A 288,358-nucleotide genomic window follows, 5' to 3' on the forward strand; every position below is an offset into this window, starting at 1 on the left:
GATTTTCCAACCCTAAGCACATGAGATTCATAAATTTGTACAAATAAACTCAAGGGTACTCAGCGTTCAACTTTCAATTCTGAGGGAGAAGCTTTCTCTATTTCTTACCTTGCTTGCAGTTCTGACCCAAAACAAGACTCATTCCTTCCTTCTTGTCATCTCCTGCAGTATTTCCAGATCTGTGGAACATGTGATGTGATAGTGTTTAAGACTTGTTTGACGGTACTACAAATCTGCAGCCTCTACGTCATAGAAGGACAAATACAGCAGGTGCATGGGAGAGCAATGACTGTAAATTCCCCTCTGTCTCTTCATGTGCACATCTCCCTATCTTGGAAATATACCTTGTACTATTTGTACTTGTAAAATTTTTTTGTCTGCGTTTATTGTATGTCCTCTGTTCTATGCATGTCCTCTGTCGTGTGAGTCTAGGGGAAACAACATTTCGTTCCTCCTTGTGTTTTTATAGCATATAGGTGAATGACAATAAAGTATAACTTGACTTGACTTGAACATTCCTTCATCGTGTTTGGGTCAAATTTTTGGAAGTCCCAACCCAATAGCATTGTTGGAAAACTTTCACTGGAAGGACTGCAATAGTTATAGAAAGTGACTCACTGATACCACTTCAGGGGCAATTTGCTGGCCTTGCCAATGATTCCCACAACCAATAAATGAATGTAAATAAGAAAAACAAATAAATGTAACTTCTTTCTCTCAACTGGTATCAAATCATTTTGCATGATACTTGGACTTTGCCGTCTGAATATTATATGACAGCTTAACATATCATATCAAACTCCTTTGTTCCTTTTTTTAACCACTAAATCATGCCTTAATTAAAATAACACAACTTCATGTGAAATATTTGTGTGGATACTCTGTTATTTCTATGAGTGCAAGGTCTTTTTATTCTTAATTCTTGACAACACTTGTCTGAAAAATGTACATGAAAACCATCAAAGAAAATCGAAATCAAAGAAAATTTGTTTCACATAAGGATGTTTTTCATCTCATTGCATCTAGGCCAGTTGGAAAAGAAGTACTCAACCTAATCTCACCCTCCAGCATTGACTTCATAGCCCTGTAGGTCACAGTTCTTCATGTCCACTTCTAAACATAACCTTCCCTCAGCAAATCTGCATTGACTATCCTTGAGTGATCTGGGTCTTTCAAAAGAATGTTTTTAATGTCTCTCAGAAATGATTCCAATATTACTAATCTCATCACTACCATTAAACCACCTGGATTGTAATTAATTAGTTTACCCCTTCCTTTTTCCAATCCTCTAGGTTTATTCGTCTGATCAGGGGTGATTGTAATCTGATGATCACAAACTCTTCAATGATCTCTTTTGTTTCCTTTAACAACATTTAGGCCTGGCAATTTAACCATTTTCAAAGAAACAAAACACCTTTGTGGTGTAACAGAGTGACCTTGGAGAGTCAAATCCACTTTAAAGAAAGCAAGACTTCTGGATAGAGTGACTAGAAAGACATACGAGATGTTTTCCTTCATTAGCCAAGGCACAGGATAAAAGAGCAGGGAGATTATGGCAGAAGTGTTTACCACACTTGCTCCTTCCTCTTTTACTGTGCTTATTCCATCTGATATTTCACATATTTACTTTCTAACTACATCATTGGCATCAATCCCATCTTTTTTAGAAACAGATACAAAGTATTCATTAAAAACCTTACCCACACCATCTGTTTCCAAGCTTAGGCTATTTTCTTGGTCTGTAATCAGCCCTACTCTTTCCTTAGTTATCTTCTTGATCTCCATTTATTTATAAAACATCTCTTGATTTTCCTAGATATTATCTGTCAATACTTTTTCAAGTCCTCTCTTTGCTTTCCCGATTTCTCTTTTCATTTTACTTATACACTTTCTTTATTTTCCTACTTTTCTGCAGTATTAAGTTCTTAGTATCAGACATAAGCTTCTATTTTTGTCTTATCCTACCCTCTATGGACCTTGTCTTTCAAGATACCCCAGATTTTACAGTTCTGACTTTGTGGGAACATATTTACCCCCAAACACCTTCGTAAATATTCCCCTTTGATCTGGGAATGATTTACCATCAAGTATCTGATTCCATTTGACATTTGGTAAATCCTTTCTGAACCTAATAAACTGGCTGTGCCCCAATTTAGAACATAAACTTCTATTACATTTTTATTTTCTTCCATAACAATGCTAAATCTAAATGAATTATGACCACTACCACAAAAGTGCTCTTCCACGAAAACATCCTCCCTTTACTGAGTTTCACTCTGTAAAACTAAATCCACCATCTTCTCATTGCAAATTAAGGTTTAAATTGGATTACCTTGAATTCTAGGAAATCAACTTTAAAGACGCCCAGCTGTAATAATTTGGTTAAGTGAGGTTCAGAAGCTCTCCACTTATTAATGCTTTCACTATAAACTTACATAACTAAGCTTATGCTACCAGTAACAATTGAGATTGTATGAGAGCTAGATTAGCAATGAGTTCGCCCTTGAAAACTCTGCTCATGCGGATCCAATGTGAAAGTTGCTGAATTCAATCTCATCTAGCTTTGCCACAGTTCAGGGATTTTTATGAGCATGGATAAAGGTTGCCCATGAGATGTCAGCATTGCTTCAAAACAGAGATTCATACATTCTACGTGAGGTGAGAAGATACAGTTCACAGTGCTGTTTCAAGAAGATGCTGTAGTTTTGGACTGGGACTGAAAAGACAGCCGAGCATTGGCTTGAGCGGGGATTGCGAAGTGATGCAGAAGTGTAGTGAAAACTCTGTTTCATGTGATATCTATTCTCAAGTCTGCATAATTACTGTGAAGCAGAATCTGCTCAGATTTGTTCAGGTTCTTAGATGTATAATTGAGGGAAGTATTGGTAAGTTGGAGGTTCAATTTTACCTGCATATTAGCAAACAGCCACATACACATTTATTTTTAATTGCTTGCTATATGTGGCCATGTCAGAATTTATTGCTCATCAAAAATTGCTCTTGAGAAGATGCCTGTGAGACATCTTCTTGAACCATTGAAGCCCTTGAGGTTATGCCTTTAATTATTTCTTCCTGCTTTGATTTTGTTCCTTCTCCCACCTAAATCAGTGATACCTCTGCTACCCTTTGCTACTTTGACAGTTTCTGATTTCCTGCATCCATCCGGCTTATTTTCACCATGGACTTCCAATTCCTGTACCCCCATTCCATGCCAAAATGTCCAGCATTCCTTCTTTGAACAGAAGCCAATCAGTCCCCCTCCACCTCCACCCTCCTTTACCTGGCTGGCCTCATGCTGACATTGACCAACTCTTTTAACTCCAATCTCTTCGTCCAAAGGTTCTCTCTCCACAGTTTCTGCCTGATTTGCTGAACATTTCCCCCATTTCCTGTTTCTACTTTAGATTTCCAGCCTCTGCCTGTTTGGCATTTCATTGTCTGGGTCTTGCGTCACGCGGGCATGAACATTTTCATTTTCTGAAGAGTTGCAAACATAATTGAATGTTGTGCAGCCATTGACAAAAACCTCCACTTCTGATGCTTCTGGTTAGATGAAGCAATTGAGGCAACTAAGAAAGTCTGCAGTGATACCTTGTGGGATGGGATAATTGACCACCAAAATCCACAATTACCTTTCTTTGTGGAAGATATGGCTCCAGCCACTGGACTCCTTTCCCATTAATGCTCTCTGAATGTAAGAAACAGGAGCAAGAGTAAACATCTGGTCCTTTGAGCCTGTTTCACCATTCATCAAAACCACGGCTAATCTTCAGTGCTGTTCCCAGCACTATTCCCATCATCCCTTGATTCTCCAAATGTCCACAAATCTTCAGACCATGGCTGAAGATCCATGGCTCTTTGGGGCAGAGCATTCTGAAGCTTCACCACCCTGAGTGAAAGAAATTCTCCTCCTCTCAGATACTTATCTAGCTGCCTTTTGAACATGACACTACTATCCCAGGCAGAATTTTACACTTCCTAACTACTTGCTGTGTAAAAACTAAATTTCCCTCACATCACTTTTGGTCCTCTTGTTAATCGTCATTATACCATGTCTCCTTGACCTTGAATCCTCTGCCAGTGAGAATGCATTTTCAGTACATCTTCATGATTTTAACTAGCTTTAGACAGAAGGGCAAAGAAATTTGTCTTTATCAGATCCCCCTTCAACTTTTCTTCTAAGTGGAACGACTTCATCTTCTTCAGTTCATCCACATAAAGGAAGACCCTCATCCCTGGAATCATTTTCGTAAATCTCCTCTGCACCCTCTCCAAAGCCTTCACGTCCTTCCTAAATCGTGGCATCGTGTAATACTCCAGTTGTGGCTGAATCAGTGTTTCATCAAAATTCAATATCTACCTTTTCATTGCTTCAATGCTCAAATTGGTTAAATATACAATTAGATTCAATCATTAAGCATTATTTACAGCATAAATTTGCTTTTCATGGAAGGTGAGTTCATATTTTAAGGCTTTATAAATTATCACTGGTAGCAGAACCTAGTGCTGTAAAATAGGGAATATTTGTGTTGTACCTTAGCCAAGCAAAATAACATGAATTGACGACTGGTTTTCAAGTCGCCGTACCATTAAAACAATTTCTTTATCCCTGTGTCAAACGATAGCCAAAAGGTCTCTGGGTTCAGGCATAACACAGTACAAGTCCTATCTCCTTGTTACAGACGGTGTTTCAGTGACACACAATAAATGGCTTCTTGCACTTAATTGACTTCTTTTACTACTTTCAGTCAATGGTTCTTCTTCTTCCTTTGGCTGTGAACTATAAAACTTGTGGCAGCCTCTGTCACAGGACTTCTGATTCCCAGTTTGCTCACAAATTGCTGCAGAGCAGATGTAACCTAGATACTGCTGTCGGATCTGCTGTGTTCAGTTTTATCAGCAGAATCTGTATTTTTCCATTCTCAGACTTTCTTCATTCTGCAAATGATTTTGGGTGAGGCTGTGATCTCTAAACCTGAATGGTATGTAGGCCATTGCCAGACACTAACACTGCTGGACTTTCCGATTCCAAATGAACCAGGAAGACAAAGAGATTCAGTCAGACATAGGTACTGGTTGGTGGGAGTTTCTGATGTTGATGTAGTTGATTTGAAGGTGTTGTTAAACTCACCTGGTCTATGCAGAGGTGAAAACTGAGCTTCCTAACAAGACAAGAGAAATTGGCAACAAGGACTGAGGGCGAGTGTGGGGATAATTTAGTTTCAATGGTCCTGAAATTGTGACAATGATAAGTGAACGACTGGAACTTCGTTTGGATGTGGAAATACTTCATTAAAATAGTCACAAGGTAATTTCAGGAAAGTGCATTAAACATTTATAAACAATGATATGCAGGCTAATCTCAAGTGGACAAATATTTCACTGTCTAAATTCAAAATATTGTTATAACATTTGGCTGGTTCATTGTTACTTATCATGCATCATTAAACTTTCAAAGGTAAATTAATGCATGAAGATAAGAACATTGAACAGTTTTCAGGACAGGAGGCTGCTGATGAAATAATTACTCCTGCACTATCTCTTTTTGCCCTGATGGTTCAGTGCAGCCAAAGGAATATGCCAAATGGGATCCCTTGTCTGTCCCCTGCTCACTGATCTGCGTAAGGGGGAGGCACTGTCATAGGTTTTGGTGCCACACGCTAGGTAGGGCAAAATCATTCATAGTTTTCCTCATGTTTTTCTGAGCTGTAACAATGGTCAGGAAGCCCGCTGACTAACAGTGCCAGTGTCACCAATCAAACCAGATAGCAGAGGATCCCCAGCACTGTGGAATTCCATCTCAGCAGGCAAAAAAAGATCAAGAAAAGATAATTCTACGTTTGATGTTGTTATTTAACAATCATTAGTTTCCTAAATCATGAGGCACATTTTAGATTCAATTCTGTACATTTTAAAAGCCAAAATATATTCCCAAAGCTCTTGGGATTGACAAGATGTTTCAGACTTGCCATAATGCATAGCATGCATTATCAGCTTTCATGACCATCGTTAGTAAAAGAATCAATATTAAATACTGTCTATCATGCTTTTTCCCAAGGCCACTTGCTTTTATCACTATCACAACCAGCTTTATGGCTGCATAATCCTTGGCTTTCTGCCCATTACTGGTGTCATTACATTTTTTGTTCGGTTTTAAGGTGAGAAATGAAAAATGTTCTTGCATCAGCACTAAACCAATAGAGCAGCACACCAGAGTGTCCGGGGAAAATGCTGCATTTGTTCCTTTTCTGCTATAAAGTTGATGATGCAATTACTTCAATAAGGGCACCTTCGTTATTGTAGTTTGCATTCAGCTTTATTCCATGGAATTAATTTTGGAGAAGCACACCACTTCAAAAACCTAAAGGGCAAAAATGCTTTGACTGCTTGTTATTCAAAAAGTAAGAACGCATTGTCCTTGCATAGCTATTCGTGTTCTTGCGGAACTATTAAGCCACATGTCACAAATTACCTGCGCGCTGACTATTTATTTGGCTGCAAAGGAAATTGCCATTTTGTTCACAAGATTCACAAAAAAATGAAAAGGTGAAAAATAAATTGTCCCTTGTGCATGGGTGATTGGTTGGGTCTGGAGGGAGTGATGGAGGGTGGGGTGGTGGTGCTGTCCGGAACGTGGGGTAAACAGATTACAAAGAAAAACATAGTGGGAAATATGGTTACTCTGTGAGGCAATATAGACTTGAGGGGCTGATATGGCCTCCTGCTATGTTGTAAGGAAATATGGGAGGTGTGCACTCACAATACAAGTAGCACTCTTCCAGCTACTGGAGAGTGTAGCTGCTAAATGAAAGGAAGCTTTATTGATGGAAGGGGTGGAAGAACTTTCCTCAGTTTCAGAGGGCCTGGACATTTTGGCGAATAACAGTATCCAAGGGAAACATATGTTTGATGCAAGGGGACCACAGGAACCCTCCTGGGCTACAGCCAACACTACTGACAGTGGGTTGAGGGCAGTCAATAAATGTAAACACTGTGGGAAAGTCTGCAGTGCAGGAAAATCCCTTTGCCTGCTCTTCCTGTTCCTGTGGGGCGAAGAAAAAATGGGTGAAGTTTTCTTTCCTGGAGTACAGAGTGTGGGTGTCCTCCATCATGGAAGAATGAGCAGCAAACTAACAAAAGTGGCAGAGATAGGGTGAAGGTACATATTCTTTTTCCCAGGGTTGGGGTATCAAGAACTAGAGGGCATAGGTTTAAGATGAGAGGGATAGATTTAATAGGAACCTGAGGGGCAACTTTTTCACCCAGAGGGTGGTCAGTATATGTAATAAACTACCAGAGGAAGTGGTTGAGGCAGGTACATTAACAACATTTAAAAGGTACTTGGACAGGTACATGGATAGAAAAGGTTTAGAGGGATGTGGACCAAGCGTGGTTAAATGGGATAAGCTTAGATGGGAATCTTGGTTGGCATGGAGTGGTTTGGCCCTGCGGTATGACTTTATGATTCCATGAGATCAGCAACAACAGGCTGGAATGATTCTGAGGCAAGGAACTGAGAGTGACCCTGGCCTTGACCGTCATGGACAAGGCAGACAAGGTCATATTTGAGCCTGCAGAACTCTTTGAGGACAAAGAATGCAGTTTGAATTTTGTTCTTTAAACAGCTCAACCTCAGAGAAAGTTGTCTTCTGAGTAAATACAAATGTTGTTTCAGATGACTGCCTCAATTAATTCTTTTTATTGAACAGAAAGCCATTGTCTATCTTTTTGACAAAGCTGGCAATTTTGCAATCTTTACATAAGTAAATAATCTTTTTTTATTTGGAGGCCATTCAATGAGTTATATGGTGGGAAGAGCAAAGTATTGGACAAACAAAAATCTAGCTGAATAGTCAGGAGCTAAAACTCCCAACACCCTGAAATTCCTGCAACATTGCATTCCTCCAAGTTAAAATAATTTTCGACACCACTGCAATGATTTTTCTTGCAACTTATATAAAATCATTTCTTGACTCTTTGACCAACAGGACAATGCATGTATATCGTAGGTTTGTGGTTAGCATACTGCTCTGTTGCTCAAGGGATACAAAACTGCCTTGTGAAATGGCTCAGATGATTCTATTGATCCAGAGACATGAGTTCAAATCCCACTATTGCAGCCAATGAGTTTAAATGCAGTTAATTAAATAAATCTGGCATAAAAGCTCATATAATTATAATACCAGATTGCCATAAAAACCCATCTTGTTCACTAATGTTCTTTCTTCACTTTGGCCTATTATATGAGAATAATAGTTGTAAGAATAATAAGGTTGCTTCAATGGGAGATTTTAATTTCCCTGGTATTGACTGCACTACCCAGAGTGTTATGGGCCTGAATGGGACGGAATTTGTGAAATGCATCCAGGAAAGTTTCCTGAGTCAATATATAGAGGACCCTACTTGGGAGGATGCAATACTGGACCTCTTCTCAGGAAATGAGGCAGGGTAAGTAACAGAAGTGGCAGTCAAGGAGTATTTTGGCTCCAGTGACCATAATTCTATCAGTTTTAAGATAGTGATGGAAAAGGATAGGGCAGGTCCACAGGTTAGGGTCCTAAACTGGAGCAGGGCTAATTTTGAGGGAATTAGGCAGGATCTAGCAGAGGTCGATTGGGTGAGCCTGTTTGAAGGGAAAGTAACAAATAGCAAGTGGGAGGCTTTTAAGAGTGTGATATCAAGAGTCCAGGAGCAGCATGTTCCTGTTAGGGTGAAGGGTAAACCTGGCAAGTTTACGGAACCTTGAACTGATGCGGGATATTGAAGTTTTGGTCAAGAAAAAGAAAGAAACATACATTGGGTTTAGGAGGTTGGGGACGAGTGGATCCCTTGATGACTATAAAAAGATTAAGAATATTCTTAAGATGGAGACCAGGAGGGCAAAGAGAGGGTATGAGGTGGATCTGACAGGTAAGGTTAAGGAAAATCTCAAGAGGTTCTATAGCCATATAAAGATTAAAAGAGGGGCGAGGGAGAGAGTAGGTCCCTTCGGAAAGCTATCAGGGATGCCAAGAGACAATACCAACTCAAAATAGTGTCCCTGACCAGCCGTCAGTTATGGCAGGGCTTACATGCCATAACAGGCTACAAGATGAAGTCAGGCTGCATAGTTAACAACAGCGCATCCCTTCCTGATGAACTTAATGCATTCTATGCGCGTTTTGAACAGAAGGGAAGTTGATTGTCACCATCCACCCTGACAGCCTCCAATGCAGCTGAACCTGTGATCACAGTGGAGGACGTAAGATCAGTCTTCTGGAGAGTGGACACGAGGAAAGCACCTGGCCCACATGGTGTCCTTGGCTGTGTGCTCAGATCTTGTGCTGATCAGCTGGCAGAAGTATTTGCGGACATACTTAACCTCTCCCTGCTTCAATCTCAGGTTCCTTCTTGTTTTAAGAAGACCACTATCATCCCGATACCTAAGAAAAGCAAGGTGACATGGCTCAATGACTACCGACCAGTGGATCTGACATCCACAATCATGAAGTGCTTTGAGAGGTTGGTCATGGCATGCATCAGCTCCAGCCTCCCAGACAACCTGGACCCACTGCAGTTCGCCTATCACCGAAACAGGTCTACAGTGGATGCTATCTCCCTGGCCCTACACACAGCTCTGGAGCATCTGGAGAGTAAAGACACATACGTGAGACGATTGTTTATTGACTACAGCTCTGCCTTCAATACAATAATCCCAAGCAAACTAGTCACTAAACTCAAAAACCTAGGACTCAACACCTCCCTCTGTAACTGGATCCTTGACTTTCTAACAAACAGACCGCAATCAGTGGGGATATGTTATGAGAAAGGTTCTTTTGGTAACTTAAAGATAAAGGTATCTGGACACACAGTCTTTGTACTTTAAAAGGAGGATTTTATTCACAAAGACTAAGGTGGGAACAGAATGTGAAGGAACAAATACACCCTCGCACACTCACACGAGGGTGATCACGAAACGTGGGGGGAGTCGCAACAGGGGTGAAGTGCACACGCGCTCTCTCACACACACACACACAGACACACACACACACACACACACACACACACACAAAACGAACTAGTACAAATGATCAGGGAACAAACAAATACGTTGTATGGACCCCCTGAATCGGGACAAACAACGGCTCTACGCTACGGGAAATCTACTCAGGACGCTCCTAGACCCCTGTGGAAGTGCACCCTCTCACCTGTGGTCGCGACCCCAGCAACAATCAGAAAAGAGGAAGAGAGCCCACGTGTACCATCTTTTATAGGGCTGTAGCGGGGTGGAGCCCGCTCAGGTGAAACAAGCCAATGATTCAGGGTCAAGAACAAAGGTGGGTTACGAGCCAATCCTCAGGTGTGCTCCTTAATGGGTGGGCCAGAGCTGGACCCTTGATTGACAGTGGTGCAGCTTCCGACCTGATAGGCAATGCTATCATCCAACCATGGGGGTCAGTAGTGTTCTCACTGTCATCTGACCCCTGACCTTTCATACTACAGGATAGGCAGCAATACTTCTGGCACGATTATTCTCAACACTGGTGCCCCACAAGGCTGTATCCTCAACCCTCTACTCTACTCCCTATACACTCATGACTGTGTGGACAGATTCTGCTCTAACTCCATCTACAAGTTTGCATATGATACCACTGTTGTAGGCCGTATCTCAAACAGCGATGAGTCGGAGTACAGGAAGGAGATAGAGAACTTAGTGGAATGGTGTCATGACAACAACCTTTCCCTCAACGTCAACAAAAGAGCTAGTCATTGACTTCAGGAGAGGGGGTGGTGTACATGCATCTGTCTACATCAATGGTGCTGAGGTTGAGAGGGTTGAGAGCTTCAAGTTCCTGGGAGTGACCATCACCAACAACCTGTCCTGGTCAAATCACGTAGATGCCACAGCCAAGAAAACTCACCAGCACCTCTACTTCCTCAGGAGGCTAAAGAAATTTGATTTGTCCCCTTTGACTCTCACCAACTTTTACCGATGCACCATAGAAAGCATCCTATCTGGATGTATCACGGCTTGGTATGGCAACTGCTCTGCCCAGGACCGCAAGAAACTGCAGAGAGTTGTGGACACAGCCCTACACATCAGGGACACCAGCCTCCCCTCCTTGGACTCTGTCTTTACCTCTCGTTGTCTTGGCGAAGCAGCCAGCATAATCAAAGAGCCCGCCCACCCGGGTCATTCTCTCTTCTCTCCTCTTCCAGCAGGTAGAAGATACAGGAGCTTGAGGGCACGTACCACCAGACTTAAGGACAGCTTCTACCCCACTGTGATAAGACTATTGAACGGTTCCCTTATACAATGAATGGACTATGACCTAACGATCTACCTTGTTGTGACCTTGCACCTTATTGCACTGCACTTTCTCTGTAGCTGTGACACCTTACTCTGTACTGTAATTGTTTTTACCTGTACTACATCAATGCACTCTGTACTAACTCAATGTAACTGCACTGTGTAATGAATTGACCTGTATGATCGGTTTGCAAGACAAATTTTTCACTGTACCTTGCTACAAGTGACAATAATAAACCAATACCAATACCAATACCTTAGGGATCAGCAGGAGATGGGTGGGATTTTTAACAAATATTTCTCCTCCGTGTTTGCTGAGGAGAAAATCATGGTTGCTCAAGAGATAAGGGAAGCTAGTGGAGATGTTTTGGAGGAAATTCATGTTACCAGAGAGGAGATATTTGCAGCCTTACAGTGCATTAAGGTGGATAAATCCCCAGGCCTGACCATGTGCATCCTCAGACTTTGTGGAAGGCTAGGGAAAAAATTGTAGAAGCCCTTGCGGAGATACTTGCTTCATCATTAGCCATTGGTGAAGTTTCCAAAGACTGGAAGATGGCTAATGTTCCATTGTTTAAGAATGGTAGCAAGGACAAGCCAGGGAACTACAGACCGGTCAGTAGTGGGGAAGTTGCTGGAGGGAATTCTGAGGGACAGGATCTACCAGCATTTGGATAGACAGAGATGATTAAGGGGAGTCAGCATGGCTTTCTGTGTGGAAAGTCATGCTTGACAAACCTTAATAGAGTTTTCTTAAGAGATAACCAAAATAGTAGATGAGGGTAGGGCAGTGGACGTTGTCTATTTGGACTTTAGCAAGGCCTTTGACAAGGTCCCACATGGTAGGCTGGTCTAGAAGGTTAGGTCCCATGGAATCCAGGGAGATCTAGCTAGGTGGATACAAAATTGGCTCAGAGGTAGGAAGCAGAGGGTGATGGGTGAAGGTTGTTTCTCGGAATGGAGGCCAGTGACTAGTGGTGTGCCGCAGGGGTCAGTGTTGGGACCCTTGTTATTCATTATTTACATAATTCACATGGTGCAAATGCACAAGGCTTGATCAGTAAGTTTGGGGATGACACGAAATTAGGAGGTATTGTTGATAATGAAGAAGGTTATTGTAGATTACAGGGGGATTTTGATCATTTAGGGAAGTGAGCCAAGGAGTGACAAATGGATTTCAATGCAGATAAGTGTGAAGTGTTGCACTTTGGAAAGTCAAACTAGTTTAGGACTTATACTATGAATGGTAGGGCACTAGGGAGTTTAATGGAACAGAGGGACCTAGGAGTACAAGTGCATAGTTTGTTGAAAGCGGCATCACAGGTAGACAGGGTGGTGAAAAAAATGTTTCTCGTGCTGGTCTTCATCAGTCAGGGCATTGAGTATAGGAGTTGGGACATTATGTTGCAGTTGTATAAGTCATTGGTGAGGGCGCACTTGGAGTACTGTGTACAGTTTTGGTCACCCTGTTATATGAAAGACATGGTTAAGCTAGAAAGATTACAGAAAAGATTTACGAGGATGTTGCCAGGACCAGATGGCCTGAGTAAAAGGGAGAGGTTGGCTAGGCGAGGTCTTTATTCCTTGGAACAGCGGAGAATGAGGGGCAACCTTATAGAAATGTTTAAAATTATGAGAGGCATAGATAAGGTGGATGGTAACAGTCTCTTCTCCAGGGTAGGGGAGTCCAAAACTAGAGGGCATAGATTTAGGGTGAGAGGGGAACTGAGGGGCAACTTTTTTATGCAAAGGGTGGTGAGTATACAGAATAAGCTGCCAGAGGGAAGTGGTTGAAACAGGTACAATAGTATCATTTAAGAAGCACTTGGACAGGTACATGGAGGGGTGGGGCTTCGAAGGATATGGACCGAATGCAGGAAATTGGGACTGGCTGGGTGGGCACTGTGTCGGCATGAACTGGTTGGGCCAAATGGCCTGTATCCATGCTGTATTGCTCTATGACGCTATGAGTCCAGCAATGTGGTTGACTCTCAAAGTCTTGTGAAATGAGCCAAAAATCCATTTAGTTTAGGGGAATTTTTGATAGCCCTGCCCAAATTCTGTAAGCAAATTAAACCAAAATTTTACCTTATTCCTCATGTCCTCTATAAAATGTTTTCAACGTCACTTTCTGTTTACTGGAGGGCTGACATTTTATCTCATGCTTTCTCAGTTTGTACGGTTGGAGACTACTTTGTAGATTTTGCTTGTCCTTTTTGTTGACTATCTCAGTTTGGGTTCTTGTTACTTGTATATCAAGCCAACATCTAGTTTTCTGTCATCTGTTTTTTCAACTGGTAAAACAACTTCACAACTTTGTAATTGCTTTTTAGCTATTTCCAAGTCCAATTCATTATGTGATGGATTTGAGCCTTGTTCATCCTTTCCACCAACTTTCATCAATCAGTGAACTTTCTCATAATGTGCAGTTCAAAATTACATTTTCGCTGCTTGTCCTGGATTATTGTGTCATGTATCCTTGGGTTTTGCATCCTAAAACTGGTAATATCTGTAGGACTGAGTCTGACTGAAACTCAAATAAAAACCTTGACATCAAAGAAAGATTCCAAGATTATTTGATCTCAGAATTCATTGTTTGAAAGCATTACATATTGTATGAAGGTTATAAAATGGGCAGTTCTAACACATTTAGGCATCCCCTGGGCTCAGAGTATGAATATGTTGATTGCATTAATGTTGCTTATTCATACATATGCATCTGTAAATTCAGCAATCCAGCATTCCCAGTGGCAGTGTGTGCTCACAAGAATGTAAGTCAGAAAATTAGAACCATAAATTAAATCCGGATCTCCGTCTTCAGTTACCTTCGAGCATTGCCTCTCTGGAAGCATTAAACATACCCCAGTGTTCTTTCCTGTCTCACTGTTCTCATTCCACAAGTACTTCTGTGAATCGAAGTGATGCTCGCTGGTCATTAAGTGGCAGTAAATGTTACTAATGTAACTGAAAAGTACCTCTGACGTAGGAAAACATTATCAAGGCATTCTTAAAAAAGGATCTTCCCCAATATTTGGAGATTTTTTTAAAAACAATTCCTTCAATAGTATTATTTGTAAACAACAATCCAATCATCAATGTTCTTCACCCAAACCATCTAAAATGTATGTGAAAATTATCATGTAAAGTGAAAATGCGGTAGAGTTTAATGAACTTTGAAATTAGCACATATAATGTGAAAGTTAGAAGACTGCATTTGAAAATTGTCATTGACCCAATAGGGTAGTAGCTTAACACAATGAATATTCCATCCTGTAACCAAATCCCCCAACCACCACCAACCTGAAATTCAGGTTGGTGGGGGTTAGAGGAGGTGGTTACAGAATGGAATATAAATTGCAGTGTGCTTTTGGTATTAGTATTGGTTTATTATTGTCACTTGTACTGAGGGACAGTGAAAAACTTGTCTTGCATACCGATCGTACAGGTCAATTCATTACACAGTGCAGTTACATTGAGTTAGTACAGAATCCATTGATGTAGTACAGGTAAAAACAATAACAGTACAGAGTAAAGTGTCACAGCTACAGAGAAAGTGCAGTGAAATAAGATGCAAGGTCACAACAAGGTAGATCGTGAGGTCATAGTCCATCTCATCGTATAAGATCATTCCATAGTCTTATCACAGTGGGGTAGAAGCTGACCTTAAGTCTGGTGGTATGTGCCCTCAGGCTCCTGTACCTTCTACCTGATGGAAGAGGAGAGAAGAAAGAATGACTCGGGTGGGTGGGGTCTTTGATTATGCTGGCTGCTTCACCAAGACAACGAGAGGTAAAGACAGAGTCCAAGGAGGGGAGGCTGGTGTCTGTGATGCGTTGGGCTGTGTCCACAACTCTCTGCAGTTTCTTGTGGTCCTGGGCAGAGCAGTTGCCATACCAAGCCGTGATGCAGCCAGGTAGGATGCTTTGTGTAGAGAAGTTGCTGCCAATCTCTGGCAATATTGTATACATTTCCTACAATTTATGTTAGGTTAGTTTAATTTCATCCCATTTCATAGATCAAAATAATAATTGCATTAGGATGAAAACTAATTGAAAATCTGAAGTGGATGGTTTGTGATATTTTCTTTGTTAGTTTTAGTCTTTAACTTGGATTGTTTCTAGGCCATCATGATGAACATGCACTTATATCACCCAGTTTACAAATGTCACCCATAACATTCCGCAGAATAACGGTAGAAGGCGTAAACATAATCACCTGCCAGGCCTGGAGTTTAACAGCAAGAAGAGGCCATTTATGAAGACATTTAAAATGTATCTCCAGCTATTGGTATAGCAAGAGAAGAGAAACGGTTCAATTTCTGGTTAACTTGTGATGAGTGGACTATGAGTTGCATTTCTAAACTAAGTCAAATCATCAATAAAAGTGAGACAATTGAAACCAGAGTAAAGCAGTCCACAAACGTACAACAATGTGAGTAGAAAATGGGAACAGATTTTTCAGGATTTGTATGGTATTACTATTGCTTTGAGGTCCAATAGCCTTATTATCACACAAAGACTTAACAAAAGTAAAATAATTTTGTTATTATTTAGAGCAACATTTAGTATAGAATTATTCCGTAGTTCAGGAAGGAAAGTGTGTTCTCAAGGAGACATAAGAGACTGCAGATGCAGGAATCTGGAGCAACAAACAATCTGCTGGAAGAACTCAGTGGGTCAAACAACATCTATGGGAAGAAAGGAATTGTCAACGTTTTGGGTCAAAACCCTGTATCAGGACAGGGTTTGCAGTGCAGCAATAGACATTGTCCATTGTGATCCTATTCACTCACACAAAATAAGGCATTTACTAGGAAGGGTCTTGTAAAGGGCATTTCAGATAGATGATCTTGCATCAGGACAGGCAAAAGATAGAGGTAAAACTCATTTTAAGATCTATAGAAACCTGGAAGGCAAGACCACTACTAATTTTGTTCCCTTGAGAAATGAAAGTTTAATTCTATTGATAATCTTTACACATATATTATGCTCTCTGACATGATCCATTTCGTGTAAGTAACTGGAGGTTTTCTGTAACCCTGAAAAATGCCAAGTTAAAATAGTAATGTAATAATATGCATTAATCCACTCTGCATGGCATCTGTTGCCATGTCTTTGAAACCAAAGGAAGGATTGCTTCAATTAGTGATCTCAATTGGAAGCACAATTCTCTTCTTTTGCCTGAATGCATTTTATTTTGTGAAAGAATCTGATTACTTATTTCAGTTCTTGACTCTTCACAATAACCCTACTTTAAACCATCTATCTAAAAATGGTTCAAGCAATTTAACTCAAGACTTGCAATTTTTATATCAGCACCATGGGCTTGACTCCTGTTTTTAAAATTCACTGTGCAAAGAATCTTGACAATATTTTGGGAAACATTTCTCCCTCAAATGAAACCAAAAGTTATTAGTTAACAAGTTATTTGTCTTATTTGGTGCCTAGATAGAGACATCTTGCTGTTGGTGAAGGGCTGCAATATTTAAACTTTGTTGTATCTCAAAACAATTGTGACACCCTCTGGGAAAAATGATTGTTGCCTGGAATTCATCCTGAGTTGATAATACTAAACATGGTGGATAGGAGAGTCAACACATGGAGTTATAAAGTCATTGAGCTGTACAGCATGGAAGCAAGCCCATCATCCCAACTCATGCATGCCGACCAAGTTACCTAACTGAGCTAGTGCCATTTGCCTGCATTTAGCCCATATCCCTCTAAACATTGCAGTCTAACTTCAAAATTCCTTTCATTGAACTCAATGGCATTAATTTCAGAGGCAGCACACAAAATCCTGCCATGACTAAATGATGTGTTTAGTGCTACTAAGAGAGGATAAATTTCAAAGGTATAAATAAGTGTAAGTTTGTCCTTCATAGTGCTCACATTTTCTTATGACTTTTGTCTATACTGTAAGCCGTTATTATATTAATGTCAAAATTGCAGCGCAAACAAAATTCAAATGCATTCATTTTGTATTGATGTAATAATACGGATATAGTGCAATGTCAAGACCATAGCCTTAAATTTATGATTAATATGTTAGTTTCAGACTTGGGAAAAGGTGGTAATCCTAAAATTTCATAAGTATTTTACAACTGTAATATAATTAACACATGGAGCTTCATGAAAAATGAATATTATTTCAGCTTAATCAAAGCTGATTCATAATGTAGGTGAGGCATCAGTGCTCTGGAGGTGTCAGGGTTGGAGAATACAGTTTCTGATTTATTTTGGTTTGTATTTGCAGCCATAGGGCTGATTTCTGTAATAACCCTGTCATTGCAAGTAACACATCATTTCAGAGCACATGTGAGCAAGAGCACCTTCTGATTTTTAATGAACACTCTATTTTGGAGCAATAAATAGATGCCATTAAAAAGCAAATGTAGTCTTGTGGCAAACTTGTTTCCTTTTTTCACATTACTCAGCCATCAGTCCATTTTATTGCAGAAAGTGTTTTTCTGTTCTTTCCTCTAATCAGCATTTATTGCTAAACATGTGCCTGATGGGCATTTGCCCACATAACAACAACTACTGCTCTACCAATGGTAATTTGGGATGCGGAGAATAGCTGAAATTTGATACTATATGATTCTACTGCATTAGCATGTTCCCTGTGCTTGGTTGCCACATTCCCTTGAACCTAGCTGTACAAGCAAGAAGCAATGTGTTCAAAATAATAATTTTAAGCACAGAAAAAGGCCATTGCACTGCTATACTTTAACAAGCTGGGTACAGAACTTAAATTAAGAGGACAGATCAGAGGTCAACATAATTGCATAAGTCATTACATGGAGATAAAAGCCCTTCCATCTCGATGTAAAATTACTTTTTGAAAGTTTTGATAAGCGTATTTATTATGATGATTAACTTTCCACTTGATGAAAAGTCTCAAAGCTTAGTGACTAGCTGTGGGACCAAGGCAAGCAGAAACAAACAACAGCTGGTGTGATGCACTTTATTAATCCAAAGGATTATTGCTGTAAATCTTACACTTCTTAACACAAACCAGCTGGTTCTATTGGATTTACAGAAGAGTAGGATTTTACAGCCCTTCATTTATGTGACAGCTCTTTACTCTTAAACCAGAAGTAATTCCATTCCCTCATTCCAATGGCCCTGTAAATGTCTTTGTTTCAAATATTTATCCAATTTTCCCTCAAAGATGCAAAGGTCCCTGCCTCAACTATTCCATGACAAAGTATACCAGTACACACTGCTTTGCACAAATAAACTATCCCAGCATCACTTTTCTACTGTTTAAATTCACCCTTTGTCATTGAATCTCTAGTTATTCCACATACTTTCTTCAAAATGTAAACCAATCTCCATTAAATCTTCTCTAATTCTTCCCTGCCTTAGTAAAAATAATCCCAGTATTTCTTCACTCCTCAGCACCATCGTTTCCTTGGCAATGCATTGGTGAATTAGTGTTGGATGTCCTCAGGTTGTAACATCTACCAATAACACAGCACCCAAAATTACACACCTCACTCTGACGTCAGTTGATTGCACAGACTTGTCATTACTACCTTATTTTTGTACTTCAGTGCTTCTATTTCTAAGTGCCAAGATACAGTTGTCAGCTTTACTGGAGACTTGATAAGACAGATGCTATGAGATTCTTACCTCTGGTTAAGAATATGGAATTGGGGTTAAGTGTTTGGGATCATCCATTTAAAACTCAGATGAGGAGGATTTTGAATCTTTGGAAGTCTCATTTCCAGGGAGCTATGGAGGCTTTGTCATTTAGGACATTCAACACAGAGAAAGATAGATTTTTAGACTTCAGGAAAATCAAGGATTTGCAGGATTAGGCAGGACAGTAGAGTTGAGGTCAATGAGCAGATCAGCCATGAACTTATTGGTTGGCAGAGAAAGTCTGCGGGTCTGTCTGCCAGTTCCTGGTCATACTTATGGTGTTCTTATGGTCATATTCTTGTCAGCCCAGATACCAGATTCAGGGTATCATTTACATTTTCCTCCTGTATTGGGGAGATATTTTATCTCCCTTAAACAGAAGTGGTTTTCCACTTTAGACAGTTTTTTTCTATAAACGTTTCATTTTCTTTTATTTTCAATCCTTTGCCTTGTTTCTGGATTTTGTGTTTTACGTTTTTGTGTTATTTAACATCTTTACAGTGTTGCACTTTTGAATGATATCACACTTCTCTATATGTACTCCTCTGCTGTCAACCTTGCAATTTGAATGGATGATTATCTATTTCAGCCGATAAACCTATCTAACCTGTATCCACTGAGTGAATCAGTCACCTGAAATATGCTGGTTTTAAAGAATTTCTTCGGCTGAGAATTTCCATTGAGCACACTTTTAACTGTCAAACTAAAGATCATAGTCTCAAAAGGAGGGCTCAGTCATTAAGGGCACAGATGAGAAGAAATTTCTTTGTACACTAGTTGGTGAGTCTTTGGAATTCACCGCACAAGAAAGCTCTGGACGCTCCAATGCTGAATTATGTTCAAAATATGAGATAGGTGGACTTTTAGATATTAAGGATAAAGGGAATGAATGCAGAAAAGTGGTACCGATGTAAAAGATCAACCATAATCTTATTGAGTGGCAAAGCAGATACCAGGGGTTAAATTACGTGCTCTTGCTTCTATACCATATGTTCTCATGACAATTGGCACCTATAGTGAGGAGCTGAGTACTATTGGCCACTGATGACATTGGATATGTTTAGTTCTGACGAATGGAGTCAATTTTCTCCATTTCTCTTCCTGGTAGTCTGTGCAAAGTTCCCTGCCATTTGTGAGCATTAAAGACTGAATTTCATATAAATTACTCACAAAAGCTACTAAAATTGGATTTGTCACTGAAAAGACAATAAACCTAATTTTCTTTAATTATTGCCTTCATTGGAAAGGAACATGCAGGAGTTCTGATCCAAATTTGGCCGTTTTGCACTGTTGGCATAAATTAAAACTAACTCCACCATAACTCACACACACACACACACACACACACACACACACACACACACACACACACTGTGCTGATCCTTTTGTGATTTCTAACTTCTGTCACTCTGTGGTATCTGCAGTAAAAGAATGGAGAAAAGTTACATCTTCTTGTTCCCAGGGCTCTATTTCCTAATTACTCTTTAAGCCTCAAATCTGTATCTTCCATCCTGTCTATTTTCATGTGCTGTGGAAGGGCCCAATTGCCTGGTAACTGGATTGAATCCATTTAGATGCAGTAAAGTAACATTGTATTGAACATTAGTGTCATGCTGGGTCCCCACGGCAAATCATGAAACTGGTTGTAATAGTCATTGAAATCGCACTGACATTGCTCCTGCTGTGAAAGAGATGGTAAATCCTGAGATATGTATTTCCTGGTGTCATTAAGAAACCCTGTGCAGGGAAGTCATCAGTCCTGTAAAGACCCCCTCCCCCATGGCAGCTACAGTCCAGATCCGTAAAAGGCTGCCATGGAGGTGAAGGGATAGAACATGGGATGAAGGGATTGTTTGACTATCAGTGAGTGTGGCCAGTGCCCTCTCCTCCCCCATAACCTCCACACCACCATGTGGTCCACTATCCTGGGAGATCCATCCCATATCTAGCCCAACAACATGATGTGGTGTGGGATGATCAGTGAGGCAGGGTTCACTACTAGATGTCATGAGCATAAAATAAATAAAGGCTGTAAACAATAACAGACCAAGGAAAAATGATTGTACAGATATTTTGACTATTGCAATATGTGTCTATCAGATGTTGTGATCAGACATTGATGTTAGAATGGAGGCCCTTTAACTCATGTCTCATTGGGAATTTCAGTGCATTATGATCCTTCTATTTTTGCAACTGTCACATTTTCTCAATTTTAGTTCAAAGGTAATGAAATGTGCTGGACCAGTAATGGGATGTCACTGGATGTGCTATGTGGTGATAAGATATGTAAGCATGCTTCCCAACTGTAAATGCTTGATCCAGTTTTGTGAGGGTCATAATTTAGTCTGTAAATTATTGCTCAATTAACTTTGGGTAAAATTGCTATTGAATCACATAGCACTGAAAAAAACAAACATTATATGATCTGATTTCTAGGCACATGTCATAAAGTCATACAATCTTAGTTATATAGCACAGAAACAGGTCCTTCAGCACACTGCAACAACGCTGATTATTGAGTATCCATTTATACTGATCCCATTTTCAGGCACTTTGTTCATAGTCTTCTTTCCCTTAGCAAATCAAGTGCGCATTTAGATACCTCCTAAATCTTTCCCGCTGTTCCTCAATAGTCATCAACTGCACTGCCCTTATCAAAGCATTCTGCTGTCTTGTCAAAAAATTCAATCAAATTGGTTAGATGGGATACGAGAAGTAGAATGACCAAGGATTGGGAGAGAGAATATTAGAATATTTCTGGCTCCCATGGTAGTATAAGTTTTAACATAATGAATCTGACCATGTAGTTATTCAGCACAAGACTATTTTAAATCAGTTCACATGCTTGATTCAAAAGAACATTGCTGATGAAATGTAATATTTTTCTATTCACTGAGTTCCCTTGTCACGATCTAAATTGTTGACTTTCATAGGAGGGTCAAAGTTCAAGGACTGCTGTGTCCATAATGTACAGCTTAGCAGTTAGCAACTGTTCATCAAGTGAAAACTTGGAAATATCAGAGAGTGAGTAGATGTACTCATCCTGTTGCCTCTGAGGTTGAGTGTCTATACTTTGCAGTTATAATTAAGAAGAAACTCACAACGTGAAATCCATGAAATGAGCAAAAACAAAAAATGAAAAAACGCCATGAAAAACACTTTAATATGACCTGTAGCTTGGATACACCTATCGGTAGTAGGATACTGAGCTGTTCCTCTTTCTAAATTTATTAACTTAAGATCCATCAAAACAAGGAGCCTAATGAGTATCATTCTAGAATTTCAATTATGCCTTATCTCTTGAATGTGTTGATGAAAATATTTCAGAATTCTCATTGCAAGAAAGTAATTGTAAATTTAATGATACTGGAATAATGTCATAGACTGACTAAGAACCCCTCAATCAAAGCATAAACAGTCCAAATTTGGATTTAGATATGACAGTGATATTTAAGAGGCTGTTAGATAGACACATGAATATGTAGGAAATGGAGGAATATGGATCGCGTACAGGCAAGAGAGATTTAGTTCAATTTGTAGCGGTTGCTACTGCGAAATAAAACAAGACGCTAGTCGGAGGATTGTCGAACAAGAACTGGTTTATTTTCCCGCCTTGCGCGGGCCCTTTAAGGGAAACTGTTCCCGCCCAATGCAACCGGCAATGACGTAAGTACTACGTCATCAAGATTTTCCCGCGTGCGGGTTCTCCCCATCGCTCGGGAAAGATGAGGCCCGCCGCCATCTTGGACCTCGTTGCTCCGACGCCACTCGACCCAACTGCCGAGCCGGTTTGACCGACTAAACGGTGAGTCGCCACAAATTCAACATTGTGTCCAGTGCAGACATTGTGGGCTGAAGGACCTGTTCCTGTGCTGTACTGTTCTATGTTCTATATCAATTTAATTAGGCTTCAGTTTCTTACGGAGATGCGATTTGTTTTATATACTGCTGAATGGTGGTATAGTAAGCTGGTTCTCCAATATACCCATGCCATGCAGGTGGATATATCTGCTATTTTTCACTTACTGAGTTGAGGCAATTTGATAACTTCAACTCTCCTCTGTACTCTCTATTTGATCACACATTAAATTGCAATTTCCCTCAACAGATTGATTCATTGTGTGAAACATATGTTTCACTATCCCATAGAATTAATGATCGTTACTTTGCCGGTTAGAGCTGCATGGGCCTCTAACCACTCACTCCCATCTTTTCTGAATAGCACAAAATATCATTGGATGAAATTTTAACAATTAGAATTATTCAGAAGCATAAGAATATAGCAACATGCTGATAGTATGAATGTATACAGAAATAATAAAGGTTGAATCAGTTTAGATGTGTAAAACTTCTAGATGACATTAACTTTTGTAGGCTTCCTGATGTGATATTTTGATGTTGAGACAAACACTTCCTCAGAATTAATGGCTTGCCAACAGTCATATTGAAGTACTGGTGTCAATTCATGTAGCATTACAATTTATACAGTTTATCTCAGTGTTTATGCATTTGTCCTAATGCACAATGATTAAGAACCTATTTTCCAAAGTGCATATCTTTGTGTTTACTGCAACTTGCATCACGGAGACATTGAGATTTACAGCACTCTAGGTGGCCTTTCAACTCATCATGTTAGTGCAGCTAAAGAAGCAGCCTAAACATTTTCCAGCTCTTGATCCATAAACACTTAGAATCATCCAAGTCCTTTTTCAAAAATGATGAGGGACTCTTTCTCTATTAACATTTTTGGCAGTGAGTTCCAGACACTCATCACTCTCTCTGAGTGCAAAGATTTCTTCTCATCTCCACTCTAATTCCACGGCCAAATATTTCAAATATTTGCCCCTTGGTTGCTGGCCTTACGGCAAATGGAAATCTGTCCTCCATATCAACTCTGTCCTCTATGTCCTCTAGGCCTTCCATAGTTTCAAATTCCTTAATTAAATCAACTCCCAGTCTTCTCTTTTCCAAAGAAAATAATTTCAACCAGTTAATCTTTCCTCATAACAGAAACTCTCCAATTCCAGCTGCATCCTCTAAATTTCCTTTGCGCTCTCTCAGATCTGAACTGTATAGTGACCATAATAACACCAAACACTTGCTGTGATTTACCAATATCTTATACAATTCTACAATAATTTCTCAGTTCTTCTTCTATATGTCTTGGCCAAAAGAGAATATCATATGTAGTTTCTTAATCACCTCATCTATCTTCCCTGCTGCCTTGAGGGATCTCTGGACACTTGCCAAGATCTGCTCCTTTATACTTATCAATATCTTACAGCTTTTTTTATTCCTTTGCCTTCTTAGTCCTCCTAAGATATATTACCTCACACTTCTGACAACCTAATATGTCCATTGACAACTTCCTTCAGTCTATACTATCCTCACCATAAATCCACAGTCATTTCTTGTATCATTCACAACTTCTCAATTATGCACTTTACATTTAAGTGTACATCATTGGGATATAGTCACAAAAAAAAGCCCCCTATTACTGAGCTCTGCAGAACTCCTGAGCAAACTGCCTTCCAGTTACAAAACTCTGGTTGACCATTCCTCTTTGCTTCCTGCCACTGAATCAACTTTGGATCCAACTTGCCATTTTCCTTTGGATCGCATAAGCTTTTAATTACTAACCACCCTGACAAAAGCTTTACTACGACCTTGAATATCCTTCTGTCATCAATCCACCCAGATAATCAGATAATTTGGACAAGTTGATAAGACATGACCTTCCTGAAACAAAACCAGGCTAACCATTTGCCTTCCTCAATGTTGATTAGTACAGTCTCCCAGGATCTCTTCCATCAATTTTCCCACCACTCTAATCAGGCCAACTGAAATGTAATTATTCAGTCTATCCCTTTCACTATTTTGAAATGTGCATCACGCAATAATTTTACATTTGGAATCTAAACACATCTTTTCCTCCACCATCAGCTAAACAAGGTACGGAGTGGATGTTTGATGGTTTCCTTCCTTCAGGGAGAAAATGCGGCTAATTCCCTGATACTGCTTTTTGGCAGAACTATTCGATTTTAATTTATCTACAATCCTTCTTGGCTATAAAATTATGACAGAAACAATGTGATGTAATAATATGTTAAGAGGAGCAACAAAGTAATTATTAAATATTTTTTGGATTTTAGAAGAACGAAAGGTGACCTTACTAAAACATATAAGAACCCAAGGAGGATAAACAGGGTAGATGTTGAGATGTTTTCATTAGTGGGAGAGTCTTGAATGATGGGACATAGTCACAAGATAAAGGGCTAGTCATTTAAAATGGAGGTTCATAGAAATGTCTTTTCATAAAGAGTGGTGAATCTCTGGAATTCACTACCCAAGATGGTTGTGAAGGCTAGATCGTTAATAGTATTTAAGGTGGAGATAGATACATTTTTGAAACATTGGAGAATTGAGGGCTATGGAGAACTGGCACAGAAAAAGAGTTGAAGCCAGTGTAGATCGGCCATAATCATATTGAATGGTGGGTCAGACTTGAGGGGTCTGGTGGCCTACTCCTGCTCCTATTTTCCTCATTTCTTGTTTTAACTAAGTAACAGTAGGTCATCTTTCATGTTCTGCTGTGATGGAAAACTAGTGATAGCAGGTTGACCACTCTTTGTACTTCAAATTTGGTCTGCCTTCTGGTTGAAGTCAGTGGAAGGTTGAATTGGATGGTGTTTATTCCAGGAGGCCATTTTCTACTGCAGTTTCCCACTGCTGTAGGAGTTTGAATTGATTCCAATACATGTTATTGTTGCAGAATATAAAGTACCAGCCCTCACCACACATTACAGTTAGTAATCTGACCATAGACTTTCATATAGTTTTTGATCATTTTATGCTTCATCTGGTCACAATTGTAGTGTATCAATGCTCCTCATGTTCTAACATAAACTTATTTCTCTGTCTACACAATCTATTTTGAATAGTCACTGGTTGCCACATGTGTCTTGCTTCAGACTTTGAGCAATCATGTCATATTCCTTGGATATCACAATTTCTCTCCAGATTCGCTCCATAGAACATTTGCATTTTTACTATAACTTTGTTAACAGCCATCCCTAATTTACCTCATTGGTCATTCTCTCTTCACCTTGCATTTTATCAATTCCAATGCTAAACTTCGTGACAATCACCACCGTTTGCTTAATTAATTCAATCTTATTACTACATATTCCCTCTAAATATTATGTCCTACATGTAGTAAAAAAACGAATTGTTGTAGCAATTGTAACATTGTAACCAAGAAAGACCACTAGCCTGAAGCTAATTTATTCTTTCGCGCTGAAAAGACAATTAATTCACACTGTGATATGTTGTTGCTCATGGTCAGTTACCATATCGGGTTTGGTAAAAATCAGGTTCCAGTTCCGTAATTGTATAAGTACAAATCTGGACAATTGTATCAGGTTCTTGATGAAGAATTCTGGACATTATCTCAATGGCGATACCGTAAATGTTAATAACAGTGCAGTATTTAATTTCTTCCTTGTGTCAATAGATTAGCTTAGAGCCTAATTGCTTGATGCACTCTGCTGGTTCCTTGGATTTTCTCAACATAACAGAGGAAGCCCTATTGTCACAGGGTACATGGAAGCAGTTCATTCATGTAAAGGAGGCTTCTGTGGCTGCTGCTGACTGATAACAAATGATTCAACAATAAAAACTGTCAGCTTCTTTGTTTAAGATGTAGTATCCAATAATTTTGGTTTGGAACATTTATGAGACTCTCTGTTCGATCTGAGTGATTCTGAATGCTCCAGTTTCATGATTTTTATTAAGGAAATACTTTACATCACACCAAGATTGAAATAATGCTAGAATTCTGAAATAAATCAGAAAATGCTAGAAACAGTCAGCAGGTCAAACAGTATTAATGGAAAACAGCAGAATTGCTGTTTCAGAACTGATCAAAGGTCGTCATAAAATTAACATGTGCTGCCTGACCTTTGGTGTAAGTCATGCATTTACAGTGTTATTCCATTGCTTTGCTTCCTCGTTCACTTGACAGAAACCCTGGGAGAAGTTTTAGCATGGAGGTGTGCACAACTTTAGAAATGGGTAGGAGGGTTTTAAAGTAAGTGGAAATGTGATGCGGGCCTGATACACACGACAGGGTGAATATGCAGGATTACTTAACTTTCCTGATCTGACAAGATCATTAAAGCACTTCTAAGTCTGAATCCCAGAGTGTGGTAATATTACCTTCTTGGTCACCTCTGCCAACTCCTTTTTCATTTTAGCAGCAACTTTCTGGTGACTTCTGGTAGGGCGAGGTACCTCTCTGTGACTCCACACCATCTCCGTGAATGCATCAAATGACACATTGCTAAAATGAGCTGTAGCCATTTGCCATATTGAATCTGTTCTGAAATTTCAATCTCTCTCTTGGCTTCAACTCCTTACATTTCTAAATCCCATATTTGACTGGGCTTTTGAATACTGAGGTTAAAATTGCATCATGACTGTTCCACCATACCCAACAGGGATTATTCTGTACTAAACCCAGATATTCAGCTCTAATTAATTTATTAAGATGCAATAAAAAGATAGACTAACATTTCTTATGAATTTCCCCATGTCTAAGTCATCTATCTATGGCAACAAAACACAGTGCTCTGGTTCTGACATCCACCACTTTCCACCATTCTGCAATCTATAACCAGTGCTAATGACCACACATTGCAGATAGTAATCTGACTAGTGGTACTGGTAATTCTGTTAGTAACCTATCTCTGCTGATAGTGACCCTTTCATTCCACAAGCTTCAATCTTTCTCATCAGCCTTTTTTGTGCAACTTATCAAATACTTTCTGAAAATCCATGTGGACAACCTCTACTGCATTCCCTTCATCAACTGTGTAATGAATTGATCTGTACGGATGGTATGCAAGACAAGTTTTTCACTGTACCTCAGTACAAATGACAATAATAAACCAATACCAATACCAATACAAAAATTCTTGGATCCACTTTTATGTTGACTCCCATTCTCATACTCTCTTTTCTTGTCTTATTTTCCTTTCCACCTCCCCTGTCAGTTTACTACACTCAGCTTGTTTCTCACTGGTTATTCACCTGATAGGCATCACTCAGTTTCCTTTACTCATTCATCGTCTTCTCTGACTCCTTTTGTCATCCATGGGGTTCTGGTTTCAGTCCTCTTACCTCTCCCCATTGTGGGAATGTATCCAGCCTCAATCTGCAACATCTGCTCTTTAAAAGTCTCCACTTGTTCTGTTACAGTCTTAGCAACTAATATTTGGCCCCATTTTATCCAAACCAGAACTGACTTAAGTCCACTCCCAAAGGAGGCTTGTTGGAGGAGTGGACCTGAGTTGGCATGATGCTAATCTTCAGAACTAATGAGAACTATTCAATCTATGGTGACGACACTGCAGATCCAAGGACACCAAGCCACAGTAAGCAAACAGCAGTTTGTAGGCAACACTTGTGTTGGTGCATGCTCAGAGGCCGAGCTCTTAAGCCATTGTTGATGCTTACACAGAAGCATATGAGAGGATGTGCCTTCCATTCAACTTCTAAAAGACAAAGGTTCTCTACCAGCCTGCCCTACTGCTCCATATGGCCCTCTGACAATAAGGAATCAGGACAATGTCCTTGAAAATTTGAACCATTTCTCATAGCTCGGGAGATACCTCTCGGCAAAGCCAGATATCAATAATAAAATTCACCATTGCCTTCAATTTGAAGCATGGCCTTCAGTCAATTGAGGAAACGTGTAATTTTCCCAAATCAGCCTCATCATTCACCTCAGAACCCACAAAACCTGAGTAGAAGCAAGTTCCCCTCGATCCCGAGGGACTACCTAAAAAGAAGTTTTATTGTACTCTGTAAAATATTGTACATTTAGTCACAGTTGCTTTTGTTAAACTGTGCTCTAGTTAAATTGTCCTCTGTGTGATATTGTGCTCTTTGTTATATTGTACTCTGTACTATATTGTGCTCCTTGTAATATGTTGTTCTGTTTTGTTTTCTGCTTTTTGTTATATTATACTCTGTTTTATTGTCCCCTTTGTTATGTTGTCCTCTGAGTTATATGATTATTTGGTGCTCTGTGTTACATTGTGTCCATTTTACACTGTTCTCTGTGTTTTATTGTGCTGTCTTGTATTGTGCTGTCTGTTTCATTGTGTTATCCTAGGCTCAGTAGTGTATTGTGCTCTGTTATATTGTTCTGTATTATATTGTTTTGTATTATTTTGTGCTGTATTATATTGTCCTGCATTTTAAACTGTTCTCTGTGTTATGTTGTGATTTTTGCAATATTGTGCACTGTGTTATATTGTGTTCTATGTTATTGGCCTGGAAATTACATCATGAAACTTTTATGTTAGTCATTTCATTGAAGATGTTGTGGGTTCTGCTCCCCAACAAACTGTCCAACTGATTTCCTTTCAACCTAGAAATATGTCTGTAGCAGCTGGATAGGGACCTCTGCATCTAATCATTCCAGACCAAGCAGCAGTTGGGAGACATCACCTCTACGAGGGAGGAGATTAGAGAACAAACTGGAGCAACAGGCCAAACACATTGAAGCAGCAGCAAAAGCAGATGAGTCAAGGTTGTGGAGAAAGACATTATTGATTGGAAGGTTTCCTCTCAGTCTCAGAGAATGGCAATCCAGGTCTCTCAGCAAATGGATCTAATAAAGAAGTGTTGCTTCTCTGTGGGTTCAGTCTGCTGCAGATTATGAAGTGAGGGCTTTGAGGCAATGGCATTCAACTGAACCAGACTCAATCAAATTCTTAGTGGTCACCTCCAATATTAATCAAAAAGCTGGAAATCTGAAATAACAATGGAAAACGCTGGGGCTATTTGGTAGGCCGGACAGCGGCCATTGAGGAAGAAAACAGGACTCATATTTCAGGTTGATGACCGTCATCAGAAGTGGAGTGCTCGTGACTCAATATTGAATTTAACAATTTCAGATCGCCAGCCATTGCTGCTCATGTCAGAACTGGCCAGTACTGATTTGAGGTCATCCACCTGCAACATTAACTCAGTTTTCCTCACTGCTATCTGACCAGCTGAGTATTTCTAGCACTCTCCTCTATTTCTGATTTCTTACAACTACTGTGTTCTGAATCTCACTGTCTAACATGTCTTTTTTTAACCACACTGTCCTCGCTCATCTTCCTTGGTTTACATTCCACCAGGCAGAACAGCGATGATTAACTAACATTCATTTCCCTTTCTTAGTCGGCATCCTAAAAGCAATAGTGTCACCTGGACAAGCTTGGTCTCGATCCCATCACAGACATCTTGTTCTCCCCACCCCTTCCTCTCTCTGCAGCTCCAAGTGGCTGTTGGCCAAATTAATTTGAGGTAAGAGGTGCCAGATTGGAGAAGGTTGCTTTCTGGCACTCAGGCAATTGAACCTGAGGTATATAGAAGCAATACACAAAAAGTGCTGAAGGAACTCAGCAGGTCAGGCAGCATGCATGGAGGGAAATAAACAGTCGACGTTTTGGGCCGAGACCCTTCATCAGGACTGGAAAGGAAGAGGGCAGAAGCCAGAATAAGAAGGTAGGGTTCTGGCATCTGCCTTCCTCCTTTCCAGTCCTGATGAAGGGTCTCAGCCCGAAATGTCGACTGTTTATTTCCCTCCATAGATGCTGCTTGACCTGCTGAGTTCCGCCAGCACTTTTTGTGCATTGCTCCAGATTCCAGCATCTGCAGAATTTCTTGTCTCTCTGTATATAGAAGCATCTCATATAATTATAATGACCTAATTTGTCTCACTTGCTGTAGAGCAGTAGCTATACCCAGTCACAGAGAGTCATAGAACATGGCCATTGTGTCAATGCTAGCTGTCAAACACCTGTCAACATCAATCCTACATTAATCCCATTTTATTTCCCCACATTCCTATAAAACCCCCCAGATTCTACTCACTCACCTACACATTCGGGACAATTTACAGTCGCCAATTAACCTACCAACCCATGCATCTTTGGAATATGAGGGAACCTGGAGCACCCAGGGGAAACCCATGTGGTTACAGGGGAAATGTGCAAACTCCACACAGTCAGCACTGGAGGTCAGGATTGAACTCAGGTCTCTGGGACTGTAAAGCAGCAGCTCTACCAGCTGTGCCACTTTGCTACCCGAACCTGTACCCAAAATATAGGCATACAAGAACCTGTTCACCACTGGTACTGATAAATCCTGGTACACAAGGAACAGTGAAGGCTGCACCAGGTTGTCTGTGTAAAAGGGCTGCAATAGTATAATAATTTCCAACAATTCACTGGATAAATTTGAGCTTTCCACCAAAAAAAAGCCAAAAACAACTTTGATCCATTTGTCCAGGTAATGCAGTGATATGAAGGCACAGTAATGTAACGGGGCAGGCACAGTAGTGCAGCGGTTAGCGTAACGCTATTACAGCGCCAGCGACCCGGGTTCAATTCCGGCCGCTGTCTGTAAGGAATTTGTACGTTGTCCCCGTGACTGCATGGGTTTCCTCTTGGTGCTCCGGTTTCCTCCCACATTCCAAAGACGCAAGGGTTAAGAAGTTGTGGGCATGCTACGTTGGCGCCAGAAGCGTGGCGACGCTTGCGGGCTGTCCCCAGAACACTATGCAAAGATGCATTTCACTGCGTGGTTCGATGTATAAAGAAATCTTATCTTATCTTATCTTATATGCATAGCAGCATGAGGTAATCAAAGTGTTCCTTTTGGTTAGCTTGCATTGGAAACTTTGTTCTGCATTTTCTTAGTAAGTTGCTGCAAATTGATGTTATAATAAAAACAAACCCAACATCTTGAAATCAATAAAGTTTCAAATATCTGTGCTTGGCTTATTAAACTGGCTTCTACTTTTACCCCAGCTCCCTGCAAACCTGGATGACTGCAGTTATAACTACAGAGTAAAAATGGGACAAAAATAATGGCAAAATAAGATATCTGATCACCATGTCCTTCGCTCCTCATTTGCATTTGCCCCTCAAAAAGAGAGAAAATTAGGGTTAACTTTCAGAAGTAATAAGTCTAAGGAATATATAAACTGAACATATACCTTAGAAATATTGGTACAAAACATCCTTTCATGTTCCAAAATTACTGTGAAACTCAAACATTAATATTAGCCTTTTCTCCTGCTTATTATACACTGTGGATTTTCTTCATGAAATAATCATAAAGTATTCCAAACATCAATCTTAGTTTAGAATATTAAATGATGATCAGTAATCAGCTTTCATTTTTTACACATCAAAGCATATTTACTCTGCTCTCTGTTAGAGAATAAAGAGATTTAACTTGATTGAATTAGAGGCTTGGGCAATTACACATTGAAGTTCTTTTTACAGTCCCTACTTAAGAATTCTAAAAGCAAAAAAAAATACATGATCCCACATCCCACAGAATGCCATGTGTCAGAGGTTTCTGGGTGTCCTTGTGCATGAAACCTAAAAAGTTTGCATGTTTAGTAAGTAATATGGAAAACAAAATGGAATATCAGCCTTAATTGCAAAGAGAATGGAGTATGAAAGTAGGGAAGTCTTGTCACAACTGTTGGTAAGAGCTCACCTCAGGGACTGCAAACAGATTTGGTTTCCTTATTTGTTTTGAAGATCAGAATGGAATTCTTGGCTGTGTCCATAGCTTCCAGGGTTGGGGCTTATGCACTGATGTCTGTGGTGTGCTGTTTCCTTGTTAGAATGAGTCAGAGGAGTGATTACCTGACACTGGGGGGTAGTTCAGAGAAGTAAGATTTAGTATCATAGAGTCATACAGCATGGAAACAGGTCCAGGCCAATCACTGGGACCCATCCGTATCAATCCCATCTTCCAACACTTATCCTTAGCCTTCTATGCTTCGGTGATTCAAATGTGTGCCTAGACACTTTTTAAGTGCTATCAACAACTCTGCTTCCACCACTCTCTCAGGCAGTGTGTTCCAGGTACTCACCACCTTCTGGGTGAATAAAGTCCCCCTCATATGGATTTTAGGGATGAAGGGTTTATTTTATGGGAAAAGGTAGAGCACCTTGTACATACTCACTGGACTTTAGAAGAATGAGAAACAATCTTACTGAATTATATATGATTCTGAGAAGGCTTAATGAGGTAAATGCTGAGAGGATCTTTCACTTCTTGGGGGAGTCTAGAACCAGGGGAATAGAGTCAGAGTCAGAATTATCATTTCAGAAGGTTCTGAGAAGGAATTTCTTCTCTCAAAGAGTCTTGAATGTTTGGAATTCTCGACCCATAAAACCATAGAAGTTGAGTACATTTAAAGCCAAGATCGACAGATTAGTGATCTATAGGGGAGTCAAAGGTGTACAGGACAGGGAAGTGCAGCTCAGGCTTGAGGGGCTGAATGGTCTACTCCTGCTCTTGTCCTTATGTCCATATATGCTTGCAAGCTTGGTGAGCAGTGCTCCAAAAGTTAATATTACAAAGCTCCCTTTGTGCTGCTTTTCTATGGAATGGAAATTCTTTAAATACATCAGCTGAACTTTTTCTTCTGTTCCTTAATAGGCACCCTGCAGACTCAAAGTATTTTCTTTTACTTATTTATTTTCTGGCATCTGGAAGTCACAGGTAAGGCCAGCATTTTTGGCCTATCCCTATTTGCTCTTGAAGTAATGGTGGTGAGTCACCTTGTTGAGCTGCTGCAATCCTTCTTGTGAAGGTACCCACAGAGCGCTGTCGGTCCAGGATTTAGACCCAGCAGTAATGAAGGACCAGCCTTATATTTCTGATGGATGGTGTGAGATTTGAAGGGGAATCTGCAGGTGGTGGTGTTTCCATACACTCGCTGCCCTTGTCCTTCCTGGTGGTAGAGGCCGTGGATTTGACAGGTGCAGTGGAAGTGGCCTGAATAACTGTGATGCATTTTTTAGATGTATACCATGCAGCCATATTGCGCCAGCAGTGTAAGGAAGGAATATTAAAGATGGTGGATTTGGTGCAATCAAGCAGGCTGTTTGTTCTGGATGCTGTTGACTTCCTGAGAGTTGTTGGAGCTTCATTCATCTGGACAGGTGAGAAATATTCCATTGCACTTTTGACTTGTGCCTTATTAATGGTAGAAAGAACGTATTACGCATAGAAGGGGTAGCTTGTTGTGTCCTCAACAGAACTAAATCATGCAAACTCAACTTTTTCCTGTGGAACTGCATTGATGTCAATACATTTCTTTGAAACAATGATACATTTTTTAAATCATTCTTACCACCTGATGGATGAAAGTTTTAATAATTGCATTTTCTTGCTGATACTTTAGATCATATATCTAAAATTCTGCACCCATTAACATTTAATCCTACTTCTCACCAGTATCAAAGTTAAAGCTCCATCAACGTGTCTATGGACAGCAGCCTCCTGCCTATTTGAGATGAGATATCTTTATTAGTCACATATTTCTATTTCTACCAGGTGGCATTTCTATGATCAGTGAGCTGTATTTTAAATCTCACTCTTTGAACAACAAACCGCAACAAACATAAATTGGTATTTTGGTTGCAACTTCTTACCTAAAATGGGTTAGCTTTGCTTGAAGAAGGCATGTCAAAAGAAATATGGAACACTTGTAATCACTGACAGTTTAAGTTGCAAAAATGACAATGGCAAGGCAAAACAGCCTGTTTGGAATTGAAATGAAATGAACTGAAGGAAAATGAAGCACTATGAAAAGTGACAGAAATTGCTTCCAATATGGTGAAGCACATTTTTCAACGTTACAATGAGAGCCACTCAAATATACTGATGACTGTTCAGAATGTTTAAACATTGCACCACTCGATGACATGGCCTGCTCAGTCCTGGGATAGCTTGGCCATTGGAGAACATGAATGAGAAACACGATGATGCCAGAGGAACTCAGCAGGCCAGGCAGCATCCGTGGAGAAAAGCAGGAGGTCAACGTTTCGGGCCAGGACCCTTCTTCAAGACTGAAGATAGGAAATGCGGAAGTCCAATATATAGGAGAGAAAAGCAGAGCAGTGATAGGTGGACAAAAGAGGGGAGGCACAGGGTGGCGATAGGTAGATGCAGGTAAGAGATAGTGATAGGCAGGTGTGAGGGAGGAGAGGAGAGCAGATCCACCAGGGGATGGGTCAAAGATAAAGAGAGAAAAAAAAGGGAGGTAGGAAAAAGAGAGATAGGCTAGGAAAGGAGAGAAGAAGCATGGTGGGCAGGGGGTTTTGTGGGGAAGGGGAGTGGGGATTACTTAAAGTGGGAGAATTCAATGTTCATGCGTTAGGCTGCAAGGTTCCAAGACAGAAAATGAGGTGCTGTTCCTCCAGTTTGTGCTTGGTATTCAGTGCAGTGTGCAGTGGAGGAGGCCAAGGACTGACATATCAGTGATAGTGTGGGTGGGGGATGGTAAAGAGAGCACATCACTGAAAGATACTGTAGTTGACATACATTGACACCTTCCCCAGTGAGAGTAAACTGGCCAACAAACAATAATCTGGAAAGGTAAACAAGGCTGCCAAGCAATGCGTGGTTGCAATAATTAGCAAGTTCAATTATCTAGCAACAAAAGAAACACAACAAGATCTATCACAGGGGAATGGGATTGTGAATGGGTAGTGAGAGATTCATGAAAATAATTATGCAAATAGTACTGAATACAATGTATGAATCCAGTTAATAATATTTAAATATAGTGTTTGTCATCAAACCAGCAATCTCAAATAACCTGACAGACTGGGTGAAACTTGCAAGAAAACCGACACAATTATAAGTTTATCTTCTTCTTCTATTAAGACTAAAAGTCCAAGCAGAACTTTAAAAAAAATCTTGGATGCAAATTAAATAATAATAGAAATAAGTGTTCTATCTGTTCCACATATTCAGTCTGCAGTTCAATTCAACTATTGAATCAAACTCAAGTACCAAAGGTGCTCATCTTAACTTCTCCTATGATGTAAGGACACAATTGACGTAAGGACAAAAGTCTGATATTTGACTCAGACACTTTAAACTGCGCTGCTCCACAACTTCAGAGGGAATAAAGAACTGAAGTCTTGTGAAAGGCAAACAGGACTGACCCACTTCTCCCCAACAGGTTTTGAGCAGAAGTGGGTCATTGCCTGTCTTGGTTCATCCTTAGCAGCTCGATAATGGAGCACTCTGTACTGTGCAACTGTCCCCAGGGATGCATACTAGGAACACCAAAAGATCAGCAAATCTAGGAAGAGCCTCTGTGGTCTACCCAGAACCTGCTGGTCTTCCAGCAGAAATCACCATCTGCAGTTGCGTTGCTGGCTGGAGTCCAGGAACTTGTGCTTCGGGACATACCAGGAGTGAGCTGTGCATGGGACATATACTAAAAGGCTACCATGTAATGGCAACCCCACCACACATCCTTCTTATACCATATGCAAGACAATGCAATCCATGTGAAGTCTTTTGTTTTAAAATTGTTTTGTTTTAAAATCAAACTGAATAATGCATGGCCAGGAACAATAACAGAAAATGCTGGAAAAACTCAGCATGTCAGGCAACATCTGTGGAAAGAGAAACAATGAATGATTTGGGTCCATGACCTTCATCCGTGTGTGACCAGGATTAGACTGGATGTAAAAATGTGGCCTCTCTTTGTATGAACCGCATATGAAGAAAGTAAAAAAATAATTCTGTAATTAAGCAAGTCCAAGAGTCACCTGGATGTTGCCTGGAATCCCCTCAACCTCCTTATAACCCATCTTTAGTTATCTGTTTCAAGCAGACAGGTGGCCAGAGGGATGGAAGTGAAGCCAAGCCTTTATAATTGACATGGAGACTCCCAGGCAGAAAGGCTGTCAGTTCCTACCCAGCTTCCCATCCTGAAGTTCACACTCACTCTTATGTAGCTGGGGGAAAAACAAAAGGCTGACTTGATAGGACTGCACCTGCCTCTTTAATCTTCTGGGAGAGATACTTTTCCTCGGTGTGCTGAGTGCATGCTCTGGCTGATGGTGATGGTAGGTGAACTTTTCCTAGCTGTATTTATAATTGCCTTTGATTGGTTGAAACGCTCCAGGCATTTGCAATGAAAAAGTAAATTTAGAAGAAACTATTTCCAGTGTGTCAAAGTTACACCTGGAGCAGTAGGAAATATGATGTAATATTACTTTCTCTATCAATATTGCAGATAATCAATAAAAGACTTATGGCACCTCTATCAGTAATTTTTGAGAACACTATCAATTATAAAAGAACATATTCACTCCTGCAGCAAGCAGCACTCATAAAAACACATATTTTAATAGAATGACTTTACTGTTCAATTAGCTGGAAAAAGACCCAGCAGTTACTGGTGAGCATGGCTGAAAAAAGAGGGTTGAAAATAGCTCTCCTCATTTCTTAGTGCTTGTGTCCAAAGTACAGAAGTGTCTATGAGGCAGATTAATCATCATGCTCTCCACCCTTTGTCTTTTCCTCCCACACAAGGGTTACTTCAATGAATTGGAAAGTTAATTTCTTATTTGAATGTTACAAGAAATGCACTTATATCTGGAAAGGCTGATTCTTGTGAGAAAACAAGCTCAGACAAAATACTGAAAAGGATCAGAGAAGGTGTGCAGTTATAAACAAACCTTTCCCCCTGGATCTACACTCCATGGTCCCTTTGTGCTTGCCTTTTGGACCAAAGAGGTCACTGAACGGCTGTAGAACTTTCTTGAGGAGAGGGTGAACAGCTGGTGGTTGTGGTCCACATCACCTCCGATGGTAAAGGCAGTGTGAGGGATGTAGCCCTGCAGGGAGATCACAGGAAATAGGACTAATGGGATTATTATGGGTGTTTTGTGGTAGTGAATGCTGAGGTAGGAGGTCAGCACAGATAAATCTGTGTCTGTAGAGATGATGCAGGAAGGATGGTCTTAGACTCCTGGGACCTGGAATTGGTTCTCGTGGGAGATGGGACTTGTGCAAGTTAGAGGGGATAAATCTCACTGGGCTGGGATTAATATCCTGATGGGGAAGATTTGTAGTGCTGTTTCCAGCCCCTGGCTCCAGCCACATACCACCCATGTCCCCAAATTTTGGCTCCAGTCACACACCTAACCACACCAGTGCCCAGCTCAAGCTGCACATTTACCCATATCCCCAACTCCTAGCTTCAGGTGCACACCTACCACAGCCCTGAACCCCACTACCCGGCTTCAGCTGCACACTTACCCATCACGCAAACCCCCACTCCATTCCAGCCAAACACCTAACTGTGTCAGACCTGGCACTAGCTGTGCACACATCCCCAGCGCCAGACACACACCCAACCACACCCCAGCCCCTGGCACCAACTGGCGCACCCAATTCAGACCCCAAACTCCAGCACCAACCATACATCTAACTTCATATATCCAACATACACCTATCCCACTGTGATAAGACTATATGATGAAATGGACTCTGACCTCACGATCTACCTTGTTGTGACCTTGCACCTTATTGCACTGCACTTTCTCTGTAGCTGTGACACTTTACTCTGTATTGTTATTGTTTTTACCTGTATTACCTCAATGCACTCTGCACTAACTCAATGTAACTGCACTGTGTAATGAATTGACCTGTACGATCAGTATGCAAGACAAGTTTTTCACTGTACCTCGGTACAAGTGACAATAATAAACCAATACCAATACCATTCCCATCCGCAACTCTGGATCCACAACTAATCGCAGCCCAACCCCCAGCATTGACTGCAGACCTAATGTTGTTCTCAGGTCCCTACCTCCGGCTGTACACCAAACCATGCTGGTCTCTAGTGCCAACCACACACCTAAATGCATTCCCAACCCTTGTACTTGCAAACAGTAAATGAATAGAAACATGGGCAAGATGGGAGGTGGAAGCCAGGAGAGAGGCAGTGGGCAAGGCCTGATCCCACTTGTGAGCATGTGAGTATGGATATGCTAGGCAGCAACTGCATATGTGCTCACTAATGTGGGAGTATTAATACCCATTACTTCATTCAACATGGTCTAAAGACTATGAGCTGATAGCACAGGTAGATTTGGGGAAGTTTTATATCGTAATAAATAATTGGTCCTGAGTGTTGGTCAGTTCTCACGATGATTAACTCATGTGGTGACATTAGAAAAATGTAAGAAGAGTTATAATGATAATAGAAGTCATAACTTGTACTTATTCAGCATTCGTAATGTTTTCTGATCCCTGAAGGCATTTATCAAACAAAATTTGATGAAGAGCATGTGCCCAAAACATTTAACAAAGCTTCTTCAAGGAGGAGTATGTCAGAGACACGGAGATGCTTAGGGTTAGAGTGAGGTATGGGACTTGGCACTTCTGGGCATGGTTGTCAGTGGAGAGGTGAAGGGAATAATCAACAATTGATGCATCCTCCACAGGAACCTCCTCCAACCTTTCGTCATATGACCCCATCAATACTTCCATTTGTTCCTTCTGTTACGGACTCAGTGAAAGTCCCTTTAAGATAGAGAGTGTGTGTGTATGTGTGTGTGGGGCGTCCTTACGTCAATAGAAGATAAAGGACATAATGACGTTGTTGAAGAAGGCAGAAGAAGAAGGAGAGAGAGAGAGAAGGGAGAGAGACACCAGCCTGCTTGTTTTCTCTATCGATGGATGAGAAACAATAACTGTGTTTGCCACTGAAATCCATGTATGGAAGTTGGAAGTAATCCGGTGGAGTTCACTTTGTTGCTGACCTGTAGAAGGAAACAGGTATTTGTGTGTGGACGACCACGGTTCGGATGCTTTTCGGGGTGAGGAAGTCACTACCGAGTAAACACTGAAGTGTCGTTTGGGTTCCATCGTGGAACATTTGGATTTCGTATGTACTTTCTCTATGTTTTTCTACATCTACATCTTATCTTCAGACAACGGTGGTTGTTGAAGAAGCCCTTGCTCATGTTTCACCTTATGGCTTGCGGAACTGAACTTTAAGAACCATTCCGGAACTGGGAGTTTTGGACTTTGTCACACACACACACACGAAGAGTTTAGTTTTGGGGTTAACGTTCGAGGTTTAACATTTTTGAATTCTAACATACTAACATTTTTACTTTTATTTTACGTATTATCATAAGTAGTGATTAATAAAATAGTTTTTAACACTGAATCATGCACAGTGTGTTTCTTTTGTTGCTGGTTCGTGACACTTCTACCATGTGGCTATCTAACTTTCCCCAATGCTATTAGCTGCAGCAATAGCATGTGGTAAGCACTCTCCAGGTAAGGAAGTTTTTCTTGAATTGCCTATTGGATTTATTAATGCCCATCTTATATTTATGGCCATAATCCAGGACTCACCTGCAAGTGGAAACATTTCCTCCACATCCACCCTATTAAATCCTTTCATGATTTATCAGGTCAGCCCTCAGTCTGCTACTTTCTAAGGGAAGAAATCCCAGCCTTTCCAATGTTTCCTGATTCGTGCATCTTCTCAGTTGTGCCTTCTTTTAAATCCGTGCCACTGGTTATGGTAATTTTTCTGCCTAATCTCCATATTCGTCACCTCTTTTTAGGTTACTGATATTCCAAAACACATCTAACCTCTGTATCCTTCCCACCAAAATATATTATCTCACACTTGTCTGTAGTGAAGTTCACTGCTGCTTTACACAACCATTCTGCAAGTTTATTGATGTTTTCATGTATTGGAGTGGAGGTGACAGAAAAGTAGATAATAGAAAATGGTGGTAATCTTATAGTAAAGACATTCTCTTGAATTATTGTTTTTCTTTGTTCACAATGCTACAGAAAATGACAGTTTTCAATTGATGTTTAAGGTAATTATGCAGAATAGAACACAATAAATTTTCAAAAGGAGTTAATATGATTGCCATTTAAATGCTATAAACTCTGTCTCCTCTTTGCAATGGGCGCTCTCCCAGCAGGATTGATTTAACAGTGTATCCCATAATGGTTTGGATTGGCAGCTCATTTATTTTCTTCCCTTCTATTGTTAATTTTTCATTTCTCAAAGATACTTGAATGCTCCTATTTTTCACCAGAGCAACTCGGTGCAGAAACTGGGAATGAAACAGATGGGTCCTCTGTTAATAGGAAGCTGAACAGTGATATTCAATAGAAATTGTAGTTTTCCCATCTTAAATGGTCTGCATTATCACTAATCCCCACATCCAAACTTTGCTCTTAAGCAGAGAGAGGTTAGAATATGGAACTTGCTACTACATGGAGTAGTGCAAATAGCAAAGGTTCACTTAAGGGGATGTTTAATAGCCATATAAGGAAGAGGGAATGAATGGAAGTATTGGACCACCCATTAGCCCTGTTGGTGATTTCCTTCACTTCACCATTAAGGACCATATCCTCAGATGGCAAATCCCAATCCTAATGCTTCAAAATAATGAGAATGAAATGTATTCCTTGTTTCAATCAACCTTAGCTTTCAGCCAGATTTTAAACTGTACATAATAGCTGCACAGGAAAAGCTGAAACTCTCTCCCCCTAAAGGCTGTTAAATTAATGAGTTTCTTGAGAAGAAGATCAATTGGTGTTTGTTAGGTAAGTGTATCAAAGGATATTGAGGAATGGCAGCTAAATGGCATTTTGTTACTAAGAACAAACTGCTAGTGGAACTCAGCGGGTCAGGTAGCATCTGTGGAGGGAAATGGACAGTTAGCATTCCAGATCAGGGCTGATGAAGGTTCTTGACCTGAAGTAAACACTGTCCATTTCGCTCCACAGATACCGCCTGACCCACTGAGTTCCACGAGCAGTTTGTTTTTTGCTCCAGATTTCAGCATCTGTAGTCTCTTGTGTCAGCACTTTGTTACAGATCTGCTATGATTCATTTAAAGATTAATACAACCTTGAGGGCTGAATGGCATTTTCCTGTACCAAGGAAACCTTGTTATCCATCAAACATTGATTAGTACTTTCTCTTTTTTTCCCTGCTTTCTTCTTCCCTTATGTTCCTTAAAGCACTTTTCATCCTGCTGATTATGACTCTCCTTTGAAATCTCAGCCAATTAATCAATTCAGTCATGCAAAGGCATCACAGCTGAGCTAAATCCCTCCCTCACCTGATTTCACGGACCTGCACACTCCAGCAGTCTGAACCAAATGGCTGAGTGTCTGTTTTCTATCTCAGTGGAAACTGATATACCTGAAGGATAAAAAGAAGTTGTATATACAATTTTTGACTTTGCACTTTTCATGATGTCTGGAGATTCCAAAGAAACTGCAATCAGTGAAAGGTTAGAAATGTAGTTTTTTTTAATGCACCAGCTAAGTTGCTCACAGCAAGATCCGACAAATGTCGTTTTGAGATAAGGATCTGATAATGTGCTGCTGTCTGGCCACTGAGTTCTTAGAGAATTCTGCCAGGAGCAGAACATGCAGCAGCATGGAATTTGGGAAACTGCTGGGGGTCAGATGCAGGTGTAAGGTGCTGAGTCAAGGGGCTGGATGGACCCTGTATCTATATCCTTAGCTTTACAGCAACCATAGCTGGTACATATGGCACAGCTCATTCATGTGTATACGGTCACTGGGTTTTAGTAAAGCTGAAGTTAGGTATTTTTGGTCAATTTCTCATGTATATTTATGTTTTTAATTAATTAACGGCAGTCTTACTTTACAAAAAAAATGGACTAAATCACTTCGGGAGTTCTAATTTAAACAGGGTACAAGGGGAAATCATTGGTTTTCCAGATGCTGGCAGTACTTTTAAAACCACCAGCAGCAAATCTGAGCAGCTTCAACAGGCAGAGGCTGCACTTAATGCAAAGCACTTAGTTTTTGTGCTGCTCAGGATGTTCACATGAAGTTGATGATAAAAGTTCAGATTTGTCTCCTGATTGGATTCTCTCACCTGATAATTCTGTGGGTAGTGAATACTCCAAAGTCAAACTATAGTTACCACAGAAAATGCTTTACCAAAGACTCAGACCTGAAACATCATATCTCATTCTTTTTCCACAGATGCTGCCTGACCTGCTCAGTGTTTCCAGCATTTTCTGTTTTTATTTCAGATTCCCAGCATCTACAGGTTTTGTTTTAAATTGTTACTCAGATTTATAATTTTCTTTACACCAGGAAGCTACCTTTTCATATAATTCACTGAGTCTAAAAAAGAACACAGACCCAATGAGTTCAAACAAGCATTAGGTTTAAACAAAGCATTGGGGACTTGAAAAGTTCCTTCGTGATAGGTAAAACAGTAAGTCATCGAATAATAATTGTATTTTGAGTATATTCTCTGCATTAGTTGAGTTAATCTAATAAATAAACGTTTGACAGTGTACCTCAGACCCATTGCATGAACAGTGTGACATGTGGGAAGGCCAGGCCACTTCCCTTGAGTTGGACAACCACACCTGCAGGAAAAGTTATCAACCAGAGGAGTGCCAGGTTCTGGAGCTTGAGAACCAGCTGATATCAGTGTGGTCCATCCATGAAGCTGAGGGTTAACTGTTGCATGTTTAAGGAAATCATCAGCCCACAACTCAGGGGAGTGCAGACAGAGAGGGAAGGGGTGAATATATACTGTATATAAAAGAGGCAATTATTTCAGGAGATTAGTGAGGCCATCTTAAACTTTCTAATCAGTATCCTGTTCTGAATATTACTTTACAAAAAAAATGGACTAAATCACTTCGGGAGTTCTAATTTAAACAGGGTGCAAGGGGAAATCATTGGTTTTCCAGATGCTGGCAGTACAAGCTTCCCTTGTGCAGTGTAATCAGAGCATGGCATCATAGCTTGGAAAACTATCACAATTTCTTTAGTCAGAGCCAAGAGGTTGGTACGAGGGGTGGCTCAGCTATACATGGGGGGAGCAGAAAGGCAATGGAGCAATAGTTGTGGGGAATCCTATACTTAGGGGAGCAGAGAGAGGTTTCTGTGGTTGCAGAAAAGATTCCAGATTGGTACATTGCTTCCCTGGTGCCAGATTTGAGGATGCTTGAGCCGCTGCCAATAATTCTGAAAGGGGACGGTGAACAGCCAAAGGTTGTACTCCCTATTGGTACCAATGACACAGACAGAAAAAGAGATGAATTCATACAGGTAGACTTAAAGGAGTTGGGATAGAGATTAAGAAGCAGGATCTCAGAGTTAGAAGTATTTGATTAGTTCCTGTAAAACATGAGTATAGATGAACTACACCATCTACATGTTCCCCTCCAAATAGCATGGCACCAGAGCTTGGAAAGCTATCACAATTTCTTTTGCTGGGTCTAATTCCTGAAGCATCCTACACACTAATATTGTACCCGAGCATCTTCACCAGAATGACTGCAAGAGCTGAAGAAGATGGTTCACCACCACTTTCTGAAGAGCAGTTAGGGCTGAGCAATAAATTCTCACCTTTCCAGCGATGGCTATATCTCATTATTGAATAAAAAAATTCCTACTTGCAAATGCTTACTCTTATTGAAGGTAACTGGTATTCTATGGATCCCTGGCCTATCTCCAAGATCTAAAATATGGGCAATGACTGCCTTTTTCTTTTATCTGCCATTCTGTACAACTTCAGAGCATGATGGATGTACACAAGATGCAAGAATAGACCATTCATTTGGCATGGTATTATTCACAGTAGGTTGGAGGATTTACTGTTTTATTATAATGGGGATGTTTCTGCTATCTGGGCATAACACCAGGACTCTTGATTTACAGTAACTGTAATACGTCAAAGTCATTTGTTATTAAATGGGTTACTTGGATATTTACTGCTGCTTTGGGGATTGAATTCCACAACTCAGCTCCATATTCTCTGAAACTGAGTCGCTTTTACTTAAAGGTGTTGTTTTGCCTGTGCTTTGAGTATTTACCCTTTAAAATGAAGAATATACATAGTTGGAGGCATATATCTAGGATCTGTTATTAAATATGCTCTGAGGAGGTAATTTTAATCATCTAAAGGCAATTGGGGAGTTCTACTAGAGAGTACACTGCACGCTGTTTGTGAATGAGCAAGATGACCAATAAGGTGACTTATGTGATCTCAACAATGCACATGAATAGATGACATGTTTAAACTTCAACAGTACAGAGTCAGTGTAAAATGAGCAAAAAAAATGGCTTATATCACATTGCTGTACCTGATGATTCAAGAAGGCTTATACATGGGGATAAAAGTTATATAACACTGAACAAAGTCCTGGTTAGACCACATCCAGAGTTTCATGAGCAGTTTGATACCTAGCCATAAGGATAGATTGCCCTCAGAGGGAATGCAGCCTAGATTTACCAGAACAACTCCTGGATTTCAAGGGTTAAATTGCAAAATGAATGCCTACAAACTATGTTTCCCTTGAGCTTAGAAATAAGAGATGACTTGTTTAATTTTTTTCCAGATTTTAAATGGAATAATAGACTAGTTAGAGAGAAACCATTTAAACTGGTCGAGGAATCTGGGGCCAGAGGATGTAATCTGTCATCAGTAGTGAAGTTAGGAAACATTTCTGCACATAAAAGGTAGAAGAATTTGGTAACTCTTCCATTGAATTGATGCTGTGTTAATTGTTAATTATAAATCTGAGACTGATAGCACTTTGATCATCAGTGGTATTGAAGTACCAGAGAAAAGGAAATTTCATACATGGAATTACATGGCATGAAACTGAATGCTGGAACAGAGGGTCTATTCCTCTTCCAATGTTCCTGTGTTCCACATCAGTGAATTCAGTGATCCCCATCTCTGAAATCTCTACAATCAGTTAGGATTAACTCAGTGAGTGAGAGGTGAAAGATTTAAAAGGAACCTGAGGGGCAACTTCTTCACACAGAGTGTGGTGGAATGAGCTGCCCAAGGAAGTGGTTGAGGCAGGTACAATAATAACATTGAAAAGACGTTTGGATAGTACATGGATAGGAGGGATTTAGAGGCATATGGGTCAAATGCAGGCAAATGGGACTAGCTTGGTGGGCACCATGGTCGGCATGGATAAGTTGAGCTGAAGGGTCTGTTTCCATGCTGTATGACTCTAATAGTTAATATCAGAATGAATAGGCTCAGTAGGTAGGTGAAATTCAGGTGCATAACTCTTCCGTGGGCCAACTTGTCAGTCATGCACACACTGGTTGTCCATCAACTAAACACTTCTTACCCGGAACAACTGGACCTGGACCTTTCAGTCACAAATAGCAAACCCTACCATCCACAGAATGATGTACCTCAAGACTGAACCAGCCACCAAACCATCAAAAAGTCTGAATCATGCTAAAGTACTCAAAAACACAGTTTTTATGAAGTCTTAAGTTCTGAGAAAAAGACCAGTGAATAGTTGAAACCAATTGAATATATTTAAATTAATTCAAGTAAATAAAAAAAGATAATTAATTTCTTCCAGGCAGCCATTCCTCTTCATTACGATGAGTGGTCTTCTTGTTTCCACACTCGTCCAGCTTGGTTCAGGTTCAGCAGGGCAGATTCCCAACTTCAACCTGTGGAAGTTTGTGCCTCTTTGCTGAATGCTACGATGAGTCTAGTATGGGAGTGCTAATGCCTTGTAGCAGTAATCAGCCGTGCAGACCTTTGGGACTCCCATACTTGCACATTCTTGAATGCAGAGCATGACCTTGCACACAGTTTACAGAATAAATGCCACCTGTTCCATCTGGAGCTGTTGGCTTCACAGTGAAGTACAATATTAGTGTCTATGCAAAGTGGTCGGCAACGTTCCCCCAGCTTTGGACTGGGTTAAAAACACAATTTGAAGCAGATAAACAATCGCAATACATTGTAAGATCTGCTAATAATTTATAAGTGCCTGTGCTCATGGCTGAACCTATTGAGCCAACTTAAACAGATCATAATCAGAGGACTGAGGCCAGTTTTGACATTAAATAAAGGGTCTGTCCCCACCTGGGTCACTGCCATGGAGTACATGATCTCCATCTTCCTCCAGGTAGTTTCTTTCTTTGATTTTTTTATTGTTTGTGATTTCTTCCACCCTCCCACAGGCCTTTCAATTTAGACCAAGGCCAATTATTGACTTCCTGGTCACTGTTACAAGCAATCAAGATAAAGCAAGAGGCGATACCAACCCTTTCCCTTCAGCACAGTGAAAAAAATACTTTTATTGTAGAACACAGTTAACATCTCATTACTGCTGCAAGTACTTAAGTATAACATTTCCCTTTCTAAGCATCTATATGCCTCCAGCAACAGGTTATAAAGGAATTTGGCAATCGCTTCAGAAGATGCATTTGGTTTCTCTTCAGAGCTAGAACAAAGCTTTAAAAAAGCTGTAAAAGGCTGGAGAAAGTCAGGAAGGAGATGGGAATCAGTGATACTAGGAATGTAGTAGTAACAAAGTACTTGCTGGAATATCAAATGCAAATTATGTATGCAACTGGAATTTTGGACTGATTCACTTAGGCTTCATTCAGAATTAAGTGCAAATGCCAGTAAAAAAATTAACAATAAAGCGGGTGCTTAAACTAATTATTTGTTGGAAAATTAATGCACGGTAGCTTTTCTTCATCTTTTCTTCATCATGTGGTATCAATGTTTACATCTTACAGCACTGTCCACAGAGATTCTATCCAGTTGATCAGAAATAAAAGTATACAAATATCAAACTTCTCAGATTATGGATCTCATTGTTTGTAAAGCAACATATTGCCTGAATGTGCATGTGCCCATGAATTGATATGTTTAAAAATTGTTTAAAACTCAATTATTTTCCTGTTCGGCAATGCTGGTCAATACATATTCACAACGATTAAAAGCATTTTGCAAGCTTAACATGGTTACATATTTTTATTCCCCCATGATTGATGCATTCAAATAGATACAGCTGGTTACCTTTTGGCTTATTACATGATTTAATGTCAACTCATTCCTTCTCTATCATTTTTCACCTTGATGAGACCAAATAGGTTCAGCAGATTATAGATAATGTAATTATATCTGAATATTTGGTAGATACGTTCCAAAATTGCCAATTACATTAGTTTCAGTATCAGTGTGATTTCATTTATTTCCCACAGTGGGGAAGTAGCAGGTTAATGCATTAAGTAGGCTTCCTTCCAGAATCAGAATCAAATTGATTGTCACTGACATAGGACATGAAATTTGTTGTTTTGTGGCAGCAGTCCAGTGCAAAGACATAAAGATCTATAAATTGCTAAAATAAATAAATAGCGCAAAACAAAAAGGAATAATGACATAGTGTCCATGGGTTCATGATTCATTCAGAAATCTGATGGTGATCGGGAAGAAGCTGTTCCTAAAGCGTTGAGTTTGGGTCTTTATGCTCCTGTACCTGCTCCCTGATGGTAGCAATGAGAAGAGGGCATGTCCCGGATGCTGAGGGTCATTAATGATAGATGCCACCTTCTTGAGGCACCACCTCTTGAAGATATCCTCAAGGGTGCGGAGAGTTTTGCCCATGATGGAGCTGGCTGAGTCTACAACTGTCTGCAGCCTCTTGTGATCCTATGCATTGGAGGCTCCATACCAGGCTGTGATGCAACCAGTTAAGAAGCTCTGCACCATACATCTATAGAAATTTTTAAGAGTCTTTGGTGACATACCAAATCTCCTCCAACTTCCAATGAAGTAGAGCTGCTGACGTGCCTTCTTCATGATTGCATCAATGTGTTGGGCCCAGGATAAATCCTTTGAGATGTTGATGCCCAGAAACTTGAAGCTGTTCACCCTTTCCGCCACTGACCCCTCAATGAGGACTGGTGTGTGTTCTCCCAACTTCCCTTTCCTGAAGTCCACGATAAGTTCCTTGGTCTTGCTGACATTGAGTGCGAGGTTGATGTTGTGACACCACTCAACCAGCTGATCTACCTCACTCCTGTAAGCCTCCTCATCGCCATCTGAGATTCTACTAACAATAGTGGTGGCATCGGCGAACTTATAGATAGTGTTTGAGCTGTCTGAGTTCAATTGAATTTGAAGTTTATTGAATTAGAGTTCAATAAACCTCCAGAATGAACTGCTGCCAAAAGTATTTCAAAGCCAGCAAGATGAATTAATTAATGTTAAAGATTAAGGTTATAGAATATTAATTGAAAGTATTCATTTTCACTTTGTCCTTAAAAGTATTCAATATTTCATACTAAAAGCAGACAGTATAATTACTAATGCAACACTCACCTGTAAAAATGTTTACATTTATTGATATTTTCCTGGACAATCTTCTTAGATTTTAAAATGTCAATTATCTCAATGAACGTGCAATACTTTGAATGGTATCAAATGCTGTCATATGTTGCAAGCTAAACCTGTTGCCATTTCTACTACAGATGTTTAACCTATGAAGCCTTGCAATTTCTGTGTTTGGGCAGCAGAAATAACCAAAATATTGGAATTGGAATTAGTTTATTGGAATGATTTATTATTGTCACATGTACCGAGGTACAGTGAAAAGTCTGGTAGGCACGTTAGTGCAACAGTTAGTGTCATCGCCAGCGACCCAGGTTCAATTCCCGCCACTGTCTGTAAGGAGTTTGTACGTTCTCTCCGTGTCTGCGTGGGTTTCCTCTGGGTGCTCCAGTTCCCTCCCACATTCCAAAGACGTGTGGGTTAGGAAGTTGTGGGCATGCTATGTTGGCGCCGGAAGCGTGGCGACATTTGAGGGCTGCTCCCAGAACACTCTACGCAAAGATGCATTTCACTGTGTGTTTCGACGTACATGTGATGAACAAGAGGGGAGAACAGAGAATATCTGGGGTGGGTGGGGTCTTTGATTATGCTGGTTGCTTTACTGAGGCAGTGAGAAGTATGTCCATGGAGGGGAGGCTGGTTTCCATGATGTGCTGAGCTGTGTCTACAACTCTCTATAGTTTCTTGAGGTCATAGGCAGAGAAGTTGCCATACCATGTCATGAAGCATCGAGATAGGATGCTTTCTGTGGTGCATCAATAAAAATTAGTGAGGGCCAACGGGGACGTGCCAAGTTCCTTTAGCCTCCTGAGGAAGTAGAGGCGCTGATGAGCTTCTTGGCCGTGGCGTTTACATGGTTGGACCAAGACAGGCTATTGGTGATGTTCACTCCTTGGAACTTAAAGCTTTCAACTCTCTTGACCTCAGCACTGTTGATGCAGACAGGAGCATGTGCACCGCTCACCATCCTGAAGTCAATGACCAGCTCTTTTGTTTTACTGACATTGAGGGAAATGACACCATGTTACTAAGCTCTCTATCTCCTTCCTATACTCCGACTCATCATTATTTGAGATACGGCCCACTACGGTGGTGTCATCTGCAAACTTGTAGATAGAGTAAGAGTAGAATCTGGCTATGCAGTCGTGAGTGTATAGGGAGTAGAATAGGGGGCTGAGGACATAGCCTTGTGGGGCACCAGTGTTGAGAATAATCACGGCAAAGATATTGTTCCCTATCCTTACTGGTTGCAGTCTGTTGCTCAGGAAGTCAAGGATCCATTTGCAGAGAGTGGTGTTGAGTCCCAGGTTTCGGAGTTTGGAGAGGAGTTTGCTTGGAATTATAGTATTAAAAGCAGAGCTGTAGTCAATAAACAATAGTCTAATGTAGGATGTCTTTACCGTCCAGATGCTCCAGAGGTGAGTGTAGGGCTAGGGAGATGGTGTCCGTAGTGTCAGCGGTAAGCAAATTGCAGTGGGTCAAGGTTGTTTGGGAGGCTGGAGTTAATGTGTGCCATGACCAGCTTCTTAAAGCACTTCATGATGGTGGATGTCAGAGCCACAGGGCGGTAGTTATTTGCAATGTTAACTAGTTCTTCTTAGGTACTGGGATGTAGTGTTCTTCTTAAAGCAGGTGGGAACCTCAGATTGAAGCAGGGAGATGTTAAAAATGTCTGCAAATACCCCCGCCAGCTGATCTGCACAGGATTTAAGGACACGGCCAGGGACACCCTCCGGGCCAGATGCTTTCCGCGGCTTCGCTCTCTGGAAGACTGATCATATGTCCGCAATAGTGACTGTGGGTTCAGGTGCATTGGAGGCTGTCGGGGTGGGTGGTGACATACTAATCCCCTTCTGTTCAAAACGTGCAAAGAATGCGTTAAGCTCATTGGGAAATATGACAAAGTACCACTAAAACTGCCTTTATTTCACTGTTATTCTTATCATGAAATCTTTAATTGTTTGGCCTTCATAAGACTGACTTGTTCTTTTTGTGATTGGTATAAATTCAAGAGGAATTTTGTGAATCCTCATTGTGAAGATGAAAGCTGATGGAATGTTTCTTACGGCAAAAATGAATATGTCAAAAGTGCAATATCTTTGAAACTTGAAAATAAACACTGAATTCATGTTCACATTGTCTCAGAGGTTTATCACAGTTAGTAATAAAAGGGCACTGCCATATTGCTGGCTCTGCTTGTTGTAAGAAGTTGAACACAATTAGATGGAGAAACTTGGAAAGTGTATGCTGTTGACATTAGGTTAACACTTCTACAATGATTCTTTGAATCAAAGTCTATTCCCATGTGTGGACTCCTCACATCATTATTTAAGGCTCCAAGTTTCACATACAGGTCCTGTGTTAATTCCACTCTGCAACTCAGTATGGTAGATAAGGAGCATGATGTACTTCCCTGCAGTATAACATTTCACAAAACTTTCCTAGTCAAGTTCAGAATGTGACCAGTGTGAAAATATGCCAAGCACCATTTGAGAGATATTTTCCACACTACAGTCTCAATTTCCTTTTATATCTCCAGGATTGATTATTGTTAATAATAATTTATTGAAATACATTGACTTTGGGTGGAAGATAAGAACAATTTCGGTGAATTCATATTACTCTGGCCATGTTAAGCATTCATCAAAATATAAACCATTCCAAATGAAACATTGAACTTTTTCATTCACTTTCCATATAGAACCTAATCATTCAACAAAATGTGTAGAAACCAATCAGTTCTTACAAAATGCAAAAGACTAGTCACTTTGTGCAGCAGAAGTCTGTAAAGTCTATTCAATTTTGGATCGATCAGCGATTTCTGATGATGCTGGACCACGAAGGCCAACCATAGCACAGGAAAGAGAGTGTATTATTATTATAAAACAAGAATTTACAACAGAAAAGTTGGCAAGGTGCTTGCAAGGGAGAGATTCGTTTTAGATTATTGTAGGGCTCCCATGGCACTGCTCATGACAAGTCAAGAGTCATCTTTTTAATAAATAAGATTGTGCTAGGCAGAAGGTATAATTAACGTCAATGCTTTACACTGACTAAGTTAGTGCCAAGTACAATTTTACAATTGCATCATAAATTATAAGTTGATTTCTAGACACAAAAGGCATCAAGGAATATGGAAGAGAGCAGGAACATGTGCTAAGGTATGATCGTATTCAATGGCAAAGTAGGCTTGGTCTAAATGGCCTTACCCTGCTCTAATTTTTCTGTGCTCTATGCTTCATTCAGTTTTATTTTTCCTGTTGCATTAGGATTAAACTTCATAATGCTGTCTACATTTCAGTTAAAACTTTAAATGAGCAAGTGGCACAGATATTGATATATAGATTTTCATCAAATAATTTTGCAAAAGAATGTGTATGCACCGTTTGCAAACTAATGAAAATACTCCATCATTGCAGGTGACTGAGGAGTGTTTTGGAAGATTTCAATGCATGTAGTTTGTGGGTACAATCTAAATTAAGATCAGAGTCATTGCTCACGATATGAAAAGGCTCTTTCTGGCAAACAGTCTAAGGAAGATATTTTAAGAAATAGAAGTTAAAAGCTTGTATATTTGAGACATTGGCTACTTGGAGAACAAATAATTCTTGCAGAAGAAATATCATAAATTATTGGAGCAATTTGTGGCATTATAAAATCACAGATTTATAACACAGAAGGAGGTCAATTGAGGTCAATTGTCTGTACTGGATGAAAGTGAGCTATCCATCCAAATCTATGTTCCAGGACTGATCCATATATCTGCAAGTTGCAGTTCTATATGTAACTATGCAGGCAGTATTTCAAAGTGTAGCTGTTGCAGTACTGTCCACTGGCCCAGACACCATGTTACAAAAGCATTACAGTGCCAGTGCAAAAAAGATTTACAGAAGTAACTCCAAAATTGATGGACACTAACAAAAGATTGAGTGTGTTTGGGCTTTTTTTTCTGGTAAAGAGAATAATGGGTAACCTGACAGATAACTTTATAACTATGAAAGTGTTTGATAATGAAGATATAAAGATTTCTCCACTTGTAGGGAGAGTTCAAAACTAGGAGCCATAAATGTTAGATGGTCACTCACAGCTGGAGGGCTAGAAACTCTATCACATAGGAGAATATTTACTGAATAACATTATTGAAAACTCAGTCCTTGAGTGTGCTTCCAAATAAACTGGACTCCTAGATCTACGATTATCACTGCCTGAATAGCAGGTGAATCAAAGCAGAGGAGGAAATAGAAAAAAAGGAGAAAACAGATCTGACACAGTGAGGTACAATTTGGAGAAGCAAAGCACTGCAAGTGCTGGAAATAAAGTAATGAAACACTGGGCAGCATCTGTGGAGAGAGAAATAGAAGTTAATTTTTAAGGTCAATGACCTCTCATCATAATGGCAGTTTGTTCAATTCAGTGTTAAATCCTTAAGGTTGTAACTATCCTGATTAGAAGATGAGAAGCTGTTCCTCAAGCAATGTTGGGCTTCACTGGAACAGATTAAGAGGCCAAAGATGGAGATGCCAGAGTGGGGTTGGGTGGATAATTAAAATGATGGGCAAGTGAAAACTCGGGGTCACCTTTGTGGACTGAATAAAAGTGGTGAATAAGGGTGGTAAATTTGTGGAATTCCTTGCCACATACAGCAGTGGAGGCCAGATCATTGGAGGTGTTTAAGGAAGAGATAGATAGATATCTAAATAGTCGAGGTATCAAGGGATATGGGGATAAGGCCGTAAATTGGAGTTAGAATAGTGTTTTCTTTTGCGCCCGCCCCTCCCCCCATTTCTCATTTCTTTTTCTTTTTTCCCTTTTCCTTGGAGCAGATTCGATGGGCCGAGTGGCCTACTTCTGCTCCCTTGTCTTGTGATCTTGTGAAGTGTTCTGCAAAGCAGTAATCCAATCTGTCTTTGCTTTCTCCTTTGTAGAGGCGTCCACATTGTGAGTGCCCAGTGCAGTCCATTAAATTGGAAGAAGTGCAAGTGAATCACTGCTTCACCTGGAAGGAGTCTTTGGATCCCCGAATGTTGGAAAGAGAAGAGGTGAAAGGATACATGCAGCATCATCTGTAATTGACAGTAAGAAGGTAGAAATGGAAGACTAAATCAGGGATTAGCAGAGGAAAAAGTCTTTTTGGAGTGTTGAAAGGAGAGGGAAAGATATGTCTGGTAGTGACATTTGGTTGAAGGTGGGGGCAACTACAATGGTATTGAACATGGAGGCTTGTGAGGTGGAAGGTGAGGGCAAGGGGAATCCTTCCCCTGTTCTGGAAGGGGCAGAAGGCAAGAGAGGAGAAATGCAGGAAATGGATCAGACACAGTTGAGGGTCTTTCAGCTGCGGTGGAGAGGAAACCACATTTGAAGAAGAGGGAAGCTCAGGAACAGGCGTGGAAGGAGTCATTAGCAGAACATATACAACAGAGCTATAGAAACTAGGAGACTAAAATGATCCAAAGGAGGCAAGGTGGGAGGAAGAGAAGAAAGATAGATGTGGGAGTCAGGGGACTTGAAATGAATATCGGTCACTAACATATCCCCTGAGATGGAACAAGACAAACTGAAAAGGAGAAAGGAAAAGTCACAGCTCAACCGCATGAAAGAGAGAAGAGAGTTTGAGTTTGCAGCAAAGATGATGAAACTTTGAGTTCTGAATGAGAGCAAATAGCAGCACTAATACAAACATCAATGTTCCAGAAATAGAGGTGCTAGAGGGGGCTCAACTTTGACTGAAACAAGAACTAAGCCACAAAGAAAATGTATATTTTCAGCATAGTCACACTCATAATTGCCATAGGATTCAGTAAGCTGAAAGAGTATTAAAATTGAATCTGTCCGTCCATACAAATTTTAATAGAAGCCAGTGGGGTTGTGAGCTCACAGGCATGGTCAACTTCTGAGTACTTTTGCCAGGAGACGGTCGCTGTTGGCAGTGTATTCTCATCTCTGATAATGTTCACTGCTAGCAGATTTAGGGTGAATACTGATGGGAGATTATAGAAGGAATTACAATATGAGTTGGTTGATTAAAGAATTACATTCTTAATGGGATCTGAAATAAATACCTAGAATAGGAATCAGGTTTTATTAAACAAACTCTGGGAATAAGAAGGAAAATTGAAATATATGATTGAATTTATTTGCTACTATTGGAACATAAATTTTCTTTCCCTCACTTCCAGAAGGCCAGCATTACTGTCCATCCCTAAGTAGTTAAGTATCAATTCAGGCTCAGGTAAGGATGGCAGATTTCATTCTCCAAATGGCATTAGTTAAACAGATGTGCTTTTACAATAATTAACAAGCTTCGCAGTCACTGTTTCAGAATTTATTTAATTTGTTGGATATGAACCCATGTCTTTGAACCACTAGTCCTAGCCTCTGCTTCACAGCAACTATCCACATGTTCTATGTAAGAACAAAGGTATGTATCACCTTATTATTCAGCATCCAACTCATGTGCTTTGTAAGTGAATAGTTCCTCGAGAAGTACAGCTACTCCTTTGGGATAAATCCTTTACTGGTGCACAATTAGGAGACAACCCAGTCAATATGAGCTATTGATTTCCATTTTTATATGCTACTGATATTTTCAGGTGCAGCTTTTTAAGGTTATGTTCAGATGTGATTGTGGAGGGAGCACTATTCATTGATTTGGAGTGTATAATGTTTTACGTGGAATAGTTCATATATACAGTCTAGCTAGAAAATGAGACGGGGAATGTTACAAATTTCAAAGCACATTCAATATTGATTGAAAGGAAAAGGCTGGTCAGCCATGCTTGTCCAACCCAACTGAAAATTCCTCAAGCATTACAATGTAAATCTATGTCTCTGCTGTCTGAAAGTTATGCGATCTCCTGGAGAAATCTCATTTTAAGGGGAAAGCATTGATCTCCTGAGGATCTGACACACTTCATTGATGTCAACATTGTTGAATGAAAGTCGCTTGATGTTACCACAAATGGGGTTTGTAGACTCCAGAGTCACCCTGAGCAAGGATCCCACACCCTGCACTTCAGCCAATGGTGCTCAAGCATCAATTTTTTTCAGGCGCCTTCTAAAGGTAAGTCATATCAGGTGGCACAGTCGTGCAACAGGTGGTGATGCTGCTTCACAGCTCCAGTGACTTGGGTTCGGTCCTTATCTTTGGTGCTGTCAGTGTAGAGTTTGCAAATTATGCCTATGATCATGTCGGTTTCCTCCCACATTCCAAGAACATGCTAGCTGGTAGGTTAATGGCTAGTGCAGGTCATCCCTAGTGTTGATGGGGAGCAGAAGAAGTGAAGGAATGTGGGAGAAAATACATTAGAAGGAAATACGTGGGGAAATAGAACTGATGTTATTGCTCTCAGAGTCAGCATAGACGATGGGCTGAATGGTCTCCTTCCAAGTTATAAGAGAATATTAGGTAACATATAAAACATAATTCTCCACTTGGAACAACCCTTCCTGGAACCTCCTGGGGCACTTTACACATTCTCACCAGATTCCTTCTCTTGCCATATCCCCATGACCAACTGGTGCCACATCCTTCCTACACTCTCTATAAAGCTCAGGGTATTTGGGCTGGTATTTAGAAGTTAGAAAGCAGGCAATGCATAACTCTAACATGTTGGAAGCAAATAACATTGGTGCATAGCTTGATCCAGGTATCCTTGTATTTCCTGTCTAGCATTTTCTTCATCATGTTCAATAAGGAAGAAATGGATCCATCCTTTGGGCTTGTTGCAATCTCCCTCTCACTCACATTCTTATACCTGTCTCTCCCACCTCACCACCAGCACCCACCATCGCAACACCACCTCCACTATTATGTCAGCAGGGCATTAGGTAGGAATGGGTGTCCATGCAGTATCCACTGAGGCTCCACTGACAGTAAACGCTGAGACTGGCTCTGCAGACTGAAATGAGGGAATGTTTGGTCTGCACCCCTTAACCTCAGAGCAGCTCAATGCTTTACTCCTCATGGGAGAGTTAGCTCACTTAACAATAGAATGCCATATGATTCTGCCTTTCAAGGACATTGCATACGTGTCGCTTACAAAAGGAATAACAGCAGAAAAGCTTATCCAGCCCCTAGAGCCTTCATAGGCTTTCATAACATCATCATTGGTTAATTCCATGCTGCTCACTATCCCCCTGGATCCCTACATCTTCTTATTTCCTTATCTCCCTGGAATAACAAGGTGAAGGACACACAGGGCACCCCCCGTATAACCCATAAACAAACTGTGTTACAGGTTGTTGGTAGAACCCACTAATAGTGAAAAAAGGATCTTGAGGTTCTGAATGTTTTAAATGTCACAGTGCAAGACAAAGGAAAAATATCATTCCACTTAATAATGGGTACTAAGAATAATGGTTCCAAACTGGACAAGAAAGGGACTTGTTTGAACTTGTTTGCTGTTGTTGGGTCACTGAAATTATCACTGAAATGCACTGTTCTGAGGTGAAAGATGCACTGCCATTTCCCTTGAGGGAAATTGTTAATGAGTTGTTCCTAATGAGCACTCAACCATCTCCGTCTGCCTTCTCCATTAGTCATTCTTATCTAATCATGAAGAGTTTGTAATGCAGCACTAAGGAACACATACTGACATTGACTCCAAGTTTCCAAATTATTAATACTTAATTGTTGCTGCATTGCACTCGTCCCATTTTCCATGGGCTTTTAAAAGACAGCTGGGATAGATTTCTGTCTGCTGCCAGAATGGTGCGTCCACTTCACTTCACAGTGGTGCTGCATCAGTGTCAATGCGTAATGACAATCAAGCCAGACTGTACAACCGGACTTGACAGCCACAATATTATATGAGGCCACATGGATTTTTGTAACCACACCTTGAAATGAAGCAAAGGATCTGGCTTCTCACCTCTTCCTTTCCAGACCTGACGAAGAGTCTCGACCCGAAATGTCAACTGTTTATTTCTTTCCATAGATGCTGCCTGACCTGCTGAGTTCCTCCAGCATCTTGTGTATGTGTTGCATTGTGAAAGAATTTCTTTTTTCCCAAGCCACCAGTGATGAGATGCAAAAGTGTATTAATGATCAGAGGACTTTTTGTGCAGAAGAGCTATGTTATCAATATTTGCTGTGAGCTCCCTTTGACTCCCTTTTGCTGCTAACAAAAAATGTAGTCCGGTGTGAGAAAGCAGAGGTTATGTTGGCATGAGGAAGTACACTGAATTATGTCCAAAGGACCTAGAACCTCAGGATGTACCCTGGGAGAATATATGTAATACTGATGGAGGACAGAGAGATGCCCATTATCATTGCCATAGACTGAGATGTTAAAGCCAAGATCCACATATTGTATGCTAGGCACAAAGCCCTAGAAGTGGAAATCAGCTTCATCTTGTTTGTTCTGCAGCTGCCAATTGTTCTGTTTCTTAAATAGCAATAGGCTGAGAATGTAAAAAAAAGTCTGACAAAGACATCTCTCTGCTCCTGATGGGAACGTGTTCACTGATGTGCAAATTCTGCCATTTTCAATTGTGGTTTGTGCCTAATCTGCCCAAGGGCAAAAACTGGATTTCCCCCAATCAGAAGATTGCACAAAATAAAACCATTATTCCAGCAACAATGAGGTGTGGGGGTTTTGCATTTAAATTGAAATAATCTCCCTCAGATTATTTGATCACCATCTGCTTGGCTATTTGTAGGAACTATCTGAGTGCAAATTGGCTGTTGTTTCCTACATTACTGCAGGACTTCATTAGCTGTAAAACTCTTTGAGACATTCTGATACCATAAAATAAACTATATAAATGCAAATTATCTTGTTCCTTAACACTTGGGAGTAGATTTAAACTAGCTGACAACAGCCAACTTCTGAGTATTGAAAACATTAGCTGAAAACATTTGCTGGAAAATACAGGCCTGCTTACTTACATTCAAGTAATCAGGGAAGTTACAATGAGCATTAATTATTTCTTGTGCAGTCAGGCCTAGTGTCACTGTTGGTTGAGTGGAAATAGAAGAGGCGGCAAATACAAGGTCTCAGATTATAACCCTGTTCTTTATCCTCTATTGAATGGTGTATAGTTCCAATCGACATTAGCAGTTCGAAGAAAGTGCAAGTAAGGGAACAAATATTTCCCTGGAGGACTAATTATCCAGATAGATTATTGAATCTGAAGGTTACAACACAACTCATGAATTGTTTCCTCTTAAATGCAACGTTAATTGCATTCTTGGCAACATTTGCAAAGGTGATTCACATCCATATTTTTAATATTAACACCCTCTCTCATTTGCCTTTTATTTTGGCTGTATCACCCAGAAATATACAAAACATGAGGATGTAACACTTGGTAGAGATCCCAGTTTTGTACTGTTCAATCGTATGACAATTCATATCACAAGCAGCACGTGAAAAATGCAAAAATTTTGAAGAAGAGATTCAAATTTTCAGATCATGGGTGACAACCATATTTGGTAGTACAAACAAGCATTCCTTGATCATGGTATTAGCACAACATTTTTTGGAAAGCTGGGTTACACTGAAATGATTTGAATATGAATTGTCCTTTGAATATGGGTTACACTGCCTATAATTCTACATTGCTGCAAATATCACAAACTAAAACAAATTTCAGAAGCATAGAATTATTACAGCACTGGCCATTTGGTCCATTGAATCAGTTCTGGCTTTGAGTAGAGCAATCCCTTCAATCCCTTCCCCCAATCTTTCCCTTTAGATAATTTTCTCTCAAGTACGAATCCACTCTCACAACTCCACAAGATTTAGGCTTAAGATATACATCAAAAATTACAACTTGCATTCGTGTATCTCTCTTATAGTAAAATGGTTTATTAAATATATTATTTTTACTTAGTATTTTCCATTCTCAAAAATTGTAACATTACAAACAAATTATATTTAGAATCTTGTAAGCTAAAAGGCATTAAACAATAGAAATTGGAAGATGTGGGAAAATAATAACTGGTAAAAATGAAAACTGGAATCTAAGAGAGAAAGAGAATGGATATCTCCTCAAGCGCTGTACAAAAAATATAACTCATAAATGACATACCATCACATTCCAATCGATTATAATTTAGCCATTGCATTAAAATAAATGTGTCCCTAACCATAAAATAAATTACTGGTTTGTCAGGGAAGCTGACAATCATTAAATAATAGAGAATGACATTAGACATTTTAAGTGTATAATATAAATATTATAAAGCTGATTGACACACAAAAAAACTACACTCATTTCTCAACTTAATAGTCTCTGGACTGCATTTAATATAGCAAGGAAATAAGAAGAGTGATTCCCAATAAACCTCCAAGTTATTTCTGATGATCCTTACTTTGATTAGCCAAGGATACTATAAAATGGTTTCAAGTGACTCACCACACTAACATATACACCACAGAATGGATGAATTTCACTACTGTAATAAAGAATTGAGGATAGAGTGGGTGTTTACAGTGTTTGCTTGTTAACATATGGTTGGTGCAGAAAACCACAGCTCAAAATAGTTGACACAAGAGAATGCAGATGCAAGAAATCCAGAGACACAAGAGATTCTGCAGATGCTGGAATCTGAAGCAACACAAAATGCTGGAGGAACTCAGCAGGTCAGGCGGCATCTATGGAGTATCTATGTCCTGATGAAAGGTCGCGACCCGAAACGTCGACTGTTTATTTCCCACCATAGATGCTGCCTGACCTGCTGAGTTCCTCCAGCATTTTGTTGTGCTGGAAATCTGGAGCATCACACGAAGGAGCTCGACTCGACCCGTAACGTCGACTGTCTATTTCCCTCTATAGATGCTGCCTGACCCTCTAAGTCCCTCCAGCTCCTTTGTGTGTTGTTCAAAATTGTTGACTGATTATGTTCCACCCTAGACTATTCCAGACTGAAACGGACAAGTTTGGATTCATTTGGGTATCCTTAATTTGATGCTAACCTCAAACAACCATAAATACAGAAATGACGGAGAGTTTGATTGTCGTGGTTGCCATCTTTCAGCTAATATTTTAAATAGAGTCACTATCTGTTCTTTCATGTGAACATTTTCCTGACGGTGCTGCTGAGAACCTATTGCGAACTGTTGCCTTCCCTGCTGCTGTGTGCTACTGGTTCAGTGCTCAGCTTTCTGCTGCCACACACAGAGGTATACAAGATATTGAGAGGAATAGATAGAGTGGACAGCCAGCACCTCTTTCCCAGGGCACCAGTGCTCAAAACAAGAGGACATGCCTTTAAGATATTGGGTGGGAAGTTCAAGGGTGATGTCAGAGGGAGGTTTTTCACCCAGAGAGTGGTTGGTGCATGGAATGTGCTGCCTGAGGTGGTGGTGGAGGCTGATACATTGGACAAGTTCAAGAGATTGTTAGATAAGCATATGGAAGAATTTAAGTTAGAGGGATATGTGAGAGGAAGGGGTTAGATAGTCTTAGGTGTGGTTTGAAGGCGGCACAACATGGTGGGCTGAAGGGCCTGTATTATGCCATATTGCTCTATGGTTCTATGGTTCTTTGCAGCAATGAAACAGTTAAGTTGATCTGCCACAGGTGTCAGTGTGGAGTGATCCACGGATGGAATGTGCATTGGTTGCCTGTGCAGTTGGGCAGACTAGGACGGGTGATGCAGCCACACATTGCTGAGATATGGGGCTCAGGACTACATCCAGTCTCCTTCAATGCACTGTGTAATGAATTAATCTGTACGGATGGTAATCAAGACAAGTTTTTCACTGTACCTCAGTACAAGTGACAATAATCAACCAATGCCAATACCAATCCTGCCTGACACAATGAATGCAGGCATTGCTGGGGACTATCAACACCAACTCCATGTGTTGACAGAGGTCTAGATCGTACAGTCTCTTGCATCTCCTCCTGTTGAGTGCAATGGAATCCACTGTCTCCCCCTCCCTTTGTTTGGCTACCTAGCTCTTCCCAGCCCAGAGATTTCTTGAAGACAATAAGATCATCCGTTTTACTCAGAATTTCACAACTCTTTTTACTGTGCTCAGACCGTTCAGGCACTGGCTGAAAAAGGATATGAAATAGACGTGGAGCCAGGTGTGATGCAGTGCATGTGGTGAATGCAACGAAAGATGAGCAAACGAAGATCTCTTCGTTCAGTACGCTACCATAAGAGCTGAAGCTGGCATGCAGTGCATCAAGCCATGGGCTCGGTGCAAAAGAAACCTATCACTTTCGCTTCTCATACTCTCACAAAGAGCAAGTGTTATGTACAAATTCCGAATTAAACTTCTGGGATCATGCTTGGAGTGAAGAAATTCCATCAGTTTTCACTTGGTAGATGCTTTATCTTGAGCTGACAGATTGTTAGCTGCTAATAGTAATATTAGGTCCCAAAACAGCGATGCCTATTATGAAAACATTATGAATGCAAATACAGGAAATTTTTCTATTTTAGTACAAGACAAGAATTCCAAGCAGACGACTGTTGCAGATACTTGGTGGCAACTACCACATGAGATCTCTAATGTTGGAAGTGAAAATGTGACCAACACATTAAATACGGTCAGTGTACGCAGTGAGTAGAGGAATAAGAGGGCATTGAGTGGAGGAGGGGGCAGTGCATGGAGGAGGGGGCACTGAGTGGAGGAATGAAGGTGAAATGAGTGGGGAGTGAGGGGGCAACGGTGAGGACGGAGGAGTGAGTGGAAGAGTAAGGGGGGAGTGGAGGAATAAGGGGCAGTGAGGGGGCAGTGAATGGAGGAATGTGGAGGGAGTGAGGAGGCAGTGAGTGAGAAGTGAGAGGACAGTGTAGAGAGTAAGAGGGCAGTGAGTGGAGAGTGAGGGGGCAGTGAGTGAGGAGTGACGGAGGAGTGTGAAGGAGGGGCAGTGAGCAAGCTCTAGATAGAGCAGCAAGGGCGCAGTGAAAGGGCAATAGGTGGTGCCGCAAGAGCTGCAGCATTTGTAGACCAGCGAGGAGGTAGTGAGTGATTAAATGGGGGGCACTGAGTGGAGTAATGAGGAGGCAGTAAGTAGAGTACTGAGACTGATGGAGTGTGTCTTTAAACATGACCAACAATATCCGTTTCTGGTTATGTAGAATTGAAGCAAAAAGTGCTTCTCTTGACTGTGCCTTGGGAATGAGTTGTATTTCAACAACACCATACAACATATGTACACCAGGTAAAAACATCGCTCCTGGTTGGTTGGCATTTTATCATCTGATTCTGTGTGCAAAGCCAATTTATTTTTTATGATGTTATCTGATCACGAGACAGATTTAATAAAAATACCTCAACATTTCTTGACAAATCTTTGTCTCTTAAACAAGGGATAGCACACATCTCCCCATGGAATGTGAATGAAATACAACCTATAAAGCAGAAAGTTACAACAAAACTACAAACTAACTTGTCCATATTTATGGATTCAATCCATCTGGTGGTTTTCTTCCTCAAGGCAAATGAGGCAGCCCGCTTTGCACTGGAACCTCACCAGTAGATACCAACATCTCTGGTCAAGGTGTGCCCTCTGTATTACATCATTTTCAGCTGTTGGGGAAGAAATGCTGGGTTCTAGAAAACCCTTAACTGGTTTGTTTCATAATTGCAATGCACAATGTTCTATTTGGTCTTAATGACATTTCATCTTGCACCCATCATCCACTGCATCATAAATCAGACCTGTCCAGTGCAATCAATAATATAGCTTGATAATCAGCTTTTTTTTGTGTGAAGAATTGTACAAATACAGCATCAATAAATTCAAAATGGCAATCACATTTTTCCTTCTGCTTCACTGGCTTGGAACATTAGGTAACATGAAGCTCTGGCTTCAGGAAATCCAAAATTCCAAATGCCTGCCCTTCAGTAACACAGCAGGTTTCCATCTTGTAGTTTTAATTTGCTGCAATGTGGCAGTGAAATGAGAAGCTTCACCTTTAGTCCTAAATCACCTATTTTCCTTTCTAGTCCATTTTTCACAATCTGAACTGCCCTTTCCATTAAACCCTTTGAGGCAGATTGGTATAGGGCCATGCTCACATCCTTGTCTCCGTTCTTTCCGACCAGTGACTTACTTTCATTTTCTGTCACGAGTACATGAAGAAGCCCATTGCAAAGAAGATCATTCTCAACTTTGAAATCCCTGCTTGAGAAGTAAAGGTGTCCATAGACCTGCTTCTGTCTACTGGGACTGTGAATCTATGATGGTTATGATCATTACTTCCCATAACTTGGCCTGAAAACTCAATATGTAGATTTGACTAGGGTTTTTCAGCCACAGCCAAGAATGGGAAAAGCTACAAGTGGATTCTCATGATGGTCTTAACATTATACACATTCCTTCACAGTGGCCTCTGTTTGCCTGTTCCCAGCCACCAGACCAAACTTCGAACAACTTGCTTGATACAACATATGCCTGGATATTCTTTGTGCAACTACTTTGGAATCACTTTTTTTTCCTTGTGGAACAGCGTCTCTGGATCCCCCAAAAAACTACATCATTCTGAATGCTTAACTTGAACCTTGAATCATCCTGGAGTTATAAAAGACTTTCATATCCTCATGCTTCCTTCTTTGCTGTAAGGAAATCACTTGGCCCATCGAGTCTATGCTAGCTCTCAAAGCTGTCCCTTCATGTGTGTCTGTTTTCTGTAACATATGGTCTTTGTGTGTGAAGCAGAAGAGAAAGGTGGTCTCATAAAGGGATGTAGTGGGAGTATTGATATCCAAATCATTAAGGCACAATGACTAGTGTTTCATTATCCTATGTCAGGCGAGGGTAGGAATCAAGGCATTCTATTTTCATTCATACACTGTGGATTGCAGCAGAACCAGTTCTAGATTTATTTTAGAAAGGATAAAAAAAAGCTAAAAATGAAGCAATCCATACTCACATCCAGAATTACTCTTTTCAGAACATAGTCATAGTCATATCGCAATACAGTGTGGATGCAGGACCTACGGCCCAATGAATCCATGCTGAGCCACCCATCTAGTCCCGTTTTCCTGCTTTTGGTCCATATCCCTCTAAGCCGCGCCCTCCATGTACCTATCCAGGTGCCTCTTAAATGATACTCTTGTACCTGCCTCAACCACTTCCTCTGGCAGTTTGTTTCGCTGTACTCACAACATACTCTGCATGAAAAAATTGTCCCTCAAGTCCTTTTTAAATCTTTCCCCTCTCACCCTAAATCTATGCCTCTGAGTTTTGGACTCCCCTACCCTGGGGAAAAGTCTGCCACCATCCACCTTATCTAGTTTAACCACGTATTTCCTGTAACAGGGTGACCTTATCTATGCCCCTCATGATTTTATAAACCTCTATAAGGTCGCCCCTCATTCTCTAACGTTCTAAAGAATAAAGACCTAGCCTGGCCAACCTCTCCCTGTAACTCACACCCTCTAGTCCTGGCAACATCCTCATAAATCTTTTCTGTACTCTTTCCTGTAAAAGGGTGACCAAAACTATGCACAATACTCCAGGTGTAGCCTCACCAATGACTTATACAACGGCAACATTATGTCCCAATTCATATACTCAATGCCCTGATTGATAAAGACCAGCATGCTAAACGCCTTTTTCACCACCTTGTCTACCTGTGATGCCGCTTTCAATAAACTATGCACTTGTACTCCTAGCTCCCTCTGTTCCATTACAGTCCCTTGTGCCCTACCATTCATAGTTAAGTCCTATGCTGGTTTGACTTTCCAAAATGCATCACTTCACAGTTATCTGTATTGAAATCCATTTGCCAATCCTCGGCCCACTTCCCTAACTGATCAAGATCCCTCTGTAATCTATGATAACCTTCGTCACTATCAACAACACCTCCTAATTTTGTGTTATTTGCAAATAATTAATCAAGCCTTGTGCATTCGCATCCAAATCATTTATATAAATAATGAATAACAAGGGTGCCAACACCGACCCCTGCAACATGCCACTAGTTACTGTCCTCCATTCCGAGAAACAACCTTCAACCTCCACCCTCTACTTCCTACCTCTGAGCCAATTTTGAATCCACCTAACTAGATCTCCCTGGATTCCATGGGACCGAACCTTCCAGACCAGCACACCATATGGGACCTTGTCGAAGGCTTTGCCAAAGTCCAAATAGACAACATCTTTGTAAATAGCTTTAAGTCTTAGAACAAGGAATAGAAGTAACATAAGGAGAATCAGATCCAAGGAAAGATCATCAGTCTAAAACACTCTGCTCCTCTTTTGACAGGTGTTACCTGCTGAGTATTCCCAGCACTGTCTGTTTTTGTTTCAAGGTAACTTTGGGGGTTATTTTGAGGAGACGGTGAGAAAAGTCACAGAGTGGTTGCATTGGTTAAAGATGTGTTCATTGCTCATAATTTTGTTGCTGGTTGCTGATTTCCTGGTTCATGGAGGTTCTAAATTAGGGACCGGCCTATTTTTCACTCATGTTTTATTCAGTGTAACTATCCTGAAGTACTACATACAGTCTTCATTCAGGCATTTCCACTAATGGTGTGGAGTGTTATGACTTGGTTGTAACACCAAAATTATTGACTCCATAGAAAAAATATACCAATAAGCATGTCAAATTGCATAGAAGGAACAACTTTTAACACTCAATGCATGCTCTCTGTGTGCCTATGCTTATCCTTATCCTCCTATGAAGTACTAATTTAGTAGCTTCAACTTGGCTGGTGAAAGCCTCTGACTTTCAGTGGCGAAGACAGTGAAGAGCCTTAGAGGAGAACAGCGCTGGCTCAGAAGTTCCAGCTATGGCCCACACTTTTATCAACGTGAGTGCTAGAAGTCTGAGCTGGCTGGCAGGTGACAGCAAGGGCACAGTCAGTATGGTACCGGTGGAGTCATAAACACGGTTATGCTGAGAGACAACAGCTGATTTAGGAGTATTGGCTCAGTATCCGTTGGAGGACACGTTACTGGATTGTCATGCCACCCCAGGGTTGCCTTTGATCACAGGCATCCACAACGATAATGGCATAAGCCAGAGGCCTGACTGCAGCACCCAGGTGTTGAGCAGCTCCAGATGAAGCTGAGCCACTGGTCATTGTGGTCAGGTCTACAAGGGTGCTAAAGGAGCTTCCCTCCACTTCCATACTTGGCATTAAATCAGGTCCTGTCTTTGCACAAAGCCCTGTGCATGTTTGGTGCTGGACTCCTCCATGCTCCTCGGCATTGCACATAGGCTTTCCATCAAGCATGCCACTGTTTCTGGCAAATCTAACATAAAGCCACCATAAAACACATCTCCCTTCACACTAACCTCCCTCCCCATCACCACCCCCACAACACTGCACTCCAGTCCTCATCACATCCAATAACCTCCACATTTCCTGAGGCATCTCCTCAAGCAATAGACATCCTTCTATCAATTTCCTTTCCATTGTTCAGTCTCAATGTTTTCAGATAAAACAAGTTATCTGTGCTTTCAATTTAATATTTAATGATTATTATTAATTCCATTATACGTAATAATTAACCCTCCTCAATATTGGGGAGAATGACCACACAAGACCTTGGCATATAAGATATGGATTTAGGCATTTCTGTTTCCCCGTCACTTTAGCTGCTCGTCCTCCCTCCCCCAGCACCCAAATCCACCCCGATATTTCTCCAATGAAGCTGAACATAAGCTTAAGGAACAACACTAACTTCCTCAACAATTCCTCGTAGAATTCAACTATTTCAGATCATTTCTGCTATTTCCCTTCAGGCTTAATTCAATCCATTTTGCCTTCCATTATCATCCCTTTTATCACTTGATATCTCTTGCCCTCGACTCTGTCACAAATCTTCTGTAAATTTCCTTCGCTCCTCCTTTCTCTGCACCCTGAATATTTTCCAAATTCTAACGAAAGAATGTTAATCTGAAACATTAGCTCTGTTTCTCTTTCTACAGATGCCTCCTGACCTGCTGAATATTTCCAGTATTTTCTATTTTTATTTATAGCTTTAAAGGGTCCTTGCAATTCTTATGCTTATTCAGTGGGTGGCTGTTAGGAGAGGTTGATAATTACAACAGTCGGTTGCAGCCTCCTTAATCAGTTAGATAATTAAACTGGAATCAGAGCATTTTTAGAAAAAAATATATACTGGTACATGGGATGTGGACATTACTGAGATTTATTCTCCATCCTTCACTATCCGTGAATTGATGAGGCAGCTAACAAAATTTGTGATTTGTAGTCACATATGGGTCTGGGGAAGTAAGGACAGAAAATGTCCTTTTCCAAAGGACATCCATAAACAGGATGGGTTTTAAAATCACAATCCCATAATCTTCACAATTGCCATGAGTGATACTAGTGTTTTAAATTCTGGATTTAATTACTTTAATCATGCATTGTCATAGTAGGATTGAACCCATGTCGAACAGCCTTGATCTGGAGGCTACTAATACAGCAACTCAACCATTACTCTGTTATACCCTATCCTTCGGGCAGCCATTCCGAGAACACTATTAAAATCATTTACCATGATAGTGTTTTGCGTTAAAAGTAGGTTAAGTAGGCTTTGCTTCTCCTGACCTCATCTGAGCCACCATGGAGGCACTTTAGTGCTTAAACTACTACAGGGAAAATAATCCCCATCACATTCTTAAAATAAAAGGCAGCAGTAACAGTGGGACATACCAGTGTGACAAATTGTTCTGTTTTTGATTATAAGTCACCTTGCAATTTACCATTGAATTATGCATATTGGAATAGATAAAGAGAATTGTACTTGGTCTGCTGAATTCCCACTGTTCTTGGAAAAACATCAGACATAACTCATATCTGCGACATTTATGATTTGTGGAAATTTGTACACAGGAGAGGATAATATTAACTCATCTTCTGTCCTGAATACTTGTCTGTATCTCCTCTTCTCACTTTAATTCCCTAGCCATAGGGAATTCAGTACTCAAAAAGCTTGTGTTTCTATACCTACACACAGTCCGTCCCTCTGGTTCTGAACACTGCTGTTTACCACATTTTGCTGCATTTCTTGCTGTCATGATGTGCTCTGTGTTCTCAGCCATCTGTAGTCAAACAGCAGTGGAAGTAAGTTACTATTTTTTCCCTCCTACATGAACAGATGACAAGGGACATATAATACTAGGGACTGACTTTAAATCCGCACTTTTCTTAGTCATTTTAAATTTTATTGAAGAGAGAATCTAGGATGATGTGTCAAATCTAATCAGATTTTTGATGCACTTCATTGAATCATCGATTCATAGAGCACACAAGGAGGCCATTTGGCCCATCATGCCTCTGCAGGTTCTTTGAAAGAGCTATCCAGTCAGAGAGTTGTACAGCACAAAAATTGACCTTTCGGCCTACCATGTCCATGCTGACCCTTTTGCCCACCTACACTAATTCCATTAGGACCATAACCAGTTAATGCATATCCCAGCTTTTCTTCCCATAACCTAGCAAATTAGTCCTCTTGGATTAGATAGTCAAGTGCCTTCAAATATCCCAAAGGAATCTGATGTCAGACTGCTCCAGAATTTAACAATCTAAACTGTCAAGAAAATGAGTCCTTTTTCCAGTTTGTTACCAATGCACTTTGCAGGAAAAGTAGTTTGTCCTATAGAGCTGAATCCTTCTTAAATTAAATTACCTCCTTGGCATAAAGGAGATAACCCAGCTTCTCCAAAGCTTCCAGAGAGTTGAAATCTCTCATCGCTAGAATCCCTCCAATGTATGCTGTCCAGAACCTTAGCAATCTTTCTAAGATGAGATGCCCAGAATAGAGTAGCTCATAAAACACAGATCCAATATCACTCCCTGATTTTCCATCATTTTTTGGCAGGATTTTGTGGAAATCTTATGGTTCTGAATACTTCTGGGATGAAAGATTTCAAGAACGAAGAATCCGCTTTTTTATTTTCTTTTACATAGGACATGAATATAGATTAAGACTACTCACGCCATCCAGGCCATTGTTTATGGTCTACTCAACCATCTTCCTACTTTTTCTCTTCTAAATCTATCAGTGAAACCCTCTATTCCCTTCTCACTCAGATGCTTGTCCAGCCTTCACATAACTGCATATATGCTATTCAACAATTCCTTGTGAGAGTGAGATCCACATTCTCACAGGCTCTTTGGGTAATGAAGTTTCTTCTGAATTCCCCATTGCATTTCATGTGACTATCTTCTAATGATGGCCTCCAATTACACATGGAGGTAGTCTCTCTGCTCTTAAAAAGACCTCTAATGGGCCACTTCTCAGCCTTCTTCTTTCAAGAGAACATGCATACTCTTACATTTCTGGAATTATCCTTGTAAATCTTCTCTGTACCCTCTCCAGTATCTCTTTTTTACGATATGGTGACCAAAACTGTACGCAGTTCTCCACATATTTTTTGACAAAGCTTCAATATAGGTTCAGAATAACTTCACTAATTTTTAATTCTGTGCCTTTGGGAATAAACATTGGTGCTTGGCCTATCTTTTTAATAGCCTGGTTGACCTATGGTACAACTTTCTCTGATTGGTGTATTTGTACTCTGAGATGTCTTCCTCCAACTCTATCTAGGCCTGCTCCTTTCAGGTAATTCTTAGAACATAGAACATAGAACAATTACAGCACAATTCAGGCCCTTTGGCCCACAAAGCTGTGCCGAACATGTCCCTACCCTAGATATTACTAGGCTTACCCATAGCCCTCTATTTTACTCAGCTCCATATACCGATCTAACAGTCTCTTGAAAGACCCTATCGTATCAGCCTCCATCACCATTTCCGGCAGCCCATTCCACGCACTCACCACTCTCTGAGTAAAAAACTTACCCCTGACATCTCCCCTATATCTACTCCCCAGCACCTTAAACCTATGTCCTCTTGTGGCCACCAATTCAGCCCTGGGGAAAAGCCTCTGACTATCTTATTTTATTCTTTATCAGGATCTGGGCATTGCTGACAAGACCAGGATTTATTGCCCATTTTGTGCTTAAGAAGTTGCTGATGAGCAACCATCTTAAACTTGTATACTTCTAATGATGGTCTTCACAACCCAAGGTTATACCCAAGTCGTTTTGATAAACCGAGTTAGTTCTTTGTCAGAAAAATAAAAATTAATCCATATCTCCAGGTCTCTCCCTCCTGCTTACTTAGTTTTTCTTTAAAGGGGCAGTAAATTCTGCTTTAACTATTCCTTTCGGCAAAGAATTCCATGCTGTAAAAGAAACTTTACTTAAATGGTCTCCCCATTCTTGGTGGCAACACTAAATTAATGGTCACTCTTCACTGCCTCTCCAATGAGTGGATCTAAATTTACTTTGTTCATACAGGCAAAGCCTTTCACAACATATCACAGTTCTTTGGTATAGTGCAAAAAATCTGTATCTCTTCACAACAGTAGCTCCTCTTTTTCATATAATGCTACACACTAAGAAACTCTATTGCATACTGTATTGCTTGTATGCACTCTGCAATAAATTTCATCTAAAGTGTGATCACTAAATGTGATTGGGTACTTAGTATTCATATAGTGGCTTTTTGTACATGTGATGCTAATTCTCAATACAGCTTATTATATTCAGTCAATGTGCAGAGCATGAATGACATCACATCCAAGATCTTTTACAGCCCATATGTATTCTTCTTACAAATGATTGGCAAGTACTGGAGTAGGCCTGAACTAGAGGCTTAAGGTTCTTCTGCATTAGTTCAAGGGCCTGACCTATCTTAGCCACTCCTGGAGAGTAAGGCAGTAGACTCTCCAAAGTTGGGCAAATCTTTCCATTGCAACTTCACATGCAGAGTGGTGGTCCCATTTCCCACCATTCCATGATCGACACTTACTGACAATGTCCTCTATGATCTTTCAGATCTCACATCCTCCTCCAACTGATCATGTCGCTAATACTCAAATCATTTACTTTCTATCACCACCTCCACCCACAAAACCCTCCCCACTCCCTGATCATTTTCTCAGACCATGACTTTTTGGCATCATGCTCCACCTTCATGGTTTCACCAGATCAACCAACACTTCTCAATGTGTATGAACATGTTTCAGGAAGTATATTCTAGATCACAGTATCTCACCCAATGGAAATAACATCTCTGCACTTCCCGTTCTACCATAGTAGCATCCAATGTATTCAGTCACTTCTTCTTAGGATTGAATTAAGTTTTCTGAAGACTGGCTTCTGTGATGGTAGGACATTGGGATAAGCCAACTTGGATCATCAGCTCAGCATTTCCATTGGAAATGGTTCCATAGACAGTGGCCTTTTGAAAACAGGCACGCTGAGCTCTCCTATAAATGAGGAAGCTGTAGAGGCAGTTACAATTACAATGCTTAAAATACATTTAGACAGGTACATGGACAGGAAAGGTTTGGAGAGACATGGGCCAAACACAGGAAAATGGGAGTAGCTCAGGTAGACAACTTGGTCAGCATGGATAAGTTGGGCTGAAGGGCCTGTTTCTGTGCTGTATAACTCTATGATTCTATGACTCTATGAGAATGGGGATATTCATGGAATCTTCTCCTTCTGCTGGTTATTTAAGTATCTACAATTAATTGTATATGGATTGCAGTGATGCAGTAAGGTGACTTACCAACTCCTTCTCAAGGGCAGGATGGACAATAAATTCTACCTTGCCAATATCAATGGGATTTGAGCTTGGGTCTATGGATCAATGGACCAATATTTTGCTGCTCTTCCAGCAACTGAACCATTACACTAGCTCTCCTTACATCTAGATCAATGTTGCTCAGTAATCTTTAAACCAATTTTGGCAACAGTGTGAAGCAGCTGAATGACTCCATGAGCCATGTCAGAGGGTGTTAAAGAGTTGAGCATATTTACTTGGGTTTGAATGCAATTTTGGCCAAATAGGGAGAGAATGGTAGATTCCCTTTCCTAAAGTAGATGAGTAAACAAAATGCATTTTTATATAATTCAGTAATTTAGTGGTCCTTATTACTGAATTTTTATCCCAGTTTTATTTAATTCACCACCCTCAAATTCCACAGTTGCTGAGGTGGAATGAGAGCTCACATTTCTGGATCATTGCTCAAGGCCTTTCAACTATTAGCCAAGTAATATAACCACTCAGGCACTGTGTCCAATAAATGCATTAAATCATTCTTTACTGCTAAGATTGCTTTTGTTGTTGTATGTCAATAGAGATCAATGTTGCCTCAAGCCAAGCAACCTCCGAAGTACTCCCACACATATCAGGAAAGGCAGACAAATGGCTCTTATGCTATGATTCCATAAAATAAGATAACTACAGTGGATAAAACGTCCTCTGACGCACATTTGCAAGGACACTTACTCAAGTTGCTGGGAAAAGCTTTGGATTGAAATGAAAAGAGTATAAAATATACTCTTCTCTCAACCCCTTATTTCTTCCAGTGCCCAATGCACAAAATGTGGGGCCAAGGGATGCAAATAACAACTCAAAACCTGCTGAGTTTGATGCTTTTTATCTCAAACAATAAGAGACCAAATGGTAAGCTTCCTTCCCTTGTGCCCATAAATACCCAACAATCCTTGGAATATGTTAACTTAAGGTAATCTTCAGAACAATGTCATTCATAAATGCTGACTCAAATGATAATTTTTTAATGGTTAAGGTGTGGGAGGATTATGTCAAAAACATGCTGCCTTACATTGAGTAGATTAAGCACTAAATGGATATATCTTTGGTTTAAAATGATGAGATGACATGTAGTGTCTCATTAGAATCCATTATACTCCCAGGTTATTCATTATTTGTAACCGACAGAAATAATAACACAATAGAATGGAGTTTTTAAAGATTTTGAAGTTTCAGCCCGGAATTGCTGTTAAACGCTTACAAGTACCTACTAGATTTTTCATGACCACTGTGTTCTCCACAGACAAGACTGTCATTCAGATACCACTGTCCCCATCTCACTCACCCACCCACCCCAGTAATCCTTCAGCTTGTCTACATGCAGACAAAGATTCAGAAATCTACAGGCTTTTCAAAGTTCAATTCAATTAGAATTGACTGGTCAGGTCAAATCTGTGACTGGGCACACAGCCAGATAATTGTGAACACATTTGGAAATAATCAGGAGAGAACCTTAGGAAGGAAGTTCAGCAGGTTCCCTCCCACACTTCACCTTTCACTGCCTCCCCCAAAAACCATATCCCCAAACCCCACAAAATGTGGAGCCAAGGGATGAAAAGAACAAAGCTTGCTCATTTTGTTATTTTTTTTCCCCTCAAAATCTTGAGATGCAAAATATATCTGAAGCAGAATCTGAAAGTAGTGACTCCTCTTCCAATTGTCAATAGGTTAAGTCTGGTGTGCCTGAAGGTTAATGACTCCTGCCATCAGTAGCTTGCTTTTTCAGTTCAAAGTCTTAGGTGATTGCCAAGGAACAGTGGGGAAAAGAGGAGGGAAGATGAAGTAAACAAGTAATAACTGGGTGATGTTGCACTTAAAGTTGAAGACTGTAGATTTTAAGAGGAGAGGAATGATGAGAAAGTACAAACTCTGCAGTTTTTGATACCTGGAAAGTTATATAAGGAATCAGTATCAAAACAATAACTCTAGCCTTTGTATGTGTGAAACTAGAAGTAAAGTGTTTTTCCCTCCATATCAGAAAAGCTTTGTGGTGTAACATTGAACTTCCCACTTGTATTCCTTTTAGATGAATAACTATGTTGGGTTCTGGACTTCTTTGGAAAGGAGGATCAGTTAAGCATAAAGATATTGTTATAGGTAATCAAGAATAGGACCAAGCCCCTGTGTATTGCTTCAACAATATCCTTTGATAACAATCCCAGGAGATTCCCTGTTGAAAATACTCAATCATTACACAGAGTGGTTGGTATCTGGCAAAGAAGAGGTGGTGGAATCGGATACAAGTAAATTGGTTTATTATTGTCACATGTACCGAGGTACAGTGAAAAATTTGTCTTGCATACTGTCCATACAGATCAATTCATTACAATGGTGCATTGAGATAGTACAAGGTAAGAACAATAACAGAGTGCAGAATAAAGTGTTACAGTTACAGAGAAAGTGCAGTGCAGGTAGTCAGTAAGGTGCAAGGTCACAACAAGGTAGATTGTGAGGCCAAGATTCCATCTAGGGAACTGTTCAATGGTCTTATAACAGTGGGATAGAAGCCATCCTTGAGTTGGTGGTATACACTTTCGGGCTTTTGTATATTCTGCCTGATGGGAGGGGGGAGAAGAGAGGATGTCCGGGGTGGGTGGTATCTTTGATTGTGCTGGTTGCTTTACCGAGGCAGCAAGAAGTCTAGACAGAGTCCGTGGAGGGGAGGCTGGTTTCCGTGATGTGTTGAGCTGTGTCCACAACCATCTGCAGTTTCTTGCAGTCATGGGCGGAACAGTTGCCATACCAAGTCATGATGCATCTGGATAGGATGCTTTCTATGGTGCATCGATAAAAATTGGTGTGGGTTAAAGGGGACATGCCAAATTTCTTTAGCTTCCTGAGGAAGTAGAGGCGCTGGTGAGCTTTCTTGGACATGGTCTCAATGTGGTTGGATCAGGACAGGCTTTTGGTGATGTTCACTTCTAGGAACTTGAAAATCTCGACCCTCTTGACCTCAGCACCATTAATGTAAACAGGAGTATGTGCACTACCCACCCCCCCCACCCCCCTTCCTGAAGTCAATGACCAGCTCTTTTGTTTTGCTGACATTGAGGGAAAGTTTGTTGTCATGACACCATGTTACTATGTTATCTATTTTCTTCCTGTAATCCGACTCATCATTGTTTGAGATATGGCCCACTACGATGGTATCATCTGCAAACTTGTAGATGGAGTTAGAGCAGAATCTGGCCACGCAGTCAAGAGTGTATAGGGAGTAGAGTAGGGAACTGAGGATGCAGCCTTGTGGGGTGCCAGTGTTGAGAATAATCGTGGTGGAGGTGTTGCTGCCTATCCTCACTGATAGAGGTCTGTTGGTTGGGAAGTCAAGGATCCAGTTGCAAGGGGAGGTATTGAGTCCCAGGTTTAGGAGTTTGGAGATGAGCTTGTTTGGAATTATGATATTGGAGGCGGAGCTGTAGTCAATAAACAATAGTCTAACTTGGGTGCCTTTACTGTCCAGATGCTCCAGAGATGAGCGTAGGGCCAGGGAGATGGCATCCGCTATAGACCTGTTTTCATTGTAGGTGAATCGCAGTGGGTTGAGGTTGTCTGGGAGGCTGGATTTAATGCGTGCCATGACCAGTTTTTTGAAGTACCTCATGATGGTGGACATCAGAACCACCAGACGGTAGTCATTAAGGCATGTTACCTTGTTCTTTTTAGGTACTGGGATGATAGAGGTCTTCTTAAACCAGTGGTCTTCTTAAAGTACAATGTTCATGATGCATTTAGGCAGACATTTAAATAGGCAAGGCATAGAAGGATATGGCTTTAGTGTGGGGAAATGGGATTCATATGGATGGGCAAAAAGGCTGGCATGGACATGGTGAGCCAAAGCGCCTGCTTCTGTCCTGTCCTGTAAATTTTCGTCCTCACAGCGTTCAGCTTTCTTACTTTGTGGAGGCTGACCACTTGATGCCATCGTTTTACTCATTTAAAGTCACAGCCATTAGTAACTAGGCTGAAACTGATTTTATTTGGAAGTCATCCTGCTGGTGGAGAAGGGATGCTTGCATTACATCAGACTGCAATAAAATTGTATCTGGTGCCACAGGTGAAAGAAACATTCTTCTTAACCTAATTAATAAAAAAATGGCCAGGTGCTAAGTGCAGCATATTTACATTAAGTGGATTTTCCTTCTGTATTTAGACCAATTAGGGCAATAAAAAGAATAACATAAGACCGTAAGTTACACCTCAAATCTTTTCAGAAGAAATGTTGAAAATTTTAGAAATCACACTAGATTGATTCCCCTTCAATGCTCTAAATGCACAAAAAAAAATTGTGATTCCAATGTTCCCCTTGGGTGGAAAAGTAAAATGACTTCAACATCCACATGGTGCAAACTTGCTGGACTGTGAGTGATTCTTACTTGATGCCTGCATGGATCTGTGACGTTGTGATAAAGAATGAAACAAGATTAACGGGGATGATTAAAGAGTCAGTACTGCTTGCTGCTGGTGAGATTTTTGTATTTTTGCCCTGAAGCTGTGGAACGGCATGTTTACTGTGGCTGCACTGAACTTCACATTTATAGCTACTTGTGCTTGCATTCAGTCGTATCATGGAATTACATTAGGTGAGGAAAATTCTGGTTCTGACAAATCTTCATCTGGCTTATTTGATGACCGTGATGTATAATGGAGGTGGTCTTAATGAGGCTTCATTTCATGACCATCACCCAAACATCAAATGAAACCAGTCCAGTGCAATTAATGATGAAACCTGACAACCATGTGACATCTCATACAAAGGCAGTGTCATCAGCATCAAAATGGTGATTATAAGCTTTGGCTTTGTTAGTTTGAAACACACGGTAGCACTAAGCTCTGGCTTCACCATATCCAAAAACCTTCTGACATATCAACCCACTAGTAACTCAGCAAATGTCTGTCCTGGGGTTAGATATGACCTCTTCCGATGGTGAAATGAGAAACATCCAAGCTTGGTCTCACTTTCACCTTCTTCCACCCTTATTATTCTTCTTTCACAGTCTGAACTGCCCTTGCTCCCAAGTCATTTGAGGTTGGATGACACAAAGCCAGGTGCACGTGCTCCGCTCTGTGGCAAATTCAGTGTGAGTGAAGTTGCTTTCATTTTTACCCCCTCCATTAACAAAGTCTGATCTGCTGGTCAGGTCCGACACTCCTGGAAGGTTGCAACATCTTACACTCCTTTGTCTGTATTATCACTCTGTAGCTACCACCATTAACTCATGACCGCTATTTAAGTCCACAGCAACCCTGCCCTCATTCCATCACAGATATTCCAGTTGTTCTACCAATCCCTCCCTCACATTCTCTGTAACTTAAGGCTAACTTGTTTTCTCACCTTCCCAATTCTGATGACTTGAAATGTTAACTTTGTTTCTCTTTCTACAGATGTTGACTGACTTGTGGTGTGTTTCTAGCTTCTTCTGTTTTTATTTCAGATTTCCAGTGTATGCAGTTTCTTTGACCTCCATTTGCTTCCATTGTCCGTCATGTGTAACTCTGGAGGACCATGTGTTGTGAAGGTCTCAGTTTTGAAGCTGTCATTTGAAATGCAGAGGTATCCACTGAAACCACTTCTATCCACTCAGAGTGTGCATCTATTAGGAATATGATATTTTTTTTCCATAAATGGACTTGCAAAATCCACACATATCCTGCACCAAGGATTGTTCAGATAGGATCAGAGGTTAAGAGGAAGTACTGCTGGATTCTTTTGATGTGCTGTGGTACTCAGGAAGCCTAATCATTTCATGGCCCCTGATTCCTTGATCTGTTAAGCTTACTGTTTTAGGATAGAGAGATAAAGCAGTAATGACAAATAGGCACTAGCAAAGATTTGCCAGTTGAGATGGTGAGCCAGACTAACATAACAGATATATATCACAATTCAATGAACAAGAAGGTCACAGAGGCAATACATGCTATAACCTCTGCTAGCCATTATCTATTAACTCACTGAACTCTGCTCAGTGCAAGCTGAAAGCTACCTTGCCAAAGAGCTAGAGTTTTTATGCAATTTAACACCAAGCTCAAAATGATGGAAAAGACATTACAAGATAATGAGCAAGCATTGAATCAATCTCCTGAGGGATCCTTCCTCCCTGTCTTAGGAAATACAATTGGCTTATCAGATCTTAAATATTACTTTTAGAGGCACTGGTCACTAAAACAGAAGATTGAATGCAGGAGTTGCACTGAGATAACAACTCTTCTGTCTAAGGATTGGCAAAATTTGACACACATTTTAATGTCAGTTGCATTCATTCGTAAAAAAGGAAGATCAGAAAATTATTTTACAACTGCAAACCAAAGGCTCAACTCCAAACCTAACCACCACCACTCTTTGAAGGCTTAATTGCAATAACCTTCTGTTATCCCTATTATAAGAGGTAAGATCCATTTATTTCACTTGTAAAATACATCTTATTAACTTGACATACATATTTTTATTTTCTATGGGTGATATCCAATACAAAGCTTTCATTCATCAATGGATATGATTCTGAAAATGGAGAATTTAAAAAAAAGATAGAAAATTCAACAAATGAAAATAAATCAAGAAACAACATTTGAGTTTCATAGAAGGTTTTTAATGTGTAACTCCTTTCCCAGCGGCTAGATTGGGCACTGTCATTGGTGCAGTTCTCAAATTCAGTTCCACAATGTTAAAATGCAATAAGCTGAAGTTAACAGAGCAGACAATTTTCTGGGAAGAAGAAATCCTGAATAATTAGTCACTAGTCCCTGTCACAGAAAGCCAAGCAACATTCATTCGAAACCCTATACTAATCCAATGGGAATAAATGAGGGTAAAGAAAGATTAGGTGAATATGATATGAAGGATCATTTTGGTACAGCTTTAATAGCAGATGTGAGACCAGAAAAGGCCATTGTCATTGAACTATGCAGTTCCATTGTTTGGAAAACTCTATGAGGAATAAGTATTTGATCAACCTTTTTCTATTTTTTTCTGTAAGATGATATTTATTTTCCATTTATGGTAAAGTAAAAAGAGAAGACAGTTATAAAGATAATATGAGGATTTTTGTCCATCTCACTGTATTCTCACAGTTTTCTTGAAATAATTTGTTGTTTTTTTTCTCTTCCATTGAGTAGCTTCCAATCTAAATCTGGTGTGTCTTTTACTGTACCTGAGGATCTGAAAAGTCACTTGGAAAATTAATTGACATCAATTAAAAGGAATGGTATTGGCATTGGTTTATTATTGTCACTTGTACTGAGGTACAGTGAAAAACTTGTCTTGCATATCGATTGTACAGATCAATTCATTACACAGTGCAGTTACACTGAGTTAGTACAGAGTCCATTGAGGTAGTACAGGTAAAAACAATAACAGTACAGAGTAAAGTGTCACAGCTACAGAGAGAGTGCAGTGCAATAAGGTGCAAGGTCACAACAAGGTAGATTGTGAGGTCAGAGTCCATCTCATCGTATAAGGGAACCATTCAATAGTTCTATCACAGTGGGGTAGAAGCTGTCCTTAAGTCTGGTGGTACGTGCCTTCAGGCTCCTGTATCTTCTGCCTGATGGGAGAAGAGAGAAGAGAGAATAACCTGGGTGGGTGGGGTCTTTGATTATGCTGGCTACTTCACCAAGACAGTGAGAGAAAAAGACAGAGTCCAAGGAGGGGAGGCTGGTGTCCATGATCCGCTGGGCTGTGTCCACAACTCTCTGCAGTTTCTTGCGGTCCTGGGCAGAGCAGTTGCCATACCAAGTCATGATGCATCCAGATAGGATGCTTTTCATGGTGCATCGATAAAAGTTGGTGAGAGTCAAAGGGGACAAACCGAATTTCTTTCACCTCCTGAGGAAGTAGAGGTGCTGGTGAGCTTTCTTGGCTGTGGCATCCGTGTGATTTGACCAGGACAAGCTGTTGGTGATGTTCACTCCCAGGAACTTGAAGCTCTCAACCCTCTCGACCTCAGCACCGTTGATGTAAACAGGTGCATGTACACCGCTCCCTCTCCTGAAGTCAATGACCAGCTCTTTTGTTTTGTTTCACAAACTATAAATATTTTCAAATTAATGCCTGACTGAGCTAAATTCATCTTTAAATTGAAAGGCATAATTAGGGGCGATACTAAAATTAAGACACAATCCTCTGAGGGAGATTCAGGAATGATTCTACTGTAGGAATCACTTTGATATGTTAAGCCATTGGAAGTCCCTTATAGAAGGAACAGGTTGATATAAATATCATTAAAACAAACTGTAGGTTGTGGTTCATCTAGCATTGAAAATCTATACCTATTGTAAAGCTCTTTACTAATCTAGGATCAAATGCCTTAAGAATGAAAGAACTGTGACTAGAAACAGCTTTACATGTAACAGCAATCAGCAATCCCCTTTTTGCTTGCAAATTGCATATGCAGATTATCTGACTCCTCCAGTTCTGGATCTATCAATCGCGGGCATTTAAGCAGATATCTCCAAAACACTCATACTTAAATTGATATGTCATTAAATACTTCTTTCCAAATTCCTGCACTTTTTATGCCACGTGAGACACAAGAGAAAAACATGCACAGTTTCAAGGATGTGGATTCATTTGGACAAGTTTTTATTTTCAATTGGAGATAAAAGCCCCATTTTGTGGTACAAATCAACTGCTTCCTATATATTGCTCAGACAACATTCTGTCAGAGAAAGTACATTGCTCTTCATAAGTGAAATCTTTACTACAATTATTTGCAGGATGAACCAGGTTATTTTTTTCTTGGACGATGCCTCGTAGTCAAGGATGATTTGCTTCTAATCTTGGAAACCAAAAGAATAGGTGGAAGATTTGAAAGTTTGAGCAAAATAAAAAATACCATGGAAAGATTGGAGCAAAAGTTCAACATGTTGTCAGGGGATGGACTGGAGGAAGAACCACAGGGTTGTGGGATGATTGCAAAGATTGGGAAAGATTGAAAGGGTTGGTTGGAGATTGGAAAGGTTGGGAAGAAGGTTCGAAGGGTTGGGTGTTGTTTGGTAAAGCTAAAAGATTAGCAGGAATGGGGGAGATTGCCAGAAGTAGGAGATGATTGGAAGGTTTGGGGAAGGTCGGAAGGGCTGAGGAAGATTAGTAGGGTTGAGGTGTGTTAGAAGTCTTGGGCAAAGGTAAGGAATGGTTAGGGAAGATTGGCAGGGTTGGGCAAAGGTTGGCAGAGTTGGGGGCAGGTTGATAGGATTGGCTGAAAAAAGGCAGGATTGGGGGAAGTTGGAAGTGATAGAGGGAGTTAAGTGTTCTGACAGATTGATTTAGTTGGGAGTAAATTGGCACATTGGGGGAAGGTTGGCATGGACTGGGGGAAGTTGGGGGAAGATTAATGTGATCGAAGGAAGGTAGAAAGATTTTGGAGAAAGTTGGAAGAAGACTGGGAGAAGGATAGAAGGGTTGGGGGGCGTGGTGGTTGGAGGTTTGCTGGGAAGGCTGGAAGGATTAGCCAATAGTTGGAAGTGTTACCAGAAGGTTGGAAGAGTTCATGTAAGTTTGGCAGGGTTGCAGGAAGGTTGGAAGAGTTCCAGTATATTCACTTGTGCAGGCATGTAGAAACCCAGATAATAAAGTCCAGAACTGGGAACTGGCTTCAGGAAGGTACACTAAAAGTTCAGATCACCTCTTCTGTGACTTTAATTTGGGGATAATCCTGTTGCATGGATTGCAACTATGACCCACCCACCAGCCCTTAAACACAACAGTCCCTCCACCTTCCTGCAACCCATACTCCTCCATAATTGTCTTCCCACAGCAGTTCATTATGGTAGCTTCCCCAAGGCTCCAACCAATGTCCTATATGCCCGTGGCTGATGCCCTGATGCCCTGTCCCCATACTCTCTCTCTCTCTCTCTCTCTCTCTCTCTCTCTCTTCCCCCACCCCGCCTCCCCCCCGCCCCCCCAGCCCACAAGCCAGACCCACAACCTGACTGCTTCACACTCAGCTCTGGCAGAACAACTAATGGCCTTCCAGCACGTTAATCTAACAAAGGTCTGGGTAATAGAATTTTGCAATGTCAGGCTCCTGCAAGAAATATATGTTGGTCTACCAACTACAGCTCACATGTGTAACAAACATTCCCAGGTATTAGAGAGGGTCTGGTCCAAGGATCATTAGGTCTAGATCAGAGTGGGTGATTAGTGCAATTAGGAATTTGTGAACTGCTAGATTAAGGGCTTGATCCGTGTTATTTGCCTCCTACCATATTGGAAATCACATGATACAATTAATCTATCAAAGACCCATGTATGACATGAGAAAATACCCATTGGTTAAAAGGTTTAAAAGCCATGGATGCAAAATCTTCTGTCCTTCCCAGACATGTTATTCATCATATGCCAGGTCCGAATTTTCTCATATTACAGCCATAATATCATTTGGAGAGATGACTGTTTGAATCTCGTGTCCATGAATTTTATCGTAATATTGTTTTCTCTCAACATTGTCACAGCAGCTTCTGAGTATTCAGACTTCGCCCATCACAATCCAAAATCTGGTTGTATCAATCTAAGTTAATCATAAATGTAATACCAGCCTTTTTTGAGTTCAATTTGCAGAGAACTACAACTGAACACATAGTTAGCTTGAGGTTTTTCACAATCTGTGTACATGTGGTTGTGTTTGGGCTGGAGAAGGACGGAGGCAAAGTTTGCTCTGAAAATTATTTTTAGGTTAATTAAACTGAAGTCTCTATTCATATTTTCTTATGGCAGAAAATGTAATCTTTTGGACCATTGAGACTATGCCAGCTCTCAGAGCAATCCCATCAATCCTGTTCCCCCACTTATATTCCTGTAAATTATTCTCTCCCATATGCCCATCAACTGCCCCAAGCACCCACTGACACTTGGGGCAATCTACAGTAGCTAGTGAAGCAGGAGGCATGTGTATAAGATCTGGGAGGAAGCCAGAACACCCAGAAAAAAACCCCACATGGTCACAGAGAGAATGGGCAAACTTCACACAGACAGCACTGGCGGTCACTATTGAAAATGAGTTGCTGGAGTTGTGAGAAAGCAGCACTATCTGCTGTGCTACTGTGCCGCCCAATCTAAGGTTGTTATGTGATAATCTAAGGATATTATGTGAATTAATGAGGTATCCATGGCCTCTAAATAACAGTGCTCTTATACTGTATTTCCTACCATGCCTTTAACAATAGCCAAGCAAACACCAAGAACAAGCATGATAGCTGCTACAAGCTTGTAAGCTTGAACTATTTCACTATTAAGAATAGAGTTATGCATCTTACCATATTTTAAGAATAATTGCAGTGCTATTGGAGAATGGCTCAGTACGAATCTATATTTGTAAGTTGCTGGGCCAACTCAGCACAAGGCAACCTAACTGTAAAGCTGGCAATAGAATTGCAAGTTCTGAGATATATTTCCTTGCCAATACCAGGAGAATATAAAACAATCTGTACTTTACTCATACTTTCTCATAAATGATTTATCATTGGACTGTAATTCAACTCCTGTCAATCAATACATGAAAACAGATGGGGGTTCTATTTCCACTTTGGACCTAATCAGCAAACTGGAGAAAATAGGATTCAAACTTCAGCTACTTTCCAGTGTGAAGTTAGAGATCAAGTTTCTATTCAAATTCAATTTTCATAATCATAATTTTCAGATCTTCCATAGACCAACACAATACGAAGGTTTTATTAGATGGAACTTGCTCATTTTCTTCCATTAAATAAATAATCTTTGCTTTATTTAAGAGAGGAACGCTGATGAATTTTTATCACAGAGATGAAAATTGTTATATGACAAGAAAAATCACAATTTTTACTTAGTGTACGGTCCGCCACCTGTGAGTATCTTGAAATAAATAATTGAAATATACTTTTTAATAGTTTGGAAATATTTACAACTGGGTCTCAGGATATTAACATTTTTATTATTTAATATTTGTCTATTGTTGATGCAACTTAATATCAGTTTATTTTAAAGGTCATCCCAAGGATTCCAGAAACAGATACAATGAGTGGAAACTCACCAGTAGCATGACCAAATTCTTTTTCCAAGCTGGTGTGAAAGATTATGTATTCTGGACATAAGCTTGAAATTCTGTGACCATTTCTACAGATATTGTTGATTTGGAGCAAAATGCACTGAAAAAAAGCAATGTATCCTGGTGAAAACTCCTTTCTACAGTACAATGGTTATCTTTCTTTCCCCTGTAATCTTCCTCTACAGCAATGGCAACAAGGAAGAGAATCTCTTTGGAGGAGCAGCACCAAATCACCCACCAACATTTTGAAGAGTGTAACAAAAGCTCTATGTGTGTGTCTTCACCAGCAGAGCCCTCAGAAAGATTAGGGACTCGTGTTACAGCTTGAGACTGAGCAGGTCAGAGAAATTCAGTTATTGATTCTGTCCAGTTTTTGATTTACAACCAGGGAATCTTGGCCTTAAACTCAGCCTTAATCTAACTTCGGTCCCAAGTCAAAAGTAAGTCATTGGTTGATTGCTTGACTGATTTGAAGTGGATATTTACCAAAGACCATAGAAGTAATTCACAGGGGCAGGGCTTCTTTTGGCATTTTGACTGTCGTTAGATAATAAACATTGCTAGAACTCTTTGTTTTTATTTCAGATTTCCAACATTCCAGGTGATTTCAGATAAAGTTTATGCTTCTCTCATTCACACTTCCAGACTGCTCTTTACTTTCTTCCCATTAATACCCTTCTTTGCCTTGCACTATTGTCCCTTTATTCATTAATCCATCCTACCACAGAATTTCTTCTTTGCTTCTCTGCTTTTCTCTCCACTGAAAAGAGGGACATACAACATATGGCACAAGGGACATATTCAGCCCACCAGATGATGCACTCTGTAGCACAGCTGAATATTGACCACAAATTTAATTGGACCATTCATATGAATATTGTGAATGCAAGATCATATCAGAGCCTGGGCACTTTGAGGTGAGTCACTCAACTTCTGACTTTGCAAAGCTTCTCTACCATTTATAAGTCAGCATTGTAATGATATACTCTCCAGATGTCTGATTGAATATGGTTCCAACACCCAAGAAGCTCAACACTTTCAGGCAAAGGAGCTGCTTGATGGCACCCTAATCATCACCATAAACATTTACTGCTCCATCACCATGATTGTAGTGATCTGTAGCTGATTGAGAATAACCAAGGCCTCAGTGCTGGGGATGTTGGCCTAGGAGAAAATATTGACATTTGTTCACTTATTCTGACAGTGAATTTAGAGGATTTGGTGGAGACAGCATTGGTGGTGTTTATCCAATGCATTGATGTGCTTGCTGTGGGATAGTCTGTCTCAGAAACATACAGGAGGCCAGGCATCACTGCTGTCTAGTAGACCATAAGTCTTGTGCCAGGTCGGAGATACTGATCTTCAAGTACCCTCATCCTCAATCTACCAAAGCTTGTGCTGGAGCATTGAAGACCATGGTGAATTTAATAACTGATGTCTGCTTTCACTGAGAGGTGGCTCCTGATGGCAAGTGGACCGTGTTTTCCAGTGTCTCACTGTGAACCTTCGTTGCCGGAGAGTAATATGGTGCAGCAGGGGCAGGTTGGTTGAGGATCATGCTTTTGCAGACGTTGAGTGTAAGGCACATCATCTTATACGTTTTGGTGAATGAATCAACAGTGTATTACAGCTTGGCCTCTGAGCATGGACAAATGCAAGTCTCATCTGCATACAGCAGCTCGGCTATTGAGTTTTGGGTGACCTTGGTTCTGGAGTGTAGTCACTACAGGTTGAATGGTTTCCCATTCATTCTGAAGATTAGCACCACTCCCATAGGAAGCTTTTTGGAGGTAAGTTACAATGTTACGCTGGGAATGATTGAGAAAAGTGTTGGGTCAATGATACAGCCTTATTTGGCACTAGTCTTCACTGAGATAAGTTCTGTTGTAGACCCACTAGTTAATATCCCGGTTTCTATGCCAGCCGGATTCAAACAAAAGGTTGACAAATGAACTTAAGGAGGGTATTCCAGCGTCCCTTCTGATTGATGGAGTCAAAGGCTTTAAGTGGGTTAAAAATAAGGCTAAATATGATAATGACGAGCTGGTAAAATGGGTAGAGCAAAAACAGATGGAATTTAATCCTGATAAGTGTGAAAATGTTTTCAGAGGACTAATAAAAGGTTCGGACATAACAATGGATACTAGAGTGCTGGGGGTACAATGGAACAGAGGGACCTTGGTGTTTAAGAAACTCTGAAGGTGACAGCACAGGTAGATAAGATGGTTAAGAAGACAAAGAAAATACATAGCTTCATTAGAATCTAAGAGTGGGCAGATTATGGTATAGCTTTATAAAACATTAACTAATCCACAGCTGCAGTACTGTGTGCAGATCCGTCGACACACTATGGGAAGGACGTGTTTGGACTGGAGATGGTGCATAGGAGATCCACCAGGATGTTGCCTGGGATGGTATGTTTGAGTCATAAAGAGAGACTGGATAGAACGGGAGAGTAGAGGAGGCTGAGAGTGGATTTGATTGAGGTATACAACATTGTGTGAGGCATAGATGGTCAGAAACTTTTTCTCATAGCAAAGGTGCATAAAGTCAGAGGGCAAAAGTTTAAGGCAAGGGTTAGGAGGTTTACAGAGGATCTGAAAAGAAATTTTTCCCCCCAAGGTGGTTGGCATCTGGAATGCACTGCCTAAAAAGGTGGTGGAAGTAGAGACTCTCACAGCATTTAAAAAGTATCCAAATGAACACTTGAATTACCAAGGCATAGAAGGCTGTGATCCAAGTGCTGGAAAGTTAGATACTTAATGTCAGTATGCACACGATGGACTGAACAGCCTGTTTCTATATTGGTGTGACTCTATAACTCTATTAATTATAGTCACTCATGATAAAATACATGTGGTTTTCTGAAACACATAGAGAGTTAAATGTATTTCATAAACATACTTCACTAACTTCTTCCACAAAGTAGAATCTGAAAGAAAGGAAATCTCCTGCAATATTGTAGTGCAAATCAAGTGTCATTTAATTTATTTGATTAGCTGAATCAGACTTTTATTGGGGCTTGAGTTTATTCCCCATCGATGGCTTGATTAGCCTTTCATCTCAAATAGGATATATGATTGACCTCAAATTGTCATTGAGAGCTGAGAGCTTGTTTGGATGGTTGAGACTTCATCTGTCGGTTCTTATTAGTTTTCAATTTGTCATAATTTTGGGCTGTCAGCAAGGCTTTCTTGTTGTATTACTTGGAAGGCATTTGTCCGTAAAATGTGACTATAAAAGCAATCACTGAAACACTATTAAGCTAGCAGTTAAACCCATTCAGCCAAAGATACAGACAGCTAGGAATGATAGGAATAGAAGAATGTAAAGCATTTCCAATACTAAGAGGTACAGTATACCACTAAATCCACATGACTGTCAATTTAGAGGTTTTAGAACATTACAGCACAGTACAGGCTCTTCAACCCACAATATCGTGCCGACATTTTATCCTGCTCTAAGAACTATCTAACCCTTCTTTTTCACATAGCCCTCCATTTTTCTATCATTCACGTGGCTATCTAAGAGTCTCTTAAATGTCCTTTATGTATCTGCCTCCACCACCTCTGCTGGCAGTGTGTTCCATGCGCCCACCACTTTCTGTGTAAAAAATTTGCCTCTGACATCCCCCCATACCTTTCTCCAATCACCTTAAAATTATGGCCCCTCGTGTTAGCCATTTTCGCCCTGGGAAAAAGTCTCTGACTGTGAACTCATTTTATGCCTCTTTTCTTGTACACCTCTATCAAGTCACCTCTCATCCTCCTTCTCTCCAAAGAGAAAAGCCCTAGCTTGCTCAACCTATCCTCATAAGACATGCTCTCCAATCCAGGCAACATCCTGGTAAATCTCCTCTGCACCCTCCCTAAAGCTTCCAGATCCTTCCTATAATGAGGCGACCAGAACTGAACATAATACTCCAAGTGTGGTCTAATCAGAGTTTTATAGAGCTGCAACATTACCTGGAAGCTTTTGAACTCAAGACCCTGACTAATGAAGGCCAACACTCCATACACCTTCTTAACAACCCTATCGACCTGTGCGGCAAACTTGAGGAATCTATGGACATGGACCCCAAGATCTCTCTGTTCCTCCACACTGCTAAGAGTCCTGCCATTAACCTTGTATTCTGCCTTCAGATTTGATCCTCCAAGGTGTATCACTTCACACTTTTCTGGGTTGAACTCCATCTGCCACTTCTCAGCCCACTCTGCATCCTGTCAATGTTCTGTTGTAAACTACAGCAACCTTCTACACTATCCACAACACCACCAACCTTCATCTCATTTGCAAACTTACTAATCCATCCTTCCACATCCTCATCCAAGCCATTTATAAAAATCACAAAGAGCAGGGGTCCCAGAACAGACCCCTGCGGAACACCACTGGTCACCAACCTCTAGTCAAAATATGCTCCATCTACAACCACCCTCTGTCTTCTATGGGTGAGCCAATTCTGAATCCACACAGCCAAGTTTCCCTGGATCCCATGCCTCCTGACTTTCTGAATGAGCCTTCCATGAGAAACCTTATCAAATGCCTTATTGAATCCATGTACACCACATCCACTGCTTGACCTTCATTAATGTCCTTTGTTACATCCCCAAAGAATTCAAGCAGGCTCGTGAGGCATGACGTGTCCCTCACAAAGCCATGCTGACTGTCCCTAATCACCCTATGCTTCTTCAAATGTCCATAAATCCTGCCTCTAAGAATCTTCTCTGGTAATTTGCCAGCACTGAAGTAAGACTCACTGGCCTGTAATTCCCAGGATTATCCCTACTCCCTTTCTTGAACAAAGGAACAACATTTGCCACCCTCCAATCATCTGGCACAACTCCTGCGGCAAGTGAGGATGCAAAGATCATCGCCAAAAGTGCAACATTCTCTTCCCTTGCTTCCCGTAATAACCTTGGATATATCCCGTGTGGTCCCGGTGACTTATCATCCTAACGATTTTCAAAAGTTCTAGCACATTCTCTTTCCTCACATCGACATGTCCTAGAGTATCAACCTGTTGTATGCCATCCTCACAAATGTCAAGATCTCTCTCACTGGTGAATACCAAAGCAAAGTATTCATTAAGGACCTCCCCTACCTCTTCCGACTCCAGGCACATGTTTCCTCTCTTATCCCCGATCGGTCCTACCCTCACTCTAGTCATCCCCCTATTCTTCACATATGTGTAGAATGCCTTGGGGTTTTCCTTAATCCTATTTGCCAAGGACTTTTCATGCCCCCTTCTAGCTCTCCTAAGCCCATTCTTAAGCTCCCTCCCGGCTACCTTGAAACTCTCCAGAGCCCTGTCTGATCCTTGCTTTCCAAACCTTAGGTAAGCTTCTTTCTTCCTCTTGACAAGATGTTCCTTCACTCTACCATGCTTACTCTGCCTCAATGGGACAAACCTATCCACAACCCCATATAAATACTCCCTAAACAACCTCAACATTTCTGTTGTGCGCTTCGCCAAGAAGTGTTCCCAAATTACGCTCCCAAGTTCTTGCCTAATAGCATCATAATTCCCCGTTCCCTGAGTAAATACTTTCCCATATCGTCTGCTCCTATCCCTCTCCAAGGCTATGGTAAAGGTTAAGGAGTTATGGTCGTTGTCTCCAAAATGCTCTCCCACCAAGAGATCTGAAACCTGATCAGGCTCATTGCCGAGTACCAGGTCCAGTATGGCCTCTCCTCTGGTCGGCCTATCCACATACTGTGTCAGGAATCCTTCCTGTACACACCGAACAAACTCTGTCCCATCTATCCCCTTTGCACCAAGGAGGTGCCAATCAATATTAGGGAAGTTGAAATCACCCATGACAACAACAGTGCTATTTTTGCACTTCTCCAAAATCTGCCTCCCGATCTGCTCCTCAGTGTCTCTGCTGCTACTGGGGGGGTCTGTAGTATAGTTCCAATAGAGTGATCGCTCCCTTCCTGTTTCTGACTTGCACCCACACTGACTCAGTAGACAATCCCTCCAGGACGTCCTCCCTTTCTACAGCTGTGATACTGTCCGTGATCAGCAAAGACACTCCCCCACCTCTTTTACCTCCATCCTTGTTCCTTTTGAAACATCTAGACCCCGGAAAATCCAGCAGCCATTCCTGCCCTTGCGACAGTCAAGTCTCTGTAATGGCCACAACATCATAGTTCCATGTATTTACCCATGCTCTAAGTTCATCACCCTTGTTCCTGATACTTCTTGCATTAAAGTAGGCACACTTCAGCCCATCCAACTGACTGCAATTTTGCCCTTTCAACTGCCTATCCTTCCTCACAGTCTTTCTACATGCTGCATTTACTTGTACACTAAATACACCAACCTCTGACTTTTCACTCTGGTTCCCAGCCCCCTTCCAAACTAGTTTAAGATACCGATTACATTTGTGAAAACAATGACAAAAGGCTTCCTGCATCTGCAAATGGATTCTCACTTACATTCAATTTCAGTGGATAAATCTCATTTATCAGCTCACGTCGAGCATTCCAGTGAGCTTGAATATCACCCTATGGGACAAAACATTCTAAAGAACACCACATACACAAAAAAAATCATTCCCTTTTCCACAGCACAATGGTTGCAATGTGTACTATCTACAAAATGCACTCATCAAAATTTCAATGACAGTCCTCCAAACCCGAGACCTCCATTACTTTGAAGAACTAGTGAAGCAGGTGTATTGGAATGCCACCTGCAGATTCCCATCTAACTCACACACTATCCTGACCCGGCATTCCTTATTATTTCCTATTGCTATTCCCTCAGCATTGGTAGGCCCAAATCCTAGAAGCCACTAACTAGCTGCACTCAAATATTATCCTAACCAAGAGGACTGGAGCATTTTAAGATGGCAATTTACCCCGCCCCCCCCAATCCCCCTTGTAAAGGGCAATTAGGGATAGGAAGTAAATGCTGGCCTTGCCACAATACCCAGATCTGTTAAATAAATGAATTAAAACAAATTGCAATATTATTCAGTGGGACCCTTTATCTATGTCCAATAGCTCATCTTTATTAGTAATTGGCATTAATTAAACAAGGAAAACAGTTAATTTTAGGGGGTTGGTCTTGTGTATTTCATACATAACGGAAAGTGAATAAAAGAAGTAACTTATTGTCTTCATCATCTGGATGGTAACCTAGAGGAGTGGATTTTACTATTTGGTTTGTAGATGCTGTCTAATTTTCTGTAGAATCAAAATCATGCAAATATACCCTTCCACTAATTAACTCTCTAGCCAGTGGAGACATAAATCTATATTTGGACAATGCTGCTTCTTTGTGAGGAGGGAGGTTTTTGAGTGTTTAGGTGATGATCCTGTCATAGTTGGTTATCTGGCAGCGTGTGCAGTTGTGAGTTCTGTGGAGCAGGGTTCAGTGCTGCTGTTATTTCAGCTAAACTTTCTGACCATAGTCCAGCAAGTTCACATGGAGGTTGACACAGGAACCATCAAATATGCACAGGGCTGCCTCTGGAGTTTAACTGACTAAAACCATGATGCTTACTGCTGTAGAGCAGGAAAAGGCTTGCCAGGGGTAGACCTGCTGAACACCTATGCAGCCACAACAGAGGTTCAGGGATGGCTCAGAGTGTAACATCTGGTGGGCTGGAGATTGCCCCTGTGCCACATATTATCTGGTCCCTCTTTTCAGAAGAGAGAAAAGGAGAAAAGAAGAAAAAGGAAATTCTGTCCAATTTTGTGGGAGAGGTTTAATGATAAGAGGGACCATAGTGCAAAACAAAGCAGGGTGATAATAAGATAAATCAAGAAACAAAAGATTGGTTTGGAGGAAGTGTGAATTATAGAAGTAGAATCTTTATCTGAAATTACTAAAGGAAAATCTTTGGGATGCTGGAAACCTGAAATAAAAACAAAGTTCATTATCTGATAAGGATGAAGTCAGTGTTCAGAAGGCCATTAAATGTTGAGCTTGTAGATGTTATTCCCCAAGCTTATGTTGAGCTTCAATGGTAGAGTGTAAGAGGCCTGATTGTGAAAAAGAGAATCAAAGTGACAGGCAGCCAGAAATCTAGGATCATACTTCTGGATTAACTGGAAGTGTTCCACCAGGACGCACTGGGGAGACCATACCATCCAATTGTAAATCAGACCCTTCACCCCTGCCATGTCCCAATACATTATTAAACCAATTGTGAAAATCAACTCCATATAAGGAGAATTTAATTGGGCCTATACAATATCAATTATCTCTGTTATTAAGCTGACTTGCTTCCTAACAAACTCTTTCTAACGGTCTAATGAGATCAGAATACTCCTTATTTCTCTACATCTGCTAAAAATTTAGTCCCTGTTGCATACGCTTGTTTATATACCAAGTGAAATCCTTAATTGTATGTCCTTCTTTGATTCTTCATCATTCACCACCATCTCATTTCTGCAAATCAGATAAACCATAATTAATGAGATAATATTTTCCCAGATATAAGTCCACTTGCAGAACTAACTGGTTGCCTCTGCATGTATATATATCATGACTATGGTCCCCTGAAACTTAGGAAGCAGTGGTACATTGCCAATTATCTTCCCTTATTAATCAGGATGTTATTTCATATTAAAATCATACTGGCACTGTAATGGCCAGCCTCTGCTCGGCAGTTCATTAGTTGCCTTGATTTGCAGCATCCATGTAACAACTTCAAAGAACACAATTTATGGAACATATTTTTCTGCCTAACAAAGATCATGGTAGAGATTAAATGATGGATGAGACCACAGTGCAAGGCAAATGAGGGTGGTTAACAGAACAATGAAAGAAACAAAATGTTAGTCTAGAGGAGAAGTAAATGGAACAAGAAGAATTGTGAAATGACAACAATAAAACATTGTTGGAAATCTGAAATAAAAACAGAAAATGCTGAACATACTTGTTATCTGAAACTGTTGAACTCAGCATTCAAAAAGCTGTGATGTAAAAAGTAAAGGTAATCTATGCCAGTATTACATTGCACTCTTCAGAACATTCCTTGAACATATATTGTATACAAGCTTAACCCTTTCCTTAACATATATCTCTGTAATTGTCCCACACCGTAATTGGATTTGTATCACTGTAAATTACAGCAGCAAAGTGGGTTTTTCAGCCCATCATGTTCATATTGACTAAATTCCCAGCCAAATTCCACTTTCAAATTTTAGATATAGTCTTAGTGTTCCTACTTCCAGCACCCTTCAACAGCAAGTTCCAGACACCCACCATTCTCTTGTTGCAAATTTCTTTCCTTAACTCCCCTCTAACATTTCTACTCATTAGCTTAAACCTATGCCCTATCGTTATTGACCTTATTGCTAAAAGAAATAGATTCTCTCAATCCACTCTGATAAGCATCACCTACTCTTATATATCTCAAATAGATCTCCTCTTACCATCCACCAGTCAGGAAAACAGCCCCAGCCTAGACAATATTCCCCCAGAGTCAAAATCCTTCAGCCCCTGGCAAAATTTTTAGTTTTTCCCATAAGGTTTTTTTTTGTCACTTTAATTGCAGCAAGAAGGTTCTTATTTATTTGAAGAATTGCATGAGAGATGATTCCTATCAGTCAAGCTCCAAGTGACTGGGATATGAAGGGCTTGCGAGACAAATAACAATCTTTCAGACGTAATTGAATCCAGGGCTCTGAAAGTTGAAGGAACTCCGGCCACATATCGAAACATTTCCCATTCAGGCAGTGTCAGGAACATCACATAACTTGAATTGTGAGAAGATCAGGAATATAGAGCAGAAAAAAACATTCTTTTTTAATATGTTGCCTTGCAAAGGTGGATTTTGGAACTGTTACTCTGTTTTACTGGTGGATGCAGCTCATTAGACACTAACTGTTAGTAACCATGTCTACTAATTGCCCATTGCTAATGATGTCACTGAGGATCTAATTAATTTGCATTTACAATAGGTTGTGATCTTGACATTTAACCATCTTAAACTTTTGCACAAAGACAATTTGATAAGTTAATATGCTTCAGTTTTGGGTGGGATTTGCGGTCCTTTTCCCATGTTAATTTAGATGAAAGCCGATATAGGAAGTAAAGACACGGGCATTAAAAAGAACTTCCTGCCGCAATGGGTATACACTGTTCATTTGCTATATGAAATAAGAAATGCTACCTCATGTCTGATGTGATGTCACCTTCAACCTAGTTTCTCAACATGTATGCTGGTAAGTCTTGAGAATCACAAGCTCCACCAGACATTCTTCCATCGAGTCCAGCAATGGAGTACAATCTTATTGAGGTTTCCCTGTATTTACCTTGGGGAATCTGTGCTAACATCAGATTAGGTTAGGCACAGAATCCATAAGCACATTTATGTGAATAGGGATCGTAGAACTGCAGAGAAGAAAAGGAAGGGAAGGGTAAATTATATTTTCTCTTCATTTGTATTTTGTTTCAATCATATAATTACGTGAATGTTTTAATTGATTTATTTCTTTTAATTCAAAAATTCAAAATTTTTTCATAAGTTTATTTCAGCAAGATTCAGAAACATTAAAGATACCTTGACAGATTTTACAACTATCTAAACTGGAGTAGGATTTTACCGTGGTGACACAAGAGATTACAGATGCCGGAATCTGGAGCAAGCGCGTCAGGCAGCATCTTTGGAGGGAAATGGACAATCAACATTTTAGGTTGAGACCCGTCATCTAGACTCAAGATGAAATGTCGACTGACCACTGAGCTCCTCCAGCATTTTTATTTTTGCGGAGGACTTTACCAGTTGTCAAAGGTTTCCAGAGGATTTGCCAGGATAGGTTTTGTTCTTGCAGCCAACATCACTCGATTTTGTCATTCTAAGCCCTGCTCTCCCTCAGCAAGCTGCCACTCAGCTTTGGCACAGCCTGAAATTCTCCTTCTGGATCTGCCAAAGGTACATCCTGGGAATTGGGAACTCAGGCAATAAACCTGGGCAAAAGTACCAAGCCCTCCATTTTGCACAATAGGACTATCACTACCTAATCCATTCCTGTCGTACCAAGAGTTCATAAGCAAAGCTCTTATCAATTATTCTGTTCTCTGTGACCTTCCTTGTTTAGAAGATCTCCAGCCTACTTATCAACACAGCACTCACCAGCCAAATCACTAGAAGCCAATGTGTTTTAATCTTTTCATTCTTTAATGCATACAATGCACATCTATTAGCTGTGGCTCAGTGTTGCTTCTCTTGCCATTAAGTCCAAAACTCGTGGGTTCAAGCCACCCATCAAGGATATCCAAAATCCAGGCTGCTGCCTCAGTGGGTAATGAGGGAATGCTGGGTTGTTGAAATAAGATTGGAAACAGAGGCCCCAGATGCTCTCTCGTGGGCTCAGCGTTTGCTCTACTTTGAAGAAGAGAATGGGAGTTCTGAAATCTTGGACAGTATTTATCCCTTTGATATATATTTGCCAGCTTTTACTCACTTAATTGGGCTGAAGCCTTGTACTCCCCAGTGTAGGCTGCAGTCCAGGATTCTGTGCTTAAGTGCCTGCCCCAGCACATCCATCCTGCCCTGTTGGCATCCTAGTGGAGACTAATAGGGCAACACAAACTTCCTTGAATTTCCCAGTGATCAGGCTTCAGTTCACCCTTTTTGGACAATTCACTTAAACTCAAAAATATTGAGTTATTTTTACGTTTATTTTATTGTTATAATTTTTAATAAAAATAGTTATTTTTAATGGTGCTTTTATTAAGTGCTTTAAAGTTTTGAATGAGTATGAGTACTAAGGTCATTCATCTTATTTTTTAATATTTTCTTATGACATGGAGGCCATTCAGCCCATCGAGTCTATGACAGCTGTCAAAACAATTCCATCAGTATGATTCTTCCATGTATTTCCCTGTGAACCTATTTTCTCTCACAGGCTTTGAACACCGCCCTGGAGTATTATATTATTACATGAAGGAAAATTTACATTAGTCAATTAACCCAGCAAACAGTACGTCTTTGAGATGTGGGAAGAAACCAGAGTTGCCAGAGGAAACCCACAGGGAAATCATGCCAACTCTACACAGACACCACTGGAGCTCAAGATTAAACCTAAGTCACTGGAACTATGAGGCTGCTGCACTATCTCTACTGCCACTGTGTCGACTGTACAGGCAACCCCTGCATTACAGGGGGATTGCATTCTTAGAGATTGGCCCACTTCGCATTTTCCATAACAGGACAGCCGTGTTGTCTGCGCATGCATCAAGAAATGTGAGTTAAAAGAATAAGTTATGTGTTTATTCATTTATTTTTTTAAAACATAAATTTCATAAGAACAAATTTTTATTCTATATCCCAGATTTTTTGGTAGTGATTTGTGAATTCAGTGAGGGCGAATTTTCATTACCTGAATCGACGTTACACGGGTATTGCCTGTATTCACAATACAGTACAGACAAAAGTGATTGGATTTGCATTGTATTTTATTAATTGCAAGGTGCCCTAAGCTTATGAATGGTGCTTATCTTTCATTAGATCATAGAACATAGAACTTTATAGCACTGTGCAGGCCCTTCGGCTCACAATGTTGTACCGACCTTTTAACCTACTCTAAGATCAATCTAACCATTCCCTCCCACATACCCCTCCATTTTTCTATCATCCATGTGTCTATCTAAGGGTCTCTTAAATGCCCCAATGTATCTGCCTCTACCAGCACCCCTGGCAGCGCGTTCCACGATCTGTGTAAAAAACTTACCTCTGACATCCCCCCTGTAATTCCTCCAATCACCTTAAAATTATGCCCACTCGTTAGTTATTTCTGCCCTGGTAAAAAGTCTCTGACTGTCCACTCGATCTATGCCTCTTACCATCTTGTACACCTCTATCAGGTCACCTCTCATCCTCCTTTGCTCCAAAGAGAAAAGCCCTAGCTTGCTCAACCTATCCTCATAAGACATGCTCTCCAATCCAGACAGCATCCTGGTAAATCTCCTCTGCACCCTTTCTAAAGCTTCCACATCCTTCCTATAGTGAGGTGACCAGAACTGAACACAATACTCTTAGTGTGGTCTAACCAGGGTTTTATAGAGCTGCAACATTACCTTTCGGCTCTTGAACTCAAACACCCGACTAATGAAGGCCAACACGCCATATACCTTCTTAACAACCCTATCAATTGCGTGGCAACTTTGAGGAATCTATGGACTTGGAGCCCAACATCCCTCTGTTCCTCCACACTGCTATATCATCTGATATAGTCCTGTAAAACTGCAAATTCAGTCTATACTCAGAAGGAGAAACAGATTGCAAAACACCCCAGTTTAGGCAATACACACAAAATACTGAAGGAACTCAGCAGGGCAGGCAGCATCTGTGGAGGGAAATAAACAGCCGACGTTTCGGGTCGAGACCCTTCATCAGGACTGGAAAGGAAGCAGGCAGAAGCCAGAATAAAAACGTAGGGCAAGGGGGAGGAGCACAAGATGGCAGGTGATAGGTGAGGCCAGGTGAGAGGGGGAAGGTAGGTGGAGGGGAGGGGGGGGATGAAAGGGAGTGATGTGAGAAGCCAGGAGGTGATAGGTGGAAGAGGCAAAGGGCTAGATAAGAAGGAGTCTGATAGGAGAGGTCAGTATTCCTGTTCTGTCAGGGGGTGGGGGGAGGGGATAGGGTGAGGGCGAACGTACGGGATATGGAGGAGATGTGGGTGAGGGCTGCATTGATGGCGGTGGAAGAGAAGCCTATTTACAGAAAAAAGAAGACATCTCAGAAAGCCTCATCATGGGAACAGATGTGGTGGAGGCAGAGGAACTGAGAGAAGGGAATAGCATCCGTACAAGTGACAGGGTGGGAAGAGGTGTAGTCAAGGTAATTGGAGTCAGTGGGAGTCAGGCCAGACACAGACTGGAGGAGCAACACTCATATTCCATCTTGGGAGTCTCCAACCTGATGGCCTCAACATCGATTTCTCTAACTTCCAGTAACTCCTCCCCTCTGTTTTCCTTCCTTTCCTCCCCCTTTGTTTTCCCTCATTCCTGTGGCCCTCTCACCCCTTCTCTTCCCCTCCCCCACCCTCACGACCTGCCCATCACCTCCCTCTGGTTCCCCATCTCCTTCCCTTTATTCTATGGTCTACTGTCCTCTCCTATCGGATTCCTTCTTCTTCAGCCCTTTGCCTCTTCCACCTCTCACCTCCTAGCTTCTCACATCATTCCCTTTCATCCCCCCCTCCCCTACCTTCCCCCTCTCACTTGGTTTCACCTATTACTTGCCAGCTTGTGCTCCTCCCCCCTCCCTCTGCCTTTGTATTCTGGCTTCTGCCCTCTTCCTTACCATTCCTGATGATGGTCTCGACCCAAAACGTTACCTGTTTATTTCCCTCCATAGATGCTGCCTGCCCTGCTGAGTTCCTCCAGCATTTTGTGTGTATTGCTCCAGTTTCCAGCATCTACAGAATCTCTTGTGAACCCAGGGTGGGTATTAAAACTCCAAAAATGGGTAGGTTTGTGTCACCTGGGATTTACAACGTTAACAAATCTGAAGCAGAAAGGCAAATGCCTCGAATTCACCTCTGTCCAGATTTAACTGAGGCAGCCACGCACCTGCTTTCAGTAGATGGTCACGGTAGTGTAGCAGTTAGTGTAACGCTTTGCAACGCCAGCCACCCGAGTTCAAATCCGGCCACTGTCTGTAAGGAGTTTGTATGTTCTCCCCGTGTCTGCGTGGGTTTCCTCCGGGTGCTCTGGTTTCCTCCCACATTCCAAAGACGTACAGGTTAGGAAGATGTGGGCATGCTATGTTGGCGCCAGAAACATGCCGACACTTGCAGGCTGCCCACAGAACACTAGGCAAAAAGATGTATTTCACTGTGTGATTCAATGTATATGTGACTAATAAAGAAATCTTATCTTATCTCATTCATAAATTCTTTCTGACGCAGTGTCTTGACCAAAATATTGACATACATCTTTTGCCTCCACAGATGCTGCTTGACCCGCTGAGTTCTTCCAGCATTCTGTTTTTTGTCTTTAATATAGTAAAGTGTCCTAAGGAAATTCACAGGAGCATTATCAAAAGTTGACTTTGATTCCTGACAAGGAGATATTTGGGCAGGTGAACAAATCCTTAGTCAAAGGGGTACATTTTAAGGAGCATCCTTTTGAGAGAGAAAGAGAGAGAGGTTTAGGGTACAATTTCAGTGGTGGCTCAGCACAGCAACCAAGTATGGAACGAAAGAAACTGGGATGTTCAACAAGCCAGAATTGGGAGAGAAGCAGGGAGGGGTGAAACTCACAGACGAAGTTGAAAATAAGAATGAGGACATTAAAAGCAAGGACATTGCTTAAACCTGAGGCGGTGTAGGTCAGCAAGGGATGATAGAGGGCTGAGATGGCGTGAGTTAGCCCCCAGTCAGCAAAAAGAGATTATAAGGAAAAAAGTAACAGCTTTAAAACATGGCTGACTGCCCATCAAGATGGTCCAATGATTCCAAACCAACTGAACATTTCAGGTGAATTCAGTGTAAATGTCGTCACCCTGGACGAAGAAGGTGGCTCCAAAGAAGATAACATTTTAGCATGTGTATTTGGAAATATTAAACTAGATTTAACCCCTTGAAATGAGAAAAGAGAATTCAGAGCATGGCGAAAGAATTGAATGTGGGAATAAACTCCAGGTCCAAAATTAATATCCAAATATGATGCAAAGCTTTCACACTCCTTTACATCTCAGTGTCACCAATGACAGCCAGCAGAATCAGAGGGACATCAATAATATTAATCCCAGTTCCAGGACACTGAAGAGCAACAAGTGAGGCTATTTAAGGAAAGCAAAGGAAAGAAACAATTAGATCATTGATTAGGCAATCTGGACAATATTTGTGGTGTGCAGGGAAAAAAGGTTTCTCATACTTATCCAGTTTAGTGTCAATTAAATAAATTAGATTTCTTGTTATATGGTATCATTATCTGGCCAGCTTTGAGCTGCAAATATATAAAAACAAGTTTCTTTCAATATCTATCATGCTCAGATCCAGACTAGCAAGAACCTTACATTATATTCCAACTCGTGACTATACCCAACAGAACAAAATTGTTGATGAAGAACCATCAGTCAATATATCAAAGCTGTGTGCAAAGAAATATGGTGTAAAGCATCAGGAAGGAAATTAAAGGTAGTTTCTAATATAAGAATAAATGTTTGTTTTATTGAGATGAGAACTGGCAGCTATCAGAAATAAAATTTAAAAAGACCAAAGTAACATGGGGATAAGTGCAATTAAATACAGAGGATGCGGCCAGACATTAATGGTATAGGGCTAGGATTTCAGCGGGGTTACTGTCTTGAGCCAGAAGAACAGGTTTTCTTCAGGTTCTGCAGAACTTAATAGCAGGATCACATGATGTTTTCTCAACCTAGCTTTTGATAGGAGGTGTTGGGTGGTTGCAGCTGGGGAAACAGTGAGGAGGGTGAGGGCAACAGCAAGGGAAGTAAAGGTTGGTGCATGGAACCAGGAAATGTTAACGCCCAGAACAAGGAGCACTCAGAATCCACAACAAATGCTGCAGTTGGAAAGATGACCCAGCTGGTAGATCCATTGCCTCATAGTGCCAGTGACCCAGGTTCAATTGTGTGCTGTGTTTGTGGAGCTTGCATGTCCTTCTTATGACCACACGCGTTTCCCCCAGATACTCCAGGTTCCCCCCACATCCCAAAGGTATGTGAGTTGGTAGGTTAATTGACCACGATAAATTGCCCCTGGAGTGTAGGTGAGTGGTAGAATCTGGGAGATTTGACAAGAATGTGAGGAGAATAAAATGGGATTAGCGTAGGATTGGGATGGACGGGTGTCTGATGGCTGGCACAGACACAGTGGCTGAAGAGCCTGTTTCCATGTTCAATGACTACGTGGCTGGGTATGGCTACTGCTCTACCGAAAGTGAGATGAATTAAGTCATTACAATTATGTGAGATGCTTCTATATACCTCAGATTCAATTGTCTGAGTGCCAAAATTGCCCGAGTGTCAGTCAGAATTATATTTAAAATAGGTTTAAATATGAGGCACAGAGCCTTTTATAATATTTAAATTGCTAAAATTAATTTCCTGCCTCCATTAGTAGTTGGTGGGTGGGTTGGATCAGATTGACAGTGAGGATTCAGACTTTTAACAATTTAACACCTGGCGCCAAATCCTCACAATTTGGATGTTTAGAACTGCCTCGTGAAGCAGAGAAATGGAGTGGAATAGACACAGATGAAGAGACAATGCAAAATTGAAAACAAAATTAATCAAAATGAAAAATAGCAAGAAGCAGAGAGGAGATACCTAATAAAGATTTTACTTAAAATCTATAGTTATTTTAAACTGTTTTGTTAAAGGACATTCCATTCACATTTTAGATCTCATTTTGATAATGTTTATGAGTATTTTCATGAAGAATGTATTGGTATTAACCTTGCTATTTTAGTTATTGTTGACCAAAAAAAACAATTCTAGTTGAAAATAGCATGATCTTTGGAGTTAATGCTCAGCATTATTACATCTGGAAAGAACATACTACTGATGCTGGAAACCTGAAATGAAACTGAACAATATTAGGAATACTCAGGAGTTTGGGTATTATCTGTGGAGAGATAGAGAGTGCCAATGCTTCTGGCCGATGCCCTTTTATCAGAATTGATTATTAGGTTCAAAGACCTGAAATATTAACACCTGTTTCTCTCCTCAGATGCTGCCTAACCCATAGAATATTCCCAGCACTTGTTCTTTTTATTTTAGTTTGAAATCTGGATTAGGCTTTTCTCTGTGGAAATGGTATGCATGTGATATCACAAGAACCCCGACCACTGGCCTTCTATTTAATTAGGAAAAATGGCAGTCTAAGTTGCATTGGAGTGAATATTTTCTTTTACAAAAAGTACTTTAAACAAGATCAATAGCTCTAAGCTTCCCATCTCCTTCACATGATCATTATTCAACAGTGTTAGATTGCTTTCTATTTCAGCTCCAGGGCAAACATGTGAAATGTGAAGACAATTGGAACATTGAGAATCTGATATTCATTAATTTTGTTGGAAGCATGTAACTGTTTAAAAACGAAACAGAGCATCAGCTAGATGCAAAGCTAACAGGTTTGACATTTATCACTGAGCAGTGCTCCCCAAATGATTAACAGTGCCGTTATAATCCATAAAAAAAGATTAATTCCAAATCTCACTTCATCGCTAGGCAACTGATGTAAGTAAATTATTCCGGTGTGCAACACTTGCTGGCCCAATATGACTTCAAGCTTGCTGGGCTCTTAGCAAGCTATGAGCTTCTAGTACTTATGGAGAAAATTTTCCATTTTGTTCTCCACTGAAAATAAGTCTATGCTCATAAAAATAATTTGCAATGCTGTGTGGGAGATTGCAATGTTCCATCTGAATTTGGAGGGAAGGGTAGCTAAATGGGATCATCTTAAATTCCTACTCCATGTGCAGAAGTAACATTACTTTACCCCAAGTTACTAGGCTAATCTTTACCTCCTAATCTCCAGAAGAAGTACCTTGTTGTCTGTAAAGTTCTGTGACATCTCATAACTGGCTTGGTCATAACAACAGTTTTTCAGTCCACCTGCTGAAATGCATTGAATTAAAAAAATGCTACACAAGTGGCATGATGGCAAAACTGGGAGCAGTGACAATTCTACTCCGTAAAGGTAGAGTTCATTTAAAAGCTGTCACTTGAGACAGAAATCCCTCCAGTGCCAGTGATGGCATCTAATGCAGAGAAGTGCAAAGTTATGAACCTGAGGATAAGGAAAAAAAATACTTTAAGTATGAAGTGGGAATTGGCTGTAGGAAAGGGATCTGTGAGGTTTCAGTAGACAGCAATGTTTAACTGCAGAAGTATTTGCAGGAGTGAAAAAGACAGTCAGGATCTTGTGATGTATTCTGTTTTTCTCACACTTTCTTACAAAATGAAAGGAGGCCACGCAGTTCAAGTCAATGGCAATTATTAGAGCAATTCCATTAATCCCATTCTACCACTTATTCCCTGTAGTCTGTTCTTTCACGCATGTCCATCAGCTCTCCCCAGTTCTCCTGCCACCCACTCACACAAAGAGTTAATTACAGTAGCAAACTAACCAATCAACCCACATGTCATTGGGAGAAAACTGGAGTACCTGGGAGAGGTTCACACAGTCATAGTGAGAATGTGCCTACTCCACAAAGACAGCACGGGAGGTTAGGATCAAACCAGGGTTGCTGGTGCTGTAAATAGTGAGGTAAATAGTGTGTAACTTTTTCAAGACATGAAGCATATGGGCCCACCTTTAGTACTCGGTTCAGAATCAGAGAGGACAAACCAGCAATGAAGAGAATTGCAACTAAATAGATAAATGAGTGAAGGCAACTATGCTTTTTATGTACTTGTATGAGAACATGTAAATGAGTTGTGGGTGCCAGTGATGTACTGACATCATCTTGACTGTCTTGAAAAAGTTAATCACCGTTCTCACTGTGACCACATGGATCTCCCTCCAGGGTGTTCCAGTTTCCTCCTAAGGACACGTGGGTTCATAGGTTAGTTTGCCACTGTAACTCAGTGTGTAAGTGGACAGCAGGAAATTTGGGCGGAGTTAAAGGACATGTGAGAGAGAACAGATTACAGGGAAATAAGAGGGAGAAAGGGATTAATTGATTTGCTCTGATAAATGGTTTAGATGATGGACTAAGTGGCCTCCTTTCAATTTATAAGAAAGTTTGAGAAAAGCAGAATATTTCACTGCTGCATATACTTCTGTAATTAAACATTGCTGTCTACTGAAAGTTTACAGATCCTTTTCCTGCAGCCCAACTGACCTGTCAGCTGATAGCCTGCAATAAAGTGTACACCCACATTCTGAAGTTCATGGTATCTTCCAGAGATTATTATAGATAGTACTTGCCAGCACTACAAGACTGTTTCATCGTCCACTTCTGAATACAGAAAGCCTGACTGTTAGGAAGCCATAGAATAAGTTGCTCTAATGAAATCCTAAAAGAATAAGCTGAATCCCAGAGCAATTTTCTACATTAATCAAAGTGCTATGGGAACACATCTTAAATTAGACCAACTAAATACAAAATTAAAGAAAAAGATAGTTTCCATGAGCGCACACCTGAAGATTGGATTAGAAGGTTACACAGCCCAGCCCATGATTTTCTAACCATCAGTTTTAAGGGCCTGGCTATTCCAAATTCCCTTGCAGATGCTAAGAGCTCAGGGTAGAATCCATCTCCTCAATATCATGATTCGGTAGGTAGAACAGCTTATCTAAAGAAACACTAGAAATGAAGGATGTGACATATTTCAAAAAGGTGATGGTTTTCTACCAAGTGGCAACAAGAGAAAGCCAGAGGGGAGATAGGAATATGTAGTCTGTAACTTTAGGATAGGCCCAATAGTTAGAAACAGTTCCCCAGTCCCGTACTGCTTTGCATTTGGTCAAATAAGTACACCTATATATTGATTTAAACCAATTTTAATATAATCACCAGCCAATATAGTTACCAATGTTTAGCACTGGCTAACAAAAATTAATTTCCCCATGCCAGACTTTGGAATCTGGGTATGGTAGTGGGCCAGTGGTTATGTTAGAGGATGAGTAATACAGAGGCCTGGACAAATACCCTAGAGATGCAAGTTCAAATCCTCCCATGGCAGCTGTGAAATTTAAATTCAGTTAATATTCTGGAATTAAGACAAAAGAACAGCTGGTCTAACAATGATGACCACAAAGATATCTGATTTTCACAAAAAACCATTGGGCTGGTCCTGACCCACTGCAAAGTTGTTGATTCTTAAAAAACAATCTCGTGAAATGACCAAGTAAATCATTCTGTTCAGGGACATTGAGGGATGGGCAATAAATGCTGGCCTTTGCCAATGAGGCCAACATCCTGAGAACTGAAGCACTAAAAAAAAAATCCAAAGTCAGTAAAGAGAACAGGGCCAAAAGCAAAAGAGATCACAGATGCTGGAATCTGGAACAAAAACAGAATGTTGAAAAAAACATTCTTTTGAGGAGAAAGGAGAATTTTAATCCAGTATATCATGAATAAAAGTAACCCATTGGAGATGGCTTGATAACCTTCAAAGTTTGAGGAGAAACTTCCAAGAGGTTTTATTGATATTTGCCATAGAATTTAGGTACCTTTTTAGATGCCCCTCCCAGGATTATCAAGTGTTGTTTATTGTGGATGGTCTCTCTTTACCTTGCTTTTTCTATTTGCTTTCAGAATGATCAGTTTGGATGCTAAAAGACAGCAACCTATAATTTGAATTACAATGGTATATAAAATAAACTGCTATTAAGATTCGGTGTAACAAAAAATATTTCTGTTACCAAAATTATAATCAACCACTTCTTCACTCATTTTGAAAACAACTTTCACTTGTCTCTTGTTTCAAACTCTTCACCAGTGGCTCTCCTGAAGCAGCTGCTGGGAAATTTTCTAAAGCAGATTCTCACTCCAGCTCCATCCTCAATTCCACTTGTCTCATTCCCAAGATGAGGCTGAGAACTTACTGCCTGGAGAGTTTCAGTAGGCAATGTGCGTTCACCTTTCTGTGCCACTCACATTAGTCCATCAGCAAAGTTGTCCCTGACTGCAACATGTTTGACATTGCTAAGTGAGCAACATCGCTATGGCAATGGCTTATCCTGTTATAAGCAAACCAACACCAAGCCTTACCCACAAGAAAATGGTGTTTGTTGTATGAATCACATCAGTGTTCTCTCTGTCACTGCCTCATGTTAAATCATGGGGTACCAGCAAGCATCAGTGGCAACAGCTTTTCTCAATTCGAAAACTGTACCCATTCCTGCCTGGGTCAGGTATGACGTCATACAGCAAATTAATTCAGAACCTCATTAATTAGGGTCATCACAATCTCCCGGGGCTGGTTTTGATTACCTTAACAAGAATAGAGGTAGTTTTCCTATATCTTTCATTAATTGGTCCAAGTTTTCATCTGTTTCATCATCTCTCTCAAGTGATCAGCACACATCTCTGTTGTGGTGTTGTATATGTTAGTGTTATGTTTGACAAGACATTATGTTAGTGTGAGACAGGCTAGATGGACGGTGATTCTTCTGTATTTTCCTTCTTGATAAATTTCTATTTTTAACTCTACTCTCATGTACTCATCCTCTTAACCCAAGTTCTCAGTTTAGTCCCTAAAGTCTCTATTAGCTCAGAGCTCCTGGAGAAATCCCAAATTATGCTAGCATCACTCATTTCATTATAAGCAGCCTTAGCTCCATGGTCTTGTCTCTCAAACCCCACCTACATAGCTTTTCTCATGAATAGCCTCAATTATTTCCCTTGAGATCACAATTTCCTGCCTCTCAAAGTCCAGATTGAAATAACAAACATCTCTTTGTATTGCTTCCATTTTACATATACACTTCCAATGAAGTGAATTATCAACTGCAGAAGAAAAGAAAGCAGGGGCAAAAATATTACTATTGAATCTTACTGCACATATGTTTTAATATGATACATTATTGTAAAAAAAATAAAGAAAACCATTTTAAATCTATTATATATTTCAGGTAGAGAAACAAAGGACTGCCGATGCTGGAATCTAGATGAAAAACACGATAATGCCGGAGGAACTCAGCAGGCCAGGCAGCATCCGTGGAGAAAAGCAGGCGGTCAACATTTCAGGTCAGGACCCTTCTTCAGGACCCTTCTCCTGAGAAAGGGTCCTGACCCGAAACATTGACCGCCTGCTTTTCTCCACAGACGCTGCCTGACCTGCTGAGTTCCTCCTGCATCATCGTGTTTTCATTATATTTCAGGTATGTTTACTGAGAAATTGGATTGTGTACCTGAATTTTCTTGAGCACTGCGCAATTTGAAAATCTATTTAATCTGGCGTAAGTTGCATTTCTAACCATTCCTGGATCAAATCACACCAGATGGGAAGTTTCACCAAGCGCTGTCATGAGTCACCTACGTAATGTCATCATGATTTCTGCAGCTGAGCTGCACTGAGTCAGGTGATTATTCAAGCACCACAACAGACAGAGCATTGTAGGGGACCTTGGTCCATACTGTCCTGCGGCACGTGTCATTGGGCATTGAGATGACAGGGTCTTACTCCTGCAGCACTGACCTGGGTAGTAGTTACCTGCTCCTTGGATTTCCTGCCATTGAACTGTAACTGCATCCCAGCACTCCACCTAACTTCAATTCACCCCATCCCACCAATCTAAATCCCACAATCCTCCTGAATCCACAGTGTGAATCCCAAACCCCTCTGTTTCCTTGATCTCAATCCCACCCAACTTCTAACCACCCCTGATCTATCACACCCCATTTCTAACCCCCTCAAACTGAATCCCACTGCATTTTTAAACCCCTGATCTGAATCCCAGCATCCTTTGACCCCTCAATCTACATCCCATACACTTCTAACCCCCCCACAACCTGAATCCAACTGCACTCTCGAACCACCCTTCCACTCTCCTCCTCCAATCTGAAGCCCATAACCCCTAAACCCTAAGCAGAGCAATGTTTCCTTCCACCCCCTCTCCCCAAAATGAGCAATGGCCCAACTCCTAATCCCCAAGATAAGTGCCCCATCCAATCACCCCTCTCTCTTGCCACCAACAATGCACACCAGCCATGCAAAGCCACAGGCCAGTGAGGCCTGAGGCCAGAGGAACATGTGTCCTATCCCAAAAATAAGTAGAGTCTGAAGTCTCAGTGCCAATGGAATCTTGATTTGACCACAATACATAGGAGCAGGATTAGGCCATTCGGCCCATGGAGTCTGCTCCGCCATTCAATCATGGCTGATTTATTTTTCCCTCTCAACTCCATTCTCCTGCCTTCTCCCTGTAACCTTTGACACCCTTACTAATCAAGAGCCTATCAACCTCCACTTTAAATATACCCAATGACTTGGCCTCCACAGCTGTCTGTGGCAATGAATTCCACAGATTCACCACCCTTTGGCTGAAGAAATTCCTTATCATCTCTGTTCTAAAGGGATGTCCTTCTATTCTGAAGCTGTGCCCTCTGGTCCTAGACTCCCCCATTACTGGAAATATCCTTTCCATGTCCACTCTATCCAGGTCTTCCAATGAGATCCCTACTCATCCTTCTAAACTCCAGTGAGTACAGGCCCAGAGGCATCAAATGCTCCTCGTACATTAACCCTTTCATTCCCGAGATCATACTTGTAAACCTCCTCTGGACCTTTTGGTGGGACAATAAACAAAGCAATCACTGTTCCACTTTATCTACACAAATCTGACACACTCTTTAGGGTGCATTGGAATTGCTCAGCAAATGTTTGTCACCTCATTTAAAATGGGCAAGCTGTTTTCTCAGAATCGCACCAACAATTGCAGCATGTATTCACTGTTTTTGTCCCAGTGTCAGTACTGAGAGCACTATTTTTAGTAACACTAGCTGACAGATTCATTCCTCTGTACTATACTTCTGTGCGCATTTTTCAACAAGAGCTTTGCCTCTATTTTAGGATTTTGAGTGGATAAGGCAATTAGATGCAGTTTTTCCACATGCTGCTGCGTTGATAGATTTGTATTATAAATTGCATTGTATTGATTTATTTAAAAGAAAGTATTGGGGTCAAGCTATTTAATGGGAATAAATGTAGTTATGGGAGTTATGTTATCATTAAACAAAAGATTTTAAACAAATTGACAACTATTTAAATAGCACTATATAGCACTACAAAAGTTTGAAATGAGTACCTTCACTAAGTTAATAACAATAATAGTCTGATTGTTCATGGAAGCAGCACTGAAAAGCATTACAGTGTTGGTCCCATATACATTTGCTTTGAGGACAAAGTAGGGAAACTATAAGGCTTATATAAGGCATGGTAGTGTCGCTGTTAGCGCGCCGCTATTACAGCGCCAGCGATCGGGGTTCGATTCCCGTCGCTGTCTGTAAGGAGTTTGTACATTCTCCCGTGTCTGCGAGGGTTTCCTCTGGGTGCTCCGGTTTCCTCCCACATTGCAATGACGTATGGGTAGGTTAATTTGGGTTTAAAATGGGTGGCGCAGACTCGTTGGGCCGGAAGGGCCTGTTACCATGCTGTAAATAAAATTTAAAAATTAAAAAAAAAATTTTTTTTTAATTTATTTGAAAGATGACAGTGAAGTTATTGTAAAGCCAACATAACATTCTAAAGAACACATACACTGGAATAGTTCAGAAAAAACTAATAATGGTTTAAAACCTCAATTGGAGCTGCATAATTTTCAGTGTCTCTCATTATTCATACTGAAGCTTTTCCTCTTAAGTGCGACAGGCGTATCCTTAAAATTTTCTTTTTAACAAATAGCCTTTGTATTAAAGACCCTTAACTACAACATAGATAGTAATTCTCCAGAGCATAGTGACTGAATAACTGTGAAATCATCCTGTATGACAGGCTTATAAATCCTTAAGCAGCTGCGATCTTCATTTTCATACAAAGGACTGCTGGTGTACATTTGCAATACCAATGTTGTACCACAGCAGAAAGGATATATGGATAGAAATTTGATTGCATGGCGTTGGTTAGTTCAGTTATTTATGATTGAAATTGAATTCACCTGGAGTAACTCTCATTTTCAGGCATTCCCCAACTCCAGCCCACCCGTACCCAACCCCTGGCCTTGGCCACAAGATGCAGTGAGATAACAACCAAAGCGGTCCCGGTTCCAAGACAATGACATTCAGTACATCCTTAATAATATGCAATAATGCTTAGGCAACATTACCTGTTTAGGGGTTGTTTATCATGTAATTTCTATCACGGAATAACAGGAACTCTATACAGAGAGGAACAAGAATCAGAATCAGGTTTATTATCACTGACATATGTCAGGAAATTTGTTGTTTTGTGGCAGCAGTACAGTACAAGACATAAAAGTTATAAAATAAGTAAATCATGCAAAAGAGGAATAATGAGGTAGTGCGCATGGACAATTCAGAAATCTAATAGTGGAGGAGAAGAAGCTGTTCTTAAAACATTGAGTGTGGGTCTTCAGGCTTCCGTACCTCCTCCCCAATGGTAGTAATGAAAAGAGGGTATGTCCTGGATGTTGAAGGCCCTTAATGATGGATGCCACCTTCTTGAGGCACTGCCTCTTGAAGATGTCCTCAGTGGCGGGGAGGGTTGTGCCCGTGATAAAGCTGGCTGAGTCTAGACACTCTGCAGCCTCCTGCGATCCAGTGCATTGGAGCCTCCATACCAGGCTGTGATGCAACTAGTCAGGTGGTATATTGAAAGAATAGTAATTGGGATTAATGTAGGATTAATGTAAATGGATGGTTGATGGTCAGCAGGACTCAGTGGGCCAAAGGGCCTATTTCTGTTCTGTATAACTACGTGACTCTCTATAATTTGAAAGGTAACTGAGACTGCAGAAAAAAGTGGGAGAGGAGATGGCACAGACTTGAGAAGAGAACCAGATCAATCCTGATCTGGCCCAGTACAGCAGTACCTTGTCCTTTATGATTTATAGGTATGATAATGTAAAAGTAACTGGAAATGTAAGGGCTAATAATGTACGGCTGTTATTGCTTCAACCATGGTGTAACTATAGTTATGACTGCAAGATGTGCAGGTGCTTGGGTGAAACAAAGAAGTGCTTAAGACATATCTTGTTTTGCTAAAGTTTGCTGTAAGCAACTGCCCAAGTATGTGCAACTCTGCACATAGGCATCTTTAGATTAAGTATAAAAGGAGGGATACAAACATGTTAACCTTTGAGTGGGGATCAGTACAGAGCTCGAGTTACACTGTTTACTCTTTCTCTGTATCCCTCACTCCCGCTAGCGTTAAATAATAAAGCGTTTATTGTACGCTCCCTGGTTCTGCTGTTGTCTACTTTTTTACAGTGCAGACTGACTTTCACAATATCTATTGTCATAAAATTCATGACAATATAATTAACACAGCCTGAGTGATTGTTAACTGCTGCTTTAGTGTGGCTTTCCATTATACCCACCAGGTGGAATGAAGTAAAAGGAAATGCTTGTAGTTATATTGTGATTTTCACAAGATCAGAACAACCCAAAATATTTTACAGCCAATGAAGTGTTTTATCTATAGTGTATCTATTATAATGTGGCAGTCAATTTGCATGGAGCAAGCTCCACAACATAATAATGACCAGACCTCTGTTTCTCTTAATGTTGAATGAGGGACTCATATTGACCATGGCACTCACGTTAGTTCCTTTGCTCTCCTTTCAAATAGTGCCATGGCAGCTTTCATATTTACTGAAGGAGGAGTTAAGGAAACTTAAAAACAAAATGCAGGTGATGAAAATCTGAAATAAAAACAGAAAGTGCTGGAAGCATTCAACAGGTCAGGCAGCAACTGTGGAAAGAGAAACAGTTAACGTTTTAGGTCCGAGAGTCTTCTTCAGAAATGAAAAGAGGGATAAAGAAAGTAACTTTAAGTTGCAGAGAAGGTAACAACAGGATGACTGGATTTCATAAAGGGAATATCTGGGCTGACCAAGTCAAGTAGGTTAATGGGGCAGCTGAGAAGTAAAGGCTTTACTCTAACACTAAATCCAAAATACAATCTCATTTGCTGGGCCCTCTCTCAGTAGTGCAATGGTTAGTCCAGAACGTTTTGCTGAAGTTCTGGGGGTGAAATTTCAAACCATATCAGCAACCAGTGTGGTACCAGTTAAGCTCAAGGGATACCATGACATAGACTTCAGTGGGGCAATATAGTAGGTGGGCATGGAGCAGTCTCTGGATGCTCTACTGTCATGGTGCATTTCTACCCCTGTGTCTTGCACTTAGGAACCCGATCTCCGCAAATTCCAGACTAAAATCAGAAGGAAATGCTCATCATTTTGCAGATTTCTGGTCATAGTTTGTGGTATCAAAGGCCTTTTTAATTTTTTTAATATGTTTTTGATGACAACAGATATTTAAAAAATTGCAATATATTTAGATAATTAAAGAAATAATTTTAAAAGACATGATGAATTTAATTAAAACCACACTTACCTGGTTTAAGTTAATTAAAAAGATATATTAATTCAGATGAAGATGGAAAAAAGCTGTGTGTTTTGTGTTTGCAACTACCAAGACTTTATAGTGTGGAAGACAAGTCAAGCACTGAAGATCCTTCCTCAGTCATTCTTTTTTGAGATGCATCAACTGCCTAAAACAAATAAGTCAACTTCTCTACCACAGCAATAGAGGACAAATTTGAAATGACCATGTTTACCAACAGCATGCTGCCATCTCACCAGAGCCCCAATAGGGATAGAATATGATCTCCCTATGACTGACTATCCTAATGAAGATTAATATCTGCACTTAACTCATGAGGAATGGCCACTTGACTCAAGTCTGTTGCCACCCAAGGTAACCTGCCCCAGCATGAGTCAGCTTCAAGAAGTGAAGGGTCAGCAGAGAAAATGGAGCAAAAGGGAAACACAAATTGATCATGAATTTCTCCTCACACCACTGGTAGATCAGGAAGCACAAAAAAATATCATTTGAATAGTGTTTAACCTATCCATGGTTCAATATTTCTTGCTGACATGAGCATTACTAAATGTCATTCTGAATATACATAATTCATTAAGGTCACATCTCTTGCTTTGTTTAACGTGTCTTTGAAATTAACAGACTTTAGTCCACGACAGTTAAATTAAAGTTTCATGGTTACCTTGCACAAAGCATTCCATGATTTATGAATATGTGCATTAGCTCATTATCCTATTCACAACAGCTAAACTGATTTTTCCCCTATCACTGTTATTCCATTTTGTTTCCAAGTGAACCAATAATGTGATTTTGTTGCATTCTGTGAATATTCAGATAATTGTTTCCAAACTAAACAGTGGGAGTTCTCTAACCAGTGCACTACTGAGAGAGGGCCCAGCAAATGAGACTATATTTTGGATCAGATGTTAAGAGCAAAGCCCTTACTTCTCTTAACTGCCCCATTAACCAATTTGAACTGGTCTCCCCTCACCCCAGGTATTCCCTTTCTCCAATCCAGTCCTCCTGTCACTTGTTTGCATTACCTTTTTTATTTCTTTTTCCCCATTTCGGAAGAAGTGTCCTGGACCTGTGAACAGAAGAATGCTTTGTTATTGTTTTGCCTTTGTTCACAATGTTATTTTTAAATGACACTGGACAGTAGAAGAATCATTTGATTCCACAGCATATGCAGATTATCTTTGACAAGATTTTTCCTGGGAGTCAGTGTGATTGACAGGCCTGGCTTCTAGATGAGCAGGGAACATGATGGAAGAGGCTGCTGTAACTGGGATTACTGAGGGACAGTCTTCTCATGACCCACTACAGGCATTATGTTCTGAGGGAGGAGGAGGAATACAAGGAAGGGAGGGATTGCATTTGGTATTGGTATTGGTATTGGTTTATTATTGTCACTTGTACCGAGGTACAGTGAAAAGCTTGTCTTACAAACTGATCGTACAGGTCAATTCATTACACAGTGCAGTTACATTGAGTCAGTACAGAGTGCATTGAAGTAGTTCAGGTAAAAACAATAACAGAACAGAATAAAGTGTCAAAACTACAGAGAAAGTGCAGTGCAATAAGGTGCAAGGTCACAACAAGGTAGATCGTGAGGTCATAGTCCATCTCATTGTATAAGGGAACTGTTCAATAGTCTTATCACAGTGGGGTAGAAGCTGTCCTTAAGTCTGGTGGTACATGCCTTCAGGCTCCTGTATCTTCTACCTGATGGAAGAGGAGAGAAGAGAGAATGACCCGGATGGGCGGGCTCTTTGATTATGCTGACTGCTTCACCAAGACAACGAGAGTTAAAGGAGGGGAGCCTGGTGTCCGTAATGCGCTGGGCTGTGTCCACAACTCTCCGCAGTTCCTTGCGGTCTTGGGTAGAGCAGTTGCCATACCAAGCCGTGATACATCCAGATAGGATGCTTTCTATGGTGCATTGGTAAAAGTTGGTGAGAGTCAAAGGGGACAAACCAAATTTCTTTAGCCTCCTGAGGAAGTAGAGGCGCTGGTGAGCTTTCTTTGCCGTGGCATCTACGTGATTTGACCAGGACAGGCTGTTGGTGATGTTCACTCCCAGGAACTTGAAGCTGTCAACCCTCTCGACCTCAGCACCATTGATGTAGACAGGTGCATGTACACCTCCCCCTTTCCTGAAGTCAATGACCAGCTCCTTTGTTTTGTTGACATTGAGGGAAAGGTTGTTGTCATGACACCATTCCACTAAGCTCACTATCTCCTTCCTGTACTCCGACTCATCGCTGTTTGAGATACGACCTACAAAGGTGGTATCATCTGCAAACTTGTAGATGGAGTTAGAGCAGAATCTGGCCACACAGTCATGAGTGTATAGGGAGCAGAGTAGAGGGCTGAGGACGCAGCCTTGTGGGGCACCAGTGTTGAGAATAATCGTGCCGGAGGTATTGCTGCCTATCCTCACTGATTGCAGTCTGTTTGTTAGAAAGTCAAGGATCCAGTTACAGAGGTTGGTGCTGAGTCCTAGGTCTCGGAGTTTGGTGACAAGCTTACTTGGAGCTATTGTATTGAAGGCAGAGCTGTAGTCAATAAACAATAGTCTAACGTATGTGTCTTTACTCTCCAGATGCTCCAGAGCTGAGTGTAGGGCCAGGGAAATGGCATCCACTGTAGATCTGTTTCGCCGATGGGTGAATTGCAATGGGTCCAGGTTGTCTGGTAGGCTGGAGTTGATGCGTGCCATGACCAACCTCTCAAAGCACTTCATGATGGTGGATGTCAGAGCCACTGGTCGGGAGTCATTGAGGCATGTTACCTTGCTTTTCTTCGGTACCGGGATGATGGTGGTCTTCTTAAAATAGATGGGAACCTGTGATTGAAGCAGGGAGAGGTTAAATATGTCCGCAAATACTTCTGCCAGCTGATCAGCACAAGATCTGAGGACACGGCCAGGGACACCATCTGGGCCAGGTGTTTTCCTTGTGTTCACTCTCTAGAAGACTGATCTTATGTCGTCCACTGTGATCATAGGTTCAGCTTCATTCGTGGCTGTCAGGGTGGATGATGACAATCCACTTCCCTTCTGTTCAAAACGCGCATAGAATGGGTTAAGTTCATCCAGAAGGGATGTGCTCTTGTTAGCTAAGCAGGCCTACTTTGTCTTGTAGCCTGTTATGGCATGTGAGTCCTACCATAACTGACGGCTGGTCAGGGACTCTATTTTGAGTCGGTATTGCCTCTTGGCATCCCTGATAGCTTTCCGAAACTCATACCTCTATTTTTTGTACAGATCAGGATCACCAGATTTGTGTGCAGCAGTTCTCTCCTTCAGTAGGGAGTGGATCTCTCAGTTGATCAATGGTTTCCTGTTTGGGAACACCCGTATTGTCTTCTTTGGTACACAGTCCTCCACACACTTGCTGATAAAGTCTGTGATGGTGGTGGCATACTCATCAAGGCTGGCAGCTGAGCCTTTGAACATGGACCAGTCCACTGTCTCAAAGCAGTCACGCAGGAGCTCATCTGTTTCCTCAGACCAGCACTGCACGACTCTCCGTACCGGATCCTCCCGTTTCAGTTTCTGTTTGTATGCAGGGAGGAGGAGCACAGCCTGGTGGTCTGATTTACCAAAGTGAGGATGAGGGGTGGCTCGAAAGGCATCTTTGATGGTTGTGTAGCAGTGGTCAAGGGTGTTGGTGCCCCTGGTGGAGCAGGAGATGTGCTGATAGTATTTTGGAAACACACTCTTGAGGTTGGCCTGATTGAAGTCCCCTGTGATGATGAAGAGAGCCTCAGGATATCCTTTCTCAAGGTTGTTGATCACGGAGTATAGCTCATTGAGTGCAGGCTTCATGTCCATCTTTGCATTCGTATTGCATTTTGTATGGTGTGGGTCTGAAGTTTTGGGAGTGGGAGGGAAACTTAACTACCTTTCTGCTTAGGCTTGTCAAAGCTGGAAAACACTGCCAGTTGGGCTGAGAACAGGGAAAATCACAGTTGACAGCTTCATAAATCTCAGTGGGTTACGCTTTAACTCAGAACCAGCAATGATGTTGTTTGAACTGTTTTTCATGGAACTCTAGGGACTTTGCTTCTGATTAAAATTTTATCATTGTTGAGATATTCCTCTTCAAAAGCAGATTTTGAAAAGGGTGCAAAATCGATACTGATGTAACTTTCCCCCAATAGTCAAGAAAGGTACCTCCCTGGAAGTTTTCTTTGACCTGGAAATCTTTGAATCACATATTTTTAGTTAATGTGGATAAGCAGTTCTACTGCAGAGGTTTCAATCCCCAAGCATTTTTTCTGGTTTGTTATCAAGTGAAATTAATTTGAAAAAGTGCTTCAAAAGTCACACAAGAGAGTTATACAACACTGCAGCGAACATATGCTGGGCATTCAAGCCAACAAAAAAACCCTGCAAGTGTTGAAAATGTGGAATACAAGTAGAAATTGCTGGAATAGAAATCTGTTCCATTTAGTAAGCACACATTACATTATCGGCTGAGTGGTAAGAGTCCACTGTTGAAGATCATTCCATTGACTTCAGCTAAGTAGTTGATCCACATGCTACTATATATACACATTTCCTTCCACTCCAGTCTTTCTGCATTTGAAAAGGAGAAAGACAGGTTACAACGGTGTACAGGGCACAGTCCTGGAAGGTCGATTCCTGACATATTGCTGCTTTAAAGTACTGATAGCCTTGCTGTGTGTTTCTCCTACTTTCTACATGTGTTCTACTACTGCCATTTTCCAATTGTCTGGTTATGATTCTGGCAATCCTATAGAACTGCTGGTGGCCAAGTAGTCTGGTGGCAGACATCTTGCACCAAAGTTGGCTAACTTCTCCTCCAGAGACATCCTAAACAATGGGCCCAGGATGAAACACACCACTTACAGTGCTTTCAAAAGAAAACTTAACGATTGCAGATAATGAAAAGTTCTACTAAAAATGTTTGCTCCCTTGTGGCTTGTAACTAGCAGCTTAGCATGGAGCCAAGTGAAGGCTGAAGCAAACTAATGAGAGCACAGATACATCCCTTGTTAATATGGAAGGTTCATGCTGGTTATTTTTATTCATTCACAGCATATGGTCTATTGCTGGCAAAGTCAACAGCTTTTGCATTCCCTGATTGCTCTTACTAAAAAAACAAGGCTAACTTTCTACCCCACCAGTGTGTTTCCAGCACTTGTTACTTATATCTCAGATTTTCAGCATTTTCTGTTTCATTTTGTTAACTTCAATGGTCACTGTGACTACATAATCCTCCTGTAGGACCAACTGCCGCTTTTTTTTTTCCAGATTGTCAATTTAAATTAACTCTCCTTCACACAAATTTGATGCTGAGATGAACTCTTGCTTCTCAAGAGCATCAGACTGGTTAATTAACCTCAGACTGAGGTTATAATTATTGCTTCAAACTGGCCCTACAAAAGAAGATGAGTTACTCTTAGGAAGATGCTGCTGGTAGTGAAGGTGATGTTATTGTGGCTACGGGTGAAAGATACACCTCTTTTAAATGTGGTGAATGAAATTATTGAAGAGGAATTGATCAGCAGAGTCAAGACAGTCAATTGTGTAGTGCTGTTTCTCATTGCTACACAATTGAAGGTAGAGCAAAATACAATACCAATCATTTCAATTTGCAGTACCCAGAAACAAGACACCTCCCTATATGCATTCTGCTCACATGTTGGATGTGATTTCCACATCTGATGTGCATCAAGTTACACTATTCCCCACTTTTGGCTACCCACTCCCTATATACTATCCCAAGCCTTCCCACCTAACTCATCCCCTGTCCCTCCAATTGGACGAAATCTGGATTTAGATCTTCCAATCACTGATCAGCAGCCCCCTCAAACCATAACCCCTTGATATCCCTGACCTCAGCTCCTTAATCTTTATCCCCTAAACTGTCAAACCATTTGATCTAAACACCGATCTCTATGCGAACCGGGAGTGAACCCTCAAAGCCCAAACACTCACCTCCTGGGATACTGTTGAACTGCCAACCAGCAGCCATTCCTCACCTCACCCTTCTGGACCCAGCCTTGGTCCTGGATACATGAAGAGTAATGTGTAATGTCGATTCCTTGGCCCTTGGGCCATGTCCTTACCAAGGATTGCAGTAACGGGCCTATAATGGAATGGTTGTAGGTACACTGCACAATGACAAACCCTTCACAACCAAAATCAGTTTCAATACCTTCAGTTGTTTCAGTGCATTCCTCATGTTTCCTTCTAGTTTGCTTAAAACTCAGGTCGTATGGTAAAATGAACATGGTCCACTAAATAACACATACTAAATTGTTTCACTATTAAGGTACAAGGACACTTTAACAAACAGACATTCTTACTTTTGAACACACAAACAAAACAGGCGACAGAAGTGTAAACAAACTTCTTTCCATGACTAACACTGGGCAACATATTTAAACCCAACTGTTACTGAGCAAAAGTAAATATTACAGTAACACTGATGAACCTTCACTTGTGTTGCCTCAGTAGGTACATTTAGCTGAACCCCACCTTCCTTCCTATCCTCATAAGCAGCCATCTGTTTACATAAGAACACTGTGAGAATTTGGAGCAGGAGCTGAGCTTCAAGAATGCCTGGCCATTTATTGAGGTCACGGCTGATCTTCTGCCTCAGACCCACATCCCTTAATGTCCAGAAAGCCATCAACCTCCACGTTGAATGACTAAGTCTCCACAGCCCTCCACTTGATTCTAGACTTCTCAGCATGAAGAAACGTCCTCCCAATCTTCACCCAATTCAGTTTAGGGCCCCAGGTTTAGTTACTGGGCCCTCTGTTCTAGAATTTCCTAATTAACATTCCTTGCATATCTACCTCCCTCATCTCATTTAAAATGCTACTTAAACATTAAATCGTTTGACCAAACATTTGTTCATGTTCTAAGACAGTTCTTCAAGAAACACTTAATTCTTTTATTCTTATATAATGTAAGAGACTGCATTGTCTGATTTTCTGAGTCTTATTTGTAGTCTTCAAAGCAAAATCAATCAGCAACATGTTAGCTATAAATTCATTTTATTTTAATCTTAATGAAATAATTGCATCTAATACCATCTGCATTATTGCCGTACATTCTTTGGTCGACAACAACTTACATCAAGACAGCAAAACTGATATCAAATCGCTATATTTCCCTCATGCCCTAAAATTTTGAACAATTGAGTTTCCAAAGCATCTCACAGTATTTATGTTCAGTTGAGGAAGACAATGTGCAACAGAGGGGTGTTCAACTGGGGTGCACCACAGATGGCCTTACCTACCCACCAATATCCTCCCATAAACAATGAGGCACAATCAGGTGGATTTGATTCAATGCTGTCACAATGCCAAAAATGAGCCTTGTGCTGTTGTTATAACAGTCACATTTCACCAAAGCTCTCTGACCCTCCTTCAGGTGAACATACAAAATTGGAGCAGTAGTACGTCAGAGAACCGCTGGTTCCTGCTCCACCATTGAACAAGATCATGGCTAATTTGACTGTAGCGTCCACTCCACATTCCGATCTATCCATGATAATCTCCTGTATCAAGGAATCTATCTATTTCTACTTTGACTGCCCTTTGAAGAAGAGCTCTGGGCCTCACAACCCTCAGGGAGAACAAATTTCCCCTCATCCTTGACTTAAATGGGCCAGCACATAGTTTCAAACGGTGACAGCTATTTCCCACAAGAGGAAATATCCAATCCACATCCGCCCTATCAAGACCCCTCAAAATGTTATACACACCAAATAAGATCTTTGGTATCCGCAAGTCTAGCCTCTCCAATGCTTCTATGTAAGGCAATCTGCCCATTCAAGAGATTAAGCCAAGTAAACCTCCTCTGAACTGCTTCCAATGTATTACCATCATTTATTAAATAAGGAGACTAAAACTGTCCACAGTATCCAGATGAGGTTTTGTCAATGCCCAATATAACTGAAGCATAATATTACCCCACACTTTGCATTCAATTCCCATGGCAATAAATGATACCATTCTGTTAGCTTTCCAAGTTACATGCTGCACCATGATACCAGATCCCCCTTGCCTCCCAGAGCTCTGCCATCTCTCAATATTTAAATGTTGAGCTTGAGCTCTACCCTTCCTTCTCTCCTGTCACGTCTGCTTGAGCTCCACCCTGTCGTCTCCCTTTCAGGTCCGCGAGCTGGGTTGGCATCCGGTTTGCCATTTCCTGTCAGGATTACCCTGCTGCCTCTGCACTTCCTCCTGCTGCCTGCTACCTCAGCACCCTCCAAGTTTACTATCGTTATGCTCAGTCCTCCCCCTACCCGATGTGCTGGCTCATCACACTGCACATCCTCACTTTCCGCGGCCCACGCTGCTCCCCCAGCTTCACCTTGCGGTCAGTCACTGCTGTGTATTCCTTGCTTCTTGCTCCTTTGCTCCATCCATCCCCTGGTTCACCCTACACGGTCTGCTAGGCCAATACCCTTTCATGTCCGCCTGAGCACCGCCCTCCCTTCTCTCCTTTTACGTCCGCCTGAGTCCTCCCGGCCCTTCTCCCTTTCAAGTCCACTTGAGCCCTACCCTGCTTTCTGAATGTGCACTACTATATCTCTGAAATAGAACATAGAGCATAGAACAGTACAGCACAGAACAGGCCCTTCGGCCCACAATGTTATCCCTTCTACCTATAGAATGCCCATGTGCCTCTATTTTCCTCTCATTCATGTGCCCATCCAAGCCCCTCTTAAATGGCCCCAATGAATTTGCCTCCACCACCCTATCAGGCAACACATTCCGGGCATCCATCACTCTCTGAGTGAAAAATGTACCCCTCACATCTGTTCTGATCCTACCCCCCTCATCTTAAATGCATGCCCGCTGTTATTGGATCACTCAATAATGGGAAAAAGATATTGCTTGTCCACCCTATCTATGCCCCTCATAACTTTATACACTTCCAACAGATCACCTCTCAGCCTCTGCTACTCCAGAGAAATACCAGCCGAAAGTGCAGGATAATATCAATGGGCATGGATAATGTTTCAGATCAATGGCCATTCACCCAAACAAAGATGCTGGCCATTATTATCATAGAATTATACAGCACGGAAACAGGCCATTCAACCCAACTCGTCCATACCCACCTGTTGGTACCCTTCTGCATTAACCCCATCTCCCATCACTTGGTCCATAGTGCTCAACTGGATACTTCTTAAATGCTGTCAGCAACCCAGCTTCAACCATTCCAACAGGCAGTGCATTCCAGGTACTTACCACTCTCTGGGTGAAGAAGGAGGAGGAAATATATACTTACATTAAGTAAGGTAGAAATATGTTATTTTTTTTATCTGAGACGGCCAATTCCTTCCTACCTCAGCTCTATCTGTTGTATTGTGAGGCCCAGGGTCAGTGAAGGCAACAACTTACCTTGGAGGTAAAACTTGGGTGGGCAGGCACGGTAATGTACTGGTTAGCGTAACGCTATTACAGCGCCAGCGACCCGGGTTCAATTCCAGCCACCGTCTGTAAGGAGTTTGTACGTTCTCCCCGTGTCTGTGTGTGTTTCCTCCAGGTGCTCCAGTTTCCTCCCACATTCCAAAGACGTATGGGTTAGGAAGCTGTGGGCATGCTATGTTGGCGCCGGAAACACAGTGACACTTACAGGCTGCCCCTAGGACACTCTACGTAAAAGATGCATTTCACTATGTGTTTCGATGTACATATGACTAATAAAGATATCTTATCTTATCTTACCTGAATGTTGGTTCCCTCATCTGAAAAATCACAGTGTCACTTTAAGTGAACTGACTTTCCAGAACTCAAAGCTATCCATTCTCACTTTCCCAAGCTAACTTGGAGCTTTCAGTCTAATTCGGTGCTTACATATAATAATTAGTTTTCATTCCTGAAAACACAGGTTCACATCTTATCACTGATGAGAGGAAGTGGAATGAATGAATGAGCAGAAGGTGGTTATGCAATTGTAATTATCATGGGGTCATTCCATGGTCAAATCATCTGGAGTCTCGTTTTCAGGGATGGGTGCCTCTGTTATTCTAATCTGGATGGACCTCTTATGAAAAACAACAGCAACTGAATACACATGGAACAGGAACTGCATGAGGCATGAAAGATTAAAACCCCCGGTGATGTTTCTGAACTTTGACATCCTAATCCTACTGAATAGATTTCAGCACGGTGATTATTATTGAATCTACAGGGGGTACTTGCAAATACAGTCTGTTTTCCCGAGTCGTTTGGAAAGACCCATTCTTCTAATAACTGTAGCGGACCACATGAAGAGAGTTCAGGCACTTAAATCCTGTGTAATCAATCAAGTTGTTCCAAATGGAATCAAAGTCACGTGACTTCCTATCCCCGCTCCATAACAGGAGGGCATTCAACCAATACCCCTGGGTAGCCGACACACACATTTGTCTTTGAGATATTTATTGACAACCTTGCATGTGTTCTGTTCTTTCAAGATATAACTCACAGGAAATTAAAGCACAAAGCTCAGTCTAAGGGGAGCAGATGGAGGAGGGTAGCATCAAAAATGCGCAGCTAACAGGAAAGACACCCCACCAGCAGTTCAAACTCATAAAACCTACCCTGTGTTGCACAGGTATGTGTGTGAACTCAAGCCGATATGGGTAAGGTAACCTTCGTTGCAAACTGAATCCCTTCCATGAACCTAATCTATTTCAAGATATATTTTTCCAGCACAAAAGAGTATCAGAATTTGTGTCCTCTCTAGCCTTTGTCCCATTTTCCTGGATTTTAATTACACATTGACAGGCACTGATGTTGCAGGAGACATGAGATGCCTTTAAATTAGATATTGGAAGGACATAATTCAGAGATAAGCTTCTTTAACGTTATCACTGTGTGAGATATAATTGAGGGCAGTGCAGCAAAGCTGACAATTTTGGACCATTCCCAGAAGTCGTCCTATCAAGTGTAAGGTTGCAGCTGTTCTCTGTCACTGCTGTTTTCATCCACAGTAGGTTAGCTAACCACATCACAAGCAAAGCCTATGAAATCTTTGGACATCTGGGAGGTTCACTGAAAGATGTGCTGAGGAATAATGGTTGCTATTTAAAGGTGAAACTGTTTACTTCTCTGCTCCAGGGAAACTATCCAGGGATTTCAACTGTTGGCAGGTTTCAGGCAGGGAACTGTTGGTTTTGGTTAAATTACCTTCTGCAGGTTGCCAAGGAGATCAAATTTCATTGCTGTGCTGTTGATCAGACATGTGGTGAAGAATACACTGGGGTTTTCATGGTATGGCAGGTGTGGCATGAGGTGACTGAAGCTGAAGAGGTCTCAGCCCATACAGGACAGAAAACAAAGAGGAGGAATGAACAGGTTATTTTTGGGTTGGCAGGCGGTGACTCAATGGGTGTTCTCAATACCAAGACCCCAGCTGTTTACAATCCATGTCAATGATGTGAGTGAAGTGCAGTATTTTCTGATAATACAAAGTGTTATGGGTTGTGAGGAGGATGTAGAGAGGCTTCAGGGGAAAGAGAAAGCTTAAGTGAATAGGTAGATGGAATATAGCACAGTACTGATGTGAGGTCATCTACTTTGGTAGGAGTAGAAAGGGGAGTATTTTTTAAATGGTGAGAATTTGAAATGGTTTGGTGTTCTGAGGGACCTGGGTGTCATTTAAGGTTAGCATGCAGGTACAGCAAGCAATTATAAAGGCAAATGGTATGATAACCTTTACTACAAGAGGACTTAAGCATAAGAGTAGAGACATCTTGCTCCAATTATCCAGGGTATTGATGAGACTGCATCTGGAATACTGTGTACAGGTCTCCTCTCCCTACCGAAAGAATGATACACTTGTGATTGAAAGAGTGTGGCAAATGTTCACCAGCTTGATTCCTCAGATGGTGCTGTGTAATGTTAGGGGTGGTTAAACTGACTGGGCCTACACTCCATTGAGTTTAAAAGAATGAGAAGTGATCTCATCGAAATGTTTAAAAATTCTTATAGGGCCTGAGGGCAGATGCAGGGGGGAGGGAGGGGTGGGAGGAGATAGAGGGATATGAAGAACAAACGATCACAGTTTCAAAATGAGGTGTCAGCCATCCAGAACAGGAAATGTTTTTCACCTGGCGGATAGTGAATATTTGGAGTTCTCTTCCCAAGAGGACAATGTGACTCTGGCACTGGATATATTGGCTTGGCCTTGGAAGACAGAGGGTAGTGGTGGAGGGGTAATATTCTCACTGGAGGTCAGTGAGGATCAGTGCTGGGACCTCTGTTCTTTGTGATATGTATGATTTGGATAAAAATGTAGGTGGGTTGATTAGTGAGTTTGCAGACAACACAAAAATTGGTGGAGTTGTGGATAATGAGGAAGCTTGTCAAAGGATTCAGCAGGATACAGACCAATTGGAAATGTGGGCAGAGAAGTGGCAGATGGAGTTTAATCTGGACAAGTATGAGGTGTTGCATTTTGGGAGGTCAAATGCAAGAGGAATATATTCAGTAAATGGCAGGACCCTTAGGAGCATTGGTGTACAGAAGGATCTTGGAGTGCAAGGCCATAGTTCTCTGAAAGTGGCAACACAAGTAGATAGGGTGGTAAAGAAGATGTACTGCCTACTGCTTTCATCAGTCTGGGTAATGAGTATCAAAGTTGGGAAGTCATGTTGCAGCTGTATAAAGCTTTGGTAAGGCCATATTTGGAGTACTGTGTGCAGTTCTGTTCATTGAATTACAGGAAGGATGTGAAGGCTTTGGAGAGGGTGCAGAGGAGGTTCACCAGGACGTTGCCTGGATTGGAGAGTATTAGCTATAAGGAGAGGTTGGACAAACTTGGATTCTCCAGAGTGTCAGAGGCTGAGGGGAGACCTGATAGAAGTATATAAAATTATGAGAGGCATAGATGGGGTAGATGGTCAGAGACTTTTTCCCAAGGTGGAAATGTCAAATACCGGAGGGCATAACTTTAAAATGAGAGGGGAAATTTTAAAGGAAATTTATGAGGTAAATTTTTTACACAGATAGTGATAGGTGCCTGGAACATGAACGGGCAGGGAATGGAGAAATATAGACCATGTTCAAGCAAATGAGATTAGTTTAAATTGGCATCATGATTGGTATGAACATCGTAGGCCGAAGGGTCTGTTCATGTGCTGTACTGTACTATGTTCTATATTCAAGAAAGAGATCAATAGATTTTTAGCTTTTTAGGAAACAAAGGCATATGAGATTGATGCAGGAGATTGGCACTGAGCTAAGAGATTAGCCATGATGTGATTGCAAGGCAGAAGTGGCTAACTAATGCTTCTCTTCCTTATGTTCTGTTCCTGGTAAGAAAGCAGTCCTTACTCCTTCTGACCCTTGAAAGGAAAGAAAATACAGACATTCCTGGATTTAAGAAATGCATATGTTCCCGGAAAACATTTCATTGAGTGTAATTTTGTAAATCAAAAAGGTTGCGTGAAATGCATTATGGTTTTTTTCTTATGGTGTAATCTTTTCTGCAGAGAATAACGCACTATCCATTATCGTGAAAAATTAATTTCTATATCAAACCCCCCCAAAGAGTTAATGGTGTTGCAGCAGAAGTTTGTTAATCAAATGTTCATAAATCAAGGAATGCCTGTAATTTTCATGCAGGGATTGTTTAGCTACATGACAGTCTTTGCAATGGTATTAACATGGCTTCAACATCACTCTATCTTTCCTACTCAGTTTATAGCTGAATGTAGTATCACTGGACCCCAGTCAGTGTGTGTGAATTAGGACTTGATAAATTCTGGGTGGCTGGCTTAGCTGCCTACTGAAGAACAACTGGATCTTGTGGGTTTCCATGTGGAACATATTTTAAGTGCTCACCCACTAATTTACCCTTAGACTTAAAATCATTCCCATTGTCTTCATTTATTCTTTATAAAAGGATAGGTGACTTCTTTGTTTTCAAATGAAGACCTTTTGCCTCAGTCCAGCAGTAAATTTGGTAACATACAGAATCAGGAAGTTTAATGAGATTTAGTTTGACAACAATCTTATTCAATTGCCACATAAATGTAAAATCAATATTACCATAAATTTGCATGTGTCTCAAACTGTGGAAACTAATAGTTTGATATTCTGTGAAGAGCTTGTCTACCAATGAGACGCAGTGCTAAGAGGAACCAATGACTTGCAGAGGAAAAGCACTGAATAAAAGCTGAGCAGTGAGTATAAATAGAACTGAGCTGGGCAAGGGCTGTTGTACCCAAGCTGATAAGCTGGTCAAGGTCTATCTCATGGAGATCCCTGCGAAATAGGTCCTTGGTCTTTCAATAACCGCTAATTCCATTCCAGCTGGGCTGTAAAGCCCATTGATTGATGCAGCATGAAATATCATGTCACAAATATACATGACAAAGTATATGTCTTATTTCTGGTATAATTTACCAGAGATTAGAGTGCCAAACTCCAAAGCCTTATTGACTGAAGGGGAAAACTGAGTTCAAGCATTCCAACCTTATGTGTCCAAGTTTGGAATTATAGAACATAGAAAAGTACAGCACAGGAACAGGCCGTTCGGCCCACAATGTCGTGCAAACTAATTTAACTAATGACACCTAATCCCTTCTGCCTGAACATGATTCATATCCCTCCATACTCTGCATATTCATCTGCTTATCTAAGAGCCTCTTAAATGTCCCTATTGTATCTTCCTCCACCACCACCCTGGCAATGCATTCCAGGCACCCAACACTCTCTGTGTAAAGAAAGCTACACTGCACATCTACTTTGAACATTTCCCCTCTCACCATAAATACTTACCCTCTATTATGCATTATTTTATGGGAAGAAAATAAGGTTATGTCACTGGCACCCTCTTCAGTTAAACATGATTATTTTTGTTCATTGATGAAAAGAGATAAAGGTCTATTGAGCTCACCAACTACCCATAGTTGCGTGGTACAATAATAATGGAACTATTGTCTTTATCCAAGTCTATAACAGACCTAGACATGAGGATATTCCTGGTGCCAAAAATATGTTCTCATTCATTCTACAGCTGCTTTATTCCAGTGTCAGATTACTTATCAATTGCAAAGCAAAAAATAAATTGGTAAGTTGATAAATTGGTTTATTATTGTCACATGTACTGAGGTACAGTGAAAAACTTTGCGTGCCATCCATACAGATCATTTCATCACATCACAGCATTAAGGTAGTACAAGGGAAAGCAATAAGAGAATGCATAATAAAGTGTTACAGTTAGTGCAGTGCAGCCAGACAATGTGCAAGGCCATAACAAGGTAGATTGTCCATCCTTATCATACTAGAGGGTCATTCAGTTGTCTTATAACAGTGGGATAGAAACTGTCCTTGAGTCTGGTGGTTAAGGTAGCCTGATCTGCTAACACTTCTGGCATTTTCTCTTTATATATCAGAAATCAGAATTTGCAGCGTTTTGCTCTCAGATGTTGGTTGGAGGACCCCAACAAAAAGCTACCTGCAGAAGGATGACCTTAGGACCATCCTATTTAGTCGACTGTGTCACTGGTCTGGCCATCTCAAATACCCTTTAAGCAATGGTGGAGTAATCGTGCACCCTTTGAAGTCTGGAAAAACAATGAATTTTCTCTTGAAGTCAGTGAAATTGAATTTTAAAAGCAGATCAAAACATGCCCGATTGCTGTATTGTATGCTTAGCCTAATGAGGCCTAATTTCTCTCACAGTATTCTTAATTTGGTCACTCCAATGAGATATAAATGATAGAATTACCCCGCTCTTTTGGCTCACTGTGATTTTTCCATACATACCAATGTCTGATTTACTTTATTCACTTCTGCAAAATATTGGTGTAATATTTACAACTCATCGAGTGATTTTTGATCCTGTGACCATGTCTATTCATTCAGGCATTTTAACTACAAGTTGATATTATATAGTTGTTAATAACAACTTTGTGTTTACTGTAAATTTCTGCTGTATTTTGTATTGGAAATTAGGTGATTTATGCAACATGAGCAGAGAAGTACTCTGCAGGTCAGGCAGCACCTGTGGAGAAAGAATAAAGATGCTGTGAGAATTTCCAGCAGCATCTGCTTTTATTTCAGATTTCCAACAACAGCAATTTTTTGCTTTCTGACTATTTCTGCACTTTGTTTCCATGCTATTAGCTCCCCTCTCTTCATTGTGATAGATTAATAGTATGACTCAAAGTGGTGAAAAAGAGAATTCTTTTTATTTTGAGTGGTGGTAGGTGAGGGGTGTTTTATTCATTGTTGCTACATGATCTTTCCAACTGGACAGTCTAAAGTATACATATGTCAGGTAAGTGACGAATACAGTGGATGACTCCTTTGACATCTTCCCCATACAACAAAAGCATTAGCTGGACCTAATGCAATCAGTGGCAGGGATCCCTCAAAGTAATCCCATGGCCTACATCAATAAAAAGAGCTTGTGTTATGCTAAGTGTTGGATACTTCAAATAAAACACTCCAAAAACACATCATTGATATATTGAATCAGCACACTTGTGGACATTAGTATGAACCTTTTAATGACAGAGTTGATGAAATATTTAGAGGAGCACCAGAGGGGAATGGAAACCCTTCATCTCTGACTAAAAAGCTGTTGAGACCAGGTTAATTTTTTTAAAAAAATCATAAGTGAACTTGATGGATTTTTGTTAGAGGAAGATATGCAAGGAAGATGGTTGTAAGATAGTCAGCTATGATCTATCTGAATGATGAAACAGGCCTGAGGGGATGTGTGTCCCACTCCTTCCAATGTCTCTATCACAGAGCAAGTAAAAATGTTTCCTTAGTTGCCTCTGAATAATGAAACATGTTCTGTGTTTTTGCTCACTCTTTGACAATGCAAGGTTGTCTGGCTGCTACCAATGCAATGCACCCATCTGCCTGGGGAGTCAGGAAGATCCAGACATACAACCTGAGTGTTTTTTTCTGTCTTGCATTTTGTAAGAAATTAAGGTTATAATTTTTCAGACTTCCCAAAATATTTGAGTGGCAAAAAGAAACAGTGAAAGTAAATGATTTTCTCCAGCAGTTAGAGGAAGTATGTTGGTGGACTGATGGTTATTGACCTGTAGCCAAAAGCTTTTAATTGAACTGACACACAGCCTGGGTTTGCCAGCGGCTTTTAGTTTAAGTTCAGGAGGCAAACAGTTTTCATGTCACAATGGATTTGCTTTCCTTGGTCCCACGAGATGGAAATGGCAAAGTAATTACAAGCCTTAAATACATTTATTGCTTCTCCCCACAAAGTAGGCTTTGAAGGTGCATTAGGTTTATAGATCAGTGCTTTAACTGAAGAGACATTTCAAAGCTGTGTGACCTTATGGTTCATTGCCATTAATGTGGGAGTGACTTTTCTATAATGACCTTCTGGAGTTGGGGTTAGGGGAACACCAGAAAAAACATGACCCTTTGAAAGGATGTAAAATGATAATAATCAATCATGTTTGACTTAATAGCTGATGGCATCTCTTCTAGCCAGAGATAATAAAGTTTGACTTTACATTGGTTACATGGATAGCTGATTATGAAGATGAAAGGTTAGATTTTGGCCTGGGCAAAGGAACCAGACTCAATACTCCAGGTACCAGACTTTGTCCAAGAGTCTCACATATCAATTGAAATGGGTATTATGGTGTCTTGAAAATATTCCCATTCATCTGTTGGCATTGATTATAGACAGCTCACCTCAGTGAGTCAATCAGTTTCTGATACCTTCATCATCAGAAGAGGGTGAATGTTGGGTTGGGCTATGAGAAGGTGAGGAGAGGTTGGTGGCTGTGTTTCCTGTAGAGTTAGTTCTACTCTGTTGGCTCCATAGGAATTATTCTGTTGTAAATTTCACCACTTTTGTTTTGAGGCCCTTGATGAATTTCGTGCTCAGAATTTTTAATAAATCTGTTCACCAGATGTCCAGGCAGTCTGTCCTATCTTGCGAATCCATCTGGAAAAAACTTGTAAAAAATTCTGTGTGGGAAAGACCCTACTGATTTGACACTGTGCAGAAGCTGGGTGCAGTTTACTCCCCTACTGAATTGGGATGCTTTATATCTGAGGATCCGTTTACAGTAGATGCTGAGAGGCCTAGAAATAACTTCATGGATAAACAGAGTTGGTGAAGATGGGGTGGAAAAGGGTGCAGGAAAGATGCACAAGGATGTTGCCGGGACTAGAGACCTTGAGTTATAGGGAGAGACTGGATAGGCTGGGATTGTCTTTCCTGGAGCAAAAGAGGCAGAGGGGTGACCTTATAGAAATTCGTAAAATCATTAGGGGCATAGACAAGGTGGATGGTCATAGTCTATTTCCCCGGGTCAGGAAGTCTAAAACCAGAGGGCACATGTTTAAGGTGAGAGGGGAAAGATTTGAAGGGGACCCGAGGGGCAAAATTATTCACAGTGAGTGGGGGGTATATGGAATGAGCTGCCAGAGGAAGTGGTAGGGGTGGGTACAGTTTCAATGTTTAAAGGATATTTGGACATGAATAGGAAGGGTTTAGAGAGATATGGGCCAAATGCAGGCATATAAGGACGAGCTCACCTTGGAGCTTGGGTTGGGCCGTAGAATGTGTTTCCTGTATAACTCTATGACTCTAAGATGCGTACCTGTCAATGTCTTTACTGTAAAGTAGATAAACTGCTGTGATCAGCAGCTTGTTCATCCTTTGATAGATCGAAGTGCACAATGGACAGCTGATCCTGCATACTTCAAATCCTGGAAAAAGTCATCATCATATGCAGTCCAGCTAAACCAAAAACACATCTGCTACTATAATAAACAGGATAAACTCATTGTACTGACACAAGTTTATAAACTGAAACCTTCAATTTAATTGTATTCTGGGCTGTTATACATATCACACTATAAGATGGCACAGATTGTGTATCTTAAATATTAAGTTGTAAGGAATATGTCTGGTTCAGATTGTTATTTTTCTTGTCATTCTCTCAGTTAGTGTGTTAAATGGAATTACTTATTATAGTTCATAGCACAAACAATCATTAATGACCATTCCTGCACAACAGACTAATGAGAGTGCCATTACATCTTGATGACTAGCACATTCTGCAGTCGGGCCTCATTTTTCAACCACTTTTGTGAATCCAGTGTATAAAAAAATTGAATTAGAAATCAAGTTGGTCAATTTCAAAATGGATTTACCTCCTTCTCTTTGATTCTGTGGGGTTTCATTGCTTCTTTGCTGTTATTGGAAGTAACATTGATGTGTTACTTGCATTAAATCTTCCCTAGACTACATTAATTGTATTAAAAAGACAGCAATATGAATTTGATATAACTAAGGTGATAAAATCACACACACCAAAGCTGATGATAGTAAGATGCTGAAAACCAGTCCACCTGGTTCATTAGACAAACTGCTATTACAAACACAATTAACTTATCAGAGACGAGAAAACAAACTGCTGGAGGAACTTAGTGGGTCAGGCAGCGTCTGGGAATGGAAAAGGATGGTCAATGCTTTGGATCAAGACCCTTCACCTGGATGGAAGATGAAGGGTCTTGGCCACAGATGTTGCCTGACCTGCTGAGTTCTTCCAGCAGTTTTTTTTTGCTCCAGATTCCAGCATCTGCAGTCTCCTGTGTCTCTAAATTGTCGGAAATATTACCTGGTGATTCAGCCTTTGAATCTACAAACTAGTTTTCTTTAAGTTGTGCCATAATATGCTTGGTCTTTGTCTTAACTATTTCCATGGCGTATTATTCTTTGAGAAAAGTAATGAAGGGTCATTTGTTCGCAGGGACAACCCACACGCATGTCATGTATTTGTATTTGCCACAGTCTGAATTCTGAGCAGCCAGCATATTAATGTCAACAGTGACAGAGGTCACAACCTGCATGATGGACAGGTGATCCCAGAAAAACCCATCATCATAAACTAATTTCTTGTTGGAAGTGCAGCAAAACCTAAAACACATCTGCAATTAAAATTATGTTTAGAAGCCATGGCACAATTCCATGCATGCCCACATTCCTAGGAACTAGATGTATCTACTATGTTATTTCTCATACCAAGGAAAATTTCCAATTTTCTCCTAAACATTTTACCTCATGAAAGAAACCAGATCCAAGAATGCAGCATACTGGTCCTGTCCACTGCTGATGTTGCATTGACAGTGTGAAGCAAATCCCAGTTACAGGACTTCAATCAAATGTTTCGGTGCTTTATCCTTTTCATGGATAATCAGAAGCCACTGTCCAATGATTAACTTGGTGTTGAATATTAGCTATTAACTGTAATTATGTTGAGTTAATACCCACTGAATGCCACTTAAACAAGTAATAATAGACCAAAGGAATATCTAAGTTATCTCTGAAGGAACAAGAATGTAAGAAGAAAAGAATTAGGAGCAGGAGTATTTATCTTGGTTTTTGAATGAAATCAGTGACTAAGCCTCCACAGCCCTCCAGGAATGTAAAAGATTTACCATCCTCTGGGTGATAAGACTTCTCCTCATTCAGTACTGAATGGCCTATCCTTTATTTTTAAGTTTCAGATTCTATATAGGTCCCTGGTCAGCTATATAGGTCCCTGGCCAGCTATATAGGTCCCTGGTCAGACCCCACTTGGAGTACCGTGCTCAGTTCTGGTCGCCTCACTACAGGAAAGATGTGGAAGCCATAGAGAGGGTGCAGAGGATATTTACAAGGATGCTGCCTGGGATGCGGAGCATGCCTTATGAAAGCAGGTTGAGGGAACTCGGCCTTTTCTCGTTGGAGAGATGGAGGATGGGGGGGACCTGATAGAGGTGTATAAGATGATGAGGGGTATTGATAGGGTAGATAGTCAGAGGTTTTTCCCCAGGGCTGAATTGGTGGCCACAAGAGGACTTAGGTTTAAGGTGCTGGGGAGTAGATATGGAGGAGATGTCAGGGGTAAGTTTTTTACTCAGAGAGTGGTGAGTGTGTGGAATGGGCTGCCGGAAATGGTGGTGGAGGCTGATACGATAGGTTCTTTCAAGAGACTGTTAGATCGGTATATGGAGCTGAGTAAAATAGAGGGCTATGGGTAAGCCTAGTAATTTCTAGGGTAGGGACATGTTCAGCACAGCTTTGTGAGCCGAAGAGCCTGAATTGTGCTGTAATTGTTCTATTCTGAAACCAGGAGAAACATTCTCCTCATCTCTACCCTGTTGAGCCCTCCAACGATTTTGTACATTTCAATAAGCATACTTAAGAAAATCTAATCTGTGGAACCAGAGCTGTACAAGTGTGCTTAAGCAAGAGCTCTCTACTATTTTCCTGATTGCCTTCATGACTCATAAAACCTGCCACATTTTCTCCTTCTGAGGTACTTTCATGTCTCAGCTCTCCAAACACAATGCCAATAATGACTCTCTTTCTTTCCCACGTTGCATTTATCTCTGGATCATCCACTTTGCCAGAAAGCCTGTTGTGCTTTTATCAGTGGGTCCTGCTTCAATTTCGTACCACCTTTCATCAGATGTTAGATGCAAAGCTCCTTTGATAGGCCAGTAAGTGCCTTTATACATTTGTGCAATAAGGTACCTCTGAAATCCATCTCCCAGTCATTCCTATTTATAGTTGTCCTTTTCCTAAAGTTATTCTTTTTGATTTTAACCCATTGATGTCTTCTCTGTAATGATAGTTTGATGCCTATGGTTTGCATGTACCTTGCCAATTATTCACATTTAGTACTCAAGGTACCAAGTTTCACTGATCTACTTAAATACTGTCTGGTTATTTGCTTAAAAACAACTGTCTTCTCTGATGCAACAGCAGCTGTAGTGAATTTGTTATGGTTCTTTATAGAAAGTGAAGTTCCCTGCTACAATTAGCCATGGAGTAGAATACTCCATGTTCAGCAACGTGATTGGATGCTTAGCTGCTTGAGTGGACATTGCACAGATCCTGAATCAAATTTCTTGGTTCAGAGGGCAATGTACAGATCAGGTTGTCTCCAGGGGAATCAAATTGCAGATTTTTTTTTGTCACATGTATGGTAGGTAGTTGCCTCTTGCATCTGTTTTCTATGATCAGTTTGAACTCATTTATTTTAGTCTTAATCTTGTAAATCTGTGGAATGGTTCCTTTTCACATCTATGTTAGTGAATTAGTCAATCGTCCTCTCAAGGGAAAACCTGTTCGATGGTTTGACCATTACCACTCAGAGGTGCTTTGATGGGAAGAAATCTTGGTTTGGAAGCATTTTGAAAAGCTGACGAATGTGCTTCACTCCCATAACAATTGAACATTAACATTCCCAAAGGCTTTGGGGATGAATCCAGACTGAATCCATGACTTCTACTTCTCTCTGGATTTGTAAGTCTTGTGGACAGCTGGAATACAAAAATTCAAGGAAGGAAGCAATTCACTTCCTTCAGCTCTCAACCAGTTGTATTAGTTCATTTAAATGCCCCTTGGCTCATCATGGCGAGCTGGGATTTGTAGCCTGCTTAGTTTTTATGCACAGAGGCCACAAACCTGCCTTAAAAATACAGCTATGGATGTCTTGATGTTGGTTTATTTTGAGCTAAAAGTGTTCTTGGTGCAGATTTGGTGACTGCAAAGAAACAAATGTATTACTGGAGTGGGAGTTTTTTGTGGAAGTTCAATTTTCTGAATATAAATGGCATAATTCATTATATCCATTCTTCTGATCTCTGAAGCATTTGGAGGAATGGGAAGGCCCACATGAATGCTACAACACCAGTACGTTTTCGACACACCAGTTTTATTCAGCTTCCAAAGGAAATTGTCTATTTTTGACAATATAGCATCTTTCCTGAAAATCATGTATAAATGGTATTCTATTCCAGGTTACTGTATAGTTACAAATTTTAAAGATTTAGCAGAAGTGTAATTCACAGTAGAAAGTATGGTAACAAAATCCATCAATTGGCAAATCCGATGAGTTCAATCGGGTTGAAATTACACCCCTTGACTCAATAAAGCAATCCTATAAGGGAAATATTCAAATTACTAGGCACATAAACAGCATTCTTAAACAGCAACAGGATAACAGGCTAACAGGAAAAACTGAGATTTCCTCATCTTGTAAGTAACCATCTTTAATGTTGCTGGTTGAGACTATTCGCAGAAGAGGGATGAACTCTGCATTTTCAGGCAAATTACCTGCCTAAAGAGTATAGACAGTGGAGAGAGAGCTAGATATTAAGCTGGCTATGATGGATAAAGCAGACCCATTGAAAGGTAAGATGTTCTTGCATCTAATCGTTCAAAGGGGAGAGAATTGTACTATACCATAAATCCTTTGAATGGGAGTCTAGAGAATGCATTAAATGCATTACAAGTAAATTACATCCTTGCTAGAAATGAAACAATTGACTACCAGCAGTTCCATACTCACAACCAGGAGCAGAGAGATTTCTTTGAGATTTTCTAAATGGAGCTCAGATTGTTAGCAGATAACTGTGGTTCTACAGATGTGAAGGACTCGCTCAAGGGAAGTTGAATTATTTGTGGAATCCGGGAGTGCAGCCTTAGTATTCAATGTAGGATATTTTTAACTATAGAAAAGTGCTTGCAGACATAAAAAAAACTGTGGAACCACCAGGCTAGAAATATTGGGTGGCCAACAGCAAGGAGAACATGTGGTGAAGTGCAGGACAAAAGACAGGACACGGAATATGCATCCAAAGCCAAAGCAGCTCAGATGCTCTAAGTACTGTGGATGCCAACATGAGTGGCTAAAATAAATCAACCTGTGCATAGGAAAAAGCATGCATGGTGTACATCAGAAAATTATCTCCTTAATCATTGCACAAAAAGAACATTAAATGTTTAAGGACTGGAAGAGATGTGCTGGTCAGGAGAGAGATAGGGTCAGATTCAGAGTGCCAGTTGAATACAGAGTTCCTGGTGTCCAGCAAGGTCAATTCTGTGGAAAGAACACACACGAGACACACCTATGCCAAGAGGCTGGTGCAAGAGCTATCAGTGATATTTCAAATTGATGTGGGAGCAACACGTAATGTCCTCTCAAAGCAAACTAAGGCAGTACAGCTAGAACCAACAAGCCACGCGCTATCCATATACAAGACTACACTGAAGGTGGTGAACCCAAAGAATCAAGAGAGCTAAGATGTGCCTTTCTCTTTAGTAGACCAAAGAGATATCAAACTTATTCTTGGAAATTAGTACAGTGTGGCACTTGGGACTGATACAGGTACCAGAACAAAGTCATGAAGCCTGTTTGAATGCAAGCAATCACATGCACAACTCAGAGATGAATGTGTCAATATTGTTCACACATCAAGGAATCCACAAGGACAAAATGGTGCAGGAAGACAACTGGAAGTGGCTCAGGGAGGGCAGGCAGACTGAAACCATAGAGAGGCCCAAGACCATGGGTTAGACTGACAGTGAAGGTAAAGCTGATGTCAAGTGAATTCAGACATGGCAACAGGCTGTGGTAATACAACACAACCCAGATCAGGAGGTAATGACAAAGAAGGACATCCCATGCCAGAGGAATAGGTACAGGACCAGATCTGGAAGGACTTTGTAAAGCAGAGGGACTGGGCAGTTATTTTGGATGTTTGTTTTTACTTTTGTTTTTCATTATTAGCGGTGGGCCTTGTGTAATCGTGTGTGTGTGTACCCCTTTTAGAATTGTAGTGTGGGGCCAAATGCTCTCTGTATGTTGCCACAATTGTTTGAGTGTAAAACAGGGCAGACTGCTTTTGCCAGTGTGTGAGTGAGCACGCCAGAGAAATACTGCTTGTTGTTCTGTAAGTTCTTTTGTGTAATAAAGCACTTTGCGAATTTAAATCACCAACTCTCCTTATCATAGCAAGTAAATGAGGAGGAAATAATCTAAGAGTCACAGTACAAGTGTTTGTGCAGCTCACTGAGTTAAATGTCTGTGGTTTACTCACGCATCTCAACTGTGCATGTGTTGTCAGCGAAACAAAAGAGCTGGTCATTGACTTCAGAAAGGGGGGAGCGGTGCACCTGCTCCTGTTCACATCAATGGTGCTGAGGTCGAGGGTAGAAAACTTCCAAGTTCCTAGGAGGAAACATCACCAAAAGCCTGTCCTGGTCCAACCACATAGATGCCATGGCCTATAAAGCACACCAGCACCTCTACTGCCTCGGGATGCTGAAGAAATTTGGCATGTTCCCATCGACCCTCACCAATTTTTATTGATGCACTGTAGAAAGCATCCTATCTAAATGCATCACGGCTTGGTATGGCAACTGCTCGAGACTGCAAGAAACTGCAGAGAATTATGGACACAGCTCAGCACATCATGAAACCAGCCTCCCCTCCATGGATTCTGTCTACACTTCTCGCTGCCTTGGTAAAGCAGCCAACATAATCAAAGACCCAACCCACCCTGGACATTCTCTCATCTCCCCCCTCCCATCAAGCAGAAGATACAAAAGTTTGAAAGCACGTACCACTAGGCTCAAAGACAGTTTCTATCCCATTGTTATGAGACTACTGAACTGTCCCCTAGTATGATAAGATGGACTCTTGACCTCACAATCTCCCTCATTATGGCCTTATTGTCTGCCTGCACTTTCTCTGTAACCTTAACAATTTATTCTGCATTCCGTTATTGCTTTCCCTTTCCCGTCGCTGTCTGTAAGGAGTTTGTACGTTCTCCCGTGTCTGTGTGGGTTTCCTCTGGGTGCTCCGGTTTCCTCCCACATTCCAAAGACGTACGGGTAGGTTAATTTGGGTTTAAAAAAAAATGGGCGGCACAGACTCATTGGGCCAGCAGGGCCTGCTACCACACTGTAAATAAAATCTTTTTAAAAAATGTAAAATTTGCAAGGGAAATGCACTGATGTAATGAAATAATCTGTAATGGATAGCATGCAAAACAAAGTTTTTCACTGTTCCTTAGTACACGTGACAATAATAAACCAACATAAGTTAATTTAGTCTTTTTTCCTGCTCTACCCAATCTTACACTCCATTCCCACTTAAAAGGACAACTTTGTTTGGACCAATCATCCAACATGGCCATCTGGAGTCTTCAGTGTAAAGCAAGGACCTGAAACAGAAAGATGCCAGCCTTACCCCAGCATAGCTACACTGACAATGGGCCAGCAGGCTTTCAAATTCAGGACACAAATTAATCTATTTTGAGGAAAAAAGGGAAAAAATAATGTCAAGAGCATATTTGCTCAGCCTTATTACAACTGTTTTCACAAGTTGACAGGAATGGAGTTCCTGCTTCTTTTAATCATCTTTCTATGAAACATGTACTTGAAATACTGACTCAAATTAAAGGCACAAATGAGTTTAACCCCTGACCCTACAGCCTCTGTCTTAATTTAGCTGACATGTATTCAATACAGCTTAGCTATGATGTTTTCATAAAGCAGCAAATTGCTGTCTCCTGCTGGTTTAATCCCAAATGTACTTGTCTTCTAATCAACAGTGAATTGCACAGGCAGTCCCCTCTGTCTTTGCAAAAGGGAACCTACAGAAAAATTAGACTGTTCCTCTGAACCAGTTGTAAGATTACATAGAAATTTGAGCAGTGTTCAGAGCAGGTTCTCCTGAGTAAAAACATGCCAAGTTTTCAGGACAGCAGAGTTCCAATTGTAGATACCAATATAAAATATTAAAACTTTCTAATTATTGCTAACTTTTTTAAAAATCTTAAATCTTATTATGGTAATATATTTGGTGGCAGTCTGCCATATTTGGGTGCACAGTTTTTGTGAGTGAACTAACATTCTGGTTACTAACACCTAAATTCTTGTCATTCATGCTCTGGAACAAGTTTAGCTCTTTATTAATGTTATTTAAAGCTTTTTGTTCATCAACAACACATCTGATGTACTAAAATAACAACCTTTTGTACCTGGGTTCCAGGGAGACTTAAATGAAATTACTTTTGTCAATATTTAACATTGGCTTGTGGTGGAAGATGTTACATATATCCACCACAAGCATTTGATTAATTCTTTAAATGATACAAACCAGGGTCACTCTTTTCTGTGCTATTGATTGTGCTGGCTTCTCAGAGGTCCCTGCAGCCATATGTGCTGTTGCTGTGGGTGGCTGCTCCTAGATATTTAGTGTGGAATCTATTGCCACATTTACAAAAGCATGTGCTGGACCAGAAACTGCACTTTCTTAAGTTCAGCAGCTTCACTTATTTCCAAACACTCCTTTGGAATGGGCACCAACCTGCTTGTAAGAAAACCTGCGAATAGCAATAATGTCTATGAAGTTATGCTTCCTTGCTCCCTTCATCTAAACCCTGCCCATCTTCCCCTCACCACCCAGCATGTGGTAGACAGTTAAGACAGGCTCTTGGCATCTATAATAGCAGTCTAAGCAGTAACAAGTGTTGTTCTACATTCCACAGGGGCACACTGCTGTCAGCTTGCACTAAAGTAAATAGAGATGGTCCAACGTCCTCAGAGAACCTTTTCAAAGGTAACTTGCTACATTTCTTTTGAACCAACTTCTGAGATATTTCTATTACAAGAGAGCTGTTCTCAATGTCAGGTGAAAATGGCCTCACCTCCCTGGCTTGTGAATGAGAAGATTTGCTGCTACCAAAATGTATGGAAAATTAAGGTTGCTCCTGTTTTGGAAGTTGGCTATGCCTGTGCTTCACCATCCTCCTGTAAAAGGATTGCAATTAAAAACATGTTAACAGTACTAGAGGGAAAGTGAGGGATTGTGGAAGGAAAAGGAAGGGGGAAAAGGGGAAAGAAAGGGTAGAAAGGGGGATGGGAGGGGAAAGAGGGCAGAAAGGGGAAGAGAGGGGGAAAGGGGGAAGGTGGGAAAAGAGGATGGAAGGGACCCCACTGCATATGGTAATTTAGCAGACCAAGAGAGGTCCAGTCTGATGGGTGAACATTGCTAATGACAGCAAAAGTCAAGTGCACCAACTTCCAACCTAATCCCCAAGGAACCAACATTCCCCTTGCCGTAAATTTTGAGGAATGAGGGACCCCACCTACCATCAAGAAAATGGGGCTGTGGGAAGAGTTAGGTACTCCAGGTTTGAACTCAGTTATGACGAGGCGCAACAGAGTCAACAAACTTGTCTAAAGATCAGGGACTTTGGACTTGAACCATAGAACCATAGAACAATACAGCACAATACAGGCCCTTCGGCCCACTATCTTGTGCTGATCTTCAAACCACTTCTAAGACTATCTAACCCCTTCTTCCCACATATCCCTCTATCTTAAATTCCTCCATATACATATTTAACAATCTCTTGAACTTGACCAACGTATCAGCCTCCACCACCACCCCAGGCAGCGCATTCCATGCACCAACCACTCTCTGGGTGAAAAACCTTCCTCTGACGTCTCCCTTGATTTTCCTACTTATTACCTTAAAGTCATGCCCTCTTGTATTGACCATTGGTGCCCTGGGAAAGAGGCGCTGGCTGTCCACTCTATCTATACCTCTTAATATTTTGTATACCTCTATCATGTCTCCCCTCATCCTCCTTCTCTCCAATGAGTAAAGCCCTAGCTCCCTTAGTCTCTCCTAATAATCCATACTCTCTAATCCAGGCAGCATCCTGGTAAATCTCCTCTGCACCCTTTCCAACGCCTCCACATCCTTCCTATAATGAGGCGACCAGAACTGGACGCAGTACTCTAAGTGTGGTCTAACCACACTTGATATCAGAACTTGATATCAGAACTTATGTTGACATTACAAGGCAGGGGCTGGTGGGCAACTGGGAGCCTGATTGTCAAAGCCCAAAACTGGGAGGAAGATTAACGCATCCAGCAGATGGGTCAAGGGAATCAGATATTATGGTGGATAGCTTTTCTTTATTTAAGCACACCTAGTGTGGGAGCAAAATCTGAAGCAAAATTAAACCTCTGATTTGCATGTGCCCTTTAAGCCTCAAAGCAAAGTCATATTAAAAGCTATGGGGAAGCAAGCCTGCTGGAGAATGTTACACAAAGAACAAAATATCAAAACCAAATGCCTTTCAAACCTGAGGGATCCTATTCCTATTTATCTGTTGTCTTGGATTTAATACTGATGGGACCCTTATGCAGGAAGCAGGTTTGATTAATTTTGCCAATGTTATGTAATTTCCTTTCCCTTGTACCATATCTGTTTGCAGTCTTAAATATCACACAGATAGCATTCATACAAATGTTTGTCAGCTGATATTTGTTTGCTGGTGAAGTGGAATTCCAACAGGAATCCCTGGCTTTAGGATGTAAGTGCTGCATTCAAGTTCTGTCCACAGAGTCCAGATTTAGGCTTAATAAACTGTGGCCACCATTCAAAAGTTTATTTGTTTTAAAGTTGAGATAACCTAAGATCATAAAAGATGCCAGAGTCATAAAATCATAGAGAGATACAACATGAAAACATGCCCTTTAGCCCACCGGGTCCACACCAACCATCAACCACCCATTTACACTAATCCTACATCAATCCCCTTTGTCATTCTCCCCCTATTCTCATTAATTTCCCCCAGATTCTACCACTCATCCACACACTAAGGACAATCCACAGGGGCTAATTAACCTACCATCTCGCATTCTTTTGGATGTGGGAGGAAACTGGAGCAGCGACATCCTGACGAATAAATACAATTAAATTTTCCCTTCCATGTTTCATAGCACATTATCATTGCTGAAATTCATGCAGCAATAATGGAACAGAACTCTGTTGAGAAATCCTCAGAATGATAGACTGTGAGATTTTACTAAGTTTGCATCAGGAATACATGAACCAGTTAATCCATCTGTTCCAAAATAAGATGACCATTCTGAGTGGAGATAAAATGAAGCAATTTCTAGATTTACCTTCATTTCATCCCCTCCAACTCTCTATTTTATTTTCCAAGACTGTCTGTTATACTCCAAGCAGATGCAATGTTCTTCTTCAATGTGATGGACATCATCCTGACCAGCTCTGTGTTGTGTTCATTCTGAACAAAAGGAATTCTTATTTCAAAATAGCAGCTGAACATCTTTAAATCCATGTTAGATTCTTCTGTCTACTAATTCAACTGAGGAATGAAGTCATGTATTTTTAAAGGGTTGACGCCAATTTTGTCAGCTGTGTTTGGTACTATTGCTTGCAAATTAAAACATCTTTGGTTCATTTTGGAATCCAGAGACATGAGCACAAAATTGTAGCCTGGCACATTAGTATAGAGATGAGGGAATGCAATACTGTTGGAGATGCTGTCTTTTGGTTCAAAGCTTAAATCAAACTCCCAATTGCTCCCTCAGATGAAAGAGAAAGATAACGTGACACTTTTGAAGGTAATCAAGGAAGTTATACCTGGAGTTCTACCCAATATTTCTTCCTAAAAATACCCACTGAAACCTCACATTATCAGTTCATTATCATATTGTTGTCTGTGAGACCTCACAATGCTCAGATTGGCTGCTTTGTGTCCCCCACTACAACAGAGAAATATTGGCGGCTCTAAAGAACTATTGGCTTTAAAAACACTGCAGGACACCTTGAGATCATGAAAAGGCACTATACAAATCCAAGATTTTTTCTTTAACATGACAAATAGGGAACTGTCCAGCAAGTATTTCCTGCATTGATATGCTAATATCAGAAACAGAAATTTCAAAAGCACATTTCCACTGAAAGGGGACAGTGCTATGCAATCTAATTATTCCCAAGATTAGCTTCCAGTGTTCTCACCTCTGGTGTGACCTTTTAAATCCATTTTGCCCATTTCCAGACAGATTTTTTTCAGTGAAGGCCTCTAAGATCAGGCATGATCTTATTAAAAAACAGGGCAGGCTCGAGAAGACATGTGACCTGCACCTACTCCTAATTTGTATGTTTGTATGCGGTTATGTTCTATCCATGGCACTGTATTATCATCAACCTTGACTCCTTTGTGAATTATAAAAGCATTTTGCATGGCATTTTATCAAGTGCCTTCTGAAAATTTGGATATAGCAACTTGCATTTATGTTGCAAAACATCAAAGGTGTGTTATTAAATTAGCAACATTACTAATAAATAATTGAGGCCAAAACACATAAGGAAAAATCAATCTGCCTTTTCTCATTTTAAAGATTGTTCCTTCATCTGCTAAGGTTTAAAGCCCAAGAATTCCCTCCCTAAACACGCTGCTATCTCTTTTAAAATGCTGCTAAAATCCTACCTCCCTTATCATTCTGTTACCAGTCTTAGTACCTCCTTATCTGGCTTGGGCTTACATTCTTTTTAATTAAACTGTGCAAAGTGCCCGGACTATCTTGCGACATTTAAAACCACATTTTGGCATCATAAGCAAGATTGGCATTAATTGCTCAGCTTTGGTTGTCCTTAAGATGTTGACGGTGGGCCTTCTTGAAGCATGGTGGTCAGTTTACTGAAGGTACTTGTGCAGCATATTTAGAATTTTTGATCCAACAACTACAACGTGATTTGATTTGCTTCAAATTCAAAATGATGTATGAGTGGCAGCAACCTGAAGGTGATTGAATATCTTACTGCTTGGTCAAAGGTGGTGAAAGTTGTTTCTGAATTGTTACTGAAGACAGTTTAGCAATTTGCATTGGTGCAACCTATGGATGGAAAACCCTGAAGCCACAGATTACAGCAGTGAGAAGAATGAAATGCTTCAACCAGTGGTTGAGGTGCCAATCAAATGTCCTGAATGGTGTCAAGTAGCCTAAGCATTACACAATGGATCAAAAGATTTTTTTCAAATTCAAACGCAAATTCGATGCTTTAGTTGTCATTTGATTCTATCAAGATGAAAAAACTTTGACTATTATGAATGAGGGCATTATTAAAGCCGAGCTGAACAAATCTTTGATCCTCAGCTGGGAGACTTCTATTAGACCTTTCATTACAACAAAATGTATCAGATTTCATCCAGAACATGTGTGAAATATCACCTGAATTAAACTGGAGAAATCTCAAGGAAGTTTAATGCAGGTGACCCATGAATTAATTCAATATAATCTAGAAAAAAAATCAACTATATGTAACCAATCCAGTGCTTTAGAGGAAAGTTAGCAAGTTGTTCTGGAGGTTATTCTCCATTTGGGCACCCCGCTAATTAATAGTTGTAAAGAAAACTATAGAGAAGAATACGACATATATCTAAAAGTAAATTGAACTAAACAAGGGTCACATTCTGGACAATTCTGAAACTTGGACCCCAGGTTATACAATGTGTTGATTTTCAAGCAAAGGTTTTGTGTGGAACTGCTCAGTTTATGCAAATTTCTATAATGTAGAGAGCAGAATTCAACACACAGTTCATCCACACAGGTACTGCAACACTTTAATACAGAATGATAGGACACTGGTTCACATCGAAGATCTCCTACATGGGCAGAATTCCTCCATCTGGGATGTTATTGGGAAGGAAAGGAAAATGAGAACACATCCTCTGCTGACCAGCTGAAGAGGAGACAGAAGGGACTGCAGATGTTGAGACTCTACCTGAAACCTTTCCCCCCTGCAGATGCTGCTTGACCCACTGAGTTCCTCCAGCAGATTACTTTTGCTGAAGAAAAGTGGAATCAGCTTTCCAGCTTGTCCCCTCAGTATGAAGAAATCTAAAATTGGCAGAAAAGCAATTACAATGAAGGGAAGTGTATTCATTGAAGAATTTCACTGAAGTGATAAGGCACTCATGTATATCACTTGCCCACCAACTAGATCTGCTCTGACTTAATTCAAATCCCAGATGAGAAATTACCCAGTGAAGCTTGCTGCAACCTAATGAGCAAAGCCCTGAGTAGCACTGAGATTTATGCTCATAAATCACATGGTAATGCTTTGACATTTAGTGAAGTCATGTCACTGCCTTAAATCCCACTGCCCCTCATTTTCTACACTGCTTGCACAACTGGTCATGAGTTTTGCTCTGTGCTCATTTGTTTTATAATGCTGACCACATCAGGAATATTGTGTACATATCTGGCTTTCAAAGCCAAGAAAGGATGTATTTGCAGTAGAGGGAGGGCAGTGAAAGTTCAGCAGATTGATTCCAGGGATAGTGGGTTTGTTGTATGAGAGACATATCACAAACTGGGCCTGTAGTCTCTTGGATTCAGAGAAATGAGAGGCGATATCAAAATGTACAAAATTCTTAAGGGGCTATATGTAAAATTAAAGTTCCTCCAGCTAAGGTGTATAGAACCAGGGAACACGGTCTCGAAGTAAGAGGTCAACCATTCATGACAGAGCTGAGAAGACATTTCTTCACTCAAGAGGGCTGTGGAAGCTCAATCGATGAATATATTCAAGACAGAAATTGGTAGATATTTAAGGTAACAAGATATAGAGTTAGTGGAGGAAAGTGGTGCAGAGTAAAAGGTCAGCCATGATCTAATTCAGTGGTAGGGCAGGTATGATGACCTGAACAGCCCATTCCTGCTTACGTTTGGCAATATTGATTTTCCAAGGTCACTGATTAGTATAATATCTTATATTTCACTGTTCCCTTAGATAATTCAATACTGCTCCCTGATAACTGGTCAAATGGTTATGTAGTTGCAGTATCTATTATAATTTAGCTGTGAGTCAGAGAATTAAATCCTTCTGGACTTCATCAATTGCAAAATTGGCCAAAGTACAGATGTCATTGTCTTCTCAGATATACTCATTGCTGTAAGGATCTTTAATGATTAAACTTAATTATAATAAATGATTCTTCATTGCATGCAGCTGGAGATGAAGAAGCTTTGTTCATTGAACCTTTTATTAATGATGAACAATTCAGACTGGTTGCTTGAGACAGAAAATCCCTTGGAAGGTAAGAGAGTCATCATTCTCTCCCCTTAGCTTTGGTACCAAGACCACCAACATATATACCACCACCGATAGCTGTAATGTGTAGCATCTACAAAATGTACTGCTATTACCTACACTCCCAAATTTATGACTTCTACCAGCAAGAAAGGAAAGGACAGCAGTCATATGAGAATACCACCACCTGCAGGTTCCCTTCCAAGGTGCACACCATCCTGACTTGGAATAATTACTGTTCCTTCTACATCACTGGGTCAAAATCCTGAAACTTCCCACACATTAGCATTGTGAGAGTACATGCAGCATAATAACTGCAGTAGGTCAAGAAGATGCCTTCCTAAGGGCAAACAGGAGAGCATCAGAGATGCACATCACCAGTTAGAATCATGAGTAGATCATAAATAAAAGAACTCGTATCAACAATAAAAGTGACTGATTTATAAATTCTTAATAGCTCCAGACATTTAGATCTGTTTGTCCCTCAATGTATTCGAACACTCCAGTGGCGTTTATTCCAGCATGAGACTGAGACTTCTACAACAACAAAATGCAGAATTATAGGGAGAAGTCCTTGCAAGTTATACCATTTAGAATAACAATTCTGGAGTGGCTTGGACTGCAATCAAATGTTACTCTTCCCAACTGACTGTGAACTTAAAGCAGCAGGAAGAGACCACTCCAACCCTTTGCCACTCCACCATTCAGAAAGATCATAGCTAATCTAGTTCAATATTCCTGCATAATCCCATATTCCTTGACTCCTTTAATATCTAAAATCTATTTTGATTGAAAGTTTAAAACGTAACAAACATAAATCAAAGTAGCTGAATTGCATATACTCCTCAACAATTTTAGAGCACAGTTGGGAATCTGATTAAACATTTGGGCTTTTAGCCTAGTTGCTAATGACAAATATGTTGAGGTTTCTGAAATGCATAAAGCTTAAATTTATTTCATAATTGGGCTTTTGGTTATCTTTTCACAAAGTAGAATCTGCACTCCATTAAAAGGAAAACTCCTACAATAAAATGTAATTTAGTTTATCTGATTAACCCAGTCAGACTTATACTGGGTCTTGAGTATATTTCCCATTGATGGCTTGATTGGCCTTTCATCTTTAATAGGACATGTGATTGACCTTAGATTGTCATTGAGAGCTGAGAGCTTGTTTGGATGGTTGAGACAACAACTGTCGGCTCTTATTAGTTTTCAATTTGTCATAATTTTGGGCTGTCAACAAGGCTTTCTTGTTGTATTACTTGGAAGGCATTTGTCAGGAAGATGCAACTCTGAAGGTAATCACTGAAAGTATGACTTTCCAGCAATGCTATTAAACAAGCAGTTAAACCCATTCATCCAAGGATATAGGTGGCCAGGAGTGATAGGAGTAAAACCTTTTCTGATACAAAGAAGTATACCGTTGAATCCACATGACCTGGTATTTGAAACAGAGATTATATTTGAGAAAACTGGAACAATAACACCAGTCCTGGCTGTATCAGCAAATGGATTCTTGTATGCATTTAATTTTGGTAGATAAATCTCATACTGATTCATGTCAAGCAGTCTATTGATCTTGAATATATCCTATGGGACAGTACATGCAACAGATCACCACATGCATAAAAAACACATTCACTCCCTCAGCATCAGTGCATTTTTTGTGTGTGTGTGTGTGTGTGTGTGTGTGTGTGTGTGTGTGTGTGTGTGTGTGTGTGTGTGTGTGTGTATTCAACAAAATTCACTCAGAAAGGTTTCCACAACAGTACAACTGTGTTCCAAACCCAAGATCTCTATTATCTACAAAGGCTATTGAAGCAGACAAATGAGAATGCCACCATCAGATTCTCATCCAGGTTGCACACTATCCTGTTCTGGAAAACATTGCCATTCCTCCAGTGCTGGAGGTCCTAAATCCTCGAACTCTCTAACCAGCTGCACTCAAGGAATGTTCTCACTAGTTGGATAGCAGCAATTCAAGAAGACAATTTACCACCCATTCCCAAAGGCAATTAGAATGGGCAACAAACATTTGCCTTGCTAGTAACATCCACAACTGAGAAGTGAACAAGTGAAAATAGAATTGCTCTTTGAAGAGCCAGAAGTGGGAGCTTGGCGCATTTAATGCACTGAAAAATGGAATCTATAAACATGAGCCCTTCTTCCCTTCCCTCCTCAGTGTTGCGGGCACATCTGTCCTGCCTCTGCATCATCCTTCTGCTTAGTAGAGTGCACCCAGTGGAAATGCTATAGAGAAACACATGGCAAAGAGGTTGTGTAGAGAAATGAGAGTGATCCTAACAATAGCTGCTCTGATAAATAGTGACTGTATCCCAAACCAGTAGGTGGCTTATAGACTGTTCTGCTACAGGCCGCAAAATTCAGAGATCCTTTAGATCGCACATTTATAGTGAGTGGAGTACTTTGTAAACATGTTAATTGAGAAAGTGTTTTTAAAAGCAGAGAAACATTATCTGATTTCACTCGGCAATGAATAACTAGGTGATTGTGCAGTGCATAACATATCCTTCACATCTAATGTCTGATGTTCACTGGTACAACTTTAAGTGCTGGGTCCAAATACCCAAGCTGTACCCAAAGGTTAAATGCATTTTCATGATATCCTCACATCAACACCATTATTCAGTTGTACCGCAGTTTAAAACAGTAGAATGCAATGTAACTTCTGGCCAATATTTCTAGAAAAAGGAGTTTCTCTCAACTTCCTATTCCTGGAAACAATCACCTACCTGTATCTCTGATGCACAGGTTACTCAGTATCATTCCTTAACCCAGTCTCTTAAAATACCCCATACTTATATAATCCTTACAGAATTTTCCATACTTGTTTCCATACTTGCAATGTTTTGATGGCATGTGATTTATTGAAATGATTTTCATTGATTGAGCCTAAACTGTTGAAGCGACCAACAGTCCATTGCAAAAAGCATTTGATTTTCACTCCCATTGAATCAATGAAATTAAAGATCTTATGCTTTTATTCAGGGCTGGCATTATGTGCCAGCTTGTCACTCAGGAAAGGTGAAATTATATCTCTGGCTTTTATTTTCCTTAATCTTTTCGCTTCAGATAATGTACTCTGCTGTGGGAAGTGCAATCATTTCCTGCTCCTTCATTCCTCTTTTGATGTTGGCCTTGGACATTTCCAGGCTAAAAGCAGCTTGAAGCTGCAAGCCATTAGCAAGGTAAATAATATGTTGGCCTTTATTGCAAGAGGATCTGAGTACAGGACTAGAGAGTCCTTGCTCCAATTACATAGATCTTTAATGACATTGCGACTAGAGTATTGTGAACGTTTGTTCTCCCTACTTAAGGAATTTTATATAGGAATGTACAGCAAAGATTCACCATATTGAGTCGTGGTATGGTGTTCTGTCACGTAAGAAGTGATTAGACTGTACAGGTCCAGTCTGCTTGGAGCCTAGAAGAAAGAGGGGTGATCTTACTGAAACATACAATATTTTTACAGGAAAAGAAAATTTTAAAATACTGCAGATGGTGGAACTCTGAAATACAAGCAAAAAATGCCCGAAAAACTCAGCTGGTCAGGCAGCATCTACAGAATGGAAAACAGAGTTAATGTTTCAGGTCAACATCCAGAACAGTGAAAGTTGAAAGGACTGAAGAAGGGGCTTTGACCGGAAAGATGAACTGTTTCTCTTTCCACAGATGCGTGGTAAAACTCCACAAGTCAGGCAGCATTTTCTGTTTTTATTTCAATATCCTTACAGGGTAGATATGGAATTGTTGTTTTCCCCAGATGGGGTGTCCAAGGATAGGGGTCACAGTCTCAAAATAAGGGGCCAACCATTCAGGACAGAGATGAGGAAATATTTCTTCACCAAGAAGGTGAATCATTGGAAATCTCAGATGAAGAGAGAGATGAAAGCTCAGTTGCTGAATATATTCAAGAAATTAATGGATATAGAATTATTTCAGGAAAGTGGCAATGAAATTTTTTAAATGGTAGAGCAGGAACAGGGGGCCAAATGACCTAAATCTTGCTTCTATGTCTTATGTTCACCTCTGCAATAAACCAGCAGTGTGCTTTAAACCCAATCTTAGATCAGGATTATGCAAAGCATCCCTACACCCTATGGTGAGAGGTCATCAATCTGAAAGGTTAATTCTGTTTTCCTCTCCACTGCTGCTGCCTGATCTGCTGAGTATTTCCAGTATTTTCTGCTTTTTCTCAGATTTCCAGCATCTGCAATATTTTATTTCCCCCCACCTTCTATTAAGGTGACCCAAGTGATATAATATTACATGAGCTAAATCGGTGGTCATTTATCCTTTGGGAACATGATTCCCAACTGAGTTGATTCACTCTGTTGAAAGTGGATAAAACATACTTTACAAATCACCTTAGATGTCATAATCAGTGTATGTTTGTAGCATGACATTCGCAATAAAATACATACAACTTGATTAGTCCTTCCTTTGGTACAGCCATATCTAAAGTATTCAGTATAGCCTTGTTGTTAGAATTGGAATTGTTTTATTATTGTCACTTGTACCGAGGTACAGTGAAAAACTTGTCTTGCATACTGTTCATGCAGATCAATTCATTACACAGTGCATTGAGGTCGTACAAGGTAAAACAATATAGAATGCAGAATAAACTGTCACAGCTACCAAGAAACTGCTGTGCAGGTAGGCAATAAGGTGCAAGGTCATAACGAGGTAGATTGTGAGGTCAAGGGTCCATCTTATCTGGGGAAGCGTTCAATAGTCTTATAACAGCAGGATAGAAGCTGTCCTTGAGCCTAGTGTTACGAGCCTTCAGATGTTTGTATCTTTTTCCTGATGGGAGAGGAGAGAGGAGAGAATGTCCGGGGTGGGTGGGGTCTTTGATTATGCTGGCTGCTTTACTGAGGCAGTGAGAAATATAGATAGAGTCCATGGAGGGGAGGCTGGTTTCTGTGACGTGTTGAGCTGTGTCCACAACTCTCTGCAGTCTCTTGCAGATCCAGGAAGTGCAGTTGCCATACCAAGCCTTGATGCATCCAGATAGGATGCTTTCTATGGTGCATCGATAAAAGTTGGTGAGTGTCAAAGGGGACATGCCAAATTTCTTTAGCCTTCTGAGGAAGTAGAGGCACTGGTGAGCTTCTTGGCCATGGCGTCTATGTGGTTGGACCAGGACAGGCTATTGGTGATGTTCACTTCTAGGAAGTTGAAACTCTCAACCCTCTTGACCTCAGCACCATTGATGCAGACAGGAGCATATGCACCGCCCCCCTTCCTGAAGTCAATGACCAGCTCTTTTGTTTTGCTGACATTGAGGGAACTATTGTTGTCATGAAGCCATGTCACTAAGCTCTCTGTCTCCTTCCTGTAATCCAACTCATTGTTATTTGAGATCCAGCCCACTATGGTGGTATCATCTGCAAACTTGTAGATGGAGTTAGAGCAGAATCTGACCACGCAATCATGTGTGTATTGGGAGTAGATTAGGGGGCTGAGAATGCAACCTTGTGGGGCACCTGTGTTGAGAATAATTGTGCCGGAGGTATCGCTGCCTATCCTTACTGATTACAGTCTGTTGGTCAGGAAGTCAAGGATCCAGTCGCAAATGGAGGTGTTGAGTACCAGGTCAGAGTTTGGTGACGAGTTTGGTTGGAATTATACTATTGAAGGCAGAGCTGTAGTCAATAAACAATAGTCTAATGTAGGTGCCTTTACAGTCCAGATGCTCCAGAGATGAGTGTAGGGCCAGGGAGATGGTGTCCACCATGGACCTGTTTGGGTGGTAGGCGAATTGCAGCGGGTCGAGGTTATCTGTGAGACTGGAGTTAATGCGTGCCATGACCAGCCTCTCAAAGCATTTCATGATGGTGGATTTCAGAACCAAATAAGTTTTAGCCTTTAAACAATATGCACATGGACCTGCTCCTGTAATCTTTGGTCCATCTGGAAGAAAGAAGAAAGGTTTGCATTTGCCAAAAGTTGCCCCAACATCCAAGCAGATACCCTATTAAAATTTGTGAAATTCGGCACAAAACTTTGTTGAAAGTAGAGCATTGGCATTTTGCACAGCGAATCATGTGCTAAAACAAGGAATAGCATTGCTCTGTGGAAGTTGTACAAAAAGCTTGCAACTGCTGCGTCACTACTGTGCTGATTGCTCATAAAAGTACTTGCCCCATGGCAGCTTCAGAGCAGCTGCTTAAGAGGCCGGCATGGAAGTGAGGGAATGGCCGTGAACAGTGAAGGAACCACTGCTAATGCAGTTTCCATTACCCTGAACATTAAAGTCTGAGGTTGGTAAATGCTGTGTGCAATACATCAATGTCACTGTGTGGACTCTTTATTTGACAGTTCATTGTTGCTCCCTGAGTCATAAACTGCTAGATTTTTGTGAGTGATCAACAAAGGTTGTAGGTTGCAAAAGCACCAAATTATACTGGCAGTGGAGGAGAAGAGCAGTGATGTCATTAGAAGGATGATTGACATCAAAGAACATCCATTCCACAAAGGAGAATCGTGCAAAGTAACACCCAGGGCAATTCTTTCAATGGGCCAAAAGTCATCTTACTGACCCAGGTAAAATCGCTTTCATGCAGGATTTGCTCATGGATAGTATGCACCAGTACGTCCAATTTCTAGGCTCATTTGCCATGATCATGAACACCCCAATCAATGTTGCTTCGACATATGGTAACCATATTTTTGTGCTATAAATTCTTAGGATGCTTGATGTGCCTCAAGGAATTAAATAAAAAGACTTTTAAAGTTACAATGAAGGCAAACGCCCAAATGCAGGAAGTGAATTATAAAACAGCATGAAAATTTAGTATTTCATTTTCTTCAGTCAGTCTTAGTAGCAATATTTATTCAGTTCTGTGGGAAAAATCAATTCTAATTTTTGAAATACAGCTTCAATAAGAAATTAAAAAAGCAGCCTCATATCAAAAGATTATTATGGTTAAAAGCTTTTATTCAGAAGACAGTTCATATCTTTATATCCCTCAATACTTTATGTGAACATTCTAATTATTTTATTCTACTCATTTTGGAGCAACAAATATTCAGCATCTGCAGTCTCTTGTGTCTCTCTGAAGATTGGTGGAATTGTTGATAATGCGGATGTTAGGCTGCAGGGTGTTATCGATGTATGGGTAAGAAAGATAGAATTTAATCCTGATAAATGTGAGGTGATACATTTTGGGAGCACTAATGAGGCTAGGACAAAGTCTTTGGAAGTACTGAGGTACAGAAGGACCTTGGTGTACAAGTCTAAAGACCGTTGAAGGAGGCAGCACAAGTAGACAATGTGCCATGTGAGATACTGGTCTTCATTTGTTAGGTATTGAATACAAGCGCAGGGAGGTTATGCTCCAACTTTATAAAACATTGGTCAGACCCCTGCATGCACCACACTGTAGGAAGGATGTGATAGTGCTGAAGAGGGTGCAAAGGAGATCCACCAGGATAATGCCTGGAACAAACGTTTCAGATATGAGAAGATGCTAGAGTGGCTAGATCTGTTTTCCCCAAAGCAGAGTATATTAAGAGGGACATGGTTGATCTATATAGAACTTTGAAGGGTATAGCTATGTGGACTGCAGGAAACTTCTCTCCATATCAGAGGTAGATAAAACTAGAGGACATAGATTTAGGGTAAGGGGTAAGGGAATGAGAGGGGATCTCTGAGGGACATTTAAGTACCTGGAATGCCTGAGAGAGTAGTGGAAGCAGAGTTGCTGACAGCATTTAATAAGTGTCTAGATGAGCAGTTGAATCGCCTAGGCATAGAAGGCTATGAGTCAAGTGCTGGAATGCAGATGGGTGCCCACAGGTCGGCATGGATGTGGTGAGCTGAATGGCCTGTTTCTACGCTGTATGACTCTATGACTCTGTGACAATTTGCTGGATTGTTGCAACATCCTATAATCACTGGTACCAACATACATGGTGGATCACTTGAACATACTGTACATGGCACCAAACTGACCTTGCGTGGCAGACTGATACTCAGACTGCTTATGTTACACCAGAATCTGAGGTGTCAGCCTTCATCACTCCCTTATGGTTGGGTCCACAAGTATGTTTGCAGGGTAGCCCACCACTTCCATGCTGCCTCTGCATTGCTTGATATTATACCCGGACTTCCTTAACGATCTGCCAAAGTAGCAAGTGTTTCATTGTGCACAGCTGCCAGCCAATCTTTGCAGGATGTCCCATTGAAACTCTCATTTAAGTCTTTCTGCTGTGCAATTTGTCTATGACTTCTCTCTCTGGGGAGCTGGTATCAGCACACTCTTCCCTGCCTGAAAGCCATTCATCCCCAGTCATGGGTTGATTGGTCACTGTAAATTAACCCTTAATGTAGGTAAATGACAAATTGAATTAAGTGGAGTTTATGAGCATGTGAGAGGGAAATGGAAAAAGTGGGGAGGATGGGACTCATGGGATTTCTCTGTTGGGGGCTTGTATGGACACAATGGGCTGAATGGTCTCCTTGTATGCTCTAGTAAGTAAATAACTCACGCAGATTCTGCCCCTAAGCTATCCTCTCACTTATATGTTGTAAACAGCATCTGAACAGGTAAATGCAAGCTTATAATCAAAAGACAATGTTTCTTCACCATCACTGATTTCTCATTCTTTCCTCCTTGCCTGGACAGGTTACAGGCCTCAGGAAACTGAAAGGAGAAAGGCACAAGGGTAAGGCTGTAGTGAAGGAAGTGGTGCATGTTCACACCATCTTCAGCTTGGAGCTTGGAAGTAATTGTGGGCTGAAGAGCTGTGGGCTGTGAGAAGTGGATTTGAAATGAGTTTCAGCTCCGCACCAGCTGCTCCAATGATGCCATGCTCCATTTCCTCTGTGAGAATAACAACATGTCTGTCTTGTGCCAGTTACCTGCTGCTACCTCTGATTGTGTACCACCTTGTCCAGCAAGGGCATGCATCAGCAACGTGTTTGGGTGATGTAGTTGCCATAGTTGAATGGCTGTCAGGGTGTGTGGAAGCTGTGAGGTGAGGTTTGCAGCAGTGTCAACTATGTGAGGGTGTGAACCTATGAATAGAAGGTAAGCATAGATCTTAGTAGTAAGTGAGTGATAGGTTTATGATCAATTGAACAAAGCCTGAGGCACATGCTGGGTTATGGCAGGGAAAGGTACAACTGTAGACTTTGACAGCAAGTACAAAGTCATTGATCTAATTGGGGGACTCCATCCAATTCTTCAGGGCTTGACTTCTGCCATTGATGGCCTTGGCTTTCAGATCCCACTACCCTCTGAGTGTTTACATGGTGGCGTCCTGGGACCCAGTGGGTAAAACTCACTGTTTCCCCACCGACACCTCCAGCACTGTGTCAGAAAACACTGGAGACTGTTCTCTGCCATCTTGTGACATTCCTCAAAGAGACCCAGATCAGAACAAGACCTGGAATGCCAGGATACTGGTTAGCACCTGCAGCTGCAAGTTGTATGGGTATGGCTTTTGTATTATAAGATGAGGCAAACTGCAACTTGCAGAAAGCTATGGACAGGCTGCTCTCCTGTATACATGGGAGCATACATACTGAGTGATCACCAGCGTGAGTTATGTTCAAAATCATTTAAAGTTGAAACATGAGTAAGATATCTTTATTAGTCACATGTACATTGAAACACACAGTGAAATATACCTTTTGCGTCGAGTGTTCTGGGGGCAGCCCGCAAGTGTCGCCACCCTTCTGGCACCAATATAGCATACCTACAACTTCCTAACCTGTACGTCTTTGGAATGTGGGAGGAAACCGGAGCACCCAGAGGAAACCCATGCAGACATGTGGAGAACATACAAATTCCTTACAGACAGCAGCTGGAAAATGAACCCAGGTCACTGGCGCTGTAATAGGGTTATGCTAACTGCTACGCTACCGTGTTAAAGGGCAATTTAAAAAGGAACAGCAAACAGGGTTGATTACCTGTACAATTTGGAATAAGTTCCTTTATGTGATCACTGAAGTGAGATGTGGTCAGAGTCAGAGAGATGTTGCAGTTGAAGGTACAGTTAAGGGTTAAAGTTACACAAAATCATTATAGTACTGAGGATACTATGCATGATATTTTGTGATATTATACTTCACATGACCTTTAATAGCTTCTTGTAACATGTTATATTATTTGTAGCTCTTGTAGTTATAGTGGTGTTTATGGTTTTTGCTTAAATTCAATAAACATTTAAAAGAGTTCTGGGTTTTGCTGCTTTGTGAGCCATGACTACTTCTATCCCACTCAGAAAGGTTTTTCAGGCCAAACTCAGAGAATAAGTGTAAGAGAAAACTACCAACAGTATAATCATATACTCCACAATAAGTCTTCAATAAAGAATTGACCTTTCCAGGTCACAAGTTCATTGTATGAACCACCACCTTTGTTTATATTTAGCATCTCTTTTTAACAAGTAGCCCCTTCTATTGGTCAGTATGCATCACTTTCCAGATAGTGGGCCAATATTTCTCAATCCTTCCATCCTCAAAGTCGTATCTGCTTTCGATCCCTGTTCCTTTGTATAAAATCATTGTTTTAATATAGCACAAAGCATATGCTCGTTCAGCAGCTATCTTCTGTCTATTATCTTCATCATGAAAACATTGCTTTAGACTGCCAGTGATTACTGGGAACACCAACTGGGTCTAACAGTTGGAACTCACAATGGTTTTCTATAGTTTGCTAAATGTACTTGTGATGATGTACGCCATTCAGCTCTTTATTGAAGCTGACTGGGTTTCAGCCACTGCTATTAACGCCATGGGTATTTTCATCCAGAAAAACTGCCTCAGCTGAAAGCTGAAATGCAGCTATTGTCTTTGTTTGATTAATTTGCTCTTTTGGTTCCAGTATTATGTAGGTGCAATTTCAACCTGATGGAATTGCCTTATGGGATGGACATCAAGGTTTTTTCAATTCAGGAGATAGCTACAGAGGCTGCCATTATCACAAACCATTGGGATCCACTTCTCTCAACAGTGCCACAGAATATTAACCCATGTAAAATCTTTAATAAATACCACAGCTAAAATGTGTTTGTTGAAAAAGTGCATTGTTTCATAAACAACTCTATATATTTTCTTCATATAGATATATATACATACACATATATTATAATATATATATAATTATATATATATATACATATATGTGTGTGTGTGTGTATATATATATAAATCAAGAACTCAATTTGATTGATGTGTTTTTCAAACAAGCAGGATGTATGGATGCAACAGCATTGCCTCCTGACCTCCACATTGCAACACACAATCAATTTCTGGCAATTTCATGACCTCATTGAAACCAAGCCAAATCTCCAAGCCTTGGTTCTGTTGGTAAATCTCTTGCCTCCATGTCCAAAGCTGCAACCCATCCCTCATCTCTGTTGAATTTGTAAGAATCTGTGACAGGTGCATTGTCCTACAACAACCATTACAAACATATGGAGGAGCAATTCCTTGGCTTTCTAATGCAGAATCAAACTTTACTGGAACTATTATTCCAGTGTGTGAAATGATCTCTGCAAGACCTACCCAAGTTTGTTGCAGATGGGGGAACAAACCAATACTCAGTTTCTCCAACCCATTGGTTTATGTCAGTCTGCCTCAGTGGTATGAAGGGGTTGAACGAGAGAGGTGAGCCTGGGCTGCTGTGATGTAAACTCTGGATGTGATAGAATCCAGCTGCGCTATTTATTGCACTGAGACAATCCATGCCCTGAGAGGAATTGAGAGGCTGGACATCTTATCATCAAAGATCCCCACCATCCAGGCCATGCCATCTTCTTGCAGCTACCATTGGGCAGGAGGTACAGAAGCCTGAAGTCCCACACCATCAGGTTCAAGAACAGCAACTTCCCTTCAACCATTTTGTTCTTGAATTAACCGGCACAACCCTAATCACTACAGTTTAGCAACACTATGACCACTTTGATCGCTTTGCATTAAAATAGACTACTTGACTTTGACTATGACTTTGAATTTAGAGGTGTTTTCCCAGGCTGTGAAACCTATAAGAGGGCACAGACTCAGAAGAAAGGGTTCTCTACTTAAGACTGAGATGAAGAGAAAATTTGGGCAGAGTATAAAACGAGTATCTGATCTGAATTTTCCTCAGTCCCAGTGAATTAAATTTAGGGCTTTTCTTGATTAAAATGGATGGTCTTACAATTTGTGATCTGTTAACAGTGTTTGAATTAATTCTTCCCTTATAAGCTACTATAGCTCCTTTAATGTTTGTTAAAGCTTCTGAGTAAAATTAATATTAGAGTAAGGCTGTGTACGCTCCAGTCAGCTAATGTGTTGGTTATTTTGCTTGGTTTGAATGATACATTACTGAATGGTTAGGAGTGTCACCAGTGTGGTGATGAAATATTAACCTCTCTTGGAGCTGCCTATGAGAGATGGAAAAATAATGGATTGCCAAAGAGATCTGTCACAAACTGTTTCTGATATAGCTGGCAGAGCACTAGGGAAAGTGAATTCTGAGGAAGGAGTTCGCAATGCGTTGAATGGAAGGCAGGTAAGAGTGAGGAACCAATATCTGACCCAAGCATCAAATGGGTGATAATGACATTAGCAATCATGACTGTAGATCTGGCTCTAGTTAGAAATTTGTTAGAAATAATTGTGAGAAGTTAATAATAGTGGAGATTAATTTTGTATTGCTTTCAAAATCGAGTAACTTCAAAAATTATGAGCCTATATTGGAAATGCAGAGTAAATATAATCCTGACAAAAAGTATACATACTCATGCTGACCGTCTAGTGGGTTTGAATGCAAAGGAAGCATTTGGAAAACTTTAAGGGCCAAAATAATTATAAGAAATTAAAATGCACAAAGGTAGATAAATCTCTGGGATCTAATCAAATGCATCCTAGAACATTGTGATGTAGCGGCTAGCTACACACTACGAAATGAAGACACAGAGTCGCTGGTTCAAAATCAGAGGTCGAATGAACGACAGGGGCGCGGTGTGCCTTTAATATCCCAAAACTTCCCGCACTACAGTTCCCGCGCTGACGTCACGCGCGGGTCACCTGACCTTCCTGCGCGCGGGCTTTCCCAGCCCAACGATGGGGAAGAAGGAGGGCCCCGCGCCATCTTGGATCAGGGCCTCCGATGACATTCGCAATGTCGGGAGCCGGTTCGATGCCGGTGCGGTGAGTTGCTACAGTGAAAAGCTAAAAGGAAGAAATTGCCGCAGCCTTTTCCCCAGGGTAGGGGAGTCCAAAACTAGAAAACGTAGGTTTAAGATGAGAATGGAAAGATTTAAAGGGGACCTGAGGAGCAACTTTTTCACACAGAGGGTAGTGCATATATGGAACGTACTGCCAGAGGTAATGGTAGAGGCAGGTACAATTAGAACATTTAAAAGATATTGGACAAGTACATGGATAGGAAAGGTTTAGAAGGATATTGGTCAAGTATAGGCAAATGGGACTAGCTCGGTTGGGCAACTTGGTCAGCATGGATGAGTTGGGATGAAGAACCTGTTTCTGTGTTGTATAGATCTATGACTCTAATAGAGATTTACACATATAAATTAGAGGTAACCCGGAAGGTTTAGTTTTGATGATATGGCTGATCAACAGTGCCTCAGAAATTTAAATTGCGCCATAGCGACATCCAATGGCCTATGTCTGAAAATACAGCTGAAAATGTGGCACAGGTGTGCCCCCATGTCTCCATCCATTGATGTCATGGCTGAGCTGTACCTGAATGCCATTTACTTTCCTTTGACCTATATCCATTGATACATTTGCTTAATAAAAATCTTTCAACCTTTTTGCAGACATTTGGTATTTGCAGACATGCTTTAAGAAGACCACTATCATCCCAGTACCTAAGAAAAACAAAGTGACGTGCCTTAATGTCTACCACCCGGTGGCTCTGACATCCAACATCATGAAGTGCTTCAAGTGGCTGGTCATGGCATGCATGAACTCCAGCCTCCCAGTAAACTTCAACCCACTGCAATTCACCTAACGCTGAAACAGGTCTACGGCGGACGCCATCTCTATGGCCCTACATTCATCTCTGGAGCATCAGGACAGTAAAGACATCTACATTACGCTATTGTTTATTGACTACAGCTCCACCTTCAATACCATCATTCCAAGCAAACTCATCACGAAACTCTGAGACCCGGGATTCAACAGCTCCCTTTGCAACTGGATCATTGACTTCCTGACCAACAGACTGCAATCAGTAATGATAGGTAGCAATACCTCCAGCACAATTATTCTCAACACTGGTGCCCCACAAGGATGCATCATGGCTTGGTGTGGCAACTGATCTGCCCATGACTGCAAGAAACTGCAGAGAGTTATAGACACAGCTCAGCACATCATGGAAACCAAACTCCCCTCCATGGACCATGTCTATACTTCTCACTGCCTCAGTAAAGCAGCCAGCATAATCAAAGACCCCACCCACCCTGGATATTTTCTCTTGTCCCCTCTCCTATTGGGCAAAATATACAAAAGCCTGAAAACATGTACCACCAGGCTCAACAACAGCTTCTATCCTGCCGTTATAAGACTATTGAACAGGTCCATAACAAGATAAAATGGATTCTTGACTTCACAATCTACCTCGTTATGACCTTGCACCTTTTGTCTACATGCACTGCAATTCTTCTGTAACTGTGACACTTTATTCTGGCTTGATAGTACATTTGCATAGATATATCCATCTATGTCTTCGGGATATATGAGAAATAAGCATTGCCTAATCATATTTCTCAGGAATACATCAAAGTTCTTTACACATAGTGAATTGTTTTGAAGTGATTGAGAGCTATGATAGTTTCCTTAATGCTGTTTCTCAGAAACCCTTTTCCTTAATCGACCAAAGGCTGTGCTGGTGCACTGAAGACAGTGGTAAATTTCTTCACTGATGTTTGCCTTTGCTGACAACTGGCTCCCTAGATGTGGGAAGTGGTCTATCTTTTCCAGAGACTCACCATGACTTTGAAAGGTACCAACAAGGCTGTCTCGCTAAATCTTCCAGATTCACTGGAAGGATAAAGCAAATTTATCGATACACCAGAGAAAGCATCCTACCTGGATGCAGCACAACTTGGTATGGCAACTGCTCTGCCCAGGACCGCAAGAAACTTCAGAGAGTTGTGGACACAGCCCAGCGCATCACAGAAACTAGCCTCCCCTCAATGGACCTCTTGCTGCCTTGGTGAAGAAGCCAGCATAATCAAAGACCCCACCCAGCTGGGACATTCTCTTCTCCCCTCTCCCATCAGGCAGAAGATACAGGATCCTGAGGGAACATACCACGAGGCTCAAGGACAGCTTCTATCCCACTATTATAAGACTATTAAACAGTTCCATAATACGATAAGATGGACTCTTGACCTCACAATCTTCCTCGTTATGACCTTACACCTTTTGTCTACGTGCACTGCAATTTTTCTGTAGCTATGACATTTTACTCTGCATTTTGTATTGTTTCACTTTGTACTACCTCAATGCACTCTGTAATGAATTGCTCTGTACGATCGGTATGCAAGACAAGTTTTTCACTGTACCTCAGTACAATTGACAATAATAAACCAATACCAATTCCAAATCAATTTTAAAAATTTCAAGTGGTCCAGCATTCTTGGGCATCAGAATTTTGTATTTCTCTCATCTCTTGTTTCTGGATTTCCCTCCTGAAAGCCTCAGGTGTAATTTTAAAATTGCGCTCATTTTTTTGGATTCCTCAACCAGATGAAATAGCTCGCATCAAGTAGCATGAAGTAAATTAGGATTCAGTCTTGTACATCTGTAATCCAACTAATGAACTATAAGTGAAAAACTTCAAACTCATCAGTCTTTTCACGAATCTCCAGAGATCATGATCATGTCCGAATCCAAGTTATTTGACATACTTGGTGAGTAATAATCAGATTTCAATGGCATTACTTTAGTTCAGATTAACACAGGGATTATAAAACTGGGTCCAGGCATTAATGTGAATCGGCAAGATATTGGCTCATCTCCAACTTTCCATTTTTAAGGATCTGCAGATCTGTCCAACTGTGGCAATCTGCAACATCTTTTTGGAAAAAAAATCACAACCAGTGCAGCTTCAGCTGCTTCTCCAGCTGCTTCCCTCCCCTTTTTGATGATGCAGAGGCAGATTGCAAGGTATGCTCTTTGCAAAGCATGAAGCAAACTATGCTGTTGCTATCGAGCATAAGTTTTGCTGAGTCTAGTAGCTAAGAAGCACAGTGATAATTTCACTGACATATTACATCAGAGTGAACTTTGCAATTATGGGCTGGGTTCATGAGAGATTGTGGTTTAATCAGATTTAACATGTCAACAATAGATTTATTCTGAAGAAGTTAACTGAACCTTTGATGAGTACAGAAATGCTTTTTCTGCGTTTATTTATAAATTCATCTTTTGAGATGCAGGCATCATCAGCAAGACCGGCATCCCTAATTGCCCAGGATTCAGTTGCTGGAGCATTTGTTGTTCACATATCAGCCAAACTGAGCCAGGATGGGAGATTTTTCTCCACTGGAGGACGTTAGTGATCAGATGGGTTTTTTATTAATGTCAATCCAGTTGTTTCATGGTCATCATTATTGCCGTTTATCAAAATGTCATATTATTTAACTTCTACAACTGCCATGGCGACTTAAACTCAGACTGCTGGAATACTAGACTGGTAATTTAAACACTGCACCATCATCATCCCAATACACCACCACACTCATTGGTTAGCACACAAATAAATTCCATTGAGTCTGCAGAACCACAGCCAGCACAAGACAAAGATGGAGAAATCAATAGTGATATTATTCAGGATTATGAAACTGGTGAAATATTATGCTTCTACCTGGCAAATTAGAGAGGATTTTATTTACAAAAATCTACATGGGCCTTTGTCAAAAGTCTGCTGACTCTTGAATATGGATTGAAATAAAATATTAACAACATTTTCAATTCTAAGCTCACCTCCAGCACTTGTCAAGAGTGCAAATTCAGGAGAAAAATAATCCTTATGTTAACAAAAATTAAAACTTTTAGTATGCAATATTTTAGATTCTGCACAAAATACATGTTTAAATATTGATGGTTCAGTGCTTTATACATTTGGAGATAACATCATACTTTTCTGGCATCTTTTATAGAAAGTAAATGCCCTACACTGCTACTAATGTTAGAAAGACCCTTACTGAAACAGAAATTGTTTGTAGTCACAAGGTTAATTGGAGAGTGGATCAATATGTTAATTTGGGTTTATTGAGGATATCAGTTTATTTTTAAGTAATTTACTTCTGTACAAAAGAAGATGTTACCTAAGGACATTGATGGTGAACATGAGTTACAAAAACAACTTGACAGTGTACACAGAATTAACGAACATATTTTGTGCTGAAATCATGGTTTTAGTCAGATTTGCTCCAATCAGAAATTTGCATTCTTGCATGTACAAACTAAGGCATGGATAGTACCTAAGGGTCAGCTGGTGCTCAAAGACTTGGCATTGTGATATGTCAGCCATAGTTCAGCACAGTACTCTTGCCTCTGAGTCAGAGATCATGAGTTCATGCAGAGACAAGAGCACATAATTCCAAGATAGTACTTCCAAACTTTCACGAGACTTCAAACCTGAGGGCCGGCCTGCTTTCCTGTCTGCACCCACCTCCCACACCCCTTCCCCAAACCCTCATTTCAGGTGAAGGTTAGCGATCTCATGACACTTTATAAACGTTGTCCGATTATCCTGGACATCGTAGAAAACGTATGCACACAAATTGGCCGTCTTCATCTCTATGTTATAAAAGTTATTCCAAGTCTAAAGTATTTCATTGGTTATGGGACATCCTACAGTGTCAGCAATCAGTGTTCAATTCCCGTTGCTGTCTGTAAGGAGTTTGTACGTTCTCCCCGTATCTGCATGGGTTTCCTCCGGGTGCTCCAGTTTCCTCCCACACCCCAAAGATGTATGGGTAGGTTAACACGGGTTTAAATGGGCGGCGTGGACTCATTGGGCCGGAAGGCCCTGTTACCGTGCTGAATAAATTAAGTTTAAATAAAGTTTTAAAAAAGTAAAGTTTAAAGTTCATTGTATGAGCTACTGAACCAGTTGAAATTTCAGTGAGAATATGGGTCTTTAAATGTTACAAATTATTATTCAAAAAACAGATCAACTTGATCCATCATTCTCAAATAACCTATTGACAAACACTTAGCTTTAAAATTTTAAGAGTTAATGAACACAAGAAAATAGAAGAAGTAGGCCACTCAGCCCCTCAAGCTTGCCCCACTATTCAATATGATCGTGGCTGATCTGCCCCAGGTCTCAACTCCTCTTTTGTGCCAGCTCCCCATAGCCCTCAATTCCCTGATCTTTTGTAAATGTATCTCCCTCTTCTTTAAACACCTCCAATGAACAAGTCTCCACATCTTTCAAGAGGTAGAGAATTCCAAAGGACACAATCACAATTAAGGAATTATATAGTTCAGAAATCTCAATCTACTTACCAGTTTGCATAAACTGTCTTATTAAATTAAATTAAATTTTATTTACAGCGTGGTAACAGGCCCTTCCAGCCCAACGAGTCGGCGCCGCCCATTTTAAACCCCCATATTAACCTACCCGTACGTCTTTAGAATGTGGGAGGAAACCGGAGCACCTGGAGAAAACCCACGCAGACACGGGAGAACGTACAAACTCCTTACAGACAGCAACAGGAATTGAACCCCGATCGCAGGCGCTGTAATAGCGTCGCGCTAACCGCTACGCTACCGTGCCGCCCTTAATAGAGATTAATCATCAAGTTCACTCAGAATGCTTCAAGATGTCTGGTTCAATATGACTGAACTGTTGCTGATCATATTGCATGCACTGTAGAAACTTCACTATCATGGAGGGAAGGCACAATAGGAGATCTCTCAGAAATGTTTCTGTTAATCCTGTTGAGACATTAAAGGTACATGATCATCATAATCATATTACAGAATCACAGATTGATTACAGCACAGAAGAAGCCCATTCAACCCACCATGTCTGGACCAGCTCCATGCAAAAGAAATCCAATTATCCTCATTCTCCTGAACTGTCCACATAGCCCTACAAATCCTTTCTGTTCTAACTTTGCTCTTTTTTGAACGCTACAATTGGATTGTCCTTCACTACAACCCATGGCATTGCATTCCAGACACTAACCATTCATAACGTAAAGAAAAACCTCACATCACTTTTGGTTCTTCTGCCAATCACCTTCAATATGCCCCTTAACTCTTGACCCCTCTGCTAATGAGAAAAGTTTATCTCCATCTACTCCGTCTATACCTTTCACGATTTCAGTCGGTGACTTCTGCTCCCAGAAGAACCACAACAGTTTTCCCAGTCTATTCAGAAAACTAAAGTTCCTCCTTGAAGCTATTGCCTCATAATCCTCCTCAGAATGCCTGCAAGTCTTGTAGCATATGCAGATTTGGAATTTGCATTCTGAAAGCACAAACCCAAGTTATTAATATATATTAAGAAAAATAGTAGTTGTCGTATTGACTTTTGGGGAACTCCTCTGTACACTTCCCTCTCATCTGAACTCTATGTGCAGGTTCTTTTACTCCATAGCCTTCAATTTTGATGGCAAGCCTAATATGTGTCACCTGATCAACTGCCTTTTGGGAGTCCATTAATACCAGTACAACTGCACTTCCCTCATCAACCCTCTTAATCCATTAAAAATCTCTGTCAAGTTGGTTGAACATGGATTTGCCTCCCTGTTGGCTTCCTTTTATTAATTCATACTTGTCCAAGGGACTGTTCCTGATTATTGTTTCTAGAATTTTCCCCATCACTGAGTTTAAGATAAGATAAGATTTCTTTATTAGTTATATGTACATTGAAACACACAGTGAAATGCACCTTTGTGTAGAATATTCTGGGGGCAGCCCGCAAGTGTCGCCACACTTCCAGTGCCAACATAGCATGCCCACAACTTCCTAACCTGTACATCTTTGGAATGTGGGAGGAAATCGGAGCACCCAGAGGAAACCCACGCAAACACGGGGAGAACGTACGAACTCCTTACAGATGGTGTTTGTACATTCTCCCAGTCTATAGTTACTGGGTTTACCCATACATCTGTTACTGAATACAAGATAATGTTTGTAATTTTTCAGTCCTTGAGCATCACACCTGATTCTCTAATTGTTCCTCTCACTTTCTTCAGTCACCTATTGTGCATCTCATCTGAATCTGGGTATTTATCCACTTATGTCCAGCTAGCCTTTTGAGTACTTCTTCTTTATCAATTCTTAGCTCACCCATAAATTTAGCTACATTGCCTTTGCTGAAACGCTGGCAGCATTTTCCTTGGTGAAAACTGATGTAAAGTTTTAGATGAATATCTTAACCAAGCCTGCTGCCTTCTTGAATAAATTTCATTTTTGGTCTCCAATCAGCACCACCGCTGCTGTTACAATACTTTTCCTGATCACATGCCAACACAATGTTTTTAGATTCCCTTTTACACTTGCTGTCAGCCTTTTCTCATGCTCAGTCTTTGCCTCTCCTACTTCTGATTCTATCTCCCTAGGTTCTGACTTATGTTAGCAACCTGGTATCTCTCATGCTCTTCTTTCCCATTCCATTTTATTCTTTATTTATTTAGACATTAAGAGAATGTTGGCTTTAATTTCCCTACCTTTCACCTTCTGGAGAATGTACCCAGACTCTAGCTGAAACAGCTGGACTTTAATCGATTTCCCAGTGCTCAGATACCCATTGCTTGTCAAGCACTGATTCCAAATTACCTAGGCCAGATCTGTTTTCACTCCATCTTTGCAATTTCCCTGTAAATTTGCTCCTAACTATCCTTCCCACTAGTTGACAGCCTACAGTGGAGTCCTGATAGTAATCATATCATTATAGCTGCTTTATTTTTTATAGATATATTCTGTCCTAGATCAATCCAGGACATCCTCACTCTCCATTACTGCATTTTTCTCCTCTATCAATACTGCCACACCCCCTCCATTCTTCCCTATCATATCTTTCCTGAGCTCCTAGTCTCCAGGGATATTTAGAACCCTTTCCTGCTCTATTTTTCAGCCAGGTCTCTGCAATTGCTGCAAAATTGCGATCCCACGAAGTTAATTGCGCTTGCAGTTCATCCAACCTTTTTATATGATTCTTGCATTTATATACATGTGCTGTAGATCTACCTTGGACCATTCTGTACTTTAAAGACCTGGCATCAACACTTGGAGTCAGAGTCCAATATGTAGGAAATTCTGATTATAAAACAATGTTAGTCTTTAAATCTGGTAATTAGATAAACCCACTGAGGAGCATGATGTAAAATGGCTGCTTTCTTTATTGCCACAGGTACTGAGCATGCTCAGAACTATACATAGTTTTAAAGAAGAAATCCAAAAATTGTTCTTAAAAATGAAATGTATAAACAATAATGTAAGAACACTGCACTGGAAACTCACAGGAGATCAATCAGCATCTGCACAGAGATGAACAGCTAATATTTCAGGTCAATGCTGTTTAGTGAGAACTGCTGAACTGTAACAGAGAACTGCCTGTGATTGTGTTTGTATCACATATTAGACTGAGGTGCATGAGGAAGTTGTGAATAAAGTGCTTCACCATATGGATGACAATCAGTCAGGAAGGAAAACTGTCTGGTCGCAAATATCATTTACACTAATTAATGTGTAAAGTTTGGATGCTTTCTCTGTGACTTTGTGGGTTTCCTCCAGGTGCTCCAGTTTCCTCCCACATCCCAAAGGAGTGTAGTTTGGTAGGTTATTGGTCACTGTAAATTTCCCTTAAGGTAGGTGGATGGTAGAATCTGGGGGGAGTTGATTGGTATCCGTGGAAAATAGGTTACAGGTAAACAGGTACCACTTCCCATTGTAGAGGTATCCAAAACAAGAGGACATAGGTTTAAGTGATGGTTGGGGGGTAAGTTTTTTTTTACACGGAGAGTGGTTGATATCTGGAACTCGCTTGCCAAAGGAGGTGATGGAATCAGATACAATCACCACGTTTAAGACCATAAGACAAAGGAGCAGAAGTTGGCCATTTGGCCCATAGAATCTGCTCTGCCATTCTATCATGAGCTGATCCATTCTCCCATTTAGCCCCACTCCCCCGCCTTCTCACCATAACCTTTGATGCCCTGGCTACTCAGATACCTATCAATCTCTGCCTTAAATACACCCAATGACTTTGCCTCCACAGCTGCCTGTGGCAACAAATTCCAAGATTCACCACTCTCTGGCAAAAGAAATTTCTCCGCATCTCTGTTCTGAATGGGTGCCCTTCAATCCTGAAGTTGTGACCTCTTGTACTAGACTCCCCTACCATGGGAAACAACTTTACCACATCTACTCTGTCCAGGCCTTTTAACATGCAAAATGTTTCTGCGAGGTCCCCCCTCATTCTTCTTTGTTTAAGAGACATTTAGACGGGCACTTAAATAAGCAAGGCATAGAAGGATACGGGCCTAATGTGGGCAAATGGGATTAGTGTAGGTGAGCAAAACGTCAGCATGGCCGTGGTAGATCGAAGGACTCATTTCTGGAGTGTACAACTGTATGACTCTATAATTCTATAAAGTTAGTGGGAGAAGGGGGTTTCTCTGTAAACTGGCATAGACCCAAATGGCTTCCTTCTACGTCATAAGGAAATATAGAAATATGGAAATCAGATGCTCTAGCTAGATGTCATGCCATGACAGAAATTTTCAGTGACCTGGTCAATATTTAATGTTCAATCAATACCCAAGAAAAATATGATCCAATGACTTATTTCACCGTTGTTTGTGGCAGATCGCAGTGCACAATGAAGAAGAAAGAGATGGTCAGAGAAGGAACATCAAATTCATGCTCATGTGAAGGGAAGGATGGACAGAGGACAGCTGGTGACAACTAAACATTGCCCACAAGTGAGGGGGGTAGGTCGAACTGTGTAATTTAATATGTATTAAGTGCTATCTTCATATCAACTGGACATTCCCTGAAGACAAGAGATGGAGCTGGGCTTTGCTCATATGTATATTCCATATTGCCAACATTTCCCATTTTTCATCGCTGTAATAGGTGGATATTTTCACCCCTGAAACCCACTTCTGTACCTCTAACCTTGACAATTCCAACATTCTTCTCACCAGCCTTCATCCTCCAACTGGGATAACTCCCTTCTCATCCTAACTTTTGCAGCCCACGTCCACACTTCGCTCGTCGTCTTCTCCACCCATGACATATGTGTTTGCTGATCAACTGTGGTTCCTGCTCAGAGTCTTCATCATTGTTTCCAAGTCCCCTGTAGCTTGCCCTTCACCAACACACCATTTACCCACACATTTCCAACTCTGTACTTTCTCCAGTCGCACAAGTCTCTGGATTGCTGTCCTCCTCCAGTTCTGGCCTCTTGCACCCTGCTGATATTAGTTAATATACCACTGGTGACCATGATTTCCTATGCTCTAGAATTCCTACCCTGATGCCCACCTAGCTGTAAATTCATCCTCAGCCAGTTGGGCTAGATGTGCTATATGGATGACACACTGCTTCCGAAATGTGGTTCAATTGACTTCAGCCTAGCCAACCTTACCACAAATTCTGCCCCACTGCTTTACAACTATCAGTAACTAAACCAGACTCTTCACAATCTTGATGGTACATTTCACCCCTAGGTGACCAGAGGACAGTTTTCTAGAACAGATAGGTATTTGATGATCCACGTCGAAGAAGTGAGACGGAGGGCCTGTTTCTGTGCCTATGACGCTGTGAATTTCCAGCCATCAGTAAGACTACTTATTTCTATCATTGCAATCTTGGCCCAATGCCAACCCTGCCACAGCTCAACAGCTGCAAGAGCCATCACTGGGCTTAAGTATTCCTTAGTACTCATTGTACTCTGAAAGGGCTTAAGCCAAGTACTGCTCCCAAGACTTGAGTACAAAGTTATTATGCTGATCCACTGTGGTTCTGGAGGAGTGTCACAGAGTTGCTGAGGGTGGTTGTGGCATGTCATACAGGACACAGGGAGCACAAGCCTCCTAGACTGTGGAGTACATCCCATGGCTACAACAGAGATTGGTGATAAGAAATTGGATCAGATGCATGGTCATGAACTTGGACAGTCACAGGGGATTTCAGTCTTCAATGCAAACTCATCTCCTGTAAGCCTATCCAGTAGTGGCAGCCAATCACAGGTGATTAGCTTCTGTATTAGCTCATCTCTCTGACACAAGCAACAAATAGTCCTTTCCAAGGTATAGAGTCATAGAACTATACAGCACAGAAAACAGGCCCTTCAGCCCAACTCATTCATGCCAACCAAGCTGCTGAACTGAGCTAGTCCTATCCAAGAGTCTGCAAAATTGAAGGCGCAGGCTACGGGTGACTACAAATGCTCTCACTGAAGTAATGAACTACAATTGGTAGTGGAGTTTAATAATTTTGTGAACATTGCTGTATGATTACCTGACAAGCATTAACTTTCAAAGTTCCTGCACAGAGCCAGGTAAGGGATCCCTGAGCTACAATGTCGAGGAAGCACGGTGGCTGAAGGAACGGGTTTCTGCCTCCATTGAGGCGCAGTCCCTGTCTTCCAAAGCTCCATTAACCCTGAACTAGCAGCGCACTGGTACCCAGGAACAGCAGACTGGTGCTCTGTTGGACATCAGTACAACTATCAGGGAACAGGCTGCCAGGAAGGAACAAAGAAACTATTATTTTCCAACTCAGCCTCACTTTCCAATCACGTGTTCGCACCTGGTGTTTTGAGAACAACTAAAGTGAAGCTGACTCCACTATACCTGGTTTCATCAGGAATGAACGTAGGGGCAACTGATTTGAAACAGAGCTCACTGAAGCATTTGTTGCTTTTATACTCATGGCCTATTTGCCAGAAGCTGTGATTGCTGCTGGGGTCTAAAATCACACTGACCAGTGATATATTCGCCAAAGGTGACTCTATTAAAATTAGTAGAAGGAGGGATACCACAGTAAGGGCATTTATACAGCTATGTCAGCCCAGCAATCCTGTCTACAAAATGAACCCTTCTTATAGACATTTTAGAATCTTGGATGGTTCTGACATTATAAAAGCTTCACAGAGTTATAAGGTCAATTTTCGCTCTGTTTATTTTCCAGAAAGGCTAATATTTTAATAACAAATGACTCTACCTACTTTTAGTGGTCATTAATAACTCCTTTTTGCAAAAGGTCTCAGGAAAGTTCATGTTATTGTGACCATCTGCCCTCCACAATAAGCCTAAGCAGAATGCACAGCGTCTCGTGTTATACTCAATTACTTTCACCCTGCTGGGAGCTTCTATGGTTTTAGCTGCCTGCAGCTGTGATACTGCCACTCGACATCAAAGCACATCTGCGCCATCTCCTGGAGACACATAAAAAGAGAAAGGTCTGTGTTTATGTTGCACCTTTCACAAACTCAGATCCTCTTAGGCAACTCTAAAAACATTGGAAGTGTTGTGATACAGGAAATGCATCCACCAATATGTGTGGAGCCAGGTCCCATAAACAGCCATGTTGCAATGGTCAGATAACCTGGTTTTAATGATTGAGGGTTGAATATTGGTCAGAATATCGAGGAGATTACCTCTATTAGTATAGTCTGGTTTGTTGCTATTAGCAGCACAATACACAGACAAAGAAGCATAATTTGATCTTTGTTGATGGTCTAACTGCTCTATTACTATTTGGTCTCACCCTATCAGGGAGATTCTCTGTGTTCTATCCAATTTTTCCCCACCTTCTCTGTTTTCTCTTTCCCAGTTCTGATGAAAGATCTCAGATCTGAAATGTTAACTGTTTATTTTTCTCAGATGCTAACTAACCTGCTGAGTGTTTCTAGCAGTTTTGTCTTTATTTTAGACTTCCAGCAGCTTCAGTTTTCTTGTTTTTTCTTTACAGAAGAATGTTCTGGTTTTTCAACAAATTCAGCTAAACCTAGTGGACATGTACTGGCGGAAGAAACGTGCTTTGAAGTTATCAGTATAACAGTGAATGGTGTGTTATATGAATCACTGTTATACCAGATGTTCCATCCAGCTTAGGTACAACTGACGTCCACCTTCATAATCAGATCTGAAGGCTCCTTGTAAACCGCACTGTATCTTTATCTTCTTAGATTCTGGGGGACAGACAGCAAGACCCTTTAATTGAGCAAAGAATTACAACCAATCATGGGCCTGATCAATAGTTACCTTGCCAGTCATGAAAAACTACTGCCCCGGAATGGTTGGTTCCTTCATCTTCCTTGCCAACTTGTTCCAGATCTTGCAAGACAATGGCCACAAGAAAAGGGCAGAGGAATGGAACTGATAGCATTTATATACTAGGAGATGACAAGGACTTAATGGGCCATATAGCCTCCTTCTGTGCAGTAACAGTTCTATAATTCTCTGAAAAGATGTCAGTAAGCACTAATGACACAGATTGATCTAAATCTTTTGAATACCGATGCTTGCTGACATCTTGTACATTGTCCAGCCAACAATTTCACGTAATGACACTAGTAAGTCTGCATATAATACTGGAAACAATCAGCAGGTCAGGAACTACCTAGGAAGAGAGGAAAGGAGTGAACATTTCAGACTGAAGATTCTTTCAAAAAAAAATGGCTGTGAATGGCTTTAAAGAAATAGAAAATCAGGGAAAAGAGGGCAAGAAAGAACAAACTGTGAAGAGTGTGTGCTAGGATAGGGGACAGAAGTGATTAGATGTTAAAGGCCATTAGGGATTAGCAATACAAACTGAAGTCTGTGAAATGCCTGATATGAAGAGAAGGTGGTGTTCCTTGTATCAGTTCAGAGTGTGAGGAACTCAAAGTTCGAGACTAGTATAAGATTGAAATGGCAAGCAACTGGAAGCCCAGATCACAAGTACGAAATGTAGAGAGGTCAGTGTGCATCATTCCAGGAACTGGACATGACAAAGTCATAACTAAAGTCACACTAACATCTGGGGAGATAACTTGTGATCTGGGCTTCTAGTTGCTTGCCATTTCAATCTTAAATTACACTCAGACTTTGAGTTCCTCACACTCTGAACCAATCCAAGGAACACTACCTCATCTTCATATCATAGCAAACACTGGGATTGCTATCTCAGGGACTAGTCCTTAAAGTTGTTATGCTCACAGAATCATAGATGTCAGCCAGCATTACAGAAACCTCCATCATCATCCCTGCATCCCACTGGCAGGATAGACCTACAAGAAGCAGCAGTCCTCAAAGTTGGCTCCAAACACCAGGAAATCTCTCCACCATGTGTAACCTGGCTGTCTCCTCATCCCATCATAGCTATTAAGCTGGGAGTTAACCTTGACTCAATGAGAAGTAAAGGAGAGTGTGTCAGAAGCTGCACCAGGTAGACGTTATAACTAAAGTACAAACCTAGCAAATTATAGCTCAGGGACTTCAGGACTGCTAAACTGTGGGTACTATGCCAGAGAAAGATCCCACAGGCAATAGGGATCTGAGGGGTAAGTTTTTTTGCAAGAAGACAGATTGATATCTGGAATGCGCTTCTAGAAGAGGTGGTGGAATCAGATACATTTACTAAATTTAAGATGCATTTAGACAGACATTTAATAAGGCAAGGCATGGAAGGATATTGATCTAATACAAGCAAGTGGTATTAGTGTAGATGGACAAAAAAGGTCGGATGGACATGGTAGACAGAAGGACCGTTGCTGTGCTGTGCAATATGATGACTCGATGACAATGAATCACATTAAAGCTTTGCAGTCCTGGCGTAATGCTAGTGGTGATGATGGTGGACTACTAAATGAATTAAAGGATGAGGAGGCTCCATAAACATCCAAATCCTCAATGCTGTGAACCCAGCACAAGCGCCAAAGCAAGGCTGAAGTGTTTGCAACTATCTTCAGGTAGAAGTGCCAAGTGAATGATCAACCTCTGCTTCTTCCTCACAGAAACCAGTCTTCAACCAATTTGATTCCCCCCACATGATGTCAAGAAAGGAGTGCTGGATGCAGCAAAGCCCTTTTGGCCCTAACTATAATTGACAGGGGTGCTGAAGACATGCACTCTAGAACCAGTTGTACCTCCAATTAAACTGTCCCAGTGTAGTTATGAGATTGGCATCGACCTGAGATATGAAACTTTACTCACATATGTCCTGTTCACAAAAAGCAGGACAAATGTAATCCAGCCAATTATCACCCTGTTAACCTCCTCCCAAGCATGGACAAAGCGATGGCAGGTGTCAAAAAGTGCTATCAAGCGACATTTACAGTGCCACTTTAATAATACCTTTCAGGAAAGTTCATGTTATTGTGACCATCTGCCTTCCACAATAGGTCCATAGGTCAATGTAGAAGACAGTGACTCAAGTTGTATTTAATCACTGGAGTTTCTATGGATTTTCAGGTGGCCTGAAGCTACGGTGCTTTCACCCAACAGTTCAGCATATCAGCGCCATCTCCTGGTGACATAAAAATATTGCTGATTGAGTTTATGCACAGATGGTGATAAGGTACTTTTACAGTCAGTAAAGTACTTTTGGAATGTGGGAAGGTAGCAGTCAATTTGTGAAAATGATCAGATAATTTATTTTAGTGATGGTGATTGACCGAGATGTACTGACCAAGACCGCAAGAGTAACTGTGGAAAGAGAAACAGAATTAATGCTTTAGGTTGAAGAACCTCTCCCCCCAAACCCCCACCCCCGCCATCAAACAAGGCCTTTGACCTGTAACATTAGCTCCCTTTCTCTTTCCACAGATGCAGCCTGACCTGCTGAATGTTTCCAGCATTCTCAGTTTCTGTTACAGATTTCTAGCATCTTCGTTTTTATTTTTATTTGCAAGGATTTTCTTCAAAGTAGTGCCAGGAGATCTTATATGTCCACCTAAGAGAGTAGATAAAACCTCAGTTTAATGTCTTATCCAACAGGAGGATTTTCCAACTTGACTCCAACCGTAAGAACAATCCAGGCAATGTGTGCAGTTGCACTTGATGTAATAAGAAGTCACAGATCTCTGTGAGGGCCACCTTGTTATTGGTATTGGTATTGGTATTGGTATTGGGTTATTATTGTCACTTGCACTGAGGTACAGTGAAAAGCTTGTCTTACAAACCGATCGTACAGGTCAATTCATTACACAGTGCAGTTACATTGAGTTAGTACAAAGTGCATTGATGTAGTACAGGTAAAACCAATAACAGTACAGAGTAAAGTGTCACAGCTACAGAGAAAGTGCAGTGCAATAAGGTGCAAGGTCACAACAAGGTAGATCGTGAGGTCATAGTCCATCTCATTGTATAAGGGAACTGTTCAATAGTCTTATCACAGTGAGGTAGAAGCTGTCCTTAAGTCTGGTGGTATGTGCCCTCAGGCACCTGTATCTTCTACCCGATGGAAGAGGAGAGAAGAGAGAATGTCCTGGGTGGGTGGGGTCGTTGATTATGCTGGTTGCTACACCAAGACAATGAGAGGTAAAGACAGAGTCCAAGGAGGGGAGGCGCTGTCTGTGATGCGCTGGGCTGTGTCCATAACTCTCTGCAGCTCTCAGAGGCGCTGGTGAGCTTTCTTGGCTGTGGCATCTACGTGATTTGACCAGGACAGGCTGTTGGTGATGTTCACACCCAGGAACTTGAAGCTCTCAACCCTCTCGACCTCAGCACCATTGATGTAGACAGGTACATGTATACCGCCCCCTTTCCTGAAGTCAATGACCAGCACTTTTGTTTTGTTGACATTGAGGGAAAGGTTGTTGTCATGAAACTATTCCACTAAGCTTTCTATCTCCTTCCTGTACTCCAACTCATCGCTATTTGAGATACGGCCTACAACGGTGGTATCATCTGCAAACTTGTAGATGGAGTTAGAGCAGAATCTGTCCACACAGTTATGAGTGTATAGGGAGTAGAGTAGAGGGCTGTGGACGCAGCCTTGTGGGGCACCAGCGTTAAGAATAATCGTGCCGGAGGTATTGCTGCCTATCCTCACTGATTGCAGTCTGTTTGTTAGAAAGTCAAGGATCCAGTTACAGAGGTTGGTGTTGAGTCCCAGGTCTCGGAATTTGGTGACAAGCTTACTTGGAACTATTGTATTGAAGACAGAGCTGTAGTCAATAAACAATAGTCTAACGTATGTGTCTTTACTCTCCAGATGCTCCAGAGCTGAGTGTAGGGCCAGGGAGATGGCATCTGCTGTAGACCTGTTTCGCCGATAGGCGAATTGCAATGGGTCCAGGTTGTCTGTGAGGCTGGAGTTGATGCGTGCCATGACCAGCCTCTCAAAGCACTTCATGGTGGTGGATATCAGAGCCACTGGTCGGTAGTCATTGAGGCATGTTACCTTGCTTTTCTTTGGTACCGGAATGATAGTGGTCTTCTCAAAACAGGAGGGAACCTGTGATTGAAGCAGGGAGAGGTTGAATATGTCCGCAAATACTTCTGCCAGCTGATCAGCACAAGATCTGAGCACACAGCCAGGGACACCATCTGGGCCAGGTGTTTTCCTCGTGTTCACTCTCCGGAAGACTGATCTTACGTCCTCCACTGTGATCACAGGTTCAGCTGCATTGGTGGCTGTCAGGGTGGATGGTGACAATCCACTTCCCTTCTGTTCAAAACGCGCATAGAATGCGTTAAGTTCATCAGGAAGGGATGCGCTGTTGTTAACTATGCAGCCCGACTTCATCTTGTAGCTTGTTATGGCATGTAAGCCCTGCCATAATTGGCGGCCGGTCAGGGACGCTATTTTGAGTTGGTATTGCCTCTTGGCATCCCTGATAGCTTTCCGAAGGTCATACCTCGATTTCTTGTACAGATCAGGATCACCAGATTTGTGTGCAGCAGTCCTCTCCTTCAGTAGGGAGTTGACCTCCCGGTTCATCCATGGTTTCCTGTTTGGGAACACCCGTATTTGTTGAAGCATAGCCAATATATTCATTGTTCAACTAGCATGGATATGAGTGTGTGCTGCTGGAAAATCTAGGTGAGTAGTCTTGGGTGATGAGCCCTTCTATGCCATCTTTCTTTGCAGTCTGTCTGTGATTCCTCCAAAGATGTTGTTCCACCTCCATGCCATCCAACAAGAGGTGCATTAAGTGTAGACAAATTGCCATTGCAAGTGCTTTTTGACTGCAGAAATATTGTTGAAGGTACAAGAAAAACTCAAGGTTAAGCAATGATTGGAGAAAATAATGCTGGAAGGCATTACACTATTGCTGACATTTTTGAGATGAGATTCACACCAAGACTGCGTTTCCAGCTCTAACAAAACCCTGATGGAAAGTCAGGGACTAAATTTTCCAGGCAGTGCTCAGAGTCTGCAAATTAGAGCAATTTTGCCCTAATCCAGGTTAAACCAATTTTCAACTGCACAGTACTGTTTTTCTCAGCATTATAAGAACAGATGTCCCTACTTTATGATTATCACTTGGTGCTATTCCTCCATATAGCGCCTTTGAACTTTCAGTATTGAAAGGGCTGTGATGCCCACATTTCAGTTTATTAATGGCAAGATATTTTCTATCCTAAAATCCCCAATTTCTCCTCTGTGAATAACATTGGGAAAGTTTTGTATATTAAAATTATTCCAAAAAGGCAAGCTGGTGTTATTACAGGAAAGCAATATAATCTAAATTAAATTCTAAGTGACCAATAATTATAATGGTTTTGTACTTCACATTTTGACTGAAGTGATGACAGCTAATTCCACAGAATTCATTGCCATTAAAATCAAATAAAAATATACTTATGGCAAGGTTGCAGTGCAATCTACTTGCTTTTAAGCCACAAAACCTCATAAGTCAATAGATCAGCATGATAATGTGTCTGAAGGTCAATGTCAGCCTTGCTTTATGCCTTTTCTTGTGATCCTACTGGAAAACAGCCAGGCCGTTTCAGATACCGCTGTGATACAAAAATAATGGATGAAGCAAACCATATCGGAAAAATCTTTGCCGAAAACAGTGCAAACACAGCCTAAGTTGTCTAAACCAGGCATTATAAGATGGAAGTAGCTGCATTCTGTAATATTGGTTTATGTTAGATCATCAATCCTTATGTTTTGCACTACTAATTCACAAGACTTTCCAATGCCCTTCTCAATTGGATGATAAAATTAAAATCCTAACTAACAAAATCATCTACAGCTTATGTCAACCACCATCAGCAGCAGGCTCACAGCAGTCATCTTGACTTGGCATTTACTGTATTAGTAAACTGATATAAACAACAGAAGAGTTAACAACAAAGTGAATGATGGTGGGTGTAAATGAAGGCAAGTGATTCAGCAACCTGCTGATAACCTTGATGTGCCACGATTCTTCAGCACTGTCAAAACTATCTACAGGCCAGACAAGGACAGGAGAAGGACAGACAGGCAGACAGTACCTCCTGGAAGGAGCACTTTGAAGAATTCATCAATCAGAGCTCTGACTTTGAAATGAGAGCCCTTGACGCCATCCCACAGCAAGCTATCCACCATAATCCCAGTGCTACCCAAGCCCAGCAAGAGAATGAAAAGACCATCCAATAGCTATAAATTAACTAGGTCTCCAGAGCAGATGAAATTGCTGCTGAAGTATTAAAGAATGGTGAGGACCTGTCTCAAATTCATGACCATAACTCTCTCACCTGAGAAGAGAAGAGCATGCGAGGATCTCAGAGACACTATCTCTGACCATTCTCAAGAAAGGAGACAAGTCTGACTGCATTACTACAGAGGGCTCTCCCTGCTGTCTGTATCAGAAAAACTCACCACATAGATCCTCCTCAACTGCCTCTATCACTGGCCAAAGAGCTCTTCCCAGTTTCCGCCCATCAAAAGGTACAGTGGACATGATCTTCACTGCGTGACAAATCCAAGGAAAATGTAGAGAGTAGCACCAACCATGGTACATAGTCTTTACTGATCTCACAAAGTTCTTTGATTCTGTCAACCAAGAGGCATTATGATTTTTTTTCTCAAATTTGGTTGTCCTCGGAAATTAATTTCCTTTCTACATCTGCTAACAATGGAATGCAAACTGTAATTCTAAGCAATGAGTCCACTACAGCTTGAATCTTAGTGCACACAAGGGTCAAATAAGATTGTTATCACATCAACTTCTTCTTAATCTTCCTGCCTGCAGTATAGCCCCTTACATCCAATGAGCTCCCCAGTGGTATGATGTTAATTTACAGTAAAGTAGATACAGCAGGAAACTTTGCAACCTCAATATCTTCTCTTTAGACAAAAACCACCGCAACTTCAGTCATTGATCTACAGCTCACGGATGATACTTGTCTACGTGTCACTCAGAGGGAAGCTTCAAGCCATTGTTGATTCCTTCACTGAAGCTTATGTCTTAGACATCTAGAAGACAAGGTCTTCTACCAACCCACCTCACTGCCCCCAAACACACAACTTTACCACCAGTAATAAAAATCCATGGAGAGACTAAGGAAAATGTGGATTACGATCCAAATCTTGAGAACCATATCTCAGTATAGGCAGACACCAATGACAAAATTCACCATCACCAGTGAATCAGCACAGCCTGTAGCTATACAAATACAAACCTACCACCAAGCTCATGGTCTACTGGGCACCAGTAATCCCTGCCCACCTGTATGCTTGGAAGTCATGAACTACATGCAGTAGACATACCAGAGTATTGGAGAAATACCACCAATGATGTCTCCGCCAATTCCTTCAGATATAGTGGAAAAATATGAGCTTATCCCCTTTGGAAGGAAGAACGGAACAAATTATTATCGTTTAAATGGAGTGAGACTACAAAATGTTGTGGTACCAAGAAATCTGGGGGCTCCTGCCATGTGAAATACAACAATGTTGGCATGCAGGTACAGTAGGCAATTAGGAAGGCTAATGGAAAGTTGGGTTTTACTGCAAGGTGTATGGAGTATAGAGTAAGAGAGATTTGATGCAAATTTATAGGATACTGGTGAGATCTTACTTGGCGTGCAGATTTAGTCTCCATATTTAAGGAATGATATACTAGCATTGGAGGCAGTGCAGAGAAGGTTCATTAGGTTAAATCCTAGAATGAGGAAGCAAAGGAGTCAGGCCAAAAGAAACATCAGGCCTCCTATGCAAGTGGAGACCTAACACCTCCTCAAAGTCCGCGTCAAAATGGCCCCTAAAGGCCAGTTACCAACATGGTAAATTCGTTAAACAATGCTCACCTGTGTTGCTGCTGCCGTCTGGACTCATCCTGGTTATCACCCACCATCTGCATCATCACCACACTCTATCATTACCTCCTCCTGGCTTTCAGCTGCTTATAAACACTAAGTCACACTGTGCTGGAGGAAGCCACCTACCTTGCAGTGCCTATGTCAACTGGCTCTTTGCAGGGGTCTTCCTCTCTTTGCCAGGACCTGCCTGCAGATGACAGAGCACCCTAAGAGTGAAGACACAAGAGATTGTAGATGCTGGAATCTGGTGCAACAAACAACCTGCTGGAGGAACTCAGTGGGTCAAGTAGCATCTGTGGGGGTGGTGGTGGGGGGGGGGCAAAGGAATTGTCTACATTTTGGGTCAAACCCTGTATCAGGATGGATGGAGGTTTTCGACGCTGAGATTGAAACCCCTATATCAGTGAGCAGACTGGACATGCTCAGTTGGACTCAGCAGCTTGTGCAGAACCAGGGCTAATATCAGATGTGCCTTGGGCTTACCACTGGGGCATAGGGATAACTCCCTATGCCAGATCATAAACTAATTCCCAATCCAATTTCTCTCAATTTGCATCTCTAAATTTTCCTCTTTTAAAATGATTCAGCACCATGGCACCACACGTAGAGCTGCTTCCTCACAGCTCCAGCAACGTAGGTTCAATTCTGACCTTGGATGCTGTCTGTGTGGAGTTTGGTATTGGTATTGGTTTATTAGTGACATATGTACCGAGATGCAATGAAAGGCTTTTGTTTTGCATGCCATCCAGATAGATCATGTTTTCCTTTTACTACCTCAATGATTACATTGCAGTTACAGAGAAAGTGCAGAGTAAGTGGACAAATAAAGTGCAAGGGTCATGACGAGGTAGATCGGGAGATCAAAATTTCAAGAGTTTCATGTCTGATAGGTCCATTCAAGAGTCTGATAACAGTGGGATAGAAGCTGTTCTCGAGTCTGGTGGTACATACTCTCAAGCTTTTGTACCTTCTGCTCGATGGGAGCGGGGAGAAGAGAGAAGGACTGGGATGGGAGAGGTACTTAATTATGTTCTCCCTAAGACCACGTGGGTTTCCTCCAGGTGCTCTGGTTTCCTCCCACATCCCAAAGATGTGCAGGTTGTGAATTGTAAATTGCCCTACTGTAGTGTAGGTGGGAAGGTGGGAACATTGTTACAGGGACAATTTACAGGGGAATGGAAATGCCCTGTGAGCCGGCATAGACTTGATGGACAGAACAGCCTCATTCTATGTCGGAAGGAAATATGGAAATTTGAAATTTTGTGAACACTCTCTCCTTACCTGATACCACTGTTTGCCATCATCATCTTTCTGAAACATGACAGTACTGCTAAAATGGGATGTCTAAAGCCAGGCACATGATTCTAAGTGCAGTGCAACGTGTGTTATCAGTCATTCCACAGTACTTGTGTTAATAATATAAACTCACAGAGATAAATTTTCAGAACAGGCTGTTCATTGCTGTGTCAGGAACTGAATTTGTCTTTTAATCTACAAATTACCATGTCAATGCTTCATTAAGGTATTTTAAGACTGTTGTGAAGCAGAGCCCTTGTTCCAGAGGTAGTCTCAGAGAGGAACTTCCCAACACAAAAAACAGAAGCTTGCATTGAATCTGCATTTGCACCATTATGCCAAGGCATGAATATATTTTGTGCTTTATAAATATTCATGAGCCCAACCAGATGCTTAGTGATTAAATGCAATCGATTTCAGCTGTTTGGTGTTGGAAGAAGGAAAAGCAAGCAATAAAACTGAGATCAGCAATAGCAGAAGCAATCTTAGTAGAATTAACATTCATAAATCTCAATCTGATCAAAAAGTCTATGAAGCTAGATTGCATGAGACTTTTTTAAAACTTAAACAGCTTTGTGTGCAGAGTAACAAGAATGTGCTACATGAAGACTGGGCTGAGCATCCATTTAAAGTATAATCCCTGCACATTCATAACTCCAGGACAAGATGTTCTGACCTGACCTGTCACCTGACCAGATGCTGTAGCCAATTGTGGTTTAATCGTATACCAGATTAATTCAGTAAAATGAAGTCAGGATCTGCTTTCTTCATTATAAAGTATATCTGTTCCTCATTTTTAAGGCTCCTTGAATAAAGTGTTGTTTTGTATTTCTGGATCGATCCGTGTATATTCTCTGCCTTTTAAGATATCTGGCCCCATCAACCTACATTTTCCTCTGTGCACCTCATAATTGGGTGGAAACAGGAGTGAATCTCACTGCCGAACAGTTGGCTTAGTTTTGCTTCCACAGATTAGAACATTTAAAACATGGATAATCAACACGGATACAAGTATAGTAGATTTTAAGAAAGGGCAGGATCAGACTGCAACAACTTATCTCATTCTCTCTCATCACTCTACCACTCACTGTCCACACCTGCCATGGGAACAGAAGCACAGGGTCTTGCACAGGGGTTTATGTTCATCTTAATTTACAGTGGACAGGAGACTTCTTGGGAGCAGAATAGCAGGAGTGGGCCATTCAGCCCCTTGAGACTGATCTGGGGCTCAATATTCTTCCATCCTTTCTCAACGTTACACAATCTTTGTGGCTGCCATAGCACTAAAACCTCTTGTGTCTATTGATCAAAAATGCCTTCCGTTGCCACATAAAGCTGGATGCCTCCTTCCCTTTGCATTTTCTATGCAGGAACCCAGCCATCGCACAGGACCTGACCAAAGGGCTCAGTGTTAATCTGCTAGGAGCTTGGGTCCCCCCTTTGACAGCTGCAAAATAAATGATTGCCTGCTTCAGTGATCATAAGACATGTCACAGTCAGATACATAACCTTTCTGCATAGAAAGAATTGCAGAAAATTACTCCGTTAGGAAGTGGTGAACAAGGAGTTAACCAGAAAGCTCTGTTGCTGCTGTGCGATGACAGGAAATTGTGTTATTACATTTGAATTTAGTGTTGACGTGCAAAAAGGATTATGCAATTTTGGTGCATCACAACACCCGCTGATTGTAATAAATCATATCCAATGGCATATTTTGCCTCGGGACAACCAACACTTTCCAATCTGGCAGCAGCGGGAAGGAGCTGACAGACGGTTATTGCTGACAGGACACTGCTGGGCTGAGATTATTCCCGACGATGGCTGCATGAGTTGATAAGTGGGGATTGAAGATATTGTTGCATTTGTTTTCTATGCTAGATCGATTTGACATTTGGCTGGCACACTAGAACAGCAGTGGCCTGCCAAGACCAAAGAACCTGCTGATGTGTGGAATCTGCCTCGCGCTGTGTAATGCTTTTGTTTACTAAAGCAATCATGAACCTTCATTAGAACCAAGTTTTCAAACAAAACACCTTCTGCAGCCAATTACTGCAAATGGCTTCTTCTGATGATAAAAACAGATGCAATTACGATTGAACCAAAAGTACTGCAACTCTGCTTTTATATTAGTTTTGGCTCTTCTTTTAACTTCATTTTAAAGTGCAAAATGACTGTTTAATGCTAACAGATTTCAATATATTCCCGGAGAGCTTTTCAGAATTCACTGAATGGGAATTAAGAACATTCTTCAAATGAGCCAGTGGAATAATATGATATGAAATGTTTGAAGCTGAAATTATTCTAAATGCAGGCTAACACTCTCATTTTTAAACACGTTAACTTGGTCATTTTCTTTTCTATAATTTGTGCTCATAAAAGTGTGCAGGCCAGTGCTTATCCTTCAAAATAACCCAAGTGCTAACTGCAAATGGGCACTCAGTGTGCCTGTAATGCCCTTCCAGGAATTTGTTACAGGTTCTCTGCACACTTGATGTGTCTACCCAGAGATCTGCTGCGAACGTTCAGTGACATCAAATGTCTGCGTCCTCACTCTTTACTTTATAGCATTTTAGGAACAAGCCTATCACCTGTATTCGCCTGTGATGCCCTTCCAGGAATTTGTTACAGGTTCTCTATACACTTGATGTGTCTACCCAGAGATCTGCTGCGAACGTTCAGTGACATCAAATGTCTGCGTCCTCACTCTTTACTTTATAGCATTTTAGGAACAAGCCTATCACCTGTATTCGCCTATCACCTGCCTGTGTGTGCTCGTCCCCCTCCTCCCCACCCTCTTATTCTGGCTTCTGCCCTCTTCCTTTCCAGTCCTGATGAAGGGTCTCAGCCCGAAACGTCGACTGTTTATTTCCCTCCATAGATGCTGCCTGACCTGTTGAGTTCCTCCAGCACTTCTTGTGTGTTGCTCCAGATTCCAGCATCTGCAGAATTTCTTGTGTCCCCATGCCCCATTAACCAATCGACCAGATGACCTAGAGCCCTGGATAGTCATGGAGAAATACAGCATGGGAACAGGACCTTCAGCCCACCGAGTCCATGCCAGCCATCAAGCTCCTGTTACACTAATCCTGCGGTAATCCCAATGCATCCACCCACGTTCCCCTCCGTTCTCTCCAGATTCTACCACTCACCCAGGGGCAATTTACAGTGGCCAAATAACCTACCAATCAGCACGTTTTTGGGATGTGGGGGAAACTGGAGCACCCTAGGGAAACCCACACAGTCACAGGGACAGACAGTACCAGATGTCAGGATTGAGCCCAGGTCACTGGTGCTGTGAGGCACGAGCTCTACCAGCTGTGTCACTGTGCCATCTCCTCCACAGCAACCCCGGCCTCAACCTATTATTGCTCTTCCCTTTGTCCTATCCATCCCTACCACACCCTCCCTCCAGCTCGACACTAACTTGTTTTCACTCCTTTCTCGATCCGATGAAGGGTCTTTGACCTAAAACATTCACCCTGTTTCTCTTTCCACAAATGCTGCCTGACCTGTTGAGTGTTTCCAGTTTTTATTTCAGATCTCCAGCACCTGCTATTTTCTGTTTCTTCATTTTGCAAGGAACATGTGGCCTCCTTGTTAATTCTACTGAAATGTTCATTCTCACCCATGTCTTTATTAAAGTTCTTTTCTCAACGGCAAACTCATTTTGTATCTTTCTGAAAGGACTGAAACTTACTGGGCCAAGCACACCACTCTGGTTCTGCTGATAATTTGCATATACTTCGGTGTGAGACTGGGAATCCACACTACCTTGTAAAGGGAACTTCCACTCCCTTGTACAGTCAGCACAGGACACCCTTGTGCGCAGAACCCAATGATAAAGTGTGAGTGAGCCAGCTAAAAAAAACCCATAAAACTTTCCAGATGGCCAAGATGCTTAACCAGCCTAACTAAACAGCTGAGCTGCCATGGTTTAAATGTCCTCTGCAGTGGTTTCAATCTTCTAACACATAATCACATATTCAAAAACTTCTGCAAACTGTTGGTAAATTTTAAGAACTATTGGACCAGACAGTGTTTTCTAGTAGCCAATGGTTCAGTGGGCTAACTGTAACACATGGGGCAGCTCCTTATGCCTTCTCTACCTCACGTTGAAACGTGGTCCGGAATCCATACAGAGGTCAGATGCCAGCGCTTCTGATTAAGATAAGATAAGATAAGATTTCTTTATTAATCACATGTACATTGAAACACACATTGACATGCATCTTTTACGTAGAGTGTTCTTGGGGCAGCCCGCAAGTGTCGCCACGCTTCTTGGCACTAACATACCATGCCCACAACTTCCTAACCCGTACGTCTTTAGAATGTAGGAGGAAACCCGTGCACCCAGAGGAAACCCACGCAGGCACGGGGAGAACGTACAAACTCCTTACAGACAGCAGCGGGAATTGAACCCGAGTTGCTGGCACTGTAATAGCGTTACGCTAACCACTACGCTACTGTGCCTGTTCCTCTGCTGGACCCAGAGCTGAGGCAACACCATATTGACAACCAGTGATTTGATGTGCTGAGCTGAGGGGTTGGGTCCCGTTTATACCATGACACGAGGCTTAGCAGGCAAATGTAGACTCTCCCTATTCACCCGGTTGTGATTACTGACCATTGATTGAAAAAGTAACTTCTTACTTTTTTAAATTTTGCTCTATCTTAATATTTGTAATTAAATATTTTTAATTGATTTTCAATTTTTAATTATTTTTAAATTCTGCAATTATTTACATCTTTTTGAACATGTTTTTAAATATCGCTGATCATCAGAGATACTTTAAACGTAGATCAAAATGCCATCATTGCTATCTGAGGGAAAGGCCCCAGGATCGCCACCTGGGACCTACTTGTTGCTTGTAGACCACTCTACCTCATGGGATATTTTAATCCATAGAGTCACAAAGAGTAAGTGTGGCTGTGGGAACAGCATAAGCAGTGGGTTTGATTAAGCACAATCCAACCAAATGCATATTTGTTGGCAGTTTCCAACTTTGCATGGTTGTAGCAATGAGAGGTTTTCAGTACTTGACCAGAGCTCTGGCAGCTATTGGTTTTAATTCTAATGGGAAGACCTCTGTCAGATTTCTTTCATTTCCCCCTTCCTGCCGTCTTCTTGCAGCCATTAGGTTCTGCTAACTCGCTCAGTGTTGCTGTCCAAGTAGCTGCTATCATGTTCTACTTCTGTGCTGGCATAGGATCTGCAAGGAGGTTCCCCAGTGTAAACACTGGGAATTCTTAGCAAGTGTATGCCCTGCTGCTGGAGTCCATCTGAGTCCAATGGCAGAGTGGATTGACAGGCTCAGCATTCCGAATCTATCAATAAATTCCAGATTCTGCATGTCAATGTGTCTGCATCAAGTGCCAAACTTCCTGACAGTTAAACAAGATAAATACTAGCAGTTGGCCAGGGAACTGCTGATATTCATCAGCAAATTCTGGCTTGCTGTCTTCCATTGCTGTCTTTATCCATGTTATCTATACTCTACTGCCCCCAATCATTAAAGTTAAGTTCCATTTCCTGAGTCCAAACTGTTTATGTAACTGGTGAAGAATTGTAGTCCCAGCAACACTTTTTCTGAAACCACACTAGACACCTTTTGCTGGTCCAGAACCAGTGTTCCTAATCTTGGTCTTCAGTCTGTTATCAGTTTGTTATCTAATCTGTTGCTGGAGCCCTGACTCTATATTCTGGCATCAGTCATGAGTTTGCAAGGCCTCTTGAAAACCTAAGTATGTAATGTCTCTGTGCTGGGTAGAGGGCAGGCAGCCAGCGAAGAGAACTTGGAAAGTTTGAGCCCAAAAGGTGAAAAAATATTAGTGAACGTTTGAGTACAAATGATTTGGTTCAGATATTTACCGAGAGATTGGTCAGATGGAGAATTTGGAGGGTGCATTTTGTAGGCTTTCCAAAAAAGGAATGTTTTTAAATGCTAGGCTTGGGGTTGTGATCAACTGCCCCTGGACGGTCACAGCCTGTGTGTGCTCCTCCCCTCCCCCACCCTCTTATTCTGGCTTCTGCCCTCTTCCTTTCTAGTCCTGATGAAGGGTCTCGGCCCAAAATGACGACCGTTTATTTCCCTCCATAGATGCTGCCTGACCTGCTGAGTTCCTCCAGCACTTTTTGTGCATTGCTCCAGATTCCAGCATCTGCAGAATCACTTGTGTGTCAGGAAGTTTTCTATCCTGTATACCCATCAGAGGCTGGAGGGTCAGGGACTGGAAACCTCAGAACAGACACAGTTTTTTTAAAAAGGAGAGACTACTGATATCATCAACCAGTTTACACAAGAGGCTGGGAAGAGTGCTGTGCAGGCAGTGTCTGAAGATTGAAGTCTGTATTCAACTGTCCCTGCTCACTGCTTGGTCCCCAGAGCGGAAGGTTTGGGTGCTTAAGGTCTATCCAATGCTGGGGCCAGGACCTAGGGCTCACTTGATGCCAAGCACAGGTCCCCTCCAATGACAGGTCTGCATTCCATACAACAGTGGCCCAAGTCCCATGCAATGCTGGTCACTCAATTCCAGAGCGCTAGGGGACACCTGGGCCAGGGCACTAGGAAGTAGCCTGAGACTGGGTACTTGAGACCTACTTGAGCACCAGGAACTAGGCTGGGCCTGGGCACCAGGGTCCAGCCTGGGTCAACACAACGGTCTACAATTGCAGTAATTTCCTGGTAAAACTTTTGGTCCTATTTTTCAACAGCTTAAGTTTGGAGAATTGTCATGCACAATGTGATCTCAGCAGAATGTAAGAGAGATCCCAACCACAGCATGTTACCAACCATCACGCAGTTTCAGTACCGAGCTGCAAATCTGTCTCAACATAATGTATTGACAAAGTAACAGCTTTGTAAAGGCCCCCACTATTGTTTGCTGTAATTTGCATGGATAACTACAGACTGAGTTGCTCTGCCTCACCACTGAATTGCACTGAGTTGTGCTTGCACAAACAAAACTGGCCGCAGGAAGATACTCTTCTCCACAAATCTAAATATCTGTTTAACTATGTGATAAGTGTTATCTACTGGGCACCAGGCACTAAGGCCTGGACTGGAGCTGGGCACCAGGGAGCAGTCTGTCATTTATCACCTTGGCATTGAGAATTAACTGTTTCAAATGTGGAATCTCATTCTTCGGATTTTAACTGTTGACGATTTTATAAATGTAACATTTGAAACAAAAGTTGATGCATTTCTTTTTCTCTCTCCTCCTTTTCTCTTATATTTGATCTTTGTTTCTAAATTTCTGTTTATGGTTTGATTGACTATTCGGTTACTCTAAACTACACTTCCCAATCAGTCCTGGGGGCTGTTAGGGTTTAGATAGGTTATAAGTGTTAAACCAGGTCCTAGCTGTTTTGTTTCTCTCAGTGAGCCATTACCAGTTTGCATTTTAACCATGTTCAACTTAAGGGCAAATCTAACTCATGGTAGATGCCCCTGGTTTCACTCCCTACCACATCTGATGATGCTAATTTACTAGAATTTCTGATGGGTTCTAAAGGGAAGACAAGCACATGATGGATTAATTAAATTTCCCATCACCAATCAGTCAATGTAATGTAAACAGTGCTAAAACCCTGGAGAATGTCAAGCATCAGGTTTAATATTTTTTCCTTTACCTGGAATCCAGCCAGACATGCTTCTCCATATAATGTTTGATGTTTGACTGACAAAAACTGTGAAGCAGTTAGTCAGTGGCCCTGAAGCAGATTACATGGTCAGCAACTTTCTTTATCTAGGATGCCATTTGGGAAGTGCATCACAAAGGAACATTCAGACTGGGTACCACTGAGTACATAGAACAGGAAATAGTAGAGTAACAGCCGGGAGCTAAATGAGGATGGAAACACTGTGGAGAGCAAAGGAAGTATGAGAAAACTCACATATTGAGTTTCATTTAGCAATGGGAAAAAAAACTCACGTGAAAAGCCAAAGTTACAAAGGTCTATTATATTACATGAACCATAAGATTGCAGTAATGAAAGTGAAATAACAGCAGGTGGCGCTGGAGGCTAAGCAAACCTTAAGGGTCTCATTGCCTTTCACAGGTAATCGGAAAAGTGATGGAATGCAATGAATTAATTTGACAAACTGTTACTTTAATCTAAACAGATGTGATGTGCACACATCACAAACATTATGAAATAAATGATTAGTTAATTTTTGAGTGATGAGTGCTGAGGAATGAACAATAGAGGGAAGCACCTCTGATAGTGTAGCACTCTGTTAATACTAGTCTGAGTATCAGTTTAAATTACATGCTCAGCTCCCAAAGAGTGCTGTTAATGGAGCTGGACACTGGCATTTTAGCGGAGACACTAAGATTGAACCGTTCATTTCCTGGGGTAGGCTTGCCCTCTCCTCCCCAGAACACATTGAAGAAATCACAAAGAAGGCATGCCAGCGACTCTATTAGGAGTTTGGGGAGATTTAATATGTCACCAAAGACTCTTGAAAATTTCTATAGATGTACGGTGGAGAGCATTCTGACTGGTTGCATCACAGCCTGCTATGGAGGCTCCAGTGCACAGGATCAAAAGAGGCTGCAGAAGATTGTAGACTCGGCCAGCTCCATCACAGGCACAACCCTCCCCACCACCGAGGACATCTTCAAGAGGCGGTGCCTCAAGAAGGCGGCATCCATCATTAAGGTCCCTCACCATCTGGGACATGCCTTCTTCTCATTACTACTATCGGGGAGGAGGTACAGGAGCCTGAAGACCCACACTCAATGATTTTGGAACAGCTTCTTCCCCTCCGCCATCAGATTTATGAACAGTCCATGAACCCATGAACACTACCTCATTATTCCTATTTTCTTGCACTATTTATTTATTTTGTAATTCATAGCGATTTTTATGTCTTTGCACTGTACTGCTCCCACAAAACAACAGATTTCATGTCATATAAGTCAGTGACAATAAACCTAATTCTGATTCTGGCTCTGACAAGTTTGCCCAACATTCCATGCTGTCCAACTGGGACCTTTCACGCCTACTTGAAGAAATTGATGGACACCTGGTTTAACCTTTCATTTGGAGGGCAGCTCCTCTGATGGTGTAGCACTCTATCAGCTCAGATTACATGCTCAGCTCCCAGTGAGTGCTGTAATGGAGCTGGACACTGGCATTTTAGTGGAGACACTTAGCTTTAACTACTCATTTCCTGGAGTAGGCTTGCCCTCTCCTTCCCAGAAGCTCAACTCTACATTGAAACAATGCCAGTTATGTCAGAGAAACAATAATTAGTCATGTGTCATCAAAAGCACTCCTACCTCCCCTGTTTTATGAAAAAACCTCACACTCTGTGAGCTGGTTGCACAAGTTCAAAAATGAGTTTGAGTGGGTTACCTGGCCCTGTGTCAGCTGGGTACCCTGGCGTGTGACTGTATGGGAACTGTTGCCCTAAAACTCATGGGGTTGGAAACTGCTTTGCATAACACAATACTTTTGTGCACTCTGTGAATGAACTGGTTTAAAACCTGATTGTTAATTGCAGGAAAGCTCTCTGTGCATTTCCAGTGTGCTCCTGGAAATCCATCCCAGTTCTACCAGCTGTGGGCTGATGTTCTGAATAGGTCCACTTTTGTTTAAATTTTGAAGTATTTGTTCTGCCGAGCCCTCACTGCTGACATTTTTTGGACCTTTGGCTGTGTGTCTGACCTCCTTCTCCCTCCCTCAGACCCTGGCCAGGTCAGGTGTCCCAATACCTCTCTCCCAAGCTCAAAGGGAAACATGGACAAGAATCTGCATAAGTTAATCACTACATTGTGCTTTTTCTTTCAGAATTATACAACTGTAAGTCAGACTTGTAAAAAGTGAAACAGGTAAATAATAACTTTCCAGCTGTGTAACATCACTTCAGGAATTCAACATGGCACTTCTGGGCATGTGTCATCTTTACGCCCCAGCACGGTTTCCTTTGTCATGGACACACCAAGTGATGCCATTCCTTGTGCAACATTTCTGAGGTGCAGTGGTGAAGCTGGGATCAACTTTCTCTGGGACTACTTGGTCTTACACCACTAGACTGGGTTGTTAAGAACTCACCTTTTATCCCTGCTCCCCTCCCCACCAATCCCATTCCTAAAACCTAATATCCACCTTGTTTCCTCAACCCCACTCTGATCTGCTACCTGCCCCCATCCCAATGCCAGAATCCCCAACTTCTTGATCTATTGAGCCCTTCCCAGCCATCCATCACCGTATCTCCTCCACCAGCGCCTCCCTCCCCCACAGCTCCCTTTGATCATTGTGGTTGGCTTCAATGCCTCCTTACTTCACCACTCCCACTACCACAGCCACATCATAGGGCCAATCAGACCTGTGGTTATACGACCTCAGAACAGCCTCGTGCACAACTGAAGTGTGTAATGAGGACTCATAACCCAAAGTGTGAGTGAAATAAAGTGAGGAAAAGTAAAATGGGATTGAGAGAGAGAGAAATAAGAGACAGGAAAAAATGTAAGATCATGTGGTTTTATTTGAATTGTTTTTAAATTCTCCAGCATTTATTGAGCTCTGAAGGGACGTGCCTCCACATTCAGTAAACCAAACCTTCAGTACTGGAGAGATTATTTGACAGCATTTACAGCTCATTACAGCATAAAAATTAACTCATATTTAAATACACCTTTAAACCTTTCAAAACCAATAAATTCCAATCCTTAATTTCTGTTTAAATTTTATATTTGCTATTTTTTTGGTTTTATATACTGCCTGCTGATATAACTTTAAATTCTTCTTGAAGGCATTAAAATTTTTGCTTGTTCTCCAAATATTGAATTGTCCTGGAGATTAGCCAAGCTTCTAGTCTGTTGAAGCACTGGTTGTTTTTATTACATTACCAACTGCCCTTTTGCCAATTTCTTTTGGATCATTTATCGATTGTTGATCAAGTGAACTTTCTTTTCCTAATACTCTTCCGCCATGAAAAGGGTTTGGAATTTGCGGTCTTTGTTTTATACTGATTGTAAATGATTAATGATTGAATATGCAAGCTAAATTATCTAAAATGTGCGCTTTGATCAGGCTGTGTAGTTTACCAAAGTATTTTCAACTAATTAAGCTGAATTAATTTGTCTTAGTAAAGTCACTAACAAGGTCCTTCCTAATTTATTTGCAGCCCTTGAGCAGTTGACCACATCATCCTCCTCCAACAAATCTTCAGTCATTCACTTGGGTTGGAACACACCAGCCTGGCTCTGTTCTGATCCATGTAGTTATGGGCAGAGAATCATTAGCACTAGTTTCTCGATCCAAACCACACTAACTGTGTTGGAATTCCTCACAGATCCATCATTGGTCACTTCCCATGTCTCCCAGCAACACTGTGTGAAGGCTTGGTGTTAGTTTTTACATGCATATTGATGACACCCAGGTCTGCTGTTCCATCAGCTCTCTCAACCCCCTCATCTCTTTCACTTGTCCAAACAATGTCTAGCTGCAGAAGAATAAAAATTTCTTGCAACTAATTCTTGGAAAGAATGAGAAGATTGTCTTCTGTCCTTTTTGCAGACCCTTTCGCTAGTCACCACTTGGTCCTTCATCCCTAATCGACTGACTGTCTTTGAACTTGGTGCCATATATGACCCCAAGCTAAACCTCAAACTAAAAATTCAAGCCACCTCTAAGTTTACATATTTCCACCTCCATAACATTACCCAACAGTGTCCCTTTCTCAACCACTCTGCAGCTGAAACTCTCATCCATGTCTTTGTTGCCTCTTGGCCTCTACACTTGAGTATTCTAGCCAGACTCCTTCTTTCTACTTCTGTGAACTTGAGATTACCCAAAGCCCTGGAGTCAATGTCCTAACGTCAGCATTATGTCCCATTTATCCATCCCTCCAATGTTTGCTGACCTACTTCTGTACCAGTAAAACATCTTGATTTTAGGATGCTCGTCTTGGCTTTCAAATTCCCCATAGTCTCATCCATCCCAGCTCTAATTGGTAATTGGTTTATTATTGTCACATGTACCGAGATACAGTGAAAAGCTTTTGATTGCATGCCGTCCAGGCAGATCATTCCATATATCGAGGTAGTACAAAAGGGGAAAACAGAAATCAGAGTATTGAGTTATAGTTACGGAGAAAGTGCAGTGCAGGTAGACAAATAAAGTGCAAGGGCTGTGATGAGGTAGATTGAGAGATCAAGAGTTCACCTTTATTGTATAAGAGGTCTATTCAAAGAGTCTTTATAACAGCAGCACAGAAGGTATCCTTGAGCCTGATGATACTTGTTCTCAAGCTTTTGTATCTTCTGCCCAATGCAGGGTAGTGTAGTGGTTAGCGTAATGCTATTACAGCGTCAGCGACCCGGGTTCAATTCCCGCTGCTGTCTGTAAGGAGTTTGTACATTCTCCCCGTGTCTGCGTGGGTTTCTTCCGGGTGCTCTGGTTTCCTCCCACATTCCAAAGACGTAGAGGTTAGGAGCTGTGGGCATGCTATATTGGTGCCGGAAGCGTGGCGACACTTGTGGGCTGTCCCCAGCACATTCTTAGTGATGCAAAAAGATGCATTTCAATGCACATGTGACTAATAAATAAATATCTTATGTGACAGGGAGAAGGGAGAATGAACAGGGTGGGAGGGGTCCTTGATTATGTTGTCTGCTTTCCCAGGGCAGCGGGAAGTGTAGACAGAGTCAATAGAGGGGAGGCTGGTTTTCGTGATAGACTGGGCTGTGTTTACAACTCTCTGTAATTTCTTGTGGTCTTGGGCAGAGCAGTTGCCATACCAAGCTGTGATGCATCTGGATAGGATGGTTTCTGTGGTGCATCTGTAAAAATTGGTGAGGGTCATTGGGGGCATGCTGAAGTTCTCTACAACATTCTCCTTGAGATACTTCCTCTGCTCTAATTCTGGCCACTTGATCATCCCTGAAGTTAATCGCTTCACCATTGATAGTGGGGTCTTCAGCAGACTGAGTAATAAGCTCTGGATGTCCTTTTCTTGGTCTATCTCTGGACCTACTTTTCTTTTATCTGTTGAAATGCTTCAAAAAAACTGCCTCCTTGACCTTGCCTTTGCCTAAATCCCCAATTATCCCTTTACATGACTTCATGAAAATTAATTTGATAGTGTTCATTTGAAATCTAGATTCAGTCTCACCAGGCCCTATAAAATTGCAGTAAGACATGTCTACTCCGGTACTCATGTCTTCTTGTAATAAAGACCAACATACTATCCATCTTCCAAATTGCTTGCTTCACCTACATGTTAGCTTTCATTGACTTGTGTACCCGGACACCTAGTTCCCCCTGAACATTGACATTTCCTAATCTGTTAACATTTTTTTTAAAAAACCCTGCTTTTTCTGCTTTTGCACTAAAGTGGATAACCTCATGTTTCCACATTTTACTCTCCCTTCCACGTTGCTGCCCATTGACATAGCTTGTTTATATCCCCTTGAAGCCTTTTTACATCCTCCTCCCTATTCACACTTGCTCTATCACCAGCAAATTGGAAATATGACATTAATTCTCCTCAAATTGTATACATATATATTGTGAAAGGCTCAGGCTCAGGCACCTATCCTTGCAGTACCCAACTGGTTACAACGAGCCAATGTGAGGAAATGCTGTTTATTCCCATTCTTTGTTTCCTGTCTGTTAACAATTCTCAGCCCTTGTCTGTATATTACTGCTGTGTGCGCTAATCTGTTGACTAACCTCCTGTGTGGGCCCTTACCAAAAATCTTCTGAAAATCTAAACTCACCACATCCACTGGCTCCCTCTTATTTAGCTTACTAGTGACACACTCACAACTCCAATGGATAAGTCCCTTCCATAAATCCATGCTGACTGCTGAATCCTATTGTTTTTTAGGGGTTCTGTTATTACGTCCTTCATTATAGATTCCAACATTTTCATTACTACCAACGATAGGCAAACAGATCAGTAGTTTCCTGTGCTTTCTCTCCCTCTTTTCTTTAATAGTGGGGTCCCAGTCCTCGTTCCAGCTCCAACAAGTTATGATGCTATTGCCTTGAAAGAACGTATTAACTGGATATGATACTGCTCTAAACCACGTGAATAACGCTCTGAATCCACAAATATGATCTATTTTTAATCATGAATTGAATGTGGACATCACTGGGTTAAACAGAATTTATAATATTCATCCATAATTTCTCTGGAGGCCTGTCTTCAACCACCACGTATCTTGTTGTACAGATACTCCCACACTACTGTTGGGCATTGAGTTCCAGGATTTAACCCTACTGACAATGAAGGAATATTTCAAAGTCAAGTTGGGGTGTGTCTGGAGGCTAACTTATTGCTCATGGTCTTCCCATGTTCTTATTAGCCTTGTCCTTCTGAGTGATAGGAGTTGTGCGTTTGGAAGGTGTTATCCAGGAAGGCCTGGAGTGTAATTGTAGTGCTTCTTGTAAAGGGTAAACGTTCTCCATATGATGCACAAATATTAGAGGGAATGAATATTTAATGTGGAGAATGGATGGCAATAAAGATACTTGCTTTTTCCCTAATAATGCTGAGTTTTTTAACTGTTGCTGGAGTTGCTCTGATCCAGGCATTAGGAGAATGTTCATTACACTGTTGGTGTGCTAGTAAATCGTAGAAAGGCTTTAGGAAGTTATGAGATGTGCTGCTCACTGCAAAATACCCAAGCGCTGTCCACACTATTTATGAATGGGCTACTTACATTTCTATTCCAAGTAATCCTACTGATTGTCAAGGTGATCATCTCATGTGGGAAATGATCATTGCCTGGCACTTGTGTGACATTAACGTTACTCACTACATTCAAGCCTGAATGTTGTCCAGGACAATGCTACTTGGACTATGTCATTATCTGCAGAGTTACACTGTAACTGAACGATTATCAGCAAATATCCCCACTTCATTACCTTATGGTGGAAGAAAGGTGATTGATGAAGCAACCAAAGGCAGTTGGAGCTGGGACACTGTCCAGAGGTATCACTACAGCAACAGTCTTAGTCTAATAATGACTGGTTTACAACAACCACAACCACCTTCTCACTGAGGATAACTCTAGCCAGTGAACATCTTTCCTCTTGATTTCCATTGACTACAGTTTTAGCAAGGCTCCTTGATGCCTCAGTCAAAAGTCAGCTTGAAATCGAAGGCCTCACCTCATCTCTGCCATTCAGCTTTTTTGTCCATGTTTGGACCAAGGCTGATGATGAGGATAGGATCTTGGTAGTCTTTTCATTGGTAAGATATGTTTGCTTAATAGCACTGTTAATGACACAGTTGGATATAGGCTGAGGGAATGGTAATTAGCTGGACTGGAGTTGTGTTTTGTTTTGTTTTGTTTTGTATCCAGAACATATTGGGCAACTGTCCACGCTTTTAGGCAGATCTCAGTAATGATGTTGTTATAGTTTGGCTAGATCTTCAGTTAGTTCAGGAATACAATGAGTTGCTAGGTTGACCTCCTTAGATGCCTTGTGGAGACAAATTATGGTCTTTGCAATGAGGACAACTTTTATCAAGTTGTGTGGCACTACCACTGTGCTAACTGTGATGGATTCCGAACACATCCAGTAGTTCCAAACTGCACCCATGATGTGTTGTGAGCCAATGGCAGCAGCAGTACAAACTGTAGATTAATTGGTCAATACATCCCTCAAGCTACTATAACCATCAAGCTAAGGGACACATGCTGGTTCAATGAGGAAGATAAAGCTATATCAAGTGTACCCAAAAATGAGGTAATAAACTAGTGAAGCCACAGCTGAGATTTTAATGACTCTGCATGCTACAAAATGGGAGCAGGAACTAATAAACAGAATGAGTCAATTTCACGACTGATGGATCAGATTGAAGTTCTGCAGTGTCACTATAAATTCCAAAATTGGTGAAAATAAGAAGAGGTGCCACGAAAAAGACCTCATTCCCAGTCAATGTAGAGACTATTCCCAACAATGGCTGATTACAAAATCCAAGGTTGAAAAATATCAGGTGAATGATCCATCTCAGGCTCTGTCTGAGGTCTTCTACGTCAGAGAGTCCAATTCAATTCACTCCACATGATTTCAGAAGGCAACTGAGCACAGTCACAGACAAATGAAGTCAAGACATAGCACTCAGCCTTGCTTTTTGTTGTACCTATCAATGATTTAGATTTAAATGCAGGCAGCATTAAAATGACATTTGCAGAGGGTATCAAAATTGGCCATCTAGTTGACAGGAGTAAGGAAAGTGTATGCCTTCAGGATGAAGTTACTAGTCGAGTCAGTTGGGAAGAGAAGTGGCAAGAGGAATTTAATCAATAGAAATGTAAGTCAATGTATTTGGGGAGGTAGAGTGACTACAATGGTGGCGCAGTGGTTAAATTGCCGGGATTGTAATCCAGAGACCCTGACTAGCAACCTAGAGAGGCAAGTTCAAATTCCAATGAAGAAATGATGAATTTAAATTCCATTTATAATTTGGTGAAAAAACAACCAAGCTTAGTATTGATGCTTGGAAAAAAAGTGCTGGATTTCTACAAAAGCCCACTTGGTCCACCAGTAACCTTCAGGGAAGGAAATTAGCCTTCCTTTCTTAGCCTATATGTGGCTTCAGATCCACCTCACATGGTTGAAATGCCCTCAGGTCAAGGGTGAATGGCAAAGGGAATAAATGACAGCCTTGCCAGCAAAGCTCAGATCAGGAGTATTTTTTTAGAAAAGATGTGGCGTAACAAAGGGACCTTGGAGTGTACATACTTTCATCCTTAAAAGAACCAGGACAGGTAGATAAGATGGTTAAAAAGTCATACGGGGTTCTTTTCTTCATTAGCCAAGGCAAAAATACAAGAGATGTCAGAAATGTATACAATACTCGTTCGACCACATCCTGAGTAGCACATACAGTTCTGGTCACCACATTACAAGGAAAGAGGTGATTGCACAGGAGAGGGTAAAGGGGAGATTTACAAGGATGTTGCCAGAACTAGAAAGTTTTAACTATGTGGAAAGATTGGCTAAAATGGGGTTATTTTATTTACAACAGAGGAGGTTGCGGTCAATTTATATTGAATTCTATAGAACTAGGAAAGGCCTGGATAGACTGATGAGGAAGAACCATTTCCCTTAGCTGAGGGGCCAAAAACTAGAGGGGCATAAATTTAAAGTAATTGGTAGAAGGATTAGTGAGGGGGTGAGGCAAAAAAATCGTCATCCATTGAGCAGTTGAGGTCCAGTATTCACTGCCTGAAAGGGTGGTAGAAGCAAAAACTTTTATCACATTTTAACAGGAGCTGGATGTGCCCTTGAAGAGCTGTGACCTGCAGGACTATGGGCCAAGAGCTGGAAGGTGGGATTAGGCTAAACGGCTCTTCCTTGTGTGCCACAGACAGGATGGGCTGAATGATCTCCCTCTGTGTCAGACAGATTAACAAATTACATTGACTTTTCCCTTGGATTGACTGAACGCTAAACCTAGTCTGTTTAGGGCAGGCACGGTACTGTAGCGGTTAGCATAACGCTTTACAGCGCCAGAGACCCAGGTTCAATTCCGGCCACTGTCTGTAAGGAGTTTGTACGTTCTCCCCGTGTCTGCGTGGGTTTCCTCCAGGTGCTCCAGTTTCCTCCCACATTCCAAAGACATACGGGCCAAAGACATACGGGTTAGGAAGTTGTGGGCATACTATGTTGGCACCGGAAGCGTGGTGACACTTGCGGGCTGCCCTAGAATACTCTACGCAAAAGATGGATTTCACTGTGTGTTTCGACGTACATGTGACTAATAAAGATCTGATCTTATTTTATCTTTTAGCCCTCCAGGATTTTGCCAGCTCAGTCAGGAGGGCTGATCCCAGCCACTCTTGAAAATGAATGTTGAATCCCTCACCCATATATTTGTACAACTGCTCCCTTATTGTCCCTTCAAGTGGTGTTCACAGAGGAGAACTAATTCATCAGATTACTGGTATCATCAGCAGGAGATACCTTGACCCATACTTGAGCTGATACAATGAGACTACATTGAGCTCACAATCACTTTGCTGCCAAAACAGGGATCTGTCCTGCTTATATTGATGGACAAGTCCTGTAGATATGACTATATCCAGCATTTGCTTGACTAATCCATGGGACAGATCCCCCAATTTTGCCACAGATTCCCAGATGTTAGCAAGAAGGCTAGATGAGTGTGCCCAGATCATTATTAGGTGGTCCACCCAGTTTGATTCTTATTTTTGATGTTTGGTTTTGACACAACTATGAGAATTGCTGGACCACTACAAAGGCTGAGTGAGAGTTAATGACAGTGCATTCAGACACACTGACCAAGAAAAGAAAACAAACTTTTTTTCTCTAAAGGACATTTGTGAAACAAATGCATTTTTTGAAAATTTGATAATTACATGGTCAGCGTGACTAACAGCACCATTTTAATTCTAGATTTACTTAATTGACTGAACTTAAATTCTCCAGCTGCTCAGATGGAATTTGAACTCATATCACTGTATTATCAGATGAAGTTTCTAGATTACTTCTCTGGTACTTAAACTCTATACAACTGTAGCTCTTTAATATTATCATTATTTTTACATCATTGTTGCAACTGCTGGCTTGTATTTAGCCATTATTAGGTCTTATGCTGAGCTGTTCAGCCAGAAAGAGTTCAATTATCTGTGCTGTTGTCAAGGTGATATCCCTATTGTTCTCAATGGGCAGGATTTCATCCAGAAGTAGTTGAGCCCAGATACCACTGCTTCCTCTTAAGGGATTGGTTGATAAGCATTTGAAGCAGAAGGATTTATAGGGAAATAACAAGGCAATGAGATAGATTATTGTTCTGGCAAAATTACAGTGGAAGCATGATAGGCTGAAAGGCCTCCTGCTGTGTAAATAATTGTCCATATTTCTTATCATCCAAGTTTCAAGCCCATTATGAAAAACAGAATAGATCAGAAAGAATGCAAATGTAACCATGAAAAGCTTGTCTCCATAATATCATGATTCCTCTTTAGCTGTTATCCTGAAGAAAATAGTTTTTGGGTTACAAATTTACTCCTCAAACAAGCGTCACGTTGGCCAAAGTCTAAATCTGATTTAGGCTGAGTTTTGTTGTCATTTCTGTCCATCAACCTCTGCTTTATATATAAAAAAGAGATTGTGCTATGATTGAGGCAGGAATATTCACACAAATACACTGGGACAATTCATTGAATGGAGATGATGCACTGATTTCTCATGAATGAGCTATTGTTCATGTGCCTGGATTGCCCGACTCTTCTATTGTGGTACCAGAACTCAAACACTTGAACGAACATGCCTTTGGTTTGGCAAAAAGGGTGTATTTAGGTCATTTCCAATGTTTGGTTCATTGCTTTTGAAGAAGCTGAGTCATCTTGAAAGATAACAGGTCAGTTTATATATCTGGAGTTTGACCTGGTTGGAACACATCTACAGAATGTGTGTATCTAAGGACTTTTAAAAAAAAACTGCAGGTGCTAGAAATCTGAAATAAAAAACTGTTCTGATTAGGATCTTGGACTTAAAACCTTAACTCTTGTTTCTCTTTTCACAGATGTTGCCTAACCTGCTGAGTGTTTCCAACGTTTTCCACTTTTATGTACGAAAGTAGTTTCCACCAGCGATCACTTATGTGTGAAGTACTGTCCATTTGCAAACTAGCCCAGACATCCCTGTGCATCTTTCACCTGAGTACAGCTGATGCTTGGCCTGGTCCAGGGTCACGTTCTGCACGTTCCACCACTGCCAGAGGAAATCAGAAATTTTGAGTGCGACTAACAACCTTTACTGTCCACTCACTAGAAATCTAGGAGTCCATCAGGCTGGGTTCAGAAAAGAGCCTGCACTGTCACATCAATGTCCTGAACACAGCATCTGGAAGCATCACTTTCCAATGGTCAGCATTGTGCAAAATGTTTCTCTGATGGTCCCCCCATTGATCCAAGCCTTTTTGTTCAGTCTAAACTGCATGCTGCAGTAACTGGCCCCTTGATCAGTCTGCACATTGCACAGACTTGGGACCAGTCAAGGCAAGGCCAGGTAAATACATAGAGTCCCATAGAGTCCCATGTATCATGCCCCCACCACATCCTCCACACACCCCACCCATTTTCCCTCACCTCCATGCCAGCCGTCTCTGCCACTGTGCTGTGGCTGTCACAGGGAGAGTTCTTTAAATGCTGACTTGTGTCCCAGTGCTCAGCAGGACAACCATGCAGCAGCTATGATCTTGGCAAGCAGCTCACGACTAAAACCCACACACTCTCTGCCTTAGTGAATGAATCTGTATGCATATCATGGATTTTTACACAATTTCACAAATGTTTTCAGGAGATCTGACTGGCCATTAGCACTATGCACTGCACATGGTTAGTGCACCAGAGAGTAAAGCTCTATTTCTAGGTAATAGATTCCATTGCTTTCTGAAGCTCACATAATCATAAAAATTAAATCCATGAAATGCTGACACTGGGGATAATTCACCTACTCATCATAATCATGTTTTGTTATCTTAACCCCCCCCCCCCAATCCAACAGAGAAGAATGGTCTCAAATTTAATGTCTCATCCGAAGGACTGCACTCAGGAAGTGTAGCACACACTCAGTATTGCACTGGAGTGTCAGCTTTGTTATCTGTGCCCAGGTATCTAACTAAGTCGTAGCTGCACATGTGCACAACAAAAAGCTGGCTGTTGCATCCCTTACCAACCTGAAATCAATTCTATTTCCCTTATTGCTATCTTGGCTGAAATGAGCCATTACCAACTTATAATCTTCAATTTCCAAATCATTTCGTTCTATACAGAGAACTACAAACACCAAAGGGACCATCAGTAGTGCTCGGACTGGTTGACTAGGGACCTGTGTCAGTAAGGGAACACATTTAGGCACTTGAATTGCCTTGAATTGTGTTTAAATGGGCTCACAGAAACTGAATTCATCTTACTCCATACATAATAAAAGTCGATCCTTGACATTGTTCACATTTTGAAATACAGAGAACTTGCATAATCAAAGCCAGGTGAATTGTTGGGAATCTTCCTGCAGGAAAAACTGAGTATTCCTGGTTTCTCCACTGTCTGCGGGATCAGTGTTACCACTCGGTCTGCAGAGTTTATATTTGCTTCAGGAAGTCATCTCTGAACAGAGCTGTAGAAACTGTTTCAGATGTACTCACTGTAGCTTGTCCAGGCTTGGAGTAAGCAATGTTTATGAACCTACCTGTAATTCAAAGTGCCCTAAAAGTAGACACCTTTGTTAGCAAAAATACCGATACAGCATAACAGAACTTGAAGAAATCAACAACTCATCACCAACTTGCAAGCCACGCCTCTGCTACCAAACCACCTCACACACACCTCCCTTTTCCCCATTATCTTCCTCTGTTATGCTGTTGACTGCATGAAACTTCTTGCTTGAAAGCAAGAGGTCCTTGGTGGAAAAATGTAGGGATTGAAGGACCCCTTTTTTTGTACCAACATCAAGCAGCTGTAGCAAGATGGTACCATCTAAAATTCCTGGACCAAGGAAATGGCTGGCAGCTTGCGTGTACTGCTATCATTGTTTCCTTTGGAGGAACAAGTCACATTCCTTATCTTATACTTCCTTTGCTTCCTCTATTCTTTTGCCTTTCACCCCTTTCTCCCACCATCCTGAGGAAAGTGGTTCACATCAACATAGACTTCCAGAGTTTTACCATGTTACCTTATCTCAGCTGCCTCTCATTATAAATTTAGATCCTCCCAGGAGCTGCCTCTTCAGCAAGTAGGAGCAGGAATCCTCACTGGATTTTTTCCTCAGTGCAGATCAAAAACCAAAGCAGTGATCACTAAAAATTGTGCAGTCTGGGATTTCTGCAAATAAGTAACAGTTTGAGGTTGAAATTATATCGGCTGCTTTTTCATCATCACAGTGCTTGGATGTTAGGCACAAGCTGCTGAGTTGTCAACATCCACAACTCCACAGTTCACATTAGCAGCAAGCTTCTTTTCTGGCAGAACATCATCAAGTGTCTCCTAAGCAACACTGCATGCTGGAAGTTGCTGCATCGTCTGTTGTATTGCTCACAGTGTATTTCATGGCTTTCATCCCTATATGAAGCACAAGTCAAATCACATAGGAATAAAAAGCCATAGAACACAGTGGAGACAAGTCATTTTGCATTCATGATGATGAGGGATCATTGACTTGCAATGACTATCATAGAACATCATTATAAAGATAGCTTACAATTAGCTTTACATTTTCCACGATGATGAATCAGGACCCAGAGCGTGCATTGCTCTATCCTGGTAAATCCAGTTTCTTTGCGGTTAAGTCATTTTCCAAGGATAAAACCATTAAACTTACAAATATCTGATAGAACTTTGGCAGCACATTTTAGCCATTCATTCGGATGCAAAATGATATAAATAATACTTTTATATATTTTGATAAGCTTATTTCACTTGGTACATATTAAAAAATTGTCCACTCCCACTTCTACTTAAAAGAATTTGTCAAGAAATATACCATATTATAACATTGCCTACCAGTGATGCCTTTATAATCATTTTAAGAGCTCAACTAAATGAGCACAACCTGTTTTTTGAATAAGGACCGAGTGAACGTTGGTCACAGTCAACAGGCTTGTGGGAATCACTCAATTAATGGCATGGTAGGTGGGGAAATGAAGCTGATATTGCATATTTGTTGTTTTATAAGATTTTGCCAAGACTCCACACTAAGGGTCTTAAACAGTTAAGCAATTATTTGATATTGTTAGTCAATGAATAGAAAATAGGCTTAAATAAACTAAACTGAGGGTTAGGTATAAATGGAAGTTTTAAACTGAGAAGAAACCTTAATTAGGGACCACATACAGAACCCTGTGCCAGTTTTAACATCCTTTTGTATTTTCTTATGAAATAAGAGGTCATTCAGCCCATCAAGTCTATGCTGATTCTCAGAGCAATCCCATTTCCCCACCTATTTCCTTGTATCTGCTCAGCACAGCTCAAACACCATCTATAAATTCGCCAATGACATCACTGTTGTTGGCAGAACCTCAGACAGCGACGAGGAGGCATACAGGAGTGAGATAGGTCGGCTGGTTGAGTGGTGTCGCAACAACAACCTTGCACTCAACATCAGCAGGAACAAGGAATTGATTGTGGACTTCAGGAAGGAGAAGCTAGGAGAACACACACCAGTCCTCATTGAGGGGTCAGCAGTGGAAAGGGTGAGCAGCTTCAAGTTCCTGGGCGTCAGCATCTCAGAGGATCTATCCTGGGCTCAACGCATTGATGCAATCACAAAGAAGGCATGTCAGCAACTCTACTTCATTAGGAGTTTGAGGAGATTTGATATGTCACCAAAGACTTGCAAATTTCTGCAGATGTACAGTGGAGAGCATTCTGACTGGTTGCATCACTGCCTGGTATGGAGGGTTGAATGCACAGGATCAAAAGAGGCTGCAGAGGGTTATAGACTTAGCCAGCTCCATCATGGGCACAACCCTCCCCACCATAGAGGTCATCTTCAAGAGGTGGTGCCTCAAGAAGGCAGCATCCATCATTAAGGACCATCACCATCCAGGACATGCCCTCCTCATGATACTAACATCGGGGAGGAGGTACAAGAGCCTGAAGACCCACACTCAACATTTTAGGAACAGCTTCTTCCCCTCCGCCATCAAATTTCTGAATAATCCATGAGTCCATGAACACCACCTCGTTATTCCTCTTTTGCACTATTTATTTATTTTTGTAACTTAGAGTAATTTTATGTCTTGCACTGTTCTGCTGCCACAAAGCAACAAATTTCACGACGTATGTCAGTGATAATAAACCTGATTCTGATTCTAACCTATTCTCCCACCAATGCCCATTAACATCTGTCTAATTCTCTTTCCACCCATGTACACTCGGAGTAAATTACAGTGGCCAATCAACCTAACAATCAGCATGCCTTTGGGATGTAGGAGGAAATTAGGGCACTCAAAGGAAAACTATGTGGTCACAGGGAGAATGTATAAACTCCACATAGCGCCAAAGGTCATGGTCACGACTTGCAGTGTCACTGTGCTGGCATGACATAGGAAAGGGTAAAATGAAAACTCAATAGGAAGTCAGCATTTTAGGTAATTTGCTCATTCTGTATAGGGGGGAGTTCAAAATAGATTTGGAACAAAGACATGTTAACATTTATTAAATGGAATGCTGGGAATGTTTGTTGATCTGGGATAAATCTACAAAACTGTCAGTTACAGCAAAATAGGGAAAGGTCCTGTGTTCAATGTCAAAAGGATTGAATATAAATCAAAAATGTTGCATTGCTACACAGGAAATTAGAACCCAAATGGAGTGCAGCAAGAAGCTATTGCTTCTGGAAGGAGAGAGGTGAACATCCAGTGATTCCAGGTGCCAGGATTTTGAGGAGAAGTTCAGAAAATCAAGTGTGTTTGCTTAGGAAGACAGATTTTAAAGCACACTGGAGTTTTTCAAGTTTGTGTTAGAATGAATGTGAACAATGCCTGTGGTGAGAAAGGGACGTATTAAAAATGAGTGGGCAATGTTCAACTTTGGCATAGCGTAAAGTGGCTATAGTAACTTGGACACCTGGAATGGGAGATCAAATTTGGGCTGCTGGGTATTGAACAGGCAATCTCTTGTCACCTGCTTCAGTCCCCCAGCCCAGGCTGAGAGCTTCACAAAACCAGTAACAATTTATAAAGAGCTAGAACCTCTCCACACAAACTGTCATTGAATGTTAGCTGTTACCATGGAGGGACACTGAATGTGCCATTGGTTAAATGAGTTCATGAAACAATTAACTGTGGCTCCTTGAGAGATTTAGTGAGAAGGGCAATTGGTGGGGTCAATCTATAATAAGCAGTTAAGCTTGCCACATCTAATGGCATCACCTTGTTCTTGTTCAAACCACTCCAAGCAAGAATCAAATGAAAATAATTATCCCTGTTTAGAAAGCCTGCAGTTGAACCACTGATTGTAATTTGAAGCTGGGAGAGGAGGCAAATGGACTCTGATTTTCGCAGTTCTCTGAAACAATGGAATGTGCTTAAATATGATTCATCCTATTGTCTCCTGAAACTACCATATTGATACTTAGCTGTGGTTCTTGAAAGTGGGTAACTTATTAAGCTTTTGGATATTTAATTTCCTTACAGGAGCTTGAATTCATAGGAAAACATTTACCAAGACAGCAGTAGGTCACTTGGGCAGTAGTTATAGTATTATGCAGAATATGTTCTATTATGAATATATAATATTAAGGCTGATCTACAGTTTGCTGCACTGGAGCCAGCACTTTCAAAACATTCAGTATTCAAGAAGAAATGAGTGCGAGCCAACCTGAAAGAGACACAGGAGCGGCATGGTGGCACAGCTGGTATAGTTACTGCCTCACTGTTCCAGTGACCCAGGTTCAATCCTGACCTCTTGTGCTGTCAGTGTGGAGTTTGCATGTTCTCCCTTTAACCACGTGGGTTTCCTCTGGGTGTCATTTTCCACCCACATCCCAAAGACATGTGGGTTGATTAGCCACTGTAGGTTTCCCTAGTGTGTAGATGAGTGGTGGAATTTGGATGAGTTGATGGGAATATGGGGAGAATAAAATGGGATCAGTGTAGGATTGGTGTAAATGGGTTCAGGATGGTCAGCATGGACTTGATGGATGATAGAGTCTGTTTCCATACTGTATGATTTTATGAGAAGAAACTCCAACCTCCCCTTTCAATTGGAGGACCTCAGATCCCCCTCTGTCTGCCTCTATCTATCATTCACCTGCCACTGTCTCTCAACTCCATCCCCGCTCCCTTCCCCAGAACAACCTCCCTGTCATCTTACACCCCACTTCAGTCCACCAATCACCTTGGACTCCTTTCTCACCACTTCCCTTCCCCTCCTTGGCCATCTCATCTCTCCACACTCACTCCTGATACAGGGTTTCGACCCAAAACGTGGACAGTTCCTTCCCTCCACAGATGCTGCTCGACCCACTGAGTGCCTCCAGCACATTGTTGCTCAGATCCTTCACTACTGTTTCCCAGTCACTATGGCCATATGATGACTCGAGACATGGAGAGACTTTGGAACAATTCAGGGGAAATCACTTCCCAGGCCATTTCTATGTGCTGCAGGGTTACAGTACGGCACTCCACACTTACAACATTGGTTGGGATAATGGTGGAGCATTCTCACCAGATATCTTCCATGTAATATAGATTACATTTCAATGGTTCTGGGTGGATAACCCAGAGATCACAAACTGAAATAGGAATTGAGATTGATATTGACAAATGATGAACCCTGGCAATTGTGGGCACAGCTACAAGAGGAACAATGAAACCTGTCCTGGTCTTGGAGTAAACCTCAGGAAGAGAATTTGTTTCTTTTCCTGGTTACCTTAATCGTTGATGAAGTAACCTACCAAATCTGGCATTTGCCTAGGCAATCAAGGGTGGCCAATCAATGTAATCTTGAAAGATTTTTATTTATTAAATTTAAAGGGTTGGATAAATAACCTGGCCCAGTAACTTATCAAGGTACCATGTGACTGATGCAGCATTGGATTCATTTAGGGAATGTTATGAAGTGCTAAATTTAATGGTGGATTCCACCAGTAAGGTCAAGTCTTAAACCTGACAGCTGGCACTGTGTTTCTACAACATTTCATTTTGCCATTAATTAACTCTGCAAATGCAATTCTCACTGGTACATCTGGGCTAGAGTCGAGCTAATGACTTTGCAGGCACCTTGCACAAATGCCTGCTGTGCTCACCAATAGAACAACAGCTCTCTGGCCTGATTATTTTCCAGCCTTGATGATTGTTGTAGCAATTGTGTACCAGCTCATCCTTGTCGTTTCTAGCAAGCAGCAGATCTTAATTTTATGGTGGATGCAACAGCGGCTGAGAAGAGAAAGCAGAAATTAAATGGTGAGCAAATAAAACTGATGGGGTTGGAGGAGTTCTATGGTGGAGGGTGCATCAAACATTCTGAAGAGCCACTTTTACAGATCATTACTTACACTTATGCTACTGTGATCATTTTCAATAAAAGCCCTGGGTTATTTCAGCTGATGCAAAATTCACTCTTTATCACTTGTTCTATTTTTAATTAGTACTAAATGTCAAAATAATTTTAGACAGTCTTTCTTACAGACTGTTTTGTTCCAACACCAAAATGGGCACTAATTCAAGCATATTAAAAATAAATGGATAGCTCATTTTAAAACTAAGACTCTACATGTTAACATGTGTGATAACAAATACCTACTTTTTTCTTAATCAGTGGTCAGCAAGGCCAGCACTTATTCCCAGTCATTGTTTTCCCTTGAGAAGGTGATGGTGACCCATCTTCTTGAACACTGCAATCTTTCTGGTGAAGCTACTCCTACAGTGTTGTTGGGGAGGGGGCTCAGGGATATAGACCCAGTGATGAAAGGACAGTGATATATTTCCAAGTCAGGATGGTGCATGACTTAGAGGGAAACTGACTAATGAGGACCAAATTGTTCACACATGAACAGTGAGAAGCCCAACTGAATTCAAAACTTGTTCCAGTCCCATGTGTGTATGCATCAAGGCTTCAAGTAAATATTGCAAAAGAACAGTGCACATATGCTCCTATACTGAACACCCTCCCACACAGTCCTTCTCAGCATGTACCCTTGGCAGAAACAATGGGTTAATTCACATTTACCCATCTTGTTCCCATGTTCCTTTTACATTTTTTGCTTCATCCACCTATCCAGTCTAATCCTGAACATCCTCCTAAAGCAGAATTATAACTAGGAGTAGGATTCTGATGACAGAAGAGTGTTGGGCACTAAATAGAACCTCCTGAACCTCCTTTCATCAGGCTGAGTAAATGTCCAGAACCCATCATAATTCAGTAGAATTTTTCATAAGTGATCTCTTCTGGTCTCAAATTGTGTTTGAGTGTCCTAGTGTTTCATTTGGCACTTTTCCTCTCCAGGTCCTAATTAACATTGAACTCCAGGCTCAGAGATGTCATCAGATCCCAAACTGCAAATTCAAAGAAGGACCTAACTAGTTCTAGGCATCTTCTCAAAGAAGTAGTGTTAATATCTGTTATATTACATTTCCTAATCAAACCATTCACAGTTTTGTGCCAAGCTTTCCTCTTAAATGGGATCTGGACAGATATAACATGTGAACGTTGTAACTTTGCTGGGGCATGAAATTTAATGGAAAAGTTATAGAAGTAAACACATTGATTGAGTCAGAGGAGTCAGGATTTCTCCTCTTCCTTTGTTACATAGAGAAAAACATTTCAACATACCTAGAGGCGTGTCCAGGAGCAAGCTCATTCCATTACTCCCTGTAAGCATTATATGGCAGTACAATACTGAGTCCCAAGGGTTCCAATGAGCCTAGATGAAAGATAAGATACTGTTCCTTAAACTTATATTAGGATTAAGGGGAAGGCTGTGGATATGAAAAGGAGTGATACGTCAAGATTTCTTTTAACTGTGAGGAGAAAAGGTTAAAAGACTATTGGTGGCCCAACAGCTGGAGAAGCCAGTAAAATACTGAAAATAGTCAACAGGTCAAACAGCACCAGCGGAGAGAGAGAGTTAAAATTTTAGGTCAATGGCCCTTTCTCAGGACAGTTGCTTTATGTTGCAGTGAGGAGGAGGAGTGCGAGGACAAAGGGAATGTCTATGATAAATGCAGGACAAGGTTATCCAGGTGACATAGTACTTCTGATGCCATCTGATTAATAGACAGACAAGAGGAAAGTTAGAGAGAAAACAAAAAAACAAAAGTACACACCAGAACTGTGAGATGCAGAACACAGAAGTTTCTGGAAATCTGAAACTAAAGAGGATGCTGGAAATGCTCTGCAGATCAGGTAGTATCTGAAGAGTGAGGAAAACTGAGCTAATTTCACAGGTGGATGACCCTACTTCAGAACCATAAAAGAGAATAAACTGGTTAACTGAAATAATTGAACTCAAAAGGTTTACGAGGATGTTACCAGGATTGGAGAGTTTGGGTTATAAGAAGAGGCTGGGTAGACAGGGTTTGTTTTCCCTGAAGTGAAGGAGGCTGAGGGTTGACCTTATGGAGGTTTATAAGATCATGAAGGGCATAGATAAGGTGAATAACCTTTTCCCCAGGGTAGGGCAGTCCAAACCTAGAGGACACAGGTTTAAAGTGAGATGGGAAAGATTTAAAAGGGACCTGAGGGGCAACTTTTTTACATAAAGAGTGGTGAGCATGTGGAACGATCTGCCAGAGGAAGTGGTAGAAGCAGGTACAATTATGACATTTAAAAGGCATTTGGACAGTTACATGGATTGGAAGATTTAGAGGGATATGGGCCCAACACAGGGAAATGGGACCAGCTCAGTTAGGCAACTTGGTCAGCATAGACGTGTTGTGCTGAAGGGCCTGTTTCTGTGCTGTATAGCTCAATGACTCTAAAGGTGAGTCCCATGGGCTACAACATTCCCAGATGGAAGATGAGGTGCTATTCCTCAAACTTATTTTGGACTTCGTTGGAGCAATGTAGGAGGACAAACACAGAGTGGGAATGGGATGGGAAATTGAAGTAATAGGTGAGTGGAAGCACAGGACCACTCTTGCAGACTGAAGGGAACTCTTCAAAAGGGTCGCCCAATCTGTGTTTGGTTTCTACATTACTGAGACCACATAGTGAGCACCCAATGCAGTGCACTGGATTGGGAGAAATGTAAGTGAATCGCTGCTTCACCAGGAATGACTGTTTTGGTCCCGGGATGACAAAAATAGACAAGGTAAAAGGGCAGACATTCCATCTCCTGCAGTTGAATGAGACAGGAACTGGTTGTTAGAGGTGGAAGAGCGAAATGGGGAGTTGCAGAGGGAACTGTTCCTTTGAAATGTTGAAAGAGGAGGAGAGGGGAAGATTAAATCTCATTGGTGCTGGTGGAAATTATAGGTGATGATCCATTGATTGAGGAGGCTGGTGGAGTTTAATGTGAGGACAAGGGGAATAGTATCCTTACTTTCATAATTTCTTACATCAGAAGGGGAGGCCATTCGGTTCATTGTATCTATGCCGGCTCTCAGAGCATTCCCATCAATCCCATTCCCCACTTAGCTCCCTGTAATCTATTTTCTGTCATAAACTCTAGGCTCCAAACAGACAGCACCCAAGGTCGGGATAAAATCTAACTACTATATCCCTGTGTCAGGTTGAGAGGAGTGGAGAACAGAAGTGCAGAAAATAAAGGACAGAGGGTTGAGAATTCAATGACTTATGATAGAAAGGAAGCCAGAGCAAAAGGAAAAGGAAGACATCTCAGATTTCCAGGGTCAGCAGTATTTTTGTTTTTCAATTTGATTTAACTCTGCTCTTCTCTCTCCATAGCTGCTGCCTGACTTGCTGGACTTTCCCATATTTCTCCCTTACTTCAGATGTCCAGCAATAACTATGCTCTGTGTTTCACAGATCCAGCATTTTTTTTGTGTGATTGTCTCTCGTCTGCTCTTTGTCCAGACATTTTAGCTGCTAACAACAAGTCTTCCGTCAGGACCAACCTATGTCATCCATTCTTGGACTCCACCCTCTCACAGACATTCCCTTTGTTTTACCCACCCTCCCCATTCAAAACCTTGCTAGTTCTGATGAAAATTCAGGAACCTGAAACATTATATCTGCTTCCCTTCCATAGATGCCACTGGTCCTCTTGAGTATTTCCAGCATTTTCTGTTTACATTTCAGATTTCCAGCAGCCGCATTTTCTTGCTCTTTGAAACCAAGTTGGATCTGCAGGAAACCAGGTTGTATGATTTCATTGTACAACTGTAGTTCTTGCTATTCCATTAGTGTCTGAGCAATAAACTGGCATTTGGACAACATGCTCGACCTTGAACCACAAGGAATCATTTAATCAAGTTTAAATAGAATTTCTTGCAAGCAGGATGAAATAGAAAAGTGGTTTTACTTGGTCCCCCTGCTGGTTTTAACTGATCACCTTGAGATTAATGTACAGAGGGATCTTGGGGTCCAGGTCCATAGCTCTCTGAAAATGGCAACACAAGAAGATAGGGTGGTAAGGAAGGTGAATGACATGCCTTCATCAGTCAGGACTTTGAGTATAAAAGTCGGGAAGTCATGTTGCAGCTGTATAAAACTTTGGTTAGGCCACATTTGGAGTATTGTGTGCAGTTCTTGTTATCACATTACAGAAAGGTTGTGGAAACTTTGGAGAGGGTGCTGAGGAAGATCACCAGGATGTTGCCTGGATTAGCGAGTATTAGCTAAAAGGAGAAGTTGGACAAACTTGAACTATTTCATCTGGAGCAACAGGGGCTGAGGGGAGACCTGACAGAAATATATAAAATTATGAGAGGCATAGATAGGGTAGACGGTCAGAGTCTTTTCCCCAGGGTGGAAATGTCAAATACTAGAGGGTACAGCTTTAAGATAAGAAGGGGAAAGTTTAAAAGAGATTTACGAGGCAAGTTTTTTTTACACAAAGAGTGGTAGGTGCCTGGCACATGCTGCCAGTGAAGGTCGTGGAAACAGATACGACAGCAATGTTTAAGAAGCATTCAGACAGGCTCATGAACAGGCAGGGATTGAAGGAATATAGGCCACGTGCAGGCAGATATGCAGTTTAAATTGGGATCATGGTTAGCACAGACATTGTGGGCTGAAGGGCCTGTTCTTGTGCTGTACTGTTCTATCTTCTATGTTCCATTAGTTCAGAAGGAGCAAGATGGCACAGTTCTGTTCATATTCGACTCTTGTTTTTTTTTCAGTCTTTTTAAAAAAATGTGGCTTCCAGAGAGGAAAAAAGCAAACTGTACAAAGCAAGCAACCTTTTGATTCTCGAGCCCTCAGTTCACAGTCTTTCTTTCTGTGGTCTGTTGACAGCTCCCTGAAACTCCCGTGGCCATTCTCAGTTAAGGCTGTTCGAATGCAGACATCTTTACTGCCGCAACATCATTAAAAATGTATCACACCAATTCTCTCTCGAATACGCTTCAGCGCCTTGCTAAATAGTTTCCCAGTCTTTAATGTCTGAAGATGACAACAGCCTTTACAACATTCAAAGTCCTTTTGGCAGGCAACTTTCCCTTGGGCCTTCCAGAATATGCAGTAAACTGCTTCCTCCCTTGAATCACTTTCTGTTTTTGACAGGGACTGAGCAGCTTTTAATGAGAATCTTACACTTTCAACTAAGAGTTCACAAGAACCCAATTTGTTCAAGTTTGTATTTCAGTTATTGTTTATTCTAAATTATTAAATTTTTCCTTTTTTTGTGAGTTTTGTGATTATCAAAGGAAGCATCCTAGTAATGGGGAATGATTATATACAGAACTGTGATTGGTTCTGATCAGCACCCAGAGACAGTCCAGGATTCACAGGAGATAAAGCTCAGCCATTCTCCCCAGAAAAAGAGCTGTGGGTCCAATACTAACTGCTGAGATCATGCTTGTTAGATCCACCACTAATTCTGTTCTTCCAAAGCAGAACAACAATCAACAACATACACAAAACAGTAGAATGCAAGTCAGAAGATAATGGTGACTAATATTTTTAATGTTTTAGTCCAATCTCAATTTGAATACTGTAACTAATTATGATTGCTCAGAAATTAAACCCCATCTGTGGGTGCAGAGCAATGAAAACAATGAGTATTAGCTATTGAAGGTCTAAAGGGATGAATCTCCACTTACACATAATCAGGAAATAGTAACAAAATGCATTTGAATTTGCACTATTTGGTGAGCAATTCAATTTTCTGCAAATACTCATGTCCAATCATAAAATCTTTCAGCAACCGGTGGAATCATGTTGGACTATAAAGCATTTCTTTTAGTTTTTTCTCTGTTAAAATTTTTTTTTCTCTCTGTGGTAATCAGGTCTAAATCTAGCTGAAAATGTGCATCAGAAAAATAAGCCTTTTCAATAAGGTTAAGTTATTGAAAATAACTTAAAACAAACAACTGAAATACTTACTGAGTTAATTAATACACAATAATCAGTGTCTTAGTAAACTATGTTTTGATGTTAAAAAAAATAAAGCTTGTTACTGGGTCATGCATGCTGAACTGCAACTATCAGTAGAATCACACGTCCTTGGGCATGACCAGTTTTATGGGAGGGGACTAGCTCGTAGGTTGTGGAAAGCATAAATGTAAGAGTAATCAGATTTTAAATTCCTTTTTTTTTCTGAAAGGCATTTTGCTTGATGTTATAGGAATTCTGAAATAAGACAGAAAATGTTGGGGATACCTTGGAGGCCAAGCAGCATCTGTGGAAAGAAAAGTAAGTCGATGACCTTCCATAAAATCTGAAATGTTAAATCTGAAATCCAAAATATTTTGCAGCATTTTCTGTTTCTGTTTCCATTTCAGATTTCGATTACCTCCTTTTTTTGTTTGCTTTTTCACATGGTAATCAGGAAAGTTGGGGGTATTTGTATATTATAAGTGAATTGATGTCATCATCTCTCCGTGCAAGTGATTTAAGTGATAGAATTGAGTAAGCTCCCCTTACCTGAAGCTCCTGTGCCCTATAACCATCACTACAAATAAAACCTTAGCAGCATTCCACCAGAATCATTAGGATATGTTACCAAAGTAAGTCAAAGGGACAAATATTCTATGATTCAAAAAGGTCCAACTGGACTAGGTGTGGAGCAGGTCTACAGGCACCACTTACTTTTAATATATTCATACTTCAACCTACTAGCTGAGGCTGTCTGGAAAAATAGTGGAACCAGAAAATTAATCAGCAGAACACACAAAACATGGATAATTAATACGTAGGAGCCTGATGCTGCTGTAACACAAGCAAAGGGCTGCTGTGCCAAGGATGAAATGAAAGGAGTTGTGTTTTTTTGAGAAAATGTTTAACAAGTTGATTTTTTTTGTCAGAAATGGGGGTTTAGGAGATCAGCAATTATCAGCTGCAATTTATATCATAATTATATCAGCTTCATATGGCTTTATAATTTGTGCCATTTGTTTTCAAGGAGAAACAAATAATTAAATAAATTTTGTTGTACTTATAAATGAATGGCTAGGATTACCATTTAATTTAGTTTATTTTAGCAACATGGAATCTATGAATTAAATAAAACCCTCTTTAGTTGCTGTTAACACTGGTCTTTTTGCATTGAAATCAAAAATGACAAATATTAGCACAGTATATTACTTTTCCCTCTGAAGATGGAAATGGTTGCTGTCAGTTTGTGGGAATCTCTCTGGAAATGGGAACAACGGCTGTCAATCTGTGTGATTCTCTCTGGTATAGGGAATGGTGCTGCCAGTCAACAAGAATCTCTCTGGAATAAGGAATATCAGCTGTCAGGATGTGAGAATCTTCCTGGAAAAGGGAACAATTGCTGTCTGCTGGAACCTATATGGAACAGGGAATGATTGTTGTCTTCCGTGAATCTTTCTGAAGCTGGGAATCTCTGCAGCCAGTCAGAGAGGAAGATCCCCATTTGAAACTTCTCTTTGTGTGGATAAACTTATCAAATTAATTATGACTGAAGGTTGTTCTGGGGATTAAGCAGCTCCGACAACCGGAGCTACTATTTAACTCAATAACATACCTAATTATGAAAGAAAATATCCTGTCATTCAAACATTATTTGACTAATGCAACTAGCAAGCCAACCATACACTATATTTTCGATGAAATTTTTGTATGTTGGGAGTACCTAATTCTACTTCACTTTGGGCTGACAATCTAAAGAGGAAGTCAATGACAGAAGGATTGATGTTATACTGCAGAGATTAAGTCCAAACCATTTTCTTCAAATAGTTTAATACCTTATTTAAAGCACTAAAGGAAGATTTTTTTATATTAACTTTGGCATGACAATGTGGTTTCAGGTTATATTCGGACTGTATAAAAGTGCAAATTAAGAACTTCAAAAAAAGTGAACTTCTTCAAATGGGGTCAAGTGTGTCTCAGTTGGTAACAATCTTGTCTCTAAACAGAATGTTCTAGACCCACTCCAGAGACACGTGCACAAAAATCCAAAAGCATTGATGGTCCAGCGCAATGTCGAGGTGGTGCTGGAGGTGCTGTCTTTTGGATGAGATTAGACCAAGGCTCCTCTGGCTTTCCCTGTTGCACAAGATCCAATGGTAATATTTTGAAGAAGAGCAGGAGTATTATTCTTGGTGTTCTGACCAATATTTATCCCTCACCCAAAATTATGAAAACAACTTATCTGTTTACTATCACATTGCTGGTGGTGGGATCTTGCTACACCTAAACAGGCTGCAAATGTATGTTTTTTTAACCATGATCACTCGTTATCTTTTGATGAGATCCACTATCAATTCTTTGATTACGTTACTGGAGTGATTTTTTGAGTGTTATGTAATCGGCAAAAGCAGGCATCCATTATTTGTTAGCTTATACAGAATGTGTCAACAATCTGATTGACCCTGCTATGCAGTCACATTCATTTTCAGTAGGAATCATTGGGCAGCAATCAAGAGCAGGAAGCCCTGCTTATTTTCTCTTCTGCAACTTAACTGAGGTCAGTTAACTCAACACAGTGAAAGGATAAAATCTGACATCGTCTTCTTGTGTTTGGTTTGTCTGCTCACTCACTCATCTAAGTAGGCTATCAGGAAGGTTCCGTTTTGCTTAAGCAATTACCACACAGAATTATAGGTTCTCGAATCATGAAAAAATGTAGACAATATAAACAGCTCACTTACTTTGAAAGCTTGGAAATAGTAGCTCCGCTTAATCATTTTTGTTTCTCTTCCCTGCAGACTGTAGAACTCTTGCTTCTGAGTGCCAGCCCTTAAACTGCAGGAAGGGTGCAATCTATCCACATCCAGTAGAAGAACTGCTGAGGGCAGCTTCTTTAATGCCGGAATTTGCAAAGGCTAAAATATTCTCTTTGCTAAAGCTGTCTGCTGCTCTTTAAAACGAACATTTAAAAAAATGAATAAATAAGTGTCCAGAGTTCAATTCAACATTCTCGCTCTTTCAACTCACAGAATGAAGGGCAGATGAAAGAAGTACTGTGTTTTTTATCTCTGCACTGAGGGACACCCACATTATGTACATATAATGAAGACCAGTGATGCCTGCCACACGCTGCAAACTCAGTGGGCCAAAACACAGTATAATTAATGAAATAAAACTATTTGATGATTCACAATATATGACAGTCTTTGTTACTATCTTTCAGAGGTAAAGATAGAGCTTGTGCTTTAGTTCAAATACTTCCTAATTATTCTCTACCTAATTGATATGTAAGAGACTCAGAAGCTATCAGTCGCTTTAGAGGTCGTGACTTTGAGGCTATAGCCCAGTTAACAGCAATAAAATTCCAACTTGCCCCAGAGACTGCTGAGTCCTTTCTACTCATTTATTTTCCTTTGCACTGGATAACCAGTTAAATCAATTTATTTTACTATTGTCAATTTACTTCCTTTGAAGGTGCCACAGCAGGCGCTTCCATTGTACCTGCCAATGGAAGGGTCCATGACTTTGACAGATGGGCATGAAGAAGAACATGTTCAAAAAGGCTGTTATGTATCTGATTGGGAATTGAGGAGAAGTCTAAGATAGAGTATGGAGTGCTGCATGGTTTCCTTACTCAACTTATTCCTGCAGGATCTTAAATGGGTGTGGTGGAGCCACAGTGGGGTAGATCAAACATAGTGTGAAAAATGTGAGCTTGTTCCGTGGGACAAACAGTTGATTTATTTCATGCTTTCTTGGAATAGTCATTCCTATTCAATTTCTGTAGAAATGGACTTTTTGAATTTTCATATGTTCACTAATATTTCTTTACACATTTATTTGATTTTTTTTAATTGAAGGGGAATAGTATTATCTTAAATCCCTTATGTACAACATAATGGTGTGGGTGGACTGCAGATTGGTCACTCCTGTTTCCTCACTTTGGTATCTATTTCAGTTAGACTGCAAAGAGATGGTTAGTGCTTCACCACAGAAAGGAAGGGAAAGTTAATGAATGGGTACATTACTCCAGTACTCTTAGGGATACAGGGAGTTGAATTAATGGGTACATTACTCTAGTATTCATAGGCATTCAAGGTGTTGAACTTCTCTCTTCTCTGATGAATGACTAGATGTTACCCCATCCTGGAGGGCTGTTTCATAAACTCTGGATTTGAAGACAGCTTGAAATACAGTTGAATTCTTCCTCATCTGCATATGTGAATCTATCTGGAGATTATATCCATCAATGATGGGTATAGCCATGCCTACTTTAAGGAAAAATATATTTCTTCCTTCATCTTTCCTGGAAAATATCAAGGAGTGCCATTTGTACTAGATGACCCATCTCTCTTCTCCACAGATGTTGAAATACGTCCCTTTAGAACATATCAACCAACTTCTGATCAATTCTCTTTTCTATTCTAAAGATAATTTTTTTAAATGTTTCCTAATCTCTTTTCTTGCTCAGACCTTATGAATTTTGTAACCAGTTCTTTCATCCTCTGCTATTGTTAAATTTAGTTATATAATTTGTTTCTGGGTCTATGTCTTGTGTTATAAAATGTCATAGACACAGAAATATATGGAGAAGTGCACACAAAGAGTGCAGAAAAAATTACTTTTTGTTGAAAAGCTGCTGAATCATGGTTCTTGCTCTCGTTCATTTCATGTGTGCAATCCAGATTTACAATTGAATAAATATTGAATGTTGCTGATGATGCCAAATCGGAGGCTAGGATTATGGGTTGCAATAATGAGAGACTGCATGCAATTAATAAGTTATGGCATGGGTGAACAGATTGTCAAAGCAGTTCAATGTAAAATATTAAACAATACATGTTAAAAGGAAGAAATATACAAATCATGTGGTGAGATTTTATATGGAATATATAGCTTGAAGATAAATAGGTTTAAGGTGGCATTGCAATAAATGAGGCCTTGAAAGAAATTTAATTCCCACCTACAGGGATAAAATATAAGTGCAAGGAGATAAGGATTAACTTTCAGAATAGTCTATTTAAGTCATGGATGAAGTATTGTGTACAGTAGAGCCACCTCCATTATGAAAAACTATAAATGGAATTGAAAATTCACCATATAGATTCATCATGATTTTGCTGGGAATGAGGAAACACAATCGTGAATGAAGAGGAGTTAGGCTCTTTCCATCAGAAGATAACCAGGTGACTTTACAATTGCTTCTTTTCACTAACCAATATGTCTACTAATGGAATGAAAGGTAAGATAATCATGCACACATTTAAAGAACTGCAAGAAGTTATTAGTATATGGAGTTCTCTGGCACAACTCACAAATTCTTTTTAAACAAACTTAGAAAGTTATATGTAAAGGAGGAATATTATTAGAAAGAGGGGATGATCAGGAGAATGGAATTTGGTCAGGCAGCCAATGTGGTGATAATACCAGTAGAAATCCAATAGAATGGAATGTTTTATATCTGCAACTTTCCTTGGTCTTCTCTTGAATGCAAATAAAATTCTTTGGACTTTCTCCCTAAACTAGGCTCTTAAATCCTGGAATTATCTCTGATATTGATTTCAGATTATATTTTCTGTGACTATATCTCTTCTGAGGTAGAATGAGCAAAAAGGAACACTGAGGTCCAAGATTGACTAATGCAGGGTTTCGACCCGAAACATCGCCAATTCCTTACCTCCTCACCACCACAGCCACCACCCCCCTCCGCGCCCCCCCCCCCCCCCCCCCAGATGCTGCTTGACCCATTAAGTTCTTCCATAGATTGTTTGTTGTTCTGGATTCTAGCATCTGTGGTCTCTTTTATCTCCAAAACAGACTTTTCCTACAAGGTCAGTAGAACTTGCCTCATTTTAATGTCCCTTACATGACTCCCGGACCTCGTGTGGTTCATTCATAACTGCTTCACACTTTTATGGTTTGATCAATAATTGCTCTCAAATTCTTCACCATTTCAATTTCAGTCATGTTATAAATGCACATAATAATTCTATTCTTCAGTTTTCCTATTTTGAATTAATATTGTTATTTAAGAATCGTTTTGTTTGTTTTATTAGGATTATTAATTTGAGTGTGGATCTTTTAAGGAGATACATGTACATGAGGATTTCATACAAACTCACCTGCCTCCATTAGAATAGTACTCCTTCCTATTTTACAAGTTTCCATTACTTCTTATTATATACATTATCCCTCATCCATTCACATGAAAATGCACCTGACATATTTCAGTTTGTCCTTATAAATGGGTCAAGCCCTTCTGAACCCAATCAATCTCCATGTTATTTTGTACATTCCCAAAGAGCTCTGTGTCATCAGCAGATTTGTAAGCGTCCATTCCTAGGTACAATGAAAAATAAGCAGAAAGATTTATAACAGATCCTCACGAAACACCATTGGTTCTTTCTTCAGAAAATGCTGGAACTACCCATCAGGTCAGGTAACATCGGCAGAAACAGGCCCTTCATTAGAACTGAGAAAACAAGTTGCAGAGAAGGTGGGGTTGGGATGAATAAGACAAAGAGACCATTTCTGATAGGGCAAGGCCAGGTTTGCTGAGGTTATTCTGCTGTTTTGGAACTTTCAGGTTTATAGATTAACAAGGGTGGTCAAAGAGAAGGAAAACAAAAAAGGGACATGTAAAAGCTGTGAAATGCAGGTCAGAGCTGTTACTGTGACTTGAAATAAAAAAGGGCTGTGTTGGAAATACCTAGCAGAGCAGGCTGTGTCTATGAAGAGAGAAAATATGAGTTAATATGCAGAGGGATCACCTTACAGTTCTGATACAGGTTAATTAGTTGAATTTGATATTGAATTCTCAAGGCTGCAATGTGCGCAGACAGAAGATGAAGTGGTGTTCCTTAGGCTTACATTGGCTGTCATTGTACACAGACAGATAGAGCAGAGTGGGAATGGATAGAGAATTAAAGGGACAGGGTCCCCATTGAAAGGAGGTACTACGCAAAGCTGTCACCCAATCTGCATTTGGTTTCTCCAGTGTTGAGGAGACCACTTTAGGAGAAAAGAATGTAGGACACTAAATTGAAAAGTGTGCAAGTGAATCCGTCCTTCATATGCAAAGATTGCTTAGGTCACTGGATGGTGGGAAGCAATGAGATAAAAGAGCAAATGTTGCATCTCTTGTAGTTGCATTGGGAAATTGCCATGAAAAAGGAATTTTTCATGCATGATTGAAAGGAAGCCACAGTTAAGGAAAAAAGACGACATCACAAGGTACCGGTGTGGAAAGTCTCATCCTCTGGCTAGACATGGTGGAGATAGAGGAAGTAAGAGAATGGAACAGAGTCCTAACATGAAGCAGAGGTTATATGATTGAGGTAGCTGTGGGAGTCTGTGGGCTTATAATGGATACTTATGGCTAACCTAGATGAAAACAGAGAGATCAAGAAAGACAAGGGAAGAATCAGAGATGGACTATGTGAAAGCAGGAACAGAGTGGAAGTGGGCCACAAAGATGATGAAACATCTGAGTTCTCTGTGAGACTAGGAGGCAGCACTTAGTTATCAATGTACTGGAAAAAGAGTTGCGGGAGGGGGCCTGAGTAGAACTGCGATAAAGACTGTTCCACATATCCAACAAAGGCACAAGCATATCTTGGGCTCATACAAGTTCCCATGTCTATACTTTAGATCTGGGTAAGTAAGTGAAATTGAAAGAGAGTTGTTCAATGTGGGAATGAATTTAACTGGGTGAGTGAGTGAGTGAGTGCATTAATGGAGGGGAACTTCTTGGGCCTCTGTTTATGGAAGAAGCAAAGGGTGCTCAGACCATTCTGGTGTGGCATGGAGGTATAGTGATATTGTATGTTCATGGTGAAGATTGGCCAGTTGGGACCAGGCAACTGGAAACTGTCAAAGTGGTAGAGGGAATCAGAGATGACTCAGATATAAGCAGGAAAGAAGTAAGCTGGAGGGAAAAGGATGGAGGCAAGGCAGAAAGAAATAGGTTCAGTGTGGGAGGAGCAGGCTGAAATAATGGGTCTACCTGCACAGTCCTGCTTGTGGATCTTAGGCAGGAGATAATAGCAGGATGTGGAGTTTGGAGAATTATAAAGCTGCAAGATCACCTGAGGAAATTACATCAGTGACTATCTGGAAGTTACTGGCCTATTCGTGGTCCAGTGGGAGGTATGAGGAGGTGTCAGATAGCTGACATCTCTAGACTCTGAGAGATACAGGTCAGCTTGTCAACCACAAAAGCATCACCATTGGCAGCAGGCTTGATGGCAACAACAGGATTGGTCCCTAGTGAGCAGAGTACTGTGGGTACAGAAGGGGGTAGATTAGAATGAGTGAGAGTGGAAAAATCAAGATGGTCAATGTTGCATTGGCCGGATGGCTCTGTAACAGCAGATTCACCTTGGCAACTCTAGCCCCACCCGACAGAGATATTCCCTTTATCCTGTCCTTCCCTTCCCCACCCTCCCTGCAACTTAAAATTAACTTGTTTTCTCATGTTCCCAGTTCGAACAAGGGGTCTTGGACCTGAAACATTAACTCTGTTTCTTTTTCCACAGATGCCGCCTGACCTGTTGAGTGTTTCCAGAATTCCCTGTTTTTATTTCTGATTTCCAAAATCTGTAATTTTTGATTTTCAGTTCCAGTTATTTGGTCTCTTGGAGCATTTTCTATTTAGCATCTTCTGCCTTCTGTAGTTGAGATGAATCATATTCTATCAGCATTTTGTTACATTGCTTTCATATATATTACAGGAAGGATGCAGAGGCTTTGGAAGGGGTGCAGAGGAGGTTCACCAGGATGCTGCCTGGAATAGAGGGTATGAGCTACAAAGAGAGGTTGGACAAACTTGGGTTGTCTCTTCTGGAGGGTCAGAGGCCGAAGGGCGACCTGACGGAATATAATAATAGTAAATGAGTTACGGATAGGGTAGACAGAATCTTTATCCTGGGGTAGAAGTGTCATGTACTACAGGTCATGCATTTAAGGTGAGAGGGAGTAAGTTTAAAGGAGATGTGTGGGGTAAGTTTTTTTTGCACAGAAGAGTGGTTGGTGGCTGGAACAGGCTACTGGGGGGAGTGGTGGAAGCAGATAAGATATTGGTGTTTAAAAGGCTGCTAAATAGACACATAAATATGCAGGGAATGTAGGGATATGGATCATATACAGGCAGAAGAGAATTAGTTTAATTCAGTATCATGTTCGATGCAGATATTGTGGGCTGAAGGGCCTGTTCCTGTGCTGTATTGTTCTATGTTCTATATATGTAACAGTGGGTTAGAGACAGTCTGGGACAGTACAGCCAACTTATGCTACTCATGATACTTCATTACTGGGACAATCCTAATTGGATCAGGTAGTAAAGAAAGGTATAAATCACTTCAGTTATTGAATGGAAAGTCAAATGAATTCTCTTCCCTCCAGCATTATCATTTTTATCTCAACCAAGAGACGGATCCAAATCAGAGATCTGACACTGCACAATACTGCAATTGAAAACAAAACTTTCTAGTGTTGTTTCTGTGTGAAATTTAGATAAATATTTGTACAGGAAATGTGTAATTTCATGCATTTGCAAAATGGGAACGGACATCAGGAACTCAGTCATGAAATTTCAATGATTGTTAATTGGTTAGGCTGCTCCTGTGTGTGTATTTTCCGAATAAAGAATGACCTTACAGATACACCTTTAATGTCTGAGTATAAGATAAGATGAGATATTTATTTATTAGTCACATGTACATCGAGACACACAGTGAAATGCACCTTTTTGCGTAACTAAGAATGTGCTGGGGGCAGCCTGCAAGTGTTGCTGCTCTTCTGGCGCCAACATAGCGTGCCTACAGCTCCTAATCTGTACATATTTGGAATGTGGGAGGAAACCAGAGCACACAGAAGAAACCCATGCAGATACGGAGAGAACGTACAAACTCCTTACAGACAGCGGCGGGAATTGAACCCGGGTCGCTGAGCTGTAATAGCATTATGCTAACCACTACACTACTGTGCTACCATATAACAACTGCTGCAAAACCCTATTAATGACCAATGTGTGATTTATCTTTGGTCTTCCTTCTCTGCAAAACAAAAACACAACATAATTTAATACAAAACTTCATTAGATGTCTGGTGTCTCTGATGTTGTGAGATTTATGCAGATAAGGAATCTGATTCATGAAGATGAAATACTAAACCTGGGACTGGTCATTTTATATCTGTTACTAGGATCTCAGTGAAACATAATGTTGGATATTTGAATTTGTTTTAGCCAATATCACCTGGAACTACAAAGAATACTCAGTCACAGATTTTGTTTGTCCTTCTGAATTTGAGCAGTGTGGAAAAAGCATTTGAGATGCAGAAGTGGTTACAGGTTGCCATTACTGATGGGAGTATTTCAGGGGGATTTATTGAAATCATGATCCTACTAAGTGTGGGTTACAAGTGTAACTTTTCCTGCATTTTTTTGTAGCAATGCATGTAACATGTTTCACATCAATACTACATTTGGGACGGAAGGAACAATGAAAGGTTTGGTCCATAAAGGCAAGAACCCTGGTTGAATTTCCTCTTCCTGAACCCAGGAAAGCTGAGATCAGCTAGCTCAGTGAAACCAGGAATCTCTGGTATATCTGCTTCAATTCTGTACTCTATTTTTGAACCCAACAACTGGAAGAGCTCTGAAATCACAGTGAAATAGCCAGGTGGCTAATAACCACAGTACTCTTACCCACTGGCATTTCATTGCTCATTGTTAATCTAAAGATGGCATAAACAATGACTGCTGGAAACACACAACAGATCAGGCAGCGTCCATGGAAAGAAAAACATAGTTCATGTTTCAGGTTAGTGACCCTTTGTTCGGGTTTCTTTGAGCTATTCTGATAAAGGGTTTCCTTTGCATAGATGCTGTCTGACCTAAAGAGCATTTCCAGCATTTTCTGCTTTTATTTCTGATTTCCAGCATCTGTAATTTTTTTTAAATTTGATTTTCTTTGCATAAATATTCCTTGGTAAATTCAACAATACTCCATCCCAGCAGGGAAGCTGCACTGGAAGGAGATCGCTTTAGAGGCAGAGTTACAGCATATCAATGCACAGGGAAAGGCAGAATTTGCTCTCATTGCTTCAGATCCTCTTACTTGAAATGATATTTGCTCCATCATTGCTGTTGGCAGCTGTATATGGCTGTTTGAACAGCGTACCATTCAACTTAATGAGACCTGCTGTGAAGTATAAGCTTGTCGCACTTCCAGGTGATGTGCCAGTGACAGTGGCTATCTCAGCATAGGTTGGACACACAACCTACAATCTACCAATCATAATGCAGCATATTAACACACTAAGATATCATGCACTCTTGTTATTATCATGACTACATTAAATACCGTAACCTTAATTGTATTTATCCATGTCTGTGAGGGTAATTCCATCCAGTCAACATTAAATAATCTTCCCTCTGTCCTGTCACATTTGGAGCAATAATAGAATGGGAAGGAGTGAGAAATGGCATCAGTTCCCATTATTCTACACTTCCCTTTATCTTTGGTTGTGAGTAAACCAGAGCAGGAATGGTATAACATTTTTACTGATCCTCAATCACACCACTGTAAAAGTAACATTGGGGTTGACTACCCCCCCCTCCCCCAACCACCCCCCCCCCCCCCGATACATGTATGCTTAAAAGGTTAAACTATTGGGATGATTTAAACTTTATTGTTGAATTATTATTCTTTGGTTTGCATCTGTACTATTGATAGTGAGCTGCAAATTACTTGCTCTCACTGTCAGGCCAGGCCCACTGGGAATTCCTTGCTCGCTCTCCTTCTCAGAATAAGCTACATCAGTGGATCAATTCCAATCTGGGACAGCTGCAGTTAAGCGCATAGTGTAATCTGACTAATGCAAACCATACAATGTTCATCTATTGACATTTAATGACAAGTTAGAGGCTCCTTTACAACAAAAGTTGTCATCTTTATATCACATGCTCAGTGCATACCTGTAACCCACCTTGTTTGTTTGACTGTCTTGCCGATAGCTGTTAAGATCATCAATAACTTCAATACCACAGGTGGGGGAGAGGGGTCTTTCCAGAGGCCAACACTGAGGACAAATATAATGAAAGCCAATCAATAATACAACATACAACAAGGCAGTCATGGATGTAATCAGTATTAGGCTCCCCATGGCCTTCTCCTAACTACCAAATCTACCCACAAATAAGTATTTCCATAACCTCCCCATTACTACCATAAATTTGGCATTATTTTCTTTTTTCCACAGATGTTGCCAGACCTGCTGAGTGTTTCCAATATTTTCTGATTTTTGTTTCAGATTTCCAGGTTCCACTATTTTTCTTTATTGATTTGCATTATTTTTACGGCCCTCCCTTATGCATTATTCCTTACACCTCCTACTCACAGTGCCTCAGCCGTGCTACTTTCAAACCTTACCGGAAAGTACATCTTTGCGCTGAACAACTTTGACACAGCTATAAGTCTACATGTAGCCAACTATTCTCTCTCTAACATTGGAATTAGCTGGCCTCACCCCATCAGAGAGATTCCCTTTGCCCTATCCATATCTCCCTGACCCTCTCTTCAACTGAAAACTAACTTGGTTTATTCATTCTCCCAGATCTGATGAAGGGCCTTCAAGCTGAAGTGTTAACTTTGTTTCTCTTTCCACAGATGCTGCCTGACCTGCTGAGCGTTTCCATTCATCTTCTGATTTTATTTCATGAATGATGCAATGCATCTTTCCTATTTCTTTCTAACTATGTGCTTCTGGTGAGTTCCAGTGTGTGATATTTGAACTCTTAAATTCAAACTAGTTCTCCATATTGAGTATTATAGTATAGCTGCCTGTTATGTTACCAGATGGAGTTTTCTCAGTGAAGATCACCATTGCTTCCTGGTAACTGTAGCCTGGTGGTGGACTCACTCAAATATGAAGTCTGACACTGTCCTCTTTATGTGATATCTGCAGTCACTGAGGGATAGCGGAAGATTTCACATGTACCATTAAGCAGTGAGGTGGCACCATTAGCTGTGTGCCTTCCTGCCACGCCAGTAACAGTAGAGACTATCCTCAGTGAGTGCAACCCAAAGTTACAGTTTTTGTCATCTGTGGGTGATCTCTCCTTGTAATGATCCTAGAAAAAGAAGCTAACTGGGTCAAGTTATTTTTAGCTATGTGGCATAGAGAAACATCCAAGTGTGAATATGCTGTCCGCACAAACACACCAAAGTACTCACACATTCATGGGCATGAACACAAACACACTCAAGGGATCCTTTCTTAATTGCTTTGTTTTTGCACTGTTGAGATATCAATTGAAATTGAGTGATTAAGGTCATTGCAGGCAAACTGAAACTATTGCGTACATCTGGTTAGAGACTAAACCTTGGAAGTATCCCCCAACATTCCTACACTTCACACTCAGCATGAGAAATTCATTACCTGATATCAGATTCGAGAATCTCATCTAACTTCTCAGTTAATCGGTTTGACAGCAAACTTCCCCAGAAAATAAACTGCCTCTAGGTATTGTTAGTTGACCTGAAGACTGCATAGCATTAATGTGTAATATTATTTTGAACAAATACTCAATTCTCAACATTATGAAATCAGACTGTCGGAACCCGGTTTAATTTAACATTGATTTATAAGATTTCTGAAATACTTCCTCAATTTACAGAGGGAACATCCTTAGAGTCATTAATATGACACTTGGAGGGATTGCAGTATCTGCCAGCACTTGTGATATTGACTGATAGAACCCACTCACATGTCAAACAGCACTGGTTACGTTTTGCTTTAGTTTTCACTACAATTTCACCGTATGTGCAAAGAGGTCTGGAGGAAGGTGTTTACTAATTTAAGCCAAATGAGATACAAGAATCTACAGATGCTGTAAGCTGGAGCAAAAAACTGATGCAGTATCTTGATCCAAAACATTCCTTTCACCTCCAGAGATGCTGCATGACCCACTGAGTTCCTCCAGCAGTTTGTTTTTAAACCAAATGAGAGCTAGGCAGAGGCAGGATATACAGTATATATGCACAAGCTTGGAGTAGAATTTGGCTGCAGGACCAGTTGGAGAGAGACCTGATCATTCATACATGGCAGCTTTCAAACAGCAGTTGTCAAATAAACAAACATCCACTGCCACATGAGCTCAGCAACTTGTATTGTGGCACTAAATTGCACTGCGTCATTTTGAAGTACAGCATGCTGAACGTTGCACCACTATACTCCTCAGGATGTCTTTAATAGTAAAACATATTATTAAAGTGTAGAAATTAAACTAACGCAACAAATAATCTGCTGGAGGAACTCAGTGGGTTGAGCAGCATCTGTGGGAGGGAAGGAAATTCCAGCATCTGCAGTTTCTTGTCTCTCTAGAAATTAAACTAATTGAATTAGTTTTATGTCTAGGAGGTTTCTGGATAAGGTGAACTTCTTTTAGTATTTTTGCAGAAAAATATTAACGGGAAAACATATTTATAGTTGTTGGACACTCAGCTACCTGATGGCATGGCCCTTGGCTGTCTAAATTTCCCATATTTCTTTCTTGGAAGTTTAAATTAGCCAGAACAGCTGTTGGGTTGCTCCATCTGGCCACATTAGAGAGACATTTCCTCCAATGAACATAGAACAGTACAGCACACAATGTCTGTGCCGAATATGATGCCGAATCAAACTGTTTCAAACCCTTCTGCCTGTATGTGATCCATATCCCTTCATTCCCTGCATATCCATGTGGCTAACAGCCTCTTAAATGCCACTGTCGTATCTGCTTCCACCACTACCCCTGGTAGCCCGTTCCAGATACCCACCACCCTCTGTGTAAAAAACTTGCTCCACACACCTCCTTTAAACTTTCCCCTTCTCACCTTAAATGCATGTCCTCCAGTACTTGACATTTCTACCCTGGGAAAACGATCCTAACTGATTACTTAAGAGTTAAGGGAAGGGAAAATACAATCAGTGGCTTCTAATCTAATCTTCTGCTCAAGAGTGAAGTCCTGTCTTTGTCGCTGATTTATTCCTGCTTCCAGTTGGGTCACACACCTTATTTGAGTCATGCTCCTGTTTGACCCCTGGTTCCTGATTGGACTCAGGTTACTGATTGAGGTCCTCTTCCAACAGAGGTCTACCTCTTGCTCCTGACTGGAACCTGGTTCTTAACTTAAGAGTGACTACCATGTTCCTGATGTCAAATATGTTCCCCAGCAGAACACATGCAGGTGTAGGCAGTGAATAAGGAGAAAACTGTGCTAAACCATGATGTCTTCCACAGTGCAATAGCCTAGTCACTGGTGTCATACAGTCATGTAATGGTGATGATATTTTGCTAACATTTCCATAAGAACAACTTACAAAATGGATTTGAAGAAACCAAAGTTTGATAATTTCATGGACTTGCAAAAGGAAAAATGATAACAAAATCAACTGAACTAGACTAAAACTCCAAATGGTTTTAGCACTGCTCTGAAGAAAATCTGTCTCCCACCTCTGCTCAGTCTAGTCCAAGCATGATTCTGACTTCTCAATATTCACTGAAGTACCTTAGACAGCTATGTGGCCGTAAGGTGACTGTTGGGATGCAGAATGGCAGCAAGGGTCTGTGTGCTTAAGGGATGAAGGTTGAAAACTGGGAGATAAACGAATAACTGCAAAAAGGACAAGACTCCATTTCCAATTTTCAGCCCCCTAACACATTGTGTAATATATGAGGCATATTACATATTTCAAAAGATTTTTTAAGGGGTCTGCATTTATGTCTATTGTCTATGTCTCAGTCTTATCAATATATTAACATGGAGTCCAAAACAAAATGGAGAAGCCAGAGAAGAAGCTTCAACATTGCTCTTTATGCAAGTTTACATTTTGGGGATTTTTGTAAAACTATAAGGATGCACGGCATTGCTCATTGACCAGGCTTCATCAGGGAACATGATCCAAAGATCCACTGTCAATATTTGCAGGGGCAGGCTGCTACAGCTGTTTATCAACTCGGCCCAAAATAATGTGTTGAAAGCTTCCAGTGGATGCTGATTATTTTAGCTTCCAGGGCCTGGGCTTAATTCTGACCTCGGGTGCTGCCTCTGCAGAGTTTGCATGTTCTCTTCATTACAGAGCGAGTTTCCGCTGGGTTCTCCGGTTTCCTTCCACACCCCAAAGATGTGTTGCTAGGTTAATTGGCCACTGTAGATTGCTACTTAATGGAGGTTAATGACAAAAATAATCACAAAGGGAGTTGATTGGCATGTTTGATAGAGAATAAGTTGCAGGGATAAAGGGTATGAGGAAGGGAGGGTCTGATGGCTCTCCTGGCAGCTAGTATGGACGCAAAGGGTTGAGCCTATTTCTGTGTCATTATAAGATAAGAAAATCCACTACAGAATAAGAATAGACATTCTCAACCTCTGAATGGGCATGTGAATTTAGATGATGAAAAACTGCTACTTAATTTCACACTATCTGGTGGTATCGCTCGATAGAAGCCAACTCAAAACTGTTGTGGGAACCAGAAAAGTTACGGATGCTTTCCTGAGGTTGAGAATGATGCTTGATGCAGAAGGAGCTTTGTTGAAGTCACACTGCACCTGATCTCAATGCCGGGCTGAGAGCACTGCGGGCCTTCCTTCCCTGGGTCTAGTCTGCCTTACCTGGATGTAGTTTGTATATTTATCATTGGGGGAGTACAATTTGTTCAGGGTCAGTAAATGTGCCAGAGTTCCACCTTGGACGTGCCTTTTATGAAGCAAAACAAACACCTTCAGAGTCAATTAAAGGATTAACTCAGAACTTCCAGGAATGCAATTATAACACAACAAATTGGGTCAATACCGTCTGCTCTGATTGATTGCTGCCACTAGTCAACATTACAACTCTCCCAAGAGCGCTGCTGAAATGAAAACTAACAATGATGATAGTGGCAGCAATTTTTTTTAATGAAAGTAGGTCAGTGACATGACCTATCCTTTTAATTTTAAACTAGAACACAAGGAAATTAACATAAAAATTCAACTGCACTTGGGAAGAATGAGAGGAATTCATGCTTGACCGTGCTTTCGAGATAAAACTGAAAGTACAAATTCTGGCAATCATAACTAAAAGCAGGAGCCTTTGAAATGCAGAAGCAGTTAGAAACCTTCTGAAAGAGAAAGGCATGCTAATGATTTCAGAGGAATTATATTTGTTTGTCCTGATTTTTACATTTTTGATCCTCGTGTTTGATAAGTATATGAATGGACTGGGAGGTCATTTATTGAAGGAGTGGAACCAATGGTATGTGCCAAAGTCTTTGTTTCAAATCTGAAAAAGTGAACAATTCATTTAGATGTCACAAAACCAGAAAATACTGGAAATGCTCAGCAGGTTTACTCTAGGAAAATGCAGAGGATACTGCTACTCTTCTTCAAGTTAATGGCATGGAATATGTGACATTCACCAAGGAATTTGATAAGTTTTATTCCTAGTCTAGATCACCTTTTTTTTACATCTTTTTCAATGCATTAAGAAGATCCGGAGACGTGACCAGAAAAAAGGTTCATTTTGTGCCTTGTAATGCCATATCTCTGATGTTATGGAATGATTTGTTGGGAGCTTTATACCTATAAAAGCTGATAAAGTGCTGGAAGGAATCCAGATTATAACACTGTACTCTCTGCAGAGACTGGTTAACTCAACACACACACCAGAGCTTGAATCCAGGACTTTCCATCTGTATGTCTCAGTTATTGGTGGTCAATAACTACTTAGACTAAATATCTCAAAAGATTCTTAAATACTTTATTATCTATTTGCTTTTCAATGGGGTTTGCTGCTTTAAAAAAAAACTAGAAATGCAAATCTAGACAATCAGAAAGCCAAAGTTAATTATCATTTTGGGTGTGGCCTCTCATCAGATCAGATCAGACCCAAGTGCATGTCACAATACAACAATGTCACCTTTTCTGGATATCCCTGCATTCACTTGGAATCCCAGCCTGAGACTATAAGATTCATTCACAGTTTGGCTTCACCAAACAAGTCCTCAGGACTACTTCAAAACTCTAAAAGGCAAGGATCATCAAGCCTTCACATTAATCAGATAAATGTTTCTGATATGGAGTCAATTTATTATTAATTACAAAGCAACAACTGTATCTTAGGTGTGTCAGCAACCCACCATGTATATATCTTTTGTTTTAAACACAAAGCAAATTGGTCCCCAATGGTGACTGATTTGAAGCACTTCATGGTCTTAATTTTCACTTCTGTTACAGTGATATCTATTGCTCTGAGGGAGAAAAGTCATTCTGGAGTTATAGAAATAACAGTTCAGAAATATATAATTGGGCCAGAATTCCTTAACTGTTGCAAGCTCTTAAAATTATGCTTCCTAATCTCCCTTCCCATCTCTTTTTCCATATTCCTTTTAGTATTCCTTCATAAAATAATTGTGTCTTTATATATTTATTATATTGCTACATGGGAATTTGCTGTATTCAAATTGGTTGCTATATTTCCTGCAACAGGGACAACATTTCAAAAACTATCTAAATGATTACAGAGTGCTTTCAGAAGTCCTGAAGTTATGAAAGGGGATAAATGATTCAACACTCTATCTTTTAAAGTGATATAATTGCCTCTGTTACCGCTCAAACTTCCGATAAACTCATTAGTGGAACACTTCCATTAGTTGTTTTCTTTTTACTTATTTTGAAACTGTGCTCCCTTATTGTTGGATAGCAACCACTGGGAATAACCATTCACTTTTAACCCCCTTGAAACATCTTTCAAAAATGGAAACCTAAAATAAATTGTTCTTTAATCTCTGCTCTAGTTTTCCAACCTGTTGTCTGAAACCATAACTCTTTGGATTTCTAGATTCTTCAACTTTTCCATGCCCTCTACACTGCCTGCAAAATCTGCAATATATAATGATGTACAAGACAGCCTTCCCATAATAATAATGCAAATTGTCTTTAGAAACAGGCAGGGACAGAGAGGATGGTTTGCCTTGCTTCCCTTTCCTGAGGCTTGAAGAACATAAGAGAGAGTAGCAAGAGTAAGTCATAAATTCTCTTGAGCCTGCTCCACTATTCAATAAGCTTATAGAGTTCTTCTGGTTGTGGCCTCATCTCCACTTTCCTGGCTGATCCCAATGAGCTTTAACCTAGATGTCCAAAAACCTATCCACCTCAGTCTTGAATCTGCCTCCACAGCTCTCTGGGGTAGAGAATTTCAAAGGGCCATGAGCCCCTCAGAGAGGAAATTCCTCCTCAGTTACTTCTTAACTATATAATCTATTATACTCAATCCAGGCTGCCTGATTCCAGATTTCTCCATGAGGGGAAAAAGCTCTGAGCATCTAACTTATCAAGTCCCTTCATAATTTTACATGTTTTAATATGATGATGTGTCATTCCTCTAAACTCCAATGAGTATAGGGCCAACATGCCCAGTTATTCCTCATAAGGCAACTGTTCATCTCAGATCTTCAAGGGAAGATTAGTCACCTGTACAGACACTAAATTATTAGTGGGCTATTTTAGCCAAACTTCTTTATTGTCTGATACATCCTCATTCAGCAGGAATGCTGAAGTGTGAACCCTCTCCTCAAATGTGGTAATTAAGTCAATAATAGCACCCATTGGAAGAGACCAACAGATGCCAATATAGAGTAGGAATTGTACCAATAGGCCTTGCTGGTTGCTATGGCTCAGTACCTCACTACACAGTGTGTTTACCCACTGACAAGAGACTAAAATGCTTTATAAAATTAATTTACTTGCAAATTATTCTAACTATTTCTGTTTAATTTTAATTATTCTGGCTTCAGAAGAAAACCTGCCACTATTCTATGAAAATTGATGCATTTTTTGCCACAGAGGGAGCTCTGCTCCTTATAAATATTCAATGTAATTATAAATTCATTATCACGCTCCTTTGTGGCATTAAGAATATTGGTTTTCACAGAATATCATGTTTGAAAGTAATGAATAATGCAAAAGCCCTTCAGAGTATCAGCATTCAAACAGCAAAGACATACACTGTCAACAAAATAAAACGTTAATCCACGTTAAATAGGAAAACAATTTCACTTCCTTTTATTTCTGCGCTCTCTGTGCTCAAGTTTGTTCCATGCCAGCCTATTTAAATAACAAATTCTTTTTTGAATATACCCTTTGTAAAACAGCATCCAATTATTTTCTTGCAAATAGGTCACAGATGGACGAACAATTTGGATGCAGTCTTCCAAATGTAAATTTATCAGATCATTGGATGTTGTTCCTGAACTTCCCTTCTCTGGCATCGGGAAGAGTTTGACGCATGATCCAGAGATTGTGGGTATGCCAGAATGGAGCTGAATTAGACAGACCAGAGGTCTACAGATTCAGTTTCCAGCCTTTGTCTAGGATGTTACCCTAGGGTTTCTGCATTCAAGAAAGAGAAATAAGCCTCATGTTTTCACTCCTTTCACTGTTAGCTGTGGCACAGCATCAGAAGGTTGTAGGATAAAGTCTGAGTCCAGGAACAAGCACAACATCTGGGCATAAGGTAACTTTTCACTATCCAAACTCCATCTTTTGAACGAGGCTTTAATGCAAGGTCTTTCCTCCCTTCTTGAGAATACAAAGAATCCCATGGTAGTATTTTGAAGAGGAGAGGAGGAGAATCACTCCAAAGGCTCAGCCAATATTTGGGATCTTGATGTGCACAAATCAACTGCTGTGTTCTACATTTTGAATGTACTTCAGTGGCTGTAGAACCATTTGGGATATCTTGACCTTCTCAGCAGTTCTCTATATATATGCAAGGCCTTTCTTTTCCACCGCTGTCTGTCACCCTGTAAGAAAGAGCAGATTCTTCTCCCCATGACTTTCTCTCTCCTCTGCTCTGCCATATTTGAAGGTCCCAATAGTATTATTCACAAGTAAAGAATGTTTGTGTGTAATGGGGAGACTCTTGGCCCTGTAGGAGTCAGGAGAGGAAGTTCATTTCGTAGTCAAGAGAGGTTGATGTCAGAGACAACAGCTCTCAGCAGTAACACTAATGCTGCAAGGATCACTAATAAAACCAGGTCCACCTTTGACTCTGGCCCCGAAATCAGAATAAGTTTTTAATCGTCCCCTAAGCATCATTCTATTATTTCTATGGATGCTCGTTCCCATCAGAAGAGTGAAGTAATAATGATTTTTGCATAAAAGGGATTATATTGCAACATTAATTAAATTCACATTAGCTTCACTAATGCAAAAAAAGATTGATGTGCTTATATTATAGTAATTCTCAAATGGGAAATAAATAGCATTCTTCCTGCTATTAATGAAATGTACTTTTATTTAATCTGTTTTTCAGTGTCTTACGGCTGCTCCCATTTTCAACATTACACTGATTGTTGAAAGAATATTAGTGTATGGGGTAATCTGACAACATTCATGAAATGCTGCAACACAGATTGCAGCATTAAGAGTTTAAGAGTTTATACTTAAGAGTTTATTTTAGAGATGTGAGGATGAGTAGCAAGCTGAAATTGTTTTTTTAGCATATATCTACATCAGTTGCAGATTCTCAGCTATCTCCTGACTGCAAGAATTCCATTTGAGATAACCATGCCTTATTGACAGCCTGGTGCAGTTCTCAAGCAGTGAACTCCTTCCTGTCTGAATCGGTGTCTCCAGTTGTTTTCCCCAGTCCCTTGCACAAATGGCCTTGGATTTTATGTACCCAGGCTGTGAGCATCAAGGGGCTGTGTGATTATGGACCAATGCATCAAGGTCAAGTCCTATTCTATCCTCAAAGGTAAAAGTCTGCATTTAACATACACCAGTGGCAGATAAATCCAAACCTCCACTCAATTAATTATGTACTTGTTTATGACCGGGAACTTAATGCAGATCTTATAAAATTGCAGTCACAGAGTCGTACAGCTTGGAAACAGGCCCTTCGGCCTGAATCATCTATGTCGACCCAGGTGCCTATCTTCGCTAATCCTAGTTTCCTGCATTCGGCCCATATCCCTCTATTCCTTTCCTGCACATTTACCTGCCCAAATGCTTTTTAAATGCTGTGATTGTACCTGCCTCTACCACATCCTCTAGCAGCTTGTTTCACATTCCCGCCACCCTCTGTGTGAAAAACTTGCCCCTCATTGACAGCCTGGTGCAGTTATCATGCAGTGATGTGCCAAGGGCATGAAGCAGACTCTGGAGTCAGTAAGTTTCAGGGAAGGTCTGTTCAAACTCCCCACTATCAAATGTCGCTGACAGAATGCTGGGTTTCCATCTGCCAGAACATTTAATTAGAGTCACCAGGCAAAATTCTGTCGGGCACGTTATGTACCCAACGTGGTTCTCCTGAGAGGGGTAGGTCTGTACTGTGTGGAGGAACACACTCTTAAAAACAAATCAAGAAATTAGATACAGCAGGTGAAAGACTAGTAAATACAAGCTGTCAGAATATTGATGAATGTGAGAGGGATAGAAACTTATATTTAGGTCTGTCTGGGATTTTACAGGGATGTCAGCAATTCCCTATGTCTAGCAACATTTCCCCATATAAGTCTCTGCAATTTGGAGTTTTCCACCCATTTTCTTAAACACCCTGCACCTGGCTATTTCTAGTTTAGGATAACTTCTCCATTGATTCCAATAAAGAAATTCAGAAACATCCATCTGTTTTGACAGCTGGTTAAGCCCAGGTGCAATAACGTTGCCTGCTGTTGGATTTTTTTTTTCAGCTGCTTTGTGGGCAGATCACAAGATGGCATTTACATCACCAAAGACCCTGGGGTAAACAAGATTTAACTGGTACTGTTCCCATTAGAAAATAAAAGATTCAAAGAAAATTAATGGAGGGTTTCAAAGTTCAGAGCAGTTTTAATAGAGGAAGAACTAATACAGAGAAACTGTTTCCACTGGGAAGAGCGTCGGTAATCAAAATAAACAGATTTAAGAAAAAGCTGGGGAAGATAAGGCAATTTTTTTTTAAATATACCAAGATATGATCTGGAAAACATTATCAAAAAACGATAATGAAAGCAGCAAAAGTAACTTTCAAAAGGCAATGAAACATAAAATGGAAAACGTGCAGGAAATTGAGGAAAGAAGGGGAAAGTGGAACTGATTGGTTGGCTCTTTCAATGATCTAGGGCAGGTCCAATAGACCAAATTTGAGTTGATTCATTGTTTCTGAATCCAACAGTCTTGGAGTAATGGGCATGATTGTAAGGAGGGGTAAGGCTTGAAATTCAAGCCAGCATTTTACCCACACCCAAGATCCTTTCACCTATAATCTCACATGATATCACAAAGAGTCATCAAGTCATAGAACAATACAGCATGGATACAGGCCCTTTGGCCCAACCAGTCCATGCCAACCACGGTGTTCACCCACTAGTCCCAATTTCCTGCAAGTGGCCCATCTCCCTCTGAGCCCCACCCCTCCATGTACCTATCCAAGTGCTTCTTAAATGATACTATTGTACCTGCCTCAACCACTTCCTCTGGCAGCTTGTTCCATATACTCACCATCCTCTGCATGAAAAAGTGGACCCTCAAGTCCTTTTTAAAGCTTTCCCCTCTCACCCTAAATCTATGCCCCCTAGTTTTGGACTCCGCTACCCTGGCAAAAAGCCCTTCTGCCTTTATCCACCGCATCTCTGAAAACTACCATTAGTTAGTGAACATACCCATAGTAAATGGCACAACCTACAAACAAAGTCTTCATGATCTGATTAAATGATTCTTGATGGGTTGCCTGCCAGTTCAATAAGCTTTATTCCCATGTCCAATATGTTCAATAGTAATAAACAAATATGTTAACAGAAATGGCCTTAACCACAGTATTTTCACTGCTTAAACAATTATTCTGTGGTCTTGTTTGTAGTAGAGGAATAGAATTTAATTCCAGGAAACTCCAGGACAATCCTGGAAGGTTGCCAAACCTATCATGGGGAGGTACTTAACAGTATGCCTGCAATCATTATGTCCAACATATAGGAGAACAAGTTTAAACATGGTCCTAACACTCAGTCAATTCACACCAGGAAATTAAACCTTGAAGTTTATCCTTACCAATTCAGGCACCGTTGTTGCATCTTTACCCAAAATCTTTGGTCAGTCAGAACAAAGACTTTTTTAAAAACATGAATTGTATGCTTTAGTAAAACTGAGCTATTATGGGAGCTGTAGGCTCAGTGGGTAACCTTCACAGCTTATCCTGGGTTCAAGTCCCCCAACAGAAAGTCAATCACAAAATCATGGCTAAACCAGTGCAATAATGAGAGGGTGCTACACTAACAGTGATGCTTTTCCACTTTGCCAAAAAACTGAGGTCCTACCTACCTTCAAATGTAAAAGGTACCATAACAATATTTCAATAAAAGAGTCTCCCCACTGTGCCTGGTCTATTCTACAATGCAGATGACTAAAACAGATGAGATGATAGTTAAAATATTACTGTTTGTTGTGCTTCCTACGTTACAGCAATAGTCAAAAATATTTAATTGTAAAGTGCCTTATGTCTTAATTTCATTAATTTTAACATTGTTTATGTTTTAATCTAAAAAACATCAGATTATGTATTGTCCAGATATCAATAATCAAATGCAGTCTTTTCGAGCAAACTGCATCCTTAAATCACTGAAAAGATAACAAATAAACGGATGGTAAGTTTACCATGAGGTGCTTTTACTTGTCCTTTTGAAAACATCCTTCTCCAATGTGCGAGCTATCAATCCAAAGTAACCAGGAGAGGGCATCAAACACCTACTGAGACAGTTGAGCATTGCTACCACTGTGAAAAAATGGAGAAGACACTTTTTACTTCTGAACTCAACATCAAGTTCAGCAGCATCAGATCCAAATAATCACTGCCTTATTTTGTGAACAGGAGATGCAGACAATGTTGTTGTCATTTAAACTGCCTATAGATCCAACATTTGCTCTTGTCAAATTACCAGACCCATTTGCCTTGCACTGTCATCTACTTTGTCATTAATTCCTCTTGCTTTTCACTCTACCAAATTTCCTTTTCTTTGTCTCTATAACGACTTAAGACCCGTCAACATTTTTAATTTTTAGTTCTGATGAAAGATTATTAACCTGAATTATGAACTTTGTTTTTCTCCCTGCACAGATTCTCTTTGGCTTGCTGAGAATTTCCAACATTATCTATTTTTATTTTAGATTTCCTTCATTTTATTCCAGATTTCCAGAATTCATAGTTCCTTGCTTTTGAAGGCATTCCTTAGTTTGTTTTGTTGGCTGTTTTCCCAATACATGACTAGCAGTTTCAAATTTTAGTATAAGGTAATCATTTACACTGTAGTAGCATTACAATTAGTTCAAAATTTACCATAAAATATTTTAATGTTATGTTATATCATGTTCCCACTGTACAAATTATACTGCATCTTATATTCTGCAAAGGAACATGGTACTGTATGCCACTCACTGCACATATCTCCTATCATTGCAATTGAATATTGTATACTGTAAAAATAATTTAAACCATATGCTATACATTGCACTTGCACTAAGCTGCATGCTATATACTGCAAAGACACTATATATAAACCACGTAAGGTGTATGTACACTATAAATTGCACGTGTTTCATGTGTATATTATAAATTGAGCATGTTTGTTACACTACAGATTGTGATGGGTACATACAAAACATCTATTGATTACATGCCCCACAAGATTGACTACTAAGTACAGTATATATATGCTATATTGTCCACACAATACTGCACATACACTGGTGTCCTTGCTGTGGCTGCACAGGCAGATTATATATATGTATATGTACATGTATATGTAGACAGTATATGTACATGGCATACTGCACATGTAAATTCGATTGTATATTTTGTATTGAGCCTGTGCATGATATCTCAGACTATACTATGAGCAAACACACACCTCATTACTTACTGCATAGTTTATACAGATCTTCCCCAGGTTACAACAGAGTTCTGTTCACGTGAACTGTTTGTAATTGGAAATGTGGCACAAACTGAGTTCGCATGCAGCAGAAGATGCCTGTAGCCCCATAGCAGCCAGCAAATCCATGCCACCGGTCCCCCATATGCTTGGTCGTATGTACTGGCTGTACATAAGTTGGGCATTCATAAGCTGGTGAAGACCTGCATATAGTTTCCTACTGCATATTGTAGACTACACATCTATGCCAAAGTGAGTGACATCTCATACATGCACAATAATGCAGACCATATTTGTAAGATGTACATTGTGCAACCCACTGACAAATACAACACAGTATACCATACACAGTAAAACTCAGTTAATCCAGCATGCTAGGGACTTTGATAGTGCCAGACTAGCATATTTTCCAGACTATTGGGTATTATATCTATTAATATTCCAACACACTTTTAATTCATTTTTTTAAGATGTTACGCAATAGAATGATAAATTTTCCAATGAACCCAGTAAGTATCAAGGAGTGTGAGAAATAGAACCAGGTAGTTTAAAGTGAGAGCAGGAACCAGGGTCCCAGTGTACATAAAGGAGCATAGGAATCATGGGTATCATCACCCGGTGAGCCAGATGCCACTGGAATTGCTGAATAGTTGGATAGCAGATCATTAGAATTTAACTGTACTGCACTTATATGCTAGATTGTATATTAAACCGTACATAATGTACATTATACAAAGACTATAAACTACTCATAACTCATGTACACAATGTATATATGTCCAGTACATTATATATTAGTGGCTGTTCTTTATATCCACCATGTATTGTGTATGTGCAACATACTATCCTATATGCATTGGAAAGGTACAACTCAATAAGATTTCTGCATGATGCACAATATTTTCTTCAATAAAAAGGGAGACAGAAATCTCATTCTAAATTTTAGCTAATCTGGACTACTCTCTTGACCATATTAGACAAAGAATTTACCATGCAGGCTTCATGGTGCTGAACCCACACTTGACACATTGCCCAGTGGTACAGCCTGGATTTAAATTTCTGACTGTGGAATTAAAATTGGTCATGTCAGTCCACTAATGGTCAGAGTCACAGTTGGTGCTAGTCTGTGCCAAAATAGTCAATTTACTGAGAGCCAAGCCAATGACTATGATTCCCAAGACACTTTACCTCAGGGGCAAGAATCAACAGAAAACTGCTGATGACCACCCCTAGAGCCTAAAGCTAGCTAATACCTGATAACAATGCTTTGTACTTCACAGCTGTTCACATGGAACTTGGTGCACATTTGAATCCACAATAAGGGGTAAAATTAGCAATGCATCGGCTCAGGGCAGTGATGCCAGTTGTACAAATAATGATGGATCCATTTGCATGGAAAGGCAGGAATATGGGCACCAATAAAGAATGACAAACACAAGTATTCACTTTCTACATGAAATTTTTCATAAATTTGGCGCTGTTCCTAGTTCATCTATGAAGCTCAACATCAGGCATGTAGAGATGCGAGCTCCATTGATACTTGGATACTGTTTTCAATAAATGTATCAACTCTGGCAAGGGTCAACATTTATTTGATCATATGGCACTCACGGTCAGTGAAGGAACATTCACCCTGGAAGGTTGTGAGTTCAAGCTCTACTCCAAGATCTCCACTGATATTCCACAGTGCATCCCTGCTGGGCTGTAGAAGATACCATCAATCAGGTGAGATATTAAATTGATCCTTGCATGTGGACGTAAAAGATCCCTTGTCACTATTTCAAAAGAATCCTCCTATTTGAACACAAAGCTCATTCCTTAAACAACATCAATAAACAGGTAACTTGATCAATATTGCATTGCTTTTTGAGGAAAGCTTGTTAATCTACCAACTGCCACATTCCCTACTTTGCAGCACTGATTACACTTCATATGCAATTTGCTGGCTGCAACACACTTCAGGACTTCATGGCATCTTCAAAGGTGCTCTACAATGCAAAGTCTTGCTTTGTATGAGGAGGAACCCAATCTTATCCAGCAGTCTTATCAGTCTTGCCCAGCATCCACAAGCATGCACTTCTCAGGAGAGGAGACCGGAGAATAATCAGAAATGTGAATGTTGACAAGAAGACAAAAGAGGCTGCAGATGCTGGAATCTGGAACTAAAATACAGTACTCTGGAAGAACTCAGTGGGTGAAGCAGCATCTGTTGAGGCAAAAGGTTAGCATTTTGGGTTGAGACCCTGCAGTAGGACTGAGAGAAGTGTGGCTGATTTCCCTTTCCCTGTTTCCCCTAGGCAGAGTGGGATATGATTAAACTGAGTACGAGTCTCAGCTCCCGCTGCTGCTTCTGCCAATTAAAATTGAAGTAACATGGAGCAGCACAGTGGTGCAGCCAGTGGAGCTGCTGCCTCACAGCTCCAGCGACCTGGGTTCAACCCTGACCTCTGTGCTCTATGGGTGGAGTTTGCATGTTCTCCTTGTGACCACGTGGGTTTCCTCTGAAGCTCCGGTTTCTTCCCACATGCCAAAGATAAGCAGGACAGTAGGTTAATTTGTCATTGTAAATTGCTCCTAACATTAGTAGGATGGGAATGTGGGGAGAATAGGTTACAGGGAAAGTTAGTGGTGGAATGGGACTAATGGGATTGCTGCATGAGCCAGCATAGACTTAATGGGTTGAATGGCCTCCTTCTATATGTCATAAGGAGAAGAGGAAAGTATGCAACTGGATCTCAAACCCAGACAATGCAAATATGTTTAGATCAACATCCTGGGGCGCTGAGTCACTGTGGAAAACTGTCAACCAATTGCCTTCAGTGTTTGAAGTAAAACCTGAAGCAGTGTTGGAATTCACCTGCAGAAAGTGTTGTTTTAGTTTCAACCTCAAAAAAAGAAACAAAGCAAAAACAAGCAGACACAAAAATATTTGTTTCTGGATCATATTGTCTGAAATGTCAAGTAATGAATTATTTAAACCCTGTGTATGTAACATATTCTTCCCCCATTCCTTTGCCCCTGGTATAAGACAGACAGCTCAGATGTGCTGATTGCCTTTGGGGTCCAGGTGTATTGAAATTCAAGAGTTGTTATTACTGACATGTGCAAAGCATTTTGGTCAATTTGCCTTGGCATCAACTTTGAATTAAGCAATTTTAGTATTTAGTTCTCACAATCAGTTCCAAATTGACTAATCCCTCACAGGGTCAGTTTTCGATCTGAACACAGCTGCCAGTTTATTTGAATGCTCAGATCTGTCAGTCTCACTCTCCGTTAGACTTTAAGTCTCTATTGAAAAACATTTCAATCACCTGTTCCTGAAAGTAGGTCAGTTGCCTATGTGAAATTAGTTTGAGCTGTCACAATCCAATTCAGAGAGACATGGGCCTGCTCTGCAGAACCACCTCTCCTTCAGCACCTATGAGCAATGTTACTTAGAGAGACCACAGAATGGCCAGCGTGAAAAGTAAGTAAACAGCACATTGCACTTTTCATAGTTGAGGCTGTGGCACATCACTGTTGCAGAATATTATGGTGGATTGCAAGGAACCTTGCCATTCCTGACTTAGGATCACCCTTACCTGACGCAATACTATGTGACCCAGCTAGCCGAGCTGTTGCCTCATAACTCCAGAGATCAGAATTCGATCCTGACCTCCGGCACTGCCTGTGTGGAGATTACACGTTCTCCCTGTGACTGCATTGTTTCCCCTGACTGCTCTTGATTTCCTCCCACATCCCAGAGATGTGCAGGTTGGTAGGTTAATTGGCCACTGTAAATTGCACCTAGTGTGTAGGTCAGTGGTAGAATCTGGAGGGAGTTGAAAATAATACAGGGAAAATAAATGAATTAGTGTGGGACGTATAAATGGGTGGTTGATGGTTGGCATAGACTCAGTTGCAGTAAGGCCTGTTTCCATGCTGTATGATTATGAAACTTTAACCAAGATTTAATGGTGAAGAGGCTTGTTTAATTCTGTTAATGATACCTAACGGGTTAAAATGCTAATATACTCTCAAAAATAGACATACTTAACTTATGCTGATATGGGTTTCATTTGCTTTCCTGGGGTGAATAAGCAAAGCAAAAACATTTAATGGAAATAGTTCATAGCAAAAATGCAATTGGTTTGAGAAAAGGTCTGCACCTAATAAATTCACTTGTTGTCCTTGACCAATTGAGTTTTGTAGCACATACAAGTGTAAGTGTACCTTTAAGAACTAAGTATACCACACAGTATAACCTGGTAATACCATTGTACTAGATACTGCTGCTTAGATCAAGAAGGGCCACACTCAAAAAGAATGTCCTGTTGTTAGCTCTGTCTAGTCCAAGTGATGGTCCTTGCAGCAACACCAAGGAAACCCACAAACCTATAGGTTTCCAATTTTGGATGTTGCTGTGTGTGAAAGTATCAGGAGATAGAGATGCAGCATGGTGACGCTGTGGAAGCAGATTGAGTAGGAGCATACATTGTGAGAATGGCAGGAAATTCAAGGGGATGATATCATTGATGGCTGGGGAAGAACAGAGAACAAAGGGACATAATGATATCATAAGACAGGAAGATGACACCTCCTCTAGTGGTGGGGCTGAAGACGTGAAATGTTGATGAGTGAATGTATCATAATCTAATGCTGAGGGATCATATGTAGACATAGTGCAGATAATGAAGGGATATTTCAATCCAAATGCCATCCAAAGGTGCTGAGGGAATTCAAGCCAAACAGGTGGGATGGGTAGAACAAAGGGAAAATCTCTGATAGGGTGAGACCAAATGGGTAATGAGGGCAGTTAAAGTAGCAGATAGAAGCACATTGTGCTTCTTTGTGTAATGTGTTGATAATAGGGAGGCTGTGGGTCATACTCATCTACCCTGACTATACAAAAGTAGGAAGAAAAATCTGAGCCAAAATGATGGTAGGCAGAAATGGCCATTCTGATCCAGACAGAATAAAAGAGACAGTTGCCTAAGGTTGGAGAATTCAATATTAAGTCCAGAATTTGCACGTTCCCGGACAAAAGATGAGGTGTTACTCCGTAAGTTTGCATTGGGCCTTTTTGTAACAGTGCAGGAGGCCATAGACAGAAAGATCAGTGTAGGAGTGGGATGCTGAATTACAGTGGCAAGCAATGGAAGCTCTGGGTCACTCCTGCAGACTGAACGCAGCTGCTCCACAAAATGATCACCCAGTATGAGTCTGGTTTCTCCAATGTAGAGGAGGCCACATTGTGAACATCAAGTGCAGTACACTAGATCTAAGAAGTAATATTCTAAGGAGATCCAACATGGAGCTATGAGATTGTTCTTGTATTTTAAGAGGTGGGAAATATTCAAGGACCTTAGTTAAGAGTGCAAAGGAACTGGGTGGTATTTGAAGATTCCAGCTACGTTCCAGGGTGTGCTTTTTGGGGGAAGTGGCAATATAAATTTTTGAGGTGCATTATTAGTATTGGTATTGGTTTATTATTGTCACTTGTACCGAGGTACAGTGAAAAACTTGTTTTGCATACCAATCGTACAGGTCAATTCATTATACAGTGCAGTTACACTGAGTTAGTACAGGGTGCATTGAGGCAGTACAGGTAAAAACAATAACAGTACAGAGTAAATTGTCACAGCTACAGAGAAAGTGCAGTGCAAGGTCACAACAAGGTAGATCGTGAGGTCAGAGTCCATCTCATCTTACGAGGGAACCATTCAATAGTCTTATCACAGTGGGATAGAAGCTATCCTTAAGCCTGGTGGTACGTGCCCTCAGGCCCCTGCATCTTCTACCTGATGGAAGAGGAGAGAAGAGAGAATGACCCAGGTGAGTGGGGTCTTTGATTATGCTGGCTGCTTCGCCAAGGCAGCGAGAGGTAAGGACAGAGTCCTGTCTTGGCATTACAGAGGGATGCAATAACAATTTCAGCAAACCTGCTGCCAGCAAAGCAGGTGAACAATGTGGGGCTGCATGGGAGAGAGAAGAGAAAGTGAACTGGAATTGATGTCAGGATATGTGGGAAATTAAGAGCTGGGCTGTGATTGGAGCTGTGGGGAATTGTGATTAAAATGTAGTCTTGTAAAGCAGTAAGCATAAATCAAATAAATCCATGAAATCTTCATAATTAAGCAGTAGAAGTCAGGGATGCAGTTTAAGGAGATGCATTGCCATTGAGAAAAGGAATTATGGAGTTATTCCAAAGACGTACGGGTTAGGAAGTTGTGGGCATGCTATGTTGGCACTGGAAGCGTGGCGACACTTGTGGGCTGCCCCCAGAACACTCAACATAAAAGATGCATTTCACTGTGTGTTTCGATGTACATGTGACTAATAAAGAAATCTTGTCTTGTCTTGTCTAATCTCTTGTCCCAGAACATTAGGGGCATTGAAGAATGTGAAGGTGAGTTTGAATTAGCTCGGTTTGAATTTAAATCCAGAATTTAGGGATGAAAGTCCAGTGTCTATCACTGTTCCATCAATATGCAACAATGATGGAAGAATGAAGCTCAGGCTTGTTTTGAATATTCTTCAGCCAAATCTTCTCACTGTGCTGTATAATTACTGCCAGATAGAATGACAGGTCTTAAACAATTCATTTCAAACACATTCACACCTTCATGTAAAGAGCATCTTTGCCATTCCTAACGACACTATGTTTAGTGAGGTTTTAATTTGATTTAATTGCTGATCTGAATTTTGAATTGAGCTGAGGTGCAAATGTTGCTGGAATTTTTTGATCAGGATATATAAACTCTACAGTAAGTCTGATCCAACCAACAATCTTGACCCAGTGACAAAGGAAAAAAATCTTAGCAAAATGATCTTGCATTTTATCAGCATTCAAAGATGTCACTGATCATCTGAAACTGGACATTTCAGTGAAACTGGAGGGAGTGGTCTCTCTTTCCTAATCATCCAAAGGTGCTGACTCTTCCGGGTGTCTAGCTCTGAAGATGGCAAGATAGCCTCCCCTGCCTTGCCATCTTTGTTCCTAATTCTACATGGTGTCTACCAGGAGGTTTTCTTGTCTCCAGAATAGGTTCCATCCTGTTCCCTACCCACCTACTTTCTCCACATGTACGTATGTTCCAGGTGTTGGTCACTGAAGAACAAACTACAGGAATCCTTGGTAGGTAATGTAAAAATGCAAAAGCACTAAGCAATCCTGGTATATGTGAATAACCACATGGTTGGGAGTCCAGGAAATGGGAATGATAGAAAGCACCGATGTCTGTTGTACAGGTTTCAAATTAAAACAGTAAAAGACTTGTAAATCATACTAAACCTGGGAGAATAAAAGGGACAGGAACAAACGAAAATGTTCTCTCCATCCTCAACAGTGCTGTCCACAGATTAAGAATCTTTCCTTCTCACCAAAAAATATACTGCTTAGGTTTGTCCTATGGGCAGAATTTCCTCTATAATCTACAACAATATTTTAAGACTGAGAGGTACCTGTAGTTATTCCTCCAGCAAATCCTTTGTTCAATGCATCAGATCATCTGTGTAATTCACCTCCTGAGGAAATTACTTTTTGCAGACATCAACCCTCTTCCGATTCTGTGTTGCCTTTCTCCAGTCTCCTGGCTCTCTTCCCTTCCTTGATAATCCCCTATAATGTAAAATTTTCCTGCTCCCCAATGCCCCAACTGATTCAGTGAGTGAGTACTTTGAAGTGGTTATGAAACTATAGAGACCACGAGAGTCTCATTTTGTTTGCATCAAAAGAGAACGGGTTGTTAAGTAACAAAGCTGATTGATAAATCTGTATTAGTGTGCATCAGTATCATTTCAGTATTGCAGTCATTCATTATCTATCATTAACTCTAGACTTCTGCAGATGCACTCTCACAATCCACACCTTTCATTTTGTTGATATTCAACTTAACACCCATGAGATGATGAGATTGTTCCATGGGATACTAAAACATCAAGACCTTGACTTTCAAAGCAGTGCACAACTTCATCTAAGAGCCAGATCTTCTGGCTGCCTTTCAGTAAGTTCTTGTTGCAACAGAATTTTCTCTGAACTCTGCAATACTAAAACTGCCCTGTTCAATTCTTGTTTAGAACTTTGTATCTCAGATCTTGGCAAGAACCTCTCAACTCCCTTCCATCCCTCCCATCCACCACCCCCAACCATTTTATCAGCTTGCTCAGTTTGAACCTGGCAGTTCTCTTTGTTGTTCTGTGTTATTTGCACCCAAGAGTTTCCCCTTTGATGGATGACTACTTACAAAATGCCCCTACTCACATGGTGAGTAAATGCACTGTGATGGTATTGAAACCATGTAGACCTGAAGATCCTGGATTCATGCTTGGATTGTGGTTTCCACACTAAGAGATACTTACAGAGGTTAATTCTTTCATCCAGGGAAATACTCTCTTCAGTTCTGAAGTAAACTCCAATTTCTACATTGGTTCAGTCTCCAAGACTACACACTCCCATCTGCCCTCCCTCTGCTTCATTCCACCATCAATGAAGTGTTCATTAATTTTTTATTCACAAGTTCAATTTTTGAAACATTGTCCATACTAGCTACGAGCAGCCTATCTTCTATCAGCTCCAACTCATTTATATCTAATATGAAAACAAGCTCAGGAACATCCCTGTCCTCACCATGATCTATAAATTCCTCATCTTTACTGCTCTCAAATATAGTTTTTAAATTTCCACATAGCCTCACTCCACTTCATCTGTACAGTCTGCTCAAGAGCAACAACTTGCATTGATATCGTATCTTTAATATAGAAAAGATACTTCACAAAGATGTACAGAAAAGATAGGGTGGTAGTATTGCTCTTAATATTCTAGTATAATGTGTGTCCCCACCACAACACTGCAGTACGTAACTGTAACCATATTGTTATTTTTCTCTTCAAATTCAGAAACCCACTTAAAGACCACATCCTCAACCACATCTTTGATCATAACTTCATTTTCTGTTCAGTGTAAAATACCTCTAGACTTTATGTTCCACATAGCCCTCAATTCCTCGATCTTTCAAAAAATGTATCTTTCTCCTCTTTATATACCTCCAGTAATCAAATGTCCACAACCCTCCAGGGCAGAGAATTCCAGAGATTCACTACCCTCTGTGAAGAGAAATTCCCATGCACTTCCTTTAAATGACCAGCCCCTCATCTTGTACAATTTGCCATAAAATGCAAGTTACAGCACAGTTAAAGATTTCATCCATACAGTATATATACGGTGATTTCAACTCAATTAAGTTTGAAAATTCTTGCCTCCGAATCAATGAGTGGTCAGTTCAAAACTCAAGCCAGGAATAGTGTCCACAATCCAGGACAACGAACCAGAGCATAATGGAGGACGTGATGCACTGTTGGAGATGAAGTAATTTGTCTGAGATACAGTTAGGCTGTTAATCTCATTTGCATTTTGTGGGATCTTGTTATGCATACATTTGCTGTTCTATTTTTTATATGACAACAGTAATCAAACTTCAAGAGAAATTCTTCTTTAATCATGGTCCTCTGCAAGTTCTTTCACTTCTAACGATCAAAGAGCAACTTCACCAGAACACTGCCAAACAAATCTTGTTTGCAAAGTGTGCAAGTCTAGGCTATTCATTCAAATCAATTGCTGTTTGCCATTGTTCAACCCATTAAAATGTGTCAGCAAAATATGCAACATGTAATCCAGGGAACACAATTGAAAAAAAAACATCAAAATTTAGTACAATGGGGAATAATTGACACTGTATCTTGTGCAATTTACTCGGCGTGTTATTCAATGATGTAAGACTGAGGAAGGAAAAACACATACTTCATGAATAGTCTAATTATTTGAATAAATCAATTCACAATTTTTGTACTTGCCTCAAATAAAAATAAACTAGCCTGGGGCACTGGAATGAAAAAACAGCTGTTAACCCTTCCGTTTAGGGAGAGCATTAGCAAAAAAACATGGAGACCCACAGGTTGGAGATGTTGCATCAAGAAGGCAACATCTATCATCAAAGAGCCCCACCATCCGGGCCATGCCATCTTTTCACAGCTACCATTGGGCAGGAGGTACAGAAGCTTGAAGTTCCACACCACCAGGTTCAGGAACAGTTACTTTTCTTCAACCATTCAGCTCTTGAACTAGCCAGCAAAACCCTAATCACTACAGTTTAGCAACACTATGATCACTTTGTACTAAAATGGACTTAGTTTCTTTTTTTTTCTAATTGTTTTCTTTCTCGTAAAAATTGTGTGTAATTTATGTTTTCCTTGTGAATGCTGCTTATATGATGCTGCTGCAAGTAGGTTTTTCATTGCACCTGCGCATACGTGTACTTCTGCGTATGACAATAAACTCGACTTGACTTTTAGAGTTTGATGGCAACATCTTTCATAACAACAGAATTTTCTGACCTGATAACTGTCAATGGGAATCTGTTAAAAGGGACAAACAATTTTTAAAAATGTCATGTCCTGGCATCATTTAGATAATGTTACTGATGTGTGAAACCACAGATATTTGGGGGGGGGGGTGGAAAAAGAGATCTTTCAGGGACCATGCAGTCCTTCAGATTCCATAGATAAAGCTAATTGGCTAAGTCAACGTATAACTCAGACAGAAAAAACTTTAACTTACCTTAAAGTTAAGCCTTCTATTTTATTAAACCTCCTGCAATGCTGTGATTTTTAGGATGTTTAATCCTAAAGCTTCAGAGGATATAGACAAGCTAAGAAAATGGATGAGGACATAGAATATAGAATACAAAACTGTGAGGTCTTCCACCTTGATAGAAAGAGCAGAAAAGCAGAGTATATTTTTAAGAGAATGTTGGTGTGCAGAGCGTCCTGGATAAACCTGTATACATATCACTGAAAGTTAACATGCAGGTACAACAAGCAATTAGGAAGACATAGTATGTTGGCCTTTCTTGCTGGAGGATTTGAATACAAGATGTTTCATTGCAATTATAACAGGCTCTAGTGAGATTACACTTGGAATATTATTTACAGGTCTGATCTCACAACCTAAGGTGAAATATAGTGGTGATAGATTCACCAGTTTGCAAAGGTGAATCTTTGGAATGTTCTACCCAAGAGGCCTGTGAAGACTTAGTTGCTTATCAATAGCTTTTTGGCTGTTAAGGGAATCAAGGAATATGAGGTTAGTACAGGAAAATAGCACCGAGGTTAAAGATTGTCCACGATGTTAATGATTGGCAGAGCAGGCATGAAGGACTGAATGAACTATATCTTATGTTCTTAGATGTTCTTAATCACGGGGCAAAGATAACAACATGCAAAGCAGCTAGGCCATTTGTTTGCCTCCTATCCCCCTTCTTGCTTTGTTTCCTGGCAGCCTTGCTTCCTGTTGGGGAAGAGTACTCACTGCTACTATTCTTCAACGGTCATGCCATGTACACAACCCTAGACAGTGGATCAACAAGTTTATCATCTGTGATAAGTTTGTGATTATGTGTTACAGTACCACACTGAATATTCTTTTCTTAACAAACAACCCTTAGAAATTAATCATCATTCATCTGTACCAGCCCCACAGGACATCATTAATCCCCAAAACTGGCAGTGTAAACATCCTTTATCTAATCTTGCTGGCCAGTTCTACTGTTTTGGATATATTGTCTACCTGTTAAATGTAGTATTTCTTGTTTGCAAAAGACATCTGTCGTCCCCTTCTGAATGAAAGGGTTTGGCTGCCTTGCCAATCAGTAGAAAGTGGATCCAGCCTTAAGGGTCTTGTCAAAGCACAGTTGGGGAGAGAAGGTTTAGACCTTTAAAAGATTATAAAGTACTTGTAATTTTTCCATGTCCATCACACTCCAATGTTTTAAAAAGGAAGTAGAATTATTTATTGTTGCTTTTACTTACCTTGTGGAGCAGTCTGGATCTACAGCAGCATCTACTCTATAGAAAAAAAAATTATCCTTTCCCTGACTTCAGAATTTGCTCAGCTTATAACCAACACTTGGGGTGCCCAATTATGGAAATAAGACTTCATAAGCTATACACTTAAGACTCTCAATTCCTCATAGGTGGAAGGGACTAAGTAACATTGAGCTGCTTTGTGATCAGAAGGGGTTAGGATAATGACTGGCTCTTGTGCCAATATGAAACCTCTGTCCTTGCAGAAGGATCTGTTTATCAATTTTTACTGAGCAAAACCATGGACATGCACTAGCTCATTGATAGAACATAGAACAGTGCAGCATAGCACAGTAAAAGCCCTTCAGCCCACGATCTCTGTGCCAACTATGATGCCAATTTAAACTGCACATGGTCTATATCACACCATTCCCCATCTGTTCTTCTGTCAATCTAAATGCCTCTTCCATTTACTTCACCTGGCAGTGCATTCCAAACACCTACCACTCTGTGAAAAACACTTGCCTCATAAATTTCCTTTTAACTTTCCCCCTCTCACACTGGGGAAAAGATTCATCAAGTGGCCCTTTCTTGTACATATTTATTCTCGATATGTGAGAGATCATGCCAAGGTGAATACTGAGCAGCCCTAAGCTGGTAATGTAGGGCCTTCTTACTCAACTGCTGCAGCTTGAAAAAACACAGCTCTCCCACAATAACTTCTAGAAAATTGAGCTAGTGATGGCAAGGGAATGGCTAAATATGCCCAAATTGAGAAAACAATAAGGAAAGCCTCACTGTTTCACACCTTAGTGACAACCTGAAGATTATCCCTTGTGTAGTCTGTATGTAATGCCCTTCTCATTGAACACACCACCCCTGAATGAGTATGTGGATGGGTAGCTGAGTGGGAGCAACGGATGCACAAACTGTTGGCATTGTTACTAAACAAGATCTTCCAAAACAAGGCATTTGTGCTCTCGTTAAGGCCTGTGTCTCCCTCAGCAAAGTGCACACAGTCAGGCCAGCACTGATCAGCAATCTGAAGCTGGCAGTGCTGTGACGTTGTACATTGTTGTGCAAGTACAATGTGCGTATTGTATTTCTGAGCTCTGAAGAGCTGAATGGAAGGGGTTGAAAGACATCAGACTGTATTGAGACTGGAAAGGGTGAGGATTAGTGTTGGCTCTTTTACCCAAATTCCTGGCAACAGTCAGGTTTGACAGAGATCAGAAGCGGGGTGTAGCAGGAGCCATTGAGCTATGTGATGAAATGCTTAGGAGGATCAAACAGAAAGGAAAGCAAAAACAAACCTTGGTAAAGAACATGAGGATAACTAGAATTATGGAGATACAGCAGAGAAACAGGCCACTCAGCCCACCAAGTCCATGCCAACCATAAAACACTCATTTACATTAATCCTTCATTAATCCCATTTTTTAAAATTCTCCCCATATTCTCATCAACTTCTCCCAGATTCTACTGCTAACCTACACACTTGGGGTTGTTTATGGTGACCAACTCACCTAATAACCCACATATCTCTGAGATGAAGGAGGAAACCAGAGCACCCAGAGGAAACCCATTCATTTATGGGGAAAATGTGCAAACTCAAGCACCAGAGGTCAGGATTGAACCTGGGTCCCTGGTGCTCTGAAGCACTGGCTCTGGCTCTATTTAGCTGCACCACTCAAATGTGCCACCCAGAATAATTAACTAACAAATAATTACCCCTTGTTGCATTCATAGAGTGCCAACTGTTCAGAATAATTTCTTGAATAGGTCATTTGAATGTCTTTAAAATTACAATCTGAATGTTAAGGAATGAGCTTCATTGGGCTGAATGGCCTGCCTTCTTATGTATTCTTATCTCCATTGGCTTCTTAAACATAAGCTTCATCCTCATTCAGCTGAAAGCTAATTTGTCTCCAGTAGCTGTTCCCAGTGCCCAGAAGCAACGACTGCGAAGAGCAGCCACTGAAAAGCAAGAGTAATTTAAAATGTGTCTGCAGTAACCATGAAGACAAGACCCTGGGATTCTCATTAACATGTTTATGCGGAGAAGTAAAGTCTCAGGACTCAAATGAAAATAGTGTCACACTGAACTGTGCGTCATCAATTCAACAGCCCAGTAATTAATAAACTGTGGAATCTCTGAGATCTAGAAGTAATTTAAATGGTTTTATGCCTATTTACCCAAGGTTGCTCAGTTTGACCTTTCGAATAGTCAATCTACACTATGCCTTACAGCAAATAAAACATGTCTCTTTCCCCTTACAGCAGTGAGGATAATATTGCACTCAGATACCATTGTTGAATGTCAGAAATGGAGAATACAAATAGGACGATAGAAAATGTTTCTACTGCAAATAATTGATGATACAAGGAGAGAACAGCCAGTTCAGATTTCACACGTCCATTTAACAAGATGGCCCTTTGATGTAGCTCCTTTGATCTTTTTGTACTCAACAAGAGTGGTCGGTTTCCTTTAACAAAAATGACACTATGACTCCGTTCTGTCAGATTTGTCCAAAATAGGGCTGCTTCCATTTTGAAAGCATTTTTAATCTACCAGGTAGAAAATAGAGACAGCTACCTCTCTTCGTGGATCCAATATTAAACCACTTTCTCATGAACAATTTGGGCTAGCATCAGTCCATAGTGAGACTGAGTCTCTGTGCCGCAATTACTTTCACAGCTGTAGAATGATTTGCATTTATATGGTGAATTTAAAATGAAGAACATTCCAGTGTGCTCCACAGAAGGTTATATAGGGTACCGATGCTGAACCAGGGAAGAAGATGTTAAGAACAATCAAAAGCTTAGTTAAAGAAATTGACTTTGAAGATAATTTTAAAGAAATAGTGACTGAGAGTTGGGAAAAGTATTTCATGTAGAAATACTCAGATCGATGAAGTTTTATGGGTCAGTGTTAAAATAAGTACATTATTGCTTTCTCCTACCTGCCAATCAATCCATAGACTTTTTAGTGATTTTAGTCATCCTTTCTGCTTCACAGCCTTTATCCCTTCTTACTTTATTCTGCTTCCATTTTCTATTTTGGAGTTTATTTCTCTGTGTTTTGCAACCAGACAGTCATGTGCTGTCACCCTCCACCAATAATGTTCTCCATCTCATCTCCAGACTCTAACTACTTTCCATTTTCTAGTCCTACCTCATTTCCAGTCTTGTTATCTTTCCATCACTGCCTCAGGATCCTGCTCCACAACAGTGCAGGTTGACTGTACTTTGTAGATGTATCCCTGTAATAACTCAGCTCTGTTCTGTTTCCATATCACAGCTGCATCCTGACAGCCTTCCCAAATGTTCTCTCACTGCTTGTTAGTTCTCTGCCCCACGGCCCTGGCAGTGTCCTTTTCATTATGTCATGATTTATAGTGAAGCACCACCAGTAAATTACACCACACTACATAAATGATAAACCTTGCTTCTTTTTAATCAAGATTGCATTGTCATTAATACAATCCCATTATTTCAGTGCCAGCAGTTGTATTGTAACTTGCATTGGTTGTTAGACAGTTAAAGTTACAACCTAATTAGTTACTGAATGCATGAGTTATTTGAAACTCCACCAGACAGAGTGCTAGATTAGAGATGAGCTCTTTCAGGCATCCACAGAAATAGTCTACATCCAGGATTTTTTAAAAACGTCACCATTGTTTTCATCTTTTCCAGGTGTGAGAAAGGGTCTGTATGTTAACGTTTCCTCTTTTCTTTTGTCATTAACTGGGGTTATTAGCTCTTTCTCCAGAATACATCACCTTGAGTCTTGAACCTAGACAGGTAACTTCTTTTAACCTGCTTGCCAATTCCCCAAGGACTTAATATGAACTGCACAAAAGCTGGCAATAGTTCAAGTATCGGCTGAGCATGACCACTATCGCAATAAGAAGGAGACAATCAGTGGTATAAAGGAACACCAGGGAGAAAAACAATGAGGGTGAGGGGAAAAAAACAAGGTGATTGCAGCAAATCTCTTGAACTTTTTTTTGGTTAATACTATTGAGCGACCTTTTGTGCTAGCACAACCAAATTCAATTGTGCCACAGTTTGAGCCACACTAATCATTTGATTCTAGGAATTTGAACTTGATTGGGACATTGATAATTATAATAGCACATTCAAAGGCAAAGAGAAAAGTAACGCCATTTACATGAACTACTGAAGTGGAGGCTCTCACTGTAATAAATTCCTCCAGGTCAGGAGATCAAGAAAGTAAAGAAATTCTCAAAATTAAATCACAATTTGTTTTGGCACATCACACAATCCCAGCAAAAGAAACAGAAAATAGAAGAAGGAAGTAAAAGCAGGAATGGAGCATGCAGTCCCTTCAATAAGATCGTGGTTATTCCTTGGTCTCATTGCTTTCCCAGAAACCTTGACTTCTGAAAAATCCAAAATCCTATCAATCTCAAACAAAAATATATACAATTATTGAGAAGCTACACCACTTTGCAGTAAAGAATTCCAAAGATCCAAGCCCTCTACCTGAAGAATTTTCTTTTCATCTTAGTCTCAAATAGTTACCCCCTTTTTCTGAGACTCTGACCTTAATTATAGAGTCATAGAATCACACACCTAAGAAACAGGTCCTTCTGCCCAATAAGTCCATGCCGACCAAGATTCCTATCTAAGTTAGTCCCATTTGCCTGCATTCGACCCATATCCCTCTAAACCTTTCCTATCCACGTATCTGTCCATGTACCTTTTAAATGTTGTTAATGTACCTGCCTCAACCACTTCCTCTGGCAGCTCATTCCACACACTGACCACTTTCTGGGTGAAAAAGTTGCCCTTCAGGTTCCTACTAAATCTATCCCTCTCACCTTAAACCTATGCCCTCTAGTTCTTGATTCCCTAACACTGGGAAAAAGACTGTGCACATTCACCTTATCTATGCCCCTCATAATTTTATATACCTCTATAAGATCACCCCTCATTCTCCTAGGCTCCAATAAAAAATGTCCCAACCTGCTCAACCTCTCTCCATAAGTTGGTCCCTCAAGTCCTGGCACATCCTTGTAAATCTCTTCTTCACTCTTTCCAGCTTAATGGTATCTTTCCTATAGCAGGGTGACCAAAACTGAACACAATATTCCAAATGTTTTGTACAACTGCAACATAACATCCCAATTTTCATCTCAATGCCCTGACTGATGAAGGCCAGCCAGCTAAAAGCCTTCTACATTATCCTGTCTAGACTACCAACCCAGGGAAAACAGTCTCACAATATTTACCTAACTCAAACTCCATTACAACCTGTACATTTCAATGAGTTTATCTTTCATTCTTTTAAACCAGAGAATATAAAACTCTTTACCCCTCATGACCACTTTCTATTTCAGATAACAATCCACTGAATCTATCTACCACCCTCATTGAAGCAAAAACATTTTCTTCCTTAGTTATCTGAAGAAACCAAAGCTCTAAGTAGTTCAAGCAAGATTCCCATACATTTTCTCGTGCACCAACAACCTTGCATTAGAATACACCATATCACTTGTCTTCTTAATTGCTTGCTGTACTTGAATGTTGACAACATGTTTCACGTACAAGAAAACCCAGGTTCCTTTGAACACCAACATTTAATATCTTTTCCCTATTTAAAATTATCCTTTTTCACTACTTTTCCACCCAAAGTGACTAATCCCACATTTGCCTACATTTCATTCCAACCGCTAAGCTCTTGCCCACTTTTGGAGTCAGTCATTATCCTCTTGCAGAACCTTTGCTTTCCTTTGTAATTTACTTTCCCACCTATCATCGGCAAATTTTAATACATCATACTTGGTCTCTTCATCTAAGTTATTACATGGATTGAAAACAGCTAAGACCACAACACTGATGTTTTTCACACCCAATAGCAACAATTTGTTGACCTGTAAATAGTCCGTATATTCCTCTTCTGGTTTTGGTCCTTTAACCAGTCTTTGTCACAGTCTTCGCTGTGACAACTTATCAAAACTCCAGATATATTACAACCACTATTTCTCCTTTACCCGACCTGCTATAGTTATACCCTCAAAAAATTATTAAATTTGTCAAGCATGATTTCTCTTTAATAAAGTCACATTGACTCTGCATAATCATATTATGGTTTCCCAAGTGCTGTATTACCACTTGCTTAATAATTAATCCTCAGTATTTTTTTGATGACTGATGTCAGGCTAGCAAGTCTGTAGCTCCCTATTTCTTTCTCCTTTCTTTTTCAGTATGTCTGTGTTACATTTGCTACTTTATAATCCATTGGAACCATTCCACAGCCTTGATTTATCATTACTTATTTCAGATGAATTAGTGAATGCAGTTTCATTTTTTTTTCCCTGATTAGAGAAGAGCACACTATCAAGCATCCTCTTTATTTTAATTTGTATTTTTAAGTGAGATACATTTCTCTTTTCCTGTAGTATGTGAATAATTCCAATCTCCATGAAAATGACTTCAGCTAGGTCTTGGCCACTGCAATGTTCTCATATCTTTCCTCCATTAAGAGGTTGTGATGGATGGCTCAAGAAGTATTTCCCATTGATTTCCCACAGGCCATGTAAGGGCAGATGTCTGAAATTTTTTGCTTTGTTAAGAAGTTGAAAAAAATCAATCCCTAGGTATGAGCATTGCTTGAAAGGTGGTGGTCAACCTTCTTCTTGAATACCGTAGTCTATAAAATACATCAGGTTTACTTGCTTATTATTACACAAGAGGAGGCTATTTGTTCCATTCATTCACTGCCAACTTCCGGCAGAGCAAATCCCATCAGTCCCACTCCCTCTCTGCATATTTCCATGTAGCCCTGCAACATATTCTCTTTCATATGCTCATCAACTCCCCTTTGATTCCTTTGCTACTTCCCTAGACTAAATGCTGACACACAGCAGCCGATTAACCCATTAGTGCCCCTTTGTGACCTGGGGAGGAAACTGGAGTATTCAGTGGAAACCCACACAGTCACAGGGAGGACATGCAAACTCCTCACAGACAGCACTGGAGGTCAGGATCTAACTCAAGTGTCTGGAGCTGTGAGGCAGCAGAAGGAATGCTGAACCACCATGCAGCCCTCCATTGCTGTTGAGAGGAAGGTCCAGCATTTTGATTCAGGGATAATGAAGGATTGGTGATACATTTTGAAGGCAAGATGGTGCGTGAGCTGAGGAAGGAAATTATGGTGGTGATGTCAGGCCAACGCAATTATAATCCTTGCCCTTCTAGGTGGTGGCCCTGGATTTGAGAAATGCATGTTGCACATGTAAAATATTTCCAACCCAGAAGCCAAATGGAGAGCATCACCTTAATGATGACATGCTAAGTCAGAAAGAAGTAGATAGTCATGTTAAGTTAACTGGTTTATATGTACATCAACCAGTAACTTACTGGTTAACCCTAATTTTCAAAGGTATTGCAAAAAATGATAAAATCTATACAGATAAAAAAGAAAATATTTTTCTAATCATGAAATATTGAGACATATTTTCCTCCAAAGTAGCAAAACATTCAAATGTACAGAAAATTCATCTGAAAGAAGTAAGAAGTGACAAAGACCAATAAGGAGAGGGTAACTAGTTGAAGCTGATAAGTGTTCTGTGGCACTGAATTGTCCATATGTTCCCGCCTTACTTGTGAAGAACCCTAGGAGAAGTTTAGGAACTTAAGATTCTGCACTGTGGATTATCTACTTACTTCAGGAGTTTGCTTGAAAATATTATAGAAATGAACAAGTCTTCATTTTAATAAAAGGTATATTGCAACCTTGGTTTAAAGCAGAATGGGTCATTTGCATAAAACTGTTGAGGCAGTTGACAAATAGTGGTCAGAAGAGGGGTCCCTGTTTGATTTTCCTTTGCTTTCTCACAGATCATCTATTGAAATGTATCTCTACTCAGCTACAACCTGATGACACAAATCAGGGAATGAACCAAAAACCTGGTCCTTTATTTGGCTGAACACCATAACAGAATTTACATTAATAAGCCATCTGGCAAAGTTAGGCCATGTCATTTCTTTCTCAACACTTTGCAGACCTGCCAACTGCTACAATTTAACTGTTACAATCACAACACCCAAAAAAATTATTTTGTCCACTTCAAATGATTGCAGATACAATTCAGACTCTATATCATGAGAATTCTGGCCCTTATGATTACTAAACGAGTGCAGTGCTGCGGGAGCACTGCCGTGTCAGAGGTGCTGGCTTTTGGATCTGCCATTACACCAAGTTTATGTCCATGATTCAGATGGATACAATGGATACCATGACAATTCTTGACAACGAGCAGCCGCGTTTCCCCAGTGACTTTCCCAATGACTATTCCTCCACCAGCATTATTAATGCAGATCATCTGACAATTTTCTCTTTACTTTTGTGGGGCATTGTTGTGCTTCACAATGTTCCTAATTGTAACATTGAATGGTTCAATGGTTGTAAGTGTAGTAGGGCAACCAAAGATCAAGAAAGACTCTTTACAAGTGCAAGGTTTTTTCATTTGATAATCACATAATTTGATATAACCTTCCACCTTAAAATGACTATGACAACTTAACAGAGTTCAGAGTTAGTCGTTCAAAATGAGGGCCATTATGATGTCAAGGCTTTAGAGAGGGAGCAGAGGAGGTTTACTAGGATGCTGCCTGGATTAGAGGGTATGTGCTATCAAGATAGGCTGGACAAAATTGGGCTCTTTTCTCTGGAGCAGTGGAGGCTGAGGGGTGATCTGTTGGAAGTGTATAAAATTATGAGGGGCATAGATAGGGTGGACAAGCAATATCTTTTTCCCATTATTGAGTGATCCAATACCAGAGGGCATGCATTTAAGGTGAGAGGGGGTAGGTTCAGAAGAGACATGAGGGATAAGTTTTTTACTCAGGGAGTGGTGGACGCCTGGAATGCGTTGCCTGATAGGGTGTTGGAGGCAAATTCATTGGGAGCTTTTAAGAGGGGCTTGGATGGGCACATGAATGAGAGGAAAATGGAGGGATATGGGCATTCTATAGGTAGGAGGGATTAGCTATGTTGGCACAACATTGTGGGCTGAAGGGCCTATTCTGTGCTGTACTGTTCTATGTTCTATGTAGAGAGGGCTGATTTTCCAGAAACAATGTTCATATAAATGATCTTCTGCACTGCTGAGAAATAAATACATTTTTCAATTTGTTAAATGTACAGTTTCAAAATAAGAAAAATAATTATACCTTCACATACTGAAACTGAGATTAGGGTGCACAAATTTGTTCTGCGTCACATTGTACTCTGCTTTCAGTTCCATTGAATTCGACATACATGTGCAGCCTTATACATTTAAGTGACCAAGGATAAATGTTTAACCCCTCACAACTTGTTTTATAAAGTTAGTAATAAGCAGTAAAGAAAACTTGTTCTTTTACATTTCACTTGGTGGCAGAGGAGGGAATAGTCCTGCTCTCTTTGGGATTCTAGATTGGAAGAGCCCTTTTTGATCAGGACGATCAGTTTCTTCCTCAAAGCCAGTCAATGTGCAGTTGCTTGTACTTGTAATTCTTGTATGCCAGTTTGGCCATTGAATTACAGCATTTAGAAAGGACTGTTGTCAGCACAGTTGCCTCACTAATAGAACTGTAAATCAAATTGTAAATTAATACTTCAAGAATTGTTACTGTCCATGACCTGTGATATATGCAAATAAATACAAACATTGAATTAAACAATATATGTGGTTCCAAGGTAAAACATTTCCATGAGCCAATCCTGGAGACACAAATATTAGACAATTCTCCCTTTGATAATATGAAAGAGAATTTTCTTTTGTTATATTGGAGAAGAGTGCCCAGGAGAGGTAGACAATTTTAAAAATAGCTGTGTTAAAATGGAGGCCTTCACAATCTCAGGACAGGCCAAAGTGCTTTTCAACCAATTAGCTCCCTTTGAAGAATAGTAACTACTGCATTGTAGTATTAGTAGCAGCGTAATTGGCCATAGCAAGAATTCACAAACATTATTGTGGCCTCTCAGGGATAAAAGTTGGTTAGGCACCAAGGAGAAGTCACCTGCTCTTCACTGAAATAGTGTCACAAGATATTTTACATATAACTGAGACTGACGAGGTCCCATCCAAAGATTTCAACAGAAGATTGTGGGTACAAATCCCACTGCTAATATTTTTTGCTTGGATCTCACAGTGGGATTTGTACCCACAGTTTCTGATGAAAGTGCTAAGGCTGACACCCACAATCTATGTTTGTAGAAATTTACCTAAAAATGTCAGGAGGAAATGAGAAAAAGATAAAACCCTAATATAAGTCTAATATAATATTGTGGTTATTTGTTGTTGTAGAGGGACATCAAAGCACTAAACTTGACTTGGCCTACGACAGTGAACCATTATGCAGCAAGTTCTGCATTTCTTCTGTGGTAATATGACAAAAGTACTGAGCACGCATTAGAGAGCAAAATCTGAGTAAACGTTAACATGAGTCAGTGTAGCACACCATCCTATTAGAACTGTCTGGGCTGAAGCTTTAGCCTGTGGTTGTCCAAGAGACTAACAAATTTGGATCAAAATCATAAACTTTACAGCTGATCTTAAAAAGTAATATGAATGGAGACCATTTTTTAAAGGGCCACTGATGATTCAACATATATGGTCATAGGCTTCCATTTCCTGAACCAACCATTACTTAATAATGAGAATAAATGTTGCAGTATGCTAGTATACAAAACTAAGATAAGTATAAGGAAAATGAAAGGCCCTCAGTTTACACCCACTCCCCACCTCCCCATTATAGCAAACTGCACACTAAGAAGTAGGTGGGGGTCAGTAGTGGGAGGGAGAGAAGTGGGGGGGCAAAAGAAAGAATGTGGGATGACAAGTAAATGGAAGAGAACAATCAGAAAAGGGAGACAGAAACCAGGAGAGAGGGGAAAAGGAAGTTAGTTAGTTTAGGTTAAGTGGTGAATGAGAGCAACATAGAATTAGTCAGTTTACGAAAGTTCTTATGTTTAAGCATGATAGGTTAAAAAAAAAGTTACACAGATCAGGAAATGCAAAATACAGTATACCTCCGCATCTGTACAATATGGTAGAATCCAAAAACATGTTCATTCCTAAGCGTAAGTGTCTCATTGTCAAATCCCTGTGCATAGCTGAATGCCCTCCACAATAGTAGGTCTGAAGTGTGAAAGAAGGCGTGTCATGTGGGTGTTGACAGACAAGATAGTTTTCACTTCCCAGTTACAGCACTGTGCACATTTCCCACACAAGCAGCGCCTGAATCTGAACCAATGATACTCACTAACATCAACTATTACAGTATTTGTTTCCTATAGTCAGCCTTTCACTTCAGTCAACCCCGCACACATAGGCAGTCACATGCCTAACAAGCGAAGACATATATTCTTCACAGAAGCTGCATGTTTCCATAAAACACATTTGCTGTACATATGTACAGGTATGCTTCTACAAAAGCACACACTTTGCACTCAAACTTGAACTGACACCACATTGGCATGCATGTTTACTGCAGAATATTCCCTCTTACATATTTACCGCTTGCATACAAACTTCCAAACGAGAGTGTACGACTGGTTCACATTCAGAAGCTTCTTTTAAAATGCAATATTCCATAATATTCAGCCAATGGTTACTGACTGACTTTCACTCCTTAAATTTACGAAACAGCCAGACCTGGAAAGAGACAGGGTCATTTTATCTACATGCAATATCTGGCTTCCTTCTATAAATAAGGGTATAAAGGGGATGCTGATTCAAACAACCAAACAACAAACTTAGGTTTGATACAGAGTGCTGCTTCACAAAGAAAACATGAGCATAAAAATGGAGAAAGCCCTCTCTGTATAAAATGAGAGACAACTGGGTACTCGAATGGGGATGGTGGTGCGATATGGGAAACAGAATTCTAAGATGCACTTGGACGGATGAAATAAGAGTGGCTAATTCACGTTCCTCTGTAATGTTTTTGCAACTTTGTTGAATATCATCCCCAATTTTTCATATAGGAGATAAGAATTTAAAATATGGCTGCACTGTCAGGTCAAGTTAGTTAGTCAAGGTTTTCATTTCAGCTTGAAACAAAGGCAAAATGAGAGGAACCATAAACACATTACACTTTTTTTCCACACTCTCACCAGAATCAAATACCAGTGACAAAAGCAGCTTGGACCGTTTCGATGAAAGAATGGAGATCAATGAAAGAAAGAATCAGACCATTGGACGAGTTGGGAAACTCGTTTGCTCTTTGAGTAGCACTCCAAGCTTTGACACATGAATTGGAAGGTGGTAACAAGTGACTGTGGAACTTTTCAGTGGGGGGGTAAATTTTACCAAAATTAGGGACTGAATTGTTAAATATAAATATTAGTATTAAACACAGAATGCCGTGTATTACTTGCAGTATACATATCAAAGCAAGAGGATTTAATATGTACCCAGACATACAATGCCAAACACACACAATGATTAAGCTGGGAATTAATGGTGCTGTAAATAAGTCAAAACATGAGTTAAAACTTGTGCAAAAATGCCCACGTAATCCAGCAGGTGAATGGACTATTGTGATGAACAGAAGGTCCCAGATTTGATTCCTAGTTGGGTAATTATTGAAGTCACTTCAGCTGGTGTGATAACAATATCACCTTCAGCCTCACAGGAGAGGAAGGTGAGACATCAACGCAGATTCTGACTTTTAGCTACTATCCAGCTCCCTGTAGGAAATAGGCATAGAACTTTCCAAAATGTAAGGAAGCCAGTTTATTGTGTCCGTACTAACTCCTGTATTTCATTGCCTTGCTCGATCCTTTTTTTCAATGACTTATCAGCTTTGCTCATTAAAGTTACTGCGAGTTCCATTACCATGTTCTTCTCGGTAAGGATTGTTGAAGGTGTGATAGAGCTAGGTGGCATGTCTTCCTCAGATTGCCTTCATTCAACAATTAAGAGAGGGAGCAAAAGAAGATACTGAGAGGGCATCAGGGCAGTAATGAAGAAAAAGAGCCGAGAGTGGGAATAGAGTGTGGAGAAGAGCAGAGAGAAGTGGAGGGAAGCAAGGAGAAGAGGAGGGAACACTGGTTAAAATATGGTTTGATGGCGTTGAAGAATCCAGAGCAAAGTATGGGTTAACAGGACAAATAAAAGGTACTCCATCCATCTAAGTGATGGACATCGACAGCCTTGATCAACTCATGTTTCATTGTTGATATTCTGAGCACTGATTTGTCCAGTATCATCAAAAGATTCTCCTTATCAATCGGAAGCAGATTATCAACCAAAATAATAACCCATAAACCTATGATACACAACTATTTGTTTTTAATTTTTGCCTGGATTATGTATATTTGAAGTTTTTTTATTAAGCTGTTATATGAGAATTCAAAATACGTATTTAATAATATTAAAGCATTTTTCAGACAACCTGGTCCTGTTATACACAAAATATTTCTTCAGAATTTTACACTCTTTGTTTTACTTGCACATGCTTGAAGGTTTAAAATATTAGAGAACTACTTTGTTTCTTTGTGTCAGACCCACAAAGGTTTGGGTATGTTTTTTAGTGTATTGAAGCTGCTGGTGGAGACAAAAGGTGACACATTTCTCTATTACTGAAAGCCTCACTGGGGAAAGGGCTAGAGGCTGTGCTGGCAAGCTCCCGGGATCCTTCGTAAGATGAGATGTCAAGTGCTGTACTCAAGAAAATCTCCGAAGTCGGAAACTTTACAAACCACAGACAAGTCCCAAACACAGCCTCTTTGTTTAAATGAAAGTGGATTTATTTATTTCATAGGCTAAGGAAGAAAGTATATGTAACCCTACGGGGTGCGAAAAAAAATCTTCATTTATGGATTACACAAACACATTTAGTCACCAGGTAAAGACCCAAAAAATTACTGATAGGAATTAGCACAGATCCTGGGACCTCAGGATAGTCCATTTTCAATTAAAAAAAGGTTCATTTTAAATGGAAAGTCACGCAGAACCAGGAAAAAGACCTCTTAATAATAATTTTAACAAAGTTATCACGAAGTACAAAAGTGGGAACTATCATTGCAGCCTATATTTTTCCATCTTCCCAATTGCCAACTCACATCCACACCAACATCTTTATTTGAAGGTACAACCTTAACCTTATGAGGTGCACAAATCAGCTGAGTTTAAGGATTGCAGCGGCAGCAGATGTGGTACCTCGCTCAGCGAGGTCCAGGGAAACACGAACTGCTGGTAATCTGAAACTGAAAGAGTGATGTCTGATGATTCGTTTCCACCCCTCGGCGAAAGGAAAGCTTTTAATTCTTCGACTGGATGAAGCTCAGCCAAAGATATGCAAAAAATAAGTCAGGAATGACAAAGAGCTACAACTCAGAACATTTAGCAGCTCATTGGTGCTTGATGTCAGGGATGCAAGGTGCAGTTGGAGTTTTTTTTGATCAGAAATGCTGCCCCTCAAAATAAAGAAAATGATCAGCTGCAAAGTGACAAACCTTGTTTTCAAGCAAGCACTTGGATTCAAGGAATGGTAAGAATATGGCACCAGAGGTTACAACAAAGAACATACAGTCTGAAAAGCACAGAATCTTCAGCTGACGGAGGCTGGAGCTAGATTATTCCAGGGAACCACAGCTGGTGACTTTCTCTGCCTAATGTCTTCACTTCAGTGACAGTGAATAGCCTTTCCTCTCTCTCTCTGTCCCCAAAGCACACTATTGTTTTTGACGGTTGGTTTTTTTTGTTGTTTCACTTGGACCTATTCAGAGTTTGCATAAACAACAACGAGAAGAAAGTTAAAGAGCTGACCCTACCTGAGAGTGCCATTGGTCACGAGTAAAGATTCCCGATTAGACTCACACAGCAGAACTTGGATGCCGGCTAGTGCGGTGCTGGTTCACGTGAAGCCTGCCCCCTCGGTGTTTACTCGAGCGCTGCCTCTTGCCTCCTCCGCTGTCGGAGGCAGCCTGTCGGGGCGGAGTGAGGTCCCAGCGCAGATACATGGTCCCCATCAGCTTGCATCAGCACTCCGCCGCACTCCCCTCTAATCCCCCTTTCTCTTTCACCAGGAGCTTTAGTGGATGCGGCTGCACAGAAAAAAAAATGAAACATTCCTTTCAGCCTCACAGGGAGAACAAAGCACCGCTGGCATGCGAGTCGGTGAGCCAATGGGGAAGCAGCATTGGAATAAAAGGGAGCTTTACCTGGGCTATGACCCCTTTCTGCTGGATTTAGAGTATTTTAAACAGAGAAGGGAAAAACTGCAATCAGCACTGTCTGAATGGGACAGTTAATAGAGCAAACAAGGAGTTGCTTCTTTTCTTTCTCTTGACAGGAGCAGGACTGAAATGCCAGCTCTTATTTTTTTTAACTGCTTTCATTGGACAGGATTGATATGGTAATACAGCAAGCCGGCCATACTTGCTCATTGCCATGGCAACCAGGATGGTGAGTTTCAGGGAACAAAGGGCAATTTTTTTTTAATTAAAACTTTGTCCATAAAAAATATATACAAGAAATACAAAATAGTACATGGCTTTCATTACATTCATAATGTCGTCCAGTCTTTACATTCATAGTGTTGTCAAGTCTATACATTTGTAATGTTGTCAAGTTAATACATTCTGTGTACAAAGCACCAGTGCCACTCATGTGGCCTCTTTGAACAATAAACCCTTCAAGTGTTTGCAGGCTGTTACACAGGACCCAACCCCTCAGTGTCCAGTCTGCTCTAAACAAAGGTGAGCAGAAAGAATCCAGAGGCACTTCTCTCGACACACACAGTTGTTAAAGAGAGTCAACCAGCCCCTGTACCATCAACAGCAGGCATTTTATTTGCACTTCCCAAAGATTTCCCACCCTCTGTCTTCTTAGCTGAACAGGGTAAACAGAAGCCAGCTCTTTCAGGGTCGTGGAACCGGAGCAATTTTTTGGCAGTGGTTTGATGGGGTGCAGCAGCTGGGGATCAGATTAAAGAGAGACAGTGTGGGGAGGGACAGGAGGTGCAATGGGGAACAAAACTAAAGCAACACTACCAATCATTCAATGGGATAAGTTTTGCTAGAATCTTTAAGCAATTATAGGATACTCAGACAATTAACAATGGACTAGTGCTAATCAATCTCAGTGCAACAAGCTAAATGTCATTCACTTTTTAACCTGCACTAACACTGTCGGCAACCTGTATTTCCTTGGAAACAGGTGCTGGATGCTGCAGAGTTGAGAGATGCCCAGGATGAACCTTCACTTCCCAGTGCTCCAGCTTACCTCCCTTGCCATTGGTTTGGTGATGGTGACACTCAGAATTAGTTCACAAATGATGAGGGATCTCTTCTTCTGTTATCTCAATACCAGATGGGGATGGGGAGTCACAGCTCCCATTTCTTGAGAGAGAGAATGCATGCATGCACCCAAGGCATAAGGGGAATTGGGCTACATTTTGGATACATTCTCAACATCAATCTGCCCCAGTCCAGATATAATGGAAATTAGATGCAGAATAACACTATTTATTCTCGTGAATTGTAGATGAATGCATCCTTTAAGTCAGGCACATTGAGATCCCCCAAAATACAAGACTGTGTCTTATGGCACAAGCAGTGCAGTTCCTTTTGACCTCACTGTGAGTGGAACAAAGGCATTCGGTCCCATAGGTTGGCAATGTGACCCTTGGTTTGGTAAAGTTAATACCAGATACACATGCACCTTTTTTTTAACTGTGTAATTTGACTCATCACACTAAGTGATGTTAGCACAATTGTCCATCTCCAATGCTGATGTCAACCACTTCTACATTAAGCACAAGTTGGTACTGAACAGAGTGAAACTACTTCCAGTCCACAATATGACTCAATACCATTGTAGGTTTTCCAACTCAAGTTATTCTGTAGCTTTAAGTATCAGCTTAGTTCAGATAGCCTTCAGGAGTTCTTTGGTTGAAACATAAACTCAGAATTCAGACACATCTATCAGTGCAGCACTAAAAGAGATTTGTATTATCAGAAGTGCTATATTTCAAACTGCTATGATTTATCTTTTAACCAATATGACCAAAATAAATTAACTAGAAAGTTTACCTCTTGTTGTTTATGGGATTTTGCTACATACAACTTGGTTGTGTTTTCCTATAAAACTCTGTCAAGAATGTAGCTGTGAAACACTTTAAAATGTCCCACAATATGGAAGGCTGTAAATAAATACATTTTCTTTATTTCACTCAAGTGACATCTGAAAATTCAGTGTGGAACCAGGGTCATTTTGTTCTGAGAGAGACTCCCCACCACTCAATACTGAATTAAGAATCTCCGAATCCACTTCAAGCATCTTTATACTTCTTGTGGTGAATTTGCTCCCTGGTTCCAGGTTACAGCTTTTTTACTTGTTATGGGCATGGTTGTTTGCTCCATTGTTACCACAGTACCCGAAGCATGGCCTCACTGCTTGTCTTTTACAGCTCAGCTTTCATGTACACTTCCTCTGCCACTTGTAACTGTAATTGTAGGAACTCATAGTCCCAAGACTTAAATTGTTTCCAGCATATCCTGGTCAGTACCATAAATACAGCAGAAATCTCCCTCTGCTGCACTCCTCCAATAACCCACCTTAACCCCAGGTTAAAAATACCATCCCCTCCTACATTTCTCCATTTTATTTTTCACCAGTCATTTTCAATGAAAATAACATCCATTGAGAACAGTTTAATTTTGTAGCTCTTCATCATTGTGAACTAGTTTCAACCGACTTCAAATAATTTTGCTTTGGACCAAGCAGGAAAAGGAGAGGGAGTATTTATCCAATGTTTCTGGACTACTTATTGTAATAAGTGAAGTGATAAAGCATAGGTGCAGAATATGTCACATCTCCCAGCAAAGCCTGAGTTCTTCAGGCTCTTGTCTCCCATTCTGCTGTCTTTTATTTTTTTAATAGCTTGGATCAGGTAGGATCAGTCAGAGGGTCACATGCTTAGCTTCAGACTGGAATTCTGGTCCCAGCCTTGTACCAGCTTTCAGGCTTGGAATTCCCTCAGTGCCCATTAATAGGAATGGATAATATTTATGTGAACTTTCAGAAGACCCTCACAAGGTGCTGGTAGCTAATGTTCAAGCTCATGGAATTGAAAGTAAATTAATGAGCTGAGTGACAAAAGTGATTAGGGATAACGTGTGTGCATTTAAACTGGGCAGGTCCTACAATCAGTGGTGCAATGGAAGGATCTGAGCTGGGGCTTCACATTTAAAATGAAATATAAACTCATACATCCAAATTGCCAAAGGCACAAAATTGACAAAAATTACAGCAGTGTAGATGGAACCATTAAAATTACAAATAGATTTTAATTAGATTAATGAAATGAAAAGGAAATACTTTCAGAACATCCTAAAATGCTTCACAGTCAATGAAGTACTTTAAATCTGTAGGAAGCATGCAACGAAGTTGTACCAGCAAGGTCCCATAGAAAACAGTGAGATAATGATCAATCAGTTTTAGTGATGCTGATTGAAGGAAAAGTGGCAAGTCCTTGTTTTTATTCATAATAATGCCTTGGAATTCACCTGAGGGGTTGGATGGACCCTTGGTTTAATTTCTGTTCCCCAGAGCCCCCTGGACTGCCAGCCTTTGCCTCTCTGTATCAGCCTCTGAAGTGGGAAGTACATATGGAACCTTCTGATTTGGTGCATGACTGCTGGCACTTTGGGGAAAACTACAGTCGTTGGGTTTCACTGCAGGAGGTCATTCACTCTGAACCTGAAAGATATGGATGCTAAATGGTGAAAAGTTAAAGCAGTGGCGTTCCAAATGAAGTTGGGATTGACATGTGTGGATAATTCAAAAAGTCTGATGGAATCCTGGCTTTTAAATCTGAAGGACTGGAGTAGAAGAGGATAGAAGTTATGTAGCAGCCAGCCAAAGCCCTAAGGACACACCTGGAGTATGATAGGCAGGACACCTCTGAGCCTTAATGGAGTTGAGCCTGGATTTTATCTGGGCTCGAAGAGTTAAATTACAAGGAGAGATTTCACAAACTAGAATTCCCGGAATTTGAAAGGTTGTGGTTATTTAATTGAAGCTTATTAGGTGGGAAAATGCTAGTGGGGTAGGTATAGTGACTTTCTAACATTCACTTTTCAAGATGCAGGCTCCATTGGCAAGAAGAGCATTTATTGCCTTTGAAGAGATGGTGGTGAGCCACCTTTTTGAACCATGGCAGATCTGTTGAAGGTCCTTGAGAGTTGTTGGTAGATAGTACATATTGCAGTCATGGCACATTGGCAGTGGAGTGAGTGAATGTTTAAGGTGGTGGATGGGATTCCAATCAAGGGGACTAGTTTGTCCTCGATGGAGTTGAGCTTCTTGAATGTTATTGGCACTGCAGTCAGCCAGACAAGTGGAGAGTATTCCATCATACTCTGCCTTGTGTCTTGCAAATGAAATGACTGGTCCAGTTATGTTGAATCCAGTTGTTCAGCAGCTGGAAAAAATGTTTGTATTAAGAGTGACATATATTGTCTCATCTACTGAAAAGCAGTAAGATTGACAAGAGCATATTTCAGTCTATCTCCACAATGTATTGAAAATGTGACAACAACAAAAAGTAAGTTCTACTTTTAGCACCTTTACATTTGTATATTATAGTTATTAATATATAGGGCCATATTACAGTTAATTTCTTTGGTTTTTGCATACTTGCTATCCTGTCTTTACTTGCTTATGATCTGAAAAAGTATTCTTGTTACATGAGGGACATCAACAGCAAAATTCACCAAACAATCAATCTATTTGTCTATTTATTCAATAAAACCACCATTTTTAAGTCTAATTGCATGAAGATTTCAGATAGACATGTAACTAACATAATTAATCACATTTTCCAATACTCTGATTTTTGTTCTCATTTGTCTTAAGCTCCATGTATGCTATCATCGACATCCTCTTCCTCCTTGCAACATTCTAACAGCGATGAAGTCTCTTTACCCATGACTTAATAACTGTGCATCTATCTACCCCCCCACTCCTCTAATCTCATACAATCTTCAAAGTTTTAAAACTCCAGTTTTGCATCATCAAAGTTGCCCATGTCCTAACTCACACTATTAATTGTTCACACATCACCAACATTAGCTCCAGATTAAGCTACCTCGGATTTAAAATTCTCTTTCTTGCATTCAGATACCTCCATTATCTCACCTCATCTGTGAAACCTTCTCCTTCCCAATAACTCTGAGGTATCTCTGCTTCTCTAATTCTGGAGGATTTAAATGCACCACCATTGGTGTCCATGCCTTCAGTTACCCGGTCTTGAATCTTTGGAATCCCTTAAACCTGTCTTGCCTCCCTCAATACACTTATTAAAGCTCACCTCTTTGTCAGAGATTTTGGTCTTTGATCCTACTATCTCCTTCTATGGTTCAACGTCTGGTGATCCTCCAGTTAAATGCCTTAAGAAATCCTTCTATTTTGCTATTTTTGTCATTACTGTGTACAATATTTCCCAAGTTATTTCATCCACTCTTTTGAACCATCATGATTTTTTGCAATATTATCGTAACTCTATTTGTTTTCTTGAATTAAATATTATAGAATTTTTAGTTATTTTTGTTTATTTTACGAGGGCTGTCATTGATATATTCACTTTAAACCCAGGATCCGAGCACTGTAAAAACTCTAACATTTATTGTGTGTGTGTCACAATATGCAATATTTATTGTGTGCACCACAGTACAATGTACTTATTGCATGCATCGCAATATACAATATTCACAGCGTGCACCCCAGTATATGATATATATTGCATGTGCCACAGATATACTTGTTGCCATCAGAATGCTTTTAAAAATTCACCGTGAGGTACAATGTTGCCAGTTGCACCACTGGTTAAGAGATAATTCCCTTCAGCCAAATCAATTGGGCTCCCCACTTGCGACTAACTGAAATCCTCACCTACAAAATAAAGCTTGACTGGAGCTTTACCTGAGAACCCATTTCATAGGATTTCTTATTGGAATAACTGGCTAGTGCTTTGATTTTCATTCCAGAGTCATCAATGTGCTTTTATCCTTAAAAAAAGGCAAACAGGGGTGGGAGGCATTGGAACAAGGCTTGAGTTGTTAGAATGGGTTTCTAGGGATTAGAAAAACATCATTGAAAATAACTAAGTTTGTTTATCAGGTGACTGAGAAGGAAAAATATTTTAAAGATATAACTCTTATGTTTTACAAAGGAGCGAAGACATTGCTTATGAAGTGGACATTCAGCCACATTAAAACACATAAATTTGCTTCAGTCATGTTCATATTCTGTGTACTACTGATGTCATGTTGACTTCAAAATAGTACATGGTGTATCTTCAACTATTTGTGATGTAAATCACACCGATTGCACCATTGATGAGGGTATGTACACTTACACAGCTTATGCCCATCAGAAATGTCGAGTGGGTAGGTAATGGTGTCTATATTATCACTGCCATTTTGGTGCTCAAATGTCCAGATAGTACCTTGATATCTTCACAGATAAACATATACTAGACAGCTGAAAGAATACACAGCAGCTCTATCAGAGGAATTATCATCTGCTTGTAAGTAAGTTGCAGATTGAATTCTACTGGCTGTTGCTATGATTTCACAATTTTTTTATCCTTTGCAGAGTTCTTTGAAGCTATATTAGTCTACAGGGAATGTTGCAGCACATGCTCAAGCATTTTGTCCTGACTTCAAAGTTTCTGCATGAATTAGACATGGGGGCATTAGCCGGCATTTCTCTTGGAATGGAGTTACTGGGAGAATGATCAGGAGGCAAGCGGAGCAGGAGAAGCTGTTGGAAGAGGGAGAAAGAAGATGTGGAGGGAAAAGGAGGTTCTCAACAGATTGCTGTAATGATTAGGAATAATTAGGGAGCAATTCTTCCTAAACTTCAGTGAGGAACTATGTATGAGAAGCAAAAAAACAAGCTGCTGGAGGAACTCAGCAGGTCAGGCAGCATATATGAAGACAGAGGGATGGTTGACATTTTGGGTCGAGACACTGCAACTGCAGTCTCTTGTCAATATATATGAGAAGCCGCTGGCACGGTAGTGTAGTGATTAGCGTAACGCTATTACAGTGCTACGACCTGGGTTCAATTCCGGCCACTGTCTGTAAGGAGTTTGTATATTTTCCCCGTGTCTGCATGGGTTCCCTCTGGGTGCTCCCGTTTCCTCCCACATTCCAAAGACATATGGGTTAGGAAGTTGCGGGCTTGCTTTGTTGGAGCTGGAAGCATGGTGACACTTGCGGGCTGCCCCAGAACACTCTACGCAAAGGATGTATTTCACTGTGTGTTTCGATGTACATGTGACTAATAAAGAAATATCATCTTATCATCTCATAAGAACATAAAAGACGGGAGCAGATTATGCCATATGCCACCTTGAGCCTTGACTACCATTCAATAAGATCATGGCTAATCTGATCATTGGCTTTCCCTATCCCAGTGGTCCTTGACTCCCTATTATCCAAAAATCTGTCTGTCTCTGCTTTGAATTTACTTAATGACTCCATATCCATATCTCTCAGGATTTTCCAAAGATTTGCAACTCTCTGAAAGAGAAAAGATTTCTCCTCATCTCTTAAACTTTCTACTCCTTATTCTGAAACTAATTCTAGACTCCCTCCTGAAGGGAAATATTCTTGCAGTTTCCACTCTATAAAGTCCTTTAGAATCATTTATGTATTAATAAGATCATCTTTCATTCCCTTAAACCCCAGCGTATAGGTCTAATCTACTCAACCTTTCCTTAGCAGATACCCCTAACATCTCAGGAAACAATCTCGTTAACCTTCTCAGCACTGCTTCTAAGGAAAGTACATCCTTCCTTCAATAAGGAGTCAAAGACTGTATGCAGCACTCCAGGTCTGGTCTCACCAAATCCCTGCACTGTTGTAGCAAGACTTCCCAAGAGCAGCATTTAATTTGCCTTCCTAACTACTTAATGTACCTGCATGCTAACTTTCTGTGTTTTGTGTATAAGATCCCTCTGTGCAGCAGCATTCATTAGTCTCAAGCTATTTAAATAATTCTCTGCTTTTCTAGTCTTCCTGTTAATGTGAGATAACCTCTCATTTTCCCACCTTATATTCCATCATCTTTTTGGTCACTCACTTAATTTGTCTATATCCCTTTGCAGACTTGTGTCCTTCTCACAATATATTTCCCACCTATTTTTATGTACCCCAGCAAACATAAATATACTTAAATGCAGTTGCTCCCTTCATTTAAGTTCACTAAATTAGAGTGGCACAGTGAGTAGACTCTCAGCTCCAGGGACGTGGAGTCAACCTGGCCTTGGGTTCTGTCTGTGTGGAGTTTGCACACCCTCACACTCTCCCTGTGACAATGTGGGTTTTCTCCAGTTGCTCCAGTTTCCTCCCACATTCCAGACTCATGTGGGTTGGCAGGTTAATTGGCAGCTGTAAATTACCCCTGTAAGTAGTGCATTTTGTGTGTGTGTGTGTGTGTGTGTGTGTGTGTGTGTGTGTGGGCGGGGGTGCGGTTGGGATTGTGGAGGAACAAAATGGATTAGGGTAGGATGAGTGTAAATAGGTGCTTGATAGTCAGTACAGGCTCAGATCAAAGGGTCTGTTTCTGTGCTGTATCTCCCTATGACTCTGATATAAGTTGCAAATTATAAATGCTAAGGCTTTATAATTTCCACTGATCCCTATATCACCCCAGTAGCTGTAGCATGCCAACATGAAATTAACCCCTTCATCCTCACTCTCTTGTTAGTTAACCTATCCCTGTAGAAGTTAATATATTCTCAGCAGTATAACAAGCCCTTATCTTGTGGAGTAACCCTTTATGTGGCATCTTATCAAATGCCTCTTATCATGATCTTAGTATTAGGGAAAATGTTAGAATCTGTTACTAATGAGGTGGTGACAGGACACATAATAATAGAATTGGGCAGAGTCAAATAGATTCATGAAAGGGAAATTGTGTTTGACAAATCTTTTGGAGATCTTTGAGGTTGTAACTGGCAGAAAAGATAGGCGGGAACAAGTGGATGCCTTTGAAGCATATAAAGTGCCGCACAGGAAGTTATTAAACAAAATTTGATTATATGGCATTTTTGCCTATTTATAACATGGAAATGATTAATACTGCAGATGCTGGAAGTCTGAAACAAATAAGAGTATGCTGGAAACACTCAGCAAGTCAGGCAGCATCTGTAGAAAGAGAAACAGAGTTAATGTTTCAAGTCTACTGAAGAATGATCCCCAAATCTGAAATATTAACTCTGGTTCTCTTTCCACAGATGCTGCCTGATCAGCTGAGTGTTTCCAGCATTTTCTGTTTTTGATACTGATATGGATTGAAGGTTGGTTCATAGACAGATGAGAGAGAGAGAGAGTAGGAATAAACAGGTTGGAAGGCTGCAACTAGTTGACTGCCAAGAAGATTGGTACTGGGGGCCCCAGCTCTTCACAATCTATACAACAAACTGGATAAAAGTATCAAGTGAAAAATATTTGTGTTTGCTGATGCTACAAAGCCAGGTGGCAGTAAGCATTGTGAGGAGAATATAGGAAGGTTTCTAGGGGATACACATAGGCTAACTAAATAGGTGAGGGCATGGCAGGTGGAATATAATGTGAAAATATGTACGGTTATCCACTTCAGCAGAGAAATTAGAAAAGCAGACTATTTTATAAATGGCAAGAGGTTGAAAGGTGATGGTAGTCAGAGGGACTTGGGTGTCCTTGCATGCCAATTATTGAAAGTTAGCATGCAGGTACAGCAAGCAGTCGGGAAAGCAAACAAATCTGGCTTTTATTGTAAGGAATTTTCATCATTCATTTCCTAAGATAGGCAGTACTAACGTGGACAGATGGGTACTAGAGATGTAGTTAGCAAAATAAAAACCAGGAAGCATCCATGGGAACATTGGAATGTTGTTGTTTTACAAAAAGATTTTGTGGAATTTGTGAAAATGGATAATAAACCTGTGTACCTCCTAAAGAGCCACATTCTATGTGCAGAGAAAAGAAGCACCTGCCAATATCTTATTTCTAAATGGCATACTGACCAGCACACTGCACAATATTGTTGCTATCACTATGCAAAGTCTTCTCAAGGATCATAGAGAATCCCAATCACTTTACACACTGTTTATACTTCTAGCTCTGAGGGGACTATCTGTGCCTTGGAACTTCTCTGTTGAGTACAACATTCCTTTATTTGATCACTTTGAGCAAATCTGCACCTCTCTTTAGTTCATTCCTCCTGGCTCTCAGCAATAAATTAAGCCCCAATTTCATGCTTCTGAGAGTATTGCTTCAGACAAGAGTTTAGGTTTGGCTTAAATGTTTTGAATGTCAATTATGAAGGCTTTTTAAGTTCCAACAAAACACTCTCTGACTGAAATGCTGAATAAATGGTAAGTGCCATCAACATGCACCGAGTCTTAACCAATGAAACCTCATTTACTGTAACACATTTTTAAAACTTCATTTGATTTTTGGGATCTCAGCATAACTCACAAGATTAGCATTCCTTGCCCATTCAATATAAAAGTTACCTCCAGGTGAAAAATTACACCTCGATTATAGTGCTGTCCCACTTCCAACGTCCAAGAAGTCATTCGAGGGGAAATGCAACAATAATTGGATGAAAGGATTATCACAAGATTGATTTACTTTGACTAAGATTTGACTCATTATTGGCTCCTTCAATTCTGTCACCATTGAAAATGGGATAAAACCAGGAGAATGTTCAAACTTATTTTGATACATTTTCTTGCAGTGATCTATGATTTGTTTCAAGATAAAGGACTTAGAAAAGTTGAATTTAATAGGTACTTAAGTTTGTGAAACTATGATCAATATGTCAAAGTATTTATCACCCTGTTTTTCCCTTAATCTGTAAACCTTATCTGGAGCATTTTAGGTGGGATGACTATAGAATCAGGCTGCATAGTGTCCACTGTTTGGGTGCTACAGGTGCTGATTTGATACGTATTCTATGATTGAAGAGCTGTGATAGGTGGAGGTCAGGCTTAGTGTAGCCGTAAACAAGTGGAGATTTGGTGGAGGACATGCATGTTGGGTTCAAATCTGGATTGATATCATTAGCAGGTGAGTGATGCAGATGTAGTGCATTGATTAGGGTAAGTGCTGGGTGAATGTTTCTCCTGGCTGACTAGTCTAAAGCAAGGGGTCACAGTCTTAAAATAGGCGATATAGGATCGAAATAATGAAAACTTACTTCACTTAGTGGGTAGCAAATCTTTGGAATTCTCTGCCCCATTGGACTTTGGAGGCCCAGTCATTGAATGCAAATAGGGGGATTTTAGGATGTGAAAGGAGTCAAAGAATATGCACATAGTGCAGGAAAATGATGTTGTCATGAATTTGGTGGAACTGGCTCAAGGAACTGAATGGCCTACGTTGTCTCATTGTCACTTCAGTGTGTCCAGAGGGCTTCCTGCCTCCCTTAACTATACCTTTCCTCTTCATCTCTTCCAACGAGGCTCCAGAATTGCTTCGCAAAACCATCCTCTGTGGCAGGCAGGAACAGCACTCCCCCATCTGTTGCAAGCACAATGCACCTCTCGTTTAAAAGGTATAGCAAGGCTTTAAGCAGCACAAGCAAGCATGAACAAGTGGTTATTACACACAAAATTGGGTCCCCTACTGATATAATGAAGGCAATCAGAAGCAAGGATAGTAAGGATCACAGGAAATCAGACAGCCGTTGTGGAAAGAGAAGCAGAATTTACTCACTTTCTTTCTCTCCAGATACTTCCTTATCTGCTGAGTATTTCCAGTATTTTTAATTTTGTTTCAAAATCTAAGGTGACTCTGAAGTGCTGTGCTGCATTGTTGGAGATGCCATCTTTTAGATGAACCAAGGCACCATCTCAGCTGGATGTAAAAGATGCCAAGAATTATTAGAAAGAATAATAATGAAGTTTTTCTTGGTGTCCAGTACATATTCCTCAATCATCATTTCTAAACAAGGGCACTTCTGTTTGTGGGAGTTTTCTGTATAAAGGCTAACTGTCACATTTCCTAAATTACTACTGTTAAGAAGTACTTCATAGACTTTACAAAGTCTGGGAGGTACTGCTGTTGTGAAATGCATCACATAAATGAAGGTTATTCTTCTTTGGTGTTTTGGCAATCTAGGCCATACTATATGGAGAAGATAGTTGGATACCGCTCACTCTTCGGACAAAGAAGGTCCAAGTGCCCAGGTGATAAATCTGCTGATAACTCTCTCATCTAGTGGATCCATAGCCAGTAGAATTTTCTCCTGGTGATAAGTTATAAAGCCTTGGAAAGGTTTTTGTCTCATTGGGCAAGTAATCAAATTTTGTTTCAAAGTGATCATAGAAAGTGTGCTGGGATATTTTATCACACTCAAAGCTGCTATATAAAGTGAAGTTGTTTTTATTCTGGTTATAGTACTTTCTTAATGTGGATCATGAAATAAGTTCATTTCATATTTACTTTTGGAACAGTTTCTAATTTGTTCAGAGAAGCCCATTTGATGCTACTCTAGAAGCCTGAGCATAAAACCTCGGCTGAGACCTAATTGCAGTACTGAGATAGTGCTGTAGTGCCAGAAGAGCTAAATGTTAAACTAAGGACTGTTCTGCACTCTCAGCTGGACACAAGAATCCTGTAGGATTATTTTGAAGAATAGCAGATTGTGACATATGTTTATCCTTCAATTAGATTGTTGGAACTGACAGACAAGATGTTTTAAGGTGCTTCATAAAGAAGGAAAGAGGAACAGAGTAAAGTAGAAAGGAAAGGGCAGGCATGGTAGCATAGTGGTTAGCGTAATGCTTTACAGCGCCAGCGACCCAGTTTCAAATCCGGCCACTGTCTGTAAGGAGTTTGTACGTTCTCCCCGTGTCTGCGTGGGTTTCCTCCGGGTGCTCCGGTTTCCTCCCACATTCCAAAGACGTACAGGTTAGGAAGTTATGGGCATGCTACGTTGGCGCCGGAAGCATGCCGACACTTGCGGGCTGCCCCCCAAAATCACTACGCAAAAGATGTATTTCACTGTGTGTTTCCATGTACATGTGACTAATAAAGATCTTATCTTAAAAAAAATTCCAGAACTTAAAGCAGCTAGCAACCGAAGGCAGAATTCCTAGTGGTGGAGCAATTAAATTCAGGAGTGCTCAAAAGGTCAGAATTGGAATACAGAATGCATTGTAAAGTGGAGACATTACAGACATGGGAAGGGATGAGGGCAAGGAGGGTTGTGAGGGGAAGGATGCAAATTCTAGAATCAAGGTATTGCTTAACCTCAAGCTAATGCACGTTGGCAAGTATGGTGCTGAATGGCGAACCAGCTAACACTGATCAACAAAAATTTGCATAACATTATTTGGATAAAGACGTAGCCTCCAATAAATGCATTTAAACCAAATATATTTTTTCTGTCATGTTATGTAGAACTACAAGAATAAAGGGGTTAAAAATAATCCAGACTGAAGCCTGGGAATTAAAATACATTCTATTTCTGCATCATTTTCTCTTTGGACTTGCTCCAATCATCTCTCCTGGCTGTGAACTTGTTCTGGTAATGAGATTGAAAGACATTAGAGCATGGTTCTATTTAAGTTTTCACTTTAATTATGGAACTCCAGAAAGCAACTGGCACAGGGAAACACTTAAGAGTACACTTCACACTGCATCTATTTGTACCTGAATGCACACAGAATGTTATGTAAATGCATGTACATCATCAGGTAAATAACTCCAACACATAGATGAACACACACACACACACACACACACATCAACAATGACACCAGTCCCTTGCCCAGATGATTAATTTGCTTGTGTGAACCTGGGATATTTTTCTATACCAGCAACCATCTCTTTAAACCTTTCTACCTTCACCTTTAGCGAGTGCAAAGAACTTTCTGTTACCAAAATTGAGACTATCTGATCAGCTGCCTCACATTTTCTACCCCAACCTCCCTCTTCCATTATTCATCATTGTGCAAATCAACATGCCTTCACCGTTCCAGACTGTCTTGAATCTCTCTAATCTCACATCTTCCCTAAACCCTTCTCTGATCTCATTTTATCCTTGAGACAAATCTCTTGCGTTCTTGCTTCCAGTCCCATTAAACTGCCAACAATTAAAATTCCCTTCCCTCTCCAAACGAGCTGTGGATAGTGTTTTTCTCCTAAGGGTTTGTCCCTTTCCATTTCAAAAAGTCACAAAAACTGCCCTAGTCTTACTGTCCCTGCAAATTATCACCTCATCTGAATGTAACTTTCATTTCCAATGTCCTTGAATGAAACGTGCCTTCACAATCAATGCCCATCTTCTGCACAACTCCTAATCATGCAAGCGCATGGACAGCACTCAGTTCCACCTCTCCACCAACTCTTGTGACTACTGCATTGTAGACTGATCATCCATCATTCAGTCATGGCTGAACTGCATTGTCTTCCAGCTGGACAGCAAGAAGATCAAAGACAAAATCATCAGTCATAATATAAACTCCACCCTCCCCACCCCTTGACTGAAACAAGGAGGGGAACAGTCAGAGGATGATGGTGGGGAGTGATGTGGGAAGAACGGCACAGTTGGTGAGGTGTGACTTGATAGAAATGGGGGTTGATAGATGAATGGATGAGAAAAAGACCCAACCCCAAGAGATACTTATTTTCTGCCTGCCTCTCCAGATCATATGCCTGACCTAAAACACTACTCATTACCAAAAGGAATGAAATCTGTTGTGAATGTGAAAGAATACTTTAGTGCAATTAAGAGATTTTGTTGGCAAACAGATGGAGATTAGGCCCTTTGTAACTGGAGGCACAGGTTTTCATAGATCTATAACATGCAATCCATTGCTCTTTATAGTCTAAACAATGGAAGATTTGGGTTCAAATTCCCAACAAACACTGGCAATAATAACAACAGTTCCACAGAAGTGGCATTTTATTCAGTGACATAAAAAAGAATTGAACAGTTGGGATTCATTTTCAGCCTAAAGTGTATCTGAGTTGATTGTAAGTGTGCTTTATTGTAGTGGGATGTCTTTTTGTCCCCTGCAGGAAGATGAAAGGTTATTTTGTTCCCTTGTTTCTAAATCCATAAATCTGCTATATTTCTTGTTGAGGCAGTGGAATGGAATATTCTGCCAACATCAGACATCGTTATTTTCAGACAGGTAGCATGAAAGCTGGTTTGCTACACTGGGCTACACAAATCCAGCCAACGAGAGGAAAATTACGAGAAAATATGAAAAATTACCCAAATTTCCTCCATTATTATACAGACATTCTCTCTCTGACCTTAAGTTTTATATACATAGATTTAGCATGGACTCAGTGAGCCAATTGGCCTCCTCCTCTGCCTTAATTTCTATGATTCAATAATATAATTTGCTGCTTATTCTATACACTTCTGTAACTAGTTCTCACAGGCTGTATGAGGGAAATGCATGTTGACAAATTCTCCAGCTTTTCCCTGCTTCCTTGGAAGAAGACCCTTGTTTTTGCTTAGCACCCTCACTGTGACTGGTAAGTTATTCCCATGGGGTGTCAATAAAAGGCCATTGATCTAAAATTTTAATACTGTTTCCCTCTACATATATGCTCCCTGACATGCTGAATATGTTCAGCAGTCTGCCTTTTTTTCAGATTCCCAGAGAATGTAAAAGTTTAATTTTGCATCAATGGATAATAATCATTGGACTAAGGCTCCCACATTGTTCCTCCAGATACTACCATGAAGAGAGAATATGTTGATTCATATTTTGCCTTTTTGTCCTTCACTTTTGTACAATGAACAATATGAAACTTCTATTGAAATATCTTGCAACAAATCATAAATACCTGATGTAAGAGCATCTAGGGAAGATAGGCAGAATTGGCCATACTGCCCCTGAACATGCTCCGCCATTTAATTAGACCACATCTGATCTCTGCCTTCTATGTTCCACACACCTTAATTCTTTACCTAGGAAACAACGAGTAAGCTCAGTTAATTGAACTCTTAATCACTAGTTCAAAGAAGAGGTGAGAAAAAGAGAAGGGAAGGGGTAGTGGAATTCTGGACATCCATTTATGATAAGGTGCTCTCTGATTTTATTACTAATTGGTCCAATTCCAGTTATAAAATCCTTTATTTTTGATTCATCTCTCAGAGATATTGGTTTGCCCATACTTACTCAATCAAATCCCTTCATTAGTTTAATTACCTTTATTAAATCAAATATTAAGTAATGCAAGTTTTTGCAAACCACACTTGAATTCTTTAATCCCTGGTACTAAATATCGGCACACTTGCCTCAGAGTGACAAAGAGAGTTTAGAAATTCAATTTCACCCTTTTAAGTTCTCTAAGCACATGTTGCAATAGTCCTTACGTACAACCAGATCCCCTGAATAGAGAACCTACTTAACCAAAAGTATGTTAAGAATAGCACCTTACAGTGGTGTGAGTAGTCCCACTTCACTGCAAGGTATGATCAAGGGTCAGAGATCACAGCATGCAATTCTGATCTGAATTATATAAAAGGCTGCAATCAGTGATGAGGTTTCCACCAGATAACCACTAAAAACTGAGGCTGACAGATGCCGCATGCAAATGTTGATGGGCAGAGAGGACAATTTCTGACATCTCAATAGCAATGTCAGTGCAATGCATTCTTAGTTTTTGCACGAGTGTTCAAGAAGCTGATAGGTTGCATCCAAAAGCTCCAATATATGTGGGCTAGGGAGAAAGCATACAGTGCACAACCTAGGGTATTATCAGGTAAGCAACTGTAGCTAGGAAAATGTCAGTCATCCATGAAGTTCCCCAGCCAATTTCCCACTGAGTTTAATTATGCCTAATAATGTAATGCAAGTAAAATCACTTTTTGTACAATTTGCCCATGAAAGCAGGCACTAATGGATCCAGTTTCTAGGCTTCTTAGTGTTCAAGTCCCACTTCAAAACTTCAAGTACAAAATCTGGCAAGTACTCTAGTGCAGTGGTGAGGGACTGGTGCACTGCAAGTGGTGTTGTTTATCAGATGAGATGTTAGATGGAGATGTCCATCCACCCTCTCAGCACAGGGAGGTCATTCGACCCATTATGTCTGTGCCAACTCCGTACCAAATCAACTCTCTAGTTCCACTCACCAGTCCTTTCTCCAGAACCTTTGCAAATGTTTCACCACTATATATAAATTTCCTACTGAAGGCTGCAGTGCATGCTGCCTCCACGATATCTGCAGACAGTGCATTCTAAATTCCAATAACATACTGCTGAAAAAAAGGTTTTCCCCATGGCACTCTTAATTCTCTTCTCTTTATAATATATATTTCTAGCACTCGACCTCTCTAATAAGGGAACAGCCTTCCACTATCCATTCTGTCCAGACCCCTCATCATTTTATATTCCGTTTTCTTCTCAGCCTTCTCTTCTCCAAAGAAAATAGCCCCAGATGCTCCAATCATTTACTTTAAATTTAGTCCTTTGTCTATCATAACTATTTTCTTGACCCTCTCCAGTGCCTTCACATCCTCCCTATATTGTGGCAACTAGATCCGAACACAGCGCTCCAGATGAAGCTGGAGCAGTGTTTTATAAAGGTTCAGCATAATTTCCCTTCTTTTATATCCTATGCTTGTTGATAAATCCCAGACTTGTGTATGCTTTATTGACCACTTTTTCAACCTGCCCAGCCACCTTCCATGGTTTGCGCACACATACTCCCAGGTCCTTCTGCTCCTGGAGACTTTTAGAACAGTGTCTTTTGTTCTGTATCATCTCTCCTTGTTCTTCCAACCAAAATGCACTACCTCACAAACTTCATCTGCCATGTGTCTGCCTCTGCCATCAAACTATTTATATTCTGCTGCAATCTATCACTATCCTCTTCACAGTTCACAATACTGCCAAGTTTTGTGTCATCTGCAGATTTAGAAATTGTGGTTTGCACTCCCAAGTCCAAGTCACTAATATAGTTCCAAAAAAGCAATGGTCTCAGCACTGATCCCTGGGGATCTCCACTTTTCACTTTCTTCCAATCCAAAAATAAACCATTCACCACACCCCTCTGCTAACACCTAGCCAACTTGGTATCCATGCTGTCAGTGCATGGACATGAAAATTGCTAATGAGTGGCATTCTATTGCCACTTGCTTCATCTCTGCTGATTAACTTGTTATGTGGCACTTTATCAAAGGCCATCTGGAAGTCCACTCATATCACATCAACTGCATTACCCTCATTTATTTCCTGTTAGATCATCAAAAAAACTCTATCAAATTGGTTAAACAAATCCATGCTGGCTTGCCTTACTTAATCAGTTTTTCTCCAGATCCTATCATGGGTCAATATTCTAAAAATATTCCCTCCACTGAGGTTAAACTGACTGGATTGTAATTGCTGGGTTTATCCTTGCTCCCCATTTTGAACAACAAAGTAATATTTGATCCTCTCCAGTATCCAAAGAGCACTGGAAGGTTATGGTCAATGCCCCTGAGATTTCCTCCCATACTTGGCTCAAAAGCCTTGGATGCCTGCCATCCAGTCCTGCTGACCTACCAATTTTAAGTTGAGCCAACTTTTCTAATACCACAGTGCAATTAATTTCTAATATATCCGCTGACTCAAATATTCTTCCTTCGCTATTACTTTGGAAGCACTCAAACAGATGCAAAGTATTTACTTAGTAAGTTAATGTCCTCAGTTTCCATGAACAGGTACCCATTTTTATCCTTTATGGGTCCCGATTCTCCATGTATTTCCCTCTTAATATGTATGGAACACTTTTAGATTCCTATTTATTCTGGCAGCTCATCTTTTCTCACATACACTGTTAGTCTCCCTTATTTTAATTTTCACTTCTCCTCTGATTCCTTTGTAATCAGTCAGTTTCTCCAGTATTTACAACCCCACATTTGTAATGCATTTTTTTTGCCTTATTGTCCTTTGTACCCCTTTCATCATCTAGAAACTTCTGGATTAGAGACACAAGAGACTACAGATCCTGTAGTCTGGAGCAAAACACCAACTGCCCAGTTTTGGAAGTGGCCATGTTTGAGCTGTAAGTGCCATGGTTAAGTATAATTGCTGAGACTTTGGTTCAGGAGACTTCGGTGAGAGGAGGCTGAGCAGATAAGTCCGGTTAAGATCTTCCTTAGAATTACTCTCCCTATTAGAGTAGCTGGGATGTCAGTTAGGGCAGTGGCATGCTCCTCCTGTAGGATGTGGGAGATCAGGGAGATTGCCAGAGCCCCTGATGTCTTCAACTGTAGGAAGTGTGCCCAGCTGCAGCTCCCGGCCGACTGCATTAAGGAAATGGAGCTAGAGTTGGATTATCTGGGATGCTGAGAGCATCACAAGATCACAAGACAAGGGAGCAGAAGTAGGCCATTAGGCCCATCGAGTCTGCTCCAAAGAAAAGGGAAAAAAAGAAAAAGAAATGAGAAATTGGGGGGGGGAACAAAAAAAACTATTCTAACCCCAATTTTCAGCCTTATCTCCATATCCCTTGATACCTTGACTAATTAGATATCTATCTATCTCCTCCTTAAACGCCTCCAATGATCTAGCCTCCACAATTGTACGTGGCAAGGAATTCCATAAATTCACTACCCTCTGGCTAAAGAAATTTCTCTTCATCTCTGTTTTAAACCTGTGCCCTCTAATTCTAAGATTGTGCCCTCTGGTTCTGGACTCACTCACCAAGGGAAACAGCTTGACCACATCTACTCTGTCCAGTCCTTTCAACATTTTAAATGTCTCTATGAGGTCCCTTCTCATTCTTCTGTACTCCAGTGAGTACAGTCCAAGAGCTGACAAACGCTCATCATATGTAAGCCCTTTCATTCCGGGAATCATCCTCGTAAATCTCCTCTGAACCCTCTCCAACATCAGCACATCCTTCCTAAGATATGGGACCCAAAACTGTACACAGTATTCCAAATGAGGCCTCACTAGTGCCCCACAGAGCCTCATCAACACTTCCTTACTTTTATACACTATACCCCTCGAAATGAATGCCAACATAACATTCGCTTTCTTTACCACCGATCCGACCTGGTGGTTAACCTTTAGAGTATCCTGCACGAGTACCCCCAACTCCCTTTGTACTTCTGTACTTTGAATTTTCTCCCCTTCTAGATAATAATCTGCCCATTTATTTCTGTTTCCAAAGTGTACAACTGCACATTTCTCAACATTGAATCTCACCTGCCATTTCCTTGCCCATTCTCCTAAACTATCTAGGTCTCTCTGCAGCCTTCCTGTCTCCTCAATACTCTCTACTCTTCCACCTATCTTGATGTCATCTGCAAACTTAGCCACAAAACCATTTACTCCATCATCCAAATCATTAATGTACAGGGTAAAAAGAAGTGGCCCCAACACCGACCCCTGCGGAACACCACTAGTAACCAGTAGCCAACCAGAACAGGATCCTTTTATTCTCACCCTTTGCTTTCTGCCAACCAGCCAATGCTCCACCCATTCTGTTATCCTACCTGTAATTCCATGACCTCTCATCTTATTAATCAGTCTCTTGTGCTGCACCTTGTCGAAGGCCTTTTGAAAGCCTAAATACACAACATCTACTGCCTCTCCCTTATCCACCCTACCTGAGATTTCTTCAAAAGACTCCAATAGGTTGGTCAGGCAGGATCTTCCCTTCACAAAACCATGTTGGCTTGGACCTCTAGGTATTCCATAACCTCATCCTTGAGGATCAATTCTAATAACTTTCCCACCACCGACGTCAGACTAATAGGTCTGTAATTTCCTTTATGCTGCCTCCCACCTTTCTTATACAGCGGAACTACATTTGTGACCCTCCAGTCCTCTGGAACCATGCCGGAGTCTATCGATTCCTGGAAAATTATCACCAATGCCTCCGCTATCTCTAAAGCCACCTCCTTGAGAACCCGTGGATGCACCTCATCCAGTCCGGGAGACTTAT

Source organism: Pristis pectinata, chromosome 6, assembly GCF_009764475.1.
Source record: "Pristis pectinata isolate sPriPec2 chromosome 6, sPriPec2.1.pri, whole genome shotgun sequence".
NCBI lineage: Eukaryota > Metazoa > Chordata > Chondrichthyes > Rhinopristiformes > Pristidae > Pristis > Pristis pectinata.